At 34.7% G+C, this 271,874-nt stretch overlaps 15 protein-coding genes and 6 long non-coding RNA genes across 26 annotated transcripts; 9 read left to right on the top strand and 12 right to left on the bottom strand.

The window, feature by feature from the left end:
• Positions 1–2,017: 2,017 nt before the first annotated feature.
• LOC144551426 (RING-H2 finger protein ATL8-like) lies at positions 2,018–2,895 on the bottom strand. The gene has a single exon (XM_078299383.1). It carries the CDS (start codon positions 2,809–2,811, stop codon positions 2,230–2,232), a length of 582 nt encoding a protein of 193 aa, XP_078155509.1. The 5' UTR covers positions 2,812–2,895; the 3' UTR covers positions 2,018–2,229.
• An 11,638-nt stretch (positions 2,896–14,533) lies between these two features.
• On the bottom strand, positions 14,534–20,113 carry LOC144551433 (Ribophorin I). The gene is made up of 10 exons (XM_078299387.1): positions 19,771–20,113; positions 19,145–19,189; positions 18,359–18,978; positions 17,670–17,817; positions 17,245–17,424; positions 16,932–17,000; positions 16,767–16,856; positions 16,196–16,354; positions 15,625–15,849; positions 14,534–14,897 (listed from the first exon to the last, which is right to left on the bottom strand). Exons 1-10 carry the CDS (start codon positions 19,867–19,869, stop codon positions 14,706–14,708), a joined length of 1,827 nt encoding a protein of 608 aa, XP_078155513.1. The 5' UTR covers positions 19,870–20,113; the 3' UTR covers positions 14,534–14,705.
• Positions 20,114–22,687: 2,574 nt separating this feature from the next.
• On the top strand, positions 22,688–25,498 carry LOC144551441 (uncharacterized). The gene is made up of 8 exons (XM_078299398.1): positions 22,688–23,013; positions 23,277–23,342; positions 23,464–23,506; positions 23,720–23,774; positions 24,443–24,491; positions 24,691–24,758; positions 24,845–24,953; positions 25,176–25,498. The coding sequence occupies exons 1-8, from the start codon at positions 22,867–22,869 to the stop codon at positions 25,287–25,289; spliced, it is 651 nt and encodes a 216-aa protein (XP_078155524.1). The 5' UTR covers positions 22,688–22,866; the 3' UTR covers positions 25,290–25,498.
• Positions 25,499–26,828: 1,330 nt separating this feature from the next.
• On the bottom strand, positions 26,829–34,037 carry LOC144551436 (MLO-like protein 9). Its single transcript, XM_078299393.1, has 15 exons — positions 33,685–34,037; positions 32,115–32,172; positions 31,304–31,512; positions 30,899–31,015; positions 30,745–30,805; positions 30,252–30,340; positions 29,427–29,501; positions 29,260–29,348; positions 29,122–29,171; positions 28,954–28,994; positions 28,499–28,672; positions 28,357–28,392; positions 28,189–28,256; positions 27,590–27,650; positions 26,829–27,474 (listed from the first exon to the last, which is right to left on the bottom strand). The coding sequence occupies exons 1-15, from the start codon at positions 33,811–33,813 to the stop codon at positions 27,061–27,063; spliced, it is 1,671 nt and encodes a 556-aa protein (XP_078155519.1). The 5' UTR covers positions 33,814–34,037; the 3' UTR covers positions 26,829–27,060.
• A 36,108-nt stretch (positions 34,038–70,145) lies between these two features.
• On the bottom strand, positions 70,146–72,624 carry LOC144551163 (uncharacterized). Its single transcript, XR_013510770.1, has 2 exons — positions 72,528–72,624; positions 70,146–70,395 (listed from the first exon to the last, which is right to left on the bottom strand). It is a non-coding gene; the product is annotated as an uncharacterized LOC144551163 (long non-coding RNA).
• A 1,667-nt stretch (positions 72,625–74,291) lies between these two features.
• On the top strand, positions 74,292–77,534 carry LOC144551442 (uncharacterized). Of its 3 annotated transcripts, none has more exons than XM_078299402.1 (9): positions 74,292–74,468; positions 74,774–75,042; positions 75,306–75,371; positions 75,493–75,535; positions 75,748–75,802; positions 76,480–76,528; positions 76,730–76,797; positions 76,880–76,988; positions 77,211–77,534. In XM_078299402.1, the coding sequence occupies exons 2-9, from the start codon at positions 74,896–74,898 to the stop codon at positions 77,322–77,324; spliced, it is 651 nt and encodes a 216-aa protein (XP_078155528.1). In that variant the 5' UTR covers positions 74,292–74,468; positions 74,774–74,895; the 3' UTR covers positions 77,325–77,534. The 3 variants fall into 3 exon arrangements, with proteins under 3 accessions (XP_078155528.1, XP_078155527.1, XP_078155525.1); XM_078299401.1 differs by having other exon boundaries at positions 74,698–75,042; XM_078299399.1 differs by having other exon boundaries at positions 74,688–75,042.
• Positions 77,535–78,847: 1,313 nt separating this feature from the next.
• On the bottom strand, positions 78,848–86,079 carry LOC144551435 (MLO-like protein 9). 2 transcript variants are annotated; one of them, XM_078299391.1, is made up of 15 exons: positions 85,643–86,079; positions 84,358–84,415; positions 83,292–83,500; positions 82,884–83,000; positions 82,727–82,787; positions 82,244–82,332; positions 81,436–81,510; positions 81,270–81,358; positions 81,131–81,180; positions 80,963–81,003; positions 80,522–80,695; positions 80,380–80,415; positions 80,213–80,280; positions 79,610–79,670; positions 78,848–79,494 (listed from the first exon to the last, which is right to left on the bottom strand). In XM_078299391.1, the coding sequence occupies exons 1-15, from the start codon at positions 85,769–85,771 to the stop codon at positions 79,081–79,083; spliced, it is 1,671 nt and encodes a 556-aa protein (XP_078155517.1). In that variant the 5' UTR covers positions 85,772–86,079; the 3' UTR covers positions 78,848–79,080. The 2 variants fall into 2 exon arrangements, with proteins under 2 accessions (XP_078155517.1, XP_078155518.1); XM_078299392.1 differs by lacking the exon at positions 82,884–83,000 and having other exon boundaries at positions 85,643–86,075.
• On the bottom strand, positions 85,119–85,438 carry LOC144551445 (uncharacterized). Its single transcript, XR_013510825.1, has 2 exons — positions 85,318–85,438; positions 85,119–85,285 (listed from the first exon to the last, which is right to left on the bottom strand). It is a non-coding gene; the product is annotated as an uncharacterized LOC144551445 (long non-coding RNA).
• On the top strand, positions 85,355–86,300 carry LOC144551444 (uncharacterized). The gene is made up of 2 exons (XR_013510824.1): positions 85,355–85,484; positions 85,620–86,300. It is a non-coding gene; the product is annotated as an uncharacterized LOC144551444 (long non-coding RNA).
• A 24,838-nt stretch (positions 86,301–111,138) lies between these two features.
• LOC144552053 (uncharacterized) lies at positions 111,139–112,212 on the bottom strand. The gene is made up of 3 exons (XR_013510942.1): positions 111,875–112,212; positions 111,293–111,350; positions 111,139–111,210 (listed from the first exon to the last, which is right to left on the bottom strand). It is a non-coding gene; the product is annotated as an uncharacterized LOC144552053 (long non-coding RNA).
• Positions 112,213–112,365: 153 nt separating this feature from the next.
• LOC144551852 (uncharacterized) lies at positions 112,366–112,800 on the bottom strand. The gene has a single exon (XM_078299949.1). It carries the CDS (start codon positions 112,798–112,800, stop codon positions 112,366–112,368), a length of 435 nt encoding a protein of 144 aa, XP_078156075.1.
• An 8,682-nt stretch (positions 112,801–121,482) lies between these two features.
• Positions 121,483–123,319, top strand: LOC144551443 (uncharacterized). The gene is made up of 3 exons (XR_013510823.1): positions 121,483–121,560; positions 122,553–122,613; positions 122,721–123,319. It is a non-coding gene; the product is annotated as an uncharacterized LOC144551443 (long non-coding RNA).
• A 1,250-nt stretch (positions 123,320–124,569) lies between these two features.
• On the top strand, positions 124,570–130,865 carry LOC144551851 (protein PIN-LIKES 7-like). Its single transcript, XM_078299948.1, has 9 exons — positions 124,570–124,944; positions 125,556–125,635; positions 125,707–125,831; positions 126,163–126,284; positions 126,535–126,748; positions 127,181–127,337; positions 127,418–127,470; positions 129,017–129,202; positions 130,615–130,865. Exons 1-9 carry the CDS (start codon positions 124,810–124,812, stop codon positions 130,737–130,739), a joined length of 1,197 nt encoding a protein of 398 aa, XP_078156074.1. The 5' UTR covers positions 124,570–124,809; the 3' UTR covers positions 130,740–130,865.
• Positions 130,866–133,518: 2,653 nt separating this feature from the next.
• Positions 133,519–143,555, bottom strand: EMB2763 (ribonuclease II family protein). The gene is made up of 24 exons (XM_078299385.1): positions 143,297–143,555; positions 143,069–143,206; positions 142,607–142,764; positions 142,307–142,362; positions 142,078–142,200; positions 141,858–141,988; positions 141,126–141,366; positions 140,560–140,713; positions 139,916–140,156; positions 139,674–139,833; positions 139,523–139,591; positions 138,869–138,994; positions 137,735–137,787; positions 137,536–137,642; positions 137,272–137,326; positions 137,062–137,161; positions 136,862–136,973; positions 136,486–136,606; positions 136,041–136,100; positions 135,845–135,950; positions 134,914–135,009; positions 134,753–134,834; positions 134,593–134,658; positions 133,519–133,967 (listed from the first exon to the last, which is right to left on the bottom strand). The coding sequence occupies exons 1-24, from the start codon at positions 143,348–143,350 to the stop codon at positions 133,772–133,774; spliced, it is 2,805 nt and encodes a 934-aa protein (XP_078155511.1). The 5' UTR covers positions 143,351–143,555; the 3' UTR covers positions 133,519–133,771.
• A 1,393-nt stretch (positions 143,556–144,948) lies between these two features.
• GAPB (glyceraldehyde-3-phosphate dehydrogenase B subunit) lies at positions 144,949–149,109 on the top strand. Its single transcript, XM_078299395.1, has 9 exons — positions 144,949–145,284; positions 145,379–145,489; positions 146,211–146,372; positions 146,997–147,164; positions 147,246–147,406; positions 147,519–147,580; positions 147,673–147,722; positions 148,133–148,539; positions 148,819–149,109. The coding sequence occupies exons 1-9, from the start codon at positions 145,201–145,203 to the stop codon at positions 148,952–148,954; spliced, it is 1,341 nt and encodes a 446-aa protein (XP_078155521.1). The 5' UTR covers positions 144,949–145,200; the 3' UTR covers positions 148,955–149,109.
• On the bottom strand, positions 148,816–182,979 carry LOC144551434 (Tetratricopeptide repeat (TPR)-like superfamily protein). 2 transcript variants are annotated; one of them, XM_078299390.1, is made up of 9 exons: positions 182,935–182,979; positions 153,438–153,628; positions 152,926–153,158; positions 152,311–152,560; positions 151,863–152,008; positions 151,139–151,344; positions 150,866–150,990; positions 150,039–150,730; positions 148,816–149,549 (listed from the first exon to the last, which is right to left on the bottom strand). In XM_078299390.1, coding segments are annotated over exons 1-8 (1,737 nt in total). In that variant the 5' UTR covers positions 182,937–182,979; the 3' UTR covers positions 148,816–149,549; positions 150,039–150,146. The 2 variants fall into 2 exon arrangements, with proteins under 2 accessions (XP_078155516.1, XP_078155515.1); XM_078299389.1 differs by lacking the exon at positions 182,935–182,979 and adding an exon at positions 154,284–154,567.
• A 37,050-nt stretch (positions 182,980–220,029) lies between these two features.
• On the top strand, positions 220,030–224,043 carry LOC144551424 (Protein phosphatase 2C family protein). 2 transcript variants are annotated; one of them, XR_013510820.1, is made up of 4 exons: positions 220,030–220,477; positions 221,120–221,314; positions 221,462–222,083; positions 222,717–222,842. XR_013510820.1 is itself a non-coding variant. In XM_078299381.1 (4 exons), the coding sequence occupies exons 1-4, from the start codon at positions 220,175–220,177 to the stop codon at positions 223,767–223,769; spliced, it is 1,266 nt and encodes a 421-aa protein (XP_078155507.1). In that variant the 5' UTR covers positions 220,049–220,174; the 3' UTR covers positions 223,770–224,043. The 2 variants fall into 2 exon arrangements, 1 of the variants encoding a protein (XP_078155507.1); XM_078299381.1 differs by lacking the exon at positions 221,462–222,083 and adding an exon at positions 223,208–224,043 and having other exon boundaries at positions 220,049–220,477; positions 222,717–222,922.
• Positions 224,044–227,417: 3,374 nt separating this feature from the next.
• LOC144551423 (uncharacterized) lies at positions 227,418–228,740 on the bottom strand. The gene has a single exon (XM_078299379.1). It carries the CDS (start codon positions 228,679–228,681, stop codon positions 227,566–227,568), a length of 1,116 nt encoding a protein of 371 aa, XP_078155505.1. The 5' UTR covers positions 228,682–228,740; the 3' UTR covers positions 227,418–227,565.
• A 4,439-nt stretch (positions 228,741–233,179) lies between these two features.
• Positions 233,180–234,073, top strand: LOC144551430 (uncharacterized). Its single transcript, XR_013510822.1, has 3 exons — positions 233,180–233,263; positions 233,407–233,491; positions 233,746–234,073. It is a non-coding gene; the product is annotated as an uncharacterized LOC144551430 (long non-coding RNA).
• Positions 234,074–249,939: 15,866 nt separating this feature from the next.
• LOC144551949 (17.9 kDa class I heat shock protein-like) lies at positions 249,940–250,741 on the bottom strand. Its single transcript, XM_078300060.1, has one exon. The coding sequence runs from the start codon at positions 250,629–250,631 to the stop codon at positions 250,182–250,184; it is 450 nt and encodes a 149-aa protein (XP_078156186.1). The 5' UTR covers positions 250,632–250,741; the 3' UTR covers positions 249,940–250,181.
• Positions 250,742–255,195: 4,454 nt separating this feature from the next.
• On the top strand, positions 255,196–256,953 carry LOC144551948 (uncharacterized). The gene is made up of 2 exons (XM_078300058.1): positions 255,196–255,693; positions 256,684–256,953. The coding sequence occupies exons 1-2, from the start codon at positions 255,322–255,324 to the stop codon at positions 256,771–256,773; spliced, it is 462 nt and encodes a 153-aa protein (XP_078156184.1). The 5' UTR covers positions 255,196–255,321; the 3' UTR covers positions 256,774–256,953.
• The last annotated feature ends 14,921 nt before the right edge of the window (positions 256,954–271,874 follow it).

Genomic DNA, 271,874 nt, shown 5'->3' with positions numbered 1-271,874 from the left:
CATTAGTTGGTGGTTTTGAATTTACTTAATTTTTTGTGCATGTCAACAAAGAGTAATGAATTGAAAAATAATTATATAACTTTCATAATCATCGGAGGTGAAAGTCACAAAATTTGCGTTTCAAAATTGTGATTAAATAAAAATAAACAAAGTTAGCTGTTTTGTATGAAATATTAAATATTCCCTTTAAAGTGCATTTCATACATGTTTTAGTTTAAAGTAAAAAATAATATTAAAACAGGACACAACTGGTATAATAAAAAAATATTTCTCACCACTAAATTTTGTAAATTTTGAGCGTTCAAAGTATATAAATTATTTAAACATTTATAGGTACATGAGTAGAGTTAAAATGTGCTAATAAATTTGTTGTTTCAGTTATGCTCTACGTCTTTATTTTTGTTTTCATATTCAGATTCAAAGTTTGAATAATCAATCTAAATTGTTCAACATGATATTCATATTAAAATGTGCTTGGAGACTAAATTTTATATTTTTTGAAATTATTTTTAGATAGGTACAAAATCATTATTTTCATATGATTCTAAACCACAAAATAGTGATTTTGTACCTATCTAAAAAATAATAAAATATTTTTAAAAAAATATAAAATTTGATGTCCAAATACATTTTGGTAGTGTTCGGTAGACCCTTCTTAAGGTTTCTTAGAGCTCCTTAGAATACTAAGGAGTCTTAAGCTTGCCAAATACTTGTTCCTTTGTAAAGCTTAAAATCACTTCCTTAAGCCTTCTTTTGTCTACATCTTGTCCAAAGTTTTAAGGAGTCATTCTATATGGCTTAAGCACTTGAAGCTCCTTAAGAAAGCTAAGCATCCACTTTCTTAACTTTTTGTTGTCAAACACCTTTTCCTTAGCAAAACTTAAAATTTACTCCTACCCAACTTGCCAATTAAGAGTACTGTAGCTTCCAGTGTTTTAAAATGCGATTTTGTTAATGCATGCGGAAGGCCACAGCATACCGCATATGCGACATGCGGCCGTATATGCGGATTTGTATACGGATGTACATATGCGGTTTTATTATGCTTCGTTAAAGAAATATAGATAAAATAAAACTAATTTATATCTACTGACTTATTTAGTCTAGTGGTTTGTACTCCTTACTATGTTATAATGATTATAGATTTTGATTTCTGCAAAATAGTTTTTAGGTTTTTTTAAGTCAGCATGGATCGTATATGTGCCTGTATATTTAAAACCGTATGAACTTGACTGTATGAGATTCTGTATACAAAAGACTACTGAAAAAGCATATACTGTTCATGCGAACGCATTTTAAAACACGGGTAATTTCTGTACTTCATAAGTATACACATCGCTTTCCCTTTTTCAAATGGTCACTATCATAACTCCGCCTTCCCGAAATGTCCAGAATAATTAACATTTTTAGAAATCAAATTAAAAGCAAATTGCTGCCATTTCTTTTCTGAAAAGAGAAGGAAAGACCTTATTCGTCCTGTTAGTCAGAAATGGAGGAAATATAGATAGAATTTGATCAAATTAAAATCTCATTTGGATCATGTGATCTTCGTCCTACTCGTCTCAATGAGCCAAGCCCACACAGGTCTACAGGCTACAACCAACTGCTTCACTCCAAATACAATACTCTTGCCCATAATTTATCCATAAATTACAAATCTGCCATTGTTGCTCTTATCTTAATTGGTCTTTCTCAAATTTTCCCTTCAAAATCCAGCTATTGTATAATCACCCTTCCATAAGGATGCAATAAAATAAAATTGGGCATCTTTCGGCATTTCTCCACTGTACCCCTGAGACTATCCTGCGTGTCCTTGGGAAGCAATAGTATACGGAAAAGCAGGGGCAAACAAGTCATAAAAGTATATATATAGCACGTCTGTTATTTCCGTATACGAGAATGTTATGAAATGGAAGTACATAAAATTGAAGTGACACTAGTCCAGCGGTTGCACAAAAAGTTTTAAGGAAGAAAATCGACAAAAAAAATCAAAGAAAAAGGAATAAATGGGAACCAATTCATAGTAATTTCACCATCACTAAGAAAATTCTTTACTTCTTCACCACCTAACTAGTAATTTTTCGAATATACACAACAAGTTGACAAATCTTAGTTGAACCAAACTATTCTTCAATCTACTTAAAACTTAAAAACTAAAACTGATTCAACAAACAAACAAAAAAAGTTCAAAAAAAAAAAAAAAATGCAAATTTTACCAACTGGGGCTAGCTAGGGAAGATAGCTACTTCCTTGGCCATCTTCCCTCGCCTTCACGGCCATCTCTACGGCTGCTGAGCTGGACCCACCACACATCCTGCACTTTCCAGTTCCCGTCTGTGGGGCCCCCAAAGGGAGCACCAGCACCCTTCTACATGAGGGACATGACGAGTGGGACCCGAGCCAAGTGTCGATGCAGCTGGCATGGAAGCCGTGGCCGCACTGAGGGAGGATGCGCACTTCCTCCCCTTCGACAAACTCTGCCAAACAAATAGCACACTCGGCCAATTTGTCGATTTTCGACGGTTCATACGGGATTTTGGGCAAGGATTCAAGGGCCTTCTTTTTGAGACCCTTATTGGAAGGGGGAGCTGGGTCAGATGACCCGGCACGACGAGTCCATGCACATCGTGCCACAGCAGCCAAACCGACAACACAGATCAGAGCACAGAGTAAGGCGGCAAGGATGACGACTACATCCGAGTCGACGGCGAGGGGTTGCTCAGGTGGGCTGGCGGCAGCAGAGGGAGAAGGAGGTGAGTGATTGGTGGTGTCGGTGTGGTTTGTTTGGAGGATTCTGAAGGCTGGAGGCATGGCGTGGGTGTAAGGACTGGAGAGGAGAGGTTTATTCTAATTGAGAGAGTGTGAACTGTGAAGAGGGAGGGGGGAAGAGATTTGGGGTTCTTTTTGTAGATTTATACACCGTAGGATGGACCGAAGGAGAATATTGGTATTTGGAGGTAAGGTTTTTGTGTCGAATGATTCCAGTCCTTCAGACAAGGCAATCTTTCTTTTTTCTTTTTTTTTTTTGGGAACAACCTCAGATTTTTTTGGAACTGTGTTTCTTTTTCTTGTTACGCTCCTCGGACTTCATTGAGTATTTGAGTTGTACAATGTGGAAAATTTTCTCAATCTTTTCTTTCTGGTATGGAAATTAATCTTAAGAATCTGTTATTCCGATTTCTAACTTTTCAAAAAAAAAAAATTATACGAATTTCAACAAAGAAATTTTGTATGCACGAATCTCAATAAATATTAATAATTGGAATAGAAATAACGGGTTCCTATTGTTCCTTTACAATAACAGCAGATTTATTTCCTTCTGGTGTAAATAACTTCAAGTAATGTTGTTAAATCATATTCGAATCATCACCGTTTAATTTGAATCGAATTGTAAATCGTTTATTCGTTTTATTCGGAGTCGAACTGTAACTGTCAGTTGAATCAAATTATTGATAATCAGATAATGATTTCTAATTCAGTTAGCTAAGATAATGTTTTCTATAGGACAGCATGGAGATACAAATTTGAAATTGATTAGATGATTTCGGGTGGTATTTAAGAACAAAAAGATTAGAGCTATCTTGTTAAATAAAAAAATATTTTAAAATATAAGAACAAATATTTCATTAAAACATTTTACAACTCAATATAATATAATATTATATTTGTGTGGTATATTGTTAGCTATATAAAATATTTAAAACTTACATTACAGACAAAAGCTTACATAAATGATTCAAAAATAATCGCCACATGTTTTTTCTTTCTATCTCACACTTCTTGTTTTGTGATTTTTCCCACCAACGAAACTCGAATGATACGAAGGTGAAAAATAGAGACTTTAAAAGACTATCTAAAACAAGTCTTGTAGTTAACAATTTCTAGCAATTTGAACTTGCTATCCTAAAATGTGAATAGTGAATTAAATTGCTCCTTCAATTGAATAAGTGATTTTTATTACCATAGTACTTTATGTTTATAGTATTCAATTTTGTCATGAAAATTTCCATGTAAGCATAACTTGTTTTCTCAAAAAAAAAAGGGGGGGGGGGGGGGGGGGGGGGGGGGGTCAAACCGTCAGTAGGTATATATTTTATTAAATACATAAGAGTAGTACATTAGAAAAAGTTAATGTGTACAACATGTATTACCAAAGCAGTAAGCTGAGATATAATACGAGACAAGTATTTTTGAAAACATTCAGCTATACACAAACTAAAAACGCACATGGCTTGCTATCCTAAAATGTGAATAGTGAATTCATTTATTCCTTCAATTGAATAACTGATTTATAGTATTCAATTTTATCATGAAAATTTCCATGTAAGCATAACTTGTTTTCTCACAAAAAAAACAAAAAAAAAAAATTGGGTCAAACCGCCAATAGGTATATTATATTTTATTAAATACATAAGAGTAGGACATTAGAAAAAGTTAATGTCTACAACATGTATTACCATAGTAGAGTAGTAAGCTGAGACATAATATGAGATAATAAATATCTTTGAAAACATTCAGTTATACACAAACTAAAAACGCACAGGAAGTATGTGCATCCAGTAGACACAAATATGATTATCCTTGATTGATTGTAATGATAGGAGCTTAGTGATAATTTTCTTTGTGGGCATATTTTGTAATGTTCCTTCTGCCATACTACATCGGTGCAGTAGAGAAGACCCTGAATCAAATTGGATCAGGAATTGAATCAACCTGACTAAGATAGTCAGCACTCAGAAGTCCCAATAAAGGCATTAGATCAAACTGAACCGAGAACTGAAATTGTCACTGCCAAGAGATCCCAATAATGACCCAACAGTGTGGGAGCCAGAAAATGAGTTTGAAAACATGAGATCATAAAAAAAGAGAGGAGAGAACGGAGGAAGAAAGAGAATGACAAAACCAAGTACAACAACAAACAACGCACAAACATAATATATATTATAGAGTACTATATATACAATTCGTTTCACCCACTCTTTTATTGTCAAAAAAGAAAAGAAGAGCTTAGGAGAAAAAAAAAGAAAAGAAAGAATAAATACACCGCTTCTCTTGAAAAATAAAAGTCAGCGTACCATTTGTCTTAGAAAATAAAAATCTCTAAATAAAAAAGTACGAGAGCAGTGACCAGACCCAAAAATAGAAGCACTTGCTCAAAGCAGCAATGAGCTGTAGGATGAGAGTGTCAAAGGCGGAAACGAATTGAAACCGTAGATCGAGGCCAGTGGTGGAGTGAAACAGTGGAGGGGGCATCGCCATAGATCCAGGTGATTTAAAATTGCCTCTAGCAAATTAGTAAGCGGCACAGCCTTAGATGTTAATTTCATATTCTTTTCTGTTACAGCTTGTTTCTTCAAACTTTAGTTTTAAAAATTTTGCATGAAAATCGAAGTCATTGTATATAGATAATGAATAATTTTATATGCAACTAAAATTTTGGTGATTATTTGTAATAGTATGTCGTAGATACTAGATATTTGTTCATATAAGATGCATTTAGTTTGGAGTTAATTGAAAAATAACACTATTTCTTTTTTATCTAACTTACATTTGAATCAAAAGCTACTAATTATTATTTATTTACTTTTTATGAATTAGCTCATTGTTCTACTAATTCAATTAAATATTAAATTAACTTTATTATTAATTTTAAAAATAACTCACTATTCACACTAACCCATCCATACATCCAAATGCACTAATAGAAAAGGTTCATTAGAAAAGTTACATGGAGCATTTATGCTCTTGTTGACAGGGGCGGACCCATATGGAACTAGAGGGGGGCAGGCGCCCCCCCTGGATTTTAAGTTTTAGTGGTGATTTGTCGATTTCAATCGACTCTGTCTCTCTCTGAAATTTTTTTTGTTCCTCTTTGAATGTTTAATTTCTAATTCGGGTTAAATATATGGTTAAAATCAAAATAAATTTCTTGAATTATGATTGGTAATTAAAATTATAAGTTAGAGGATCAAAAATTACAAGTCAGACTATTAGAAAATATAAGCCAAAGTATTATTTTTTATCAAGTACCCAATTAGTTAATGGATTTAAATCTGATTCGATAATTTTTTGCCCCCCTGACGAGAATCCTAAATCTGCCCCTGCTTGTTAAGATTATTTTGGTACTCTCCATATGTACCTATGCGCCATCATAACTTGTACATTTTTATATCCATAGTATTAAGTTGGCGATCATGGTGTTGTTGAAGCCATGAAAACAAATATCTCGCTGTACGTTATAGAAATATGGATACGACTCAAGTAGGGCTGCAAATGAGTTAAACTCAATCAAATTTAGCTAACTTCGAATTCAAGTTCCAACTAATTTTGAATTGATCTGATTTTATTTGAATCAGGGTTTCGAACTGAAAAATAAGAGTTCGATTTTGATTCAGTGTGATTCGAAATTATATATATTAGTACGTTTTTTACAAGCTCTTGATAACAACCAAAATAAAAATAAAATGTAATAATTTTTTACATGTGCATAGATAAAATGATGTAGATCATATCTAACAGTTTTATTTTGACTTTTAAGTTTTAAATTTTGAATTATTAAAATTTTTAAAAATAAAGACACAGTAGAGACTAGAGACACAAAAAATAGAAATATTTAAATCCTCCTCATTAAGTTATTAACTAATATAAATCTTGAACCCATAAAACGGTAACATCTGATATTAGGTGCGAAAATTGGTCGCGGATCAATCACTAGTACAGTCGGTTAAGCGACCATTTCATTTGAAAATAATTTGAATTGACCTTAATCTCAAGCGACACAAGAGGTCCCATCTACTAATTAACCTTTAGTATAATAAGACAAGTCTCTCTTTTTTTAATGTATAATGAAACAAGTTAAAGTCGAGTTGGGACCCGAACTGCCCGAATTGTCAATCATGGTACAAGTGTGGAGGCATTTTGTTAGAATAATCAATTTCTTTTTAATTATCCTCTCGTATGTGTGCTAACTCGGACCTTTGAATCATTTATTTAGCTAGCTTAGAATTTTATTTTTCTCTTTTTTTTTATTAAAGAGTTTCGGTATATTGTAGATTGAAGAAAATTGAGATTGAAAGAATGTTGAAAAATTAAATGTCGTGTAATTTTTTTTTTTTTTTTTTTGTATAAGATGACTCGTGACCAACAGGATTTAATACATATAAAATTTACAAAATTTAAAGGACAATTACGAAATAATGGACTGACGGGGGAGGCTTACCATCCTTTTCTTAACATTATATGCAGTTTCTTAGCAAATTTTAAAAGGAATCAAATTTGATGTGGTTTCTTTTAAAAAAGACATTTTCTTTTCTAAAAATAAAGAAAACGGGCAAAAGGTAGAGGAGGTGCTCCTCTTTGGTGGACAAAACACTATTGTCTTGTAAATTGATTGTGATTATGGCATTATGCTTCCCACATTTTACAGGCGAAGCTTCACTAAAAGAACAGAAAACGGCACTGTCCCGTAATTTGGATTGATTACATCATCGGAGTTGAGAAAAGTTGATCCGGTTCCTGGAGGGAAACATGAGATTTGATTGACGGTAATATCCTTCGAAGAGCAACACTGATGCCCCCCACATGCAGTGGTGCGGAGGGTACTATGGGAATTAAGTGGATAAATGCATGTTCAGTTTTGGGGCGGCAAAAGCACGGTAGTCACTGCGCCAAAGCCGGAGAAAGGGGTAAACGCTCATGACGTGGCACTACCGGTTGTTGATGTGGGTCCCACGTGCTGGAGCTTTCCTCCCCTTATTCCGGCGAGTGAGTATCCCGTAGACCCGTACCAGACCGTGTAGAATACTCAGCTAAAATCAACGACTCAGATCTCATTCTACCCAGTCAGGTATTGCACTAGATCTGAATTGTTTCTGGTTCCTACATTTTTTAAATTGTAACACGTGGCAATCGATGGATACTGAAAGAATGAAAACAATGTGAACAAAGAAGCTTTTCTCAAAAATAAAATAAATAAATAAATATGCTGACCTCCTTTGTCATCTTGGGACTTGCAACGCACTTTTTTGTTTTTCCTCTAACTTTGATTTTTTTTTTTTCTAAAGTGCAAACAATTTTTCTAGGAATATAGCAAGATGTGTTAAATTTTAGTTATATTAATTCACAGGAAATTAAATAGCTAGATTACTGACGTATTAAAAGTATTCATAAATGGACTGTGTCTCATTTCATAATTTCGTTCAATTAAAAAAGAAAAAAAAGAAAGATATATAAAGAACAAAAAACTTTTGATTGTGACTTTATCCAATTAAACTCATATCAATCTTTAAAAAAGTATTTCACTATAGACTCCTTAAAATATTTGAGTAATTTAATAACTTTACTCAAATTTTATTGTTATTTATAAATATATAGCGTATATATTAGCATTTAAAATTTAGCACATAAAGATGTAAATTGGTGGCATAAAATAAACACTCGAGGAGATAATATGATGCTTTGTTATTTATGAAGATAAAAGACAGAGTCAGACTTTTAAACGTATAACGATAAATAATTATATAAAATTATATAAAATTTGCATACTGAGAATAATATCAATTTACAATACCTATTACATTTTACTTAAATTATATATAAAATTATACATAAATAAAATAAAAAATAAAAAGTAAAACCAATTGACTTCATTTAATATGTATATAAGTCCTTTTTAGTAGTTAAGGTGATTGTAAGTAATTTCTCAGCTACATGGATCACTTGATCCGTGTAGCTACAATGTACGATTTTCTTAGTATCAATTTATCTTAGTGGATCATTATCCACTAACCCTCAAAAAAAAAAAATATGTATATAAGTCCGCCGCTGCGCCCCCACAATGAAGATAGTGTCTCTTGCAAGGGTTGAGGAGCTAAGAAAAGCTTTTCCAGTTCCCTTATCTTTTACGCATGTTATCGGTCACAATTTTAAAGGTGCAGGAAGCGGAGAGTCTCAATTATTCCGTGAAACTGGAGGGATCCGGATCAGAGGATTTATGGTTGTGTGTTCTACGGTCAAAGTTTGCGTACCATCTTTCGGTGTTTTTGCAGAAACAGCGAACACTAATCAGCTGTGGCGGAATTCCATTGGCTAGAGGGAAAAATTATACATTTTATAAGTATATATATGAGGAAATATTCTGGGTTTTGGATGATTTCTGACAACCGACAATTAGTGGGGTGAAATTTACGACAATTATTTATTTTAACAATTTGTTCATATAATTTTAAAAAATAGAAATATATAAGTTACATGAATCATAATTTAAAAATAGAAATATATAAGTTACAAGAATCATAGTTTTCAGTCTTTGAAACACAAACCGCAAAAAAAGTTAATAGACAAAATTATAAATATTCAATTTATAACAACAACTTAGTCTCCTTTCATACATCCCTGATTGGATAATCCAATTTTACATGTTTGATTGTGGAGTAAAGTTATTCTGAATTAAATTATTTATTTTAAATTAAGATAGATTGAATTAATCATATTTGATTAGAGATTAGTGAAATAAATTGATGAAGAGAAAGAAAATTATAAGTTGAATATTACTCTACTTGCAGGAATTACAAGTAGAGAGTTTATTTTCATTTTAATCCTTCAAATTTATTTTTATTTGACTTCTTAAAAATAAAGTAAAGAGTTTATTTCACCACTTACGTCAAACATGACTATTATATATCGAGTCTTATATCAAACATGACTATCGTCTTATGTAAATATGAAATATGTACAATTCCTTTGAACTATGTTTTAAAAAAAAAATTAGATAAATATGAAATATGTACAATTCCTTCGAACATATCTCGCACTTACAACTTCCATTTAATAAAGTTCACACGCGTGGTGCCCCCAAAATCATTTCCCTAATACATGAAGTAGAGATTTTTAGCTTTACATCCGCGTGTATCAGTTTTAGTATTAGTGCGCATATTGGAGCATTCTTCTTTTTTTTTTCTGGTCAGATAGACCCATGATGAGGATCGATCAACTGCTTATATATATCTCGAATCATTCTCTCCTAGGTTCACACAACGTGTAATCCTTTTCTATAGCCGCCAGATTAAAACAATAGCACTTTTCTCCGAGGGCCCAAGAATCTTACAAAGAGATAAAAAGGATATATATGGATTATGGATAGGTAAATGCCATATGAATATGATAGAACGGTAAAATGAGAAGTATATTTTTTTTTTCTATAATAGAAATGCAATCTTGATGAAAGCAACTGGTACTGCAGGAATCCTCGTCATGACAAGTCAACTTGTCAACTTACGAGGGAATATATATATATATGCCTCAATTTTGCCGATATATATGTTTCAGTCTCAATCACGATTGAAATGGTATCCACACAAAAACAAGGGAAAAAATAAATGCAGCCTTGTAATTTTTCTGTTCTTCTATTTGTTGGTAAGTCTATGTACAAGTCGACGCTTTATGTGACCGTGCCGACCTTCCGTCTGGTCATTTAATTTTCTGTATTAAATTGCGCGTCGAATTGTAATGGTGGATATATCCCACTTGAATTGAACTAAACAACAATATGTATCTACTGGATCTCTTAAGATGTGTATTTCGTCAAATTTGATCAACTATTTGTGACTAATTTAATAAATATTGAGCTGGTTTGAGTCGGGACAGGTCTTGGTGCGATATATTTTAAATGATCCACACACTAGTATTTTGACTTTGATGTTTGAGCAATAGCCTCCCATGCAAAGCAACATTTAAAAATGTTTTAAAAATCTTTGCTTTACTCTGTTTGCAGGAGAATATGAGAAAGTCTGTTTTGCTTTGACGACTATATATCCATATATATGTTTTTGTTTTTTTTTGCTTCATAATTTAGTTCCTTTGCTGTCATTATTATATATACTAATTTAGTGGTAAGTGTAATAAATTTTCTGCTTTGTTTTAATTTGTCATTCAATGAATCACAATCAACATTAGAGATAATTTTGTTCATGATATTTTATAGAAGAGTTCAGAGAAAAATATCATTTTGGTCGTCTCGTGTGGATCTTTTTGTATTGTAAATCTGCTTTGAACAAATGGTCCCGCGGCAAGTCTATCCAATAAACAAAAATATATTGATCATTCTCAGGTTCATTTTAATATTGCAAGGTAGATGTAGACAGACAAATAATACAGATGACGTGTATGCTATCATATTAAACATCACTACCTACTACATCGCGTATTAATTAAATAAAGACATCTGTATATTATCATAAATTAAATAAAGGCAAATATCGGCATATGTATTATACTATTATCCTAAATTAAAATAAAGGTTACCTTCAAAAAAATTAAATAAAGGCAAATACTGATATCTGTATTATCATAAATATATCCCTTACAAATATATAAATTATCATAAATATCGACATCTGTATTATCTGGCATATGTTAAAATATTATTAACATGAGGAGGGATCCAATTACACCTTTTTTTTATGACACTGAATTATACACTCGATTTTCAAAGTTTTTTAAATTGAAATAGTCGATCCAAACTGTTCAACATAATGGATATATTAAAATGTGCTTGCAGATCAAATTTTATATTTTTTGGATTTTTTTTTACTATTTATTAAGTATTTAACAAAATCGCTATATTCAGACCATTGAATTTTTGTACCCATCTTAATAAATAGTAAAAAAATTCAAAAAAATGTATAATTTTATCTACAAGCACATTTTAACATATCCATCATATTGAACGGTTTGAATTGACTGTTTGGACTTTCAAAATATAGAGTATAATCCGGTGTCAGCAAAAAATAGTGTAATTGAATCGCTCCTCTATTAACATATATCTTACTCTAAATATCTTAATGCAAATTGAAAGAATATTCTGGATTCATTATTGGGAGAATTTGACACTTGTGTATTCTTTATTTTTTTTCTCAATTATATACTATACGGTTCGTTTTTTTTTTTTTGTTAGTAAAAATTGGCATCCTCTGTCATAATTGATTTCTTCATTCACTGAAACGTCTCTGTTACTCTTTTTTTTAGAGCGAAAGCCTATTGGAATATAATCATCCTAAAAAGTGAAAAACATCCATTCTTTCTTAGAATGATTTATTCAATTTCAGGATCATCTATTGAATGCTTTTGCTTTCTTACGAATCGAACTTGATGTGACGCTGGATGTTGTTTTAAGACGTGGTTACTAGGTAGCCTTGCTTTCAAAGTTAGAAATGGTGACACGAACACATGATGACCACAACAAATTCAGACAGAAAACCTTCGCCACCATCACAAAGCTACATTGCGAAAACTCCACAAAAACACCACAAACAAAGGATTTCTATTATTATCAAGTTTTTTCCAAGAATGGCCAACATGGTATTACTGTGTGAACTTGTGCAATGTTTTTCAATTTTTCTTGTCTATATCTATTTTTGACACACTTGATAGAGATAAGAAGAAAAGGATAAGAACAATGGCATCAAATAGACCACGTGTTTCTTAATTCTAAAAGACTTATTTACCACGTTGCAACGGAGGTTAGTGGAATCCGGAGACAGTGGATTTAGAAGTGGTGGGGGCTCAATCAAGTGCTATAATAGAGATTATCAGATTACTCGGTACTTGAGGCGCTGACAAGACCAAGCCATCTCATACTTGACTTGACTGGACTCAACTTAGTAGTACCAGCACCTTTGCTAGGTGGCAACTTGGCATTTTGGCATTTGGCATACAGATCGTATCAACCTTCAAAGAATCTCACCATACGTTCAAGTTAACAGCTTGACTGCTCCTGTCAAATCACAGCCTATGTCAAATCCCAACACATTAAACTTAGAATTGGAGCCATCCATTCAAAGAGAATAAAGACCCAACCTACTCACCCATGTGGAAGTCTATTATTCACTACCAATATTATAGCAACACTCGTCATATTGCATATTCTCTATTCTGGGGGGAGAATCAAATTGGAAGAGCTAGGATATTGTAGTATTACCTATATACCTGGTTTAGATTCTGAGCTTCAACTTTGGACTGACACTTGGGACAATCAGTGCCCTCTAGCAACACAATTCTCTCAATTATTTGAAATTTGTACTACCCCCACTTGTTCTCCTAGCGAAATAATCACTTCCCAAGGACACGATGTCAGATTTAGACGGTCCCTAGATGACATTTTGTTACAAGAATGACACTTTATATTACATAAACTTAGTGGTATCTCGTTTACACATGCTGCAGACAAAATTTCTTGGCGATGAGAAACCTCTGGTGCATTTACTGTTAGGTCCCTCTATAAATTTCTTACTTTTGGAGGGGTGATTAGGAATAAAAGTATGGTACTATGGACTTTACACATGCTGCAGACAAAATTTCTTGGCGATGAGAAACCTCTGGTGCATTTACTGTTAGGTCCCTCTATAAATTTCTTACTTTTGGAGGGGTGATTAGAAATAAAAGTATGGTACTATGGACACTACCCATTCCTTACAAAATAAGGACTTTTATGTGACTTCTTACTCATAATAAACTCTTTACTAAAAAAAATCTGGGAAGACGAGGATTGTCCGGCTATACCAAATGCCACTTCTGTACCCAAGAGGAAACTCATAATCATCTATTTCTGAAATGTAGATTTACTCAGCAGATTTGGTACTGGATGGGTATTAGTCAACAATTTTACCAGAATTGGCATTCCATCAAGGATATTATTGCATTTTCATTTACATTACCAAATGGCCAACAACAATCCTTTCTTATTGTATTCAGTGCTCTATGCTAGACTTTATGGAAAATTAGAAATGAAATCTGTTTTTCACAATTAACACCAAAATCTTTTAAGACTACTATTTTACTCATTATCTCATTGGTTTCTTATTGGCTAGGTAACACTTTGAAGAAGTTCAAATCCTCTACAGGTATATGGTTGCCGGGTGAGTTGGATGAAATTCCCTTACAGGTTCTGGCACCTGAACAGGACACACAACTGGTCATATTCACTAGGCAAGGCTCAGCCGTGGATCCACAGGAAGAAGATGGCTATTAATCCTTGATTTCCCATGAGTTAGCTAGAGATTAAATAAAGTGGTCTTATTAATAGATATACATTTTGGCTCTGTCAGCCTTTTGAGTACCTTTGGACTTTGGTAGCATGTTGCTGTAGATGGTTTTGTTAATTTGATTTTGGAATAATTGTGACTCTTGTTTGTACTTGTTTCATTTTAATGGAACGGGCTTTTAGCCTTTTTTTCAAAAAAAAAAAATGCAGAGTAAATATAGAAGCTCATACAAATGTAACAAATAGGAAATACAGGCTAAATGAGTCCAGTCAAGTCAGGTCCAATATGAGATGGCTTCTGTTGCCTCTCAGATTAGCCCAAGAATAGAAGAACCGGTCCACGCAAGCCCAATACACTTGATGATAAGTCTTGCCTCTCACTTGAGTGATGCAGATTCAACAAAGAGGCCCTTGTGTTGTAATAGTAACAAATAATAGAAGAATCAAGTCTACGTATTATATCAGTCCAGAGGAGGATGACAAAATAAGATTATTGTATAAAGAATCTTAATTAACACAAGTCAAAAACAAAATCGAGCCTCTATAAGTGCGAGGCTTCACTAGTCCTGAATCCAGTAAAAATTAAAATTAAGTAAAAGTCTACCTTCAAAGACCCTACAAAATAGTACCCAAAAATGGCTAAAAGTTCAGAAAATGTGTCTTTTCTTCATATCTCGGCAATGGACTCAAGAAGGGCCTCAACCTCCTGCCTCAGAGAGGCAAGCTTCTGTTGCTGAGAGGCAATTCGACTCTCTATGTCTTTGCCTCCTGATTTCTTCTCAAAGCTTTCAACAACAGTGGTGTGCTTGGCCATCTCCTTCTCTTGCATCTCTCTCTCCTTTGTTACCAGTTCCTCTATCTGCATCGCAGATGTTAAATTTTTACGACGGTAAAAGAAAAAAAAATTTACTACTGATAATAAAATTCTATTCTGGCAAACTTCTTTTCTCTCTTTTTTTATTGTTTTTGGCTGATATTGGTTTTATTTCAGTTTTCTTTCAAGTACCAAAATGCAAAATACTTCCATTTTTCATATTTCTAACTTCAATGCAATTAACCCATTATGCTTCAAGTCAACCCTAACTTGTATCGACTATAGTGTTACTCAAACAAATGAATCATCCCCCATTTTGACCTCAACGTATCTGCAACAGGGCAACTAAATATGTCCAAACTAAATCCGATTAGCAGGTACAAATGTATAACGATTACTGAGTCCTGTAAGTTCAACATGTATACTAGCTAAGAACATCTGGCCAAGAAACTCCGCATATGTAGTTTCTACATAGCCTGTCCTAAGCCAGGAAAAAAGAGGGTCCATGATAGGCTTGGCGAGCCAGTGGTAGAAAAAAAAAAAGCCTCTTTATGGAAATGAAACCCAAACGAATTGGGCAGTACTAGTACTAGGATGGGTGACCTCCAGGAAAGTCCCTGTGTTGCTAATTCCGGTTGGGTTTCATTTCTAGCCTACCCCAACTTGTTTGGGAATAAAGGCTTTGAAGAAGAAGAGATATATACATTACCACATTCGCACTTTGTATGATACCCAAAAACATGAAGAAAAAGAGAAGGTAGCATTAACAAACCTTGGGCAATATTGAGGAAGCCTGAGAGCATGACTGCAAAAATGTCAATAATGGCTTCAACTCCTTTGTCAATTCTTTGAACTGAGCATCAGCTGCCTTACGGACCGCCTTACAAGACTGCACATCTCCATTGCGAGATAACTCACGCAAAGATGACTCAAGCTTATCATGCACAGTCAGATATTGGTCAAATATATTCCTGATACGTAGCACTGTCGCTTGTACCTGTTTCAAAAAAAAAAAAAAATAGTACATTTAAAGTATTACAAAATACCAATGTCAAAACAACATCTTTTTGTAAGCAGTTAGGAGCTTGACCCTATCTTATTTTAAAAAAAATCATCTTTCTTAAACAATATAAAAAAAAAAAAAATTAAACCTTAAGAACATTTGATCAGGCACAATAACTCCATGTAATATTATTTTAAATTTTATTTCTCAAGCATATGAACACTCCAAGCAGATGTAAGATCTAACAAGCAATTGAGATAGTAAAAAAGGATGCTTTCACTACAAAGCAAATACTATATAGTAATAGAGAATAAATACACAATATGGAAAACTAATTAACCTCTTCCCATTGTAGTTTCTCTAGATAAGAAGATGAAGTCTTAGAGATAGCCAGGTCAGTGTGCATATACACAATACATGCAACAAATAGGAGGAAAATACCAACAATTAGCATCATTGGCTCGCTAAGAAGAGAGATGTTATTGAACTTGTAGTACACCTGAAACCAAAGAAAAGAAAAAGAAGTTGAAATCCATGCTTGACTGTTAGGTAATAACATTGCAGTCAGTGGCGGAGCCACATTGAACAACAACGAGGTCAAATGAGCCCACTGATATTTACAAAATTACTTAATAAATTTAATCAATTAGTTATTTTTTCTAATTAATTTCTTTATAATTTATACAATTGACACCAGTTTTTTTATATTAGTTCACAAGGATTGCTTTTGGAAGATATTGAATAAGCCCCGATAAAGACACGCTGAAGAATTTAAATAACAAAAGGCCAACATAAATTCCAAGGTATCAGGCTGATATGGTAAATACCAGTTGGTTTATACCGATATGGAGTTCTTTGGTACTGTTCTATTTGAAAGAGCTATGACATTATATTAACAAAAAAAACAGCACCTGGAAATACAGATTAAGTTCCGGAACAACATTATCCTTCTCCAAAACCACCACAGGCCGACCAACAATGTCAAGATGTGAATATTTTACCTACAAATGCCCAAAAGAGTCAAACAAAGGTAACAACTCAATCAAGTTTCTAAATAGAAGTGCTAATTAACGTACATCTTCAGATTGCTTGGTAGGAAATAGGGTCGCAACTGAGATGTCCTTTGAACCTTCCGGCAACACAACCTGTCAGGAACATACAGCTTTCATATGCAACATTTATATAGTTCTTGTAAAGGAGCTACATTTGTATATTGAACACAGACAAAAGTAACTGCAACTGGTAAAAGAAAAAAACATAAGAGTTGCATGTGCAACATTTAACACAGGGATTTTATTAATTTATTTTTCTCTATTGAGGTCTTGGAGAAACTGTTACAAACATTACAACTAAATTTGCTAAGGATAGATTAAGCTATAATAAACTTGCCTTGACAATGTGTTTTTCTACTAGGATCTCTCCTATGGGGCAGCCAAATGTGATGTTAAGTACTCTTTTGCCACCATCGGCCTCAAAGAGAAAATCCTGGAGTGGCAAATCATAACCCACTGTAAACGTTGTTTTCCAACCACCAAAAATGGGAAATCTTGGCTCGATCTCCAGCTGTGTCTGCATGTAAATGTACATAAAGATATTAATATGCATTAAAGCCTACATCTTCTTTTAACAGAGTATAACATGAGCTCAATTCTAAAGGAATCAATGTGCTCATCATATTAATACACAGCAAATTGTCAACAATGCAGATATATGCCAAAACAATTACAACAGGAAAATAAGAAACAGAAGGATAAATAATACAGTATATCCACTTGCAAAGGAAAACAGCAATATCGTTATGTTGAGTATATTACTCTTTGAGAATCACCCCAAAGGTGTGATGTCGAAATGTTGCCTATTTCATCCCTGTAGTACACTGAATGTGCCCTAGGTGGCAATCTTGCAACTAGAGTCCTAAAGGAAGAGGCACCTCTTGCGTATGGTCTGGCTTGATACTCGATTCTACAAAACATAGTATTGTGAGTTAAAACTTTGATTTAATAGTAGAAACGATAATTTATGTGGTTTCAAATGCAGTACTATGCTTAAAAGAAGACGCAGTTGAGACTTTCAGTAATTGCCATGTTTTGCTTTTTGTTTGATTAGTATTTTGTGGGCTTGCACACTCAGTCAGTAGACATGCATGCTTCCATCAGAAGAATTTGGATTTGTTAGATACCAGCGAAACCATGAAAGCAACATAGCACTTTCTGTCATGTACCCCAAGCTCTATGCTATGCATGTGTGAATAACATCTATAGATTTAGATGCTTTGAGGCTTATAACCTAAGAATCCATTCAAATATTAGACTTCAATTAAACGTAGAACAAGCAAGGCAAACCAAATATGTTCCTACACAACTATTCAACCAGGACAGAACTATTTTGGAACCTATCCTGTATGGTTCACATTTCTATGCACTAGATAGCCTGTAATTTTTACCAGCATGATGATCCAAGATTTTTTTTTTATTAAGCTAAATGAACAATGTCAAAGAAATACCTGGAAAACCCATTTTTCAAACGGGCACCACCATGAGAAAGGGTATATTGCTCAGTGACCCGTACATTTCCCCAATGCGAGATCTCAATCTCCCGAACCAGCTCATTTGCAACAGCAAAGGGGTTGTTGTTTTCAAAATGTACAACAACCGGTGAATAGGAGAATGCAGGCTGCTCCTCAAATGGGCCATATCTCAGTTCTGATTCGACAAGTTTCACTTTGGGATACTTGGTGTAAGACTCAACCCGACCGGGTAGCCTGAACACCAGTGACTGATATTTGATGGGATAAGGTGAGGTGTAGTAGAGGTTATCTGTGTAGACCACAAGCTGCGACTCAGCTTGGGTTATTTCCTCTGGGAAAGGTTTAAGAGTGTGTGTGAAAACAGCGAGCACCTCCAAGCTAACAGTCTTGCCCTTTGCAAGTTTCTTAGGCAAGGCAATTGAATAGAAGGTCACGTCTGACGGCTTTCCTTTTGGTTCGGTTGGTTCTGTTGGTAGTACAAAGCTAGACTTCTTTCCTTCTGTGTAGAATGTCCGTATTGCGGCTAAGTTCTTTGCCTGGGCATCAGGGAACGCCAATAAAACTTCAGAGACATCATCAGGGCCCTCATTTTCAATCTAGAAACCAAGAAAAAAATATTATCAAATAATTATAATGTCCCATAATGTTATCTTCACTGAGATCAACTGTAAAGAATATAAGAGTGAAACTATATTTCATAGTCCCAATGTGTTGAATATAAACATAACAAGCATGAAGAGGACTAGAAGTCTTAAACCATACCTTCAGTAAAGACATCACCCTGACTATGTGTGAAGACAAATCGACCTGGACATAGAAATAGTGTAGAGTCAGAAACTTCTTGATTAGAAGATAACGAAACAGAAAAACAGCACTAAATTAGTTAACGAATTCTGAAATTAGTTATTCTTCTCATTAGACTATATATCAACCAGAGATTTATATAATCACCAAAAACTGTATGTTAACAACATAGGATGCCACACCTCAGCCTGATGCATAAATTTTACAGTGCAAACGGCACATACTAACTACTAAATAAGCATTGAATTAACAACCATACATAGCATATTAAGCATTTTCTTATCAAGTACAACAGAACAGATCAATTCTCTCACATCAAAATTGGTCTCCACTATCTTGCAAAATGCCTATAATTCAAAAGTTTCTGTAATTTTAAAATTGAAATCGGCCACTGTATTGAGCCTTATAAATCTCCAACAATAAACATCACGAGCAAATTATTACTGAGATCTGGAATTTTCAACGACGACATTCACTTTAGATAACAACCATCAGATCGGGAAAACCCGTACAAGCTAAGTCTACTACAAAAGATGAAGAAACAGACAGCGATTAGATATAAAAAAAAATGTGAAGGTACGCACCCATCGTTCAACTTTGGAGATGACGAGATCTGATCGCGCCGTGGACGAGAGAAGCAGGAGAGTGAACAGGAGGAAAGAAAAGCGGAGGCGATGCTCCATTTCGTTAGATCTATGATCGATCGATCGATCGGAGTGTGACTTTTGAGTCAATAGAAGGAGAGACGCACACAAGGCTCTAAAACCCTCTCCTGTTATGAGAAAGAACCAAAGAAGATCGTCAAGGACTGAAGGATAACCCACGCTGAATTCCTAAAGTCGTCTCCAGTATAAATAAACTGGAGATGTCTGTGACTCAAGAGCTCTAGCCTCTACGTGTAGGATCTTTTGGATAAATGGCAGCTTGGCTTTTACTTACACGGACTCTGATCAATATCATCATTTTGAAATCTAAGCAATCGTAATTTTCAATGCTTGAAAATTTTCGTTAAATTAGTATTCTCGCTTTTTTGTGTATTTCTTTTGCTTCTAAAAAAAATTTGTTGCACATTTCAGTGCACGTAGATGAACATGATCCAGGACGAGAATTATTTTCGCCCTTAGTTAAGATTTTCTCCATTTTTTAATATAACGTGGTAATTTCTAATGTAATTTCAAAAATGTGAGCGAATTACTTATTTAGTAATTATTCTAAAAGATTTCTTAATAAGAAATATATTTCTAAAGCCACGGACAAATGAATTGATCTCATTTGCTGTCAGAATTATCCTTTCTCTCTCTTCCTATAGTTTTTTAATTTCTAACGAGTTTTTGGCATGGAGATGCTTTTAATGGGTTAGAAATTAAGAGTATGCATATTTCTAAAATTTTTTTTTTTCATTTCTAATGAGTTTTTGGGATGGAGTTTGAAGTTTGAAGTTATTGAGCTACTTAAATCGAAGTTTGAAGTTTATACGATATGTTTTTGAGACCGTAGCACTGATGTCCTTATGCTATCCATAACACCCAAGCCTTACTCTTAATAAAGAATTACATCGAGTTGTTAAATTGCATCAAAAAGTGATTTATTGGAAGATATGAGTGTTTGACATAACCATAAGTCCATTGAAGCAAAATTATAAAGGAAGTCAAGACGGTATGTCAATATTGTGGAACTTTAGCATGCTCATACTGGAGTAGTGGTGTGGTGTTCTACTTTATTTCTTTCTTTTTTTTTTTAAATAAAGAGAGTTATTCATTCAGTTGGTTTTTATTCAATATTCATTTATTTGTTCAAAAAATCAATATAATTCGTAATATTATTTTATGTTAAAATTGACTACAAGCCTTAAACATAATTCTCAGTTTTCTCCCATCTTGTTTATCATAATTTTTTTTTTATTTAATTCCAATTTCATCTGTGTTGTGCACGATCTCAAATGGGTTACACAATTTTGAGCAATTTTGAGCTAATACCAGGAGTCCGGATCCTATGAAGCGACTCAAATTTTGAGTTTAGATACAGATCTATCTGATATAAATCCAAATCAATTTGTCTTGACATAAAATGCACAATATTCTTTTAGTATCTGTGTCAAAGCATATTGAGCAGTTCGAATCTAAACTCAAAATTTGAGTTAATGTGATATGAATTCGTTCAGTGGACCATTTAACCCGGTTCAACTTCGTCCCTCAAGTTCTCGAATTCATATCACCCAAGGTAACTTGGATGTGCTTTTGAAGAGGGAAGAGAAAGAGCGACTAGATTTGACCGGATTCTGTTTATTTGTCTCATAACATTAATTTTTCAGAAAGGAGAGGAGTGAAGAGAAAGAGAGATTGTGAACTTTATATACAAAATTTTTAAATTTTGTAACTTTCAAATTGAAATGTAGAAGAGGTTAACCGTTTATTCTATTTTCTTTCTTTCCCTCTCTTTCTCTCTTCCTTTGTAGAGCACAACCTTAAATTTTTAATTTAGATAATATTTGATCAGCTTTGAAACGAATATTATAAGTGTCTCGTTCGTGCATTCTACTTTAGACTGAATTGATTTGAATTATGATCAAATGAGTCATATCTAAACTCAAAATTTGAGTAACTCAGAATTAGTATTTTAAATGCAACCACATAGACTGCATATACATATGTAGTATGTTGCCACATTAAAAATGACTATGCGGATTGCATATGCAGTCCATACTGAAAATAGACCCGAAAATATCCAAATCCATTAGCTGAATCTGAATCCATCCAAATAATTTGCCTAGCGTCTTCCAGCTTCTTTTATAGAGTGGAGAGCGCTTTGATTGTTCTCGATAGAAATTGTGGAACCATAGTTCGAAGTAAATTGATTATACTAGTTAGAATTTAAATTGGGTCGGGTAGGCCCATGTGACCAATGACAAATTTGTGACACCAATATGTGCCTCATGCTCTGAAAAAGGGTTGAGAATTAGCTGGCATCCAACAGAATTCGTATTCTCTGAATTAAATCAAATGAAATCTTTTTAGTTAATGAATCACAATTGTTCGATCTATTTTAAGATTCATGTGGACTAGATCTACACTAATATTGAAAAGTCCCTTATGTTATAAGCAAGAACCGAATTAGTTCTGTTTAAAATTAAATGGTTGAAATTCATTGACTCAAAAGATTCTCAATTAATGCAGAGGATACGCATTCCATCCAACATTGAGTGTTTAGAGGTGGTAAAGTGCGTTTTGTGTCATCCATCTCTAAACAACATGTCTGTTGAGTTGAGAATATACTATTTTTTAGTTAAACTATTAAGAATAACCTATTTCGTGGTTGTATTTTGATAGACTTCAGAATCCATCCTCTTACGAACTACTAATTTTCAGTTTATTTAAAACTGGGCCGAATTTATTTTGGACGGCCCGTATCTTCTGAGATATCTTAAAATTTCAGTTTATCTCGGACTAAATTATCAACGCCCGTAGGCTGACTAAATTATTTTCAGTGCAATATAGGGATCAGTATTATTGTGCTTTGAGATCGTGCATAATTGATTTGAACGGTCCGGATTTGAACTGTGCCTATTCAGAGGATGCGAATTTCCGGGCAGCGACTTGATCGTTAGTTCCCCGTAGTCCCGGACTCAAAAGGCCGAAGCTTCTGTTCGGAATAACAACCTTTCTTTGCTCAGATCGGCGCAAATGCGCACGGCTCAGATCGGCGCCACAACGGTGCTGACGTTGCACTCTCTCTGCTCCGCCGGCTTAGTGGCTGGGCATTGGCTCGCTCAGTCCTTCTATTCCTCCAGCCTCATTACTGATCCCACTCGAACCCTACGCGTTCTCACGGTAATAATCTTAACCCATCTCCTCTCCTCTCCTTTCTTTTCATACTGTCAGTTTCCTACTTAAAATAAACCGGTCAGTTGTTATTGTTGGCTTTCTGGTAAATGAACTTCATGGGTTGCAACAGGGTGATGAAAATTAGATGCTTGACATAAAGATAAAAAACTAGTTCAATTATATTAATGTGAAAATCAAGTGAAAGTTTGTGATTCTGTGGAGCATACTAAGTTTTTATTTTGTGTTATTATTGGCATTCTGTGAATCAGGTTTGTGAAGCACCTATTGTAATTGTTCTGTTCAGTTGGCTTCGTCGAGACCACGATCGATGCACGGTAAGGCCTTGTGTGTTTTTATCTTTAGTGCACTAGTTACTGTGTTAAAGTGTGATCTACTAATTATGCATTGTATATTTTTCCTGCAAATGCATTCATACTTTAAGTGATTCTTTGGCAGTTTATCAAGTCGGTCGGTCGCGGTTTAATTGGTCTTCCAATTGGTAAATTGATATTTCTTCCATTTTAAAATTTCATCCTCGAAAGTAATAAATTCATCTTCTTATGAATATTAGTTTTGACTGGTTTGCATTGGTGTGGACTGTGGATGGTATATAACCTTTTTTTCAGTTTGGATGTGAATGCCTTTTGTGGTCTTCATTATCTCTCTTTTGGTTTTTTTATGAGTCGAATATGAATTTTCTTTATTGTTTCAGGTGCTCTCTTTAATGCATTTGGAGCAATAGTTTTGGGTGCACCGGTGGGTCTCAAGTAAGTTATTTTTTTGTTTTTTTAATGAAAAAAGGGCACTTTTAAGACTGATGGTATACGAGTAAGATATGTTTTTAAATTTGTTGCATCCATAAAAATTCCATTGTCATTATGCAAAGACGGCAACCTTGCTCCGCAGTTAATTTTTAATGGCATGTCTCTTTTTGAGGCTTCCAGCCTTCCACCAAAAGTTCATATTGAAGAGATGAATTACTTACAATTTTTGAAAAATAATATCATTGGCAATTACGCTTAGCTATTTTCTCTCACATTTCCGTTGTGATCCTCAAAGTATAATTTAAGAACTTGCATTTTGGTCCTTGGACATTACAGCTTGGTATTATTCTGGCTTTACATGACAGAGCATCTAAAACCTGAGATTAGACTAGTGTCCATAATTTGCATGACTTCCAATTTACACTCCCTTTTCCCACTGTTCTGATGTTTGACTCAGTGCGTGCAATTACACAAGATTTTCATCAGTTTAGGAGTGTAGAATATGAAAGGATGAAATCAGTACAAATCGCCATGTTTACGTGCAAAAAAAGGGAACAATTTTAACTTTAGGACAAAAACAAAAAGAATGCTGTGCTATTTACTCCAACATATATTACTGGTTTCTCTAAGTTGCTGATGTCTCTTTGCTTGCCATCTCTCCTTTGCTGTAGGTACTGGCCAGCAACCATTTATTGGTCAATGCTCATGTCATTGTTCACCGTGAGTAACATTTCAATCTTTTACGTCATTCTTTAAATTCATTCACTTTTTTTTATAATTTGACTTATCTTAACTTAGACTTCTTGAGTGCTTTAAATTATGACTTGGGAGTTTTTTGGGGTTTCTTTTTCTCCAGTAGGCATTTCTAATCTCGATTAACAAAAGAAATATAAGAAATTAAGAACTATTTTTATTGAAGTTTGTGCCAGCAGCTTGTGTTTTTGGTGCATCTAAACTTGATTGGCAGCACATACTATCCTATTCTAAGTTAGTATCCTATATTATGATATTCTCTATCTATCTAGTTGTTGTTATGTAAGCTCATATGATCTAACAATAAGTTCCTTTTATAGACTATCAAATGTAGTTGATTACATGATATCAGTGCCAGCCCATGGAGCAATACTTGGTGCATGGCTTGGTGCATGGCCCATGCCCCTTGACTGGGAAAGACCATGGCAGGTACCAAATATCTATTAACTTTTGCAATTTTTGCTGATATATTTTAAATAGAACTTTAAGTAGTACTGAGCAATTCATTCTTGTGACAATCCCAACCACTCTTTGCCTGGGTGGGCGGCTGCTTTCTCTATTTGCAGATTTATTCAATTTGGATTCTAGGTCTGACGATATCTCATTCATTTATGTCAGCCTATTAAATATTTTTTCGAATCTTTTGTACAGGAATGGCCAATTTGTGTCACTTATGGAGCAATTGCTGGTCACTTGATTGGTATGCTTTTGTCTCTGGTGCTGATCTTCCTTCACCAAAGGCACATCCGTGCCAAAGTTGAGTAATTTTATAGTGAAAGGGTCTCTTCTTTTTTCTAGTTTTTTTTTATCACAGTTACTAGACTTGTGCCATGTTGGAGTGTAAACCGCTATGGGAGAAGGAAGTTAGATTGCTATTCAAATTTGATAACTGAAAATTTTGTATTGGTTTTGCATAATACATATTGCATAGAAAAGGTCGCTCACAATAAAATTCGTCGTAGTAGTTATGTACACGTACATTCTCTTTGTTTATCTTTGGAAAAAAACACAATCAAGCTATTTTGAGAAGCATGATGCATCCTAATGTAAGGAACAAAAAAAAAAAAAAACTGAGCTTATTATAAATGATCTTTTACTGAGGGAGTGTGTGCGACTGGCTAGCAAGTCGCCACTGTCCGTAAGCCAGTAAAAATAAAATAAATAAGGTATATTTTTTTTAACAAAAAATATACTAAACTGAGAATAAGCTTTCTCTTTGGGACTTGTTTGGCAACTGCGTTTCAATCTGGAATAGCCACGGGTACCGTAAAATTAACTCTCTTTTTTCAATTGTACGGTACCTGTATGAATTTACTCGGAATACAATTTTTTATTTATTACACTCGGAATACAATTAACTTAACTTATGGTCCTTTATTACTAAAACTTGAAAAACATGCGTCCAATTCCACCAGCATCTCCCATATTTTAGGTGGCTCGTAATCGGCTCGTTTAGCAACTGAGTGAGCTGCACCGAGATGAGATTAGAGGTTTGAGCTTATATCTCATATCGTAATCTTTATGAGCCAGCTCGTGATTTGGACTAAGCTGACTCACTGGTCTGATTGGACTTTATTGTAAGAAGAAAATAAATTATACAAATTTTTTGAACTTTTGGATTGAGCTTTACCAAGCTAGGTAACATAAAATGTACACAAATTTATACAAATTCACAAATTCAAATCTAGTCGAGCTAGCACGTGAGTTGGCGAGTGAACGAAGTCCCAGATTGAACTCGTTTAATCTAGACCGAGACACTAACGAGCTAGTTCATTAACAGCTAAGCTGGTAATGAGCAAACTGTTAGCAAATAAGTCATATGTGAGTCACGATTGAACCACAAACACAAGCTTTTTTTGCCACCACGACCCATAACCCAAATCCATTGCAGCAGCCATCCATCACCTTTGATCATCAAATTCGGTCCATCAAACTTTAGAAGACCATCAAACTTTACTAAAACCTAGATCTCGTCGTTCATTTCACGTCCATATAAAAAGTTCCCATAAACTCCCACAAAATCACTGTCAAACATCCCAAAAACCATAAGAAGATCGACTGTCTAGGACAGAGCTAGTCTATGTCATAACAAATAACCAAGCAATATAACATAAAATTATCAAATATTGTTCTCGTTGTTATCTTTTAGGAGCAGGAGTCAAGTAGATTAGTGTTACTTGTCCACCAGTTATGTACATCTACCACACTTTCACCAATCAAAACCCTTCAAAACCCCAAAATACCATCAAAAGGTCTCTAGTCTACTTTTCCTCACAAGATCACTTGAGTCATAACAAATTGGTATCAGAGCAAAGTCAGATCACACAATTGATATTATCAAGTAATAGCATGCTATTTAATAACTGTACACTAGCATGCAAAATCACAATATTACATTATACCGACAAAGATAAATCTTGTGAAATTATTTACAATACCTATAATGGGCTACAAAAGCAAAGAATGCCAAAATAAAACTATGGCTAAGTTACACAATTACTATCCACCAAAAATAGCAATCACCATGAAAATCTCTTCATTTACTTAGCCCCCTTCTTGAACCGAGTTTCACAAATGAGAAGTCATCTTCATCTTTTCTATCTCTTCCATCATCTTCATCTCTTATCTCTTCTACATTCAATCGGATTTCCTGCTGTGCATTTTTCCGGTTAAACTCAGATCTTGCTATTGACATCTCAATGTCAACATCTGAGATCTCATTGTCAGAATGTGACCTTCTCATATGCTCACCAGAGTATCCCATTGATCTATACCGGTACAGATGGCGAGCAGGTGATGCCATCGGACTCTGGCCAGGACTTGGACTTGGAGTAACAGATGGTGAATGTGAGCTTCCTTTTTTGTTCCTTTTCCTCGCCTCATCACGCCATTTTTTTAGGGCCTTGGATGTTTGCTCGTCAAAAATAGACATTTTTATGTGTGATCCCATCTGAATAAGAAATATCCATAAATTGTTGGTTTACTTAATTGAGAGAAATATTTTTTTCTGACAAGTAACTGTATGCATATAAGGTCTGGTTCAAGAATCAGCAATTGTTAATTACCTGAGATACAAGAGCATAGAGGGGGAGTGTGATGTAGCTGCAAAGGAGATGGACAGCGATTCTACGATAATAAACAAAAAAAAGAAGAAGCCGCAAACATAAATAATTATATCATTTAACAATCTATTCTATTCTTCACATGTAGATAGGGATTTGTCCATTTAGAAAGGTAGTATATCGTTGTAATTTAATTCTTTTTGTTCTTTATTGTCTGATTTTGTATATTATAATGTGGAATTTATTGTGACCCAACTCTTCAGTGTATCCCTATTGCAGGACAATAGAAGAATCAGATGTTGATCAGTTTGTAATCATAATAAGTTTGGACTAATACCAAATTGAAGATTTATCGAGTCTCAATTGAACAGTTGAAGATTACAAGTGACTTATGAACTCAAGTTATAGCTAATTTAGTGAATAAAATTGCTGATTATGAGATATATAACATTACTATATATATAGTATTGTCACACCAAGGACCATGGCAGCCATTACCGATTTATTAGACGACAGCTTCAATTTTGGAATAGTCTCCGTGATTATATCCATTGAGAAAAGGGAAAAAGTTCTATTTTAGATAATTATACAAGTTGACTTACCCAATACATATTCTTGCAACGACATAGCCAAAGCTTTCATGGAAGCAAGATCTTAATCCAAACAAAAACTGTATCAATATAAAAAGTCAGTGCATATATCCAACAAATTCAAAATGAAAATGGCACAGTAGCCTTTTAGCTCTCTCATACACAAAATGAAGTACTTACCCAAATCCACAGGAAGTTAGCAAGTTGGAAAGCATTCTGCAAGAAAGGAAACAGATCTCATTTGGATTTAACAAAAAAAATGTTTTGTATAATGAGAAGTGATAGTATTATATAACGACATATCTAAAAAATGATTTCATACCACGAATAATGTAAAGTGAATCCAGAACAGAACTAAGCGGGGCCGTCCAAACCAGAAATGGTGGTTACTTAATTTCACAAGCGGCATTCCTTGGATAACTGCATTCCTCTGCTGTATCTCAAGGGCCATTGATGCGATTATCGCTTGCAAATTTGTTCCAACTGCTAAAATCATCTAAAAAGAGAAGCATGAAGTTATGCTTTTAAAACATCGCTATGAGTTGGCACCCAATTTAATTATAACAAAAAAAATCAATACATTGCTTCGAACATTAAGTCCAAGAAAAATAAAACAATTAAACAAGTAATTTGAATGAAAGATGAATTGGATTAGATATCACAATATCTTGGCATGAGGGGTTTAGCGATATACCAGAATACTATTGCAAGATGGTCCATTCATCTTGGCAAAAACTATGATGTAGAAACAAAATTCCTGATACAGTGAGAGCTTACAAATAGTGGCAGTATTGTGACCCAGAATAATTCTTGAAACTCTGAAGAAAATAAAAATAATGTCAAATAAAGAGTTCAAAAATATATTTATGACTACAAATGACCGCAAAAGAATATATCTAAGACTATATATAAATGTTCTCTAAAAAATATAGATGAGATGCTTACCGCGTACATTTAGAAGTAGGATGACAACGGCACATCCCCACAAAATTGGACTATTACACCAAAAATAATGCAATCTTAATATCTATATAAGTTCAGTAAAAAGGGGAAAGTAACAACAATAACTAACAATGTACATACCTTATTCCAACAACCACTTTAAAATCATCCTCTAGTGAACGTTTAATGTACTTCTGGAAATTAAATTTCATTCCAGGATTTAAATGAGCCTGTAAAAAAGTAAATGATTTTAAGAAAAAAGATACATGAATTTATAAAATAAAGATATTGAATTGAAGGAAACTCACATTTATGAAGCCATGGCGCAATGTTAAATAATCAGTCTTTCGAACAGACCTAATAAATTGCCTAAAGAAGCTTACCTATAGAAATAAAGGACAAATAATCATATAAAGCGGATTAATACGAGGTAGGGCCGGGTATACAAAAATATCGACTTAATTTTTATAAGTATAACAAAGAGAATCAAACAGACTAAACAGTCATAACCAGTCTTATTTTTGTAGAACTTCCCAATGTACCAATCTTTGGGTTTATCACATTGGTTTTTTCCCTCATTGTTTGTTACCTATATGAAACAGCTTCTGCCTTTTATGGAATTTGCCATGTGGTGTATGCTAGAACCTTAATGTATGTTTATTGAAAAAAATGAAGAAACAAAGTATAATAAAGCAGAAAATATAAGACATAGGGTAACTCTTATGCATAGTCAAGGCATTATAATTAGTACCAACTACCAAGTACCAACATATCGGTCCTACTACTTCAATTGCACTTATTAACGTTTGAACATAGAATCAGAGCGGTTTGTTGTGACCTAGACACTGAAATTTAGTACAAATTCAAAATTATTTGTAGTCGTTTCCATATGACCATATCTTACAGCATATATGAGACATAGATGGCCTGATAGGCACATGCATGTAACTTGTAATTGATTGTTGCCTGATCAATTTGCAATTAATATAACGCAGCACTGAAATGGACACAAATGAACAATTTGTTTTTGTTTATAACACTAGTGAAAAGCACCCAAAAAATGTTGTTCAAATAAGACCAAACTTGAGTTAATTAAGCACATGAAATAAATTTATACTCAGAATAGTGCTTACAATATAAAGAAGAATGATAAATCTGCTCCAAATGTTTGCATGTTGACGAACAAAGGACGTCTCATGAGTGAATCTGAACCTTGAAGGATCTGAAAGATAAAATATTATAAATATTTATACAATAAAATTCAGCTTTGATTTGTAATTTTTAAGAGTTCGTTTGAAATTGCTGGTCACCAATGTGGTGAAAGTATTTTATTGAATGATAGCGTGTAAAATATTTGGATATCTCAAGTACAAATATTTACCAATATATGAGAATTAATGTTAGAAATAATGCAGACCTGCTAATACAAGTATATTATCTTAATGGGGAGATAATTCCTGGATTGATTTTTTGTGTGTTAATTTTGAGACTAATTTGCTTAATTGGAGGTGATTGTTTGCCTTAGAACAATTAATGAGCAAAACGTTTGGTTTCAAGAAAGTAACTACATTCAAGTCTAGAGCTACAACCTAATCAAATAAAATTCTTATGTTGAAAGAAAGCTACCAGTTGAAAACTCATAACTAAGTGACATAGTCTCCTTTTCCCATTCTTTCCATGATCGTATCTGCATTAAGAATTAGTTTTTAGAAGTCATTATAAATAAACATTCATTATCATTAAAGTTAAACACGATTATATATGGGGCTATTGTACAGACCTTCAATCTTCCGAGAGCCATTACTGAAGCACTATATACAACATGAACAACAGCCAAGAAAAATATGAAAAGGTGCAACTCGTGTAAACTTTTTGTTGACATGAGAGGTACCTTACCCTGTTAATGGCAGCAAACATTCAATTAGAATGAATATTTACAATAAAGAACGACCTTTTTATTTTATAATTGGCATGACATCCATCCGAACTTTTCTAATTTCATAATTGTCCTTTTGAGGGAAAAACAATTGAGACGGTAAACTTGATGTTCTTCTAAACTTTAAAACAGCTAAATGAAATCATACCAGAATAAAAGCAAGAGAAAGGTACTAATAATCTACTTTGTGGTACCATATTAGCACATATTTTGTGATTATATCACAAATGAAATAAATTTCAGACTCACATCAGTGCAATTAAACGGTGTGGCGTTAGCAAGGCTTCTACGATTTGAGCCGAAATCCTTGGTGTCGGCCCACAAAAGCCGTCTATAAACTTCTACTCCGCGACGGCATGGCAACATGGTGTTGCCAACTGATTCTGGGATGCATATTTCAGCAATGTAATTCTGGAAGAAGACGAGGAGCAACGATATGAAGCCAAGAATCATCAATTCTGCAATTGTCATTAATAATCAGGGTACAGTTATGTATATATTTTTTTGCGTAACTAAATGAGCGGCTCACTGACAAGAACGCAACAGATTGAGGAGGATATCAACGGATGCGACATGGGTCGGGTGGAGGCATTTTCATATCCTTACCCGTTAAATTAATAAAAAAATCTTTATTCTTACTCGCATCCAATAAGCTAACAAAAAAAAGACTTACTCGTACCTGTCTTATCGAATACGGTACGAGTCGGGTAAATGGATAAAAAAGTAGCATTGAATAGATATATATGGATTATGAATAGAACTATATTACATCATGCATCATCACCATATATATATATAATAGTCTTTACCTGTACCTTACCGTTATGTTAATGAATTTTTTTTTTTTATCCTTATTCGTACTCGATATGTTAGTGAAAAAATCTTACCCACCATATCCATCATATCGAATACGATACATGTCAGTGAAAGAGTACCATTAACACCCTCAAATTGAGAAAATATTAGTATAAAGATTTCTTTTGTTCTTTTTATTTATTGTAGGCGGGGAGGGGGGTTGAGGTGGCACAGAAAATAGAACAAAAGGTGTTTTGGAGCTTACCATTTTTAACCTTCTCAAGTGCTTCGGCCAGAGCACTCTTGTTCTTCTTGTGGAACCACTGCAAATACAAATCAAGTTTAGATGTAGATAGTAGAGACAATGTTGGGCCCAATCCAATACCCAAAAATTGAACGGTCCCAATCCAATTCAATACACTGTGCAGCTTATAAATCACATGAGCCATTGATTATTGTTGGAAACTTGGAAGCAATGTTTCTTCCAAATTCATTTTTTATATTTTTCGGCTGAATCCGTAGGAAAATACTTTTTTAAGTCTAGTCTTCTCTCCTAAATTTATTTATCTACCATTTGAATGTATTAAAATTTCAAAGTTACTAATGTTTTGGAAAAAAAATCAATGTTAGTGGGAATGCAGATATTGTCCTCACATTTTAGGGACTTCAGATCTAGTGAAGTAACTTAATTTTCAGATTTTAGATTGAGACCGTCCGATTTGAATCCGCGACAATTCATTCCGAAGTAAATCGCACACATCTCGAGCGACGGATTCGAATCCCGAAGCGATTCCAAGCGACAGATTTGAATTGAATGGTCCGATCCAATACCCAAAAATTGATTACTTTAGGAGATCCTGACCTCACTTTAGAGGTAGAGCACAAACAATTGCCAGCACACCCTATAAAGGTAGAATTCGCATCCTCTGAGATATCTCATATTTTGCGTGACTTTTTGGAAAATCTCAACCGTTGCAATACGTTCTGCGCGAATCTCAAAGCTCAAATAATACTGGCCCCCTATGTCACCCCCGGATAGGCACCGGACACGTCGGTCACGCAAAATATGAGATATCTCAGAGGATACGCACTCATAAAGGTACCGGTGCATCCCGTAAAACAAGATGACGCAAAACTCTGAAATGACCCCAGAGTGTGCTGGTATTGTTTGAGTCATCTCCATGGAGTGCGCAAACAATGTTTGCATTCCGGGTAATATTGATTTTTTTTTCAAAAGTGCCGATAACTCTGAAATTTTAATATTTTAAAATGGTAAATAACTCTTTGGGTGAGTGTGAGTCCATCATATCTCTGAGATATTTCAAATTTTCAGTTTATCTAAAACCGATTTAATTTTTCAGAATGCAGGAGGTCAGTATTATCGTGCTTTGAGATTCGTGCAGCAAAATTTGAACGGTCCGGAATTTTGACCGATCCAACCAAAGTTTGAGATCTCTCTAGATGCGAATTCTCTCCTCTGTGCACTCTCATTGGACTTAGAATATCTGCCTAGTGAGTAGTGAACGGAGAGCAAACCAAATTTCACCCACAAGAAAACGGGAATGGAGAAAATAGAAAGGGAAAAGCGTCAATCGACAGAGAAAGGAAACAAGGAAACACTAAAAGGGAACCCTGCTATGTACACAGAGGAGTGTTAGGGAAGAGGTATATATTTCTTTGAAATCTTCTTATTAATTTACAATCTTTTCCATCTTGTTTCCTGAAAAAGAGATTTATATATAGATGGGTTTTGTTGCTCTGTATGTGTGGTGTATGTGTGGAGCATGATGTGATTTGTCATATTCCTTCTAGTTAAATTTGGTAGCAAAACATACCTCGCCAATATGGTGGAGACCTTTCTCTAACAAAAGAGAAACAACAATCATCACAGCACAAACTAGCGCCACAGCCCAAGTCGGCGTTGCGGACAGCTCTCTTGTCTCCCCAATGTTAAGTCCCGCCATGATTCAACTCTATCAAGCTCTCAGCTTTGTATGAACTTGATGCTTTCTTCTTTAGGTAAAGCTGGTTCTTTTGCCTAAGCTTGGGCAACCAAAGTTGGTGGTTTTTCTTCCTTCTTTTTATTTTTTATTTTATTTTTTGTTTGTTTGTTTGTTGAGGAGTCGAGCTCTCTTTCTCTTTCCTCTGTCTCTTATGCTGTAAACCAGGTTACGAGAACTGAGGATACATGTACGATGTACCCCTCAAGTCTCTCTTTTAAATGGATGGGGTTATGGCGAGTGTTATTCTTCTCCGAAAAGAGGGTACTCCGTGTTGGTTTCGTTTTTGTACTTTTACAGTAGAGGTTAATTAAATACTTACTATCAAGGTTTGCTCCTTAATTGGGTTGATTACGATCCGAGGTGGTCATTAGTCCATGTCAATTTTAAATGATGTACCATTTATTTAAAGCAATCCCTATTATTGGGTTCCATCGTCTGTTCATAATCGTCTGAAAGTGACCTCTCTCGAATTAGTTGGCTGAATCTTCTTGAGATAAGATTATTTTCTATATATATATATATATATATATATATATATATATATATTTTAAGTTTGAACCGTTCTACTAAAAGGAGAAAAGCTCCTCTGTAGATTCAAAGTGTAGTCGCTTCTTGTACGTGCATTTTGCATCAGACGGTGTATCATGAGAAGGATATTTTTTTTTAAAAAGTTTCGTACAAACTATGGCGTCCATTTTCGAGAATTTTTTATTTATAGAAAATATCATAAAATAAGAGAGTGAAAGAGAAAGTGTAATTTGATTTTTCGATACATAGAAGGATTAGTGAAATTTTACCGATTCAAACTTTAGACCGGTAAAAATTCTATCGATCTAAATCTCTTTTTCTCCTGACTGTTTCCTTTATGTCTTTCTTTACAATATTTATCCAGCAGTACTTTATTTAGTGATAGTAAGTCACTTTGAGATTAATAATGACTCGTTACACAATAAGTAATGAAAAGATGTTACAAAAAATATTTTTAAACACTTAAGTTCCTTAGAAAATGCAATGTCTTCAGTCTTGTTAAGCAAAAACAATAATTTATTTTTAATCAATAGAATTTTTTACTGATCCTTTTATACATAAAAAAATCAAGATACTCTTTTTCTTTCTCATTTCCTCACTTATTTGATAATTTTTTTCTATAAATAAATAATTATCCCTATTTCAGAAAACAAATTTCTAAAAATTTAAAACGATTGCTGACAGTGACCAATTGGCTCCGTCTGAAATGGGCTTTCCAGATTTTGAGCCATCTTGTTCTGTTATTCTTTCTATTCTTTTGTGAGATGATAAGTATGAACAGATTTAAATGCAAAATTAAAAGAAGATTGATGAGTTTCTGGCTGAGACGAATTTGAAGTATTAACTGAACATTTGTACTTGATTACTCAAACCTTGTCAAAGATGGAATACTGGTTCCATCTTCCAACTTCACGAATCACATCCTCTCCATTATCTGGAAAGAGAATTTTTTACAATTAGTGAATCCAGACCGTTCTTTTTAACTTGTCATGAATCTCAAAGCCCAATAATACTGTCTCCTGCGCTTACCCGAATCCCAAATCTTAAAGTGAGCTGAATCTTCTACGAATCTACGGTACCTGAAAAAAAATTTTACCGAAAAAAACTGGATCACCAACTTTAAGGGTTTAGAATCCATTTCACCATAGCTCAAAAGAAAAATTCATTTCAGAGTCTTTGATTTTCTTTGGCAAGTACACAGTACTATAATTATAATTCTAGCACTGATAACAATTTATTCAAAGTATTAATTTTTTTTTTCATTTTTTCCGATCATTAACTTCTTTTTCTATAATTAAGAAGAACACCATATATACACAAATTAGTTTCCGCGCACTTCACAATAAAAATAAACATTATTAAATTTTGTCTTATATCTTGTGGTTTTCTACAACAAGTAAAATTATTCAACTTTTGAAACAATCAGCAATAGAGAAACACTAAATTTATTTTGCTTCACCTCCTTTTTTTAACAGAAAAAAATAATATTTCAGTCTATGTAATTTCTTTAACACAATAAGATGTTGAAGAATTTTCTTTAATTTGGAAAAATAAACATCGTAAACGAGATTTGATTGGTTTTTCTTTGAAAAATAGCTTCCAGTAAAGACAGACTGATAATTAGAATTAGTTTTCGAACGAATATGCGGTTAGAATGGAGTTTTAAGGTCTAAATAGCAGTAAAACTGAACTATTGATGTAATATAGAAACCTGCATCTTGTGAAACTGTACAATTGTTGCAGTTTCCATCTATCTTTTGAAAAAAAATAATCAATTAGCCTCTTTTTCGAAAATTTGATTTTTCAATTTCTAAATAATAAAAGCGCTGAGCAAGACCAATTTAGTAGCCACCGCGAATTTGAATTTGAATTTGTATAATCTGCATTAACAGTGATAAAAAAAAGTATAATCTGCATTAACTCAAAAAAAAAAATCTTTTGAGTTAATACATCTGGGCCGAATTAACTTCGTTTAATATCATAGGGTCAAGATGTGTTAACTCAAAAATGCTCTTTTGAGTTAATGCAGACTATGCAGACTCGAGGATTGAATCAACTCTAAGAACATTTTTCTCTGTTAAAAAACTAGAGTTTTAAAAATCGGTTCTTATGTGGCATTAGGAAAGCCACCGCATACTGAATATACGGTATGCAGCCGCATATACCGATTTTTATTCGGATTTATATATGCGGATTTTAAAATGAAAATTCATATTAATTTGTATAAAAAGAAAGTATTTATGATTGAATATACATGTTAAACTGGTGATGAAATGTTAAAATATCGATCCTCATCTAAATAATGAAATATTCATATATTGATCTCAATTCGGCCGAATATGTAGTCGAATATGTGACTGAATATTCGAATATGCGGCCGAATATTCAAAACCGTATATTGGACTGAATACTTATTTTCTATTCGGAATCCAACCGAATATGAATATTCGGCCGAATAGACCGACTTTTAAAACACTGGAAAAAACAAAATTGAAACAAAAATAAATGGAAACGTCTAAACATGATTTTTATTATTTTATCCTTTTGAGGTCCGTGATATCTTCTCTCCAATTTCCAACTGTAGCATCCGGATTCCGTTGTTGTTGACTGTTCCCTGGTTTGTACAAGCCTACAAGGGTCGAGTGATGATTACTCTATCTACCTGTCAATCTGTCATGGTTTTAATGTAAATATTTTCTGTGGTCATAATGAGGTTACGAGTTCAACAGGATATTTAATCAATCCAAGTTTAATGGACCGCGTGCATCATCTATGTGTATCATTTTCATCACGATTCTCTATAATTGTCATCCACCGTATACGGAGTCCGCATCTTCGGCATTAATGCACCGTTTGAGTTGAGCTCCAAACTGTCAAATTATAATTTGGATCAATCTGGCTCACACTGAAAATGTACCGAATTGTGTAAAATTTGTGATGCTGGTATGAAATAGACAGAGCGGATCTAAACTCAAGCGGTGCGTTAATGCAGAGGATATAAATTCCCATATATGAGAGTTTGATGAAGCTATTATTTTGTTCAGTTTAAAACAAAGTACTTAATATACAATTGGATAATTCAATAAGGTAACAATCACATGCTATTTATGTTTATGTTTTTGAGTAAATAGACATTGCAACCACCCAATTTATGTTTATGTTTATGTCCTTGAACAAATAGACATTGCAGCCACCCAATTCACATGACTCAAACACTCTCCAACAAATCACCCTAACAAACACACCTGACACAGATGCATTGAAATGGACCACAACAGGAGAATTCACTGTCAAATCCACTTACCAAAGAATTAAAGAAACGCCAACGATTCTGACAAACATACACAGATTATGGAAATTATCATGTCCCCCAAGAATGCTTGTCTTAATTTGGATGGATGATGGTGCAAAACAAACTGCTCACAATTGACAACTTAAACAAGAGAGGCTGGTATCTAACTAACAGATGCATTATGTGTACCAACAAACTAGAAACGGTACAACACTTGTTCAATTCATGCAACACATCAAAACAGACTTACCAGCAGGTGGCAGCAGACCTACATATCAGTGTGCCGCAGGAACTAGTTCAAGCTCTGACAGAAGGAAGAGGCACAAAGAAAGCAAGGTCAATCATGCTCGTAACACAATTCATACTATGGAGAGAACGTTGCAACAGGACATTCAGGGACAGCAACAAAAACGTTCAACAAATCATAGAACAATGGTCCTTCAGCTCAGGATCAAGAGGAACCACCAGAGAAAACATCACAACTTAATAAATTTTAAATACTTCTTTATTATGTATTAGCTATCTTTACTTTACAATTTCCATTTACATTCTCATTTCTATTACTTATGTAAGCTCACATGAGTGAGCTTAAATTGCATTTTGTAAACTCTAGTTGCAACCTTCTGCAACTGTATTAATACAACAAACTGATGCTCAGACATCAGTTTTTCCTCAAAAAAATAGTCCTTACAAATATCACCATATTTATTTATTTATTTTAGTCTTCAAATTTAGGGGAGAAGATACTGTTTGGAATTTCGGCAACATACCAATGACTTTCAAAATTAAACGATTGGAGCAATTTGTTATATTATTCTAACAGTAGTTAAGATCACATATCCAAAACATTTATTTTAAATTTTAAATTTGAATGCACATTATGCAATGGCAAAAAATTTACCTTTCAAAAATTGATGATTTTAGTCATTGTTCTTTTGTGTGAAAAATTCAATGTTAAAATTTCCTTAAAAAAAATCTCGTGTGTATGTGTGTGTGTGTATTTAAAATTAAAAAGTTTAATTTGTATTTTGGTCTTAAAAGACATGAAAAGGTTTAAATGTTAACATTTTATTAAATAGACTCCAACATTAATGTCTATGTCAGTGACATGGCTAATTGATACAAAATAAAAATTTGAAGAACAAATTTTTTTTTATTGGTATAATTTTTAGAGATCGAAGTAACATTTATACTTCTACGAACAATTTATTTATTTATTTTATTGGTATTGCTCCATTTTCTTCCTTTAGTTGGCTTTCTTTTTTGTTTAAATATTTGCGATCTTATCTTTACATGAATTAACTAATCAAGATAGTAAATAATGATACTTGTCTAGGACTACATATGCACATGTATTGTTATCTAGTTAATCGCCAAAAAGTTATGGCACATCTCCATATGCATCCCATAGAGTATTAACAATACCCTTAACGGGTATACCCTACCCTACCCGCCCGTGCCCGAGCCCGGGTATGGATCGGGTACTCGGGTACGCGGGTAAGGGCAAAAACCGGACCGGACCCGGTTTTTTTGATCAATACCCGACCATACCCTACCCAACTATATCCGTACCCGACTAAACCCGTACCCGAGTACCCGTATACCCGACCACTGTTCATGCCATTTCAAAATTCAAAATTTGTATTTTTTCCCCCCAAAAAAATCAGAAAAAAAACAGTAAAAAACCAGAAAAAAACCAACAAAAAAAACAAAAACAAAAAAACCAGAAAAAAAAACAGCAAAAAAAAATAAAAAATAAAAAATACCCGTACCCGCCTACCCGTACCCGTACCCGCCCTACCCGTCAAGGGTACACGGGTACGGGTATAGAACGGGTAGGGTATGGTTTTTCAAAAATATACCCGACCATACCCTTGTACCCGTCCTACCCGTACTCGAGACGTACCCGTACCCGTCCCGAGTATACCCGGGGTACCCGTACCCGCCCGACCATTAATACCCTATGCATCCCACAACTTTGAAAACATCCTTGCTTCATATATGTAGTTGTATTAAGCATGACTGATCAAATAATATTATATTTAGAAATACTATATTTATCTCTTAAACAATCATGGAGTGGAATTCAAATCCCCTCCATTTCTTTTGAGAAAAGAAGAACCCTTTTTATTTTTCTCTCTATCTCTCTCCTTTTAGACGGAAAAAAAAGATAGTATGTTATGTGATTGTGTTTTTTCAAATATTTTATTGCACCTTTCTTACGAGATTGAAAATTGCAAAGGTCTGCAATTATTTGATATCAATTTTAGTATTATTCCTTTTTGTGCGACTATGTGCCAAATTTTTTTTATCTACCACTGCAATAAATCAAAATTAAGTGATAACCACCCAATCAGTTATACTTCTAAATCTACCATATTTGCAAACTCAATCGACGCACTGAGTAGAATCAGTAATCAGTGCGCTAACTGAGTTTGCGCACCATCGGCGCACCGATTCTTTCTTCTTCTTTTTTTGAAACACTAATAGAAGCTATCAGTTTTGAGTACGACGATCATAAAGATTAAAAAAATAAACAAATAAACAACTCTACTAAATACTCCGATTCTTTCTTTTTCTCCTGTTCCTTCAATTCGTCCACTAACCCGCTGACCAAAACAGAAAAAAAAAGTAATTTCTATTGGAAGCAAGGGTGGCCCACTATTATTAATTCGTTGAAGAAATTAAAAAGCAGACACAAAAAAAAGTATCGGTGCGCAGATCCAGTTGACTCACCGATTCCAATCAGTGCGCCGACTGGATTTGCAAACGTGATAGGTTTGAAAATATGACTTATTTGGTGGTAATTATTTAATTTTAATTTATTACGGTGGTAGATAAAAAAAAATTTCGGGATTATGTGATGATCTTCTACTTGCATTATTTTTAGTCATGAGTTATATTCTCAAATTCCCACGATATGCTTTACCTCCAAATTCGTTGTAATATAAGAGCGTGTTCGGATGTGTGGGAACAAATGGGTTTTGAGATAATTCCAACTATAATTCTTACGCCACTTCGGTTGCTCGGTTTTTTCCGTCCATTTCCATTTTTTTTCCCCAGCTTCTTACCCCCACAACATAAATTCGTGAGAAAACTAGAATTCAGTCGGACTGAATTATTTTCTGCCCACATCGTGCGACTTTCAAATTAATGTCAGGAACTTCATCCTAACATATACAATTATTGTTATTTTATGAATTCAGACAGTTGATGCTTGCAATTTAATAATTATTTGGATATAAAATTTGTATTGTTGTAATAGTAATTTAATATTTAATTAGAATATTTTGGTTGTATTATTAGTTTGTAAATTCATAATTTTATCCAGCGTTAAAATTCATCATTTTATTTATACTAATATTCATCACGTTATTGTTCATTATTCAAAATTCAAACATTTTAGAAAGAAAAATAAGATTTTCTACGATTAATCTCATGGTACAACCGAACACTCATTTCAGCACATTCCCATAATAAATCCTATCTGTACCCGTATTTATGGGTTCCTATTTTTTTAAAAGTGGATTCCCATACCCGTCATATCAAAATATTGGTACTTTTATAGAAGGTGTCTTTGAATTGAGAGCAAAGTTAATTAGTAACTACCTCAGCTGTTTATTGTTCAGAACAGTCGCTAACTCTTTTTTTTTTAATTGGAATCCAAATTTCAAATAATACATTCGAGTTATTGATTTAATATATTGTCATAAATAATATTGTATAGTTTCCAAATATAAAATATAAAATTCGTTTCTCCAAAACTTGCAGGTGAAAGCATAACCTTTGAACTACTTGAGAAATGAACCGATCATTTTCTGATCCTGATTTTATTTTTCAAAATAAACTTTCAAATGTATATTTTTCTGAAGATCAGTGGTTTTTAAGTGCCAACTAACAATTTTATTGATAAAAAAACGAACTTACAACGAGTCAAATGACTTTAAACATAAATCCACTCTTTTATTCTCACAAAATTCTCCAAACTATTCTAAATGGTCATGTTTGGTCGTGGACTAAAGTTAATGAGGCCTAACTTGGTTATTCCAATTTAGGCCAATCTAAATTATTCATGTTTGATTGATATCTAAAGTTATACCTTAACTTAAATTATTTTTTGTTTGATAAAAAATTGATGGCTTAAGGCATGATTTGATATTACAAATTATTTTGTCCTACAAAATTTTGTAATAACAATAATAAAACTATTCTTTTTATTTTTTTTCTTTTCATTTTGATTGAAAGAAATTGTACAATAAAACGAATTATGTATAAATTAATTCTATATCTTAGAGAAACACATTGTATTTAATTAATCTTATTTAATTAAAGTTATATGTGTACTAATTTATTTGTCAAAAATGTGTTAGGTTGATGAACAAAAAAATTATTATTTTGTAGTACAATTTAAAAAATATTTTATTTAATTATTTTTTAGATTGCATATTTTGTTGATTTACAAAGTTATGTCATTTAAAAAAAATATTGATTCTATAATTGATAAAGTTATAAGTTTCGTAAACGAAAAAAAAATTGCTTATTTTATATTTCTTAAAAAGTGATTAAAAATAATAAAAATAATGAAAAGTTAGACCTCATACTCAATTAAAATTAAACCACCTAGAGAGGTGGTTTAGTTTAGGCCAATTTAGTTTGACCTAAAGATCAGCTTATTTCATCTTAGTCCGATTCAATTAAACCATGTTTGATAGAATAAGTGAGGCCTAAAGTCCTTATTCCACTGTTTAGTCTACAACCAAGCATGACCAATAACTCTAATCTCACTTATATACACTCATAATTACTCTACTACTTTTCTCTATCGCTCTATACGATCGGATCCGCTTTTTCGACTGTCACCATGCTCCAACGACCAAATCTACTCACTTGCGCTTCAATCGAGATGACATAGAGACTCAATGCTTCGAACTCTAACGATACTGCGCTCTTGATTCCAATTGGCTCTGATTTCTCTTCTCTCTCTCATTCTCCTCTCTTCTCAAGATAGAGGCGAGAGAGAGGAGGTGCTTTGTCGGAACAGAAGTCTAAAAAAAGTGATGGAGAAATAAATTGAAAGTAGAGATGTGGAGAAAAAAAGATGCTTAGGATTTGAATCGCCTGAGAGCTCTTTTTTTCGTCGCTCTTTCTTTTCTAGGGTTGGAGGCGGAACGAATATAAGCATCCAAATGTATAGTTTTCAGTACCAATGTATTTGCTACTTTAAACAATATCAGTATTTGTTCCCAACTTGAACTTTGAATTATTAATGTCACGTATAGATCTACCAATTGGTTCAAAAAGTATCTTCCTGCTACGCTTTTATTCCCTAACAAAAGGAAAAGGTGTGACTCCGTCGGTCAGCCACCAACCTTGCTCCGTGACCTCTTCGATTGTCATTTCTCTCTTCTTTTTCTTCAGTGAGGATCGTCGATTCCGATCTTCTTGCTTTGTTAGTGTCTTCTCCGGCGGTCGCCAGTCTTTCTTCCTTCTTTTCCACCACTAAAGTCTAGATCTCAAAGAGAAAGCGAGGGAGAGGCGTAGCCCCTCCGCTTCCTCCAACCACCACTTTTTTTAACTGTCACCCTAACCTTGTTCTCGATCTCTAAAACCTCTACACCGGAATCCTAGTCAAAGGTGGGAGAGGTCGCAGCTAGTGCCGGCCTCCCCCACCTGCCACCCCTCCCCCCTTTTCCTTTTTTTTTTATAAAAAAAAATTTTAGATGCCTCTATCTTGCTGTTGTTAGTTGGCTGGTGTAGCGGAGAGCAAGAAGCTGAGAGAGGAGATTGACGATCGCTTGAAGTCAATTCGTTAGATGTTATTGTTATGTTGGTAGTGGTTGTGTTGTGTTTTTTAGATGTTGTTGTGTGTTTTATATTTGTTGTATTGTTTGGACAATATTGTTATGATGTTGCGGTGATGGATGTAATTTTACTTTTATTTAATGAAAAATTATACTTGACAGCCACTGCCAAGGTTTTAAAAAAAAATTATTAATGTCATTATTAATGTCACGTTAAATAATAAATACAGTGAGAAAAGAAACTGGATACTTCATCTATCTTCAATTATTAGGTGCAACAATAACAATAATTATCGATGACCAAAAATAGTAAATTTTGATGTATATGGATATGGCTGATGATGTGCAATATGACAAACTTTCATGCCCATGACTGGTTCTAAGAAATTTCCTCTTGGTCTCTTGGAGTTATATTTGTGTCGAGTGTCGACCATGCGTCATTATCTTGACCCAGACCAGTTTAAAGAAGTAAATAGAAGAAAAAGATAAAGCATCCCCCCCCCCCCCCCCAATCCATTCAGCTGATTATTCACTTATTTGTTAATAATAATTATTTATCTGTTTAAAAATACATAATTATCAACAAATAAATGTTTAATTCTTCTACGTATTTATGTAGGCTGTGTAATATTTCTATCGTGTAAAATTATATATATTTATACTTAATAAAATTATTTCTTTATTGTTTATATAAGTAAACGAAAAAGCAAAAGAGACACCTTGCAGCAGATTTTTTTTATTAATAGAAAATAAAATAATAAAATATCGAAAAAGGGTATAGATTTTGGATTTTGTCGAAAAATAAGTAGAACGGGTGTAATAAACCCATCCAGCGGGACGGGTCTAATTATCCCCTCCGGGTCTAAGTATCAATTAATTTAATGACGACGCTAATCAAACTCAGCGGAAAGGAAAAAAAAACAGAAAAATCCGGACGGTACAGGCAGATCTGTCCTGAGTAAAAAAAAAAAAAAAAAAATCCTGAACGGTATAATATAACCCGTCCGACGTTAAAAAATTTATTATATTGTACCGTCCGGGACAAAGAAGACAAGATGAGGAAGATGATGCAATATTGTATAGTAGCACTAGCAGTGGAGAAAGAGACATGAGATGGAGATTCAGAGCAGGTATGGTTTGTGTTATTATCACGTTAATTACAAATTTACAATTAGCATGCCATTTCTATGGTAGTAATTCTGCTGAATTTTTTATTAATAGAAATTAAAAAATAAAATCAGATTAATATTCGAAAATTTCGTATCATAGGAAAGACCCCATAAATCTTAAAATAAAAAAAGTGCCATAGTTTATTAGGTCCCACAAGCAAAGAGAAAAAAAGAGAACTATTGCCGCTAAAAATATCAAATTACATCTATGCCACTGAACCCGTATTTTTCAACAAAATTCATTTGTTACAACATTCAAAATAATTTTTTTAACGCCGGACGGATTATATTATACCGTTCGGGTTTTTCTATTTTTTTTCCCTTTCCACTGAGTTTGATTAGCATCGTTATTAAATTAATTGATACTTAGACCCGGACGGGATAATTAGACCCGTCCCGCTGGACGGGTTTATTAAACCCGTTCTAATTATTTTTCGACAAAACCCCAAAATCTATACCCTTTTTCGATATTTTATTATTTTATTTTCTATTAATAAAAAAATCGGCACCTTGCAGCCCCGAAATAGTTAATTATTGAAATTTCCAAGACGACTAGACGAGTCTCCGAGTGACGACTTAGACTAGATGATTTTGTCCGATTTTTTTTATTCATGGCAAAAACAAAAGAAATTAAATAAAGGGAGAATTTCCGGAGTATCCACGAAAACATTTAATATAGCCAATATCCCATAAAATCACTAAAATATTCAATATACCCATAAAAACTTGATATTAATTATTCTATCTCCTTTTATTTATTTATACTTTTATTTAATTATTTTAAAAATTGAATTGGCCAAAATACCCTTTCCATTATGTCTCTTTATTTCTTCAAATTTTGAACTATTTGAAAAGCTAATTTACATCGGTGTATCACCCTGCCAGTATTTATTTCTTTCTTTCTTTCTCTGTCTGTGCTCTCGATTTTCTGGAAACGGTGTGATACATATCATTTCAAGCTAAAGATGCGCAATACATCATGAACCAATAGAAACCAACAGATCCAGCTTTTGTAATCTATGCATAGCAAATTCAGCTTTGGAAGACTGACAATGTTTTTAATTATTTATTTTCAGATCCGAATACCAATAGAAATCTCATTTGAAAAATACCATTAACCCTTTCTCTGCATCAATATCGGTGAAATTACGAGTAAATTACACGCCACAAACTACTGCAAATTCCCGAAATTCAGTGTATAATGAATCAGCTTCAGTCATTGGTAGCAGATCACAGTCGCACTTAATTACAAGGTCTAGATATCCAACAGCATCGATCATTTGAAAATTTCGTCGAACGCTTGATGTGCATTAAAAGTTGTTTACCTTACCAGTAAAAGCACACCAAAACTTGTGTAAATTTCATCAATTCATAGAGACACTAAACCAACCGACCACTAGTGAAAAATATGGAATAAGTATCGGTTATATACGCATATCAGTATCGGAATACAACCGATCCTGATGAAGGCGATACTGATACTATCAGGATCGGTTTTTTATTTTTTAAAGAACCGATCCAAATAGTAACTATTAGGATCAGTTGTTTATTATAACCGATCTTAATAGCAGTTATCTGGATCGGTTTTTCTTAACGAACCGATCCTAATAGTTATATTCTGGATCGGTTTTTCTCATATCCTCATTCTTTAAAAAAAAAAAAAAAACTTTTAGGTTCGGTTATTATTTAATAACCGATCCTAAATTTTTTTTTTTTTTTTTGGAATTATAATCTGAAAAAAAAAAAAAAATTAGGATCGGTTATTAAATAGTAACCGATCCTAAAATTTTTTTTTTTTTTTTTGGAATTATGATCTGAAAAAAAAAAACTTTTAGGATCGGTTATTTTTTAATAACCGATCCTAAAAGTGTTTTTTTTTTTTTTTACAATTAGGATCGGTTATTTTAAACAACCGATACTAATAGTGGTAATCTGGATCGGTTGTTTAAAATAACCGATCCTGATGTTTTATTGAAGCTAAAAAAAAATATTTTTATTTATTTGACCAGCTTCCATATATATTTTGCTGGCCAGCATCCTAGATTTTTTATTTTGCACAGTAAGAAGCAATAATCAAATATCATATACACATCCTAAATTAAATATCATACACATCTTAAATTATTACAAAAAATTCATGTTCATACAAAGTTTTGTGAAGCATTACATATTATAACAAGAAATTTAAATCCAAAAAAATTTAATTAACAAACATACAAGTGACTAATTGAGTTATTTCTTCAATTAACACACATTTATGCAATTAATGTAAAGCACAACAATAAAAAAAAACAATAATTACCTCTTTTGCAATCACATCACTTGAGATTAGAAAAGACCCGACAAACAAAAACAAAGGTAACAATTAGATGGAAAAATATTTTACAATAAAAAATACAAAAAAAATGTGTTTTTAAAAGTATAATAATGAGAAAATTAGATAAAGCTAATACCATGATAGTTGATCGGCCGGATGATTAAGTAACTTGAGCGAGATGTCCTCAAAACTGTAAAATAATATACAAACACCATTAATTAATTTTTGAAACAATAAAAAAAATTAAAAACTGAGAGGGAGAGAAAGAGAGAGAGATGAAAATGAGGAAGAGACGGAGAGAAAGAGAGAGAGAGACACGGAGGAGAGGGAGAGACGGAGACACAGAGAGAGAGACAAAGAGTACTGAGGATTTGAGAGGGAGATACAGAGACAGAGAGAGAGATGCTAAGTTGAAAATGAGAGGCGCGAAATGAAAATAAGAAGAACCCTAAGCAGGTTATATAGGGAGTAAATAGTATTAGGATCGATTGTTTATAAAAAACCGATCCTAATAGTATCAGGATCGGTTTTTTATAAAAAACCGAACCTGCTACTAATTTTTTTGGCAGAACCAACTTTGAAAAAAATAGTATCAGGATCGGTTTTATTGCTAAAAACCGATCCTGATATTATTTTTTTTTTTTTTTTGCAGAACCAACTTTGAAAAAAAAAATAGTATCACGATCAGTTTTTTATAAAAAACCGATCCTGATACTATATATAAGAAAGATCACTGAGGTAAACCCCACTCATATTGATGGTCTATCAACCATCAAACGGCTACCATTTATTTTCTTTTTTGTTTGGTAATGCATGTACACAGATAAATATTAAGAAAAATGTGAAAAATATAAAAATTATTTATTTGTGTTTGTATGGCCAAATCAACTCTACTATGATCAATTTTGTACAATTTTATTATTATCAATGGCATCAAATTGTTAAATAGAATGCAGACCGTTCATTTCTGCATGATCATCCAAGGGTGGGTCTGTAATTAAATGACATGTAATAATTTTTAAAATGATCAAGATATAACATGGAACATTGATGTGAATTATTACAATACAAGTAATAAATCCTAATTTACCCTCAATTCGGTTGCAAGTGTACAACCTTGTCAAGTAGTATTTAGGGATCGTCTCCACAGGGACAATTCGGAATATTAAACCTAACCTAACTAATTTAATTTAGTAAAAGGAAATAAAGGAATTTGTTTGTTTTCTATGATGGTTTGGTTTGTTGCTGATCAAATTGAATTAACTAAATTCTAGGTCTAAATGTGGTTTTAAACAAGAATGAGAAATTAGGGTCTCTTAGGGTTCCTATCCACTAATGTCACGATTAATTGATTTATTAAGGTTGTTCTTATAAATATGAAGGCACAGTCTAATGTTATCGGTATAAAGTGATATTTCTATGTTAATACCGTCTTTAAATTAGTATAAATGTCACCTCTCGGTACTTGGTTACACTAACCCAAAGTTATTAAGTCTTTAACTGTCCCAATTGGTATAGAAAGTTATTCGTCACCTCTCGGTACTTGGTACAATTTTCTAACCTATCGGGTTAAGCCCGTATAAGATGAGCGTCTCCTCTCGGTACTTAGCCTATCAAATACTCTTTTCTTTATGGTCAGGACTAAATATTCAATTTCTCAATTGTAAATACCGAATCCTAGGGTTTCATGCAATTTCGCTTAAGTCATCACAAACAAGTAATATAAAGAAAAGATCATACCAAGGAACAAGTAAATATAATATAAAATCAACTAATCCATGACATAAGTTTCAAGTTCTAACCCTAATCAACCCTAGAAATAACCTTAGCCAATCATGGCTGCAGCACACAAGAGAAATAACAAGTAAAAGAGTTCTAAGAGAAAGAAATCAATGTAACCGCTCGAAGAATTCGCTATCTTCTTCTCCCTTCTTTTGTCTCTCCTTTTTCTCCTTATTCTCCTGTGCTTTTCTCTCTTTCTAATGTCTAAAATTCGTCCCTCAAACAGTTATCCCCTTCCAGAATTAAAAACAACTAATTATAGCAAAAATCGCTTCTGGAACTGTTTATTGCGGGCCGCAATAACTTCCATTGCGGGCCGCAATAACTTCCATTGCGGGCCGCAATAATAATACAAATTTTTCTGTTCTGCAAATCGGCTCTGACTAGTTGGTTGCGGCCCGCAATAAAATAATTGCGGCCCGCAATAAAAGTGAAAATTCGCCAGATTTGTGCTTTCTTGCTCCAGATAGCTCGTCTTCCTTCGTTAAGCTCCAAGCACTTGATTGCCTACAAAATAAACACAACTAGGGCAGTAACTTGAACTTTTAAACATTTATAACCTAATTAAATTCTAATTTCAACAAAACTCGGTTTAATTTACACAACAAACCCTATGTTTCAACATATATCATTGTGGCTTATCAAATTCCCCCAAGCCTAGTCTTTGCTTGTCCCAAGCAAGTCTAAACCCTCACAGGGATTCCCGGGTTTTGTTTATGTATTTCAAACCAAGTTATCTAAACTATCCTAAAGACTTAAAAAATAAAATTGGTCAGTCAAAGCAATTTAGGGTTCAAACAATTCAATTCAAAGCATGAGTATGTCAAACAATTATGCGGGTTTCTTTCAATGATCTTCTTCACCTCACAAACGCACGTTTTGATTTTAATTAAGCAAGTTTATATCTATATGACACTTCAGAATTAGTTAATCCTAAATTTTTCTCCCCCCGTTCTACAAGTGACAACCAATTCCAGAAAATCCTTTTAAAAATTTAATTTTTGTTAGGGGTGTAGACTGTGCCTGATGCTTTGACTTTTTTTTTTTACTTGTGCATCCGTCTGTTTTTGGCTCACTCATTTTTCCACTCATTTTTATTTTATTATTATATATATATTTTTTCATATTTTTTTGTTTTATTTTTTTTTATTTATTTTTTTTTTTTTATATTTTTTTATATTTTTAATATGCGGATGTATCTGTCCTAAGGACTTCAATCCAACATAGCTCACTTTTTTCAGCCTACACCTTTGTTCAATTAAGTCCAATTAGAAAAGAATTTCTGAATCTCGCGCAAAGTTTCCTACGGGCACCAAGCCTTTCGGTAACTCTTGGCATTGCGCGTCTGAGACTTGATTTTCAACATGTAGAGAGGTTCTAATTTAAGATCACAGGTACTAAAGTGTCATAAAACATAAATTCACTAATTATTATGTCAACTTGCGCCATGTGGTTATACCATTGAAATCCCCACTTAGATTGTGACATTTTCTCAAAACATTCAAATTTAATTAAGTCCTAAACCCCTAAATAGCACAGAACCTACCATTAACTTAAACCTAAGGTAAACCTAAGATACAATTCCTACAATTTTACCCCCCCAAGCCTAAACATTGGCACCGACCCGGTGCAATTAAAAAAAAAAAACTAATGAAAGGTAAAAAGAGGAGATAAAGAAACTCACAATGAAATCAGGCTGGTGGAGGTGGTGGAGGTGGCTGCGCAGTCCCCTGAGAAGAAGATGTACCAGTCGCTGATGGTGCTGGACGTGTAGGTCTGCGGCGCCGCGGTATCGGATCAGCAGAAACAAAGCCAGAGTCAGACATATGCCCATAGATGCGGTCCGTCCTATAGTAGGTGGCATGCTGCTGCTCAGCTATCTCATCCACCGTCCCTGCAAGGTCCGTGTACTGGACATGCATGCGCCCCATCTGATCGGTGAGCCGAGTCATGTCAGAGTGAGAAGTGCTGAACTGACCCGTCATGTAGGTCTGATGCTCAGTAAACTGCCCTCCTATGTGAGTACGGAGATCGGCAATCTGTCGATCGACAGAGTTGAACCGCTCATCCACATAGTCACGCAGCTTTGTGATGTTGGTGTTCATGGTCTGCATCAACTCGTACATTTGCTGCGGGGTCACTTGGTCAGCACCGGGAGCCCAAAATGGAGGAGGCTGAGGCTGCTCAGGTCCAGGGATCCCAAATGGATCAACAGCGGCTTGTGCGGCAGGTGGTCGAGCCATATCGAGGGGCAGAATCCAAGTGGAGGGATCTGTCCTATCAACCGGTATCCGGAGAGGCATGGGAATCTGCCGACCGCTAGAGAGGAAGAAGAAAGAGTTGCCGACGCGAGTGAAGATGCCAGCCGTCTGAAGATATGCCATATCTATGAACTCGGTCTGCTTTTGGAGTTGATGGGCAAGGACTTTGAAAACTGGCCCTTCTGCAGGAATGACCCCATGGTAGATGGCAAGACGGGTCACAAAGCCCCCGCAGGAGATCATACCGCCCGGAGTGGCATTTGTCCTCACGTTCAGGAGATTGTCGATGAAGAAGCTGCCAACGTGGGGTAATTTCTCGGGATTGGTTAGGGCATGGATCATGGCATAGATGAAATACGACTCGCACTCGCCCAAGGTGCCCACTGTCTCTCCGCGTGCAAAGATGGTGAAGGAGAGAGCACGCTGGATGTAGCGAAACACCGGGTGGCTGATCTGACTCGCCTTGTATGTCCGCCTCGGACCACCAATCAGCTGGCAGGAGAATTCGTAGAAGCTGGAGTCCGGCTCCCAATCTGGCACCGTCACGGCATCAGCCCGGAGAGGAAACCCCAGGAGGTTGCTGAGTTCCTCAATCGTAATCTGGTACTCTGCACCATCCAAATAATACTGCAATAGAGTGTCATTTTCCATGTGCAGAGTAGACAGGAATTCATAGGTCAGGGTGCGGTACGCAGGAAATGGTTTGGTACAGTAGTCCCAGATACCAAGGGAAGACATGAGGAGATGAACCTCATCTAGAATGCCCAACTGCTGAAGGGTAAGTATGTGGACATACTTGGGCTGGACAACTTTTTTGGTCTTAAGAATTTGAAAGTTTTCTCGTGCTTTTGGATGCACAAATCTAAGACCATAATCAGTGTCTTTGTTTTCAGGCCACTGATCTTGAGGTAGAGTGGTCCAGTCAGGTTGGTCAGACATTTCAATATCATTAGACCCACTATTGGTACCGTCCCCTCTTCGATATTGTTTGGATCGTTTCGAGGGGATGAACTCATCCTCTGCTATTGCCTTACCCTTGCCCCTTGGTTTTGGTGGCATGATTGGTGTTCAATTGGTTCAATTCAATTACAATTCACAATCAATTCAATTACCAATTTGGTTCAATTCAATTACAATTCACAATCAATTCAATTACCAATTTGGTTCAATTCAAGCAATTGGAATTAAATAGAGTTAGAGATACAACCAAATGTGTGTAATCAAACCAATGTGAAGTGTAGATGCAACCGAGAAATCCAAACGCCGAGTCGACCTGCCAAATTCCGGAAAAATCAGCCTTGTAATGCCTTCTGTGAGCTTTATTGCGGGCCGCAATAAGTCTCTTTGCGGGCCGCAATAAGGTATGTTGAATGCTGGAGGCCTCTGTCTTTTTCGTTGCGGGCCGCAATAAACGGAATTGCGGGCCGCAATGGGTGTGCGTGAAACGGCGTTTTGCTGGCTGCTGTCTTGCGGGCCGCAATGAGTTGGTGTTGCGGGCCGCAATACTCGCGGTGGAGAGGCGGAAAGAAGTGGCGGCTGTTGATCGGTGGCGGCGGGTTGGATTTTGTAGTGAGAGAGAGATAGGGTTGGAGAGAGAGAGAGAAAAAGAGAGATGTAGAGATGAGATGGAAAGAGATGGAGAGGGAGAGAGATCGGGAGAGAGAAAGAGATTGAGAGAGAGAGTAGAGATGGGAAGAGATGGAGAGGGAGAGAGATCGGGAGAGAGAAAGAGATTGAGAGAGAGAGTAGAGATGGGGAGGTGTAGAGAGATAAAGGTAGAGAGAGAGAGTAAAGATGGGGAGGTGTAGAGAGAGAGAAAAAGAGAAGAGAATGGGAGATCGGGAGAGAGAAAGAAGTGGGGGAAGGGGTCAGAGAGAGAGAGAGATTTGCGGAAAGGCCCCCCTTTTATCACAAATTCGCGTCTGTTCGGCCTCCATTGCGGGCCGCAATAACTGTCATTGCGGGCCGCAATGGACTCTCTCTTTTTTTTTTTTTTTTTTTTTTTTTTTTTTTTTTTTTTTTGACTCTCTGACTGCTTGATTGCGGCCCGCAATAACTGGAATTGCGGACCGCAATTAACTCAAAATTAAGACTTGACCTTCGGAAGTCTCTGACTGCTTGGTTGCGGCCCGCAATAAAATTATTGCGGCCCGCAAAGGAGCCTGAAATCTTCTGAAAAACCTAAATTAACCTATCTAAATGCAAATAAAATTTAAAAATACGAAATTTAAAATTGCAAAAAGGTAAAGTGCTTGGGTTGCCTCCCAAGAAGCGCTCTTTTAGGGTCTCGAGCTCGACCATTCTCCTCTTTTAGTTCATTTGTGCATCGGTAAGGGAGATCTTAATCTTCCCTTCAACCGGTTCTCCATGATTGTACACCTTGAGCCGCTGGCCATTTACTTTAAATGCGCCAGTTCGTTCGCTCCAGATTTCTACCGCCCCATGTTCAAACACGCGTTTCACCTGAAATGGGCCACTCCATTTGGACTTGAGTTTGCCTGCAAAGAGTTTAAAACGTGAATTGAACAATAAAACATAATCACCGATTTTAAACTCCCTTCGTATGATGTGCTTGTCATGCCATTGTTTTGTCTTCTCCTTGTAGATTTTGGCATTCTCATACGCGTTGAGACGGATCTCCTCAAGTTCATGCAAGTCGAGGATGCGTTTTTGACCGGCTTGGTGCATGTCGAAATTGAGGGACTTGATAGCCCAGAATGCCCTATGCTCCAATTCGACTGGCAAATGGCATGGCTTACCATAGACAAGCTTAAAAGGGGTCATGCCAATTGGTGTCTTGTAGGCCGTGCGGTATGCCCAAAGTGCATCATCTAACCTCAGACTCCAGTCTTTTCGGGACAATCCTACAGCAGTTTGTAGGATGTGCTTTATCTCTCGGTTTGACACTTCAACTTGGCCACTTATTTGCGGGTGGTACGGAGTTGCCACCTTGTGTTTAACTCCATACTTTTCCATTAAACTTTCAAAGGAGCGATTTATGAAGTGTGAGCCTCCATCACTAATCACCACCCGTGGAACACCAAATCTTGGGAAGATTATCTTTTGGAAGAGGCGTTTGACGGTCTTTGAATCGGCCCCTGGGCTTGGTATTGCTTCTACCCATTTGGAGACATAATCCACTGCTACAAGGATGTATTTGTTGTTGCATGAACTCGGAAATGGCCCCATGAAATCAATCCCCCACACATCGAACAATTCGACCTCGAGGATGCTTTGTTGAGGCATCTCATGTCGCTTGGTGATGCCTCCCAACCTTTGGCATTTGTCACAAGAGACAACAAATTGCCTTGTATCCTTAAAAAGAGTTGGCCAAAAGAAACCTGCTTGCAGGACCTTGGCGGCGGTCTTATTGGTTGAGGCATGTCCTCCATATGGTGATGAATGACAGTGGTGAAGAATTGATTGAACCTCATCCTGCGGAATGCAACGCCTATGAATCCCATCAACACCAAGCTTGAAGAGATATGGGTCATCCCAAAAGTAGTGCTTGGTATCCGCAAAATTTTTTTTTCCGTTGTTGGTAGGTGAGATAGGGTGGTAGAACTCCGCATGCAAGATAATTTGCAATATCCGCGAACCATGGGTATTCGATTTTACCCACTTGGTAGAGCTGCTCATCGGCAAAAGAGTCATCAATGGGTAAGTCTTCATTTGGTTCAGGTTTGATGCGCGAAAGGTGGTCAGCTACAAGGTTCTCGGTACCCTTCTTGTCTCTAATCTCCAGGTCGAACTCTTGGAGTAAGAGAATCCAACGAATGAGACGAGGTTTGGCATCCTTTTTCGTGAGGAGATAGCGAACCGCGGCATGATCCGTGTAGACTATCACCTTGGAACCAACTAGGTAAGGTCTAAACTTGTTGATGGCGAAGACCACCGCGAGTAGCTCCTTTTCGGTAGTGGTGTAGTTGACTTGAGCCTCATCTAGAACTTTGCTTGCATAGTAGATGGCGCACGGCTTTTTGTCAATTCGTTGCCCTAACACTGCTCCAATGGCGTAATCGCTCGCATCACACATAATCTCGAAAGATTCGTTCCAATTTGGTGGTTGCAGGATGGGAGCGGAGATCAATGCTTCCTTTAACTTATTAAAAGCATCTAGACACTCTTGGGTAAAATCAAATGGAGCATCTTTTAACAAAAGATTGGTCAAGGGCTTGGCAATTTTAGAAAAGTCCTTGATGAACCTTCTATAAAACCCAGCGTGTCCTAAAATACTTCTAACCCCTTTAACATTTGTTGGTGGAGGTAATTTTTCAATTACCTCAATCTTTGCACGGTCAACCTCTAAACCCTTAGCAGAAATCACATGACCTAAAACAACACCCTCTTGTACCATAAAATGACATTTCTCCCAATTCAAAACAAGGTTTACCTCTTCACATCTTTATAGGACTTTAGATAGGTTTAACAAACATTTATCAAAAGTGGTACCATAAACCGAGAAGTCATCCATGAAAACTTCCATAGACTTCTCAATTAGGTCAGAAAATATACCCATCATAGCCCTTTGAAATGTTGCAGGTGCATTGCACAAACCAAAGGGCATCCTACGGTATGCAAAGGTACCGTATGGACAAGTGAAAGTGGTCTTTTCTTGGTCATCAGGGTGAATTGGTATTTGAAAGAATCCACTATAACCATCAAGATAACAAAAGAAAGAGTGCTTAGCTAACCGTTCAAGCAATTGATCAATGAAAGGAAGAGGGAAATGATCCTTGCGCGTGCCGGTGTTGAGCTTTCGATAATCGATGCACATGCGCCATCCCATCACGAGTCGTGTTGCAATCGGTTCGCCATTCTCCCCTTCTATCACGGTTGTCCCTCCCTTCTTTGGCACCACATGAATTGGGCTCACCCATTTGCTGTCGGAAATTGAATAGATGATGCCAGCATCAAGAAGTTTCTGAATCTCCTTTCGCACCACCTCGCTAAGGTTCGGGTTCAATCTCCGCTGCCCTTCAATGGTCGGCTTGTGTCCTTCCTCCATGAGAATGCGGTGCATGCAGATGGAAGGGTTGATTCCTTTGAGGTCATCAATGGTGTATCCAATGGCCTTTCGGTGCATCCTCAAGATTTGTAGAAGTTGTGAGGTTTGGTCTTGGTTTAGGGATGCGTTGACAATAACGGGATAGGTTTGGTTTGGACCGAGGTATTCGTATCGAAGGGTTGAAGGTAATGGCTTAAGTTCAACCTTGGGTGCGTCCTTCGAGGGTTCGGCAAAGTTGGGGAGAGTTTCGGTAGTTGAAACCTGAAGAATTGGGCTCAGAATAGGCTTTTTGTCAATCTGGGAAGGGTTATTGCGGGCCGCAATAAGGTTATTGCGGGCCGCAATAACTTCTGGAATTTGCAAAGTCTCTGTCTGGATTGGTTGCGGGCCGCAATAAATTTTATTGCGGGCCGCAATAAGGTCCACAGCATTCGTTTGGTCAGATTTTTCGCACTCCTGATCCATCCAACATTCAAAGGAACCCTTCTCCAAGCTGTTTATGAGTTCCTCATCTATCAACCTGTCAAGAATCTCAACACTACAAACACTTTGATCATTAGATGGATATTTCATTGATCGTTTGATGTCAAATGTTAATTTTTCTTCACCAATGTTCATTGTAATAATTCCATCATGAACATAAATCACAGCTTTTGCCGTATTGAGAAATGGTCTACCCAACAAAAGTGGCGTATGGATATCCTCATCCATGTCTACCACAACAAAGTCGATTGGTACAAAGAATTTACCAATTTGAATTGGCAAGTCCTCTACCACCCCTAGGGGTAACTTGACCGATTGGTCGGCCAATTGGAGAGAAATTTTAGTTGGCTTAAGTTCCCCTACACCCAACCTATCATAAACCGACTTTGGCATAAGACTTACACTAGCCCCTAGATCACATAGTGCTCGTTTGAATTGGACATTTCCTATCGAACATGGTATGGAAAATTTACCCGGATCATCCAACTTTTTGGGCAATTCATTCATTACCATGGCACTACCATTTGAATCTAGGGACACCATTTGGACTTCTTCAAGTTTACGCCTATTTGAAAGGATATCCTTGAAAAATTTGGTGTAAACCGGCATTTGGGTCATTACCTCAGTCAATGGTAGGTTTACATGCAATTGTTTCAACAATTCAAGGAATTTAGCAAACTGCCTATCAGTTCTCTCATTCTTAAGCCTACCAGGAAAAGGTGCAAATTTATGAGGGGGTATGTAGAGAGGTACCTGTGCACTTACCTTTGGTGGCTCATCTTGAGATGGATTCGCTTGAATAGCAGGGTCGCTTGGTGCAATTGGTGTAACTTCCTTTGAGGCGGAGTCCTCGTGTGTGGAGATGTGCTCATCATTGGTTCTTGTCTCTTCACTTTGCGGCTGCTCATAGGCATGCTTTGGCATGGGTGGATCCTCATATTGCGCACCGCTGCGAAGCATGTGTCTAACCGCCTTGACATCCCTGGGATTGTTCTCAGGTTTTGGTGGAAGGGAACCCGGTTGGCGGGAAGATTGTGTAGCTTGTTGTGCAACTTGGTTTTCAAGCATTTTGTTTTGGGTTGCCAACATGTCTACCTTTTTGGTCAATTCATCGAATTTTTGATTTTGACTTGCCATGAAAGTCTCCATCATTAATTCGAGATTGGACTTTGGTGGTGCATTAGAACCATACCCTTGGTTACCATAACCTTGATTTGGTCTATTAAAGTTTGAGTTACCTTGGGTATTTTGGTCATTTTGTCTCCACGAAAAGTTTGGGTGATTCCTCCAACCGGGGTTGTAAGTATTGGAGTAGGGATTGTTATTTGGTTTGAAATTGCCTTGGTTTATGGCATTCACTTCCTCATGACTAACCTCATTACCTATACCACAATTTAGTGCTAAATGATCGGTCCCACCACAAATTGAACAAGGAAGAGAAGAAGGATAATTTACCGATTTTACGCTCATTTGATCAATCTTGCGATTTAAAGCGGCAATTTCTGCGGCCATGCTTGAATTCGAGTTCACCTCCTTCATTCCCCGTTGCAGGATGACCGGGGTCTCCCTAGGGTTGTGCCATTGGCTTTGGTTGAGAGCCATGTCATCAACCAACTTGTATCCGTCAACAGCCCCTTTGTTCATGAGACTACCTCCAGCGGCTGCGTCTAGCATACCCTTGTCTTGTGGCAGAAGACTGTTGTAGAAGATTTGCAACAGGTTCCATCCTTCAATTCCATGGTGAGGGCAGCACCTCTGCAGCTCTTGGAACCTCTCCCATGCTTCGCTCATGGTTTCATCCCCTCTTTGTCGGAAATTGTGGATTTGATGGCGCAAGGAGTTAGTTTTGGATGGTGGAAAGAACTTGTTGAGGAAAGCATTCGCCACCTTAGGCCAAGTGTTCATGTTCTCGGGCCGTTGTCCCCTTATCCACCCCTTAGCCTTATCTGCAAGAGAAAAAGTGAAAGCCATCACTTTAAGGTCATCAGGAGAAACAGTTTGTACCTTGATTGTACTGCAGATTTCTTCAAAGTTGGCTAAGTGTTGCGTGGCATCTTCATGAGGCAGACCATGGAAAAGATTTCGCTGCACCATGCTAACCCATGCAGGAGGAATTTGGTATTCCTCAGCATTGATAGTAGGTGCAGTGTACCCCAGGTGGATTTCCTCAGCCCTAGGCGCAGTAAAGTCCCTCAATGGGCGGTTGGCATCGGCTGCTTCAAGATTTTCTCTCTCTTGGTTAGCTGCCCTCAACCGTTGGAGTTCATTTGCCATCCGATCCCTTTCTCTTTGGAGGTTTTGAAACCTAGCATCATCATTGCCGGACGACATGTCTAACCGGCGTGGATTCAAGGGAAAGAAAGGTCCCCTTGTCGGGTGCTTGTTTCTTCTCTGGTAAAAAAGATGAGTTGATCCTCTCCTCGAAAACCACTCTACCAAATCTGTGGCGTCCGGAGTAGGAGGTTCCTCTGCCAGATTTCAACCTAAATCAAAAGAGAAAGGAAATAAAAGAAAATTAAAAACAATTACTAACTAAATTACTTAGGTCCGAAATAATATTCACCGTTGTCCCCGGCAACGGCGCCAAAAACTTGATGTGAATTATTACAATACAAGTAATAAATCCTAATTTACCCTCAATTCGGTTGCAAGTGTACAACCTTGTCAAGTAGTATTTAGGGATCGTCTCCACAGGGACAATTCGGAATATTAAACCTAACCTAACTAATTTAATTTAGTAAAAGGAAATAAAGGAATTTGTTTGTTTTCTATGATGGTTTGGTTTGTTGCTGATCAAATTGAATTAACTAAATTCTAGGTCTAAATGTGGTTTTAAACAAGAATGAGAAATTAGGGTCTCTTAGGGTTCCTATCCACTAATGTCACGATTAATTGATTTATTAAGGTTGTTCTTATAAATATGAAGGCACAGTCTAATGTTATCGGTATAAAGTGATATTTCTATGTTAATACCGTCTTTAAATTAGTATAAATGTCACCTCTCGGTACTTGGTTACACTAACCCAAAGTTATTAAGTCTTTAACTGTCCCAATTGGTATAGAAAGTTATTCGTCACCTCTCGGTACTTGGTACAATTTTCTAACCTATCGGGTTAAGCCCGTATAAGATGAGCGTCTCCTCTCGGTACTTAGCCTATCAAATACTCTTTTCTTTATGGTCAGGACTAAATATTCAATTTCTCAATTGTAAATACCGAATCCTAGGGTTTCATGCAATTTCGCTTAAGTCATCACAAACAAGTAATATAAAGAAAAGATCATACTAAGGAACAAGTAAATATAATATAAAATCAACTAATCCATGACATAAGTTTCAAGTTCTAACCCTAATCAACCCTAGAAATTACCTTAGCCAATCATGGCTGCAGCACACAAGAGAAATAACAAGTAAAAGAGTTCTAAGAGAAAGAAATCAATGTAACCGCTCGAAGAATTCGCTATCTTCTTCTCCCTTCTTTTGTCTCTCCTTTTTCTCCTTATTCTCCTGTGCTTTTCTCTCTTTCTAATGTCTAAAATTCGTCCCTCAAACAGTTATCCCCTTTCAGAATTAAAAACAACTAATTATAGCAAAAATCGCTTCTGGAACTGTTTATTGCGGGCCGCAATAACTTCCATTGCGGGCCGCAATAATAATACAAATTTTTCTGTTCTGCAAATCGGCTCTGACTAGTTGGTTGCGGCCCGCAATAAAATAATTGCGGCCCGCAATAAAAGTGAAAATTCGCCAGATTTGTGCTTTCTTGCTCCAGATAGCTCGTCTTCCTTCGTTAAGCTCCAAGCACTTGATTGCCTACAAAATAAACACAACTAGGGCAGTAACTTGAACTTTTAAACATTTATAACCTAATTAAATTCTAATTTCAACAAAACTCGGTTTAATTTACACAACAAACCCTATGTTTCAACATATATCATTGTGGCTTATCAAACATTAATAACAGTTCCGATCGACCAAATGCTAATATTCGTATTCGTTCCTTCACAACCCCACACAACAAGGGTTCAAGTCCTATGTATATTATTATATGGCACAAGTCATTCATGCATCATGCATGATTGTATAAAAAAAATTCAATAGTCAAAATGACTTCAAAATGAAATATCAATGTCAAATAATTAATTATTTATCACATAAATTTTAATAATATAAATTACATTAATTTTCATCAAAAAAATTTTATAATTGAACCATATGCCATATACAACAGCCATGTATATATTCTATTAATCACCACACTAATTACATATAACACAAATGCCTAATTACATATACTTCTCAATATTAAAATTACAAACATAAATATTTTAAAATATTGAAAAAAAACTAATTATAAAATAAAATTTGCTATCTCAATTTTGAAGCTGTCACTGTGGCAATTTGCTTTCAATCCGAACAGAGCATTTTAGACTACATACAGCGCACCACACAAAGTTGGTTCTGCAAAAAAAAAAAAAAAAAAAAGTATCAGGATCGGTTTTTAGCAATAAAACCGATCCAAATGCTATTTTCTGATATATTTTAATTTGTTAGATGTATTTAAGTTATCTGGATCGGTTATTATGTATAGACCCGATCCAGATGCTATTTTCTGATATATTTCAATTAATAAGATTTATTTGAGATATTTCAATTATCAGGATCGGGTTTTATAAACAACCGACCCTGATAGTTGAATTATTAAGATCGGTTATTTAGAATAACTGATCTTGATAGTATCAGGATCAGTTCTAACAAAAAACCGATCTTGATAGTTCATAAATCAGGATCGGTTGACAATAAAACCCGATCTGAATAGTTTTTAAGATCGGTTTTTTTAAGAAAACCGATTCAAATACCTTTTAGGATCGGTTGGCTCATATAACCGATCCAAATAAGCCGATCTTGATTCCAGTTTTTACACTAGTGGACACAACATCAATCCCAGGCCGCTATCTTTCTACCAGATTGTATGCCCTACCGCCAACTTAGGAGGAAATGGCCAACATTAAATTGCCAAATATATGATATGTTTGGTGGATTTGTATTGTTTGCGCTCTTAATATTTCCAACTGTTTTTAGTTATCATGTCCTTTTATATTTCATAGAGAGAGTATATCCTATATATATCTCTATCTTCTTCATTGCTTTTTGGTTTTGGTGATGTGTGCTTGTTCTCACCAACTGATCATGCTTTTAGTTGCTTGTTATTAGCTGTTGCTAGTTATTGTAAGGTTTGTCTTTTTTAAGCACTTTAAGTATTGTTGCTTATTCCAGAAAATGGATAGATAGAGAAAGAAAGAAAGAAACACAGGGAGGGTAATATACCAACGTAAATTAGCTTTGCAAATAGTTTAAAGTTTGAAGACGAACTGGAAATAAATGACAGAATGGAAAGGGTATTTTGGCCAATTCAATTTTTAAAATAATTAAATAGAAGTCTAATTAAATAAAAGAGAATAGAAGAAATAATATCAAGTTATTATGGATATCATGGATATTATGATAATTTTATGGGGATATTGGCTATTTTAAAAGTTTCCATGGGTACACTGGAAATTCTCACTTAAAAATCAAACCATATTTTTATCCGTTATACAGATAGTCATATACATATAGTTAAAAATCAAATCATATTTTTATCTGTTATAATTTTTCCAATATGGATACACATACGAATAGTTTAGATAAAGATATAGATCAGATAATTTAATTAAGTAATTTTTCGAATTCAGATCCGAACAAAATCGGATAATATCCAATCCGTTTACATCCCCATTAACAATCCTATTGATTCACCATGGCCTTTACGCTCAGACAGTGCATTGTTGCTATTTTTTCTCATTTTATTTTTCTAAATTTGATAGTTCAAATGGATCATTTAATAACTGATCTCCTGCAGAACATGTTGACCCGCTGAATTATTTAGTGAGTATCGGCTAGTCTTTGCTCGTTAAATTATTTCGCGGGTGTTGTCATGGTCTCATGGAGACCGCCAAATAATTTTGCAATTGTTGTATTTTTTTTTTTTTTTTAAATCTATTTGAAACGGGTAGTATTTGTTTATTTAGTTTTTGCAATGAATAAAAAATCAGTAATTTTGTACCGTTGTTACACTTGATGACTTGAATACAATTTTCTCTTTTTCCTCTTTCTGTAAAAAAGATTTTCTGAAATCAATACTACGTTTTCGAGACGTCTATGCTTGAAAATTTATGATGCTACTTTTCAAATTTACTTTTTAAAATGATGCTGATAAGAAAATCGGAAAGATTAATCGGTCTAATCTCCAAAATCTAAAAAAAAAAGGAGTTAGGGGGGTTTGGGTATTGAAAACCACGTTTAATGGCGATGAATACGAAAAAAAATATTAAAATTAAAAAACTTATACTGTGATGTAGTTCAATTGTCAACAAAATGAAGTTATACTAAATTTCATATGCAACATCTCTAAATTAAAACATATTCGACAATTATTTTTGAGCGAGTCTATGGTACTATGCATATTACGATTTGGCACCGTGCTACGGCTCTATATTTGAGTTTTCAAATCCTAACGGTCGATCCGAACCGTTCATCTTGTTCTCCATATTAATATGTGTTTGGAGACCAAATTTTACATTTTTTGAAATTTTTTTACTATTTTTTTAGATTTATTGAAAATCACTGTTTTTGGATGGTCCAGAATTTTCAGATCAAGTGATTTTCTAAATATCTAAAAAAATAGTAAAAAAAATTCAAAAAATGTAAAATTTGGTCTCCAAACACATATTAATATGGAGAACAAGATGAACGGTTCGGATCGACCGTTAGGATTTGAAAACTCAAATATAGAGCCGTAGCACGGTGCCAACCCGTGATATGCATAGTACCATAGACTCACTCATTATTTTTTTCAATTGTGTTCGAAAATAAGTTTGATGGCTATATATCACATTTTATTTTTTTACAAGATCCAGGACCTCGTCAATTATACAGAATTCATTGAATCGTCTTCGACAAGTAACATCATGTGGTTGTGATTTAGACCTGATGTAGTTATCTAATAATTATTTAAGTTATTTGAGGTTTTCTAGTAGTTGAGAGTTTAAGATGTAATTTTCTCACATCCATTTTTGAAAGTTGATAATGTGAATCACATCATCAAGTCATAAATATTTTCCTATTCATTAAAGAGAAAGATCACTTGTCAATTAGGACACAAAATGAATAATATGTATAGATCCAAACTAGACAGTAAATTTTGATTACCATGAATATTTTTACAATTTAAATAGAGGTAAATAAATAAAGTAAAAAATGTATTCTTCTATAAATAAAATAACTGTTTTTTATTTAAAAAATAACGAATTTAACTCGCTCCTCTCTTTTTTACGCTTCTATGAATATATGACAGTTCCAACTGGTACTGTACTAAAGATGGAAGCAAGTGAAGGTTTGATATATAAATTTTTTTGAGAGAAAAATAGAAGTCTAGTTCTCAAGTTTCATTTGACAGATACAGATATCATAAATGTCAGAGTTTTTTGATATATTCACCTATTGGCAATGGAAAGTAAATTAAATTAAGTTGAGCCGGCTCGCGAATCAATGAGTTAAATGGCTCAATATTTCATAACGAATCGGGCTCGAAACTGAAAAAAGCTCGAAGTCGACTCGGCTCGATTTTGAAAGAGAAAGATTGACTCATGTAAACACTTGGCTTGACTCGATTTCACTCGCGAACTCGTGAGACGGCTCACTAATCGGCTCATATTATTGAACAATAAATAAAACAAGCATTACTCATAATGCATTTACTTAAGAGAAGGCAAAAATGATACATATAGCAAAAAAAACCACATAACAGTTTTTTTTCAAATTTTAATTTTTTTTTAATTTCAAATTTTTTTCCAATGTCAAATTTTTTTCCAATTTCAATTTTTTTTCAAATTTCAATTTTTTTTTCAAATTTTATGTGTTAGTAGGATCGGTTGCGGGTCATCGTTCAATTTCTCAATGTAATCCTAATGAGGTTGCAGTGGCCTTGCAGATATTCGGCCTAGGAAGAGGTAGGAGCTGTTGGCTTTTGGAGCCCTCGACTTACTCATTTGATTGGATTTGCAAAACATACATAATTGCATTTTTACAGTTTTCCTCTTGAGACATGTGCAGGTTCATGGCAACTGGAGATACAATAAATGCACATCGAGGATGAATTGATGAACTGCAATATAACATCAAGGATGTGGTCATGAAGCACAAGAGTATGGATGGCAAAAGTATAACTCAAGATTAAGGACAATTAATTTGTAAAATTAGTAAAATAAGCTTGAGACTGAACAAAGTAAGGCATACCGTTGTAACGAAATAAATCAAGTCGCAGAAATGACTGCACTGCATTAAATCAATTCACGCGGTCCCAATTAGAAAACAAGTCAAAGAATTTCCGTTGTGGGGACCATTGCAACGATTCTCTACCGTTGCATAGCCAAACCTGTTCGAACTACCCTACCGTTGTAACGATCCATGAACCGTTGCAACGGTCAGGATCACTTACTTCCTTTTTGACAGCTCTCTATAAATAGATATTCCAAGGTTTGGTTTGACACTCTAGCCGCCCCCAACTTCAATATTTCGTATTTTCATATCTAGAGAAAGTCATTGTTGCTTGTGTACTTAAACTTCAATACTCACAATCAATCTCAAACTTATTCAATCAATTACACAACTCCTAGAGTGATCCTGCGTGATCAACCCATTTACTACTTTGAGCTGTAGTGCTCACCCCGGCAATCCTTGAGTCCTCGTGAATCAGATTGACCAACCTGAGCCTTTAATGCTCCTTGTTCGGGCCGTGTGACTTCCCAGAAGATTGTAAGGGCTCATCGGTTCCACTTTATAATCATTTCTCATTGGGTAAAGAAAGGCGCACCATCTCGAAGGTCGCGGGCCCCGGAGACATAGGCGTTAGTGCTGAACTCTAAACTCTACTCTTTACTTTACTTATTTTATACTTTAGTTTAGGATAAAGTTATTCTAAGTTTCTGTCAATAATAACTTTAGGACACCCTCGAACTTTATAACTTAGATTAAAATTTAAAAATGATCTACTTACTCCCCTCTAGGTGCCTTTGGGACCAACAAGAGCTACAATTATGCACATTGTGTGAATTTCAAATTTAATTTGTTAGTATCTGATGAATTGTATATTGTACATAAATTAGATTGTTCCTAAAGCTCATACTGCCATATATGGCCATATAAAGATGATTTCGATATACCTGTTGTTCATCAAACCAAAATTGGCACTTCCACTAACACATGAAATTTGAAAAAAATTTAGAAAAACTTTGAAATTTAGAAAAACTTTGAAATTTGTAAAAACTTTGAAATTTGTAAAAACTTTGAAATTTGGGAAAATTTTGAAATTTGAAAAAAAATTGAAATTTGGGAAAAAATTGAATTTAAAAAAACTTTGAAATTTGAAAAAACTTTGAAATTTGGGAAAAAATTGAAATTTGAAATTTGAAAAAAAAAAACTGTTACGTGGTTTTTTTTGCTATCAGTATCCTTTTTGCCTTCTCTTAGTGAATGCATTATAAGTAATGCTTGTTTTATTTGTTGTTCAATAATATGAATCGGCTCGTGAGCCGTCTCAGGAGCTCGCGAGCCAAGCCGAGTCGAGCCAAGTGTTTACATGAGCCGAGCTTTTTCTTTCAAAAGCGAGCTGAGTTAGAGCTGAATCATTTTGTTTCTCTCATTGAGCCGAGCTGAGTTTGAGCCGAACCTTAATCATTAACAGCCCTAGTTGAGAGCTTAAGATGTAATTTTCTCGCACTTTCAATGTTGATAATGTGAATCACATCATCAAGTCATAAATATTCTCCTATTCATTAAATAGAAAGTTCACTTGTCAATTAGGACAGAATAGGAATAATATGTATAGATCACAAACTAGGCAAGTAAATTTTGATTACTATGAATATTTTTACAATTTAAATAGAGGTAAGTAAATAAAGTAAAAAATATATTCTTCTACAAATTAAATAAATATTTTTTTATTTGAAAAATAACGAATTTAACTCGCTTCTCTCTTTTTTCCGTTTCTATGAATATATGGCAGTTTCAACTGGTACTGTACATAAAATATATTCTTCTACAAATTAAATAAATATATTCTATGAATATAATTTTCTCTCTTTTTTCCGTTTCCATTATAAAATATATTCTTCTACAAATTAAATAAATATATGAAACAAGTGAAGGTTTGACATAATTTTTTTGAGAGAAAAATAGAAGTCTAGTCTTCAAGTTTCATTTAACGGATACAGATATCAGAAGTGTCAAAGTTTTTTCATATATTCACCTATTGACAATGGAAAGTAAATTAAATTAAATATAAATTACTATAGATAGAGATAGTAAATAGTTAATTAAACTTTGCCGATACCTTGGCAGGTATTGTCATGGATTCAGTAATGAAATCGGTGAAAATATCTACTTTTCTTCCCAATTTTTTTTTTTTTATTTCGCCGATCTAAACGAGACCATATAATTATGTTCTCATCTGATCTAAACGAGACCATATTTTTTAATAGCAAGTTGCTGAGGTACTTCTGAGTTGTGACTCTTGAAGGGTTACTGACGTGATCAAATCCTAGGAATCATAAATGCATATTTTTTTTTTAGAGTAGAACTAGGGTGTTCTTAAACTCACCAAAAGTATTTGATGAACTTAACTCTGAAACACATCAAATTGATTTTTAAACGACGAATTCGAACTGTTGGAACCCGCCTACGTTACGAGTGATCTACATGTGAAAATTTTAAACATTCGAATTAATTTAGTATAAAGTCAATCGGTCAAAATTAGAAGGTTAATAAATTAATTTTAGTGCATTCATTTTTTTAACGTTTTTTGACCGCTTGACTTTATACTAAATTAATTTGAATGTTTCAAATTTTCACATGTAGACGCATCACTCGTAAGGTAGGCGAATTTCAACGGTTCGGATTTGTCATTTGAAACCTATTTAAGTGGTTTTGGAGTTAAGCTTACCAAGCACTTTGGTGAGCTTAAGAACACCCTAGTTCTACTTTTTTTTTTTTATTATTATTTATTTTGGTTAGGTGAGGCACTTTCTAATATTTACTGATATTTTTTTGAAGATGAGAGTGGAAGAGTGAAAATTGACAGTTGATTAAAGTGGTGTGAAATCATGAAGTTTGTAAAGTTTTTATTTTTAAAAAGATAAGGGTCTATTCGGATGCTTTTAATTTGGTGGGAATTGATAAGTTTTGGGGAAGAATCCATCTATTTATTCCGAGACCCGTTCGGCATACTTTTTTCTCCGATTTTTTTATTTATATCTAAAAAAATAATTAAAGTTAGCGGGATTTCGAAATCTACCTAAATCGGAAAAAAAAATTTCGGTTTTAGAATTTCAAAACCAGCCCCTAAAATAAAAAAAAACCTTAAATTTGTTTTCCGGTTTCAATTTTTTTCTTTTTTCTGAATTTTTTTATTTAAATAGAAATATTTATAATTTATTTTTTTGTATTGAAATATTATAAATATTTAATATATTTCTTTAAAAATAGATGAAATACTATATAATTTGATTTATTAGAAATACTACTACAAATAACCCAGATCAACATTTTCATGCCGAATTTTTTGTGGCTGTAAGAAAAATTAATATTTTTATTTATGTGTTATTGGAAAAAAAAATGATTGAATTCTTAGTTATTGATCCCGGTTCAAAAGTCACTTCTAAGTAAATACAAATCTGTTTTTGAGTACTTATATGAATATCATTTCACTAAAACCACATATTTGTTATACAATCTGTTTTTGACTTAAATGTTGTGCAATAGCAACTTATTATGAAATTAAGTCAATGTTGCTCTCAAATAAACTTGTATGATAGAATGAGGCCAACAATATATAGGTAAAACTTTATGTAATTTTCACTTAACTATTGTATGATTGAGCTTTGATAATTAAGAAAAAATTTGGTATGTACCAGTTCGTACCGGTATGCAAATATATGGTGATGGTTGTTGTTTTAAACTCTAGAAATTTAATGTTGCATTTGTATGATTGTTCTTATGTAATTTTTAAATTTTGGAATGAATTGATGCAACTACATACTCTTGACACAAGGTCTGTACCAGTTCATACCTGTACTAGTGAAGTACTGTCATTTGCATTAAATATTATAAATAATACAGTTCGAGCTACTGGTACTTATGAAAAAAAAATGCTATTTGCATTGAACATTATAAATAATATGAAAATACGTTACAAAAGTACATTAAATTATAATATGCTAAATTTAATGCCCTGCAATTTCTTCTCTTATTTAATGTAGCATTAAATATGCTGTTATTTTTATTGTTAATTAGAATTGCTCCTTAAAATGTTAACAAGACAAAAAGTTAAAGAATTAATTGATTGAGAAATGCACAAACACTATTATCGCACAATATTATTTAATCATTTGTTACTAATTAAAAAATAAAGTTACCTACATATTGTTTCAATTAGAACAAAATAAACAGAAAAGTCACCAATTTTTTTTTTTCTCAATAGATAAGAAATTGAAATAGATACATGTATTTTAATAACAAATCAAGATTTTTCACAATTAATCCGGTACAACCGAACACTAATTTTAAAACATTTCCATAATCAATCTTATGCGTACCCGTGCCTGTGGGTTCCTACTTTTTCAAAAGTGAGTTCCCATCTCGTCAAATCTCATCTGGTGTAATTCTGTGACAAATGAACACACTCTTAAAAGAGAAATTATCTAAAAAGGAATGGATTATTTTTTTTTATATATAGAAGATAACGAACCAATAAGGACTATGATTTGGTCCATTTCCACAGATATATGCTACGAGTCTCCAGATTTATCCACAGAAATATTAAAAACATATTCAATATCAAATATTTAAATAAATTAAAGATGTCATATTTAATATTTAACAAAAAATATTTATATACAAGTTCACATTAATATATATATACTGTATATGCGGTATACAAAAAAACTTTCGCATGCAACAACAAAATTACATTTAAAAACATTTGCTCAGAATCTATCCTCTTCCGAACAACTAATTTTCAGTTTATTTAAAATTGGACCAAATTTATATTGGATGGCCCGTATCTTCTGAGATATCTTAAATTTTTGGGTTAATTTTCTATTTACTCTCAAAAACTTCTTTGGTTTTCAATGTACCCCTACACTCTTTATTATATCTATTATACTCCTTAACCCTATTTATAATTTTTTATTTAGTCATACAGTTAATTATTTATAATTTAATTATATTAGAATTTGTGTTTTCAATTATACCTTTTTTTAATTCTTACTTTTTTTTCCTTTCTCCACATCATCATCTTCTCTCTGCACAACAATAATTGCTCCTAGCTTCCTCTTTTATGGTGGCAACCTTCACCTACATTTTCTATAATATTTTGTCAGAAAGGAGAAACAATAAAGAATCCTCTCCTCATAGAAGGCTAAAACGCATATTGTTACACCCCAAACTAGGAATCCTAGATTAGAGTATGATCAACCTCGCCTCGTGCTTAATTACTTATTAAGCACGCAAGGCTAAAATAAATAAAATAATAAATCGAACAACAACGGAAGCATAATAATATAAAGTATCAAGTATCAATCACATAGCAAACAAATAAACATACATATCATACAATATGATCCGTCTCGGATCCAAAATAACATCATCTAATGAAAGGAGATAGATGATCTATCGAGCTTGTATATATAATACAAGAAATACGGGACTCGTAAACCTAATCAAAGCCTAACCCTAGCTAAGTCAAGCGGCGTGGCTATCGGGGACAGCTCCTGACAACTCATGCTGCGGATTGCCAGATGCTGTACCTAAAACCTACGAAACAACTTGTGGGTGAGCGACTAATCACCCAATATGTGACCTAGAATTATCCCCTCAGAGATCCTCTACGGTCAAAGCACTTTTATTTATAAATCGCTTTCAGTTATGAATATAATTTAAAATATGCACAAGTGTAAACCCATATCAATATCTAATAGAATTTACAATACTTTTAATTTATGCCATGATGCAGTCTATTATGCCAGCATGCAAAAATAAACCCAAAGTCAAAATACAATATTGGATAGAAATCAAGTCGGAATCCAGTTTTCTTAGCACTGTGTTCCCCAAATATAATAACAATAATAATAACACGGATTAAGTAAATCACCTCGTGTCGTGCCAATAGGATCAAAAGATCCAATAAATATAATCCAAGGACTGTGATCAGTGGCACAATGATACATGTTGCCTAAGTGACATCGAGCATTGCCCACAAGATAATAGCACACTAGCCTATGGTTATATCTAATTCGGTGTGTCATCTCGCCTAACGATTCATCACCCAAACATATAAAATGGGAGAAATCATACCATGCAAGTCGTAAAATAGTTAATATCTTCCCTCATGAGCAGGAGAGAACTCTACCGTCCGACCAGACCAATAGAATCACACACATGGATTCTACTCAAGACTGGTCTTGGAACCCCGTACAAGAATCTACCCAAGACTCGCTGGTCTTGGAATCCTGCACAAGATTCTACCCAAGACCTGTCGGCCTTGGAATCCCATTCTAGGCAAAGTAGCTCCTAATGTAGGGAAGGAATAAATCCCGAATCGTTCATGCCTCAGGGCTCGAGTCCAGCCCGCACGTAATGGTAAAATGAATAAAAAAATATATAATCAAAGTTTATACATATAATATGACCCTAAGACCATCCGAGAATCAAGTGATGCTCGGCTCAGTGGTTGTCGGGCCGTCCCATGCCAAGTGACACCAAGACGGAACAAAGTCACTCGGCCCTACTCAACTCTCACCAATGCATGCGTATGCACGTAATATAATAATATATTGTCTTCCACGAGAAGGAGACAAGCTAATAACCTAATATTCTAATAATATATATATATATAGAATGGCTAAGCTCAAATCGTTTGTTCCTGGGCTCAGGAACAAACGACTGGGTTCTCCAATTTTCGAAGTTCAAACGGCCGATCCAAACCGTTAGATGTTTAATCTATATTAAAATGTGCTTGGAGACAAAATTTCATATTTTTTGGAATTTTTTTACTATTTATTAAGAGGGTTTGAAAGTTGCTGTTTTTATTAAAATTCTGCACCATAAAAAAACAGCGACTTTCAAACCCTCTTAATAAATAGTAAAAAAATTCCAAAAAATATGAAATTTTGTCTCCAAGCACATTTTAATATAGATTAAACATCTAACGGTTTGGATTGGCCGTTTGAACTTCGAAAATAAGAGAACTGAATCGTTTGTTCCTGAGCCCAGGAACAAACGATTTGAGCTTAGCCACTCTATATATATATATATATAGATGGGCTATGGTGAGTTGCGAAGTAAAGCGACTATTTTACTTTACGCTCATATTTTACGATTTTTAAGTTCAAAACGTCGATCCGAACCGTTCATCTTGTTCTTCATATTGAAATGTGCTTGGAGACCAAATTTTACATTTTTTGGAATTTTTTTACTATTTATTAAGCAATTTTGAAAGTCGCTGATCTGATGGTCCAGAAAATTTTACTGTTTTTTACTGTTCACAGCAAAACAGCAATTTTCAAAAATGCTTAATAAATAGTAAACAAATTCCAAAAAATGTAAAATTTGGTCTCCAAGCACATTTCAATATGGATTAAACATCTAACGGTTCGGATCGGTCGTTTGGACTTTCAAAATAAAAATACAGCGTGAAGTAGAAACGCGTTTTACTTCGCAACTCACCGTAGCCCACCTCTCTCTCTCTCTCTCTCTATATATATATAATACCATAAATTCAAATTTTTCAGGGGTTATGCAATTCTACCTACAGTGCAGAAAGGATAAACATGCTCTACAGTTTTAATGCATCTACTTAAAAATAAAGTGCGGATGTCAGGTTAGATGAATCGACTGGTAAGAGTATGCTCACAAAAAGAATAATTCAGATATCCCACACCTGTAGGGCTAGAGTCTCTGTGGCTAACCCTCAGCAAAATCAGCGGGTTCTGTGTATGCTCCGAACTGTGGGTCAGTCGGATCAGTCCAATGATCGACTAGTACAGAATCTGCTGATCTGAAATTACGTAATTTGAACTAATTAAAATGTGCGCTAAATTATTCTAATCCTCACCCCAGTTAATGCGTAAGTTAAGTTCTCGATTATTTCGGGTTTATAAAGATTACCTATTCAGTCAGTCTCACTGAATCGGTTAGTCAGATATTAATTATTTACTTTCATGACATCGAGCTTAGCATTAATCTTAATTTATAAGTTCGTCAGATATTGATCATTCACTTTGATTTCAATTATACTAATTTTAATTCTAAAATAATTTATATTTTTAATAATTTAATCTGAAGATATATTGCTTGTAAAAATTCTAATATCGAAATATTCACAAAAATAATTATTTGTTAGTTACGGTAATTTTAAACGTATTTTACCTATTAATATATCATAGTTACTTAGCTATTTGATTTATTCCAACTTAACTATAATTATTCTAACTGATCGAATTGCAGTTTTGAAAGTGAATTTATTATTAAAATTTTCTAATATTATTATTCTTATAAAAATGCATAAATTATGTAATTATTACTAAACTAATAAGTATTATAATATGCTTTTAGTTATATGAGGAGGGTTCAAATGCACCCAAATTTTTGTGCACCCAAATGCACCCTATTTTTCAAATCATTTTTCTCCCTTTTGAAAGTCCAAATAGTCAATCCGAACCGTTAGATGCGATCTATATATTAAGATGTGCTTGGAGACCAAATTTTACATTTTTTGGAATTTTTTTACTATTTATTAAGCCACTTTGAAAATAGCTGATTTTACATTTTCTGGAATATTGGATCAGCGATTTTTCAAAGTGGCTTAATAAATAGTAAAAGAAATTCCAAAAAAGATAAAATTTGGTCTCCAAGCACATCTTAATATATAGATCGCATCTAATGGTTTGGATTGACTATTAGGACTTTCAAAAAGAACAAAAATGATAGGGTGTATTTGGGTGCACAAAACTTTGGGTGCATTTGAACCCTCTAGTTATATTATAATTTAGATACCTAAATTGATTTAACAAAATTTTAGAAAATAAATGTCTACCTATTTTACGTGTTTTTTTATAATTAGTTCTAAGTCGGCCAGTTCGTTATTTTATAACTAGTCTAATTCTACATTTAATTAGTCATTTCGAATCTAAGTCAAAAATAAATATTTTTCGTTGCTAATTAATTGTCCTTTATTAATTATCAACGAATTTTTGTGCAAGTTCGAAAATGTTTAGAAAAAATGTTTTAAATTTAGAAACTCATTATGAAACTGTTATTTTATTTTAAATGTATTGGGATGTTTTAGTTATGGTTTTATTAAAACCTAAATTTATAAAGCCGGGTTTTATCCGACAATTACGCCTTTTGGAAAGTTCAAATACCATAATTTTATTCCTTTTTATTTTCAATCTGGCAAGCCCAATACTAAAGGCCCAAGCCTTTTCTGAATTTATTAATAAATTCAATTTAAGCCTATCAGAAATAAAAGCCCAAAACTTTATTTACTTTTATTTTTATACAAGGGCCTAAGCCCAACTTAATTTTCAGCCGAACCCAACAAGGAATAAACATTTTGGCTCGTAGGGATTGCAGGATTTTTGGATCGCAGCAGATTTATTTTCTTCGGTGACACCGGCTTGTCTAAAAAATTGAAGCACGACATCAGATTTTTCTGAGACTTGAGGTGAGACGAGTATCTAGGTGGTAGGGTTGCTGATTGGTGGAGAGGTGCATGATTGGATGAGGTAATTCACTACAAATTAAAAACTGGATGTGGAGGTAGAGGTAGCTGATGGAGCGATGTAAAAAAGAAAGAGTTTCTACTTTTTAATAAGAACAGGTATTTTTGTCTTTTAATATTTTAGTTAATGATTTAATTATATATAACTTCAAAATTATTGTATAATGGCTAAAATGGAAAGAGTTTCAAGAGTTAAAAAGCAAATAAGATATATTCAAGTGTTTAGGAGTAAATAAGAAATTAGAGAAGTCTAAAAGGATATATGAAAAATTTACCCTAAATTTTCAGTTTATCTAAGTCGGACTAAATTATTTTCAGTGCAATACAGGGATCAGTATTATTGTGCTTTGAGATCGTGCATAATTGATTTGAACGGTCCGGGTTTGAACTGTGCCTAATCACAGGATGCGAATTTCCGGGCAGCGACTTGATCGTTAGTTCCCCGGAGTCCCGGACTCAAAGGCCGAAGCTTTCTTTCGGAATAACCTAACCTTTCTTTGCTCAAATCGGCTTTTCGCTGGGGCAAATGCGCCCGGCTCAGATCGGCGCCTCGACGGCGCTGACGTTACACTCTCTCTGCGCCGCCGGCTTAGTGGCTGGGCATTGGCTCGCTCAGTCCTTCTATTCCTCCAGCCTCATTACTGATCCCACTCGAACCCTACGCGTTCTCACGGTAATAATCTTAACCCATCTCCTCTCCTCTCCTTTCTTTTCATACTGTCAGTTTCCTACTTAAAATAAACCGGTCAGTTGTTATTGTTGGCTTTCTGGTAAATGAACTTCATGGGTTGCAACAGGGTGATGAAAATTAGATGCTTGACCTAAAGATAAAAAGCTAGTTCAATTACATTAATGTGAAAATCAAGTGAAAGTTTGTGATTCTGTGGAGCATACTAAATTTTTATTTTGTGTTATTATTGGCATTCTGTGAATCAGGTTTGTGAAGCACCTATTGTAATTGTTCTGTTCAGTTGGCTTCGTCGAGACCATGATCGATGCACGGTAAGGCCTTGTGTGTTTTTATCTTTAGTGCACTAGTTACTGTGTTAAAGTGTGGTCTACTAATTATGCATTGTATATTTTTCCTGCAAATGCATTCATACTTTAACTGATTCTTTGGCAGTTTATCAAGTCGGTCAGTCGCGGTTTAATAGGTCTTCCAATTGGTAAATTGATATTTCTTCCATTTTAAAATTTCATCCTCGTAAATAATAAATTCATCTTCTTATGAATATTAATTTTGACTGGTTTGCATTGGTGTGGACTGTGGATGGTATATAACCTTTTTTCAGTTTGGATGTGAATGCCTTTTGTGGTCTTCATTATCTTTCTTTTGGTTTTTTTATGAGTCGAATATGAATTTTCTTTATTGTTTCAGGTGCTCTCTTTAATGCATTTGGAGCAATAGTTTTGGGTGCACCTGTGGGTCTCAAGTAAGTTAATTTTTTTTTTTTAAATGAAAAAAGGGCACTTTTAAGACTGATGGTATGTGAGGTAGATATGTTTTTAAATTTGTAGCATCCATAAAAATTCCATTGTCGTTATGCAAAGATAGCAACCTTGCTCCGCAGTTAATTTTTACTGGCATGTCTCTCTTTTAGGCTTCCAACCTTCCACCAAAAGCTCTTATTGAAGAGATGAATTACTTACAATTTTTGAAAAATAATATCATTGGCAATTACGCTTAGCTATTTTCTCTCACATTTCCATTGTGATCCTCAAAGTATAATTTAAGAACTTTCATTTTGGTCCTTGGACATTAGAGCTTGGTATTATTCTGGCTTTACATGACAGAGCATCTAAAACCTGAGATTAGACTAGTGTCCATAATTTGCACAACTTTCAATTTACACTCCCTTTTCCCACTGTTCTGATGTTTGACTCAGTGCGTGCAATTACATAAGATTTTCATCAGATTATTGGAGTGTAGAATATGAAAGGATGAAATCAGTACAAATCGCCATGTTTACGTGCAAAAAAAGGGAACAATTTTAATTTTAGGACAAAAACAAAAAGAATGCTGTGCTATTTACTCCAACATATATTACTGGTTTGATGGTTTCTCTAAGTTGCTGATGTCTCTTTGCTTGCCATCTCTCCTTTGCTGTAGGTACTGGCCGGCAACCATTTATTGGTCAATGCTCATGTCATTGTTCACCGTGAGTAACATTTCAATCTTTTATGTCATTCTTTAAATTCCTTCACTTTTTTTTCTAATCTTGACTTAACTTAACTATTGACTTCTTGAGTGCTTTAAATTATGACTCGGGAGTTTTTTGGGGTTTCTTTTTCTCCAGTAGGCATTTCTAATTTCGATTAACAAAAGAAATATAAGAAATTAAGAACTATTTTTGTTGAAGTTTGTGCCAGCAGCTTGTGTTTTTGGTTCATCTAAACTTGATTGGCAGCACATACTATCCTATTCTAAGTAAGTTTCCTATATTATGATATTCTCTATCTAGTTGTTGTCATGTAAGCTCATATGATCTAACAATAAGTTCCTTTTATAGACTATCAAATGTAGTTGATTACATGATATCAGTGCCAGCCCATGGAGCAATACTTGGTGCATGGCTTGGTGCATGGCCCATGCCCCTTGACTGGGAAAGACCATGGCAGGTACCAAATATCTATGAACTTTTGCAATTTTTGCTGATATATTTTAAATAGAACTTTAAGTAGTACTGAGCAATTCATTCTTGTGACAATCCCAACCACTCTTTGCCTGGGTGGGCAGCTGCTTTCTCTATTTGCAAATTTATTCAATTTGGATTCTAGGTCTGATGAGATCTCATTCATTTATGTCAGCCTATTAAATATTTTTTCGAATCTTATGTACAGGAATGGCCAATTGGTGTCACTTATGGAGCAATTGTTGGTCACTTGATTGGTATGCTTTTGTCTCCGGTGCTGATCTTCCTTCACCAAAGGCACATCCGTGCCAAAGCTGAGTAATTTTATAGTGGAAGAGTCTTCTTTTTTCTAGATTTTATTTTTATTTTTTATCAGAGTTAATAGAGTGCCATGTAGGAGTGTAAACCGCTATGGGACCAGGAAGTTGGATTGTTATTCAAGTTTTATAACTGAAAATTTTGTATTGGTTTTGCATAATACATATTGCATAGAAAAGGTTGCTCACAATAAAATTCGGCGTAGTTGCGTACACATACATTCTCTTTGTTTATCTTTGGAAAAAAAATACTCAATCAAGCTATTTTGAGATGCATGATGCATCCTAATGTAAGGAAAAAAAAACTGAGGTTAGTATAAATGATCTTTTACTGAGAAAGTGTCTGCTACTGGCTAGCAAGTCGCCACTGTCCATAAGCCAGTAAAAATAAAATAAATAAGGTATATTTTTTTAAACAAAAAAATATACTAAACTGAGAACAAGCTTTCTCTTTGGACCGGTTTGGCAACTGCGTTTCAATCTAGAATAGCAGTAAATGCCACGGGTACCGTAAAATTTACTTTCAATTGTACAGTAACTGTATCATTACTGGGAATACAAAATTTTATTTATTACACTCGGAATTCAATTGAGTTAACTTATGGTCCGTTTATTACTAAAACTTATTACCAAAAATATGTGTCCAATTCCACCATCATCTCCCATATTTTAGGTGGCAACGAGCTGGCTTTTTACGAGATGGACTTAGCTTGAAATCAGCTCATTTAACAACTGAGTGAGCTGGACCGAGATGAGATTAGAGGTCCAAGCTGACATCTCAGATCATAATCGTTATGAGCCAGCTTGTGATTTGGACCGAGCTGGTTCATTAGATTTGGCTGGACCTTATTTTAAGAATAAAATAAATTTTATTAAACTTTTTGGACTTTTAAACTGAGCTGTACCAAGCTAGATAACATAAAATGCACACAAATTCAAACCTAGCTGAGCTAGCTCGCGAGTTGGCGAACGAGCAAGGCCACATATTGAACTCGTTTAATCTAGACCGAGTCACTAACGAGCTGACTCGTTAACAACTGATCTGATAATGAACGAGTTGTTAGCAAACAAGTCAAATGCGAGTCACGATCGAATCACAAGCACGAGCTTTTTCTGCCACCTCGACCCATAACCCAAATCCATTGTAGCACACATTCATCACCTTTCATCATCAAATTCGGTCCATCAAACTTCACCAAAACCTAGATCTCGTCGTCCATACAAAAAGTTCCCATAAACTCCCACAAAACAAACATCCCAAAAACCATAAGAAGGTCGCCTGTCTAGGACAGAGCTAGTCTATGTCATAACAAATAACCAATCAATATAACAGAAAATTATCAAATATTGTTCTCGTTGTTATCTTTTAGGAGTAGGAGTCAAGTAGATCAGTGTTACTTGTTCACCAGCCATGTACATCTTCTACCACACTTTCACCAATCAAAACCCTTCAAAACTCCAAAATACCATCAAAAGGTCTACAGTGTACTTTTCCTCACAAGACCACTCGAGTCGTAACAAATTGTTATCAGAGCAAAGTCAGATCATACAATAGATATTATCAAGTAATAACATGTTATTTAATAACTGTACACTGGCATGAAAAATCACAATATTACATTATACTGACAAAGATAAATCTTGTGAAATTATTTACAATACCTAATAACGGGCTACAAAAGCAAAGAATGACAAAATAAAACTATGACTAAGTTACACAATTACTATCCACCAAAAATAGTAATCACCATGAAAATCTCTTCATTTACTTAGCCCCCTTCTTGAACCGAGTTTCACAAATGAGAAGTCATCTTCATCTCTTCTACCTCTTCCATCATCTTCATCTCTTCTCTCTTCTACATTCAATTGCATTTCCTGCCGTGAATTTTTCCGGTTCAACTCAGATCTTGTTACTGACATCTCAATGTCAACATCTGAGATTTCATTGTCAGAATGTGACCTTCTCATACCCTCACCAGCGTATCCCATTGTTTTATACCGGTACAGGTGGCGAGCAGGTGATGCCATCGGACTCTGGCCAGGACTTGGACTCGGAGTAACAGATGGTGAATGTGAGCTTCCTTTTTTGTTCCTTTTCCTTGCTGCATCACGCCATTTTTTTAGGGCCTTGGATGTTTGCTCGTCAAAAATAGACATTTTTATGTGTGATCCCATCTGAATAAGAGATATCCATAAATTGTTGGTTTACTTAATTAAGAAAAATAGTTTTTTCTGAAAAGTAACTGTATACATATAAGGTCTGGTTCAAGAATCAGGACTTGTTAATTACCTGAGATACAAGAGCATAGAGGGGTAGTGTGATGTAGCTGCAAAGGAGATGGACAGCGACTCTAGAAAAGTAAAAAATAAAACAAAAAATAAGAAGCCGCAAACATAAATAATTATATCCTATAACAATATATTCTATTCTCACATGTAGATAGGGATTGGTCCATTTAGAAAGGCAGTTGTCGTTGTAATTCAACTCTTTTTGTTCTTTATTGTCTGATTTTGTATATTATAATGTGGAATTTATTGTAACCCGACTCTTCACTGTATCCCTATTGCAGGACAATAGAAGAATTAGCTGTTGATCAGTTTGTAACCGTAATAAATTTGGACTAATACCAAATTGAAGATTTATCGAGTCTCAATTGAACAATTGAAGATTACAAGTGACTTATGAACTCAATTTATAGCTAATTTAGTGAATAAAATTGCTGATTATGATATATATAACATTACTATATACATAGTATTGTCACACCAAGGACCATGGCAGCCATTACCGATTTATTAGACAACTACAATTTTGAAATAGTCTCCGTGATTATATCCATTGAGAAAAGGGAAAAAGTTCTATTTTAGATTATTATACAAGTAGTGGACTTACCCAATACATATTCTTGCAACGACATAAGCAAAGTTTTCATGGAAGCAAGATCTTAATCCAAACAAAAACTGTATCAATATAAAAAGTCAGTGCATATATCCAACAAATTCAGAATGAAAATGGCAGAGTAGCCTTTTAGCTCTCTCATCACAAAATGAAGTACTTACCCAAATCCACAAGAAGTTAGCAAGTTGGAAAGCATTCTGCAAGAAAAGAAAAAGATCTCATTTGGATTTAACAAAAAAAATGTTTTGTATAATGAGAAGTGATAGTATTATATAACGATATATCTAAAAAATGATTTCATACCACAAATAATGTAAAGTGAATCAAGAACAGAACTAAGTGGGGCCGTCCAAACCAGAAATGGTGGTTACTTAATTTCACAAGCGGCATTCCTTGGATAACTGCATTCCTCTGCTGTATCTCAAGGGCCATTGATGCGATTATCGCTTGCAACTTTGTTCCAACTGCTAAAATCATCTAAAATGAGAAGCATGAAGTTATGCTTTTAACACATCGCTCTGAATTGGCACACAATTTAATTATAAAAAAAATACACTGGTTCGAACATTAAGTCCAAGAAAAAAAAAGACAAGTAATTTGAATGAAAGATGAATTGGATTCGATATCACAATATCTTGGCATGAGGGGTTTAGCGATATACCAGAATACTATTGCAAGATGGTCCATTCATCTTGGCAAAAACTATGATGTAGAAACAAAATTCCTAATACAGTGAGAGCTTACAAATAGTGGCAGTATTGTGACCCAGAATAGTTCTTGAAACTCTGAAGAAAATAAAAATAATGTCAAATAAAGAGTTCAAAAATATATTTATGACTACAAATGACCGCAAAAGAATATATCTAAGACTATATATAAATGTTCTCTAAAAAATATAGATGAGATGCTTACCGCGTACATTTAGAAGTAGGATGACAACGGCACATCCCCACAAAATTGGACTATTACACCAAAAATAATGCAATCTTAATATCTATATAAGTTCAGTAAAAAGAGGAAAGTAACAACAATAACTAACAATATCACATACCTTATTCCAACAACCACTTTAAAATCATCCTCTAGTGAACGTTTAATGTACTTCTGAAAATTAAATTTCATTCCAGGATTTAAATGAGCCTGTAAGAAAGTAAATGATGTTAATAAAAAGATACATGAATTTATAAAATAAAGATACTGAATTGAAGGAAACTCACATTTATGAAGCCATGGCGCAATGTTAAATAATCAGTCTGTCGAACAGACCTAATAAATTGCCTAAAGAAGCTTACCTATAGAAATAAAGGACAAATAATCAGATAAAGCGGATTAATATGAGGTAGGGTATACAAAAATATCGACTTAATTTTTTATAAGTATAACAAAAGAGAAGCAAACTGACTAAACAGGCATATATAACCAGTCTTATTTTTGTAGAACTTCCCAATGTACCAATCTTTGGGTTTAATATCACATTGGTTTTTTCCATCTTTGTTTGTTACCTATATGAAACATCTTCTTCCTTTTATGGATTTTGCCATGTGGTGTATGCTAGAACCTTAATGTATGTTTATTGAAAAAAATGAAGAAACAAAGTATAATAAAGCAGAAAATATAAGACATAGGGTAACTCTTATGCATAGTCGAGGCATTATGATTAGTACCAACATATCAGTCCTACTGCTTCAATTGCACTTATTAATGTTTGAACATAGAATCAGAGCCGTTTGTTGTGATCTAGACAGTGAAATTTAGTACAATTTCAAAATTATTTGTAGCCGTTTCCAGATCTTACAGCATATCTGAGACATAGATGGCCTGATAGGCACATGCATGTAACTTGTAATTGGTGGTTGCCCGATCAATTTGCAATTAATATAACGCAGCACTGAAATGGACATAAATGAACAATTTTTGTTTTGTTTATAACACTAGTGAAAAGCACCCAAAAAATGTTGCTCAAATAAGACCAAACTGGAGTTAATTAAGCACGTGAAATAAATTTATACTCAGAATAGTGCTTACAATATAAAGAAGAATGATTGATTTGCTCCAAATGTTTGCATGTTGACGAACAAAGGAATGATCATTAGTGAACCTGAACCTTGAAGGATCTGAAAGATAAAATATTGTAAATATTTATACAATAAAATTCAGCTTTGATTTGTAATTTTTAAGAGTTCGTTTGAAATTGCTGGTCACCAATGTGGTGAAAGTATTTTATTGGATGATAGCGTATAAGATATTTGGATTTCTCAAGTACAAATATTTACCAATATATGATAATATTAGAAATAATGCAGACCTGCTAATACAATTATATTATCTTAATGGAGAGATAATTCCTGGATTGATTTTTTTGTGTATTAAACTAATTTGCTTAATTGGGGGTGATTGTTTGCCTTAGAACAATTAATGAGCAAAACGTTTGGTTTCAAGAAAGCAACTACATTCAAGTCTAGAGCTACAACCTAATCACTTAAAATTCTTATGTTGAAAGTAAGCTACCAGTTGAAAACTCATAATTAAGTGACAGAGTCTCCTTTTCCCATTCTTTCCATGATCTTATCTGCATTAAGAATTAGTTTTTAGAAGTCAAAATTATAAATAAATGTTCATTTTCATAAAAGTTAAACATGATTATATATGGGGCTATTGTACAAACCTTTAATCTTCCGAGAGCCATTACTGAAGCACTATATACAACATGAACAACAGCCAAGAAAAATATGAAAAGGTGCAACTCGTGTAAACTTTTTGTTGACATAAGAGGTACCTTTCCCTGTTGATGGCAGCAAACATTCAATTAGAATGAATATTTACAATAAAGAATGAACCTTTTTTATTTTATAATTGGAAATGAAATCCATCCAAACTTTTCTAATTTCATAATTGTCCTTTTGAGGGAAAAACAATTGAGATGGTAAACTTGAAGTTCTTCTAAACTTTAAAACAGCTAAATGAAATCATACCAGAATAAAAGCAAGAGAAAGGTACTAATAATCTACTTTGTGGTACCATATTAGCACATATTTTGTGATTATATCATAAATGCAATAAATTTCAGACTCACATTAGTGCAATTAAACGGTGTGTCATTAGCAAGGCTTCTACGATTTGAGCCGAAATCCTTGGTGTCGGCCCACAATAGCCGTCTACTAACTTTTGCCCCGCGACGGCATGGCAACATGGTGTTGCCAACTGATTCTGGAATGCATATTTCAGCAATGTAATTCTGGAAGAAGACGAGGAGCAATGATATGAAGCCAAGAATCATCAACTCTGCAATTGTCATTAATAATCAGGGTACAGTAGCTAGTGGTTTATCATAGCCCTCTGGAGGAAGAAGCTGACTCTCCGGAGTCAGTAGGCTAAAATTCTTAGTTTCTTTTTGTTTGCATGTGCTTGTAATATATTATTAGCAGTTATATTAGAACTGTCTTTTATTTTCTGCACTAGTAGTTTGACCTTATCATGGATCATATTTTGAACTTATGTTTTGTATCCAGTTTGAAGTTTCTTTAATGAAACAGGCTTTACACAGCCTTTTATCAAAAAAAAAAAAAAATCAGGGTACAGTTATGGATATAATTTTTTGCGTAACTAAGTGAGCAGCTCACTGACAAGGACGCAACAGATTGAGGAGGGGTGTCAATGGATGCGACATGAGTCGGGTGGAAACATTTTTATACCCTTACCCGTTAAATTAAAAAAAAAAATTATTCTTACTCGCATCCAAAAAAAAAAATCCTTACTCCTACCCGTATTATCGAATATAGTACAGGTCGGGTAAATGGATAAAAAAATAGCATTGAATAGAAATACATGGATTATGAATAGAACTATATATATAATTTTATTTTTAATAATGACCATTAAGGGTAACGGGTTCCAAATATTTACTGTTATTTTAATAAAAAAAACTTTATCCTTATCCATACTCGATAAGCTAACAAAAAAAATCTTACCCATACCCATCATATCGAATACGATACATGTCAGTAAGAGAGTACCATTAACACCCCTCAAATTGAGGAAATATTAGTAGAGAGATTTCTTTTGTTCTTTTTATTTATTGTAGGCGGGGAGGGGGGTTGAGGTGGCACAGAAAATAGAACAAAAGGTGTTTTGGAGCTTACCATTTTTAACCTTCTCAAGTGCTTCGACCAGAGCATTCTTGTTCTTCTTGTGGAACCACTGCAAATTAATATAAATCAAGTTTAGATGTAGATAGTAGAGAGTGACAATGTTGGACCCAATAGGCACAATACACTGTGCAGCTTATAAATCACACGAGCCATTGATTATTGTTGGAAACTTGGAAGCAATGTTTCTTCCAAATTCATTTTTTTATATTTTTCGGCTGAAATCAGTAGGAAAACACTTTTGTAAGCTGCATTTGAATGTATTAAAATTTCAAAGTTACTAATGTTTTGGAAAAAAAAATCAATGTTAGTGGGAATGCAGATATTGTCCCCACATTTTAGGGAATTCAGATCTAGTGAAGTAACTTAATTTTTGAATTTTAGATTGAGACCGTCTGATTTGAATCCACAACAATTCATTCCGAAGTAAAGCGCATACATCTTGAGCGACGGATTTGAATTGAGCAGTTCCAATCCAATACCTAAAAATTGGTTACTTTAGGGGATCCGGACCCCATTTTAGGGATAGCACACAAACAATTGCCAGCACACCTTATAAAGCTACCGGTGCATCCCGTAAAACAAGACGCAAAACTCTGAAATGACCCAGAGTATGCTGGTATTGTTTGTGTGTCAACTCCATGGAGTGCGCAAACAATGTTTGCATTCCGGGTAATATTGATTTTTTTTTTTTTTCAGAAGTGCCGATAACTCTGAAATTTTAATATTTTAAAATGGTAAATAACTCTTTGGTGAGTCCATATCTCAGAGATATTTCAAATTTTCAGTTTATCTAAAACCGATTTAATTTTCTTTTTGTGCCTATTCAGAATGCAGGAGATCAGTATTATTGTGCTTTGAGATTCGTGCAGAAAAATTTGAACGGTCCGGATTTTTGACCGATCCAATTAAAGTTCGAGATCTCTCTAGATGCGAATTCTCTCCTCTGTGCACCTCTCATTGGACTTGGAATATCTGCCTAGTGAGTAGTGAACGGACAGGAAACCAAATTTCACCCAAAAGAAAACGGGAATGGAGAAAATAGAAAAGGAAAAGCCACAATAGACAGAGAAAAGAAACAAAGAAACACTAAAAGGAACCAGAGGAGAGTTAGGGAAGAGGTATATATTTTTTTGAAATTTTCTTATTAATTTACAATCTTCTCCATCTTGTTTTCTGAAAAGGAGATTTATATATAGATGGTTTTATTGCTCTGTATGTGTGGAGAATGATGTGATTTGTCATTTTCCTTCTAGTTAAATTTGGTAGCAAAACATACCTCGCCAATATGGTGGAGACCTTTCTCCAACAAAAGAGAAATAACAATCATCACAGCACAAATTAACGCCACAGCCCAAGTCGGCGTCGCGGACAGCTCTCTTGTCTCCCCACCGTCACTCCCCGCCATGATTCAACTCTATCAAGCTCTCAGCTTTGTATGAACTCGATGCTTTCTTCTTTAGGTAAAGCTGGTTCTTTTGCCTATGGGCAACCAAAGTTGGTGGTTTTTCTTCCTTCTTTTCTTTCTTTCTTTTTTATCTACTTGTGTATTTTTTTTATTTTTTTTGTTACGGAGTCGAGCTCTCTTTCTCTTTCCTCTGCTTCTTCTGTTCTAAACCAGGTAATGAGAACTGAGGATACATGTACCCCTCAAGTCTCTCTTTTAATAGGTGCCACAGAGCAGGAGCAGAGCATGGGTTCACCATTCCTCGTGTACAATAAATAAATGGGGTTATGGCGAGTGTTATTCTTCTCCGAGGTCAAAGAGGGTACTCCGTGTTGGTTTCGTTTTTGTACTTTTACAGTAGAGGTTAATTAAATACTTACTATCAAGGTTTGCTCCTTAATTCGGTTGATTACGATTTGAGGTGTTCATTAGTCCATGTCAATTTTATATGATGTACGATTTATTTAAATCAATCCTTATTATTGGGTTCCATCGTCTGTTCGTAATTGTCTGAAAGTGACCTCTCTGGCTCTCTCGAATTACTTGGCTGAATCTTCTTCTGATAAGATTATTTTATATATGTATATATTTTAAGTTTGAACCGTTCCACTAAAAGGAGAAAAGCTCCTCTGTAGATTCAAAGTGTAGTCGTTTCTTGTACAGTTGTACGTGATCAGACGGTGTATCATGAGAAGGATATTTTTTTTAAGTTTCGACCAAACTATGGCGTCCATTTTCGAGAATTTTTTATTTATAGAAAATATCATAAAATAAGAGAGTGTAATTTAATTTTTTTGATACATAAAAGGATCGGTGAAATTTTAGCGATTCAAACTTTGAACCGGTAAAAGTTCCATCGATCTAAATTTCTTTTTCTCCTGACTGATTTATGTATTTCTTTACAATATTTACCCAGCAGTACTTTATTTAGTAATAGTAAGTCGCTTTGAGATTAATAATGACTCGTTACATAATAAGTAATGAAAATATGTTACAAAAAGATATTTTTAAACACTTAAGTACCTTAGAATATGCAATGTCTTCAGTTTTTTAAGCAAAAAAATAATTTTCTTTTTAATCAGTAGAATTTTTTACCGATCCTTTTATACATAAAAAAATCAAGATACTCTTTTTCTTTCTCTTTCCCTCACTTATTTGATAATATTTTCTATAAATAAATAATTATCCCTATTTTCTGAAACAAATTTCTAAATTGATTAAAGCCCTTAGGCACTCACACCAATTGGCGACAGTGACCAATTGGCTGTGTCTTGACTTGTAAGAATGGGTAAATTGGAAATGGGCTTTTCAGATGTTGAACCATCTTGTTCATTCTTTTTGTTCTTTTGTGAGATGATAAGTTTGAACGGATTCAAATGCAAAATTAAAAGAAGTTCGGTGAGTTTGACGAATTTGTCGTAATAACTGTACATTTGTACATGATTGCTCAAACCTTGACAAAGATGGAATACTTGTTCCTTGTTCCAACTTCACGAATCACATCCTCTCCATTACCTGAAAAGAGAATATTTTACAATTAGTGGATCTGAACCGTTCTTTTTAACTTGTTACGAATCTCAAAGCTCAATAATAATGTCTCCTGCGCTAGCCCGAATTCCAAATCGTAAAGTAAGCTGAATCTTCTACGGTACCTGAAAAAAGCTGGATCGTCAGCTTTAAGGGTTTAAAATCCATTTCACCATAGCTCAAATGAAAAATCAATTTAGGGTCTTTGATTTTCTTTGGCAAGTACACAGTACTATAATTATAGCTCTAGCACTGATAACAGTTTATTCAAAGTATTGAATTTTTTTTTTCATTTTTTTTTTCCGATCATTAACTTCTTTTTCTATAATTAAGAAGAACACCATATATACACAAGTTAGTTTCTACACCAAGTCAAATTATATCTTGTGGTTTTCTACACCATGTCAAATTATTCAACTTTTGAAACAATCAGCAATAGAGAAAATTTATTTTGCTTCACCTCCTTTTTTAACTGAAAAATAAGAATCTTTCAATCTATGAAATTTTTTAAACACAATAAGATGTTGACAGGTACTCAGAGCAAGAATTTTCTTTAATTTGAAAAAATAAACATCGAAACGAGATTTGATTGGTTTTTTTTTTTAAAATAGCTTCCATAAAGGACCGATTAATGATTAGAATTAGTCTTCGAACAAATATGTAGTTGCAATGGAGTTTAAGATCTAAATAGCACTAAAAACTGCACTATTGATGTAATATCAGAAACCTGCATCTTGTGAAACTGTACAATTAGTGCAGTTTTCATCTATCCTTTGAAAAAAAAAATCAATTAACCTCTTTTTTCGAAAATTTGATTTTTCAATTTCTAAATAATAAAAGCGCTAAGCAAGACCAATTTAGGAGCCACTGCGAATCCGAATTCATTTCCTCTGCATTAACTCAAAAAAGAATCTTTTGAGTTAATGCATCTGAACCATCTAACTCGTTTTAAGATCCGTGCAGACTAGATTTATATTAATATTAAAGGGCCCATAAATTATAAGTTGTTGCCGGATTGGCTCTATTTAATATCAGACGGTCAAATTATGTTAACTCAAAATATGCTCTTTTGAGTTAATGCAGACGATGCAGACTCGAGAATTGAGTCAACTCTATGAACATTATTCTCCGTTGAAAAAAGAAAATTGAAAAAAATATAAATGGAAACTTCTAAACATGATTTTTATTATTTTTTTATCCTTTTGAGGTCGGTGATATCTTCTCTAATTTCCAACTGTAGCACTCAGATTTCATTGTTGTTGACTGTTCCATGTTTTGTACAAGGGTCGAGTGGTGATTACTCTTATCTACCTGTCATGGTTTTAATGTAAATATTTTCTCTGGTCATAATGAGGTTACTAGTTCAACAGGATATTTAATCAATCCAAGTTTAATGTACCGCGTGCATATCTCTGTGTATCATTTTCATCACGATTCTCTATATTGTCATCCACCATACACGGAGTCCGCGTCGTTTTGAGTTGAGCTCCAAACTGTCAAAATATAATTTGGATCAATCTGCAAAACGAATCCCCTAAAGTAACCCAATCTTTGGGTTTTGAATCGAAACTGTCCGATTCGAATCTGTCGCTCGAATCTGTGTGTGTATTTAAAACTAAGAAGTTTAATTCGTATTTTGATCTTAAAAGATCGATATTAAAAAGTTTAAATGTTAACATTTTATTAAATAGACTCCAACATTAATGTATAAAAATTTGAAGAACAACATTTTATTTTATTGGTATAATTTATAGAGATCGAAGTAAAATTATACTTTTAAGAACAATTTATATAATTTATTTATTGGTATTGCTCCAATTTCTTCCTTTAGTTGTCTTTCTTTTTGGTTTAAATATTTGTGATCTTATCTTTACATGAATTAACTAATCAAGATAGTAAATAATGATACTTGTCTAGGACTACAGTAAAATGATATGTATTGTTATCTAGTTAATCGCCAAAAAGTTGTGGCACATCTCCAGATGCATCCCACAACTTTGAAAACATCCTTGTTTCATATATGCAGTTGTATTAAGCATGATTGATCAAATAATATTATATTTATCTCTTAAACTATTATAAATGGAATTCAAAATCTGCTCATTTTTTAAGGAAAGAAGAATTCTTATCTCTCTCCTTTTAGACAGAGAAAGAAAAGATAGTACGTTATGTGATTGTGTTTTTTCAAATATTTTATTACACCTTTCTTTAGAGATTGAAAATTATAAAGGTCTGCAATTATCTGATTTCAATTTTATTACTAATCCTTTTTGTGCGATTATGTGATGATCTTCTGCTTGCATTATTTTTCGTCATGAGTTATACTCTCGAATTCCCACAATATGCTTTACCTGCAAATTCACTGTAATATAGAAGTGCAATTATTGAAAGAAAATTGTAGTATTATAGTGTATATATGATTCAACAAAGCAAATTGCTTCGATATGTTGTATATTATTGGGATTCTGGCAATAAATTATTTTCATCCTCCCTTTCATTAGACATAATGAATTTGTAATTTGAAAATAGTTCGATAGATTTTAAATTTAAGAGTAAAATATAATACAAATATAATTTGTAAAGAGTTCTCTATTTTAAATGAAAAAAAAAAAATCAAAATATTGGTACTTTTATAAAAGGTGTCTTTGAACTGAGAGCAAAGTTAAGAGTAAGGTTTGGGTGCTATGGATAGCATATAAGGTCATCCGTGCTACGGCCTCAAAAACTTATCGTATAAACTTGTAGAATACTAATTTTTGAAAATTTTTTGCTATTTTTTATGATTTATGAAAGATGGTAAAAAAATAGTCTAAAATATTGACAATTTTCTTTTATTTTTAGGCCATCTTTTATAAATCATCAAAAATAGTAACAAAATTTCAAAAATTGTAAAAATTAGTAACTTACAAGCTTATTATATAACCAATTTATTGAACTACTTAAATTGAAATTTGAAATTTATACGATAGATTTTTAAGACTGTAGTACGGAAGTCCTTATGCTATCCATAGCACCCAAGCCTTACTCTAAAGTTAATTAGTATCTACCTCAACTGTTTATTGTTTATAACAGTCGCTAACTCATTTTTTTATTGGAATCCAAATTTCAAATAATACATTCGAGTTATTGGTTTAATATAATGTCATAAATAATATTGTCTAGTTGCCAAATATAAAACATAAAATTCGTTTCTCCATAACTTGAAAGTGAAATCATAACCTTTGAACTACTTAAGGAACCGATCATTTTCTGATCCTGATTTTATTTTTCAAAATAAACTTTCAAAATGTCTATTTTTCAGTACCAATGCATTTGCTACTTAAAACAATATCAGAATCTATCTTCAATTATTAGCTGTTGAAATTAATTTATTTTCTATAAATAAAAATAATAGCAACAACAATAACAATAACTATCGATGACAAAAAATAGTAGATGTATATGGCTGATGATGTGCAATATGACAAGCTTTCATGCCCATGACTGGTTCTAAGAAATTTCGTCTTGGAGTTATATTTGTGTCGACCATGCGTCATTATCTTTGACCCAGACCAGTTTAAAGAAGTAAATAGAAGAAAAAAGATAAAGCATCCAGTACCCGCTACAATCCATTCAGCTGATTATTCACTTATTTGTTAATAATAATTATTTATCTGTTTAAAAATACATAATTATTAACAATAAATATTTAATTCTTGTACGTATTTATGTAGGTTGTGTAATATTTCTATCGTGTAAACTTATATATATTTATACTTGAGTGAGTCTATGGTACTATGCATATTACGATTTGTTACCGTGCTACGGCTTTATATTCGAGTTTTCAAATCCTAACGGTCGATCTGAACCGTTCATCTTGTTCTCCATATTAATATGTGTTTGGAGACCAAATTTTACATTTTTTGAAATTTTTTTACTATTTTTTTAGATTTATTGAAAATCACTGTTTTTGGATGGTCCAGAATTTTCAGATCAAGTGATTTTCTAAATATCTAAAAAAATAGTAAATTTTTTTTTAAAAAAAATGTAAAATTTGGTCTCCAAACACATATTAATATGGAGAACAAGATGAACAGTTCGGATCGACCGTTAGCAAAGTAACAATCAGTGATATGCATAATATCATAGACTCACTCTTTATACTTAATAAAAGTATTTCTTTATTGCTCATATAAGTAAACGAAAAAGCAAAAGAGACACCTTGCAATGCCGCCCCATAATAGTCTCCGAGTCTTGACTCTTTGACTTGGACTAGATGATCTTGTCCGATTTTTTTATTCATTGCAAAACCAAAAGAAATTAAATAAATGAAAAATTATATTCATCCTCACACTCCTATCTCCACAGCTACAATTTAGAAAGGTTATATTATGGTCTCCACTAAATATTTAAATATTTTTAAAATTAGAGGGTCCATGTTAAATAAGGACTGTGATAATTATTTAAAGATTGTACTATGATCCCTAATAATTATTTAAACACTTCTAAAATTAGAATATTCACTTCTAAAACTAGAAGTTATACTATGATCTCTACTAATTATTTATCTATACAAAAAAAATATTTATCACGATAAACATATACGAGGTGATTATTCAATTAATTTTTTACATATGTATAAATACTCTAGTGTATAGGTATAAATACTTATAATTCTTGATATTAATAATTTTATATGTCAATCAGTGTCATACATAAAAAATACTTTTAAATATATGTATAAATACTTGCACGACGAGGTATAAATACTTGTGTGACAACGAGCCCGAAAGTATGTCATTATTGATCTCATTTGAAAGAGAAAATTACGTAGAAGGCGTTTGTAGTTTTAGATTTATAAAATTTCTCATAGATCGTCAGAAATGTGGACAAAATTGAATGAAGAAAAAAACTCACTTCTAAAAATGTGTATTCCCTCCATTTAATTTGAGATTTTGTTGGAGAGTCAATTATTTATGTAAAAATTATTCACCTTATAAGTATAAATATTTCCGTTCTTAGATATAAATACTTATGTGCATGGAGATTATTACTTTGGAAAAAAAAAATCAGTGCTGAACTTTTGTGGTTTCCAAAACAGTTATAAAAGTTAAGTACAAGAATAAATAGAGGGATAGGCGCATAAACAATGATCATGATCCTAAATAAATACCATTGTTTTAAATGGATTGCGAAAAATGCTATGCACGCTGAATTTTTCAGCAGTCTACACAGTTGCACTCGAAATGCCCATCATTGTACTACCAATTCTCCCGAGGAATAAAAGAGGTGTTTGTTAGCGGGGAAATAAATCTTCTACAATCCTGAGGTTATAGAGTCCTGTTATTCTAAATCCAATTTTTCATTTGTTTTGAGATTCGTGCATAAAAAAATTATAGAGATTCGTATAACTCAAAAAAATAAAATGTTGAATTTAGAATAACATAACTCTACAATCTCCTTAGGATCGTAGCAGATTCATTTTCTGTTAGTGGTGATTGCATTTGACTTTTTTTTTGCTGAAACACCAGCCTCTGATTAACAATTAGGTGTGTGAATGGTCGGATACAGATCGGATAGTGATCAAATCGTATTCTTATTTGTTATAATTTTTCTAATATGGATACAAATATGGATATTCTTAGTTTCTTGGATACGGATATGAATCGGATATTAAATGAATACGAATACAAATCGAATATCGGACGGATACGAATATGGATATGAGTATAATTCAGATAATTAAAAATAAATTAGTAATATATATTCTAGTAAAGAATAAGTGTAACATCTAAATATATATTTTTTTCATTCATAAATTAGATCTAATATTTTTTTATAAAAAGTTTATTGGTAACACAACATATATCATAGAGTGAGTCTATGGTACTATGCATATCACAGGTTGTTACCGTGCTACGACTCTATATTCGAGTTTTCAAATCCTAACGGTCGATCCGAACCGTTCATCTTGTTCTCCATATTAATATGTGTTTGGAGACCAAATTTTACATTTTTTGAATTTCTTTTACTATTTTTTTAGATATTTAGAAAATCACTTGATCTAAAAATTCTGGACCATCCAAAAACATTGATTTTCAATAAATCTAAAAAAATAGTAAAATTTTTTTAAAAAATGTAAAATTTGGTCTCCAAACACATATTAATATGGAGAACAAGATGAATGGTTCGGATCGACCGTTAGGATTTGAAAACTCGAATATAGAGCCGTAGCACGGTAATAAATCGTAATATGCATAGTACCATAGACTCACTCTATATCATATTATCAAAATAATAGTTACTAATCATGTCATAGTGTTATATTGTTCATCAGAATATATATGTATATGTATATGTAATTTAATAAATTATTAGTATGCATATGCAGGTTAATAAATTAATTTAAGATAAGAGAATATCTTTGTTGTGGTTTAGAGATGTAAACAGTCATATATAAATAGTTAAAAATCAAATCATATTTTTATCCGTTGTAATTTTTCGGATATGAATACAAATACAAATAGTTTCGGATATTAAGTAATTTTTCGAATTCATATCCGATCCGTTTACACCCCTAACAATCCTATTGATTCACCACGGCCTTTACGCTCAGACAGTGTACTATTGCTATTTCTTTTCATCTATTTTAAAAAAAAAAAAATGATAATTGAAATGGATCATTTTATAACTGATCTCCTGCTGAACATGTTGACCCGCTAAATTATTTAGTGAGTGGTTACGTCTTTGCTTGTTAAATTATTTAGCGGGTGTTGTCATGAAGACCGCCAAATAATTTTGCAATTGTTGTATTTTTTGAAAAAAAAAAAAATCTGATAATTGTACCTCAAATAAAATTTTTGTTCATATCCCTCAAGTAACTTAACAAAAAAAATTTCAATATTGTCTAACTTTCATTTCCAGCGCTAATATTCAAATATTTAAAGCCTTATTTATAACATTTTAAAATGTTACCCGCAAGCATTTAAACTTATTTCTGAAATTATTAAAATTCTAAATTTAGATAGTTTTAACTCTTAACTACTTTTGTTTTTAAGTCAAAAGAGAAAAAAATATTTTTCCTATGATCATTCTCGTCTATTTTTCCGACGACCCGTGATGAATTTTGCAAATCTAAAAAATATGAATGTTTTTTACTCAATTTTTTTCTTTCAAATGAAATCCACGAAGAATAACTTTCGAGTTATATTTGTGTCATCTTTTTTTTACCACTTTAAATATCTGTGACTTTCATTTTGTTTTTTTTTTTTTTTTGCTTCAAAACAATTTAAGCCTCTATTTACAAGCCTTCAAATCTTTCGTATAAACCTCAACAATAACACTGCATGTACAAAGTTCATGTACAAATCATATAAACCTCATGTACAAAGCCTTGAAAATTGAAAATTTTAATGGTTGTGGACTGAGATTTAAAAACATAAAAATTTAAAGTGCTCATGAGTTTTACTTTTTTTTTTAAAAAAAAGCAAATGACTTCAAAATTACTCAAAATTATTTCTTCATGAATCTTATTTGAAAGATAAAATCGAATAAAAAATTTACGTATTTTTTTATTCATAAAATTAATCACTGATCATCAGAAAAATAAATTACAATGATAAAATAAAAAATAAAAAAAGAGTGGATGAAAAAAAATATTTTTTTGACTTAAAAACAAAAATAGTTAAGAGTTAAAACTATCTACAAATGTTTTTCAGATAAATATATAAATGTTTGCGAGTAACATTTTAAAAGGTTACAAACATAACTTTAAATATTTGAATATTACCACTGGAAATGAAAGTTAGACAATATTGAAATGTTTTTTCAGTTAAACTACTTGGGGGATGCGCTCGGAAGACCAGAACATATCTTTTTTTTAAATCCATTTGAAACGGGCAGTATTTGTTTATTTATTTTTTGCTATGAATAAAAAATCAGTAATTTTGTATCGCTCTTACATTTGAATACAATTTTCTCTTTTTCCTCTTCTTCGTGTTTTCCTTTTTTTGTGTTATAAAAAAGATTTTTTGAAATCAATAGTACGTTTTCAGGGACGTCTATGCTCGGAAATTTGTGATGCTACTTTTAATATTTGATTATTAGCGCTGAAAATAAAAGTTAGGCAATATTGAAAGTTTTTTTTTTCTGTTAAACTACTTGGGGAACACGTTCGAATATGATAGCTCGGGGAACCAGAACATATCTCTTTTTGAAATCCATTTGAAACGGGTAGTATTTGTTTATTTATTTTTTGTTATGAATAAAAATCAGTAATATTGAACCGCTCTTACACTTGAATACAATTTTGTCTTTTTCCTCTTCTTTGTGTTTTTCTCTTTCATTATAAAAAAAGAATAATTATATTGATCCCCTCACCCCTGTCCCCCCATTTAACCTCGCACTCTCTCTCTCCAAATTAACTCCCTTAATTGTCTTTTATCCCCGCATTAATTCATCTAAGAATTTCTATTTATCCCCGCATTAATTAACAATCCCCGCATTAATTAACAATCCCCACATTAATTATACTGTCATCTAATAACAATCCCCGCATTAATTATACTATCCTCTAATAACAATTCCTGCTAATAAATATTTGTTCTGACAAGTATTTATCCTTATGTCCGAGAAGTATTTATCATTGTCCCTGACATGATAATACTTTGATTTGATTAAACATTACTTATTGACAAGTTCAAGAACAAAGTTCAAGAAAGTATTTATCGTTGTTCTGACAAGTATTTACGATTATATATGGGAAGTATTTATCATTGTCACAGATGTTTTACTGTAAGTTGCAATTATGTCTGAGAAGTATTTATCCATGTAACATAAAGTATTTATTCATGTAACATAAAGTATTTATCATTATCTCTGAGAAATATTTATAATTGATATTTTATCGAAAGTTGCAATTATGTCTGATAAGTATTTATCCATGTAACACAGTATTTATCAATGTATCATAAAGTATTTATCCTTAAGTCTGAGGAGTATTTATCATTGAAATTGTACTGAAAGTTGCAATTATGTCTGATAAGTTTTTATCCATGTAACATAAAGTATTTATCAATGTATCATAAAGTATTTAGCCTTATGTCTGAGAAGTATTTATCATTGGGTGAGGGGATAGTTTATTTAATGGTCCCCAGTTGTGCGGGGACAATCTAGAAAAAAAAAAAATTTGTGCGGGGATAAATGGCAAGTATTTATGAGGGGATTGTTTATTTAATGGTCACCATGAGAATGGTCACATTGAAAACCATGTTTACCGAAGTTTATTAATGACGATGAATACGAAAAAAAATATTAAAATTAAAAAACTTATACTGTGGATATAGCTCAATTGTCAGCTAAATGAAGTTATACTAAATTTCATATGCAACATCTCTAAATTAAAAACATATTCGCCAATTATTTTTTTCAATTGTGTTCGAAAATAAGTTTGCTGGCTATATAACACATTTTTTTTTTTTTTTATAAGATTCAGGACCTCGTCAATTATACAGAATTGATTGAATCGTCTTCGACAAATAGCATCATGTGGTTGTGATTTAGACCTGACGTAGTTATCTAATAATTATTTAAGTATTTGAGGTTAGAAGTTGAAAGCTTAAGATGTAATTTTCTCGTACCCGTTTTTGAATGTTGATAATGTGAATCACATCATTAAGTCATAATATTCTTATATTCATTAAAGAGAAAGATCACCTGTCAATTACGACAGAAAAGGCATAATATGTATTGATCACAAACTAGACAGAAAATTTTGATTACCATGAATATTTTTATAATGTAAATAGAGGTAAATAAATAAAGTAAAAAAATATTTTTCTATAAAAAATTTGAAAATAATATCTCTTTTATATTTGAAAAATAACGTATTTAACTCGCTCCTATCTTTTTTCCGTTTATATAATCTTTTTTTGAGAGAAAAATAGAAATCTAGTCTTCAAATTTCATTTGACATATACAGATATCAGAAGTGTCAGAGTTTTTTCATATATTCACTTATTGGCAATGAAAATTAAATTAAATTAAGTATAAATTACAGATAGTAAATAGTTAATTAATCTTGGCCGATCTAAATGAGACCATATAATTATGTTCCCATCTAATATAAACGAGACCATATTTTTTAATAGCAAGTTGCTGAGGTACCTGTACCTCTTGAAGGGTCCCTGACGTGATCAAATCCCAGGAATCATGAATGCTTAATTTTTTATTAATATTATTATTCCTTTTGGTTTGGTGAAGCACTTTTTAATGAGTTTGGCTAGTATGAAATTGATATTATATTACACTAACTTTAAAATTGATTGAATAGATTTTAAACAATTAATTCAAACTGTTCAAACTGATTTACTTTATGAGTGATGCGTTTACCTGCAAAGTTTTTTATATTTTCGAGTTATTTTAATATCAAATCAAACGGTAAAAATGTTGAAAAATGAATATATTAAAATTAACTTAAAAACTCATTCATTTGATCGCTTGACTTGATACTAAATAAATTCAAAAAATTATAAATTTGCTTGTAAACACACAACTAATGAAGTAAATCGGTTTGAACGGTTTGGATTTACTGTTTGAAGTCGATTCAATAAATTTTGAAGTTGATGTTATATAGACTTAAATGACACTGATGTTTAGCTGGACTCTTTTTTAATATTTACTGATATTTTTTTGAAGATGAGAGTGAAAGAGTGAACATAATGCACAGTTGATTAAAGTAGTGTGAAACCATCAAGTTTGTAAAAGTTTTTATTTTAAAAAGATAAAAGATAAATTATCAGAAAAGGAATGGGTTTTTTTTTTATACATTGAAGATAACGAACCAACAGAGACTATGATTTGGTCCATTTCTCCTTTGTTATTGGTTTGATTCTTTTAATTTATGAGAATTTAGGGGATCTAATTTTGACAGCCTATAAAGGATCAAATCAATTTGCAAAAAAGGAGTATGGGTAGAAAATTCCAGATTACATAAATTGGCGACTAAATTGATGGTGACCCTGGCCTTGAGCAATGCCACCTACAGGCTACAAATTTGCTACATTGTATTTGCATGCCAATTAATTAAGATGTTTGAAAATAATCTCTCATGCTTACTTTTCAACAATTTAATGCTATTGATATTTTGATAAAGACTGAAATTTAATGTCCTATATTTGCTGTTAGCTGTCAAGGTTACATTAGATCAAAGCAACAATTAATGTCATATATATGTCTGTTGTTAACTTGGTTATGTTCTTTAGTCACGAGATTCGTGAATTAAATCCGAATTAAGTCCGAATAATTTGTTTTTTTTTTGTGATGCTGAACCAAACGTCGAATTATTCGGTTGATCGAACTTTGACCCAATTAAACCCGAATAATTCACGAATTTAAAAATAAAATTCCGAATTTTTCCCAGGACTTTTTTTTTTTGCTCTTTATTTTTTTTTCTCTCTTAAATGACTGAGATCTCTGATCCGAATAATTCTAAATTATTTCCGAATTATATCCGAATTATTCCCGAATCACGAATTTTTGTCCTCGCCGATCTGAACCTGAATAATTCATTTGTCACTATGCCCCCATGTTATCTTATTTTGTACTTTGTACTTTGTAGTATTGTATTGAGGTGTCCTCTTAACCCGCTTCAGAGGTTTCAGGTTTATAATATGCCACAGGAAAGTTTGTGGTGAAATCAGATTAGTAAAACTTGAACATTTTCGTTAAAGAACGACTTAATTGCTTGCTTTAATAACCGCTACATGTCAACATCAATATGCCACATTTTTCATCTAACGCTCTACCACAAGTAGGATAACTTTCGAGAACACAGATTTTCAAATCAAATAAAACAAGGGAACTCGAGTAACTGAGTAACATATCGTAACATGCGATTCACCACATTTTTTTTTTTAAATGAGAAAGGGTCTGAGTCGTCAAATTTTTCTTAATGTAAAATCAAACCCTTACATATATTAGGAGTTACATTAAAGAAAAGAAATATAGAAAGGAAGAAAAGTTAAAAATTTAGAGAGAAAAATGATGGGCATCCATTACAAGAACATAATATCAGTACAATTTATATTTAGAATATATTGTAATACATTGTAAGAAATTTAACGAAACAAAACTGCACAATGAGAAAAATAAATAATCAAAAGTTGTTCTTAACACATGGCAAAAAAAATATATTTAGAGTATATTTAGAATGATTTTTTCTCATAATATACTCTAAATATATTATTCCGCTCAAAAGTTATTTAATGAGAAAAAATATATTATTCCGCTCATAATTTTCATTTATCCCCGCATTAAATTATACTGTTATTTAATAACAATCCCCGCATTAATTATACTGTCCTAAAATAACAATCTCTGCATTAATTATACTTTCATTTAATAACAATCCTCACTAATAAATGTTTATTTGTTTATTGATGTTCAAAAAAATATTTATCATAATGTCTAAGAAGTATTTATCATTGTCTCTAACATGATGATACTTTGATTTGATTAAATATTACTTATTAACAAGTTCAAGAACAAAGTTTAAGAAAATATTTATCATTGTTTCTGACAAATATTTATTATTGATTCTGAGAAGTATTTATAATTGTCTTTGATGTACATATGTTTTACTGAAAATTACAATTATGTCTGAGAAATATTTATCCATATAACATAAAATATTTATCAATGTAACATAAAATATTTATCATTATGCTTGAGAAATATTTATCATTGATGTTTTACTAAAAGTTGCAGTTATGTCTGAGAAGTATTTATCCATGTAACATAAAATATTTATTATTATGTCGAAAAAGTATTTATTATTGATGTTTTACTGAAAAGTTGCAATTATGTTTGAGAAATATTTTTATCAATGTAATATAAAGTATTTATCATATAACATAAAATATTTATTATTATGTCTGAGAAGTATTTATCATTGGGTGAAGGGATTGTTTATTTAATGGTCCCCAGTTGTGCAGGGACAATTAAAAAAAAAAAGAGAAAATTTTGTACAGGGATAACTGACAAGTATTTATGAGATGATTGTTTATTTAATGGTCCCCAATTATGCGGGGACGATTCAAAAAAAAAAAAAATTGTGCGGGAACAATTGATGGATTGATTTATTCTTTCATAAATAGAGATCATTGCATAAGGATTAATATTTGCAAATTCAAGATAAATACTTTGTTGCTTCAAGTTAAATACTAACAATTTACTAAACGTTTATTAATGACTGAGCGGTCCCCTCATGATTTTTTTGACAGTTTGTGCGGATTTTTTTGCAGGAATAAAGCTGCATGGATTATTATCAGGATCCAAAAAGAAAAAAAATCAACTAAGGGGAAAAAATGAAAGGAGAGAAAAAAACAGCTTGTTAGATTTTTTTTTTTTTTTTTTTTTTGTTTTGCTTAATTCATGCCCGTAGGCTACAGATACAAGTCTCAGAAAAAAGTCAAAAACTGATCTCTCCCTAATCCATCTATTACAATTAATGCACTAGACCTCCAACAAGGGAACAATTGGGTAGGTAAACCCAGTGTATGATTCACCCGTTAGTGTCTATCTCTTTGCCAGATCATCCGCCACCTCGCTGTGGCTTGTTAGATTTTTTTTTTTTTTTTGGTTTCTGACAAGACCCGTAGGTCTCTTGTTAGATATCACAAACAAAGAAAATGCATATTAATAAGAAAGAAAGACACAAAGGAAAAGGTCAGAAAGCTAGTAGCTAGGTAATATTAGATGTAATTAATTAAGATTTTTCTTAGGCTTGAGCTCTTTAAAGAGAACCAAAGACTAGACAAAATTGTTTTATTTCTTTTCTAAATCATCAATTTTCTGATGGGCACAGGGCACTCATGAGTCATGAGTGAAACGCATACCTAATCTGTATTTATGCTAAAATACAAGATTTTTCCATTTGTGTGCTTACTTTTGAATATTTTTTTTATGCTACAAATAAAAAAAATTCAATTAATAATTGATTGTGCAAACTTTGAGATAATTTTAGTTTAATTATGTCCGAGCCAATCGTTTACATAAGATGGTTAGATGAATTTCTTTTAGGAACAATTTGGAAAATCCAACTCATATAAGAGACTGCATATGTGCCAAGACTCTCCAAAAGTGTGTACAATGGGGATGAGAAAAACTTGTTGTTCACTCTCCAAAAGTGTGTACAATTTTTTTTTTAATTTTTTTTTAAAATAGAACAAATTTTAATTATTTTAATGAAATAAGTATCATTAATTTGATTTTTATAAAAGCAGCTCGAGATCGGTGGAGGAAAAATTTTAATTTAGTTTTAAAAAATTTGCGATTGGTTATTTTTAGTTATTTCCTCCACTGATCAAACTATCAATTTAAACCCAAAAATAAAATATTGTCAGTTTGAATTGAGATGCCAAATTATTGGGCCTATGCCCAATGTATAAAGAAATGGGTTTTGAAATTGTTAAAATTATAAGCACTAACAAATATGTAAACTTGGCCCTTTCGCAAAACACCTTAAATAAAAGGCATGGCTAATTTCAAGCAAGCAATTATGCTTGATATGACTAGTTTCAAGGAAGTATATATGTTCCATCGGATCCATCTGGCAGTGGGGCTGAAAATTAAATCAACTGTATTAATTTGGTCTATGCATAACTTAAACGACTAGCTAGGGCCTGCTTGATTGCCAAAGGTTTCCTTGGAGAGAGAAAAAGAGGAAATAAAAAAAAAGTTGTTAAAAAAATAACAGAAGGTTAAAAAAAAAAAAATAGAGATAAGGAACTCCATGGAGGGTAATTGCCGCTTTAAAATGGGAAAAAGTGAGAAGTACACTAAGATAGAAACCGTAGTTCTTCTCTTTATTATGACGATTTGTATGTTGTTGCATGTTAGTGTCTCCATTTGTATGGTATTTATTAGTTTGTTTGTGCGTGTCAAAGAGAGACCGATCGATCGAGCAGTTATTTCTTCATCCCGTCCATCGGATGGATCCCGTAATCCGATGGAACATTGCATATACATCTTCATAGGCATAATTAGAAAATTTAGATAAAAGAGGATAAAATTTAAATTTTTTGTGAAAATCTGATAGGAGCTATCAGATTACAACATAACTGGATCAAAATCATAGTATAAAATTTAATATTTATTGTGAATAGACCTTCTTAATTGTGCATAGTCTATAAAAAAAATTTAATATTTATTGTGGCCCGATGTTACCTTCTTAATTTAATTTAAACAATTTTTTTTAATAAATAGATTTAATTTTAGAATGATGTAGTATAAAATACATGTTTGTTTGCCTCAGAAAAAATGTCTGCAATGTGAAACTTTGTGATTCTATTTTATCGTTATTGTTCGAGGAAGCCATAGATGCTAACGCTCGATATATATTATTACATTTGATTCCATGACGAACAAGAACGGTAATTATACGATTTTAAATTTTGAAATAGGGAAAAGAAGAGTTCCGGATGCTAACACTTGGAAACAGCATTTATTCAAAAAAGAAAGAAGTTCGGACTATTATATTATTAAACAAGAAAAAAAAAGTCTAATTATTTAGATTGGTTCAGAATTTGAAAATTTGAAAGGTCCAGCTCAAAAAACAAGTAAGGACATAACATCTGAAATCAGGATCATCCATCTTGATTTTAGCCATTATAAATTAATAGAATTTGGCATAGATAATTTATAATAATTTCACGTTCACTCAAATCACTCGTTGTGTGGGAAGTTTGCAACATAACTTCTCACGGTGTCAATTATTTTTATACTGCTTGCGGAAATTAGAACCAAAAGAATTAAATTATCAACTTGTTAATTTATCTTAACAATTAACTTATCTTTCGTAATTTTAAGTTCTTATTTATTTACTTGTCGTTGAATAGCTTAAGCATAAAATAAATCTTTACTGTGGATCTTGCTCGATATCCAAACGGAGGAAATAAATCTGCTGTTATTCTGATCCAAACCGTTAAATTTGTTCCATGCGCGATCTCAATAATAAAGTTTTCCATGCACGACTCTCAATGAATCTTCAACGGTTGGGGATCGAAATAACAGGTTATAAGTTATAACAGCAGATTTATTTCCCCAAACATAACCTAATAATGCAGTAAGTACAAAGACGTACCCGAGAAGACTCACAGACTCCAACACGGAGTCCCTCGTTGACTAGAGAGTTGAGAAGACTAACACTTAGCCAATAGGCAATAGTAGTGTTTGGTAAACGGGCCGGGCCGGGCGGTCCGGGCAAAACCCGGGCACGGGCACGGGTAGCCACGGTCACGGGCGTCACGGGCACACGGGCACAACGGGCCGGGCATCACGGGTTTTTTTTTCAAAAATCCTGCCCTGCCCGTTTAATACCCGTGCCCGTCACGGGTTCGGGGGCAGGACGGTCCGGGTACGGGGGGCCGGGCGGTCCGGTCCGGTCCGGGTCCGGACCGTTTTTTTTTTTTTTTTTTTTTCTGTTTTTCTGTTTCTGTTTTTTTTCGCTGTTTTTTTCTGTTCTGTTTTTTTTTCTGTTTCTGTTCAGTTTTTTTGTTCTTTTTTTTGTTTTTTGTTCTGTTTTTTTTTTCTGTTTTTTTCTGTTTTTTTTTCTTTGAAAATCAATCAATTATAAATCCAAATTCATACCTATTAAAATTCATTTGACATAGTAATTATATTTGATAAAGATAGGTTATAATCTATTTTTATAACCTATAAAAATTCTGATTTATTTGTTCACTCTCCATTTGAAATATAAGTAATTATATTTGTTTTTGAACTCAATAATTTTTGTTATAATTTACACATTTTAATTGCTTATGTAATTATATCTTTCCTATAAAAATAAATAATACATATATACAAGACAAAATAAGAAAATCAAAAGATAAAAATTTCATTTGTTGTGAATTAAAGTCATAAATACTCAATTTTGAAAGTAAAAAATTAATTGAGATAAATGAAGGAAAAATAACATTGAAATAAAGGAAATTACAACTAGCAACTGATAGCTCGCGTTTGAAAATAAAAATAATACAATGTTGAGATAATCCTAATCGGAATCAGAGTTCCACTGCTTCTTTCGTTTTCTCTTTTGCCTGCTTCGCTTAGACTTGTCTAAGGCGCATGGTGGGCATATAAAATGCTTGAACCTTATATCCTCCCTTGTGCGTGTCGGGTAGGCGCTAATGCAGGAAGGGTGGAAACCTTGCAAACATTCCGCGCAACAGAACATCTCGCTCCTCTTCCCATATTGGTGACAGGGATTGCAAAAATCCACCGGTTCTTTGTTTGTACGTTGTTGGGACTTTTCATGAAGGTTCTCGGGATTTTCTTCTTTCATAAGTTCCTCGAGATCTCTTGAGCGGAAGTAGGGGAGGGCTCGTGTACGAGATTCCGCTGAGGGCTCTGCAATCGGGCTGAGAGCTCGCGTATGAGATTCCGCTGTGTTGGCACTCATTCTTAATAGAATAAATCTAACCTATTTAAAACAAATCAAATTACTTCACATATTCAAAAAAATAAATCTAACATCTTTTATTAACCTGTTAAAAATAAATCCGAATTTCAAAAATAAAATCTAACCTATTCAAAACAAGTCTAATTACTTCACATATTCAACAAAATAAATCTAACATCTTTTATTAATCTATTAAAAATAAATCCGAATTTCAAAAATAAAATCTAACCTATTCAAAACAAGTCTAATTACTTCACATATTCAACAAAATAAATCTAACATCTTTTATTAACCTATTAAAAATAAATCCGAATTTCAAAAATAAAATCTAACCTATTCAAAACAAGTCTAATTACTTCACATATTCAACAAAATAAATCTAACATCTTTTATTAACCTATTAAAAATAAATCCGAATTTCAAAAATAAAATCTAACCTATTCAAAACAAATCAAATTACTTCACATATTCAAAAAAATAAATCTAACATCTTTTATTAACCTATTAAAAATAAATCCGAATTTCAAAAATAAAATCTAACATATTCAAAACAAATCTAATTACTTCACATATTCAACAAAATAAATCTAACATCTTTTATTAACCTATTAAAAATAAATCCGAATTTCAAAAATAAAATATAACATCACATATTCAAAACAAATATAATTACTACACATCTAACAAATCTAATATAAACTAAATAAATCTAACAAATCTAACATAAAATAAATCTTATAAATCTAATTACTTAAGAAATTTAATAAATCTAACATTCAATAAATATAACAAATCTAATTACTTAACATTCAATAAATCTAACATAAACTAAATCTAACATTCAATTTAAATTCCTTTGTAAATACTCTTTTTATTATCAAGGAATTGACAGTCTCGAGCTGTCCTTCAAAAAAAAAAACATTCAATTTAAATTCTAAATTTTTTCTACAAAAATAAATCTAACATTCAATATTTCAATCTAACAAAATTTAATCTAGCAAAATTTAATCTAACAAAATGTAATCTAACAAAAATTAATGTTGCCTTTTTAATTTCGTGGGAAAATCTTCGAGAATACCTTCGTAATTCCCTTTCCGTTTGCGTGTTTGTGTTTGCGTATTTGTTAAATTAACAACTATTTTTTTTTTAACAATAAAATTAAAATTGGAGAATAATTAGATTGAGAGAATGAGAGATGAAAATATTGAGAGAGATGTGAAAATTTGTAAGGAATGGATGTATATTTATAGAATTTTGTTTGGAGGGATTAAAATTTGAATTTAAAAAAAAAAAAAAAAAAAACTGAAAAAAAAAATGGGTAGGGGTCCGGGTAGAAAGTGGGGATGTGGGGCATGGGGGGAATGGGGGGGGGGGAGAATTTGATTTCAAATTTCGAATTTTAGACCCAAAAAAAAAAAAAAAAAAAAAAAAAAATTCTGCCACGGGCTCACGGGCACGGGCGCACGGTCTCACGGGCACGGGCATCACGGGTACGGGTTACGGGTACGGGGGTCCGGGTTCTCACGGGCATTTTTCCAAAAAACCGGGTCCGGCCCGTTTAATACCCGTGCCCGTGTGCCCGTGTACCCGTGCATACCCGTGGCACGGGCACGGTCCGGTCCGGGCACGGGCACGGGCGGACCGGTCCGGGTTGGGTCCCCGGAGGCATTTACCAAACACTAGGCAATAGCCATAACTCCGTAGGAATTCACATCCCCTCAGCCCTCAGGTTACCTGACTGAGGACAATTGAAACGGACGGTTCATAATCGTTCTTGGCACGACTCTCAAAGCACAAATAATCGCTATACCAAACAGACACCGTGTGCTATACTGCTATACCAATAGACACCGTGTGATGCCTAAGGGCTTCCAATCAAAAAAAAAAAAAAAATAGACACCGTGTGAGAGTAAATCTGGGCTGTCCGTTTAAATTTGCTTGAGTCAGATACCTCATACCTGGGAGGTTACGGATCCGCTCTGTGAGAGAAAAAAATATCTCATATTTTGCGTGACTTTTTGGAGAAGCTCAACCGTTCAAATACATTCTACACGAATCTCAAAGCTCAATTAATATGGCCCCCTGCGCTATCCCCGAATAGGCACCGGACACGTCGGTCACGCAACATATGAGATATCTCAGAGGATACGCACTCCTCCCCAGGCAGCAAAAGAAAAAAAAATACACAAATACATAATAAAAAGGGTCAAAGAAGCACCAACTTTGGAAGGTCAAGCTTAGTTAAAGTAACCAGCTGGCTCTACCTAAAGAAGAAACCATTTAGTTTTTTTTTTTTTTTTTTTTTTTTTATGAACACCCGTAGGTATATTTATTGAATTGAAAAAAACTGAAACATATTACATGTCCTTAGATAAAATAAAAGGCCTACTTAGCATTTTTTAATTTAAAACAGGAAATATAAACCCTAATTAAAATAAACTTAAAACAAGATCCTAATGCCTAAGTCCTGTCGTGCTGAGAGTAAAGAAGGTAAGACATTCTCTATGCCCAGCTGGCTGCATATTTCCAAACCCATTCTCCCTGCAATGCTTCCTCTTCTTGCGTAGTTAGCTAGTCTGTGTGGTTGGGTCATCATTTCTCTTCATGCATGAGACATACTTGCTCTACCGTGCAGAGCCTTCCAAGTATCAATGCACTGTTCCACCTCAATTCCCGCACGCCATGATGGCATATAGTCCAAGTTTGCCTTGTTGACTGTTTCCACTAGTGTTTTGCAGTCTGTGAATACTATATACTGGCCTGGTTCTGTTTCAATTAATTTCAGTGCCAGTAAAAGTGCTAGCGCCTCTGCCTGGAAAGGATCATGTGTTATTGTGGTAGTGCAGGTAGCATTTTTTAGCGTACCGGTTTCATCAAACACCAATAGCCCTGTACCAGTCTTTTTTGAGGCCTCCCAAGAAGCATCAACAAAAACTGTTTTTGTGTGTGGAGGTATTAGAAACGGTACTGGCACCTCCACATATGCTGGTACTTGGTTGGGTTTGGTTGCAGGAACCGCTGTCGCTACAAATTTGACCACACCATGTGGGGAGATCTTCTTTCCTGTGAACATCTCACTATTCCTTGCCTTCCAAAGTTCCCAAAGTAAGTTACAGAAATCCATGATTTGTTCAGGGTCCAGTGCACCAGTGATCATGAGCAGGGTTCTAGTAAAGTTCAGTGGTAGGTTTTGGACTTCCAGAGGAAAAGATGATGCATGCCATGTAGCGCGCGCCATTGGACAAGAGAAGAACATGTACATAAGGAATTCATTTTCAATGTGACATCGCGAGCAAATAGGGTCTAGCCTTCGTATACTTGTGTGCAGCATTGATGTTGTCGGTAATCCACCATGTATAGCGTGCCAAAGAAAAATCCTGACCCGTGGTATAATGCCTTCCCATTCCCAGATTTTAGTCAGTGCTTCCTTCATCGGTTCTGCATAAATTGGTGGTGTTCTGTGTAGCCTTCTCAACATCTCATACCCCTGTTTGGCCGTGTATGTACCCGTCTTGCTGGGCAGCCAGATTAGCCTGTCAGAGAGCATGGAGTGGTTAGCTGGCTTCCTTGTTACTTGTAATATGCCCTGCAGTGCATCACTTCCCATAACCTCTGTTATCTGTTGTGCATCCCACTAATCCGAATTTTTGTCAAACAGCTCTATCACCGTAATATCCCTTTGTTTGTTTGTCAGACCCCATCCAGGGTACCATGGTTGGTTGAGAGCCAAGATCCTAGTTCCATCGGCAATATCTCAAGATATTTAATCTTTGAAATGGTGCTTTAAATTCTGCACTGTTCTCCATAGCTTACTACCCCCTGTTGTGCCACTGACATTCCAAAACCCTCCCTTTGGATAGTACTTCGCATTCATTACCTTGACCCATATTCTATCTTGGTTCTCCGCCATTTGCCATGCCATTTGCCATCTTCGATAGTGCAGCATATCTTATGCCACGCTATTGGTACCAAGTACCGCTACCCCCCAGACTTACCCCATAAAAAGTCCATCATTAGATCATTGATTGCCTTGATGGTTACTGTTGGTAATTGCGCTATAGACATGAAATAGACTGGTAAGGATATGAGGACCGATTTTATAAGGGCCAACCTGCCTGCATAAGACAGCATGTGCATCTTCCAACCTGCCATTCTACTGTGGAATCTGTTCACTAATACCTCATGTGTCAGATCCTGTTGCGATGCAGACTTTGAGATGTATACCCCCAAGTACTTCTCATTGTCCCCAGCCTGCCTAGCTTGAAACGATGCAATTATCTCTTGTCTGCATTCTTCTTGACAACTTTGACTAAACCATAAGGTTGATTTATCCGGGTTTATAGAGAGACCCTTGTGATCAGCAAATTCCTCTAGCACTGCTTTCATCGCATTGACTTCATTGGTGTCAGCCTGTCCCATAAGGACCAAGTCATCTGCGTACATCAAATGGGTGATCACGGGTGCTGATCTGGCCAACTTGATGCCCCTTATTGAACCTCGCAGTTGCTCCAATTTGAGGCTCTTTGTGAGAAATTCCGTAACTAGGATGAACAAATAAGGTGATAATGGACAACCCTGCCTTAAGCCTCTGTTTGGTTTCAGAAATCCGTCACCTTGACCATTCACCCTTATGGTTACCCTCCCTGCCTCCAAGCAATTTTTTTACCAACTTGACCAAATTATTGGGACAATTTACCGCATGCATGCCTGCATAGATGAAGTGCCATTGCACGGTATCAAAAGCTTTATTGACATCGGCTTTTAACATGAAGGATTCTTCGTTGTAGCCTCTTGAATTAAACGAGTGGATAATCTCCCTAGCCAAAATTGTATTGTCAGTAATATTGCGTCCCTTAAGGAAGGCCGTCTGTTCTGTCGAGATCAATTTTCTCAGGTACGGTTGCAATCTTTGGGTCACTATTTTCATGAGTAACCTATAGGTTATATTCCCAATAGTAATGGGTCTATAATCCTTAGGTTTTTCTGCTTCCTCTATTTTTGGTATCAACGCAATATAGCAAGGTAGCCACTCATTAGGAACTTGGCTTGTTAGAAAAATGCGGCCCATGATCGCTGTCAGATCCCTTCTAAAAATGTGCCACTGGTCCTGTAGCAAATGAGCACTAACACCATCTGGCCCAGGCGATTTGTCTGGGCCCATAGTGTCTAGTACAACCTTTATTTCCGTTTCTGTTAGGGTTGATATGAGAGCCTAATGGGCCGAATCAGGGATTTTATCAAAGCCTAGGGGATCAAGCTTCTCAAAAAAAGGTCGGTGGTCAAGGTTTTGGGCCTGTTGTTGCGGGCAATAGATACTTCTAAAATAGGCAACGAAGGCATGTCTGATCTTAGCCTGTCCTGTTACAATTGTTCCGTCATCCATTCGGATGTGATTTATTGTGTTGATTCGCCACCTGTGAGTCACCGCTGCTTGGAAGAAGGCAGTATTCTTGTCCCCCTTAGAGTGCCATAGAAAGCTCGATAGAGTTTCCCATAGAGTTGTCCGAGACAGCTCTCTCGTGCTCTGACCACTGTCCCCCGCCATGATTCAACTCTATCGAGCTCTCAGCTTTGTATTAACTAAATGTCTTTCATGCTTCAATCGTGTCTCACATCCTTATTTCCAAACAGTCGATCCGAACCGCTTAACATGATATCCATATTAAAATGTATTTGGTGACCAAATTTTATATTTTTTTGTACTATTTTTTGATAGGAAAAAATCACTGTTTTTGGATGGTCCAGAATCATCTGAAATACAGTGATTTTGTACTTATCTACAAAAATATTAAAAAAATACAAAAAAATACAAATTTGGTCTCCAAGCACTTTATAATATGGAGATCATGTTGAATTGTTCGGATCGACGGTTTAGACTTTGAAAACGAAGAAGATGAGGATGTGAGGCACGGTTGAGGTATAAAAAACACGAGGCATTGAATCCTGCTCCTTGTAAAATTTAGGTAAGCAAAAGATTAGAAGTCAAGGGTTTCAAAAATATTTCTCACATATTGGAGGGTAGAGAGCAAGGTATGTAGATTGCCTTCTTTGCCTGAAGACCATCTCTTGACCTCTGCATCAAGGTGTTCAGCAATTCTCTGTACACCCACAATAGCAAGAAAATCAGTTGCATGTCAAAAACTCACCCTTTCAAGTTCTATCAAAAGCAAATTATATTAGAGGGAGAGAGGAGTATACATCTCTTTCCGATGCTCTCTCTGAGCCATAATGTCACGCCGGTTCTTCTCAGCAAGTGCTTTCGTTTGAATTAAATAAATAATTAAAAATTAGAATGTGTAGGAAAATATATATATATAAATTGGACAAGGGAGAAGTAGGGAACAATAAAACACAGATCTTACAGCACGCTCAGCAATTCTTTGTTGCCTCTCCATTATTCTATCTTTATGTCCTAAGACTGATTCACCATGTCCTACATTTTATTATTGTTATTATTATAAGATTAGAACACAAAAAAGAAGCAAAACTGAAGCTAAATGTTAAAAGCAATCTACCTTGACTGAGAGCACTATCTGACTGGGTCCTCTTAAAATGGGCCTCTTGTGCATGATCCTACATTGTAAAAGCATATAAAAAATATTTTTACTAACACCAAATAGTACATTAAAAAAATAAACAAACTGTGCAGGGATTACTAAGGTTTCACTGAACTTAAATCAAAATTCAAAACACCATAATCTCTGACAGGGACTTAGCCAAAAAAATTTCAAATGAGGGTCAGGTACCATACCCAATGTTTTGTTCCATACAATAATCACATCAAAGGTATGAAGTGTAATTAGGGGGTCAACAATAGAACAATCCTCGTAATTTAATTGATGTCAAACATGAACTTCCTTAAGAAATAAGCTATATAACATCAAAAATAACGCATAAATGTATATAATATAGAAAAAAAATAGGAATACTGAACCCCATTAAGTACACCTGGATCTGCCTATGATTAAGATAATCAAACAATAACCAACCAAACAAGTCAGTGCTTTCTCTTTACTCTAATTAGTCTTTCACATCTTTACCAGCCAAGTATAATATCAGAATATGAGCATTCAAGCAGTACTAGTACTGCACAATACCTGAGATGAGACCGCGTTGAAGGGCTTGTAGCGCTCGAGGCGGTCCCGCTCTTTCTCAGCATCAGCCTTGGCTTTCTTGATGCCTCTCTCTGGCCTCTGTAATGGCCTTCAACGCAGCCACCCTCTCAGCCCTCAGACGTGCTTCCCCGACATTCCACTCCAGTACCTCTCTCTCCTTCTTCTCCTCCTCCCCCTTCGACCTCGGCTTCTCAAATCCCTCTCCACCGCCACCTCTGCTGTTCATCTCTTCTTTTTCTCTGTTTTCCACTGCCCTCTGTCTGGCATAAGTGATGCGCTCTAATGCAATGCGCTCAGCCTTCTCTTGTGTGGCCCGCTCCATCGCCAGTCTGTCCTTCTCTCTCTCCCGCTTTCTCTCCTCCTCCTCCTCCCTCTCTCTTTCTCTGTCCTCAATTTCCCTCCCCTTCCTAGCCCTCATTTCCCTCTCCTTTTCTCTCTCCCCATCAGATTTCCTCTGGTCCTCGTCAGACTTTCTACCTTCTGTTTTTCATTCTCTTTCCTTCACACGTCTTTCCTTCAATCTTATCAATGAGCGGTATATACAAGTCACGCCGCGGCCGTTTGATGGTGAGCGGCATTCTCAGATAAGTGATGGGTAAGTGTTTTTTGGGGCATCCCAACAATGCTTCTATCTTCAGTGATTGCTCTTCTATTACGTTGAATTGTACAAAACAACTCTTTTCATAATTGATACTCAATCCTGATATTCTTGTGAAGATTCTGAGAATGATCTTCAAAACTATAATTGCTTGCAGATCCTCCTCCACCTTTGCAATGAGTGCCGTGTCATCGGCATATTGCAAAGCTAACACCGATTCGTGAATTCTTGCCGAGATAGAGTAAGGGAGTCTTGTGTTGACTGCTTGCACCATTCTTTGGAGCACATCCGTTGCTATGATAAATAGCATTGGTGAAAGGGGGTCCCCTTGATGTAACCCCCTTTTGTGCAGAAAAAATTCAGATAATTCGCCATTTACCACTACTCTTGAGGCCGAGGTGTAGAGAATAGCATAAATCCAGTTTATCCATCTCTAGGGGATCTTCTCCTTCTCCCTCTCTTCTTCAGGTTTTCTAACTCATTCTCTTTCTTCCTCTCTCTCTTCTTCCAGCTTTCTAACTTTTTCCTCTCTAGCTCTATCTCCTCTTCAAGTTTTCTAACTCTTTCTCTCTTCCGTTCTCTCTCTTCTTCAAGCTTTCTTATCCTTTGTCCAAATTTTTCTATTTCCTATTTTCTCTTCCTTTCCTTTTCGTTCTCCAACTTGTGTGCCATCTCTCTCTACCTTTGCTTCTCTTCTTCTAGACTGCTCCACAACTTATATTAGAGGGGAAGGGGACGGGAGGGAAGGGGTAAGAAGAGAAGGGGACGGGAGGGAAAAATTTTAATTCATTTACTTGCTCCAGTAGTTCATAGAAAGAAAGAAGAGAAGGGGACGGGCAACGAAGAACGCACATAAAATTGGCAGATCCGCTGGTGGGCCCATTTTTCCTTCGTCTACACCCCGATTTGGGAGTAACCATTTTCAATCGCGTAGGGTTAACCGCTCACTCTCTAACCATTTCCCTTCCTTCCGTATTTACATTGTAGAGCAGGTGAAACTCAAAAATTCCCGTCCCCTCCGTTCCCCCCTTCTGGAGCGCACTCTAGTTTCCTCGTCAAATAGACCTCTTTATCAAGCCCTAAACGGTGGTCTTTCGAGAATGTCTTCTCTCCCTACCTCCGACGAAAAGACATGACCACCACCTACCTCCACCCATCACATCTTCCATAAAATACCGCTTAGACTCCCTCATTTATTGCTCTAGAACCCACTACGGAGTAATAATTGGTGAAGTAAAGACCCCTTTCTACAGCCACTCACTCATAACATAAGCTACAATATTGGTTCTCTTACTTACCCACTGTTTTATCCTATTACTCTATATACTTGAACTCTGATTTTCCATATACTCGAACTTTTACGTATCCTTTACTTCTGAACTCTCACTTACTGTCTGAACACCATAACTTACATTATCATACTAATCCGAAATGGAGCGAAACTTTCCGATGGTCTCAAGACAAGTCAACCGGGGTTGTGTCTACCTACATACTAATGGGCTGCATGACTTTCTAGTTGAGGGGCTGAAGAAATCTCTCTTCATTAGGGCAGCTGACTGGAACTGCAACGGTCAAGGTTGCATTAGGGAGGTCCAAAACTACCTCGCACAAACACATGGTGGTCCGCCGGAATCGTACCAGTCTTACCAGCTCTCAACGGACACTCACCGTATCCAACTACCTCCAGGTCTACAAAGGGATTATGTAAGTTATGAAGGAAGGATTTGGGGCATCAATTCAGGATGGGCAATTCTCACATAGCACACACTGCATGGTACAATACACACCGCGATGTTGCATATTATCATGCGTCAGGAGCCTATTTTTTAACATTAGAAACCCAAAAATCTTGACAGTAGGCGGCACTCTGGCTTTCCATACTTGTGCATACATGTCCCGGATCTTGCCACCCCCCATAATGGTAGCATAAACCGACTTTGCTGAGTACAGTGCGGTTGTTTCCCATTTCCATTTAATAGCATCTCTTGCATGTGAGAAGACCACTCCCACAACATCATCTACATAGTCCGGAGCAACCATTTTCATTACCGGCACCGCATCTCTCAGAGAGATATAGGGGCTAGACGGCCTTGCTGCTAAACCATTGCTGATGGCGATGCCACCCCATGAATCTTGCCAAAAGGAGATTCCCTCACCACTTCCAACATTCCAAATTGTAGACCAGTTGAATAATGGTCTCAATTTTTGTAACTGACTCCAGAAAAAAGACCCCCTTGCAATCCAGTAACATGGACCATTTACGTAGGTCCCATAGCCTTTGAGCTTCTTAATTGTAACCGACCAGAGGGCTGTCGTGTCATCGTACAAACGCCACCACCAACGTAATAATAATGAGATATTTTGAGTACAAAGGTTAATTATTCCCATACCACCCCATTTTGTTGGAGTGCATACCTCAGTCCAGTTAAGCAAAGACACCCCTGCTTTTTCCACCTCATTTTTATCCCAAAGAAAGGTACTCCTTATTCGATCAATCCTCTCAATCACCCACACCGGGAGCAGGAAACAACACATGTAATATACCGGTATAGAAGACAGTACCGATTTTACTAGCTGTAGACGCCCTCCGCGAGAGATTAGTTTGCGCTTCCATCCTTGAAACCGTTGTTCAATCTTATCAATGAGCGGTATATACAAGTCACGCTGCGGCCGTTTGATGGTGAGCGGCATTCCCAGATAAGTGATGGGTAAGTGTTTTTTGGGGCATCCCAACACTGCTCCTATCTTCAGTGATTGCTCTTCTATTACGTTGAATTGTATAAAACAACTCTTCTCATAATTGATACTCAATCCAGATATTCTTGTGAAGATTCTGAGAATGATCTTCAAAACTATAACTTCTTGCAGATTCTCCTCCACCTTTGCAATGAGTGCCGTGTCATCGGCATATTGCAAAGCTAACACCAATTCGTGAATTCTTGCTGAGATAGAGTAAGAGAGCCTTGTGTTGACTGCTTGCACCATTCTTTGGAGCACATCCGTTGCTATGATAAATAGCATTGGTGAAAGGGGGTCCCCTTGACGTAACTCCTTTTGTGCAGAAAAAATTTAGATAATTCGCCATTTACCACTACTCTTGAGGCCGAGGTGTAGATAATAGCATAAATCCAGTTTATCCATCTCTCGGGAATCTTCTCCTTCTCCCTCTCTTCTTCAGGTTTTCTAACTCGTTCTCTTTCTTCCTCTCTCTCTTCTTCCAGCTTTCTAACTTTTTTCCTCTCTAGCTCTATCTCCTCTTCAAGTTTTCTAACTCTTTCTCTCTCCCATTCTCTCTCTTCTTCAAGCTTTCTTATCCTTTGTCCAAAATTTTCTATTTCCTCTTCTAATTTTCTCTTCCTTTCCTTTTCGTTCTCCAACTTGTGTGCCATCTCTCTCTCCCTTTGCTTCTCTTCTTCTAGACTGCTCCACAACTTATATTAGAGTGGAAGGGGAGGGGAGGGAAGGGGTAAGAAGAGAAGGGGACGGGAGGGAAGAATTTTAATTCATTTACTTGCTCCAGTAGTTCATAGAAAGAAAGAAGAGAAGGGGACGGGCAACGAAGAACGCACGTAAAATTGGCAGATTCGCTGGTGGGCCCATTTTCCCTTCGTCTACACCCCGATTTGGGAGTAACCATTTTCAATCGCGTAGGGTTAACCGCTCACTCTCTAACCATTTTCCTTCCTTCCGTATTTACATTGTAGAGCAGGTGAAACTCAAAAATACCCGTCCCCTCCGTTCTCCCCTTCTGGAGCGCACTCTAGTTTTCTCGTCAAATAGACCTCTTTAACAATCCCTAAACGGTGGTCTTTCGAGAATGTCTTCTCTCCCTACCTCCGAGGAAAAGACATGACCACCACCTACCTCCACCCATCACATCAGCCATAAATACTGCTTAGACTCCCTCATTTATTGCTCTAGAACCCACTACGGAGTAATAATTGGTGAAGTAAAGACCATTTTCTACAGCCACTCACTCATAACATAAGCTACAATATTGGTTCTCTTACTCACCCACTGTTTTATCCTACTACTCTATATACTTGAACTCTGATTTTCCATATACTTGAACTTTTACGTATCCTTTACTTCTGAACTCTCACTTACTGTCTGAACACCATAACTTACATTCTCATACTAATCTGAAATGGAACGAAACTTTCTGATGGTCTCAAGACAAGTCAACCGGGGTTGTGTCTACCTACATACTAATGGGCTGCATGACTTTCTAGTTGAGGGGCTGAAGAAATCTCTCTTCATTAGGGCAGCTGACTGGAACTACAACGGTCAAGATTGCATTAGGGAGTTCCAAAACTACCTGGCACAAACACATGGTGGTTCACCGAAATCGTACCTGTCTTACCAGCTCTCAGCGGACACTCACCGTATCCAACTACCTCCAGGTCTACAGAGGGATTATGTAAGTTCTGAAGGAAGGCTATGGGGCATCAATTCAGGATGGATAATCGAGCCTTGGGATATAGCCAGAAACGCCTTATCTCAACCTAAGTTGTTTAAGGTACTCATTAAAATCACTCAATTCCCACCCGAGTTTTGGCACCACTTCTTTATTGAAATGGTGGTGGCAGAGTTTGGCTTGGCAGTACACATTGTCGAAGAAAATCTGTGGGGAGAAGATCGCAGAGAACTCAAGGTGCAACTAACATGCATAGATCCAAGGAGGATCCCCTTATCATCCGTTCTCCCCTTTGCTTCTTGCTGGAAAGAATGCTACATAGAAGTGAACGAATGGGAATATCTTGACAGTCGTCCCCCCAAAGCTAGGTATGAACCAGGGCAGTTTGAAGATGGCCGAACCTCATTAGTGGCAGCACATGACAAGCTACTGCTATACATGGCCCCCGTCCTCCTCCTCCTCCGCAGGCTCGGCTGCACCTGATCAGGTCCATGATGGACCAGATATGAGGTTACCCTATACCTCTACGGTGCATGCACCGACCTCAGGAGATATGGCACAACAAACAAAAGAGACTCTCCTAAACATTGGCGCTCAACAGAGAAAGTACAACGGTCAACAAGCCCTTAACCTCTGTCCTGACATATTAAATGAAAAAAGCCAAAATGGGGGCATGTAGGTAATTGTCACCCATTCTAATACGAGAAAGACCTGGGATATACTTTCTGACTCACAGGGCTGTCCATATATTACTATCGGTGAAATACCGGTCACATGTAAAGAGCTATGCATCATAACTCTCTTTGTAGGGTCACATGCCATTCGAAGCTACATCCAAACATATCATTATGCAATGCAAAAGAACTGGGACCACACCATTCTGCAACAAAGAGCCGTTCTTATAATTAAAACCCCCTAGCAAAGCACCTAACTGCAGTATGCCCAGAAAAGTCCAACCCAGAAGGCCCTCACAACATTTATGATAAGCCTTTAAAGCCCAACCAACTCCACATACCTGCTCCAGACCCAACACATACATATTTCCCCAGCCTCATACATCAACCCAAACCATTACCTCCACGAGAGCACCAAATAACACAGAAGCACCAGAAAACACCCCATTCATCCATGAATCCGTCTGGTGAGGAATTCATTATGCAGTTTGCAGCCCTTAGTTCTAACTCAGCAGAGAGACCCCAAGTCCAACTGCCTCATAATACCTCCTCTCATGCAAACCTCCAACACGCAACTCTAGCATGTGTCATCACCCACCGGCCAGTCATAGCAGACCAGTTTGCCTCAACCATGAAGAAAGTTTGGGCTGTCCAGGAGCAGGCCACTTTCTCACTGCTTGAAAACAACACCTTTTTGATCCAGTTTGCACAAGAACCAGATCTCTTACGTGTTCTGCATAAAGGAGTATGGAACTATTGGGGGGAGGTAGTTACCGTACAAAGAATCAGAGAGAAAGTGGAACTTCTCAACCCCAAAGTCACGTACGTTGACTTTTGGACCCAGATGCATAGGATACCCCATCACATTATCACAAATGAGGGTGTTCAAATCATAGCACAATCAGTCGCCCCTCCGTTATGTTAGGTCAGTGAAGCTTTTGTTAGTGGTACTAAACATTATAAGGTCAAGTTGCGTTTACCTATAGACCAGCCACTGCCTGACAAAACTGTTGCAACACACCTGACAATTGGCTCTTTCCCCGTTTACTTGGTCTATGAGAGACTATCTAAACTATGTTTCTTTTGCTCCAAACTGGGCCACGAACACATGGACTGCTCAGATAAAATCAGAATGCAGATCCTGGCTCTAGACCCCCGTTACAGTGATAAAATAAACAAGCAGGACCTCACCAAACCACGTGTAGGAAAATGGATAAATGACTCATCTTGTGTCCCTACACTCAGTGAAAACCAACCAACACCAACTCAACCTCAAACCAGGGGCTCAAATAGAGTGCCCAATCAAGGCCCTCATCCAACCAACATCCCACCAGCAAATACACACCATTTCACACCCAATCTGAACCGTTCCTAAGCGGTAACAGACCCCAATCCACAACAGTTCGTGGCCCAACCAAATCCGACCCAAACTACGGTCCAATTTGGAATCCACCTTTTAGGGCCAGAACATGATCCATTCCTAAACCAACCATCAACAGAGCCCCATACTCCTTTCTCTACACCGCAAAACAGCACCTTGACTGACCTCAACCCAATCCACCATACACATGCATCCTGGGCAGTAACTCAACATGAAACAACCCTTCATCAACATCCCTCATTCACTGCACAGGCACCATCAACATCGACCAAACCAAAATCCAGACAATTATTAAATCCAGTGGAGACATGAGAAACTTCTCACATAAAGAAGAAGCGTGTTATGGAGGTGACCCATGAGCTGCCTCCGGATCAAATATGAACCTTATTTGTTGGAATTGCCAGGGTGCGGGAGGGCCCCGGAAGAAAGAATTCCTAAATAGTCTCCTCCAATCCACGAGGGAACAAATTGCCTTCATCATTGAAACCAAAAGCTCAACAAAAATCTCTTCTCTACTCTCAAAATCTCTTCCTACCTAATCTCTCATGTGTGCCATCTCAAGAGCGCTCAGGAGGCCTTTGGCTTCTATGGGTCGACAATGTTAACCTCCAAATAATCCAAAAGACACGCTTCTTCATCCATGCTAGAATCACAAAACCTCACAAACCACCATGGACCTTGATAGGGGTCTATGGAGACCTACACCACACACTCAGCCATTCCATTTAGCAAGAAATAAAAAAGATTGTAGAAACAGAGAGCAGATGTTGTCTGCTAGGAGATTTCAACTCGGTACTTAACGAACAGGAGAAATATGGCGGCAATGCACGACTGAATAACAGTTCTACCATCTTTTGAAATTTCCTCTTTGATACAGGGCTAGTTGATCTAGGGTTTAGAGGTCCTGCATACACTTGGACCAACTGCCAACACACATTTGCCGCTATCTTTCAGAGGCTCAATAGAATTCTAGTCTCACCATCATGGTCCTAAACCTTCCCACATGCCTACGTTAACCACCTACCCCGTATCCATTCCGACCATGCCCCACTACTCCTCTACACACAACACAAAGCATCAGCAAAACCGAAATTCAAAATGGAAAGATGGTGGTTTGAATCTGAGGGATTTAGGGATACGTGTCAGAATAGCTGGCCGCAAGATGAATCGCTCTCCTAGAATGATAAGTTGACGGGTATGAAGTAAGAAATCAAAAAATGGGCATCTTCCATCTCAACTCCACAAAATAGAATGATAGCCCTACAACAGTCCATCCTGGCGCACCAGTCCTTACACCCATCCTTGCAGAACTCGGCTTATGAGGAGAATCTCCTGCGCCAATATTACCAAGCAGAGGAGGAGCTCTCACTGTACTGGCGGCAAAGAACAAAAATTCTATGGCACTCTGAGGGGGCGAATCAACACAATAAATCACATCCGAATGGATGATGGAACAATTGTAATAGGACAGGCTAAGATCAAACAGGCCTTCGTTGCCTATTTTAGAAGTATCTATTGCCCGCAACAGCAAGCCCAAAACCTTGACCACCGATCTTTTTCTGAGAAGCTTGATCCCTTGGGCTTTGATAAAATCCTTGATTCGGCCCATCAGGCTCTCATATCGGCCCCAGACAAATCGCAAACAAAGGCTATACTAGACACTGTGGGCCCAGACAAATCGCCTGGGCCGGATGGTGTTAGTGCTCGTTTGCTACAGGACCAGTGCCACATTTTTAGAAGGGATCTAACAGCGATCATGGGCCGCATTTTTCTAACAAGCCAAGTTCCTCATGAGTAGCTGCTACCTAGCTATATTGTGTTGATACCAAAAATAGAGGAAGCAGAAAAACCTAAGGATTATAGACCCATTACTGTTGGGAATATAACATATAGGTTACTCATGAAAATAGTGACCCAAAGATTGCAACCGTACTTGAGAAAATTGATCTCGACAGAACAAACAGCCTTCCTTAAGGGACGCAATATTTTACTGACAATACGCAATATTTTAGTAGATCTAAACTACTATTTTAGTACCATAAATAAAGAGAAGAAGATCAACAAGCTGTCAGAGCTTGGAAATTTTTGAATAAAGGTCAAGTCCTTAATTAGTGTTATATTTAGACTTGTGATATCCAATTGACAAATAAAATCAAAGTTCACCAAAAAAAAAAAAAAAAAAATAAAAGTTATAAAGAGTTACGACATCACTTCATAAATATATCAAATGTCTTATTTTTTGGCATACATTCTAAACAAGAAAATTTTTTCTTCACAAAATTATTTAAATCAAAATACTAAGATCTCTAAAAAATAAAAAATAAAAAAAGAGGACTGTCCGTCCCACGGGCGGTCCGCTAGTGCTGTGACTTGCCCTTGGGTCAGACAGTCCGCTTGTGTTTTGGGCCGCCCGTGGACCAGGCAGTCGAAGCATTTATAAAAAAAAAATTAAATCGGAGAGCATTTTTAAAATTTTCTTTTTTTTAAGGGTATTAAAAAAAATGGCCGTGACTTTTATATATTGATGTAGCCTTTGTTTGGTCTAAAATCTTGCTTCCATGAAGACTTTCGCTACGTCGTTGCAAGAATATGTATTGGGTAAGTCCTTGCTAGGGGTGTCAATGGGTACGATACGGGTAGGGTGGAACCATTTTCACACCCATATCCACTAAGAATTGACCTTACCCATATACCCATACCCGTTAAGATTAGCGGGTAACGAAACGGTAGTGAGCGAATAACGAATAATATAAATATAATAATTTTATTAATTTTTTAAATAAACTATCAAAATTTATCATGTTATATATATGCAATGACAATTACTGATATAAAATTAAAATATAAATATGCAATTGATTCTAAGTAATAGTTTTTTTATTAAGCAAAAAAAATCAAAATCACAAATATCTCTTCTAACAAATTCAATTCCTTAACTAAATAATAAAACATTCAAATAAAAAAGTAAAATATTTAGCATAATATTCTTCGTATGATATAATTTATTTTATATAATTACTCATTACCCAATGGGTACAAAATAACATTTACCTGTTCCCATATCCGTTTATCTAATGAAATAAAATCCTTACCCATACTCATACCCATTTATCTAACGAAAAAAAAAAATCTTACCCATACCTGTCTTATCGAATACGATACGGATAGGGTAAACGGGTGTCATTGACACCCCTAATAGTAAAAATCTTACTCCACGCCAATCATCTAAAATTGAACTTTTTCCTTCTTCAATGGATATAATTACGGGGACTATTTCAAAATTGAAGCGGTCGTCTAAAAAATCAGGAATGATTGCCATGGTCTTTAGTGTGACAATACTATATATAGTAATGTTGTATATCTCATAATCAGCAATTTTATTTACTAAATTAGCTATAAATTGGGTTCATGAATAACTTGTAATCTTCAATTGTCCAATTGAAACTAAAAAACAAAAAGAATTGAAATTACAATGAGATGCTGTCTTTCTAAATGGACCAATCCCTTATATCTCATGTGGTGTGGAGAATATGATAGATTGTTATATCATATAATTTTTTATGTTTACGGGCTTTTTTTAACCTTTGTAGAGCCGCTGTCCATCTCCTTTGCAGCTATATCACACTCCCTCTCTATGCTCTTGTATCTCAGGTAATTAACACATGCTGATTTCTGAGACAGAGCATGCATATAAGTACTTGTCAGAAAATTATTCTTCTCAACTAGTTACAAACAGTTTATGGATGCTTCTTATTCAGATGGGATCACACATAAAAATGTCTATTTTTGACGAGCAAACATCCAAGGCCCTCAAAAAATGGTGTGATGCGGCCAGGAGAAGGAACAAAAAAGGAAGCTCGCGTTCATCATCTGTTACTCCGAGTCCAAGCCCTGGCCAAAGTCTGATGGCATCACCTGCATCTCGCCATCTGTACCAGTAAAGAACAATGGGATGCACTGGTGAGGATATTAGAAGGTCACATTGTAACAAAGAGAACTCAGATGTTGAGATTGAGATGCCAATAGCAAGAGATCTGAGTTAAGTGGGCAAAATGCACCACAGGAAATGTGATTGAATATAGAAGAGATAAGAGATAAAGATGAGGGACGAGATAGAAGAGATGAAGATGACTTATCTTTTGTGAAACTTGGTTCAAGAAAGGGACAACGCAAATGAAGAGATTTTCATGGTTATTGTTATCTTTTGGTGGAATGTAATTGTGTAACTTGCTCATACCTTTATTTGAACATTCTTTGCTTTTGTAGCACATTATTAGGTATTGTAAATAATTTCACAAGATTTATTTTGTCTGTGTAATGTAATATTTTGATTTCGCATGCTAATGTACAATTAATTAAATAACACATCATTACTTGATAATATCAATAGAATGAACCAAATTTATCTCCTTATATCATTCATATCACCACTTCTCTCTCTGTGTTTTTCTTTAGTATGTAGATCTCATATGTGCAACCTCTAATTTCGTGTAGTCGTTCTTTTTACACTATCTCGAAGAATATACAGAAAAATGGTCCCTAACCTAGTTCTAATTTTGGCCAGTATTAGTTCGTAAGTGGGACCACACAAATTCGATTAAGAAGTTCCAAGGACTTGAATAGAAAAATTTAAAACTCCAGCTACAAAACTAAATAAATCATGAGGAGGGTTCAAATGCCTCCATTTTTTGTGCCTCCACCATGCCTCCATTTTTTAAAACTTTAATAATTCAAAATTTAAAACTTAAAAATCAAAATAAAACCGTTGGATATGATCTACATCATTTTATCTATGCACATGTAAAAAAATTATGACATTTCAATTTTATTTTGATTGTCATCAAGAGCTTGTAAAAAATGGACTAATTTGGATGATTTCTAGACGTTGATTTTTGAACTTATTGATTCACATAAAAACAAAATTAAAATGTGATAAATTTTTATGAGCACATAGAGAAAATAACATAGATCACATCTAATGGTTTTATTTTGACTTTTAAGTTTTAAATCTTGAGTTATTAAAGTTTTAAAAAATGGAGGTATAATGGAGGCACAAAAAATGGAGGCATTTGAACCCTCCTCATAAATCATAGCATATACCAATAAGGAAGTATATGCAATGTTCCATCAGATCCATCAGGTGGAAATATATAACTGCTCGATGTGATCGGCCTCTCTTTGACACACACACAAGCACGCTAACAAGTACCACACATAAGGAGACATAATAGAAGGAAGAATGACAATTTCTATCCTAGTGCACTTTTGGCTTTTCCCATTTTAAAGCGGCAATTACCCTCCATGAGTTCCTCCCTTATCTATACATTTTTTTATTTACCTTTTTATTTTCTTTTCTTTGAACAATATATATATTGTACTCTCTCCTTCTCTCAGGGAAACCTTAGGCAATCAAACAGGCCATAGTCGTTTAAGGTACGCATGGATACCCAATTAATATAATTGATTGCACGTGTATTATAACAATTTTGTTATTTTATATGAACTACTTAATAGTTTTCCTGACATAACTAATATTTTGTGCAGAACGGACATGTAGATTGTCTTAATATAACCTTTTGAAAAAAAATAAAGGAGAGAATATAAGTCCAACCAAAATCACAAGCTTAAAAGGAATTTTGACATCTTGCTTCACAGTTATTAAAATAAAGACATCTTACTTCACATGTAAAATTAAGCTTCAACAAAGAAGGGGAAACTAAACTTTTGTTCTATTCCTTTTATTTTGTCTTTATGATTACGTTCCATATATACTTCATTTGATTGAGCGCAAATAAGATTGCCGGAAATTTACTTGTCTGCTAAAATTGTATATAGAGAGACAAGAGGATGAAGTTCTGGTCGCTTCTCATTGTGGCATGGATGCCAATACTTGAAGTACTTCTCATTGGATTAGTTGCTGCTCTTCTTGCCACTAGCTACATCAACATCTTACCACCTGAGTCCCGCAAACACATCAATAAGGTTAGTAGTGTACTCTTCTTTTGTTATTTTGAAAATATAATGATAGTCCTCCAATCATCAGATATGTTTTCTCAATGACTATGTCACAACTTTTCAGTTAAGGTAATTACTTTTTTGTGGGAACAATTTCGGACTAGCACACCAAAGAAATAGCACCACATCAAAAAAAAAAATTGTAGAGAGTCAAATTATCTATCCAAATGACACACACAACTGGTAAATCAGGGATGAAATTACCTCAAGCGACAATTAGAAGGCCCTTTAAGTTAATACACATACTGCCCGATAGCTCAAGTATACTCGTGCTTATTTTTCTTGTGTTAGTATATTTAGTTTATCTCAGTTAGATAGACAAATTGCTTTCATCAGAACAATAATGAGGGAGGTTAGAAGTTTAGATTTTTTTTCTTTTCTTGAAATGAAAGGTGGAGGTCGAGCCTACCAGCTTCCTTTAAATCTCTATTAATATTATAAAAGATTTTTCCACTTTGTAGGTTTACTTTTTACATGGAAGCCATGTGTCTTTGTCGTTAGATCAAAAGCTGGTTCTCAAAGTTTAGATTTATTAAAACATTTCTTACTAAATAAGCTGTAAAATTTATTATATGCAGATCGTGTTTGTCTTGTTTGTGCCAGATATATCATTCACTTGCCTTGCAGAGTCGGTTACTCTGAAGGATTTAATTTCTTGGTAAGTACTTTCTTTTGCGTAATTAATTCATTGATCCGGTATTTGGTCTTGATCGATTATCGTAATTTAAGGTGGTTTATGCCTGTGAACCTCACAATCACGTTCTTTTTCGGAGCGGCTTTAGGATGGATTGCAGCGATGATTTTAAAACCTGGAAGCCACCTTCATGGCCTAGTTATTGCTTGCTGTTCAGGAGGTAACTAAGTTTCCTTATCAAAGGAAAATTTATTATATATGAGATCAAGACTACGTGCTATGCATTGATGCTAACAGTTTCTTTAAACCTCAAAATGAATTGTGTTCTCTTAATTTAGCATAATTTGAATCCTTCAGTATTATTTATTCTTCGATTTTTAATTTGCATAAATTAAAAAAAGCATGAAAACTTGCATGGTTCTTTGAAGAAGAGATAGACTGCTGGTTTAAGTAATTTTTCTTGTGAACTGCCCAATCCATAATGTAGATAATTGGTATTTTATTTTTTAGATAGAGATAATTGACAATTTAAAGTGTAACATTCTATTCAGGCAACTGGGGCACTCTGCCTTTGATAATTGTCCCGGCCTTGTGCAATGAACCACAAAGTCCATTCCAGAAATCTAGTGATTGCGATTCTAAAGGGCTTTCTTACGTTTCATTGTCCATGGCGGTAACAACTCTTCTATATATGTTGATTAAACATGAGTAGTTATATATTTATCTAAAGGTAAAGAAATAAAAATTATAAAAGATTGAAGCAAGAAAATGTTTATCTTTGGGGCACTGTGTCTCCTTTTATCTGGTTGTAACATAGTAACTCATTTGAATTTTCATTGATAAACCATTGAAAGAGTAACAGTGTCTTGCTTATGAAGAAGTAATCTATAAGAGGAATTAATGAATCGATAATGTTGTTGCAGCTTGGGAACATCTTGATATGGACACACTGCTATTATGTGATGAAAAGATCAGCAAAGATCCATAAGAGACTATGTAGAGAGAACAGCGGTTCGTCAAAGACGAGCGAGGTCTCACACCATAGCTATGTAAGAGAAGAAGACAAGGAAGATTATGAGACTCTACTCCCACCATCAACTAAAGTAGATTTTGATGAATGGAATTGTAAAAATGTAAGTAAAATACTCTATGACAACTGATTATTATTTTTATTTTCTTTGTAATCTAAAATTATTTTGAATTTTTCATTGATATTTGAGAAAAATGATTATATAGGCTACCAAATCTTGTCAAGCGGATCAAATAGATAAAGAGTCATATAGAAAACTAGCTTTTGGTCTAGTGTTTAATTAAGACAATTCTTTCCGTGTAAGGGTTGAACCTGGAATACTTTTTTATCTGAAAAAAAAAGTCATGCATGTGGGACGGAATTATTACCTTTTATTTTTTATCCTAAAACAGGATACTTGTGTTGAAACTGAAACAAATTCCAGTAGGAGATTGGAGAAATTTTGGAACAATTTCAATAAAATGCTAAAAATGTAATGGGAATTCTGTTCTCACCGCCAACTATTGCCGGGGTACCTCTTTTTCTTCCTTTTTTGTGAGATAATTTTTTGCAATTCAACTTTAATATAGGTAAATTTAGTTTTACTATATCCGCAGTTCATAGGACTCTTTGTCGGTGCCTACCTACATTAAAATCACTTATAGCAGGCGAGAATGCTCCCCTTCATGTCATCCAAGACTCCTTAAAGCTTCTGGGGTAAGTACTTTTTCTCATTGTACCAGTTCCATAATTTTACTAAATTTTCACTTTTTGACATTATTTTACTGTTAAATCAGAGATGCAGCAATCCCGTGTACCATTCTTATACTCGGCGGAAACCTATCAAAAGATCTATCTATCTCTGTTTTGTTTCTTTAATGTTAGAATGTGGATCTCCATCCATCACCTGCGAATGACATGGCACTGTGTGACACCATTCTTTTTTTTCTCTTGCAATGAGTTAATTAGAACATACCTCATTTACCATGAAAATAGAGGACTTATCAAGCTTGGCCATGGTGAATGTATCATAGTAGGCGATACTGCAATGAAAATTGTTTCATTTTTTCTTTCAAAAAGAAATAGACTGAGACTGACACACACATTTTATGAATACACAAAATAATGAATACGCATGGTCTCTCAGGAAATCAAAGGAAAATACATTTGGTAAACTGGAGCCTTGTTTGTACTCCAAAAAAGCTGGGCGGCCTCGGAGTGTTAGATCTTAAAGATTTTAATCAAGCGATGTTAGCCAAATGGATTTGGCAATGGGTTAAAAAGGAAGATAAGCTCTGGAAATCCATGATCAAAGTGCTTTATATGCCACAAAATAATGGGTTGTGTGAGTCATATTTTTTCAAAAACCATTTGAAGAGTGTACTACAATTTTGTCAATGTTTTATGATCCGAAAAATGGGAGATGGCAGCACAATCAGTTTATGGGATGAAGATTGGGGAGAAGGGATCCTTAAATTGCGGTTCAAAGCTTTATATACATTTTCATGGAGCAAGGAAGTGTCTCTCAATAAGGTGCTCCAGACTGCAAACACAAGCAACCTGTTCAGACCGATCACCACTCAAAGGGCTCATTCTGAGTTTGAAGCATTTCATCAGATAATAGACCAGTCAAGGTTAATGATGTCACAAGAAAATATAGACGATGCAATGTGGAAGGGTCACTCAACCGGTTTGTTCACTGTCAAATCTGCTTATTATGTGCTAAAGAATGGACCAAGAATCAAAAGCAAATTGCACCGCCTTTGGAAGTTACCAGCACCACCACGGTTCAGAATTTTTGGATGGTTATTATTGTTGAATAGAATCTTGACTACAGAAAATTTAAATAAAAGGGGATTCAATATGGTCAGCATTTGCTACTTGTGTCGAGGGTCACAAGAAACTTCTATGCATCTATTTAGAGAATGTGTGTTCTCGAAGCTACTATACACTCGGATTTTCAACCTACTGTTTCCTCAACATAGTGCACAATTCACTGGAGATATAGACTATGAAGTAACATTGTTTGATAACAAGAAGCCTAAGGAATTCAGGGGATTATTACTAATTGCAATATTTATAATATGGCAAGAGCACTGTGCAAGACTGTTCCAAGAACAGTTTCAAACGATTGAAGATCTAGCAGAAGAAGTGATGATTCAGTGGAAATTCTCAAATCCAGAAGTTACGTGAAACTTGTTTTGATTTTGATTTTGATTTTTTTACAGAAAATTAATCTTTTCTTTCTTTTCTTTTTTCATTTCCTTAACCATTTGTAAATCCATCAAAGGGCTATTTCTCAAAGCTCTTGAAACCATGTAACCAATTGCGGTTAATAAAATAGGAGCATGACTCCTATTCTTACTCAAAAAAACATTTTATGAATACACAAGCAGGAATCCGAAAATCTGCTATGAAGCCGTTACTGGTGGTAGCAATTACTGCTATACGTTATGTAATTCTTCCTATTTGTGGAATTGGGGTTGTTGCGGGAGCTGATAAGCTAGGATTTTTGCCAGAATCTCCACTATTCAAGTATGTGCTGCTGATACAATTCACTGTACCACCCGCCATGAGCCTTGGTAAGGAATTTACACCCTTTTATTTTATGACTTCTAACATATTCGCAAATGGGGTATTCACTTGGCTTGGTTTGGTTAGTTTGGATTTAACTTTTACCAACTTGAACGAATTCTAATAATTTAAACAGGTTAATTGGTGAGGTTTGAAAGGTATGGCATCTTCTTAATTTATTCTCGTTCTGGTTTATCAGTTAAAAGTTAAAACCAAATAAACTGAAATAATGATAAACAATATGCAAAATTTTGAAAATAATAATAATAAACATACAAGTTAAAATATGTGTTGTATAAATTGAATTGTCAACAAGGTATTTCAACTCAGTTTATTGGTTTTGCTTCCAGTTCGGTTTATATTTTGACTTGGTTATATTCATTTCAGTTCTGCAGTTGTCAGATTGAGGTTGTGCTAATTTGGGTTCAATTCCAACCAAACTGACCAAATGTACACTACTGTTAATTTGAAGGAAAATAACATGTCATATTTTGAAAGAGAGAAAAAAACAACTCGTCTTATATTGCAAGACAGAACAGTTATGCGTCATACATCTAACAATCAAATGAAAGTTTCTACGGAAACCACCCAAAATGCCACCGATTTTTTTTTATTAATAGGAAATAAAAAAAAATCAATAATGGGGTACATTTTTGTGAAATTTTGGAAAATAAGTAGAACGTTATGGCTTATAACGTCCAAACGCCGTAGCTGGACGTTATAAACCATAACGTCAAGTTACAGTGTGTGTTTTTTTTCATGATCATTAGTGATTAGATTAACTGAACGTTATAATTTATAACTTTCAACTACAGTACCCTAAACAGTATAAACCATAACGTTCTTTCTATATTTCAAAATTTCATGAAATCTTACCCCATTATCAATATTTTTTTTTTCGTATTAATAAAAAAATCGGCAAAATGCCATGTTATCTTTCGTCCTTTTTTTTTTCGTACACCTAATTGGTTTCATCCCATTCACCTATGGTTGACTCACTCTTATAAGCCCACTTAATAGCAAACTTACTCAAATTTCTTACTCTTACACACGATTCTATTGCGAAATTATGGGGGCGTAAGCGAACCAAAGGAGTTTGGAATAAAATCCACTGCTATTCTCTTTCTGTCAAAAAGTAACCCTGCTATTTCTACTTTTTTGAATCCAACCATTCAATTTTTTGGAAACGAATCTCAAAGCAACTTTTTTTCAAAACTTTTATGTGCACACATCTCGAAACAATTTAATGACTGAATTCGAAAAAACAAGAATAGCATGAACACTGTTCATGTACGAGAATAACAGCAGATTTTGATCCAAGGAATTTACCTACTATATTTTGTTACCAAAAAAAAATGTCTACATTGAATTTTCATATGAGAATGCAATTGAGCTGTTTTATGAAAATGCAGGCACAATTGCACAATTGCACAATTGTTTGAAGTCGGTGAAGAAGAGTGCTCGGTTATCTTTTTCTGGACGTACTTGATTGCTGCAATTGCACTTACAGTTTGGTCTATGGTATTTATGTCAATATTGTTCTAAGTTTGCACACCCCAGCTAGCAATTGGTAATGCGTCCTTGTTTTTCCTTTTTCCGTCCAAGTGAGGCAGGTTGCTTTCAGTTTGTCACACGGTGTTTCAGATGATAAAGTCATAATTAGTCAATGTAGTATAGAATTGAGACTGATTTTTACCATACATCATATTATGTTTTTTTATCAGTTTCTGTTTGCATCCCCGATCAAACTGGTAGAGAAAAGGACATTCTTACCATGTACATGAAATAAACCTGGTAATTGGTACTAGGGGTGTTCATTGGGTCCGGTTTATTTGGTTTTTAACCGAACCGAAAAACTTTGGACTAATTGGTTCGGTTTTTCGGTTTAAATGGACCGGTTCGGTTCAATTTTTGATATAGTTCGGGTTTCTTTAATTGGTTCGGTTTATAACTTTTCAAAACCAACTGAACCGAACCGACCGAACTACTTAGTTTCTTCAATTGGTTTGGTTTTCTTTAATTGGTCCGGTTTATTTTCCTCTTAGATCTGTATTGATCTCTCTCGATCTGCGTGCGCACTTTTCTGTTTTTTGAAAAATCGATTTGCGTGCTTCTCTTAATCTCCCCCCTTTCTTTTTTTTTTTTTTGAAAAACTTGACAGCGACTGTCAAGTGTTTGTATTTATCCATGGAATAGAGTCTGTTACATCAATTACAACATTCTCCTAGGGCAGCCTGCCACACATACGCTATCATCTATTACATCAAATAATTATTCATCATGCTGCACTAGTTGAAAATAAAACTTGAAATAAATCTATAGTACCACATCACAAACCATACAGCCATCACATCCCTTCGATTAGAGCCATCAGCAATGCTTTACCCATAGCTGGCACTCTTGCCAAATCTGATCCGATAGCACCTTCGGTGGCACCCTTTCATCAGAAAAAATTCTTGCGTTCCTAGTTTTCCAAATCATCCAGAGTGTACAGAGTAGTAATGGAGCTCCCTTTTCCTTCCAGATTCCCCCCTGACGCCTGAGTGAGCTCAGTGTCTGGATCCACGTAGTTTCCAAGTCCAGCCCCAGAATTCTGATGCTGAAGCCTATCCTTTCACTCAGAAGGAACCATACATGGACTGCAAATGGGCATAAGTAGAAAATGTGCATAGCTGACTCAACCGGACAGTTGCCACAAAGAACACAAGGCAGGGAGCAAGTCATATTCCTTCTCAACATGACCTCATGCGTGAGAATGCGATTTTTAAGCATTAAAAATGCAAAAATCTTCACCGTTGGTGGAACTTTAGCTTTCCATAATCCCGCATGTTCATCCCTTGTCAAACCCCCTGCTATCATGACTTTGTATATTGAACTAGCTGTGTACACTCCCCCTGGTTCCCATTTCCAACCTACTCGGTCACTTTCATCAGTGAGACATAGATTCCTTACCGTTTCCCTTAGATCTGGGGCCAATGATTCAATTAACGGTATAGCGTCCCTTAAAGACAGGTACGGTTGTGGCGGTCTGCTAGCAAGTTGTAATTGTAATGGTCTGCCATTCCATGCATCTTGCCAGAATGATATCCGAGCCCCTGAGCCAATTGTCCATTCGGTGGACCAGTGAAATAAATATTTCAGTTTATTCAGCTGGTTCCAGAAAAACGAGCCCTGCACTGCCCAAAACCTTGGCCCATTTATGTAGTGTCCTGTCCTTCTCAACTTCATTACCGTAGTAGACCACAGTGCATCAGGGGCCGCATATGGGCGCCACCACCATCTCAACAGTAACGAAATGTTTTGGATGTTAAGGTCCGTTACACCCATACCTCCATTTTCCTTTGGCGAGCACACCACTGTCCAATTAATCAGTGAGATGCCCACTTTTTGTTCATCATTTTTTCCCCACAAGAAGTGTCTACGGATCTGATCCATTCTTGCCACAACCCATTTTGGCAATAGGAAGCAACACATGAAATATATTGGGATAGCCGATAACACCGATTTCACTAGTTGTAGCCTGCCCCCTCTAGAGACAAATTTCCTCTTCCAACTCTGCAGCCTCCCCTCCAACTTGTCAATTAGAGGTAAAAACGACTCTCTGGTGGGCCTCTTGATGGTAAGAGGCATTAATCTCCCCCCTTTCTCTCTCTCTTTCCCTGTCTCTCTCTCTCTCTCTTCGCTCCCTCTCTCACTTTCTGTCCATCTCTTTTATTTTTTTTCTCTCAATCTCGATCTGTTCTTTTTTTTTTTTTTCTGTTTTCTCAAATTCTCCCATACTTGAGTGTATTTTATTAAAATAAATTTCAAAGTCCAACTAGATCTCATGAATCTCAGGCTTTGATTGATTAATTTTGTATTTGGTTAATCTATTGTAACTCTAGTGGTGATCTATTGTAAAGCTTTAGATGGTGATCTTGTAAAATTGATTCGGGAGCTCTTTACTGATTTTAGAATTTTTGGTTATTTCGGTTTAACCGAATAAACCGAAAATTATTCCGGTTCGGTTTTTTTCGGTTTATTAATTTAATTCGGTTGGTTCGGTTATGTTTTTGAAAACCGAACAAAACTTTGGTTGGACTATTTTTGTTCGGTTTTAACCGAACCGAACCGATGAACACCCCTAATTGGTACTGCTGATAGTAGACGACTCCACACAGTAGACATCTGACCATATCATGCAGTTCATGTCTTCAAATCAAAGCTTCCATGAAAAGGAAGAAAAGTTCAAAGCCATTCTGTACAAGTTTACACCTTTACAACACGCATGAAGTATATATAAAAAAATGTTCAAGCCAATATCATACAGTTCACACCTCCACAATTTGCATGGAAAAATAGAAGTTAATAAAAGATAAACTATGTTACAGTAAATATAATTTCTTATAACACAATTACATGCTGATTAAAATTATTAATATAATTGATACATCTTCCTAATGAAACTGCTAGTTTCTATTCTACTTAAAAAAATCATGCAACTAAGGATCAAGAAAAAAAAATGATCATAAAATTAAGCAAACATAAAAACGAAAATAAAGAGAACAGAGGGGATAACAGTACAGATATTCCTTCCATCAAATAAGAGTCAGCTCAAGCTTGGGACGGTTGGGCTGGGGTTCAACCACCTCCATGTGGATCCGTACTGTCTGCAAAACCCGGTAACTTATATTTGTGCCTGGCTTGGTTACCTTCTGGTGTGCCTCATCTACCACCCAATCGTTTCCTTTATCTCCTTTCGGGATTAAGTAGACTGGCCCCTCGATTCCAAATCTGGAAAAAAAAACAAAGGAAACACCAAAACCATGACAACAAGATTCAGCTGCTAATATGGCCACTGATGGTTACAAGATCTAGATGAGGTTGTCTTCTACCTGGTCTTTCAAAGCTGCGAATAATCAGTCTATCTTACACCAAATTCAGTTTCTTATATTTTCTTTCTCCTTACTCTTTTAGTTTTGAGTGTAAAATATTGACTACATTGAAAGTATAAATAGATATTTTACAAAAATAACAAAAAGTAAATTATATTTGATGCACGATGAGCAACTACTGGTATAAAAATTGACCAAAATTGATTTTGTTACTAATAGCTCATTAGACATTTTCTTCAAAGAAAGTAACCCAAATTCCAAATCATCCACCCTTTCACTACATCTCTCAACTGATCAAGGAAAAAGGAGGGAAGGTTGGGGAATTTATTGTCAAAAATTAGAAGAGCAGAATAGAGTGTCATTCCCTTGTACCCAAGGGGATTTAAGATATTTTCTGGTTTACCAAGGCCATGCAGGTACAGTATATTTTCCCCAAAAAAATTATGATGGTTCAAAGCATAACAAATAATAGTTTCGATACGCAAGCAAAAATCATAACCAAGCTAAGAAGAAGGACAATTTACTTGGGAACAAAGACGATAAAGCCATTTGCTTTGATCTTCACTATTTTAGCTTCTGCATCAGTGGGCCTAATTGGAAAGAAAAAAAAAAAACAATTAGCATGACCTTTTGTGCAGCCAAATATAAAAGTAAACAAGGTATTTTGGAAATAATCTGAATTACCGTTTTCTGAAATAAATAAGAGTGTGCAGCTCAACCGATGCTCGGCTTGCCATTTGTGCATTTCGGTGCCGGTAGTTCAAATCTGAAAAGAATCCAAGTATTAGAACTTATAGAGTTATCAAAGTCTAGTTTCATTAAGAAATCCAAATAAAAGGCCTTACTGTCAGCAATGCTTGTAAGTTGTGGCCCATCATGGAAAACTGGCGGAAGCTTTGCTATTTCAAGTGCTGCAGCAAGCAATCTATGCACAATAACATCTGCAAGGAATTGTTTTGATTAGAGTATGTTACTTTAACAAGGGCACATGATCAAAAATTAAAATGTCTACTATAACTCTATTAAGAGATATTCAAGAAAAGTCCATCCAAATTTCATTTGAATTCCCAAAAATTGTATAGTACTATGCAGCAACAAACCTAAAAAGTGAATTATGCTGATAACCTTGCAAAATAAGATTAAGCCCTGTAAACCATTCTTAGAATAACTAAAAGTTACAAACCCACAACATGTACATAAAGACCAAGCTGACACTAGATGGCATCAAGCTTAACCTTGATTTCACCTCGAACCCCAAACCTAAGCTGGCCTGTAAGCAACCATGCCAATCAAACCTCACTAAGAAAATCTGACCCCAGATATTACATATGATCAACCGGACTAATTCGAAACCTAATCTCACATCAAACTGACCCAAAATCAAACAAAACAGGAAAAAAAAAGCCAATCCAAAGCAATCAAAAGCTGAACCATCCAACTGCCCTTAATCCAAAACAAACCCACAAATCAGACCAGATCCAACAGGTCTCGACCTGATTCACCACACCCCTCCCTCTCAACTTCTGCCCCCTCAAACTTTTGCATTAGATAAAGTGCAAGGGTGGTTTGACTATTTCAGATAAAAAAATATAAAAGAAATAAAATCTGATCAGATCCACCCTTCATCGACCCCTACCCCCTCAAAGTGGAGGGGCAGTTTGGCACTTCCAAAGAAAACGGAGAAGATACTTGTATGGGTAATTTCTCACTTTTTGCAAGGGTAAAATATTAGTAATGCTGCAAGGTTAAACAAAAAAAAACATAAAGGGGTCTGACCAGCATATCGACGAATAGGAGAGGTAAAATGTGTGTAGAGAGGTGCTGCAAGCCCATAATGGTGATACTCTGATGAATTCAAATCTCCACTGCAGAAGTAGACCGCCTAATTATCCAGTTCAAAGATAAGGTCCTGTCATGTGGATCATCTTACAGAAATAATCTTGCAACAAGTCAATTAACCAAATCAGCTTACCTGAGTCATGCATCTAGTTGCCAGAATCCTGATTAGCTTGTTGAAATATGGATCATCACCCTGTATATAATGCATAAGAGGAAAATTTACTTTGTTGCAACAAATAAACAAAGAGAGCAACTTCTACATTCATCAATGACCATAACAGTGTGGTAGACTTGATTCTTCAGATAGCCAAAACTCAAAGTCACTCAAGTCGTATATCAGAGCGTACAGTTATTGCACCAAATTAGGCAACAAAAACATACATAAAAGATCTCAAAAAGGTTGGTTAAAATTGGTCAAACCATACCAGTAACCAGTGGTACAAAGTACCAAATTAGAGTGGAACGCCACTAAAAGTTACTAGGATCATTCTTGGAACTAATATATGTTTTGCCGTATTTCATCTTTCTGCATTTTGTATGACTAATGAATAAAGACAAGACTGAAATTCAACTCGTACCACTGCACGATCAAGAGATTCAGCTAATGCTTTGGAAGACGATGCATCCAAATCTAGGCCAACAGCAGCAGCTGTACGTAGTAAAGGTTCAAGCATTTCCTTCGTTGGGGAAGGATGTCGTCTATTATATATCAAAATTGAAAAGAAGAGAGTCGAGAATTAAACCAATTGTTAGATTTATCAATACAAATTAAATATCATATACCTATGTTACTCATTTCAAGAGCTAGAGTTATAAAAGTAATAATAATGGGAAATCTTAGTATAATATAGGCATCATTAATATTTAACATTTAACCATAGAATTATAGATGGACTAAGATGATGATAAAATAGATGACAAAAGGATAAACTCCTCGATCTTTTCAACAAGTACCTTAGCAATGAGCAAAGCGGAAAATGCTTCAAGATCTTTTCAGCAACAGAAATGTTGGCAGCAAGCATAAACTCCTCAATCATCTGATTTGCCTCCCGAATTTGATACATTCCTTGAAAAAATACCAATTTAATTGTATTCTTACTCCAAGAAAATCATTGGATAAGAAGTAATATAGTTAATAATACAAAAGCAAATACCTATGTCAAGAGGATCATGAGTCTCTGTGTCAATTTGAAATTTGACTTCAGCTGAAGCAAGAGTCAGTGCACCCCTATCAGAACGCCGGTTTCGCATTATCTACCAGAATAATACCCCAAAAAGGCAAAATTAATAAGTATTATTTGCTGAAAAATAAAAAGCAAGCTTTCAAAAGATAAAATAATAATAAAATAATCAGTAGAAGAAACCTTTGCAAGAGCATTCAAATTCCGAAGGTCAACAGTCAAAGGATCCATCAACCGGCTACATGAGATAAACATTAATGACGGAAATGACTGGAACTATAGGCACAATATAATTAGTTAAAAAAACAGATATTCTCCAATGAAGAATCCATGATAAAAGTGAACAACCAATAAAAGAAGATGTAAGAATATATACATGTCCCACCTCCCACAACACCAAATTCCAAATATCAACACCTAGAAAACAAAAAAGTCACAGTGAGGAACCTGTCATCCATCCTTGCTTGAGCTTCAACATATGAAAGAGCAGCAGATGACTTGATAACACTCTTTGTGAACCTTGTGGATACAATTTCTGCCTCCCTTGTCATTTCCTGCCATTTTTAATAACATGGGATTAGCAAACATGGAACTTAGCACACAAAAGAAACCCTAAATCATTGGTTAGTAGAAATGAGGTGATTACCCAGATGACGGAGAAAGCAAACCTCTCGACATCAGCACGAAGAGAACAAATATCTACAGCAAAAAATATTGTTAAAACACCGTCCATTTTTCGTAGAAAATCATGCTTTTCATTTCAAAACACAGATTTTCAGACTCACTATTTCGTGAAAAAAGAGTCCGATATCAATGTAAAACAAATGAATCTAAAAGATTATCATACTATTTGTTAATTTGGACAAACTTGGTAGAATTTCTGTCCAATTTCACTACATATGAGAATCTCAAGTTGTAAGTCAAGGGATTTGGCAACTATCAGATATAGTGAATCAGTGTTGAGAAATATCTGCATTCCATGATGTCGACACATCCAAAATATTGGCATAAGTGGTCACTCTTGGTTCAGTGGTTGTGTGACACAAATTTCCACATGTCACTCCACCCTTTGAAGCTGGAACTTCCCCACTTTCAAAAACTTCATTCTAATGCCAAAGGAAGCAGGGATCATAGCCCCTTCTATTTGTCTGGTTCTTACAAAGCACGACCAATTAATAAAATAGTGATCAACTAATAGGATAAATCCTTACAAAATTTAAAATTAATTACAAAAGAACTATGTATAAAAATAAATAATTGTATTGAATGCCAATTTAAGACAGGTTTCTAAAGGCAAATCCATAAGCCATCCCAGAATGACAGGTTAGAGCATCTACAGTGTTAAATAAAAAAAGAAATTAATCACAGCTGTATGTAATTAAAAGAAATTAATTTGATACATAATTTCGGACATTATATCCCCGCAATTAGATTGATTCTTTTTCCATTCACATCAGCAGCGAATAAGAGAACGAAATGAATATGAGAGCGAATGAAAACAAAACATTTTGCCAGCTATTCAAATGAAAGCGTTTGCTTATTAAGAAAATTTGCTAAATAAGAAATCGCTGCGCATTCCTAAAATTAAAATAGCAATTGCCATGTAGGATTAGAAATTAGAAAGCAATCACCGTTGGAGATGCTCTTAGTCAAATTCTGCACACATATCCAACACATCATAACCCATAAGATGCAGGTTGGATTGGACAGGTCAAGTGGGTCAGATGCTTTCAGAGTTTATTTGTACACACTTAATTATAAAACTTCTATTAGTATGTACCTTCTGTCAAAGGTTTTGGAAGCATGTCAATCCTTCGCTCAACAAGGTAAACAGATGTGCCTCTCTGCGAAGCCTCCTCGTCAAGTGGTGTGCCAGGATGGACAAAATTCGTGACATCAGCAATGTCTGGTTAAATTTATTAAGCCAACTAGCAAGATGTGCTGTAAAATTCACCCAAAGAATAAAATAATAAAAGCATTTGCACACATTTACTACATAGAAACAAGTTTTGGGCAGTCGCATTAAAATCCTACAGTTTGGTTCCCATTTAGCCCAGATTACCCCCCCCCCCCCCCCCCCCCACCACCACCACACACACACAAGGATCAGTGCATGGATCTGTTCCATCCATTTTAGATCAGATAAAACAGATTTGGATAGAAGACCTGCTTCCAGGTCATAAATAGAAGCAGAAAAGGACCCTCAGTATGTCATACAATTCTATCAGATGTGGCAATATCTAATGGACAACATGAATATGGAGATAAGTGCAAGCTAACTGAAAATAAACTTGCAAATGCACAGCACTTAATGGAGGTCTCTGATTAATTCCTTCTTAATGAAGGATGTCACGAGCCTTGAATTAACTACAGAATCTGTCAACTAAAATAGTATGCTTGTACGTTCACCTAAAGTGCTATAAAATAAGGATACGGACTCCAACTTCAAAATTTCCATTTGGAAGTGGTGTGCAATGCAATGCATCATCAATATCTCTGCAACCTTAATGACAGAAGCAAAATTAGGCTATACTAAAATAATTCACAAAATATAGAAGTAAAAAAAAATAATTCGTTTTATGTACCAGGAGGGTCCACACTGAAAACTCTTAGCTGCCTCAAGTCCTGTCTGTTAGGGTTATTAGTCAAATCTTCAGATGAAAAGGACCAAGGCAAAGGTGGCAAGCAAGCAAGGACTTGTGTGGAAAAGGGCCTTGAGTTTATGTCATTCTCTATTAAAACCACCTGTTTCATGCAAGATTATTTAATCAGGTCATATGTTGAGACAGAAAATATAGCCGCTAAAACCCAAATATAAAACACTGACCTCAGTTTCAGTATCTCTATCACCAATCTCTCCAATAGTCCTCACATAGTGACCTGACGGGAATCGAGATAGACGATCCCAAGAATCAACTGCAACTATGATCCTTTTGTCCAGAAGATTGCTGAGCTGCCTCGTCTGAATCCTTATCTTAGGAAAGCGGCGATCTTTGGATACAAATAATGCATGTGCAATTCCACCTGTACCAGCCGGCATAGGCATTGGCTCCAATGACCCGCAATAACTGTCAGTGTTTCATTAATTAACTCAATTCACAAAAGGTTGACAATGAGTTTCTTCGAGCACACAGCTCCCAAATTTTTGCTAGTGGTGGAGGAAAATAAAAGTACAAAGCACTTCAAAGACAACTTTTTATTCGTCCTCTCATTATGAAACAGTGAAAATATAGTAAACTTTCCATGAAATATCTAATTTTTTTTTTAGTTTATCTTCCATTTTATTTGATACTGGATTAATTTAAAAATAAAACATAAAATATATCATATATGTTTAGGGATTCAACAAGCGGCAAACTTTTAAAAGCCTTGTGTGTTATTATTAACATTAGAGGTTCCAATATAATACTAGATAGATATAATAATAATATAAAACAATAAAAATAAAAAGACATGTCTCATTTGACTTACGAATTCCAGTTGCGCTTGATTATACCAATGACACAACCAGTTGGTCGATTTGGACCAGGAGCAGCAGATGTAGTAGGCTGCGTTGATTTTGTGTCCCGAGGAGCATCATCCGCACTGTTGGGGGCTAAATGGACATCATCATCCTCTTCATCCTCTAAAACAAGTAAAATAGTGTGTCAAGTCAGAGAGTGTTTCTCAAGTGGTAATCCATTTGTAATTTTGTATGGGATGGAGATACTCTGCATCAAATTTTCTTTATTTGTGCTTTATTAGCAGAAAAGGAGTTTAAAGGACTCTTATATCAGAGGCTTAATCAGACCAGATGATAAAGAACCTTGAAATTGGTATCATATCATGCAGGTTTGCTCAACTGACTTATTCTCAGTTTTATATATCATTTTTCTTTAACCTGTTTTATATTTCCTTGTATTCAAGTAGATTTCCAAATCCCTGTGCCCTGAGACAAATTTCCAGCCAAAATTTCAGACTAACAATGTACTAAAGACCTACTGGTATACCAAGCTTGTTCAAATGCCACATTCAAAGAAAGAAAGACAGAACAGTACCATCATCTGCCACAATCAATGACTTCACTGTGTTCCATTGATCTTGAGGCAAGAGCTCAACAGCAACTATATCACCATCGAAAGCTCTATTCATGTTTGTGCGGCCACGAATAACTATTTCATCACCTATACTCTCACTCCCAACATATGCCTCAAATGGGTTGTAGCGGTTCACCCGGAGCTTCCCTTGATGGTAAATCCCACGAAGGAGACCTGATGTGATCTCTGACATTGGCTTGTGCTGCAGATACAGAAAAAGGTAGGCATTCATTTTTATTAAGGATTATCTCATTATGCCATAAGAAGACTACCAAAGCATCACACAAATCCCTCATAAAACATCAGAATATTGCATAACTAGTACAAAACAAGAAACACACTGTTTGGCCCTCTTAAAACTTAAAAAAGCATGCATAGCCCTCCTTTAACTCCTCTAAAATATTAAATCACCCCCATTATGTACTCTCAATTGCAAAGGGATGAACAGTAAGGAGGGAGGGTTTGCACTATCAAAAGGATAATTGTCAAGTTTATGTTCTAGAGTTATTTACAAAAAAATGTAATTGCAAGGATATGCAGCATAGTTAATGTACAGCAAGAATATACAGAAAACTGCCCCTAATATAGACACACACAAAGAACAGTGACTGTACTTTGCTTCCTTTCATTTTATTCGAGTTTATAATTATGATTAACTAATTTCCAAAAGGTAGCCACTGCCAGATAACAGACCTCGCTATATATCGTTTTCCGTTTGGTTGGCCTGAGATCCTCAACATCTTCCATAGTGACATCTTCCGAGGTTGGAACAACCACCAAGTCTAATAGACCAGGTTGCTCCAGTGATTTCACGTAAGACTCAACTGGTAGATAAAAAGATATTAAATAGGTAACCTTAAGCATGTAAAGCCACAAAAAAACATAGATTCACACAAATGGGTTAACAAAATACCCGTCTCTGCAGAAAGACCCTCATCAGTTGCCTTCCTTTTGTTATCTTTGTCATTTGTAATAAGCATGACTTTGGTGTTTCTACCCAAGTGTCTTTGATACCATTGAGTAGCCACTCGAATGGCTTCAAAAAAAAAAAAGCAAATATCCAAGTCAGCAAAAATATTAACACAGCATATAAAGCTAATTTGACCAATAAGATACTAATAATTAAAACAACTGACTCAGACCTCTGTCATTCCGATCATTTGGGCTTTCACCAACCATCTGCTTGACATGAGTTTCCCTTTTCACACAAGCAAAAAAAAAGTCAATGCAAACAAAATTAAGAAATTATATCCAGTGGCAATGCATTTAAGTACCATCTGATATGAACATGATGATACTAAATTATTATGAATGAAACTAAATGTCTTCAGCTAGGTTAAGCCTCAAAAGAACCTAATTTCACAGTAAAACACAAAACAGCAAAGAAAAAGAGTACTAAATTAGTATGAATGCTACCATATAACATTGTAAAACGAGCTTACTTGTGATACTCGTTTGAGAAAACAAAATAACTTCGGGCAGTATTTGAGCAGAGAGTCTTAAGACGGTTGTAGACAGACAAGTTTTTGTTCTTCACCTCTTCCAAGACAATCAAAAGCACCACAACATTGTCTATTGCTGGATTCTCCAACAAATCAATCTGCAAAAAGCATTAAAGTATTACTTGTATATAACAATATGCCTTTGCACGTTGCTGGTTCAAAATCCGGGTGGAGGAATCCCTTGTGGATATTAAATTGTTGGGTGGCTTAACCTCCAACCTTTACTCACAACAAAAAAAGGGTGCTTTTGCATCTAATAAAGTAAATGAACCTTGAATAATTCACAAAGTGTTATGTTCTTTCAGCCAATAACTTTTCAGTGTCGAGACAAACTGGAACTAAACTCTGTAATTCCCAAAAAAGTACAGAGAAATTCCACCCAATCATGACAAAATTACATACCTGATTGAGAACAACGTTTGTGTCGACAATAAGAACAGTAGAAGCATCAGCACTGAGGCGTGCAGAAGAGGTATCGCAAACTGCGCAGGAGAGGGACCCACAATATATATCATCCCTCAAGTAGTGCTCTCTCACCACCTGAGTGAAAAAGGCAGAAAAATTATCCAAATCAAGCTTCGAACCTGTGCTTAGATTTTCCGGTGGTGAGAAGAGAAAACAGAGACAAACCTTGGTAACTCGACCTTGCTTTGTTTTCTTCACGAAGGATTTGCTCTGAAGCATCTTTGCGCGCCTTCTCTGTAAGGATTTTAGCTTCCTATAATTAGCCAACTGGAGTTAGGGTTTAGGGTTTACGAGAGAAGAGAAGGGACGAAGAAGTACGCTTTATTATTTTCTCCGTTTCCTAAACAAGAGCTGCTGGAAGGGGAGGAGTCTTGTCTTGTGGCGGCAACGGTACGCCCTGCGGCAGCAACCGAGAGAGGAGATTGTTTCGCTTTCTCACCTTGACTGGGCCAAATTGAAAGGACTGTTGGGCCTCTAGCTTCGTTGGGCCCAGGTAAAATCAAGTAGAAATTGGGCCTAGTTTGAACATATTATGAAACGAGGGAGGAAGGACGAAACGCAAGATCTTGGAGACTTGGAGTAGAGAGGAGAGATAGAGAGAACGGGGCATCTCTAATTAGGGTTTCGCAAATTGGGGAACTCGAGCGGGTGAGATAACCTGGGATGAGGGAGAGATTTGCAAATAAATGAGGATGGTTTTGATTTCAGATTCGTGCTTTTCATCAACTTATGTCTTTAAATGGCCTTTTAAAAACTTCAAAAGGCCCAACACAATGCTGGTCCCCACCTAAGAAGTTGCCACACACATTTTTACTCAATCCGTTATTACAGCATTTCATTTATCCAATTTTAATCACTAACCTTAATTAATCCAAATTAAATTATTATTTTCATTGTAAACTAAGATGACCCATAAATAGGGGTGAAAACGATCCGATATTATCCATCTGAATGCTGATGTATACAAATTTGTGCAGATAGAGATACGGTTTTAGTTTTAAATTTTAATTATCTATATTGAATAGTAGATATAGATCATATATAGTTTGATATATATTATAAAAAAAATTATATTTAGATAAATACTATGAACTTTGGTATTTTTAATAATAATTATATTTTTTTTAATAAATAATTGTATTGAGAAACGGATATCTGATCTGTATCTGTCTAATATTCGATCCAAATCTAAATCCCAAAGAAAACATGTACCAATATAATTTTACCACTATTCAGTATGTATATGATCTGTTCGCACTCCTACGGCCATAAATTTAGTACTAGTATCGTGTCCATGAGTTACAATGAAAACATGTTATAAAAGAAAAAGAAAAATCATACAAAATGACATTTTTTTTTTTTTAAAAGTAGACTAATCAAATAACAAATAATATTCCATAAATGACATATTAAGTGATATCCATATGTAAATCATTTTCTTTAAATGACATATATATTTTATTTTTGATATTTTTAACACATTTTCATATGATATTTTATTTATGTCGTCAAGTTGTTGATATTTTACTAATTTATTTACAAAAAATCTGTTTATTGATTCTCAAATTTCCCCAGCTTCTTTTTTACTAACAAAGGCAAAGGAAAGCAGTACAGGCTGATTTGTCTTAATTTGACGGATTGCATTTGACATTACGAAATCAAATGCTTTGGGTCCCGGTTGCAGTGACAGCAAGAATCAAACCAGAATATTTTTTTCTCGGGCAGCCCCACAGTTGCCACACACGGATAGAGCCTCTTAAACGAATGGTCCAAATCCACACTATCTCCTTATCTTAATTAGTTATCTCTACATGTTATTTTCATTTTTTTTTTCCTTGTGTGAGATATTCACATATATGCGATCAGCTGCTCTGGCCACACATCTTATACAATTTCTCGTGCACATTGCAACTGTCATGAAGTACTGAAATCTTAGACCATAGAACAAACGTGTGATTCCAATTTCCACTGGCATATTAGCCTTCAAAGATCAGTGGAGATAAAAGTATATATCTAGGAAGGTGTTTTCTCTTGCGAGGGTAGCTGCTGTAATTAATAGAGCTTAAGCCATGGCTTGCCACGCAGCTCTTGCCTCTTCTCGGATTCATTCGAGCACCAAACTCCACAAAAGAACCACGCCCACCATCTCTAAGGTTTATATATGTTCTTCCTTCCTCCATTTTGACAACAAGCAGTAATTACTTTTGGTTTTAATAAAGTTAATTAAACTCTCTCTATCTCAAGCAGAGGTTTGAGTTTGTGGAGTGCACTGGGCTCAGATCGAGTTTTAACGGGACGACATTGACAACAAGTGGAAAGGATCTTTCTGATGCTCTTGATGCACCATTTACCTGCCGGGTTAGTGACTTGGTTCATGAAATGAAAAGAAATGTAGCTTTGAGAATGTTTTAGTTTTCAATTGCATTTCGAATTGTGTTATGGCACATTATTATGGTCACATCTAAACCTCCACTCCATTTCTTATAATTAATTTTGATGACAATTCACCAAATATATGCAACACATGATCAGTGCTAATTGACGGGCATCGGACAGAACAAATCCTCAATAATATTATAGCACTTGTTTGTCGATGTTCAATGTTCTATTTATACAAGAACCGGATACCATTAATAATTAATATATTAACTTGATGTATTTTTAAATTGACCCAAAGCAAGTTTTAAAAATGACAAAAAAATGTTGACATGTATTAGACTAATAAATTAGTTGTACATTAAATTTAAGCAGTAAAAGTTAATTGCATCAAATTCTATTATCATATATGCATAGTATAATATACAATAAATAAATAACATTTCAAATTTTTGTGCTCGAATTAGGAGTGATTTTACACACACAAAAAATATATATATTTGAAATCATAGGTGGTCAAGCCATCCAACATACTTTTAATATTAGAGTTCATTTTGTGAATTTTGAACTCATAACCTCTCTTATAAAAACCATGTATCTTTGTCAACAGATTCTTGAATTTTTACAATTATTGTCATTTAATTTATCAACAGTGGATCCTAACCCATGGTATTAAGTTTTGTTTTAAAATTTTTGTCAACAGGCAACTAGATCAGGCAGAGTTAGCCTGAAAACTGAAGCAAAGCTTAAGGTGGCCATTAATGGATTTGGAAGAATCGGAAGGAATTTCCTGCGCTGCTGGCACGGCCGCAAAGACTCCCCCCTCGAAGTTGTCGTTGTAAACGACAGCGGCGGTGTCAAGAATGTAAGACCGCACTTTCCCACCCCCAACCCCTTCCAAAAAGAAAGGAATACAGATCCTCTAATTTTGATCATGATATTAATAAATTTAACTCAGCAGATTAAAAATGTTAGCTGGCGTCTATTTATTTCATCTACCAAATCCTGGACATTCTAAAACATTAGTCATTTAGTTTAAAGAAACACCTAGTAAGATAATAAAAAAAATAAAGAGAGAGAGAGAGAGAGAGAGAACCCAAGTTTACAATGACTAAACAGTTAAAGTCTCCATAATTATTATTATTCTTCTACGAGGAACAGTGAAGAATGCAGGAAGTTTTACTGCATTGTTTAATACGCATGTATTAAATGAAAATGTCTAAAAATATACATGCAACCGAGAGATTTTTGTAGTCAGTCATGCAGTAATTATAATTATTTGGCAAACAGGATTTATTTGAAAAATCTAGAGCGCAGATAAGCATAGGAAAGCAAAATTTGACCACCGATGAACTGTTAATATGAATTGACTTCAATTAAGAATATCTTTGCTTACAATGGATACAAAATGTAATGTACTGTTGCCTTCAATATTCCATTAAGAAATCCGACATTTTCACAGAACCTTAATGTGTGTATGTAATTGCAGGCTTCTCACCTTCTAAAATACGACTCCATGCTCGGCACCTTCAAAGCTGATGTAAAGATTGTGGACAATACCACCATCAGTGTAGATGGCAAGCCAATCACTGTTGTCGCAAACAGGGACCCACTTAAGCTCCCATGGGCTGACATGGGGATCGACATCGTCATTGAGGTGCTCAATAAAAGTGCATCCATTAAAGTAGTCAACTTTTTAGTGAGAAAAAAGTTTAATCAATAAAAAAGCTGCATGCAGGGAACTGGAGTTTTCGTGGATGGACCTGGTGCAGGAAAACACATTCAAGCTGGTGCTAAGAAGGTCATAATCACAGCACCGGCCAAGGGAGCTGATATCCCTACCTATGTTGTTGGAGTGAATGAAGGTGATTACTCACATGAAGTGGCAAACATAATCAGGCATGTACTTCCATTTATTTATTTATTTTAGTACATTTTTTGGTTAATACTATTTCTACTTTTCTAGTGTGTTCTCATACCAATCCATATAAATTGTTGTTGACTGTTGCAGCAATGCGTCATGCACAACCAACTGCCTGGCTCCTTTTGTTAAAGTCCTGGATGAAGAGTTCGGTAAGAGATGCTACCAAAGTGTCATAACTTGATATTAATAGCTCCAACAATGCTTGCAGTAAAAGGCTGAAGTTCTTCATTTCTTTTTGTAGGCATTGTCAAGGGAACAATGACCACAACTCACTCTTACACAGGAGATCAGGTTCTTTTCTTCTTGCACTGCAGCATTTGCTTTCATAAAGAATATTAGGGGCAATTTAGTCCTTACGTAATATATCATAACTCTTACGCTTTTTTTTAGCAGGTAGGTGTCATTTCTAATGAATCAAAAAATTTGGGTGTTACTAAGAAAAAATAAGATACCCTTTTTATCAATTTTATAAATTCTACTGCCCTTGCACAAATCTGACCCATGCAAGCTGCAGCCACTATTATCACTAAGGTTCCATGATCAGGTGTTATTTAGCAAATGTACAAACATATAGGTCTTAACTTATTTCCCAAAAAAAAATAAAGAGAGAAAAATTAGTTGCTTGTGCAAGTCACCTTCGCATTATGAAAGAAGAATTGATTTTCTTCCACTTACACAAAATGCTTGACATGAAACCGCAGAGGTTGCTCGATGCATCTCACCGTGACCTCAGGCGTGCTCGTGCTGCTGCACTGAACATTGTCCCAACAAGCACTGGCGCAGCAAAGGCAGTATCCCTCGTCCTCCCACAATTGAAAGGAAAACTCAATGGTATCGCCCTCCGGGTCCCAACTCCAAATGTCTCAGTCGTCGATCTTGTCATAAACGTTGCAAAGAAGGGCCTTACAGCTGAGGATGTCAATGCAGCCTTCCGGAAGGCTGCCGATGGCCCACTTAAGGGCATTCTAGCAGTTTGTGATGTGCCACTCGTGTCAGTGGATTTCAGGTGCAGCGATGTCTCATCTACCATTGATTCGTCCCTCACAATGGTAATGGGAGATGATATGGTCAAGGTGGTCGCCTGGTATGACAATGAGTGGGGATACAGGTTAGATGTTTGTTTCTTTTGTTTTTTGTTTTTTGTTTTTTTTTGCCTTTCTTTTAAGATAACCACCCTTACATCTTTGAGAAACCTTGTTTGATGGTTAAGAACCTCACAAGACAGAGACATGGATCCAGTGACAACCAACTAAATTAAGGTTCAAGAATAATATGACATGGCCAAGGAAATGATATATGAATTTACGACTAACACAAGTTCTAATGAATTGTATGCCTTAAAAAGAACGACCTCAGTTAAACATAACTGCACACTTCTTATGTGCAGCCAACGTGTGGTTGATTTGGCCCATTTAGTAGCTGCCAAGTGGCCAGGTGCATCCACTACAGGAAGTGGCGATCCTCTGGAAGATTACTGCCAGACAAACCCAGCTACCGATGAGTGCAAAGTTTATGAAGCCTGAGTTTCTTTTTATGTATTGAGAATGTTTTATTTCTGAAAATAAATTATTTGTTTGTCAAAAAAAGGCCCATTTCTAACGGACAGAAAGATAAAACTTTTCTATAAGTTTGTTAATGGCGTTCTTAAGAACAGGTAGTTTACATTCAACTTCACTTGCTTGAACTTTTTGAATCAGACAAGTTTCCAGTCTTGTACAAGATTATATGTAATACCAACAAATGTATACCAACTGTTTTGTAAGACAAAAATGCAATCTGACAAATCTCGCTACCAATGGCCTACATCTTCAACTGTGATTTCTGGCCAGGTCATGACAGGTGTTAACATATTAAAAGAATTCCGCCATATCAAAAGATCACCACAGCCTCCTAACTCAAGTATCAAACTCACTGAAGTGTGAAAGTTTAGTGTAAATACCAACATACAGAAACTTTTCTGCTCCATTCAACCTTTTAACACCATCCAAGGAAAAAATCACGAAACTAAAATTATGATATACACTTGTGCAAGTTGACAAAACCTTCACAAGCTGAGCACGGTTTGTGCTGCCTTGTGCCTCCAACTTAAAATAATATTTACACTAAACCCTTCACAAGCTGAACACTTATGCATAGGGGTGTTCAAATGGTTCGGTTTATTTGGTTTTGAACCGAACCGGTAAGATTCGGTTTAAATGGTTCGGTTGTTCGGTTGAATTGGTTCGGTTCGGTTGATTTTGTGACTTAGTTCGGTTTAAATGGTTCGGTTCGGTTTTGATTTCTCAAAACCGATTAAACCGAACCGACCGATTTTTTTGATAGGGTCAAGACTTCTAGTATTATTTTGGTTCATTAATCAAAACCGAAGTTTAAATTGGTTCATTAATCAAAACCAAAGTTTAAATTGAGTATTATAGATGTATTGAGTTTTGATTTTTGAGAAAGTTCGGTTCAACCGAACAAACCGAAGTTTAAATCGGTTTAAATGGTTCGGTTTTAATTCGGTTTGCTATTTTAGTTCGGTCGGTTCGGTTGGATTTTCAAACTTCGGTTTTAAGTTCGGTTTGATTATTTTAGTTCGGTTTAAACCGAACCGACCGTTTGAACACCCCTACTTATGCACTATTCACCCTTTAGCACCATTATCCAAGGAAACAATTATGTAACTGAATTTTTGGTGTACACTTGTGAAAGTTCAAAAGATAGACAAAACCTTCACAATCTGAGCATAGTTTGTGCCTCTTTGTGCATCGACCTTACGATTGTCGTCACCTGTGTGACCTGCTCATCACTTGAACATGCTGCAAGAAGCACTTTGGCAGTACTTCCATCCGGGTAGCAACCCGCATCCACCATCTCCTCAAAAATATCCAAACACCTCTCATACAGCTTCTTCCTTGAATAAGCACTTATCCTAGAAGTCCACGTCACCACATCAGCCTTTAATCCCCTTTTACCAACTGATTCAAACAACTCTTCCATCTTATCAAAGAACCCAGCCCGGCCATACATGTTAATGAGTATGTTATAGGTGCTTATATCAGGCCGGTGCGGACCCTTTTCCATTAGGGTTAGCACTTCCTCCATCTTGTCAAACCGACCAGCTCTGCCATAGGCATTGAGCATGGAGTTTAGTGCAAAAGTGTCTGGTTTTAGGCCTGCCTTGTGCATCTGGTTCATGATCGATTCACACTTTGGAATATTTCCTGACTTGGCATAGGCTGATAAAAGAAGCATGTGGGATTTCATGGTGGGCTCCATTCCCCGCTGTTTCAATTCTTCAAATGTAGCCTCAGCTTCTATTGGAAGAATACTTGAGATGAGATTGAAGTGTTCAAAGCTTAAATAAATTCTAGTCGGAGTTCTATTGAGGGGGTTTGGGAAGCAAAGATCACATAAAAACTCAAAATAATCTTAAGAGATTTTAAGTTTACCTGCATAAAGACCGGCTCTGCCAAATGCATCAACCAAGATATTGTACGAAGCTCTGTCTGGTTCACATCCCATGTGTTGCATCAGAGAGAATATTTCAGTGGCCCCATATGGAAAACCTGCACGACTGGAACACATATCGTTCTTTGTAATAAAAGAAATTAGGATATCATTTCATAGGCACCAAAATGAGTTTCAGTACTAAATGGTGTTATTTTAAAAAGGATAACACCATATAATGCTAGTTGATCACCAGAATTTGATCAATATTTTACCTATAAGCCTCCATGACGGCATTATACACATAGACATCGGGTTCAATCCCAGATTCTTGCAACTCTTCAAACGCTTGCTCAGCCTTGTGGCAGAGGCCCGCCCGTGCAAAGGCATTGATTAATGCAGTGTAAGTGCAGATATTTGGTTTACTCTCCTCTGACTTCATCTCGTCGAAGATCCTTTGGGCCATCTGTGGCTGGCTTGCCTGAGACAAGGACAAATAAAAAATAAATAAATAAGCTGCAACAAAAGGAGAGGATTATTAACAATGGATTAATTGACAACATTTTTCAATTTAAACCAAGAAAAGTATAAAAAAAAAACTACAGACATTTTGCTAGCCTCATGTATTGGTTGTATATCAACTTTCATGCAACTTTATTGTCATTTGGTATTCCCTCAAAACCTTTATATCAAACTACAGACTATTGCAAATTTCATGTTGTTTGATGATCGTCAAAACTTGCATCAATTTTCATCATTTTCCATATGTACGATATACATTAGCAAATGTTGGATTCCATAATTAGCAGTTTCTGAGGATTGTCAAAATTCTCAAGTTAGTTCATTGTCGCAGGATCCCAACCCATGAAATAAAATGAACAAAAAGCTGCATTAAATTATCAAATTCAGTATCTAATGCTAGTTAACTTTGTTAACAATGAAAAGACATAGCATTCTTTTGGATATCATAAAAAACCTTATAAACACATATTAACAAACCTTCCCATAAAGATTAATCATTAAGGTATATGTCTCTGCTGAAGGCTTGCACCGATCTTTTTTCATTCTGTGAAAAATCTCCACTGCCTTGTGGGTTTGCCTCCCTTTCAATAGCCCATTAATGTATGCATTATACACAACCACACCTAACCAAATGAGATGCTTCTTAGTAATAAGGCCATAAGAATTGTATGTCGAAAATGAAAACCTGGCTCAAGAATAAGCTTTACCAAGTATCAACTACCATAATAATATTACAGATACTTCTAATTTTAGTTATACAACACCATTTCCAGAAATAAATGGTTGCATTTGGAAGAACGATAATTATAATTGGTTTTGTTGGCTTAGGGTTTATGTTTTACCATATATATTACAATGATAAGCAAAGATACATATTATTTCCACAATTATCAGGATTCAATTATGGAGAGAGAGAAGTATTTACTTGGAGAGATCCCATTTTGGCACATCTCAGATAAAACAGCCGCAGCCTTGTGTATCAGCCCAGATGCACAATAAGCTTTTATAAGAAGAGCATAGGTATCTTCAGTTGGCACACAGCGTGCCTCTAGGAGATGTGAATAGATCAATTCTGCCTTTTTTAATTGTGATTTCTGGCCGTAGGCATCTATAAGCAAGTTATAGCATATGACATCAGCCTTGTAGGAACTCTTATAAATAATCCACTCACACACCTAAGAACAAAAAACATTTAAATTAATTTATGAACTTATGGAGTACTTTAGAAACTACAAGTAAATGACAAAGCATATGGAATAATTGGTTGGTTATAAGTGTCTACTATGGTCCTATAACCAACCAACAGAACATTTTTTACACCTCTGACGCTTATTACCTTTATAAATTTTTCTTTGCTTTGCCTTAAGTTCGCTTCTGTTTAAATGCGGCAAATGTGTTTAACTCCAGACACAATTTCAAAAACAAAACTGTTTTTTGAGGTGAAGTTCTACAATCCATGGTCAATTGAGACTAATTGAACTACATGGACTCAATTAAAGAGTAACGCTCAGCAAAAATGGAACACTACAACAAAGCTTACTGATATAACAGGACCCCATTGCTTGTTAATTCGAAGCTGAACTGCTACATTTATGAGGTCATCCCACAAACCATGTGTCGGGGGCAGATTGTCAAAGCATTTACAAATTTTAGCACTGTCTGATTCAAATTGAACAAGTTCAAGAATGTTCTGTGCAATAGGGCTCAGAACTGGAAAGATCCCATCCACAAACCCGGATCCGTATTTCCATCCACGCCCCCTTAATGAGCCACCTGTGCAAAGAGATTGCCAAACAGATAAGAGATTAACGAATTATGCTGAAAAGCACCCGAACTAGAATGTGCTCATTTTCTTCAGATTGATTTCCTTCATATATCTGTACACTGTGTGGGACAGGCTTGGTACATTGCCGGGACAGGCTTGGTACATTGCCATGTTGATACCAGTCATGGCTAGCACGCTATTTGTATCATTTACGAACAATATTAGGGTCTTACCAAACAAACTTCTGATAGAATGAGCAATTAGAAGAAGTGAATTAGTATCTTTACCCTTTTTCCTGGACAGTTTTTTACGGTCATAGGCTCTCCATTTCCCTCTTTTGTCAAAATAAACTCCATCCTGATGCCTTCTCTCAATCTGCACACTTGAATTCTTACTGCCCTCCTTTATAGAAGCTTTAATAACAAATCTGTTCCTTGATTTTGCAACAGGAGCACACAGGGATGCCTCAATCCTTAACCTGTAAATTAGACCATTAAAAATTATCTAAAAAGATAAGTCATGTAAGAATTGTATGGAGAACTGCTTTGGAATTTGTTGAGAATAATTGAAAGTAGAAGGGTAGAAATGTAAAATAAGAAAAAAGGGCTAAAGTGTAATTAGGAGATTAAATGAATGTACCGTTAGGTACCATCTCTGGGTATCAACGGTAACTTAGAAATAGGCATGTATAAAAGAATAAAAACCCTCTCTCTTGTAATATGTAGCAACAAAAAAACAGAAAAGTTTTTGTCTTCTCAAATTCGCATCTCTTTACAAAAAACAACATGTATCAGAGCGGGATATCTAATTCTGTCTCAATTCCGCAAATAACAAACTACAAGACTGCAGCTAACGAAGAACTGCAGCACCATTAAGGCTCAAAACACTGAGTCAGATCATACCAGAAAAAAATCAGAAAATCTGATCACATACCAGAAACCCTCAAGCATATCTGTTCTTATCAAAGTTCAGAAAAATCGCAACCAATACCAGAAAAATTCAATCCTTAAACCAGTAACCAGCAAAACTGGTACAGAAACACAAAAAATCAACAACCTGGTACACAACACAAAAAAACAGTGATCGAAAAATTATCAGAAACCCTCTTTCCTTCCATGGAAACTTTGAGTTACCTCCATGAAATACTCGGGAAATATTTGTCCTCCACAGCCGAGCCTTCTGATAGAACCGATGCCAAAATCATTGCAAAACCGAGCTCTAACCCTAAGGTCGAGGTGCGGGGAGACCAAACAACTAGATGCGAAAATTGTAAGAAAGAAGGGCACAAGAAAGACGAGTGCTGGTTCCTCCAACCACACCTCCGACCAAAGAGGAAGAAATGGGGCGGTGGAAGTGGTTTGAACAGAGGGGGAGGCGAGTGGAAAAAACAGAAAGATGAAAAAATGGAGACAGAAAAAGATGGGAAAGGGCTGTGTGTGAGCTCCTCTCCATTCATATAAAACTGGAGGGATCCAGTGACTGCGCAAGCGGGTCAAACGGGTCTGGTGATCAAATACAATATCTTTTCCTGCAACTATCTGTGATGCTTGCTGACCAAAAACAAATTCCTAGTTCATGTGGTATTGTATCTCTCTCAAAATTTTAATTTTTTTGACCAAATAATTATTGACAGTGGTGCTACCGATCACATGTTTGGAAATTAAAAATTTCTTACCAATTTGAAATTGCCCGAACATAACCAATATGTGTTAGTAGCAAATGGTATGAAAGAAAAAATTAATTGTGTCGGTGAAATGAATCTTTTCAATAAAAAAATTAATAAAGTTTTATTTTTAAAAAACTTTCCTATAAATTTACTTTCCGTAAAACAATTAACACAAGATTTTAATTGTAATGTAATATTTTCTTGTAAAAATGTTATATTTCAAGACCGGAAAACCGGGGAGAAAATTTGTGAAGGTTTTCTTGAAAATGGACACTATATTTTGGATTTACAAAAAATAAATCTTTGTGCTTCCGCTAAATCTATTAATATTGATCTTTGGCATAGAAGATTTGGGCATCCCTCCGACAAGGTTTTAAACTATATTTTGGATTGTAAAAATTTAATTTGTACTAATTGTGAGGTTTGCAAGTTAGCAAAACAAACAAAACTTCCTTTTTCTAGTTTTATTAGCAAAAGTAAAGCTATGTTTGATTTGATTCATTCGGATGTATGGGAACCAGCCCCAATTGAATCGTATAACGGATTTAAATATTTTGTTACCTTTATCGACGATTTTTCAAGAACCACTTGGTTATATTTACTCAAATCAAAAGATGAAGTTTTTAACAACTTTAAGGAATTTTTTTATTTCATAGAAAATCAATTTAATGCCAAACTAAAAATATTTAGATCGGATAATGGGACGGAATATATAAACAAAAATTTTGCAAACTTTTTTTAAAGAAAAATGAATTATACATCAAACAACTTGCATTAATACACCCGAGCAAAACAGAGTGTCAGAAAGAAAAAATAGGCACTTATTAGAGATGACACGAACATTAATGTTTCAAAGTAATGTCCCTAAACTATATTGGTCCGATGCCATACTTTGTGCTACATATTTGATTAATAGATTACCAAGTTCAAAGCTAGAAAATAAAATCCCACTAGAAATTCTCTGCCAACAAAAAATCACTTTTGATCACTTAAAAATATTTGGATGTACAAGTTTTGTACATATTAAAAGAAAAGATAAATTAGATTATGTATCAACAAAAACTATTTTCTTAGGATATTCACCCTTTAAAAAAGGGTACAATGATATGACCCTATTAATAAAAAAATATTTATTTCTAGAAATGTTGTATTCTTTGAAAATGAGCCATATTTCAAGAAAGGGGGAGAAATTCAAGTGTCTTGTCAAAATGAAAAAATTAACTCCATAATTCCCTACTTTGAAAACCAAGACTTTGTTCAAAATGAAAATGATACAAGTGATCATGAAGAAGAAATAGATGAAAATAGTGATAACATAAATGAAACCGAAGTAGAAAATAATTCGGGACCTAGACGAACAACTAGAATATCACAACCGTCTACTAGACTTAGAGATTATGTGACCTATACCGTTCAATATCCTATACAAAATTTTGTTTCATACAATAAAATTTCACCTTCATACCAAGCATTTCTCACAACCATAGAAAGGGAAATAGAACCAAAAAATTATCAAGAGGCCATTCAAAATCCAACTTGGGATAAAGCCATGAAAGAAGAGCTAAAAGCTCTAGAAAAAAATGAAACATAGGTAATTGTTCCATTACCAAAAAATAAAAAACCCGTAGGTTGCAAATGGGTTTACAAAACCAAATATAATTGTGATGGTACAATAGAATGGTACAAAGCAAGATTAGTGGCCAAAGGATTTACACAAATATATGGCATAGATTATAATGAAACATTTGCACCGGTTGCAAAAATGAATACCGTTAGAGTTTTATTTTCTATTGCCGTAAATAATGGTTGGAACCTATACCAAATGGACGTTAAAAATGTCTTCCTTCAAGGAACACTTGAAGAGGAAGTGTACATGACACTACCACCGGGCCATAAAATGGAAAATACCTCTAACATTGTTTGTAGATTAAACAAATCAATCTATGGATTAAAGCAATCTCCACGAGCATGGTATGGCAAACTTAGCTCTTATTTAATTTCTTGCAATTTTAAGATTAGCAATGCCGACCATTCATTGTTTACAAAAAATGAAGAAAATAATACAACTCTTGTGCTAGTATACGTAGATGATCTAATAATTATCGGGAACGATTTAGAAGAAATTAGAAAAATCAAATCCCAATTAAAAGAAAATTTTGACATTAAAGATTTAGGATATTTAAAATATTTTTTAGGAATAGAAGTAGTTTTTTCAAACAAAGGCCTATTAATTTCACAAAGAAAATATACCTTGGATTTGTTAAAAGAAACCGGTAAATTAGATTGTAAACCGGCTTCTACACTAATAGATAATAAGTATAAATTAAATACCGAGGATGGTGAACCCTTAGAAAATATAAACCAATTTCAAAGACTTGTAGGAAAGTTAATTTACCTCACGGTAACACGTCTGGATATTTCTTTTTCCGTAAGCCAAATTAGTAAATTTATGCATTCACCAAGAACACCACATTTAGATGCCATAAATAGAGTTCTAAGATATTTAAAAGGAAATCCCGGAAAGGGCATATGGATGAAGAATAATAATTCTAATGCAATATGTGGCTATTCCGATGCAGATTGGGCCGGTAGCTTTGATAGAAAATCCACCACCAGTTTTTGCACATTTGTAGGCGAAAATTTAGTCACATGAAAAAGCAAGAAGCAAAATGCTGTGACACGATCAAGCGCGGAAGCGGAGTATCGAGCCATGGCATCAACCGCGAGTGAATTGATATGGCTCAAGCAATTGCTCAAAGACATGAGAATCAATGTTGATCAACCCATGAAAATGTATTGTGACAACAACTCCGCACGTCACATTGCTCAAAATCCTGTATTTCACAAACAGACCAAACATATAGAAGTTGATTGTCACTTTATTAGAGAGAAGGTCCAAGCCAAGGAAATAGAAACACCGTTTGTTCAAAGTGAGAATCAACTAGCGGATGTTTTCACTAAAGGGTTGGATCCAAAACCGTTTGAAGAAATTACAAGCAAGCTAGGATTACTCGACATCTATAATCCTAGCTTGAGGGGGAGTGTTGAGAATAATTGAAAGTAGAAGGGTAGAAATGTAAAATAAGAAAAAAGGGCTAAAGTGTAATTAGGAGATTAAATGAATGTACCGTTAGGTACCATCTCTGGGTATCAACGGTAACTTAGAAATGAGGAGGGTTCAAATGCACCCAAATTTTTGTGCACTCAAATGCACCCTATCCTTTTTCTTTATTTTCAAAGTCCGAATAGTCAATCCGAACCGTTAGATGCGATCTATATATTAAGATGTGCTTGGAGACCAAATTTTACATTTTTTGAATTTTTTTTACTATTTATTAAGCCACTTTGAAAATCGCTGATCTAATGGTCCAGAAAATGTAAAATTAGCGATTTTCAAAGTGGCTTAATAAATAGTAAAAAAAATTCAAAAAATGTGAAATTTGGTCTCTAAGCACATCTTAATATATAGATCGCATCTAACGGTTCGGATTGACTATTCAGACTTTGAAAACGGAGAAAAAGGATTTGAAAGATAGGGTGCATTTGGGTGCACAAAAATTTGGATGCATTTGAACCCTCCTCAGAAATAAGCATGTATAAAAGAATAAAAACCCTCTCTCTTGTAATATGTAGCAACAAAAAAACAGAAAAGTTTGTCTTCTCAAATTCGCATCTCTTTACAAAAAAAACAACATAATTATTAAGAGAAATGCTCTGAACCATTATTTTGGGATACTGCTAATAAATGCAATATATTGCTTGAGATAATATTTGAACCTTAATTTTGGTAAAATACACTTTCTTTTGTGAGGCTTTCCAACAAACACCTGCTGTATCTATGTAAGAGAAAGCCAAGATACTGCAATATTCTTCTTTTCTCTTTCTAATTTGTGATTTACAAGAAGATATGCTATATTGCTTTAGCAGGACTACCATAACAGGAGCTGATTCCTATTAAAGCTAAAAATCTCCAAATTAAGAATAGTTTGTGTTCGCTTACAAAAGTATGCTACAAAGTTTCAGGTACAGCTAGCTGTACCAGTTTAAACCTTGAATCTACTCTCGTCTAAGACTGCAAGTGCACAGTCCTATCCGTATAGTATAATAAGGTATCGATCCTCAGGGACGGTATAATTCGAGTTCTAAATTCTTACTAATCCGAGTTAGGTACTAGAAGTGTGAAAAGTTGGGTTTGGTTTGTTTATATTTCCTAATTTCGAGTGTCAATTCTATTAACAGTAAATGAAAGCAATTAAAGGTTTTGGTTTTGAACAATGATAAAAGACGTTCCCAGGGTCTCAGGTTTCATCCCAAACTTTGCCTTCTCTGGTCCTATCATGCGACTCGCATCATCTCTGATGCGGGTCGCATGGCCCTCGAGCAGAGCTGACATGTGTTCCTATCTAAGTTGATTTCTTGTGCGAGGCTTCAACCTGTAGCTCTCACCTACTGGTTGTTAGTTTGTAATAATCTAGAAGTCAATAATACGATAAATTAATCATAAAGCTTTGTTCATGAATTGAATGTTTATTTATATATCATTTTGTTGCCTTGAGTATTATTGCATTTGTGGATCATTTCGAGTTCATGACTGAAATTGTGAAACTCCATAATATAGATAATATATACTCTTAAAAGGTCACTGACCAAGGTAATTAGCAGGAACACTAATTACCGCTATAAGGTTAGTATGTGGATTAAAAGATGGTTAAGTTTTACAAACCACCTGACACGAGATGTCATTTTAATCACATAGATACATGTTCTAGGAACATGGTATTTGACAGACCCCGAATGAAACATTAAATAGAATTGTGTTTGTGTCATTTATGTTTTCATTCAGTGTCAAAGTTCTACAGTATGAGGTATTTATCGTTCCCACTAAGAAATATATATGAGTGAGTGTTATCTAACGCTGTCCGTAAAAAGCAGCCATAACGATAGCATTCCCATATGTATAACTTAGCTGAGGAAGTGATAGTCTACCAAGAATACTACTTGTCCCTCGTATCTCTATACGAGCTATAGCATCACTGGGCCCCTTGATAGAGTTAGATTATCTGCATGCTGTATAATTACAAGAGTAATTATATTTGATAATCTACTCAAGATCAAGAAAAGATACAGTTACCAAGGATGACACACAGCTACCTTGAAACTGATCTGATAGCTATGAGGCAGAAGAACTGACACAAGTAAATTGTTTACTGGATCGTGATATTGTACAGTACAGCATCATCTGTGTAATTGGATGGTCATGATGTGTTGCCAGATGCCACCCATGACTAACAGAAGTTAAAACAGTTTTAACTCTGTTTACCAACATAACACAGATCCTATTGGGTCACACCATATAGGAGCTACTCGGAGAATCTTACTGATTAATTATAAATTGATTATAATTAATATTAAGATGGTTATAATTAATTATACGTGATATAATTAAATTATAAATGTCATTTAGAATGACAAGCAGAAACAACGGTTAATTTATAAACGTACACGTTACGTTGTATAAAAGTTACCGAACAATAACCGAAAAGAAATATAATTGTACATGACAATTATATATATATGATTTGGAATTTTAATTGTTAATTATGGATTTGAATTATGGGTTTAAAAGCCCAAAATAATCAAAGCCTTAATTAAAATTAAAGGCCCAAAGTCAAAGCCCAAAATCAAAGCCTTTTACTATTCATGCCTTAATGGGCCAAGGGCAAAATGGTCATTTCACACCTATGCCACCTTGCATGACACCTTAGGGGTGTAGAAACATGGAGAAGAGTGTGGAAGGGTGTGGAAGGGGTATTTTGGTCTTTTCACATATTAAAGGATGAGGTGTCAAGGGCTTTTGGTAAATAGATTTGTTTTGAGGGGTATTTTGGTCTTTTGCGAACCTCCTCAAAACACTATAAATAGAGGGGTGAGGGTAGAGAGAAAATTTGCTAATTCACATATTAATCTGATTACTTTGTTAATCGGTTTTTCTCTCTTCCCTGATTTCGGTTATTACGAGATTCGGAAAAATATATTTTTGCAAACTCTGCGGTATTTCGTGTTTTGCTTTTTAAGTGAAACTGAATAACTTGGAGTCTTAAATATATTTAATCTGTCCCTATTTCGGTGAATAGTGTTTCTGCAGAATTCCGCGGTTTATGGTATTTCTGGCAGAAGAAGTAAATCGCTCTCCGGTTAGTCCTGGTGGATAACCAATAGAGGTATCACACGTGTGATACTGCGAGTCGATTCCATCCCTGGTGAGGCTCTACTCGCTCGGTCTGCATTCCAACTAAGATTTGGAATCAAGGTATAAATTGTTATATTAATCTATTTAATTTGTAAATAGATTTAATGCTTTAGGAAATCAATTATGGAGTAGATCTGTAAATAGGATTAAACGAATCTTCTTGATTCATTTAATCCGTAGCTTAAGTTAGATGTAAAAATTTTTGTTTTACTCTTTCCGCAGCTTAAGCTAATTAAATGGGTTTGAACCGTTCCTCGAAACCCAACAGTGGTATCAGAGCTCAAGGCTCTCCTGCTGATTGATTTTCTAAAGTTATAACTTATGCAAATAAGATGCATGTACCGCGTATCGGTTTAAATTCTTACATTTGCAGCACAAGTCCAAAACCGATTAGAAATGAGATTTTCTTGGTTCGATTTTTCCGACTAAGAAAGTTAAATTAGATTTACGCTTTCTTTATGCTTTCTTTATATTTTCGTTTTCAAAAACTTTTGATCGCGTTAAAGTTCATCGAAGAATGTGATGAAGCAATAAAGTACCTTAGTAAGAGCTGTCATTTCCACACCGTAAAAGAGATGGTTCTGTCTAGGAAAGATTGAGTCTAAGCGGTCCTTGTGACCCCGATCTTTCCTGGGAGCCCCTTTTACACGTCCTAATGGCTGGCCGAAAAGGAACTTTGTCATGTTACCAAATTGCTTTAACGCTTTTGAAATGGCAAAATTTAGTGTAAATCTTTCGCCTTTTCGAAAACCTTCGGAAAATAAAGTTCATCGAAGAATGTGATGAAGCAATAAAGTACCTTAGTAAGAACTGTCATTTCCACACCGTAAAAGAGATGGTTCTGTCTAGGAAAGATTGAGTCTAAGCGGTCCTCGTGACCCCAATCTTTCCTGGGAGCCCCTTTTACATGTCCTAATGGCTGGCCGAAAAGGAACTTTGTCACGTTACCAAATTGCTTTATGGAACGAAAAGAATATCTGTTTTAAAAACATGTAAACTGTTTATATGCTTTAAACGGTATAGAATAAAGAACTGAGCATAGCTGCAAAATAAAGAATTAGGAACTGATAAATAAATATACCTGACCTGGTCCCGTATATAAGTAAATTAGATTTACTGCTTTGATATGAATTGAATAAATTAGATTTATCTCTTTCATGGAACCGTGAAAGAACATGATGTCAAAGAAAGATTTGTGAAGGAACTCACCGTTGTCTTTCCGGCAGACGACTTTCACGTGTCCGCTAGAATGTCTAAAGTCAGTTGCAAGAACTGACTTCTTAACAAAAGCTAAGTATATGAAAGAGATACTGCTAAAAGAAAAGAAAGTAATGAGGATCATATTCGGTATCCTTTCTAGACTTCCTTTCGACGACTGCTTAATGAAGCATATGAAAGAGGTCTCTTTAAATACGAATAAAATCACATTAGTCGTTCTTTCTGGCACGCTAAGAATAGAAAGTAATGGGGATCATATTCGGTATCCTTTCTAGACTTCCTTTCCACGACTGCTTAATGAAGCATATGAAAGAGGTCTCTTTAGATACGAATAAAATCACATTAGTCGTTCTTTCTGGCACGTTAAGGATAGAAAATAATGCGATCACATTTCGTACTCTAGACTTCCTTTCCACGACTGCTTAATGAAGCATATGAAAGAGGTCGCTTAAAGATACGAATAGAATCACATTAATCATTCTTCCTGACATATCTCTTTTAGAGATTGCTGGCACTGTTAAGCATAAACACCAACCCATTAAATACTAAGTAGTATGCCCTTCCCACTCTATCCTCCTCAAACCATTGTTCATTGGTTGATGATTAAACTACTCAGTAGACATCGCCTTTTACCTTTGGTGGTCGAGGGTTATGTCCGACATATCAAACCAAATAGAGTGAGGTTACTTACCAATGATTTCCAAAACAGTTTTGGGCTTGGGGCAAAGTCTTCGTTAAATACACGTGATGTTTTAACGAAACCAAGAATCGCAAAGAGATGTGATTAGCAAGTTTGCTTACCTAAGATAACTGATAGCCAAGATATGCATACACTGCCTTGGTTGTTAGTGAAAATAGGGATCTTGGTCCTACTGCAAAACGGGAATAGAACAAATTTGCAGTGGGAGTTTTATTATTAGAATAAAACATTACATGAACAAAGCTAAAATCTTTACATTTAAACATTGTAGTAATATGGCTAAAGAAACGTCTTTCTCTCTACGCTCCTTGCTCGAAAAACAAACACGTGAGAAAAGGGAATATATCCGAAATACACCGGTCCCTGCTGAAATAGTAGAGAGCAGCTCTGTCAGTACTCACACGCTTCGTATGACAAGCGATGATGAGAAACTGGAGAAGCTTAACTGTCCGTGGAGCCACGAGTTGGCCACGGAAGTTATCCTGAACTCATTTCCTCCTAGCTATTCGGAGTTCATTGTGAACTCCCATAAGCAAGAGTTGGATAAAAGCTTGCAGGAGCCCCAAGGGATGCTGAGGATCACTGATAAAGACATTGAGAATAGCTCTCATGTCCTCATGATCCAAGAAGGTGGGAGGAAAATAGAGAAAGCCCCAAAGAAGGTGGCTCCGAAGTACAAAGGCAAAAGGAAGTTGGTTCTAGGAACGAACTCTCCCAAGATAAAAGTTTCTGCTAACTTTGACTGTTATTTCAGCAATAGCAAAGGTCACTGGAAGAGAAACTGCCCGAAGTATCTTGAAGATATGAAATTTGAGAATGTCTCAAAAGTCTCAGTCTCAAGTATCAATGTTATTGAAGTTAACGTTACAACCTCTATTAATGATTGGGTACTGGATACCGGATCATGTGCTCATATTTGTTCAAATATGCAAGCACTGAAAAATAGGAGGAAGCTACATAACAAGGAGATACAACTCCAAGTTGGAAACGGAGCACGAGTTGCAGCCGTAACAGCTGGTAATATAGAGTTGTGTCTACCCAGCGGGCTTGTAATGGAACTAGAAAATGTATATTTTGTTCCTAGCATTTCTAGAAACATCATTTCAATCTCATGTTTAGAGATGAATGGTTTCTCTTTTGTAATAAAGGACAATAGATGTTCTATATACAAAGATGAATTATATTATGGATCTTCATATATGATGAATGGTCTTTATATACTGGAAATGGACAAACCCGTGTTTAACATCAATAACAAACGACTCAAAGCATCACATGAAAGCACGACTTACATGTGGCATTGTCGCCTTGGTCATATAAATGAGAAACGCATCAAGAAGTTACATAAAAATAGACTTCTTGGTAAATTTGATCTGGAATCAATTGACACATGCGAATCTTGTATACGAGGTAAAATGACCAAAGCGCCTTTCTCCAAAAAGGGCGAAAGGGCAAGTGACTTGTTAAGTCTTATACACACGGATGTATGTGGACCTATGAGTACTTGCACAAGAAATGGTTTTTCTTACTTTATCACGTTTACTGATGATTACAGTAGATACGGTTATGTCTACTTGATGAGACATAAGTCTGAATCCTTTGACAAGTTCAAAGAATTCAAGACTGAAGTAGAAAATCAATTGAACAAAAGTATTAAGGCTCTACGTTCTGACCGTGGAGGCGAATACTTGAGTTTTGAGTTTAAAGAATACTTAAAGGAATGTGGGATAGTCTCACAGCTCACACCTCCAGGGACACCACAATGGAACGGTGTTTCTGAGAGACGGAATCGAACTCTGTTAGACATGGTTCGTTCCATGATGAGTGAAGCCACCCTTCCGAAATCGTTCTGGGGGCACGCACTAGAAACTGTTGCACGAACAATAAATATGGTTCCATCCAAGTCAGTAGAAAAGACTCCATACGAGTTATGGTTTGGGAAACTCCCAAATATGTCTTATCTTAAAATATGGGGTTGCGAAGTATTTGTCAAACGTCCGACGTCTGGCAAACTTGATCCCAAAGCTAACAAATGTTTTTTCGTAGGGTATCCTAAGGAAACGAAAGGATATTACTTCTATTACCAATCCGAGAACAAAATAGTTGTTGCTCGTCATGGTATATTTTTGGAGAACGAGTTTCTCGCAAAAGGAAGTAGTGGGAGTAATGTAATACTTGAAGAAATTCAAGATACATCACATAATACAATATCTGAACCAGATCAGATTAACCCACCTCTTGATACTTCGGCTGATGAGCATCTGGAAGTTCCAAATCCACAAGTAGCTGTGGATGAGGTTCTAGTCCCGAGCTCAAGTACTTCAACGCAAGTTGAAGTAGAACTGGATCCGCAGACAGTTGTGGATCAAGTTCAACAGCCCGAAGAACGAGTACTACGTAGGTCAACAAGAGTAGTCCATGCACCTGAAAGGTACTTGGGACTGCACGAGATCTCAGCCTATGACGCTGAAGATCCTTTGACCTATGCGGAAGCAATGGATAGGCCCGACTCTGATAAATGGCTGGAGGCCATGAGATCCGAAATACAGTCCATGTATGACAACACGGTCTGGAACCTAGTTGTACCACCTGATGGGATAAAACCCATAGCTAACAAGTGGGTTTTCAAAATGAAAACAGACATGGATGGTAAGATGACTGTATACAAAGCACGGCTAGTAGCGAAAGGTTTCAAACAGATTCTCGGTGTAGATTATGATGAAACTTTTTCGCCCGTGGCTATGTTTAAGTCAATTCGGATACTCCTAGCAATTGCCGCATTTCATGATTATGAAATATGGCAAATGGATGTCAAAACCGCCTTCTTAAATGGAAATTTAAGAAGAGGATGTGTACATGACACAGCCTACGGGATTTGAAGATCCAGAGAATGCTGGGATGGTATGCAAGCTTCTTGAATCCATTTATGGATTGAAGCATGCATCACGGAGTTGGAATCTTCGATTTGGCGAAGAAGTCAAAAGCTTGACTTCATCAGATGCGAAGAAGAATCTTATGTGTACAGAAAAACTAGTGGGAGTGCCATCGCCTTTCTTAATCTTATATGTAGATGACATACTCTTAATAGGAAATGATATTCCTCTATTGCAATTAGCCAAGTCTTCATTAAAGAAAAGTTTTCTCAATGAAGGACTTGGGCGAGGCTGTCTATATATTAGGCATAAAGATCTACCGAGATAGATCAAATAGACTTATAGGTTTAAGTCAAAGCACGTACATTGACAAAGTGCTGAATCGGTTCAGCATGCAGGATTCTAAGAGAGGATTCCTGCCAATGTCTCATGGTGTTCAGCTAAGCAAGACTCAGTGTCCTTCGACTACTGATGAGCGAAGCAATATGAGTAGAGTACCATACGCTTCGGCTATTGGCTCTATCATGTACGCCATGTTGTGCACTCGCCCTGATGTCTCGTACGCTTTGAGTGTGACGAGTAGATATCAGGCTAATCTAGGCAAAGAGCACTGGATTGCTGCAAAGAATATCCTTAAGTACTTAAGAAGAACTAAGGATATGTTTCTCGTCTATGGTGGTGATTCCGAGCTTGTGATTAGTGGTTACACTGACAAAGTGCTGAATCAGTTCAGCATATAGGATTCTAAGAGAGAATTCCTGCCAGTGGATCATGGTACACAGCTTAGCAAGACTCAGTGTCTTTCGACAACTGATGAGCAAAGCACTATGAGTAGAGTACCATACGCTTCGGCTATTGGCTCTATCATAAACACCATGTTGTGCACTCGCCCTGATGTCTCGTACGCTTTGAGTGTGACGAGTAGATATCAGGCTAATCCAGGCATAAAACACTGGAATGCTGTAAAGAATATCCTTAAGTTCTTGAGGAGAACTAAGGATATGTTTCTTGTTTACGACGTTATCGCCTAAGATTGTAAACATAATAAGATGTTTATAATTAATTATAAAAGATATAATTAATATAAAGGTGATGTAAAGATATGCAAAAATTGACACAATCAGCAACACAGCTGATCCACTCACAAAACCTCTTCCCAAGCCAAGCACGAGATGCTTAATGCTTCTATAAGTCTGGAACACATAGAAGATTGGTTGTGAGATTTTCTCATGATCTACGAGATCTTAGAGAATATAGAGTTTTGTATATAAGTAGGGCCTACGATGATTGGCTCCTAGCTTAAGTGGGAGATTGTTAGTTTGTAATAATCTAGAAGTCAATAATACGATAAATTAATCATAAAGCTTTGTTCATGAATTGAATGTTTATTTATATATCATTTTGTTGCCTTGAGTATTATTGCATTTGTGGATCATTTCGAGTTCATGACTGAAATTGTGAAACTCCGTAATATAGATAATATATACTCTTAAAAGGTCACTGACCAAGGTAATTAGCAGGAACACTAATTACCGCTATAAGGTTAGTATGTGGATTAAAAGATGGTTAAGTTTTACAAACCACCTGACACGAGATGTCATTTTAATCACATAGATACATGTTCTAGGTGTTGGGTTTCACGCGGTGCTAACCGGAAACCGCTTTTAGGCTTAAGTTGCGGAATGACCGTAAAACAAAAATTTCTACGGCCAACTTAAGCTCAGGATTAAACGGGGTATGTCAGGAAACTTTCCAAGGCGGTCCACCTTCAGTATTCCTTTGGCATCAAAACCCAATTTAATCCTTTTACAGATCTACTCCATGATTGATTTCTAAAACTTTAATCTACTTACAAATTAAATAGATTAATATAACATATTTATACCTTGTTTCCAAATCACAGTTGGAATGCAGACCGAGCGAGTAGAGCCTCACCAGGGAAGGAATCGACTCGGAGTATCACACGTGTGATACCTCTATCGGTTATCCACCAGGACTAACCGGAGAGCGGTTTATTTCTTCTGCCAGAAATACCGTAAACCGCGGAATTCTGCAAAAACACTATTCACGGGGAAAAGACGAAAACCCATAAACACGAATTTTCGATTGCTCAGTTTCATCAATATGCAAAACTGACATACCGCTAAATTCGGTAAAACACTATTCATCGATCCCGTAAATATTCTCCACAACAACCCGCAAGATTATACGTCAACTACGTATAACTTTCTTTTCTCAACCGAAACACTATTTGGGAGAGAAACCGAGAAAGAGAGAAAATACCGATTCGTTTCTGCACGAAAAGATACATGTGAATGTGCATATGTATATATGTGAATATATCTTTCTCTCTCTACCCCTCCACCCCTATTTATAGTGTTTAGATTCGGTTGCAAAAGACCAAAATGCCCTCCAAGTTCGGCCTATTTACAAGATATGCCATTGACACCTCATCCTTTTATATGTGAAATGACCAAAATACCCCTTCCACACCCTTCCATATTCTTCTCCATGCTTCTACACATGCAAGGTGGCATAGGTGTGAAATGACCATTTTGCCCTTGTGGATAGGATTGATGACATGTCATCTGGATAGGATCAATGACGTGTCATGCGGATAAGCACGAATCTGAAAAGACCCGAATGCCCTCGGCCCGAACACAAATAATATTCGTATAATTATTCTGAACAATTATATATATATATTTCTTTCGGTTATTTGTTTCGGTATCGATGACGTGTCATCTGGATAGGATCGATGACGTGTCATGCGGATAAGGACGAATCTGAAAAGACTCGAATGCCCTCGGCCCGAACACAAATAATATTCGTATAATTATTCTGAATAATTATATATATTTTTCTTGCGGTTATTTGTTGTTTCGATAATTTATACAATGTGTCCTGCACATTTATAAATTAACCGGTTAACTTTTATACAACGTGTCATACACGTTTATAAATTAACCAATGTTTTTGCTTGTTATTTTTACATAACATTTATAATTTAATTATAACACGTATAATTAATTATAACCATCTTAATATTAATTATAATCAATTTATAATTAATCAGTAAGATTCTCCGAGTAGCTCCTATATGGTGTGACCCAATAGGATCTGTGTTATGTTGGTAAACAGAGTTAAAACTGTTTTAACTTCTGTTAGTCATGGGTGGCATCTGGCAACACATCATGACCATCCAATTACACAGATGATGCTGTACTGTACAATATCACGATCCAGTAAACAATTTACTTGTGCCTGTTCTTCTGTCTCATAGCTATCAGATTAGTTTCAAGGTAGATGTGTGTCATCCTTGCTAACTTAATCTTTTCTTGATCTTGAGCAGATTATCAAATATAATTACTCTTGTAATTATACCGCTAGCAGATAATCTTACTCTATCAAGGGGCCCAGTGATGCTATAGCTCATATAGAGATACGAGGGACAAATAGTATTCTTGGTAAACTATCACTTCCTCAGCTAAGCTATACATATGGAAAAGCTACCGTTATGACTGCTTTTTACGGACAGCGGTGGATAACAATCACACATACATATTTCTCAGTGGGAACGATAAATACCTCATACTGTAGAACGTGACACTGAATGAAAACATAAATGACACGAACACAATTCTATTTAATGTTTCATTCGGGGTCTGTCAAATACCATGTTTCTAAAACATGTATCTATGTGATTAAAATGACATCTCGTGTCAGGTGGTTTGTAAAACTTAACCATCTTTTAATCCACATACTAACCTTATAGCGGTAATTAGTGTTCCTGCTAATTACCTTGGTCAGTGACCTTTTAAGAGTATATATCATCTATATTATGGAGTTTCACAATTTCAGTCATGAACTCGAAATGATCCATAAATTCAATAATACTCAAGGCAACAAAATGCTATATAAATAAACATTCAATTCATGAACAAAACTTTATGATAAACTATCGTATTATTGACTTCTAGATTATTACAAACTAACAATCTCCCACTTAAGCTAGGAGTCAATCATCGTAGACCCTACTTATATACAAAACTCTTTATTCTCTAAGATCTCGTAGATCCTGAGAAAATCACACAGCCAATCTTCTATGTGTTCCAGACCCATAGAAGCATTAAGCATCTCGTGCTTGGCTTGAGGAAGAGATTTTGTGAGTGGATCAGCTGTGTTGCTGACTGTGTCAACTCTACTTATCTTTACATCACCTTTATATTAATTATATCTTTTATAATTAATTATAAGCAGATCTTATGATGTTTACGATCTCTCGTATTAGGTGATAACGTTGTAGACGAGAAACATATCCTTAGTTCTCCTCAAGAACTTAAGGATATTCTTTACAGCATTCCAGTGCTTTATGCCTGGATTAGCCTGATATCTACTCGTCACACTCAAAGCATACGAGACATCTGGGCGAGTGCACAACATGGCGCATATGATAGAGCCAATAGCCGAAGCGTATGGTACTCTACTCATAGTGCTTTGCTCATCAGTTGTCGAAGGACACTGAGTCTTGCTAAGCAGTGCACCATGATTCATTGGCAGGAATCCTCTCTTAGAATCCTGCATGCTGAACCGATTCAGCACTTTGTCAATGTACGTGCTTTGACTTAATCCTATAAGTCTCTTTGATCTACCTCAGTAGATCTTTATGCCTAGTATATAGACATCCTCGCCCAAGTCCTTCATCGAGAAAACTTTTCTTTAATGAAGACTTGGCTAATTGCAAATAGAGGAATATCGTTTCCTATTAAGAGTATGTTATCTACATATAAGATTTAAGAAAGGCGATGACACTCCCACTAGTTTTTCTGTACACATAAGATTCTTCTTCGCATCTGACGAAGTCAAGCTTTTGACTTCTTCGCCAAATCGAAGATTCCAACTCCGTGATGCATGCTTCAACCCATAAATGGATTCAAGAAGCTTGCATACATTCCCAGCATTCTCTGGATCTTCAAAACCCGTAGGCTGTGTCATGTACACATCCTCTTCTTAAATTTTCATTTAAGAAGGCGGTTTTGACATCCATTTGCCATATTTCATCATCATGAAATGCGGCAATTGCTAGGAGTATCCGAATTGACTTAAACATAGCCACGGGTGAAAAAGTTTCATCAATTCCCAGAATTTGTTTGAAACCTTTTCGCTACTAGCCGTGCTTTGTAAATAGTCATATTGTCATCCATGTCTGTTTTCCTTTGAAAACCCACTTGTTAGCTATGGGCTTCACCCCATCAAGTGGTACAACTAGGTTCCAAACCGTGTTGTCATACATGGACTGTATTTCGGATCTTATGGCCTCCAGCCATTTATCAGAGTTAGGCCTATCCATTGCTTCCGCATAGGTCAGAGGATCTTCAGTGTCAAAACTGAGACCTCGTGCAGTCCCAAGTACCTCTCGGGTGCATGGACTGTTCTCATTGACCTACGTAGCACTTGTTCTTCAGGCTGTCGAACTTGATCCACAACTGTCTGCGGATCCAGTTCTACTTCAACTTGCGTTGAAGCACTTGAGCTCGAGACTAGAACCTCATCCACAACTATTTGTGGACTTGGTACTTCCAGATGCTCATCAGCCAAAAAATCAAGAGGTGGGTTAATCTGATCTAGTTCAGATATTGTATTGTGTGATGTATCTTGAATTTCTTCAAGTATTACATTACTCCCACTACTTCCTTTTGCAAGAAACTCGTTCTCCAAAAGTATACCATGACGAGCAACAACTAATTTGTTCTCGGACTGGTAATAGAAGTAATATCCTTTCATTTCCTTAGGATACCCTACGAAAAAGCATTTGTCAGATTTGGGACCAAGTTTGTCAGACGTCAGGCGTTTGACAAATACTTCGCAACTCCATTTTTAAGATAAGACATATTTGGGATTTCCCAAACCATAACTCGTATGGAGTCTTTTCAACTGACTTGGATGGAACCATATTTATCGTTAGTGCGGCAGTATCTAGTGCGTGTCCCCAAAATGATTTTGGAAGGGTGGCGTCACTCATCATGGAACGAATTATGTCCAGCATAGTTTGTTTCATTTTCTTGGCAACACCGTAATCATTGCGGTGTCCCTAGAGGTGTGAGTTGTGAGACTATCTCACATTCCTTTAAGTACGTTTTGAAAACCATAACTCAAATATTCGCCTCCACGGTCCTACCGTAATGCCTTAATACTTTTGTTCAGTTGATTTTCTACTTTAGTCTTAAATTCCTTGAACTCGTCAAAGGATTCAGACTTATGTCTCATGTAAGTTAATACTTTCATGAAACGTTTTGAGTCTTTTGTTATTGATGTTAAACACGTGGTTTTCTATTTCTAGCATATAAAGATCATTTAACAAGTAAGATGATCCATAATATGTCTCATTTTTATAAATAGAACATCTATTGTCCTTTATAACAAACGAGAAACCATTCATCTCTAAACATGAGATTGATATGATATTTCTAGAAATGGTAGGAACAAAATAAACATTTTCTAGTTCCAGAATAAACCCGCTAGGCAAGTACAATTCTATCCTACCGACTGTAACGGCTGCAACTTGTGCTCCGTTTCCAACTCGGAGTTGTACTTCCTTATTGCGTAACTTCCTCTTAGTGAGTGCATATTCGTGCAAATATGAGCACATGATTCGGTATCCAGTACCCAATCATTAAGAGAGTTCGCAACATTAATTTCAATAACATAAATACTTGAGACTGAGACTTTTGAGACATTCTCAAACTTCATATCTCCAAGATACTCCGGGCAGTTTCTCTTCCAGTGACCTTTGCTATTGCTAAAATAGCAGTCAGAGTTAGCAGAAACATTTATCTTGGGAGAGTTCGTTCCTGGAACCAACTTCCCTTTGCCTTTGTACTTAATCGCCGTTTTTCCCTTTTGCTTTCTTGATCTTCCTCCCACCTTCTTGGATCATGAGGACATGAGAGCTATTCTCGATGTCTTTATCAGTGATCCTCAGCATCCCTTGGGGCTCCTGCAAGCTCTTATCCAACTCTTGCTTATGGGAGTTCACAATGAACTCCGAATAGCTGAGAGGAAATGAGTTCAGGATAACTTCCGTGGCCAACTCGTGGCTCAATGGACAATTAAGCTTCTCCAGTTTCTCATCATCACTTGTCATACGAAGCGTGTGAGTACTGACAGAGCTGCTCTGTACTATTTAAGCAGGGACCGGTGTATTTAGGATATATTCCTTTTTCTCACGTATGTCTACCTTTTCGAGTAGGTAGCGTAAAGAGAAAGACGTTTCTTTAGCCATATTTCTACAACGTTTAAAGTAAAGATTTTTAGCTTTGTTCATGTAATGTTTTATTCAATAATAAAACTCCCACTGCAAATTTGTTCTATTCCCGTTTGCAGTAGGACCAAGATCCATATTTTCACCAATAACCAAGGCAGTGTATGCATATCATGGCTGTTAGTTATCTTAGGTAAGCAAACTTACTAATCACATCTCTTTGTGATTCTTGGTTTCGTTAAAACATCACGTGTATTTAACGAAGACTTTGCCCCGAGCCCAAAACTGTTTTGGAAATCATCGGTAAGTAACCTCACTCTATTTGGTTTGATATGTCGGACATAACCCTCGACCACCAAAGGTAAAAGGCGATGTCTACTGAGTAGTTTACCCATCAACCAATGAACAGTGGTTTGAGGAGGATAGAGTGGGAAGGGCATACTACTTAATATTTAATGGGTTGGTGTTTATGCTTAACAGTGCCAGCAATCTCCAAAGGGGAATGTGAGAAAGAACGACTAATGTGATTCTATTCGTATCTTTATAGCGACTTCTTTCATATGCTTCATTAAGCAATTATGGAAATGAAGTCTTGAATACTGAATGTGATCTCCATTTCTTTTCTTATCTTATGTCAGAAAGAACGATTAATGTGATTCTATTCGTATCTTTATAGCGACCTCTTTCATATGCTTCATTAAGCAGTCGTGGAAAGGAAGTCTAAAATATCGAATGTGATCCCCATTACTTTCTTTTCTCAGCATATGTAAGAATGACTAAATGTGATTCTATTCGTATCTTTATAACGACCTCTTTCATATGCTTCATTAAGCAGTCGTGGAAAGGAAGTCTTGAATACGAAATGTGATCTCCATTAGTTTATGTTCTTATCAGTACCTCTTTGATACGCTTAGCTTTGTTAAGCAGTCAGTTCTTGTAACTGACTTTAGCTACCGTCTATCTTGTAGAGGTAGTTTATATGGTTTCTTATAAAAACGGTAAATCTAATCTATACGTTTTTATATGATAGCAGTAAATCTGATTTACCTATATATGTGACCGAGTCACGTATATTTCTTTCAGTTCGTAATGTTGACCTTGGTCAGCGTTACGGACACGTGAAAGTTGCTTGTCAGAAAAATATCGATTGTGATCCAATTCCTATCTTCCTCAAAGACCTCTTTCATATGCTTCACTAAGCAGTCGTGGAAAGGAAGTCAGACAGAAAGAATAGTGAATATGATCTCATTTACATTTTCCTAAAAGACCTCTTTCATATGCTTCAGCAAGCAGTCGTGGAAAGGAAGTCAGAAAGAAACAATGTCAAATGTGATCTCACATTCATATTTTTCTTCAAAGAAAGTTTTCTTTCACGGTTCCTTAGAAAGACGGTAAATCTAATTTTACTCATTTTTCATTTTAAAGCAGTAAATCTAATTTACTATAAGCTGTAAATCTAATTTACTTATATACAGGACCAAGTCGGGTATATAATCTATCAGTTACCAATTCTTTATTTTGCAGCTATGCTCAGTTCTTATTTATACCATTTAAAGCACATAAACAATTTATATGTTTTAAAATCAGATATTCTTTTCGGTCCATAAAGCAATTTGGTAACGTGACAAAGTTCCTTTTGGGCCAGTCATTAGGACACGTGAAAGGGGCTCCCAGGAAAGATTGGGGTCACGAGGACCGCTTAGACTCAATCTTTCCTAGACAGAACCATCTCTTTCTTGTGTGGAAATGACAGCTCTTACTCAGGTACTTTATTGCTTCATCACATTCTTCGATTAACTTTACTTATCCGAAGGTTTTCGAAAAGGCGAAAAACTTACACTAAATTTTGCCATTTCAAAAGCATAGAGTAATTTGGTAACGTGACAAAGTCCCCTTTGGGCCAGCTATCAGGACACGTAAACGAGGGTTAGACGAAATGCCGAGACTTTTCTTGTCATTAACCTTGTCGTTTACGGGTGGAGATTAGCAGTTCTTACTTGGGTACTTTATTGCTTCATCACATTCTTAGATATACTCAAATGCAGTTGAAAGTTTTGAAAACGAAAACATAAAGAAAGCATAAAATCCTATTTTATCTTTCTCGGTCGGAAAACCGATCCAAGAAATGTAAAAGTTTACATTTCATAAGAAAGCATAAAGAAAGCTTAAATCTAATTTAACTTTCTTAGTCGGTAGAACCAATCCAAGAAAATCTCATTTCTAATCGGTTTTGGACTTAAACTGCAAATGTAAGAATTAAACTGATATGCGGTATATGCACCTAATTTGCATAAGTTATAACTTTTAGAAAATCAATCAGCGGGAGAGCCTTGTGCTCTGATACCACTGTTGGGTTTTGCGCGGTGCTAACCGGAAACCGCTTTTAGGCTTAAGTTGCGGAATGACCGTAGAACAAAAATTTCTACGGCCAACTTAAGCTCAGGATTAAACGGGGTATGTCAGGAAACTTTCCAAGGCGGTCCACCTTCAGTATTCCTTTGGCATCAAAACCCAATTTAATCCTTTTACAGATCTACTCCATGATTGATTTCTAAAACTTTAATCTACTTACAAATTAAATAGATTAATATAACATATTTATACCTTGTTTCCAAATCACAGTTGGAATGCAGACCGAGCGAGTAGAGCCTCACCAGGGAAGGAATCGACTCGGAGTATCACACGTGTGATACCTCTATCGGTTATCCACCAGGACTAACCGGAGAGCGGTTTATTTCTTCTGCCAGAAATACCGTAAACCGCGGAATTCTGCAAAAACACTATTCACGGGGAAAAGACGAAAACCCATAAACACGAATTTTCGATTGCTCAGTTTCATCAATATGCAAAACTGACATACCGCTAAATTCGGTAAAACACTATTCATCGATCCCGTAAATATTCTCCACAACAACCCGCAAGATTATACGTCAACTACGTATAACTTTTTTTTCTCAACCGAAACACTATTTGGGAGAGAAACCGAGAAAGAGAGAAAATACCGATTCGTTTCTGCACGAAAAGATACATGTGAATGTGCATATGTATATATGTGAATATATCTTTCTCTCTCTACCCCTCCACCCCTATTTATAGTGTTTAGATTCGGTTCCAAAAGACCAAAATGCCCTCCAAGTTCGGCCTATTTACAAGATATGCCATTGACACCTCATCCTTTTATATGTGAAATGACCAAAATACCCCTTCCACACCCTTCCACATTCTTCTCCATGCTTCTACACATGCAAGGTGGCATAGGTGTGAAATGACCATTTTGCCCTTGTGGATAGGATTGATGACATGTCATCTGGATAGGATCAATGACGTGTCATGCGGATAAGCACGAATCTGAAAAGACCCGAATGCCCTCGGCCCGAACACAAATAATATTCGTATAATTATTCTGAACAATTATATATATATATTTCTTTCGGTTATTTGTTTCGGTATCGATGACGTGTCATCTGGATAGGATCGATGACGTGTCATGCGGATAAGGACGAATCTGAAAAGACTCGAATGCCCTCGGCCCGAACACAAATAATATTCGTATAATTATTCTGAATAATTATATATATTTTTCTTGCGGTTATTTGTTGTTTCGATAATTTATACAATGTGTCCTGCACATTTATAAATTAACCGGTTAACTTTTATACAACGTGTCATACACGTTTATAAATTAACCAATGTTTTTGCTTGTTATTTTTACATAACATTTATAATTTAATTATAACACGTATAATTAATTATAACCATCTTAATATTAATTATAATCAATTTATAATTAATCAGTAAGATTCTCCGAGTAGCTCCTATATGGTGTGACCCAATAGGATCTGTGTTATGTTGGTAAACAGAGTTAAAACTGTTTTAACTTCTGTTAGTCATGGGTGGCATCTGGCAACACATCATGACCATCCAATTACACAGATGATGCTGTACTGTACAATATCACGATCCAGTAAACAATTTACTTGTGTCTGTTCTTCTGTCTCATAGCTATCAGATTAGTTTCAAGGTAGATGTGTGTCATCCTTGCTAACTTAATCTTTTCTTGATCTTGAGCAGATTATCAAATATAATTACTCTTGTAATTATACCGCTAGCAGATAATCTTACTCTATCAAGGGGCCCAGTGATGCTATAGCTCGTATAGAGATACGAGGGACAAATAGTATTCTTGGTAAACTATCACTTCCTCAGCTAAGCTATACATATGGAAAAGCTACCGTTATGACTGCTTTTTACGGACAGCGGTGGATAACAATCACACATACATATTTCTCAGTGGGAACGATAAATACCTCATACTGTAGAACGTGACACTGAATGAAAACATAAATGACACGAACACAATTCTATTTAATGTTTCATTCGGGGTCTGTCAAATACCATGTTTCTAAAACATGTATCTATGTGATTAAAATGACATCTCGTGTCAGGTGGTTTGTAAAACTTAACCATCTTTTAATCCACATACTAACCTTATAGCGGTAATTAGTGTTCCTGCTAATTACCTTGGTCAGTGACCTTTTAAGAGTATATATCATCTATATTATGGAGTTTCACAATTTCAGTCATGAACTCGAAATGATCCATAAATTCAATAATACTCAAGGCAACAAAATGCTATATAAATAAACATTCAATTCATGAACAAAACTTTATGATAAACTATCGTATTATTGACTTCTAGATTATTACAAACTAACACTAGGAACATGGTATTTGACAGACCCCGAATGAAACATTAAATAGAATTGTGTTCGTGTCATTTATGTTTTCATTCAGTGTCAAAGTTCTACAGTATGAGGTATTTATCGTTCCCACTAAGAAATATATATGAGTGAGTGTTATCTAACGCTGTCCGTAAAAAGCAGCCATAACGATAGCATTCCCATATGTATAACTTAGCTGAGGAAGTGATAGTCTACCAAGAATACTACTTGTCCCTCGTATCTCTATACGAGCTATAGCATCACTGGGCCCCTTGATAGAGTTAGATTATCTGCATGCGGTATAATTACAAGAGTAATTATATTTGATAATCTACTCAAGATCAAGAAAAGATACAGTTACCAAGGATGACACACAGCTACCTTGAAACTGATCTGATAGCTATGAGGCAGAAGAACTGACACAAGTAAATTGTTTACTGGATCGTGATATTGTACAGTACAGCATCATCTGTGTAATTGGATGGTCATGATGTGTTGCCAGATGCCACCCATGACTAACAGAAGTTAAAACAGTTTTAACTCTGTTTACCAACATAACACAGATCCTATTGGGTCACACCATATAGGAGCTACTCGGAGAATCTTACTGATTAATTATAAATTGATTATAATTAATATTAAGATGGTTATAATTAATTATACGTGATATAATTAAATTATAAATGTCATTTAGAATGACAAGCAGAAACAACGGTTAATTTATAAACGTACACGTTACGTTGTATAAAAGTTACCGAACAATAACCGAAAAGAAATATAATTGTACATGACAATTATATATATATGATTTGGAATTTTAATTGTTAATTATGGATTTGAATTATGGGTTTAAAAGCCCAAAATAATCAAAGCCTTAATTAAAATTAAAGGCCCAAAGTCAAAGCCCAAAATCAAAGCCTTTTACTATTCATGCCTTAATGGGCCAAGGGCAAAATGGTCATTTCACACCTATGCCACCTTGCATGACACCTTAGGGGTGTAGAAACATGGAGAAGAGTGTGGAAGGGTGTGGAAGGGGTATTTTGGTCTTTTCACATATTAAAGGATGAGGTGTCAAGGGCTTTTGGTAAATAGATTTGTTTTGAGGGGTATTTTGGTCTTTTGCGAACCTCCTCAAAACACTATAAATAGAGGGGTGAGGGTAGAGAGAAAATTTGCTAATTCACATGTTAATCTGATTACTTTGTTAATCGGTTTTTCTCTCTTCCCTGATTTCGGTTATTACGAGATTCGGAAAAATATATTTTTGCAAACTCTGCGGTATTTCGTGTTTTGCTTTTTAAGTGAAACTGAATAACTTGGAGTCTTAAATATATTTAATCTGTCCCTATTTCGGTGAATAGTGTTTCTGCAGAATTCCGCGGTTTACGGTATTTCTGGCAGAAGAAGTAAATCGCTCTCCGGTTAGTCCTGGTGGATAACCAATAGAGGTATCACACGTGTGATACTGCGAGTCGATTCCATCCCTAGTGAGGCTCTACTCGCTCGGTCTGCATTCCAACTAAGATTTGGAATCAAGGTATAAATTGTTATATTAATCTATTTAATTTGTAAATAGATTTAATGCTTTAGGAAATCAATTATGGAGTAGATCTGTAAATAGGATTAAACGAATCTTCTTGATTCATTTAATCCGTAGCTTAAGTTAGATGTAAAAATTTTTGTTTTACTCTTTCCGCAGCTTAAGCTAATTAAATGGGTTTGAACCGTTCCTCGAAACCCAACACTGGTATCTAACCTAAATTGATTGTCTGGTTTGCTAGAAGTATCCACAACCTTTCGATAATGGAAAATTCACCTCTCGGCTACTATTGATCATAAATCTACTTCAAATACTAAATCTCAATTGCAAGAAACATCAAGGCCAAATTACTAGAAGAGATGCTATAGACATCTAACAGTAGACAATCAAGAATCAATCAAGCAATCAAAATCAAGCAATCAATGAATACTCAAACAAAGAATCACACAAGTTCAAACTTAGATCAAAACAACATGCAACTCAAAGACAAAGTTTAGAGACTACATCCTAACCCTAGGAACTAAAGATCTGTTGGGTTTCGCGCGGTGCTAACCAAAACCCCTTTTAGGCTTAAGGTGCGGAATGACCGTAGAACAAAAATTTCTACAGCCAACTTAAGCTCAGGATTAAACGGGGTATGTCAGGAAACTTTCCAATGCGGTCCACCTTCAGTATTCCTTTGGCATCAAAACCCAATTTAATCCTTTTACAGATCTACTCCATGATTGATTTCTAAAACTTTAATCTACTTACAAATTAAATAGATTAATATAACATATTTATACCTTGTTTCCAAATCACAGTTGGAATGCAGACCGAGCGAGTAGAGCCTCACCATGGAAGGAATCGACTCGGAACGGAGCATCAGACGTCTGATGCCTCTATCGGTTATCCACCAGGACTAACCGGAGAGCGGTTTATTTCTTCTGCCAGAAATACCGTAAACCGCGGAATTCTGCAAAAACACTATTCACGGGGAAAAGACGAAAACCCGTAAACACGAATTTTCGGTTGCTCAGTTTCATCAATATGCAAAACTGACATACCGCTAAATTCGGTAAAACACTATTCATCGATCCCGTAAATATACTCCACAACAACCCGCAAGATTATACGTCAACTACGTATAACTTTCTTTTCTCAACCGAAACACTATTTGGGAGAGAAACCGAGAAAGAGAGAAAATACAGATTCGATTCTGCACGAAACGATACAAGTGAATTAGTTAATCTCTCTCTACATGCACCCCTCTATTTATAGGCTTTTGAGGAGGTTCGCAAAAGACCGAAATACCCCTCAACTTATGCCTATTTACAAGATATGTCATAGAATGGATAAGGATGACATGTCATGTGGATAAGATCGATGACGTGTCATCTGGATAGGATCGATGACATGTCATGCGGATAAGCACGAATCTGAAAAGACCCGAATGCCCTCGGCCCGAACACAAATAATGTTTGTATAATTATTCTGAACAATTATATATATTTTTCTGCGGTTGTTTGTTTCGGTATCGATGACGTGTCATCTGGATAGGATCGATGACATGTCATGCGGATAAGACGAATCTGAAAAGACCCGAATGCCCTCGGCCCGAACACAAATAATATTCGTATAATTATTCTGAACAATTATATATATATTTTTCTTGCGGTTTGTTATTTCGGTAATTTATACAATGTGTCCTGCACATTTATAAATTAACCGATTAACTTTTATACAACGTGTCACACACGTTTATAAATTAACCAATGTTTTTGCTTGTTATTTTTACATAACATTTATAATTTAATTATAACACGTATAATTAATTATAACCATCTTACTATTGATCATAACCAATTTATAATCAATCACAATAAGATTCTCCGATTAACTCTTATATGGTGTGACCCAATAGGATCTGTGTTATGTTGGTAAATAGAGTTAAAACTGTTTTAACTTCTATAATCACGGGTGGCATCTGGCAACACATCATGACCATCCAATTACACAGATGATGCTGTACTGTACAATATCACGATCCAGTAAACAATTTACTTGTGTCTGTTCTTCTGTCTCATAGCTATCAGATCAGTTTCAAGGTAGATGTGTGTCATCCTTGCTAACTGAATCTTTTCTTGATCTTGAGCAGATTATCAAATATAATTACTCTTGTAATTATACCGCTAGCAGATAATCTAACTCTACCAAGAGGCCCAGTGATGCTATAGCTCGTATAGAGATACGAGGGACAAATAGTATTCTTGGTAAACTATCACTTCCTCAGCTAAGCTATACATATGGAAAAGCTACCGTTATGACTGCTTTTTACGGACAGTGTTAGATAACAATCACACATACATATTTCTCAGTGGGAACGATAAATACCTCATACTGTAGAACGTGACACTGAATGAAAACATAAATGACACGAACACAATTCTATTTAATGTTTCATTCGGGGTCTGTCAAATACCATGTTTCTAGAACATGTATCTATGTGATTAAAATGACATCTCGTGTCAGGTGGTTTGTAAAACTTAACCATCTTTTAATCCACATACTAACCTTATCGCGGTAATTAGTGTTCCTGCTAATTACCTTGGTCAGTGACTTTTTAAGAGTATATATCATCTATATTATGGAGTTTCACAATTTCAGTCATGAACTCGAAATGATCCATAAATTCAATAATACTCAAGGCAACAAAATGATATTAATCATCCAATTCATGAACAAAGCTTTATGATAAATTATCGTATTATTGACTTCTAGATTATTACAAACTAACAAGATCTACTCAAGCATGGTGAAAGAAAGCATAAAAGAGGGGAGAAGAGAAGAGATCATGATGAAGCTCGAAGATCCAAGGTGGATTGGAGAGGATCTTGCAATCTTCTCTTCTTCTCCAAGCGATCTCCAATCTCTCTCTTCCTTCTTGATCAACACTCCAATTCTTGAGGTTTTGAATCTTCAAATTCGGAACTCTCTCTCTGGTGACAGAGGTGGTCTATTTATAGACATTTCAAAACGAGTGCTTCAATTCTGGGCCTTAATTGGGCCTTTGTTGTCTGCTCTGGAAGCTCGCGATGCGACCTGCATCAGGTCTGATGAGGGTCGCATCGGCTCTGATGAGGGTCGCGTCAGATGTGATGAGGGTCGCGTCAGATGTGATGAGGGTCGCATCAGATGTCTCAGAATTCAGTAACTTCCCTGATTTTGCCCGTTTTCGCCTGATTCCTGCAAAGTAAGAACCAAAACATAGCAGTACCACATTCTATGGATATTCAATGTAAAAGGCACCATTTGTTGGTTCAAAACATAGATTTTTGTATGGAAACAAGTCGAAATAATAGGTCTAATAAAGTGATATCAGTTTGAAAACCTGGTAAAAAAAATTAGGACAGAAACAAACCATGAGCATTACAGAAAAAAAATAAAAAATCATGTAAAGAGCTGAAATGCCCGTTGCGCTGGAGGAAAATAACGAATTGGACTAGGAAAAGTGATTCAATAAATGCAATCTAAATTCAGAAAGAAAAAGACAAAGGAATTGGGAAGCTTTACATCAGTAACAAGAACTGCTGTTTACCACAATGTTCTTTAGGGGGGATAAAGTCGTAGCCCGTAGACAAGAGCGAGACACAAACCAATCTCTCAGTCTCAGGTGGAGTTGAAATATCTTCTCGCTCGAATATCTAGTAGCACATCGCGCTCAAACCCCCGAACGAACCCGATCCGATAAACCTGCAACCATATGGGAAAATCGGGTCCAGATCTACATGTGACGCCGAATGGTTATGTTAGGATTCACATCCTCATAGTCGTAGAGGATTACTCTCACTTTACTGTTTGAGATTAGATCTCATCCGGTTTGGGATTTGGATTACCAAAGGGGACATCATTATTGCGCTTTGAGATTTATGTCAAATTAAAAAGAACGGTACAAATCTACAAATTGTGAAAGATTTCCTCATCAGGTATTGGAGAGGATGTGAATTTGTCATGTTACCGGTTTGACCCGATTGAGCTTGGAATCCACATCTCGACCGTCTGATCAAAATCCAGATCAATCTGGCTTGAGGTAAAACGTACTGGACTCCTTTAATATTTGTGCCAATGTAAATTTTATGGTTCAGATTCATTTCGAATTAACTCAGATTTTCAGTTAATGCATCTTGATCATCTGATCAACATTATGTTTTGGAGACCAAACTTTACATTCAAAATAATTTAAACAATTGGTCTAAATCATTCAGAATTATTTGCATATAAAAAAAAAGAATTTCATATATACCACTCAAAAACTGTAAAATTACATGTTTTCCATCCAAATTTCTATAATTACATATTTACCATCTAAAAATCTAACAACTCACATATTTACCCAATATAACCTTAGTATTGTAGAGAACAAAATATTTGTTGCTCGAAATGGTGTCTTTTTGGAGAAAGAATTTCTTTCCAAAGGAGTAAATGGGAGTAATGTGCATCTCGAAGATAATCCTACTACTCATCAGGAATCACAAGATATTGTGGAACCTATACAAGAGACATTAGCATTACGAAGGTCGGATAGGGAATGTCACATACCTCAGAGGTATTTGTTGCTCATATCAGAACAACGCGACATATTGTTGTTGGACAACGATGAGCCTATGACGTTTCGTGAAGCAATGGTAAGCCAGGAATCTGATAAATGGCTTGAGGCTATGAAATCTGAAATGCAATCCATAGAAGATAATCAAGTTTGGAACTTAGTAGATTTACCTAATAGCGTAAGACCCATTGAGTGTAAATGGATTTTTAAGAAGAAAATTGACATGAATGGGAATGTTCAAATTCACAAAGCATGTTTGGTAGCAAAAGGTTTCAAGCAAATTTATGGGATAGACTATGATGAAACTTTTTCACCAGTTGCAATGCTTAAGTCAATTAGGATACTTTTAGCAATTGTCACATATTTTTATTATGAGATATGACAAATGGATGTCAAAACCGCTTTTCTTAATGGAAACTTGAACGAGGATATGTACATGACACAACCCGAAGGTTTTGCCGATCCAAATAATGCTAAGAAAGTATGCAAACTTCAAAAATCTATTTATGGATTGAAACAAGCATCTCGAAGTTGGAATATTCGTTTTGATGAAGTAGTCAAGGAATTTGGATTCATCAAGAACGAAGAAGAACCTTGTGTTTATAAAAGGACTAGTGGAAGAGCACTTGTTTTTCTTGTCTTGTATGTGGATGACATTCTGTTGATTGGAAATGATATTCCATTGCTTCAATCAGTAAAGTCTTCATTGAAAATTAGTTTTTCAATGAAAGATTTAGGTGAAACAAATTACATATTGGGAATAAGGATCTATAGGAATAGATCAAAAAGGCTAATTGGATGGAGCCAAAGTACATACATTGACAAGGTGTTGAAAAGATTCAACATGCAAGATTCAAAGAGAGGATCTTTACCTATGTCGAGTGGTATAAGTCTCTGCAAGAATTAGTGTCATTCGACACAAGATGAGCGAGACCGCATGAGTAAGATTCTATACGCTTCGGCAATTGGATCTATCATGTATGCTATGCTTTGTACACGTCCCGATGTTTCATATGCTTTGAGTGTCACAAGTAGATACCAGTCAGATCCAGGTGAGGGTCATTGGATAGCAATGAAGAATATCCTTAAGTACTTGAGAAAGACTAAGATACATTTCTTGTTTATGGAGGTGAGGAAGAGCTTGTTGTATCTAGTTATACAGATGCAAGCTTCCAAACCGACAAAGATGATTTTAAATCGCAATCTGAATTTGTATTTTGTCTCAATGGAGGAGCTGTAAGTTGGAAGAGTTCCAAGCAGGAGACAGTAGCTGATTCTACAACAGAAGCGGAATATATTGCTGCTTCAGAAGCAGCAAAAGAGGCTGTTTGGATAAGGAAGTTCATTGTTGAACTTGGTGTGATTAAAAGTATTGAAAATCCAATGGATCTCTATTGTAATAATGGAGCAATCGTACAGGCTAAAGAGCCAAGATCACACCAAAAGTCCAAACACATTCTTCGACGTTTTCACCTTATTCGAGAGATTGTGAATATTGGTGATGTTAAAATATGCAAAATAGCAACGGATGCAAATGCGACAGATCCTTTGACTAAACCTCTCTCACAAGTTAAGCATGATATGCATACTAGAGCTATAAGTATTAGATACATGAGTGACTGGCTCTAGTAATTATGCTATAGAAGTTGATAATTTAGATGTTTGTTTGTATGTTTATGTTTTATGAATGAAACAATGTAATGTTCCTTGAATAATTTATTGCTTATTATTTATCATCAATTCGATGAATTGGATCGTAAAACTTTATAATGGAATGCAATATTATTCTAAATAGTCCATAGTCTTTATTATTAGTCGGAACAATAATAATTTAATAGACTAGTATGTAGATTGATTGTGGATGATCAGGTTTTACGGATCATTGATATGGGATATCCAATGCAATCACATGGATACATGTTTAATAAACATGATATTGGACAGACCCGTTATAAAATACTGTATGAATTATTATGTGTCATCAGTTTATTTTATACAATATTTTGTTGAATCCTTTGACTTAAGATCATCATTGGTTTTTAAATGATGATTATATGCTTTAATGCTATCAAACGTTAGCCCTAACTAGGTAACTATAAAGGTAGTAATTGGGTGTATTATGGAGGGATGGCAATGGGCCGAGCCCACGGGTATTTTGTCAAGCCCAAGCCTGGCCTGCCCATAAAAAATTAATGGCCCGCCTGCCTGGCCCAATCTGACGGGCTTGAAAATTTAGGCCCAGCCTGTCCATGGGCTTTTCCTCCAGGCCCAGGCCTGCCTGTGCCTGCCTGCCTGTGCCCATGGGCTGCCTTACCCGGCCCGGCCTGTCCCAACCCTTTAACATATTTTCATGCATTGTTTAATCCCAGCCATGCAACATATTCCCACTAATTGTTTAATTTCCACTACAATAGCAAGCTAAAGACAAATAAAAATCACATAAAAAATCAATTTTCAACAAGCTTAAATGATCAAGTAGCAAATAGAAATAGAAATCACCTAATACAACAGCAACCTAATACACAAGCTTAAATGATCAAGTGACATAAAAATTCAATCAACAACAAGCTAAAGATAAATAGAAATAACAAAGCAACAAGAATTCTCAACAGCAAGCTTAAATGATCAAGCCTAAATCACCTAATACTTCTCTTGCTCCAAGCCATGCAATAGATTCCCACTACTCTTCCTCTTCTTCTATTGCTCTCATCTGCAATAATTAATAAAAAAACAGCACCAAAATAAGTTTATTTATACTAAACAGCACAAAAAAACAGCACATTTACATCTCCATCAGCACCAAAAAACAACACATTTATACTAAATAGCACCAAAAAACAGCACCAATATATATATATATAGGATTTGGCTAATATGCTATGGGTAGCTAAGAGGCCTCCCGTGCTACGGCTCAATATTCGACTTTTCAAAATCCTAACGGTCGATCCGAACCGTTCATCTTATTCTCCATATTAATATGTGTTTGGAGACCAAATTTTATATTTTTTGAAAATTTTTACTATTTTTTTAGATTTATTGAATATCGCTGTTTTTTATGGTCCAGATTTTTCTGAAAAACAGCGATTTTCAATTAATTGGATGTCATTGAAAAATTGGGTAAGTATAGATATATAACTATATATATATATATATATATAGAGTTAGGCTGGGGTGCTATGGATAGCATAGTGACCTCTATGCTACGGCTCAATATTCGAGTTTTCAAAATCCAAACGGTCGATCCGAACCGTTCATCTTATTCTCCATATTAATATCTGCTTGGAGACCAAATTTTACATTTTTCTGAATTTTTTTACTATTTATTAAGTATTTTACAAAATTGTTCATCCAACGGTGGCTGCACAAAACAGTAAAACCGTTGGATTAGCGATTTTCAAAGTGGCTTAATAAATAGTAAAAAAATTCAGAAAATTATAAAATTTGGTCTCCAAGCAGATATTAATATGGAGAATAAGATGAACGGTTCGGATCGACCGTTTGGATTTTGAAAACTCGAATATTGAGCCGTAGCATAGAGGCCATTATGCTATCCATAGCACCCCAGCCTAACTCTATATATATATATATATATATATATATATATATATATATATATATATATATATATATGAGGAGGGTTCAAATGCCTCCATGTTTTTGTGCCTCCATCATGCCTCCATCTCTTTCCATCATTTTCAAAGTTCAAACAGTCGATCCAAACCGCTCAACCTAACATCCATACTAAAATATGTTTGGAGACCAAATTTTATATTTTTAGGAATTTTATTACTATTTTTTTAGATAGGTACAAAATCAGTAAATCTGAACCATCTAAAAACAGTATTTTTGTACCTATCTAAAAAAATAGTAAAAAAATTTCCAAAAATATAAAATTTGGTCTCCAAACATATTTTAGTATGGAGGTTAGGTTGAGTAGTTCGGATCGACTATTTGAACTTTGAAAATGATGGAAAGAGATGGAGGCATGATGGAGGCACAAAAACATGGAGGCATTTGAACCCTCCTCATATATATATATATATATATATATATATATATATAGTTATATATCTATACTTACCCAATTTTTCAATGACATCCAATTAATAAAAAATAAGAAGAAGAGTTACCTTAGCATCTACATCTCCATCTCCATCTAAATCATCATAATATGTCTTAAATGGATTACACTGTCCCAAATCTGAAAAAAAAGACAACTCATAGTTAAATGAAAATATGAGCATATTTAATTAAAATACTACAAAAATGAGACTATACAATATTATACATTCGAAATCAGCCCTTAACCAATTTTGTGCGCATGTTAGAGCTTCAACAAGTTGAGGATGAAGTCAATTTCTTTATGGACTAATTATTTGCCCGCCCATACTAAAAGCTGATTCGGATGCAACTGTTAAAACAGGTATTGTATATATGTCTCGAGCAATGTTTCGCAAAGTTCGAAATTTGGATCCATTAGACGACTTCCACCATTCGAGCACTTCAAAGTTGTCGTCGTCAGTTGGAACCAAGCCTTCTTCTAAGTAAAGTTCCAACTCCGTAGTCATGTTGTAATCCTTCTTCATAGTTTTGGCAAACATGTTGTAATCCTTTGGAAAACCAAGTTTTGGTCTCTTTGCCCTTACGATTGTTGGTTCCTCAACTGGTTGATTCGAATCTCTTCTCTGGTACTCCCGAAACAATCGATGGCACGAATAAAGAACTTTTTCAACTTCGCTCGCATAATTATTACCATAAATCTTCTTATAGTAATAAGTTATGAGAACTGTCTCAGACCTTGGATCGAAAAGAGTGGCAACCCCCATGATACTATGTATGTTACCCCAATATTTCTCATATTTTTCATTCATTCTTGATGCCATAATCGCAATGGTTAGGTTAGAATCTAACATCCAATTTCGCAAAGCCAATCTTATTTCACAAATGTTTGAAAAATAAAGGTTGGCTGTTGTGTATTTTCTCCCGGAAAACAATTCTGTTATAGTGTAAAAAATCTTTAATTTTGCACTTATAATCCTAGCATTCTCCCAATTTTCGTCTGACGGCACGGTTTTGTATTGCTTATCACGTATTTTCAAACGATGGAAAACATCCTTATATGTTAGGGCTGTTTCTAACATATTATAGGTTGAATTCCATCGTGTTTTTGTTGGGTTTTGACTGTTCAAACCCATTGATTAATTATGTTGGGGTTTTGACTGTTCAAACCCATTGATTAATCATGTTGGGGTTTTGACTGTTCAAACCCATTTGTATGCTTAAGGTGCAGAAAGAGTAAAACAAAACTTTTACATCTACCTTAAGCTAAGGATTAAATGAATCAAGAAGATTCGTTTAATCCTATTTACAGATCTACTCCATAATTGATTTTCTAAAACATTAAATCTATTTATCAATTAAATAGATTAATATAACATGTTTATACCTTGTTTCCAAATCACAGTTGGAATGCAGACCGAGCGAGTAGAGCCTCACCAGGGAAGGAATCGACTCGGAGTATCACACGTGTGAAACCTCTATTAGTTATCCACCAGGACTAACCAGAGAGCGGTATATTTCTTTTGCCAGAAATACTATAAACCGCGGTATTATGCAAAAACACTATTCACCAAAAAATTCGTTTCAATCAGATTTGCTAATTAAACCAAATCTGAAATACCGCGAAAATTCGGTAAAACACTATTCACCAATCGAAAAACCGTAAATAGAGAAAGAGAGAAATCCAATTAACGAAGTAATCAGATTAACACGTGAATTAGTGGTTTTTCTCTTTCACCTATGCCCATCTATTTATAGGCAAATGAGGAGGTTCGCCAAAAGACCGAAATACCCCCGTACTTGACAAAATTACATTTTTGCCATTTTGGATGTGGCATTCAAATTTGATTTTGCAACTTCATATTGGTTAGATTAGTTTAATGGATTCTAAACCCATTAACCCAAAGGAATAGTAAATAGTAACTATCCAATATCAAATATGTATAATTGTCATGTACAATTATATTCGTTTACGGTTTTCATTTGGTAATTTTTATACAACATGTCAAACACATTTATAAACAAACCTGTGTTTCTGTTTGTCATTCTAAATGACGTACAATTAATTATAATTAATTATACCAAGTATAACTAATTATAACCATTAGTTTTTGCTTTGTCATTTTTAACATGATAAATATAATTTAATTATAACATGTATAATTAATTATAACCATCTTAATATTGATCATAACCAATTTATAATCAATCACAATAAGATTCTCCGATTAACTCCTATATGGTGTGACCCAATAGGATCTGTGTTATGTTGGTAAATAGAATTAAAACTGTTTTAACTTCTATAATCATAGGAGGCATCTGGCAGTATACACTATGACCATCCAATTACACAGATGATGATGTACTGTACAATATCACGATCCAGTAAATAATTTACTTGTGTCTGTTCTTCTGTCTCATAGCTATCAGATCAGTTTCAAGGTAGATGTGTGTCATCCTTGCTAACTGTATCTTTTCTTGATCTTGAGTAGATTATCAAATATAATTACTCTTGTAATTATACCGCATGCAGATAATCTAACTCTACCAAGGGGCCCAGTGATGCTATAGCTCGTATAGAGATACGAGGGACAAATAGTATTCTTGGCAGACTATCACTTCCTCAGCTAAGCTATACGTATGGAAATGCTACCGTTATGACTGTTTTTTACGGACAGCGTTAGATAACACTCACACATACATATTTCTTAGTGGGAACGATAAATACCTCATACTGTAGAACTTGACACTGAATGAAAACATAAATGACACGAACACAATTCTATTTAATGTTTCATTCGGGGTCTGTCAAATACCATGTTCCTAGAACATGTATCCATGTGATTAAAATGACATCTCGTGTCAGGTGGTTTGTAAAACTTAACCATCTTTCAATCCACATGCTAACCTTATCGCAGTAATTAGTGTTCCTGCTAATTACCTTGGTCAGTGACTTTTAAGAGTATATATTATCTATATTATGGAGTTTCACAATTTCAGTCATGAACTCGAAATGATCCATAATTTCAATAATACTCAAGGCAACAAAATGATATATAAATAAACATTCAATTCATGAACAAAGCTTTGTGATAATTTATCGTATTATTGACTTCTAGATTATTACAGATTAACAGTTTTAACATCATAGCATAACTTTTTGGTACAACTGATTTTACATTGCCGTGCCGTCTCTTCAAATTTTTCTATTTTTTTAAGAGTAGAGGACCAATATACACAACTAGCATGAATTTTTTCTAAACTTGGACCAATTACATCTAACCCATCCTTTATGATTAGGTTCAAAATATGTGCGCAACAACGCATGTGCAAAAAAGACCCACCTAGTAAGAGTTGTTTACTTTCTAATTTATTAACCAAAGCCTCAACTACTCCATCATTAGTACTACAATTGTCAACCGTTATAGTTGACAACCTACTATCTAAATTCCAATCTAAAAGAACATTCATTAAGTGCTCCACGAGTACATCTATAGTGTGAGGAGAAGGTACGTATTGGAACCTACAATTAATACTTAATTTCAGCACAATTAACACTTAATTTCAGCACATAAGTAAATAACAAGTTTCAATACCTTAATAGTCGCTGCTGTAGATGCCATGAATCATCCACAAAATATGCAGTAACCACCATATAGGACTTCTTTTGGTTGTCTGATGTCCACATGTCGGTTGTAATTGCCACCCTCCCTTCATTGTTCTCTAATTGCTACATGACTCTTTTCGTTCGATCCTTATAAAGTTTAAGAACATCACTTCTCACCGTGTTACGAGTTGGGATTTTGAACAATGGTTGCATGCTATTGCAAAAAATCTTGATTCCCATTTGGTCAACAAGCGAGAGAGGATGCTCGTGCAACACTACCATCTGCACAAGATCTTTTCTACAAACCCCTTGATCAAATTCATAATTTGATAATGTAGTTTTCCCTTCTGATTTTTTAGTGACCAACAATTTTTGGAAGGCTTGAGGGAATTTTTGTTGTTTTTTCCTTAAACAAGACTCTATATGGGATCTAAGATGTCGTGTACCACTGCTGGCGCTTGCTGCATAATTGTTCTTACAGTACTTGCATTCTGCCCTCATCTTGCCACCAATCATCTTCTTTGTCATATGCTCCCACACTTCAGATTTCAGTTTGGATGTATCAATAACATCCGGCTGATTAGGGGTACTTGATGACGGTGTTGCGGTTGCAGCAGCACCTGATGCCGCTGCCTTACTTGTTGCCGGAGTTGCATTTGCAACATCACTTGCTGGTGGTGTTGGAGCAGAGCCCTCTCCAGGAGTAGAGGTTGCTTCTTCTTGATTAGTCGGTTCTTGCGGGGTTGCCATGATAATATCTATAGGGGTTGCCATTTTGCCTACAATAAGAAGAGTATAGTATTAGAAACATTGTAATCAGTTTCAGATAAACCTCTCAGAAAATCAGAAAATTAAATGACAAAATCAGAAAATTATGCTTAGATATACTTTAAAAAAACTGCATGATTTCATGCATGCAAGATTCTTATTCCTTTCTTTGCTTATATATAGCTTGATGCATATATAACTTGATGCATATATAGTCGTAATGCACTTGCAACATATAATGATTGAAATCACTATATACTTCCTTCTAATTAAGATTTACTATTAACAATGTTGGTGTTATTATATTTGTTTAATTTTCGCAAAGTATTCCATATGATCATCTCCCTAAATTAAAAAAAAAAAAACAAATCTGTTTATATGCCATATTTTTGAACCAGTACCTCCACTTTTTTACAAAAATCAGAAAATCAGAAAATTAAATGACAAAATCAGAAAACCATAAATTAAAAGCACATTCACAGTTGATAAAAGATTCACAGTTGCTGGGTTACTCTAAAATCATCAAAAATAAATTTATTTACCTTGATTCACTTTCTTTTATAGCTTGCAAGATTAAATAAAATCACAGCCACCTATATCATCTTTCCTTCTGCTGCAAATAAAAACATAATAATAGTTTTTAGAAAAGAATAAATGAACCGAAAATGGTACTAAGGGTAATGTACTAAGGGAATGTACTAGGGAGACCATAACATTGACTTTAAGTCATTTGCTCCTTTACTTTAAAAGCATTTTTTTATGTTCTCTATTTTTCATATGGGAATGTACTAAGGGTAAAAGTAAGGCCAAGAACTCCTATATCTATTTCTCTATTAAAGCAAGACAAAAGCTACCTGTCCCGGAACCAAGCTCTATAGCTGTAACACCATCAAATTCTGATGAGGTCAAACACTTATGCAATACAAACTCGGCTAAAACCAATGAAGCTCTCCAAACCTGTTATTTTGAAATTGATTTATAATATAAATTCATAATCTCATCTTTGCTCAGTCAAATATTGAAACCTATACATCTTTTAAAATTTAGTAAAATGATAATTGGTGGACTGTAGATCTTTTCATATGCCATGTAGATGTACTAAAAGAAATGAAAAAAAAATTAGGTAAACTGATAATTATAGACAGATTTTCTCTATTTTACAATATTTGGAAGACGAGAAATGAAATGAGATTAGCAAAAACGTAAAGTACAAAGAGTTATGCAAAAGAAGGCACTGGAGATAGAAATTTAATAACCTGAAGCCCCGTATATCTTATTGATGAAGTGATGTTGTGCTGAATAACAAACTCATAATCAACACACCTCTCTCTACAGGATAAAAGTCACATTAAGCAGGTAAGCAATTAGCCTTTTTGTAATACTTAATTTGGTTTGAAAGGATTTTATTACAAAAAATATACTGTCAGAATTCCTAAAATATAATAATTGGGTAATGACCAGACCCTATTTTTACACAACATTTCCTGATTGGTATTGCTATAAGCCTATAAGAACCGACTACCAAAGTGGAAGAGAGAGCAAACTAACCGTATTTGTGACTGGAGAAGTAGTGGTGGCGGTGCTGGCAGAGGAGTAGTGGTGGCGGTGCTGGCGGAGCAGTGAAAGACACGGAGAGAGATGGAGTGGTGGCAGAGAGAGATGGAGTGAAGGAGAGAGCGGAGGTGGCGATCTGGCGGCGGAGGCGGCAACTGGTGGCGGGCTGTCTACGATCTAGTTGACAGAGAGAGGAGCCGTCAAGTCCAAAGAGACAGAGAGAGAGGAGCGCCTCATGTGGGAGATAGAGAGGAGAGGATAAGGACAAAGAGCGGGAGAAGAGAGTTGTAACAGCGGAAACCCTAAATCCAATTTCATTGTATTAAAATATAAGCCCAATGGGCTGCCCGTGGGCTTAGAGTTAAGCCCAGACCTGGCCTGGCCCGTCTTTAGGCCCGGACTTACCTGGCCCATCACAGCGCCGGGCCAACTAGGTAAAGGGCGGACCGGGCGGATATTAACGGGCCTCCGGGCCAATTAGGCTTTTTTGTCATCCCTAGTATTATGAATCATGTGAAGAAATGTGAGTGATCAAGATGGAATTTATCCCTCTCATGTATTGAGAGTATGATATCTCTAGGCCCCTCTAGAAAGATAGATTGAAAAATGCATGGCCGTGCTATATGGTTCATAGTCAATCATATGAAAGTCAATCTAACTTCGGTATGAGAAATCAAAGATTGTACTATTCAAAGTTGACACATATCCTGATTTGAGTACAATCAAGATATCAAGTGATAAAGGGATTAACATAAATAATTGTGAGGTACTTGTCGGATATTGACATTCATATAATTTGGGTAGTCATAATGTCCTGCTAGGGACCGCTTATGATTTGTGTGCTGAAAATAATTTTTAGCTCATTGCCAACATTATATGAACCTATTGGGTCACACACATGAACAAGGTTGAAATCAAATTTAATACATATTAATTTTAGACAAATGTATTAGATACATTAATATTTGGATTTAGAACAAGTGGGAGACTGTAAGAAATGTTCTACAGGCCAAATAAAATGGGCTGAAATAATATATTAAGTCTTATTGGGTTAAGGCCCGAATTCTTGATCTCATCTGATCAGATCAGATAACGTTTTCTGAAGAGATGCAACCAGATGGTGCAACTGAATGGATGCATAAGTATTATAAATATACATGTAGCAGTTCGGTTTTTGGTTGGTTCCAGAAATTCTGTTCCACAGATATCAGAAAACAGAAGAGAGAAAGAAAGAGAAAAAGACAGGACTTTCAGATCGATACTGCATACCGACTGATTGTTGATTTTCAATCTGTCCGTGTGGATACTGATAGAGGCGTGACTGCTGGGCTGTTACGTGAATCTGACACGGAAGGAAAGGAGAAGAAGGCTACCGCTAGACTAGACCTGAAGTTTCCGCTGCGCGTCTAGTGGTAAACTCTGTTTTAATCCTGGAATTAGTTTTATACTTGGATTCTGGTTTTCGGGTAGTGAGCAAATCTTGAACTGAATCGAATTGTTGCAATATAACCTACCCAAAAACTCTACAAAATTTTCTTGTGAAGTAAACAATAACCGAATTATACATATATATATATTCAATGCAATTTTAATGCAGCTCCGCCACTGCAAACTGTTAACTACAACCAGTGTGACTGTGACATGTCATCTCGACCCAGTGAAAATGGAGCCACTAGATCATATGTGCAGCTCTTCGCCTAACTTCTACATTAAAGTTCTTAGATAGGGACGTATTTGTTCGCCAGATAGTTCGGGATTGAAGAAAGAAATAGGCTACACCTCCGAGGCTCCGACATGCGAATTCGCATCATCTGAGATATCTCATATTTTGCGTAACTTTTTGAAATATCTAAACTATTCAAATACATTCTGCATGAATCTCAAAGCTCAAATAATACTGGCCCCGCACAATACCCGAATAGACACCGGACACGTTGATCATGCAAAATAGGCTATGTTTGAATGACACAAGAATAGAGACTATTCTAAAATAATAGCTGTTCGGAATAATAATTTGTATCCAAACAACATTTTTGCTATTCGGAATATTTAAAAAAGTTGTTATTCTTTATTCATTGTAAAGGCTGGAATAACTACTATTCAAAAGTGTGAAGAGAGAGAAAAAAATACTTTCCTTTCGGATTTCCGCCAACATAGTTCCGAAATGACAAATTTGACACCACTTTCGTTATCTCTACGTCATAACAATTCGTTTTAGATCCCATTTGTCTATCTTTCCTCTTAATTATCACATTGTTAACACTATTCTTTATTAATTACAGTTGTTCACTATTCAATATGTACAATTCAAATAACATTTTTACTAATCCGAATAGCACCATTTTCACACTAATATGAAAATTACTCTTTTTTCTCTATTCTCATTTACTATTTTAAATTTTACTATTCTAGTAACCTAGTTATTCTAGCTGAGTAGCTCCTATCCAAACATACTCAATAAGAAATATCTCAGAGGATACGCACCTCCGAGTCTCCGACACGCTTAGTGGACACGCTTTGATCGTCTAGATCATGACAGAATTTGAACCGTGGATATCAAGCTTAGATGAACAATTTTAGCACCTGTGATTTTTTACACTAACTCACTAAGCATGCGGGGCGCTGTACCTGGTCGCTCTAAGTGTTACTTAAAATTCAAAAAATTGCACATGAGCCCCTATATTTCTTTTTGCTTATTATAAATATTGCAGGGCTGAAATTTGATTAGATTTTTAAAATGTATATTTGTGCTATTGCAAATTTCAAAACATATCACTCTCTTTCTAATATATTTTGCTCATTTTTGCAAATAAAATAAGTGCAATATTAAGTGTGTGTGTGTGTGTGTTTGTGTATATATAGAGATGATAAAAAATTCAAAAAAAAGATTTTTTTTTTCCTAAAATTATAAAATTTGGCCACCAAATATAATTTAATATGGAAATTACGTTGCATAGTTTGGATCGACTTTTTGTCTTCAGAATTGAAGATATGGACGTGAAATAAAATATACCCTTTATTTCATGAAGTACAATAGCCCAACTATATATATATATATAGAGAGAGAGAGTTAGGCTGGGGTGTTATGGATAGCATAGTGGCCTCTATGCTACGGCTCAATATTCGAGTTTTCAAAATCCAAACGGTCGATCCGAACCGTTCATCTTATTCTCCATATTAATATCTGCTCGGAGACCAAATTTTATAAATTTCTGAATTTTTTTACTATTTATTAAGCCACTTTGAAAATCGCTAATCCAACGGTTTTACTGTTTTGTGCAGCTACCGTTGGATCAACAATTTTGTAAAATACTTAATAAATAGTAAAAAAATTCAGAAAAATGTAAAATTTGGTCTCCAAGCAGATATTAATATGGAGAATAAGATGAACGGTTCGGATCGACCGTTTGGATTTTGAAAACTCGAATATTGAGCCGTAGCATAGAGGCCACTATGCTATCCATAGCACCCCAGCCTAACTCTATATATATATATGGCCACTATGCTATCCATAGCACCCCAGCCTAACTCTATATATATATATATAGAGAGAGAGAGTTAGGCTGGGGTGCTATGGATAGCATAGTGGCCTCTATGCTACGGCTCAATATTCGAGTTTTCAAAATCCAAACGGTCGATCCGAACCGTTCATCTTATTCTCCATATTAATATCTGCTTGGAGACCAAATTTTATAATTTTCTGAATTTTTTTACTATTTATTAAGCCACTTTGAAAATCGCTAATCCAACGGTTTTACTGTTTTGTGCAGCCACCGTTGGATGAACAATTTTGTAAAATACTTAATAAATAGTAAAAAAATTCATAAAAATGTAAAATTTGGTCTCCAAGCAGATATTAATATGGAGAATAAGATGAACGGTTCGGATCGACCGTTTGGATTTTGAAAACTCGAATATTGAGCCGTAGCATAGAGGCCACTATGCTATCCATAGCACCCCAGCCTAACTCTATGTATATATATATATATATATATATATATATATATAGAGTACGGCTAACGCGCTTCCTCTAGCATATGGGCCGAAATGCTTCCGGTGGAAATTTGAAATTTCAAAATCCAAAAAGTCGATCTGAACCGTTCATCTTCTTCTCCATATTAATATCTGCTTAGAGACCAAATTTTACATTTTTCTGAAATTTGTTACTATTTATTAAGCCACTTTGAAAATCGCTGATCCAATGGTTTTACTGTTTTGTTAAGCCACCGTTGGATCAGCGATTTTCAAAGTGGCTTAATAAATAATAAAAAATTTCAGAAAAATGTAAAATTTGGTCTCCAAGCAGATATTAATATGGAGAAGGAGATGAACGGTTCAGATCGACTTTTTGGATTTTGAAATTTCAAATTTCCACCGGAAGCATTTCGGCTCATATGCTAGAGGAAGCGCGTTAGCCGTACTCTATATATATATATATATATATATATATATATAGGAGGAAGCTAATTACAAGGCACATCTTAACACCTTATTTTTATAAGTCATTTTAGCAACTCCAAACAGTCGGTTCAAATCGTTCAATATGATTTTCATATTCAAATGTGATTGGAGACCAAATTTTACATTTTTTGAAAGTTTTTTAGTATTTATTTAGAATTTATGAAAATCGTTGTTTTTCAATGGTCTGGAATTGTCTGAAAACAACAATTTTGTATACATCTTAATAGATTCTAAAAAAGTTCCAAAAAAAATGTAAAATTTGGTCTCCGAGCACCTTTTAGTATAGAGATCATGTTAAATGGTTCGAATCGATTGTTTGGACTTTGAAGCTGCTAAAATAACATATAAACATATTTGTGTTAAGATGTGTCTTGTAATTAGATCGCTCCTCTAATAAATATATATAGTGTCAAGATGTGACTTATCAATATATAGAGTTTTGATATGATTTTGAAATCGCTAAAATGAGATTCAGTAGTTTTGATTGCACAATCTAGTTGCTCGTGGTTCCTCAAGCCACCAACTGAAGCCTTTTTATATTAATCTGGTAAAAATAAAAAATACTTTGATTTGTATTAGGGTCGTGAATGCATTATATTCTTGACATATAGAGACACAATTAGAGTGCTCCAAACATCTTCAATTGGAGTGTTGTATAAGTTTTGTAAATGTCCTATTATCTTGCCATCCGTAGACACTACTCGAGTGCTCCTAACACCTTCAATTGGAGTGTTGTATTGGGGTTGTAAATACCCTTTTATCTTGCCATATAGAGACACTATTAGAGTTCTCTAAACACCTTTAATTGAAGTGTTGTATTAGGGTTGTAAATGCCCTATTAACTTGCCATTGGGAGACACTACTAGAGTGCTCCAAACACCTTCAATTGGAGTGTTGTATTAAGGTAGTAAATGCCCCCATTATCTTGCCATATAGAGACAGTTCTAGAGTTCTCTAAACACCTTCAATTGGAGTGCTATATTAGGATTGTGAATGCCTTATATTCTTGCCATATAGAGACACTATTAGAGTGCTCCAAAGATCTTCAATTGGAGTGTTGTATAAGGGTTGTAAATGCCCTATTATCTTGCCATCCGTAGATACTACTGGAGTGCTCCTAACACCTTCAATTGAAATGTTGTATTGGGGTTGTAAATACCCTTTTATCTTGCCATATAGATACACTATTAGAGTTCTCTAAACACCTTCAATTGAAGTATTGTATTAGGGTTGTAAATGCCCTATTATCTTGCCAATTGGAGAAACTACTAGTGTGCTCCAAACACGTTCAGTTGGAGTGTTGTATTATGGTTGTAAATGCCCTATTATCTTGCCATATAGAGACACTAGTAGAGTGCTCAAGGCACCATCAATTGGAGTGTTGTATTAGGGTTGTAAATGTCTCATTATCTTGCAATCTAGAGACACTCCAAGAGTTCTCCAAACACCTTTAATAGGAGTGATGTATTAGGGTAGTAAATGCTCTTTTATGTTGCCATATAGAGACACTATTAGAGTGCTCCAAACACCTTCAAATGGAGTGTTGTATTAGGGTTGCAAATGTCCTATAATCTTGCCGTAAAAAGACACTAGTAGAGTGCTCAAGGCACCATCAATTGGAGTGTTGTATTAGGGTCGTAAATGCCCCATTATCTTGCAATCTAGTGACACTCCAAGAGTTCTCGAAACATCTTTAATAGGAGTGTTGTATTAGGGTAGTAAATGTTCTTTTATTTTGCCATATACAGACACTATTAGAGTGCTCCAAACACCTTCAATTGGACTGTTGTATTAGGGTTGTACATGCCCTATTATCTTGCCATATAGAGACACTATTAGAGTTCTCCAAACACCTTCAAATGGAGTACTGTATTTCGGTTGTGCATGCCTTATATTTTTGCCATATAGAGACACTATTAGAGTGCTCTAAACATCTTTAATGGGAGTGTTGTATAAGGGTTGTAAATGCCCTATTATCGTGCCATATCGAGACACTATTAGAGTCCTCCATACCCTTTCAGTTGGAGTGTTGTATTAGGGTTTTAAATGCCCTGTTATCTTGCCATATGGAGAACGCCTTCAATTCAAGTGTTGTATTTGGGTTGTAAATACCCTGTTATCTTGCCATATAGAGACACTATTAGAGTTCTCTGAACTCCTTCAATTGGAGTGTTGTATTAGAGTTGTAAATGCCCTATTATCTTGCCATATAGAGACACTAGTAGAGTGCTTCAAGCACCTTCAATTGGAGTGTTGTATTGAGGCTGTAAATGCCCCCATTATCTTGCCATCTAGAGACACTTCTAGAGTTCTCTAAATACCTTCAATTGGAGTGTTGTATTTGGGTTGTGAATGCCTTATATTCTTGCCATATAGAGACACTATTAGAGTGCTCCAAACATATTCCATTGGAGTGTTGTATAAGGGTTGTAAATGCCCTACTATGTTGCCATCCGTAGACACTACTGGAGTGCTCCTAACACCTTCAATTGGAGTGTTGTATTGGGGTTGTAAATACCCTTTTATCTTGCCACATAGAGACACTAATAGAGTTCTCTAAACACCTTCAATTGAAGTGTTGTATTAGGGTTGTAAATGCCCTATTATCTTGCCATTTGGAGAAACTACTAGAGTGCTCCAAACACCTTCAATTGGAGTGTTGTATTACGGTTGTAAATGTCCTATTATCTTGCCATATAGAGACACTAGTAGAGTGCTCAAGGCACCATCAATTGGAGTGTTGTATTAGGGTTGTAAATGCCCCATTATCTTGCAATCTAGAGACACTCCAAAAGTTCTACAAACACCTTTAATTGGAGTGTTGTATTATTAGGGTAGTAAATGCTCTTTTATGTTGCCATATAGAGACACTATTAGAGTGCAAAAAACACCTTCAATTGGAGTGTTGTTTTAGGGTTGTAAATGCCCTATTATCTTGCCATATAGAGTCACTGTTAGAGTTCTCCGAACACTTTCAATTGGAGTGTTGTATTAGGGTTGCGAATGCCTTATATTCTTGCCATATAGAGACACTATTAGAGTGCTCCAAACATCTTCAATTGGAGTGTTGTATAAGGGTTGTACGTGCCCTATTATCGTGCCATATCGAGACACTATTAGAGTCCTCCATACTCATTCAGTTGGAGTGTTGTATTAGGGTTGTAAATGCCCTGTTATCTTGCCATATGGAGACATTATTAGAGTTCTCTAAACACTTTCAATTGAAGTGTTGTATTAGGGTTGTAAATGCCCTATTATCGTGTCAAATCGAGATACTATTAGAGTCCTCCATACCCCTTCATTTGGAGTGTTGTATTTGCGTGGTAAATGCCCTGTTATATGTCTATATAGAGACATTATTAGAGTTCTCCAAACACCTTCAATTCAAGTGTTGTATTAGGGTTGTAAATATCCTGTTATCTTGCCATATAGAGACACTAGTAGAGTTCTCTAAACTCCTTCAATTGGAGTGTTGTATTAGAGTTGTAAATGCTCTATTATCTTGCCATATAGAGACAATAGTAGAGTGCTCAAGGCATCATCAATTCGAATGTTGTATTAGGGTTGTAAACGCCCCATTATCTTGCAATCTAGAGACACTTCAAGAGTTCTCCAAACAACTTTAATTGGAGTGTTGTAGGTAGTAAATGCTCATTTATGTTGCCATATAGAGACACTATTAGAGTGCTCCAAACACTTTCGATTGGAGTGTTTATTAGGGTTGTAAATACACTGTTATCTTGCCATATAGACACACCATTTGAGTTCTCCAAACACCTTCAATTGAAATGTTGTATTAGGGTTGTAAATGCCCTATTATCTTGCTATGTGGAGAAACTACTAGAATGCTCCAAACACCTTCAATTGGAGTGTTGTATTACGGTTGTAAATGTTCTATTATCTTGCCATATAGAGATACTAGTAGAGTGCTCAAGGCACCATTAATTGGAGTGTTGTATTAGAGTTGTAAATGCCCCATTATCTTGCAATCTAGGGACACTCCAAGAGTTCTCCAAACACCTTTAATAGGAGTGTTGTATTAGGGTAGTAAATGCTCTTTTATGTTGCCATATAGAGATAGTAGTAGAGTGCTCGAAGCACCTTCAATTGGAGTGTTGTATTAAGGTTGTAAATGCCCCTATTATCTTGCCATCTAGAGACACTTCTAGAGTTCTCTAAAGACCTTCAATTGGAGTGTTGTATTAGGGTTGCGAATGCCTTATATTCTTACCAAATAGAGACACTATTAGAGTGCTCGAAACATCTTCAATTGGAGTGTTGTATAAGGGTTGTAAATGTCCTATTATCTTGCCATCCGTAGACACTACTGGAGTGCTCCTAACACCTTCAATTGGAGTGTTGTATTGGGGTTGTAAATAACCTTTTATCTTGCCATATAGATACACTATTAGAGTTCTCTAAACACCTTCAATTGAAGTGTTGTATTAGGGTTGCAAATGCCCTTATCTTGCCATTTGGAGAAACTACTAGTGTGCTCCAAACACGTTGAATTGGAGTGTTGTATTATGGTTGTAAATGCCCTATTATCTTGCCATATAGAGACACTAGTAGAGTGCTCAAGGCACCATCCATTGGAGTGTTGTATTAGGGTAGTAAATTCCCCATTATCTTGCAATCTAGAGACACTCCAAGAGTTCCCTAAACTCCTTCAACCGGAGTGTTGTATTAGAGGTGTAAATGCCCTATTATCTTGACATATAGAGACACTAGTAGAGTGCTCCAAGCACCTTCAATTGGAGTGTTGTATTAAGGTTGTAAATGCCCCCATTATCTTGCCATCAAGAGTAACTTCTAGAGTTCTCTAAATACCTTCAATTGGAGTGTTGTATTTGGGTTGTGAATGCCCTATATTCTTACTATATAGAGACACTATTAGAGTGCTCCAAACAACTTCAATTGGAGTGTTGTATAAGGGTTGTAAATGTCCTATTATCTTCCCATCCGTAGACACTACTGGAGTGCTCCTAACACCTTCAATTGGAGTTTGTATTATGGATGTAAATGCCCTATTATCTTGCCATATATAGACACTAGTAGAGTGCTCAAGGCACCATCAATTGGAGTGTTGTATTAGGGTTGTAAATGCCCCCATTATCTTGCAATCTAGAGACTATCCAAGAGTTCTCGAAAAACCTTTAATAGGAGTGTTGTATTAGGGTAGTAAATGCTCTTTTTTGTTGCCATATAGAGACACTATTAGAGTGCTCCAAACACCTTCAATTGGAGTGTTGTATTAGGGTTGGAAATGCCCTACTATCGTGCCATTTGGAGAAACTACTAGTGTGCTCCAAACACCTTCAATTGGAGTGTTGTATTATGGTTGTAAATGCCCTATTATCTTGCCATATATAGACAATAGTAGAGTGCTCAAGGCACCATCAATTGGAGTGTTGTATTAGGGTTGTATATGCCCCCATTATCTTGCAATCTAGAGACTCTCCAAGAGTTCTCGAAACACCTTTAATAGGAGTGTTGTATTAGGGTAGTAAATGCTTTTTTTTGTTGCCACATAGAGACACTATTACAATGCTCCAAACACCTTCAATTGGAGTGTTGTATTAGGGTTGGAAATGCCCTATTATCGTGCTATTTGGAGAAACTACTAGTGTGCTCCAAAAACCTTCAATTGGAGTGTTGTATTATGGTTGTAAATGCCCTATTATCTTGCCATATATAGACACTAGTAGAGTGCTCAAGGCACCATCAATTGGAGTGTTTATAAATGCCCCATTATCTTGCAATCTAGAGATTCACCAAGAGTTCTCAAAACACCTTTAATAGGAATGTTGTATTAGGGTCGTAAATACTTTTTTATTTTGTGATATAGAGACACTATTGGAGTGCCACAAACACCTTCAATTGGAGTGTTGTATTAGGGTTGTAAATGCCCTAATATCTTGCCATATAGAGACACTAGTAGAGTGCTCCAAAAACATTCAATTGGAGTTTTCTATTCGGGTTGTAAATGCCCTATTATCTTGTCATATAAACACACTAGTTGAGCGCTCCAAGTTCCTTCAATTGGAGTGTTGTATTAAGGTTGTAAATGCCCCTATTATCTTGCCATCTAGAGACACTTCTAGAGTTCTCCAAACACCTTCAATTGGAGTGTTGTATTTGGGTTGTGAATGCCTTATATTCTTGCTATATAGAGACACTATTAGAGTGCTCCAAACTACTTCAATTGGAGTGTTGTATAAGGGTTGTAAATGTCCTATTATCTTGCGATCCGTAGACACTACTGGAGTGCTCCTAACACCTTCAATTGAAGTGTTGTATTATGAATGTAAATGCCCTATTATCTTGCCATATATAGACACTAGTAGAGTGCTCAAGGCACCATCAATTGGAGTGTTGTATTAGGGTTGTAAATGTCCCATTATCTTGCAATCGAGAGACTCTCCAAGAGTTCTCGAAACACCTTTAATAGGAGTGTTGTATTAGGGTAGTAAAGGCTTTTTTTTGTTGCCATATAGAGACACTATTAGAGTGCTCAAAACACCTTCAATTGGAGTGTTGTATTACGGTTGGAAATGCCCTATTATCGTGCCATTTGGAGAAACTACTAGTGTGCTCCAAACACCTTCAATTGGAGTGTTGTATTATGGTTGTAAATGCCCTATTATCTTGCCATATATAGATACTAGTAGAGTGCTCAAGGCACCATCAATTGGAGTGTTGTATTAGGGTTGTAAATGCCCCATTATCTTGCAATCTAAAGACTCTCCAAGAGTTCTCGAAACACCTTTAAAAGGAGTGTTGTATTAGGGTCGTAAATGCTCTTTTATTTTGCCAAATAGAGACACTATTGGAGTGCTCCAAACACCTTCAATTGGAGTGTTGTATTGGGGTTGTAAATGCCTTATTATCTTGCCAAATAGAGACACTATTGGAGTGCTCCAAACACCTTCAATTGAAGTGTTGTATTAGGGTTGTAAATGCCCTATTATCTTGCCATATAGAGACACTATAAGAGTTCTCCAAATACCTTCAATTGGAGTGTTGTATTTGGGTTGTCAATGCCTTATATTCTTGCCATATAGAGACACTATTAGAGTGCTCCAAACATATTCCATTGGAGTGTTGTATAAGGGTTGTAAATGCCCTACTATGTTGCCATCCGTAGACACTACTGGAGTGCTCCTAACACCTTCAATTGGAGTGTTGTATTGGGGTTGTAAATACCCTTTTATCTTGCCACATAGAGACACTAATAGAGTTCTCTAAACACCTTCAATTGAAGTGTTGTATTAGGGTTGTAAATGCCCTATTATCTTTCCATTTGGAGAAACTACTAGAGTTCTCCAAACACCTTCAATTGGAGTGTTGTATTACGGTTGTAAATGTCCTATTATCTTGCCATATAGAGACACTAGTAGAGTTCTCTAAACTCCTTCAATCGGACTGTTGTATTAGAGGTGTAAATGTCCTATTATCTTGCCATATAGAGACACTAGTAGAGTGCTCCAAGCACCTTCAATTGGAGTGTTGTATTAAGGTTGTAAATGCCTCAATTATCTTGCCACCTAGATACACTTCTAGAGTTTTCTAAATACCTTCAATTGGAGTGTTGTATTTGGGTTGGGAATGCCTTATATTCTTGCCATACAGAGACAATATTAGTGTGCTCCAAACATCTTCAATTGGAGTGTTGTATAAGGGTTGTAAATGTCCTATTATCTTGCCATCTGTAGACACTACTGGAGTGCTCCTAACACCTTCAATTGGAGTGTTGTATTGGGGTTGTAAATCCCCTTTTATCGTGCCATATAGAGACACTATTAGAGTCTTTAAACACCTTCAATTGAAGTGTTGCATTAGGGATGTAAATGCTCTATTATCTTGCCATTTGGAGAAACTATAAGAGTGCTCCAAACACCTTCAATTGGAGTGTTGTATTATGGTTGTAAATGCTCGATTATCTTGCCATCAAAAGACACTAGTAGAGTCCTCAAGACACCATCAATTGGTGTGTTGTATTAGGGTTGTAAATGCTCCATTATCTTGCAATCTAGAGACACTCCAAGAGTTCTCCAAACACCTTTAATAGGAGTGTTGTATTAGGGTAGTAAATGCTCTTTTATTTTGCCATATAGAGACACTATTAGAGTGCTACAAACACCTTCAATTGGAGTGTTGTATTAGGGTTGTAAATGCTCTATTATCTTGCCATATAGAGACACTATTAGAGTTCTCCAAACACCTTCAATTGGAGTGTTGTATTTGGGTTGTGAATGCCTTATATTCTTACCATATAGAGACACTATTAGATTGCTCCAAACATCTTCAATTGGAGTGTTGTATAAGGGTTTTAAATGCCCCCATTATCTTGCCATATAGAGACACTAGTACAGTGCTGCAAGCACCTTCAATTGGAGTGTTGTATTAAGGTTGTAAATGCCCCAATTATCTTGCCATCTAGAGACATTTCTAGAGTTCTCTAAATACCTTCAATTGGAGTGTTGTATTAGGGTTGTGAATGCCTTATATTCTTGCAGACACTATTATAGTGCTCCAAACATCTTCAATTGGAGTGTTGTATAAGGGTTGTAAATGTCCTATTATCTTGCCATCCGTAGACACTACTGGAGTGGTCCTAACACCTTCAATTGGAGTGTTGTATTGGGGTTGTAAATGCCCTTTTATCTTGCCATATCGATACACTATTAGAGTTCTCTAAACACCTTCAATTGAAGTGTTGTATTAGGGTTGTTAATGCCCTATTATCTTGCCATTTGGAGAAACTACTAGTGTGCTCCAAACACCTTCAATTGCAGTGTTGTATTATGGTTGTAAATGCCCTATTATCTTTCCATATAGAGACACTAGTAGAGTGCTCCAAAAACATTCAATTGGAGTTTTTTATTAGGGTTGTAAATGCCCTATTATCTTGTCATATAAACACACTAGTTGAGCGCTCCAAGTTCCTTCAATTGGAGTTTTGTATTAGGGTTCTAAATGCCCTCTTAACCTGCCCTCTTAACATGCCATATAAAGATAATAGAGCATTTACAACCCTAATACAACACTTCAATTGAAGGTGTTTAGAGAACTCTAATAGTGTCTCTATATGGCAAGATAAAAGGGTATTGACAACCCCAATACAACACTCCAATTGAAGGTGTTAAGAGCACTCCAGTAGTGTCTACGGATGGAAAGATAATAGAGCATTTACAACCCTTATACAACACTCCAATTGAAAATGTTTTGAGCACTCTAATAGTGTCTCTATATGGCAAGAATATAAGGCATTCACAACCCAAATACAACACTCCAATTGAAGGTGTTTGGAGAACGCTAATAGTGTCTCTATATGGCAAGATAGTAGGATATTTACAACCCTAATACAACACTCTTATTGAAGGTGTTTGGAGCACTCTAATAGTGTCTCTATATGGCAACATAAAAGAGAATTTACTACCCTAATACAACACTCCTATTAAAGGTGTTTGGAGAACTCTTGGAGTGTCTCTAGATTGCACGATAATGGGGCATTTACAACCCTAATACAACACTCCAATTGATGGTGCATTGAGCACTCTACTAGTGTCTATATATGGCATGATAATATGACATTTACAACCATAATACAACATTCAATTGAAGGTGTTTGGAGCACTCTAGTAGTTTCTCCAAATGGCAAGATAATATGGCATTTACAACCCCAATACAACACTCCAATTGAAGGTGTTAGGAGCACTCAAGTAGTGTCTTTGGATGGCAAGATTATAGGGCATTTACAACCCTAGTACCAGACCCCAACTGAAGGAATTTGGAGAACTCTCATAGTGTCTCTATATGGCATGATAAAATATAATTTACAACCTTTGTATAACACTCCAGTTGAAGATGTATGGACCTGTCACACCCCAGATTTTTACCATCCGGAGCGTGATTATATAAGCATCTTCACATCTTTCCTTGGCCCGTCAACCTACGTCGCCAACAGAAATGAAAACAAAATAACAAAACGGAGTCAGCTACAAAGCTCAGTAACCGGTTATTTAACGACGCGCTTCTCTATAATTGGCTTAATTTAACAATCAATCAAATAGGCTGGATTAATCCACACAAATACACATCAAATTATGCACGCATATTTAACCAGTAATAGCACGTCGGTCTAGGTTATCCATAAAATCAGTCACATCATATTCACACATGTGTAATCCCTGTCACAGGCGATTCCCACATTCTCATAACACAATTCCTTAAAACTGCCAACCCACTGGGAAATCCATCCAACAGTGAGAGACCAAATTCCAACCTCAGACCCGCTATCCCGTTAAATATACCATCATAATTCAATATGCAACATATACCAATATTCAAATCAACCATACAAAACGAAAACACATTTATAGAGAAGTCCGGTTACCTGATAGCGAGATATTTAGAATTTCAAATTGGCTTGCAATGAAATCAGAATCACTGTGACGTAGGCGGAATTTGAATCGGAGATTGATGTCTAATAGCAAAATAATTGTCACGAAAAGCTTTCTTTATTTCTTTCTCTTTGCCATATCTTTTTCTCTCTTTAATAATTTTAAGATTTTGGAATGTAGGCTGATATCTTAATAAATGGAGATGAGTAGTCATATGAATGGAGATCAGTAAATTACTACTCATTCCATTTTACAGCGGGCGTGGAAGTGTGAGAGACAAGAATTAATTTGATACCATGAACTACAAGTATTTATAAGTAAATAATTAACGGAAATAGATAGAGATAAATCGGAGAGATGCTAACCTATTTACAGCTTGCATATGAAGGGGTGCAATATATATTAAAATAACGGATAAAATTTTAATGAAACGGTGCTACTCAAAAGGTTCGGTTATAAATTTGATAACAGAAAAAAAATCAGAAACAAAAGTATATAAAAGTATATATATGATTTGTAATAATTATAAAACTAATGTTCCTTGATAAATGGTTTCTCAACATAAATAATCACAATTATTATGAATATATTCAAGATAATTTTTTTAAATAAAATATTAAATTTTTCGGAATGTTACAGGACCACTCTAATAGGTCTACGGATGGCAAGGTAATAGGGTATTTACAACCCCAATTCAACACTCCAACTGAAGGAGTTTAGAGAACTCTAATAGTGTCTTTATATGGCATGTTAAGAGGGCATTTAGAACCCTAATACAAAACTCCAATTGAAGGTGGTTGGAGCACTCAACTAGTGTCTTTATATGACAAGATAATAGGGCATTTACAACCATAATAAAATGCTCCAATTGAATGTGTTTGGAGCAGTCTAGTAGTGTCTCTATATGGCAAGATAATAGGGCATTTACAACTCTAATACAACACTCCAATTGAAGGAGTTTAGATAACTCTAATAGTGTCTCTATATGGCAAGATAATAGGGTATTTGCAACCCTAATACAACACTAGAATTGAAGGTGTTTGGAGAACTCTAATAATGTCTCCATATGGCAAGATAACAAGGTTTTTTCAACCCTAATACAACACTCCAACTGAAGCGGTATGGAGGACTCTAATAGTGTCTCGATATGGCACGATAATAGGGCATTTACAACCCTTATAGAACACTCCAATTGAAGATGTTTGGAGCACTCTAATAGTGTCTCTATATGGCAAGAATACAAGGCATTCACAACCCAAATACAACACTCCAATTGAAGGTGTTTGGAGAACTCTATTAGTGTCTCTATATGGCAACAAAGAGCATTTACTACCTTAAATACAACACTCCAATTAAAGGTGTTTGGAGAACTCTTGGAGTGTCTCTAGATTGCAAGATAATGGGGGCATTTACAACCCTAATACAACACTCCAATTGATGGTGCCTTGAGCACTCTACTAGTGTCTCTATATGGCAAGATAATAGGGAATTTACAATCATAATACAACACTCCAATTGAAGGTGTTTGGAGCACTCTAGTAGTTTCTCCAAATGGCAAGATAATAGGGCATTTACAACCCTAATACAACACTTCAATTGAAGGTGTTTAGAGAACTATAATAGTGTCTCTATATGGAAAGATAAAAGGGTATTTACAACCCCAATACAGGATTTTAATTGAAGGTGTTAGGAGCACTCCAGTAGTGTCTACGGATGGCAAGATAATAGGGCATTTACAACCCTTATACAACACTCCAATTGAAGATGTTTGGAGCACTCTAATAGTGTCTCTATATGGCAAGAATATAAGGCATTCACAACCCAAATACAACACTCCAATTGAAGGTGTTTGGATAACTCTAATAGTGTTTCTATATTGCAAGATAATGGGGGCATTTACAACCTTAACACAACACTCCAATTGAAGGTGTTTGGAGCACTCTAGTAGTTTCTCAAAATGGAAAGATAATAAGGCATTTACAACCCTAATACAACACTTCAATTAAAGGTGTTTAGAGAACTCTAATAGTGTCTCTATATGGCAAGATAAAAGGGTATTTACAACCCCAATACAATACTCCAATTGAAGGGGTTAGGAGCACTCTAGTAGTGTCTACGAATAGCAAGATAATAGGACATTTACAACCCTTATACAACACTCCAATTGAAGGTGTTTGTAGCACTCTAATAGTGTCTCTATATGGCAAGAATATAAGACATTCACAACCCTAATACAACACTCCAATTGAAGGTGTTTTGAGAACTCTAGAAGTGTCTCTAGATGGCAAGATAATGGGGGCATTTACAACCTTAATACAACACTCCAATTGAAGGTGCTTGGAGCACTCTACTAGTGTCTCTATATGGCAAGATAATAGGGCATTTACAACCATAATACAACACTCCAATTGATGATGTTTGGAGCACTCTAGTAGTTTCTTCACATAGCAAGATAATAGGGCATTTACAACCCTAATACAACACTTCAATTGAAGGTGTTTGGAGAACTCTAATGGTGTCTCTATATGGCAAGATAACATGGTATTTACAACCCTAATACAACACTCCAATTGAAAGTGTTTGGAGCACTCTAATAGTGTCTCTATATGGCAACATGAAAGAGCATTTACTACCCTGAAATTTCTCTTCATATTCATGAAATAATCAGATATCAGAATCAGTCTAACTGATTCGGTTTCCATAAAACAAAACTTTCAGATTAATTTTAATTAACCTAAAATTCGAATCAATCCAACTGATTCAATTCTGTCAGAACAATATAATTGATATGATTATTTAATTATTCCTTAACCCACACATAAATAGCCAAATTAATTCGTATAATTTTAATAAATCCAATCGATTAAATTGATACGTTAATCTAATTAACAATCAGAAATCCAGAATTAATTCTACATAACCTGGCTCTGATACCACTGTAGAGTTTTCGGGTAGGTTATAGTGCAACAATTCGATTCAGTTCAAGATTTGTTCACTACCCGAAAACCAGAATCCAAGTATAAAACTAATTCCAGGATTTAAACAGAGTTTACCACTAGACGCGCAGCGGAAACTTCAAGTCTAGTCTAGCAGTAGCCTTCTTCTCCTTTCCTTCCGTGTCAGATTCACGTAACAGCCCTGCAGTCACGCCTCTATCAGTATCCACACGAATAGATCAAAAATCAACAATCAGTCAGTATACTAGTATCGATCTGAAAGCCCCATCTTTTTCTCTTTCTTTCTCTCTTCCGTTTTCTGATATCTGTGGAACAGAATTTCTGGAACCAACCAAAAACCGAACTGCTGCATGTATATTTATAATACTTATTCATCCATTCAGTCGCACCATCTGGTTGCATCTCTTCAGAAAACGTTATCTCATATCATATCATATGAGATCAAGAATTCGGGCCTTAACCCAATAAGACTTAATATATTATTTCAGCCCATTTTATTTGGCCTGTAGAACATTTCTTACAAATTTTACTTACACCTGAATTAGAGATCTAAAAGAGTCACAGCATGACTAAATACGTCATGACACGTGTACCAATCATGTGATGTGATTTGCGTGTTCTGTGTCGTGATCATTCATGTGACGTGATTATATTTTAAAAATTTGACACGGCACGTGGTCACACACGTGTAATTAGAACTATTAGATTTTGATTGAATAGTGAATATTGAACAAACTAACTTAGATTATGAAAAAAATAGTTAAACGTGGTCACACACGTGTAATCAGAACTGTTAGATTTTGATTGAATAGTGAATATTAAACAAACTAACTTAGATTATGAAAAAAATAGTTAAACGTGACTAGTCACGTCAGGACACGTCACATGTAATCACGACGTGACCATTTATGTGTCGTGACTATCATTTCTAATTTAGTCACGGCATCGTACATATAAATTTAACTTGATGTATTGTACGTATTGAGAATCCTGATAAAAAAAATTGGCTACATCCCTGAATCCTGACGGTTTGGGCTCCACACACATGTTGCCACATGTCCAGGATTATTTATCCTACTCTAAATTTTAAAATATTTTTCTTAAGTCTATATGTAATTAAAATGTTGCTCTACTCTAGAATTAAATTCTGCCCTACTATGTGAGAGTCCGTATCTCCCCAGATACCTGAGGTGTAATTAATAAAAATGGACAGCCCATATTAACTCCATTCAGACTAAACTCAATTCAGCAAGTGTTGAGGCTATAGGAGGCTGCTTTGAGATTTGTGTCAAGTGAAATGAATGGTTCAGATTCACCACTTGCACCTCAGGTACCTGGGGTGATGCAAATTCACTATATGAGGTATGAATTCCCAACTATAATCTAATTTCATTTTTTTTTTGCAGCCCAAGCCTATAATCACAGATTTTTTTTTCTTTCTAAATCCCAATATATATTCCTACTCGTTTACTCTCTAACTATAACTGTGATCGTCCGCTACAGCGAACCTGAATGTGTAAAAAATAAAAAACAAAAATCAAAACAACAAGAAGTAAAAAAAGGCCGACTGCCGACTGCCAACTGGACGATTGGAGAAGCGATTCAACCGAAAGAGGAAATAATTCTGCTTCGATTATCAAAAGAATCACAGGGCCCTACTTTTCCAAATCTACTCTATTTTTTTAATGCACAAATCTCAAAATTTGTTGTTTTATATACACAAATCTCAAAACAAACGAATGGGTACGTTTGAAAAAGCAGGGTCATGTGATTCTCAAAAATCACAGCAGATTTGTTTCCACCGAAAGAGGATGATTGACGAAGGAAGAGCGATCAATAACACATGAACTCAACGGCATAAGCAAGACGATTGACGAAATCAGAGTTAAGTGGTGACGCTAATATTGTGTCCAAGGCACAGCTCCAAGACGATTGACGAAATCACGTTATTATTATTATTATTTTTTTTTAAAACATTATCAAATCTTTCACAAAACCAACATGATTAAATTTTTTTTATAAAAATCATCTCCACCGAATACCATACTCGGTATGAAAATTTATAAAAACTAGATACTATTCTCGGTATTGAATGCTACACAATGTTACACACAATACAACCCGTTTTAATTTAAAAGTCATATCGAAATTGGGGACCGGTTTTTCAATTTGTCATACCGAATACCATACCATACTCGGTTTTTCTTTATTTTATTATTTTCATTTTGCTTTTTTGTCAAGCCGAACATGATGAATGGTTTTTTAAATTTTTTTTGTTGCTTTTTTTTTTCTGGCCTTTTCCAATTTGTCAAATGAGAGAAGGCCCGTTTCTTACTTTTGTTTGGTTTTTTTTATTTAATATTCAATTCAATTAATAATTTATGAATCTAGAGTTTTAAATTTCACAAACCAATCACTAAATCTGGTTTTTTATTTATTGAATTTTCTGTGACATAATAAGAGAAAAGTAGATTCAACTGAGTTTAAATTTAATACCGAATATAGTATTCATTTTTAAAAAATTTATACCGAATATATTCAGTGGAGATGATTTTTACACAAAGAGCTGTAATTATATTGATCTCGTAACCTTTTAGAATCCGATGATGATTTTAAAAAAAAAATCCTTAAAGTGCCCCCACGCATTATCCATTTTCTTTTATGCCGTCGTCTGATGCGTTTATTGTAAAGCATATTTGGTTAGCCCGTAGTCCGTAGACAAACTATTTGGGATCCGCATATGGTCAACACTAATGATAGCGACGAACAAAATCATGGCAAAACAAAGAAAAAAGAAAACGCGCGAACATAAAATTGGAGGAAAATTAAAATAATGACAAAAGGTCGAGACACGAAGATATATATTCAGGAATAAAACAAATATTCTTGAATAAAGAGCTATGTTAGATTATGATATGGTCGTTGATACGTTCCTTTTAAGAATAACTCGTAATTAAGGCTGACGAGTCTTAAGCAGGAGTGCTTGGTCCTTGCTTGTTAGATGGGCAGTTATTATGTGTCTGGTTTGGGATGAGTTCGAATTCTGTGGGTATATTTATTCTATTCTTTTCGTACGGGTCTATTCTGAGTTTTCGGTCTCAATTTTCAGATAACCTTGGAGCATTTATAGGGCATTATGTCGGTTTGGGTTTTAAGGCGGTTCTTCGGGCCAAGCCTTTTTATGAGTTTGACTAGAAGGCCGGATTATAAGTTCTGTTGAGACCGAATGTGTTGCTTCCAGGTTTATTAGAGTTATTCGGGCTTTGCCATGTGGGCTTGTACAAAAAAACCTTTATGAGGCTTTTTATGCATGGCCCTATCAAGCATCGTCTTGTAAGAAGTTCGTCTGTGTCATAAATAATACTTGCTATGTTTATCACTGTGCACATGATAGTTTTTTTAAATTAATGTAACATGGTATTTTTTTTACCATCTTGCGTATAAATTATAAATTATTTTACATAAACGGGTTATTTTGAGTGTAATATCCCAAGGATATGAAGTTGTCCAAAACTGAATCATTCGAAGAATTCATATCTAACCGAAATTAATTACGAGACATCTTAACAACAAGGAGTGAGTAGTTTAAAATCCATGCTAATTTGTAACGAACGATTTTGATTTAACCTTTTTGAAAAGTAGTGGATATCCACTGATTTCATATTGAAACAAAAAATACTTCTATTATGGTACTCAAAATGAATACTAAAATCAGAAGCATAGAATTCATACAATTGTCCAGTGTATATTTAACAAACAAAAGTATCATAACAAAACATACAAAACATAAAACCTGCATCTAAGCCAACTTAAAATAAAACACAGTTTAAAACCCTAACCTAAGGCTTCCCAATTCACACTATCATCTTCACTCAGTTCTGCGCCAGACATTAGACTTTGGTGGCTGCCATTTCCATTACCCTGAAGTAAATCTGAGAGTTTTTTAACATCAGATGATAACATTAAACTTAATTTGAGTAAAGAGTTTTTAGATATAGAAGTACACCATAGATGAGCTAAGGAAATAATCTTAACACCAATTAATTTAATAGAAAAAGGGGTAAAATTATTAAAGCAAACTCTGTTTCTTTCTAACCATATTGTCCGAAGGACAAATGCTTGCAAGAGGACTACAGTATTTCTATTTTTCATAGGTATACTAGCATCAATCAGTCATAGATCATCTAAGCTAACACCATCAAAAGTAAAATTGTTATAAGATGCAGTCTAGTTTTAATTAGAATTAACATAAAAACAGCCAACAAATAGATAGTATGCACTCTCAGGTGCAGAACAAAATTCATAAGTTCCTCAGACTATCTTTTTTTCCCTCAAATTGGTTTTGATAGAAAGTTTGTCCTTTTTTAACGGTCATAAAAAGACCTTTATTTTCAAGGGTATATGGGCGATTCGGATTTAACCTTAGAGGTTGAAGTACATGTGATGATCCGAACTCATAACATGCCTACCTGGCTACCTTCCTGTATTATTTTTATTTATTTATTAAAGTTTTCTTTCCGGTTGGGCAGCTTTCATCATCAATCACCATTATTATTGATTCGAATCAGTTCATGATTAATTATTTAAATCAATTAAATCCTTAAATTATTTAACTAACTCATAATTTCGTCAAACAGACTAGCATTTATTAGAAACTCGTGATAAAAACAGCTGTTTTTTTTTCCTACCACCCTCAAAAATCAGAATTAAATGAATACCATCTGAAAAATCAGAATTCAGATTCCGCCACGTTCGCATCATGGATCTGCGAACGGGTCGGTGTGCAGATCCACAGTGCGAACGGGTCACTCGAGCGGGTCATGACACGAGCGGGTCAAAGCAAGCGTGTTAGTGCACAGATCCACGGGTCGGTGCGCAGATCCACGGTGCGAACGGGTTACGCGAGCGGGTCAGTCCGCAGATTCATTTCGCGAACGGGTTGGCGATCCGTTCGCAGATTCACGGTGCGAACGTGGCAGAATATGAAATCTGATTATTCGGGTGGTATTCATTTAATTCTGATTCTGATTTTTGAGGGCGGTAGAAAAAAAAAACGGTAAAAACAGACGAGCATTTATAACCGATGATCAAGCATTTAATAAGACATCTGAAAATAAAGCGGTGGCAGTTTCGATGACCAATTGTTACCGTACCCGCGCGACATCTGGCAATTAAAAATAATGTTGATAAAAAAGTTCAATTTGTCAATATTGCATGGGTCAACTACTCAACTTATTTATTCATTCACTTTCTCGAAATTTTGAAATTGCTATGTATAGCGAGTCTCGTTGCTTTTAACAACTAACATACACGATAACAATAATATTCGGATTTCGGAATAAATGAGCGAGCATGAGCGAGTTAGGGTATGCTCATGCTCGCTCATTAAGTAAATGAGCGAGTTGTTAATGAGCGAGTTTAAATGAGCGGATAAATGAGCGAGTTGTAAATGAGCGAGCTTTTAACGAGCGAGTTACGAGCGGCTCACGAGTTATGACTTATGACTCATAACAAAATTATATAGTGTGTCCACGCATAACAAAATTTGTTAAAAGTCATCGTAATAAAATCCAACAAATTGTTATAATTCATTTAAATGAGTGAATTGTTATGACTATTACTTGTTTTGGGTTTTTGGCGGAGGTTTTGGTTCTGCCGATTTACAAAAAAAATGAATATGAAATTATGAATATTAGTATATTACACAAGATTAAATGTTACATTGTACTCATTATATTACACATAATTAAATATGAAACTATGCTCACTATCTATCAATTTTAATGAGGCAGGGTTGATGTTATACAGAATTACATATAATTAAATGTGGCAGGGATTAAGTGTGCCAAATTCTTAATGAGCGAGTTATGAGCGAGTTGGATCATGCTCATGCTCGCTCATTAAATAAATGAGCGAGTTGTTAATGAGCGAGTTTAAATGAGCGGATAAATGAGCGAGTTTAGATGAGCTTTTAATGAACGAGTTATGAGCGGCTCACGAGTTATGAGCGATTTACTCACCCCTAATCCTATCACCATATAAGCCATCTCAAAACGACAAAAAATAACACCACATAAGCGAGCGTAGTGGACCCCACTTTCCACGGACTGTCTTCCCCCTTCTCTAATACGACGGTGTATTTACATTAAGATTCGTGCTATTTTCCACAAAAAAAATTTCTCCCTCTAAATCGGTGTGCTTTCCGAAAAGGTTCTTGTCCACTAGCATTTGTCCACCATTTGTCCACAGCTCCCTTATCCAACTTCCGTTTTAACTGTCGGTCTCCACCTTCCGACTTCGTCTTGCTATTTAAACAGATCGACCTTCCGTAACCTTCGTTTTTTGAATTTCATTTCCTAAATTTCGAAATCCGATCAGATTTGCTCCGACTAGTGCCTCTGCTTATTCGATCTGCCTCTTCTTATTTCATTGTCACCGACTAGTGCCTTTGCCGTGACTTGGATTGTAAGTTTCTCGTCTTCTCCTGCGCGCCCCTAGTCTCGCCATCTCCTCGTCAATACCTCTCGTGCGCTCTGAATCGGCACGCACCTCAGACAAGAACTCTGAAGGTAAGATTCTGTCGTGACTTGGATTGTAAGATTCTGTCGGCATGGATCTCATGCCTTGAATAAGGGCACGAAGGCGGCAGAGGCCCAGTAAAATTACGAGGATCCCTTTTTATAATTTTATGGATCTGACGTGATATAATTTTCTACTCTAATTTTCTCCATATCGCTTGAGTCAGATTTTATGGATTTGACTTCATTTCTCTGATTGAGTCAGATTTTATGGATCTGACTTCATTTCTCTGATTTCATTTCACGTCTGATCAGTACGAATTGGGCCAGCAATGACGATTTTCTTTTTTAGAATATTGTTTCGATCTCGTTTTTTATACATGATCGCAATAAAACCTTCAATCGTGGAGCGCGATCGAATATAAGTTTTTGTTGAAGAGCACGGCAAAATTCAAATCTAGAAAGTTATTTCTGTTGAATTTGTTGTTTTCGTTGTATGCAATAACAGATCTAGCATTTCAAATGAAATCTGGAGGAAAGAGATGATAGAGAGGCGATATGGAGTATTGATCTGTTAATTTTACTATATTGCCCCGTTAATTTTACAGTATTCATCTTGTGGAAATCTGGAGGAAAGAGATAATAGAGAGGCGATATGGAGTATTGATCTATTAATTTTACAGTATTGCCCCGTTAATTTTACAGTATTCATCTTGTAATTTTACAGTATTCATCTTATGAAAATCTAGAAGAAAGAGACGATAGAGACGCGATATGGAGTATTGATCTGTTAATTTTATAGTATTGCCCCGTTAATTTGACAGTATTCATCTTGTCATTTTACAGTATTCATCTTGTGGAAATCTAGAGGAAAGAGATGATAGAGATGCGATATGGAGTATTGATCTGTTAATTTTATAATATTGCCCCGTTAATTTTACAGTATTCATCTTGTCATTTTATAGTATTCATCTTGTAGAAATCTGGAGAAAAGAGATGATAGAAATGCGATTTGGAGTATTGATTTGTTAATTTTACAGTATTTATCTTGTAATTTTACAGTATTCATATTGTAATTTTACAGTATTCATCTTGTGAAAATCTGAAAGAAAAAAATGATAGAAAGGCTTCTTACTCATCCGAACAATATTCAATTGAAAATTCTACTGTATACAAGATTCAATTTTACAGTTCTGTTGATTCAATTTTACAGTATACAAGATTGAATTGTAAATTTTACTGTGTAGAAGATTCAATTTTACAGTATACAAGATTCAATTGAAAATTTTACAGTATACAAGATTCAATTGAAAATTTTACAGTATACAATATTCAATTTTACATATACAATATTCAACCCAGTGCTAATAACCGCTAATAACTAACTCTAACTGCCAATAACTTCCTATAACTGTATTTTTCGAAAGTACAGTCTGAAAGTACAACCTTTTTGTCCTGTTGTGCAAGTTGCAATCTTTTTTTAACTATTTTGGAACCACTTCAAATAGTTGCTAGATGTTATATGATTAACTGATATATTTTATGTGATATGTTGTATAATTGTATAGCATGTAGAAGTAATTTTACAGTATTCGGACAAGTCAAAGTTGTGGACAAATGGTGGACAAAAGGCTGTGGACAATTAGACGCTTCCTTCCGAATAATCAATCATTAACTAACACAAAACCATCTTTATTTAGGCTGTGTGTCTAACAAAACAAAACGAATTAATCAATCCTCCTCTATAATTAACTCCCCTTCTTTAACCGACTAAAAAGTTTTGTACAGTGGGATAAAAAAATTAGAAAGCGAAAGGGTAGGAGGAAAAAGGAGAGAAAAGGAAACTGTTTTCGATCTTCCCATAATAACTTTTTCCAATGGAAATGGGCACCAAGCCTCCAACCGCAAAAGAGATCGCATCGTCTCCCCCTTCAATTTTCACAATCGGCCCTCCCGTCGTATCCGGAGGCGTATGCATCCCTCGAATTCCAAGTTTCGTTCAGCAATGCAGAAAAAGGGAAGGTGGTGATGGCGACAATGCTGGGAACTCTTGCCACGTCACCACCGGCGTAGATAGCGGGAACCCACCAGCAGACAAGGCAAGGGTGCTCGCCAAGCCGCCACGTCTCCCGTCCATCCCTAGCCACGCCGATATCCGATTCGCCTCATCGACTGATCTTGTAAGTGTGCCTTTTTCAAGTGAATGATTGATATAATAAAGCTAATCTCGAATATGGCATGGAATATGTGAATTGGATTAGACTCCTGGTAATAGGTTGCAATTCCAACCCTAAAATTGTTAAGTTCAATTTTCCATGATTGTTTCCTTTCTGATTAGTAATAATAAAATCTGTGCGAATTGGTGTAACTATTTCTTTTCAAATCAGAACAGTTATTCTTATTTAGCAGACAGACAAACATGTAATGTACAAAAGTGGCCTTTGCAGCAATAACTATTGGAAAGGGAATTTTGTTCTCTTAGCCATATATAGGCCACATCAAAGAACTATTATGCTAAATCTAATGACCAAAAAGTTCTGTCTTTTTTAGTTCAAATTTCTATCAGTGCATCAAAAATGAATGAACGAATAAAACCATAACAATTGCAATATATGTGTGTATATAGAACCGGAAATAATGTTGACTTAAATGCATTCACTTTAAATTCTGGAGTTACTGTTATAATTACTAATGAAAGATGTTCAGGTAAAAAAAAAAAAAAACTTTCTCGTAATTTTAGAGTAAAAGATATATCCCGAAAATAAAAAACTTTCTCGTAATTACAATTTTTATTTTAATTTATGATTTTGCTTAATTTGCAGGATTTAGATTTTGGAAAGATGGGTTTAATGTCTCCAACTGAACCCCAGGTTGGGTACATGCCAGTTTTTCGATCGGGCAGCTGGTCTGAGAAGGGCACAAAATCATACATGGAAGATGAACATGTATGCATTGATAATCTAGTTGAGCACCTCAGTGCGCCACCTAGCTTCCCTGCACCTGGTGCCTTTTATGGGGTGAGTCCTTGCAATGTTTTTGCATAACCTGTCATTTATAGGCTGAAATTTTTCAATGCTAAAATAAACAAATATGGCTGAAACAAACTGCATATGAATTATATTTGTTAGTTTATTATATATATATTTTAATGGTAACTGTGTTAGTTATTGAGGTGCGAGTCCAGTGGTGCCAGGTCAGAGGATAGAGACATCACTTTGGTCAAACAAGTAGTGTCCAGGAAGGACACCTTTCGATATTTGGGATTGATGCTACAGGGTGATGGCGAGATTGATGTAGATGTTAGTCATAGGATACGAGCAGGGTGGGTGAAATGGCAACAAGCATCTAGCATCCTATGTGATAGAGAAGTCCCACAAAAGCTCAAAGAAAAATTCTATAGGACGGCGGTCAGGCATGCGATATTGAATGGTGTAGAATGTTGGGCTACTAAAAGACAACACGTCCAGGAGATAAGTGTAGCGGAGATGCGTATGTTGCAGTGGATTTGTGGTTGTACAAGACGCGATCGAATCAGAAACGATGATATTCGTGACAGGCTTGAAGTAGCACCGATTGAAGAAAAACCCGTCCAACACTGCTTGAGATGGTTTGGTCATCTCCAATGGAGACCTCCCAAGGCATCGGTGCGTAATGGAATTATAAGCCGTATTGAAAGCACAAGGAGGGGCAGAGGTCAGCCAAATTGACATGGGAGAAACCAGTAAAAAGTGATTTGAAAGAATGAAATGTACTTGAAAAGTTGGCTTTGGATAGAAGCGCTTGGAGGTTAGCGATCTACGTACAAGAATCATGACCTAGGAAATATTGTTTAGGGGTAGGTTTATAGGTTTTAAGTCATAGGGCTGGTGATTTGGGGTCAAGGACGCATGGGTTAAGACTTCGGCCCCTATGATTCTATAGTGTGGGCATAATATATTTAGTATTATTATTAGTATTATTACTATTATTATTGGTACCATTATTACTATTAGTATTACTACTATTGCCATTATTATTTTTATTATTATTTTATTACTATCTTGACTTTGTGACTCTGGTTGAGTTTCATTTGTAGTCTACTCTAACTTGTTTGGGACTAAAGGCTTGATTGTTGTTGTTGTTAACTATGCTAGTTATTGGTACATTATTAAAACTAGTTATTGCAACCCGGGCAAATGGGGAACTCTATATAACAGTAATCAAGTGGGAAAAGGGTAGAGTTATGTTGTATATTTCTTTCACTTAAATGGGACAGCAAATTACTTTACTGGATAGCAATACAGCCACACAAACAATTTTGTCTTTATTTGACTCCAAGCTTACTCTACTTTTACATATTGAACCTGTACATAAAATTACTGATGAAGCATGGCTACTTTCCTTGCCTTTCTTCCCATTGACTAATGTGGTGTCTTACAGGTGTTTGATGGCCACTGTGGCAATGATGCTGCCCATTTTGTGAAGAGCAATCTACTCAAATTTATCATAGAAGATAATCATTTCCCAAATAGCATGCACAAAGCGATGAGAAGTGCATTTATGAAGGCTGATCATGCACTTGCTGATTCCAGATCTCTTGACCGCAACTCAGGGACCACTGTCCTGACAGCACTGATTTTTGAAAAGTTAGCTTCTACCCATTGCTTGAGCACTTTACAACTTTATATTGTCCGGCAATTTTAACATAAAATGTTCTATTTTTATCCAAGTAACAATGTGAAATCCAACTAGGGAGCCTTAAATATAAATTTAAAAATTAAGTAGGCAAAATAATGGCTGAACCTGTTTGCTTCTGTCTAGTGGAATCATAAATTTTACATAAAAAGTAATATATGCCAAAGAGCCAATAGCTAACTTGATACTAGGTATGACAAAACATCACATTTGCACTAATTCTTTCATAAAATCAGAACTCTACTACTTGCCAACTTGGGCGATTGTCGAGCTGTGCTGAGTAAACGGGGCAAGGCGGTTGATATGACAAAGGACCACAAACCCACTTGCAAGTTTGAAAAGGTTAGAATAGAGAAGCTTGGCGGTACTGTATTTGATGGGTACCTCAATGGACAGCTGTCAGTCTCCAGAGCACTTGGAGACTGGCACATGAAGGGTGCCAAGGGCTCAGTCTGCCCCCTCAGCGGTGAACCTGAGTTGCATGAATCTTCACTTACACAGGAAGACGAGTTCCTGGTAATGGCTTGTGATGGGTTGTGGGATGTGATGAGTAGCCAGTGTGCAATTACTATGGTGAGAAAGTCACTGTTGTTACATAATGATCCTGAGTTGTGCTCGAGGGAACTGGTTAAGGAGGCTCTCGAGAGGAATAGCTGTGATAATTTAACAGTTTTGGTTATTTGCTTCTCACTGGACCCACCTCCTCGGATTGAGGTGCCTAGGTGGAAAGTGAGAAAATGTATTTCGATGGAGGGGGTGAGTACTGTCCAAGGAGCTCTGGATGCTGATCGACGATAGAGGTCATGATAATTCTTTTTCTCTCTTTTGTTATTTACATTTTTTTTGTCGCAGGAAATAACTGCACAGTTTTTATCTGAGGTTTTGTTGTGTTCTAGGCATTTTTTCGGCTGAAATTGTAGGCGGCTATGTCCAATTTTGATGTGTTTGAATGTTTAATCGATTATGTATAGATTAAGAGGTCTAGGATCTACTGATTAGTTTTTTTTTTGTTTTTGTTTACTAATGACATGATATTGGCAAACTGCCTAATTTTCATGCTGTTATTTTCTTTCCTATCTCATTGAACCATAGTTCACGAGTAATTTATGAATTTTGCATCTCCGAATATAATGTTACTAATTGAAGGATTAAAATGTCTTTACTTTTCATACCTTAACAAAATCATACAATTTAAATAAAACATAAAACTGACGGATTTGATATATATTACTTCTACAGGTATATATGAAATTACAACATTTTCGATTTATTTTAATAGGAATCAACGTTCAAGAATTGTCCACATTTTTGTTATGAGTTTTTTATGCTAATTAAAACAAAATTAAGTGTTATATTTTTTATATATGCACAGAAAACATAATATAGTATCAATTTCATAATTTTGTTTTGATATTTCAATTTAAAATGTAGTTTTAAAAGATGGGCAATAAAAATGGAGGAATTTGACCTTCACCAAACAAAGATTATTGTTTTTAATGGAATATTTAAATTTGTTGCTCCATATGTTTATTTCTCGTGATCAATCTATTTTTTTAATTTTTATATGTTAAGTGCATCAAGTTCAAACCTCAAGTAGCTGTAGTACAGGTACAAGTATGTATACATCAGTTGACAAGTAGATGGACCAACTAACTCAAAGCTGTACTCTTCGAGGTACGTTTGCATTGTCAATAATTGTCCTATTTCTAAAATAAAATAACTATTTTATTTCACTTATAATTCAAACGCTTAATTAAAAATTAAAAATAGTAATGAATTAGCGGAATGGATCGTCAAGAATAATTATAATCCCGAAATAGCATGACTGTTTATTTCATTAACTATCTAAATGCTCAATTAGAAGTTGAGAATAATACTAGATAAATTATTGCCATTCCGCTAATTCAATTTTTTGCTAAAATTGTGAACTGCACGATTCAAATATCTTCATTTTTTTTTTGCCTCCAATCTCCATCATATTTTGATTATTTTTTATTTTCTAATAACAATACTTATAAATTTTATATGTAAAAATAAAACCGTCTGGTATAATCTAAGTTATTTTCTAAATACACTTAAAAAATTATCACTTTTCAATTTTATTTTTATATTAATCACAAAGTTCAAAAATTGACATCTTGGTTTTATTCACATTAGTGTATTTTTGCTCAATAATTATCAAAATAAAGTTAAAATGTCATGATTTTTTTACATGTGTATAGATAAAATAATGTAGATCATATCTAACACTTTTAGTTTAATATTTAAGGTTTAAATTTTTTATTAAAATTTTATAAATAAAAAAAATTAAACTCTCCTCCTCCATTTCTTAAATTCACATATATACACATTAATTTAGATAACATTATCTTTTTTTAAAGTATCGAAAAACATATCATAACTGCTGATGCATCTCCAATGCGAGTTTACCTCATGGTCCTCTGTGTATATTTTCCCAAAAGTAAATTTCAAACTAGAACACCTTAAAAAATAAATAAGAAAATTGAAGAGATGATAAATACTAGAACACCAATGGTTCGCTTCCATGAGTTGCTAAAACTCTGCAAGGATCGTTCGCCTTTGTTTAGAATAAACCCCATATGATTTGGCTATTAATTATTCGGTTTATTTGATTTAGCTTGGTTTAAAAATTATGTTTGTTTGATTTTGATTTATGATTTTGTTTTGCAACCAAAAATTGTATAAACCAAAACACATATCAATCTAATAGTATTAAAGGTACTAATACATAAATTAGTAAATTAATAGTTATTTAAGGTTATAAACATTGGAGACTCAGCTTTAACAGGAATTAGCTTCTGTTGGAAGTAGTCCCGGTAAAACGATGTAGCATATCTTATTGTAGCAACTAGAAAGAGAGAAGCAAGTTAATCAGTAGCACCTTTTTTCTAAAATTTGACAGTTTAATTTATCATAAATTTTGAATTGAACAAAATATTCTTGTTAACCCTCTCACGGCCTCAACTCATCCACAAAATATATGAAAGGACAAAATTCCATATATTCAAGACAAAATTCCATATATTTCTTCTTTTTAGTTTAAAACCAACAAAATTCACAAATATTAGAAAACACAAATGAAAATAACTTGCTGTCTAAAATATAGCTCTTGATTTATCAATATGTAACTGCACCAAATTGTTCTCAGTGTAACTTCCTGACATCCGTTTTTATTACCAATAATCCTCAATCGAACCAACTGCTGATCTCTTACTCTATTTCCCTTAGCAGTAGCTGCACCTATTTTTGTTGATCTGTAAATATGCATCGATACCGTTCTCTCCAAACAACAAAGCAGACTGTCATCTAAATCTGTCTGACACTTTTCTGGTTTGATGATAAACATTAACAGACACACACTCTACATATTGTAAATGCTATTTAGAAGAATTTATGTGTAATATTTGATCTTTGTACTTGATTTTCGTAAATAAATTTAGATCTTAATTAGAGGACTAATGTTTAAGGTTATCCATTAGTTTCAAGGTATAATGTAATGCCCAATGATGTTGAACAAGGTAATTCTTACCACACCATTTTTTTTTTGCTGGTACATGTTGCTATCAGTTCAAACTGCTACATTTGCACATAACAGTTGGGGCTAGTATCGACTTTCATCAAGATTTGTGCCAATCGATTTATACCAACTGCTGTTTTAGTCTAGACCTGTATACTATACTCTGGTCCATGGAGATGGGTATCAAATTAATGCTGACATTTTTCATGTGCTGTAATATGTTGCACTTTTCACGTCAGTACCAAACAATGGTACCAGTACCTAACCAGTCCAACATTAGTACCACTACCAGAGAATAGGACAAGTAACACTAGTACCACTACCAGAGAATGGGACAAGTAACACTAGTATCAGTACCTAACCGGTTCAACATTAGTACCACTACCAGAGAATGGTACCAGTACACTGTTTTAGCGGAATAGAGATGTTCCTGAGAATAGCTCTATTCTGCCTCCATCCAAACGCTTCCTTAAAGAAGAAACAACAAGAACAAGAGTATAACTTGCGAGTTCCTCCATTCTCTTGACATTTGTACCCTTAAATGACCATTAGGATCGGTACCGAAATATATTACCTTTTTAACCTTCCGACAAAAAATTGAAGTGAAAATATCTGATGGTAAAAAATGTAATGTGAACCGTTCAATAAAAAAGAAATGAACAGTCCTTACTAAAATTTTGTCCATAGAAGCATTTGCCCTAGAAACAATTATAGTTCTCTTGAATGAAACATTGCGCAAGTCAGAATCTATTTACTCCACTCAATAGTAATGCAAAAACTGCAACTTTTACTTAGTTTCAAAACACATGTTCAAAACATTTTTGCATCTATAGAATAAAATGTTTTATGTGCAAACACTCCAAACAACTCCAATATTGCCCAAATGCGTCCAAAGAACAACCAAAAAGTTCAGCATTTAAATACTAAATTTCTTAAATTACAACTACACTGTAAAATTTTGCAATATTACTAGCTTACTACAGCTAATGGGATTGGCCTAATCATATTTTTAACTCTAAACAAGAAAAGCTTACCGTTAAACCCGACGTAAACCCGTCAAGGCCAAATAATGGGGCTAACCCAAACTGGCTCCTCATGGATTGGATACTGCACAGAGACTGGTACCTCTCTCACTGCCCTATAGTCCATTGACAACCTATTCTCCATTGAATAAACTATCGGTACGCCATAGGTGCCCCTAAAATTAAAATTCCTCCTAGTCATATTGCTGGTACAATAAATTGTGTTCTCTCTCAAACCCGAGTCAAGAAACTGATTGACTGGAACCGACTCAGATTGAATTTTCCCGAGAAACAGAGCCTGATTCTTGATTCGCTCCATCTGCTCCCAAGTAAAGTCCTGCTGGACCAGCTTAAACACCTTGAACTTGCGAGCATCTACTAGGACTGCCAACAGGTCACCACCCGTCGACTCAACCAGAAAAGCATCAACAGTACAGCTATACAGCCTGGGAAACCGCACAGTTAATATACTGGTCTCGCCAGATTCCATGTCAAAGTTACAAATCAGAACCGCATGACGGTTTACAATCCCGCATAGCTGGTTCTGCCAAAAAATGATATCTGCAACTATTATAGGCTGCCCCTGCCCGAGATCAAGCACCTGCCATCTCTTCCCTGCTGGTTTGCACACCGCAATATAACCCGACCATCCCATCACTGCCACTGCCACAATACAATTGGGGAATCCTGGTGCGGGTGCGGCCAACAAAATTGCCTTTCGAATGCGTGAGTTGAGGTCAGGTAGAGGGATCTCAGTGAGCAGTACTGGATTAAAAAGGCATGCACGGTATGGATTTTGACCTGAGACCAAGAAGAACCAGCCGGCGAGGTGGCCGAAGCAATGGGCCTTGTTATGGGGAGGAGGGATAGAGCAGTAGAGGGATTTGCAATTGAAGATGTCGAAGAAGGAGAAACCGTTGTCTAGTTTTCTATGGAGGAGGCGAGGAGGCTCGAATACAAGAGGGAAAGGAGGGATGGATTGCCTCGCGACACCGCGCCAGGCTGAGCAGATCTGGCGAAAACGTTGGCGATCGGAGGGGGAGAGGAGCGCATAGATTTGGTCCAGGAGTTCAGGCGGGAGGTGGAACCAGCACCAGCTGGACAGGTCGGAGCCGGTGGAGGAGAGCGAGGCCTTGTGTTTCTTCTCCATGGATGTTGGATTGGAATCTTAATTCAATTCGAGGGAGATTCTTTTTTTTATTTTTTGGAGGCAATGCCGTGGATTATTTCATTAACAACACTAAAAGCGTTTTATATCGCAGCAGATTTATTTCGCTAAAGCGATCTATATGTGGGTATTTACATGCTATTAATATATTTTTTTCTTTTCAGATTACTAACTAATTGTAAATTGTTTGATCTAAAAAATTGCCTCCTTTAAACTGTATTGCATTTAAGAGTAAATTTTTTTTAAAAAAAAGTATTTAATAAGAATAAAATCGGTAATAAAGAAAGATGTGGTGAGTATTACAAATTAGATGCTCAAAATAGGATCATCTTTTATAAAATTAAAGATCATGTTATTTATATGTAGCCCGCCAAATGGATTTCCGAGCGCATTTCTCAAGTATTTAATGTCTTCTATTTTATTAAGATTATACTCGGTTTTAGCATAATTTAGTTATCAAGCTGAATCCTCTAAAAGATCTATATCTACTCAAAAGAAGGAAATAAAAAATTTAAGGATATTAATCATATCTAGTGAAATAGACAATAGATAATATTTGATTATTTGTCATTAATTCTAAGGATTTGTTTCCATATTTAGCATGATATATAAAATATTTCTGAATTGATAAATAGACATGTAAGAGCCGTGTAATTTATACAAGATAGAAAAAGAAATAAAAAATCTGAGAGGGAAGGGAGATTCATGAGAGTCTTGCGTTCTTGAGTTGTTCTATTAATTTTGACACATTTTCAGCCTTCATATTCGATCTTGTAAAGTTTTGTTTCTAACATTTTAAAATGTTACTCACAAGCATTTAAACATCTATTTGCAAGCAACTAAATTATAAATCTGTGTAGTTTTAACTTCTAATTACTTTTGTACTACTTTTGTATTCCAGCCAAAAAAGAAAATATTTATTTCACCCACTATTTTCTTTTAGGAAAAATTGTGAAAATGCCACTCTAAAACTTTCAAATTGTGAAAATGTCATCCCGAACTTTGAAATTGGAAAAATACCACTCCAAACTTCATGAATTCATAAATTTGTTATTCTTATACAATTTTTATACAATTTTTATTAAAAATAATCTGAAAAATTATGTTTTAGAATACGTATTTCTGTATTTCTGATTATACCCTTTAAGTAAAATTAAGAATAAGAAATGGCCTCTATCCCTCTCTGCCTCCCTCTCTCGCCGATCCCTTACGATTCCTTACGATCGCCTGAAAATTCCTCCCTCTCGCCGATCCCTCTTTGCCTCCTCTTACAATCGCCTCCTCCTATCTATCAATCGCCATCAGATCCATCCTTTTGCCGATCCCTCTCGCCATCAGATCCATCAAAGAAGAAAATACCATTGCAATGTTAATTCAGCAGGGAAACTGAGTTTGGGCATTCTCAAAGAATGATGGAGTGTCACACCCCAAATCCCGGGTCTGACAGCCTGCCGCGTATATTTATTAAGTGTCACATATACACGCAAGGCAGTGGATCTTTTTATATGCATTACCAATATCATCATCTGCTGTATCCGTGTAATAAACCTGAAAATAACCCAAAGGGTGGGGGTGAGAATAAATTCTCAGTGCGAAATTTTCCACAGTTTAGATTATTGGACTTGCAATCAAACTCCATATTCAAAAATGAAACCATACAACAACAGCAATTCAAATCAATTCATATTCATAATAAAAAGGAATGCATATGCTCGACAACAATTAATCAGATGAATCACAGTTAACGGAATTTCCAAGATGAATTTCAAACACAACAGATATTTTGGCTTAACTCAATTTATTAGGGCTTGTAGCAATTACAGATGTTCTTTCGAGCTAGACCCTTTATCAAACCCACATCTGTAGGGTTACTGACACCTACAGATGGCCAACCGAGCTGGACCCTTTATCTGACACCCATCTGCAATTGCTTGGCTTAACAGTTTATTAAGGTCTGGTTCAAATCATATAAAGAAAATCCTCTTTGGAATCATTTCAATGTTCGTAATAGTCAATTGACCGTCCAAATGCATTAACACGTAGGAAAATGCCACCGAGCCACAGACGTTACACACTAGTCACCCACGATTCCAAATCACACATCATAACATAATCACCCTCCCTCGTCCCAACCGGTACTGGGAATATCGAGGGCCGTTCACGTAAGGCCATTTAGAATCCTGGGAATCAAAGCCAGCATACTTCCCGACTTTGCAAATTCATTGAATCCAAGTGCTTAACTTCGTAAATCCATTCACATATATATCAAATCAAATCGTGGTGACTTTCAATCAAATCAGATCATAATATATCGACACAACCTACAACCATACCAGCATGCAAATCACTCAAGTCACGTCAATTCGAGTTTAATTTGATTGGGCTATGCAAATGCTATACACAATTCAATGATGCAATTAATGATATTCAACATGACAAACGAAAACACAGTTTAATTCCTGAAAATAAAGTATCAAACAAGTCCAAGAATCCCGCACCTGGTTATGACGAGCATACCGCTTAGTTACGGATCAGACGTCTCGAAGTGTCCCGCAAGGTCTTGTTCGACCGAGTCTACGCCTATATTACATGTATACTTAATTTAAATCATTGTTCGACGATTTATCTGCTTACTTGAGTGATATTATTTTCTTTATACTTTCCTCAACGAAATTCATATATTTTTGGTGTCAATCCTTTTTATTCCTCTTTATTACTTAATATTTATACAATCTCACATAAATTCATACATATGGTCATAACAAGTTATTTCAAAGTCTATCTACCAACATTTCAATTTAAGACCTCTTTACAATTATTTCAATTCACATATGGCCGACCATGTATATAAATTTCACCAATTTACACTTTGTCCCATTTGACGTATCAATTATTTTATTCCAATTCAATTTAATTAAAGGCCCATAATTTAGTAAAGGTTTAAGCCTCTAGTTAACAATTCACAATTTACTCCAAGTCCATTTATAACATTTCTAATGCATAGGCCGGCCATTAATTCAAAACCTCACATTTTCACATCTAGGCTCTTAATTTATACTACTCTACATAAGGCCTTATATTTTACAATTCAGACCCCTAAATATAATTAATTTGCAATATGGTCCCTGCCAGTTCAAAGACTGATATACACACAAAAATTCAGCACAATACCAGTGGTATCACTGGGCCAGTACCGACTGGTACCAGCAGCACATACACAACAACAAGCATCACAAGTACCACATTCTCAACACAAACCAGCAAAACAGAAACAAGCCACAGGTCAGATCAGAATAGGCACACCAGAAATCAACAACACGGCTCAAACCTCAAGTCAGCACCAATTGCCGGGAAAATCAACAACCCGAGCAAAAAGGTGTAATTAACTACAATTCCCTCAACAAAATACAATCAATTTAAACAAGAGGCTCGATAATTTATCCGATTAGAGCTAGCCTGGTATGGAGATAGCAAAGGGGAAAAGGGGAATCGACACCGGAGCAACAACAACCAGCAATTAGCACGGCTCAGCACCAACCAAGCATCAGAACAGCACCAATCAAGCACCGAGGCAGCACCCCTCAACCCTAATTCCTAGGGTTTCATGAGAGGGGAGGGGAGGCGGGAAAAGAGAAAGAGGGGGCGGGTGATGGGGGTTTCCTGAACCGAGAAGGAGAGAGAGGAGAGGGTGGGGTGGCCGTTGCAACGACGGAAGGGGTGAGGGGCGGAGCCCCTGTTTTTGGCGTGGAAGAGAGGAGAGGGAGCGGGGGCTGGGGCTCTCACGGACAGAGAGGAAGAGAGGAGAGAAAGGGGGCGGGTTTGGTGGGTTCACCGGCGACGGGAGAGGGGAGGGGCGGAGCCCCCCTGGTTTTGGCGTAGAAGAGAGGAGGGGACGGGGCTGGGGGGGGGGGTTCTGTCACGGGTAGAGGGAGAGGAGGGAATGAGAGAAGGGAGAGGGGTTTGTTAAAGGGCTGCTTCAAGATTCGTGCTAGATTAGATCGGACGACCAAGATAATTGCAGAGTATATTGAATCAATTGATTTACAAGGGAGGCTTTAAATTTATTCAATCCAATGAATGGTATTATATCAGGATTTGTGTTGGTCAAGATCAAGGGTTCTAAAATTCTGATTTTTAATATATGGTCTCAATCGGTTATTTTAAGACGTTCTATGTTACAAAAATTAGAATCAAGTCTCGTAAAATTTATCATATATTCGTTATAATATTTCAGGTGTTAAATTCTAAATTTCAGATTCGAATAATCGATCTCCTTTTATATAATTATATATATTCAATTAGTTCTCTAAAAATTCTAAATGAACGAGTTTTATAATTTACATAATTTCATACGTTATTTATATTTCAAAATTTTAGTTTCGTTTTAGTCAGTCAGAAAATTTCTGAACGATCGTTAATTTAATTAAACTTTTTATTTAAGCCAAATGATCGATTTAGAAATTTAATCATGTTTTAAAATTTCGGAATGTAACATGGAGCCCCGCAACAACAATCTCTAAGCTCCTTCTCGCCATCAGATCCATCATGATCAATCCCGATCCATGTAAAAAATTTGTTCCCTTTTCTTATTACCCCGTCCCCATGTACATACACTTGTTTCTTTTATCTTCACTTCAGTCATCACTCATCAGCCATCACTAATAATAAATTAATCATCTTTGATTTTCTTTTTGGTTGCTATTGCAGTCAATCCCCTCATGCCAAGCATTGCTCGGTTATACTTGACAGATAAGGCTAAACATGATGAAATTGCTGTCGAGTGGACTATGAGGTTTGCCAGATAATCGTTTATATTATTTCAAAGTTTTTGGTTTACCTGATATTGCTATCCTTGGTTAATTCAGTACCAAATATAAGTATTTCTCGTCAGCTAATTTTATAATTTAAGGTTACCCTGTGATTTCTTATTGTTATCTTTTGTTATACAAGTTGCACCTAACCAAGGATATTATAGAAATTGGAGTGAGATAGAATGTTCAAACCACATTATTCTGATTTTAATTTGTTTTTCTGCATATATTCTAGGATGTCGACGATAAAGAGAAATAATCATTTACTATTCTCAAATCCAAGTTACTGGTTTTATAGTCTTATTTAAATTTTCTGGTAAACAAAGCCTCAGGTTTGATCAATTTTTATGGTATTTGAGGCTGCTTTGATTAGTTTTTTGGTGAAGGAACTGATCTGAAATTTTTGTGAGTAGGTGCTTTGAGTATGTATTTGGGTTTTTTTGTTTCTGATAACATATTTGAGTAGGTGCTTGGGATTTTTGTGGCTTAGGGTAGAGACCACGTAGCCTTAAAATATGTGTATGTAACTCTATTTCAATCAATGAAAGATGCTGACTTAAAAGAATACTTATTGTGCTCTTTGATCATTGTGTTATTTTTTTTATTTTTACATTGACCTTTGGCATTGTTTAATCTGTTTTATTTTTGTTTTTGTTATGTTGTTATTAATCTGTTTTTGTAAGTGAAGAACAGTGCTTGAGCTCAAGCATATATATATATATATATATATATAGGATTTGGCTAATATGCTATGGGTAGCTAAGAGGCCTCCCGTGCTACGGCTCAATATTAGACTTTTCAAAATCCTAACGGTCGATCTGAACCGTTCATATTGTTCTCCATATTAATATGTGTTTGGAGACCAAATTTTACATTTTTTGGAAATTTTTTACTATTTTTTTAGATTTATTGAATATCGCTGTTTTTTATGGTCCAGATTTGTCTGAAAAACAGCAATTTTCAATAAATCTAAAAAAATAGTAAAAAATTTCCAAAAAATGTAAAATTTGGTCTCCAAGCACATATTAATATGGAGAATAAGATGAACGGTTCGGATTGACCGTTAGGATTTTGAAAAGTCGAATATTGAGCCGTAGCACGGGAGGCCTCTTAACTACCCATAACACCGTAGCCAAGTCCTATATATATATATATATATATATATATAGTAATGCTACCATGTTTTGCAAATTAAAGTGAGTGTTTTAATTTGCGCTCATATCTCTAGTTTCGAAGTCCAAATAGCCGATCCAAACATTAGATGTTTAATCTATATTAAAATGTGCCTGGAAACCAAATTTTACATTTTTTGGATTTTTTTTACTATTTATTAAGATGATTTGAAAATCGCTGTTTTTATTAAAATTATGCATCATTAAAAAACATTGATTTTCAAACCATCTTAATAGATAGTAAAAAAATTCTAAAAAATGTAAAATTTGGTCTCCAAACTTTTTTTTTTACTTAATTTTTTCTTTCAAATGAGATTCATGAAGAAATATTTTTGAATTTTTTTTCAAGTCGTTTTTTTTTTTTTTGTAAAGTAAAACCCATGAGCACTATTTAAATGTTTAACACAACTACTTTTAACGATTGTATACAAAGGTTTAAATGTGTGGTCGATATCAAAGGTTTAAACGCTTTAACATAGTACTTTAAATGATGACATCAGAGGTTTAAATGGTTGTAGGGAAGAGATGACAGCATTTGAAAGAGAAAAATGAGAAGCATTAAAAAGAGTGGATAAATGGAGCAAAACTAGGGTGTGATGTGCTCGACAAGAGAGGTTGGTGAGCCCACCTCCGAAAGGCTATCGGATTGACCTCGAACTACGAATCCAAACCGTTGAAATCCAAGTACTTTGTGAGTGATGCATGTACATACACAATTTTTAAAGTTTCGAATTCATTTAGTAAATGATCAAGTGGTCAAAAAAAATAATGAAAAATGAATACATAAAACAATTTAAAAAATAACTTAGAAAATGTTCATTGTTTTGACCGCTTGACCATGAGCTAAATAAATTCGAAATTTTAAAATTTTTGCATGTACGTGCATCACTAACGAAGTACATGGATTTCAACGGTTTGGATTCATAGTTCGAAGTCAATTCGATAGCATTTTGGAGGTGTGCTCACCAACTCCTCTTGGTGAGCACATCACACCCTAGTTTTACTCAGGTAAATGAGAAGCATTTGAAAGAAAAAATGAAAAAAAAAATATAGCAATTTCAAAATAACTCAAAAATATTTATTCATGGGTCTCATTTGAAAGAGAAAATCGAGTAAAAAACACTCTTATTTTTAGATTTGTAAAGTTCATCACGGATCATTAGAAAAATGTACGAGAATGATCAGAGAAAAATAAAAATAAAAAATATTAAAAAAATATTTTTTTTTTGATTTAAAGACAAAAGTAGTTAAGAGTTAAAACTGTACAGATTTAGAATTTAATTGCTTGCAAATAAAGGTTTAAATACAATTGATCTAGCACACTGCTTGCTTGGTGATGCATATTTCTTGCAAGTAGATCGATAACTAAATACAATAGGAGCGTCATACCAGTCACAACAATGACAAGACAAACTACAAAAGCAATGCTTCCCCCATCGTACCATCCCACAAAAAACTCTTTGTACACATTGCATGTGTAAGTAAACTTTATTAAAAAAAATAAAAAAGAAACTCCCTCCCTCTTTCTCTCTTTTGAAAGCGTCGGGCTGCCCAAATTTTTTTTTTTCCTCAATACTAAATAGCTTTTTTGTAATTTCTGTTAGAAATATACTAACATGGTACAATATTTGGACCATAATTAATAGTTGATTAAAAAATATAGTATGAATTAATTCTTATTAGATTACATTAAGAAGAGTGGTAAAAGGATCTTCTTCAAACAGATGCCAACATTGATGTTTTAATTTTTAATCTGTAGTGACAATTAAATTATATACTTATAAATTTGCAATGACAGTTAATTTTATTTTTATATTGTTCCAATTTTTATTTATGACATTTATTATTAGTGGTTCAATCTTCAATCTGTAGTCTTAATTCCCATTTAACTTAAAACTACTATCATCCGGTTTTTTTATTAATAGAAATAAAATAAAAAAATATTTAAAAACAACATAACTTTTGAGTTTTTACGAAAACTAAGTAGATCGGGTTCTGTAAACCCGTCCCACCGGACGGGTCCAATTGACCCGTCCCGGTTCCCTCCTTAATCACTCAGCTTAATCAAATTCATTCGCGCAAAACAAGAAAAAAAAAAATTGTCGGACGGATTAAGCAAGCCCGTCCGCCGTCCAGAATCAAAAAAAAAAAAAAAAAAAAGAGAAAATCCGGACGGGTTAAGTAAACCCGTCCAGAATTTCAAAGATTTTTATATTATATTATTATATTATATTATATTATATTATTATATTATATTATATTATATTATATTATATTATTATATTATATTATATTATTATATTATATTATATTATATTATATTATATTATTATATTATATTATGATTTTATATATATTATATTATTATATTAATATACTTATATATATATATATTATATTATGAATAGAACTAGTTTAGTTGTGTTTAAGTTCACCAAAGTGTTTGGTGAGCTCAACTCCAAAACTTATTAAATCGGTTTCAAATGACGAATCCAAACCGTTAGAACTTGCCTATCTTGCGAGTGATGCATCTACATGTGAAAATTTTAAACGTTCGAATTAATTTAGTATAAAGTCAAGCGGTAAAAAAACGTTCAAAAAATAAATGCACTAAAGGTAAAGATTAATTTTAGTGCATTTATTTTTTGAACGTTTTTTTACCGCTTGACTTTATACTAAATTAATTCGAACGTTTAAAATTTTCACATGTAGATGCATCACTCGCAAGATAGGCAAGTTCTAACGGTTTGGATTCGTCATTTGAAACCGATTTAATAAGTTTTGGAGTTGAGCTCACCAAACACTTTGGTGAACTTAAACACAACTAAACTAGTTCTATTCATAATATAATATATATATATATATAAGTATATTAATATAATAATATAATATATATAAAATCATAATATAATATAATAATATAATATAATATAATATAATATAATATAATAATATAATATAATATAATAATATAATAATATAATATAATATAATATAATATAATAATATAATATAATAATATAATAATATAATATAATATAATATAATAATATAATATAAAAATCTTTGAAATTCTGGACGGGATTACTTAACTCGTCCAGATTTTCTTTCTTTCTTTTTTTTTTTTTTTTTTTTTTTTTGATCCGGGACGGGTTGTGTAGTACCGTCCGGGTTTTTTTTTTTTTTCTTTTTTTGCACGAATGAATTTGATTAAGCTAAGTGATTAAGAGGGAACCGGGACGGGTCAATTGGACCCGTCCGGTGGGACGGGTTTACAGAACCCGATCTACTTAGTTTTCGCAAAAACTCAAAAGTTATGTTGTTTTTAAATTTTTTTTTTATTTCTATTAATAAAAAATTCGGCTACTATCATATTCAAATACTCAAACAATTAACATATAGAACTTCCCATGATATATTAAAACAATTAAAATATCTAAAAAAAATAATTCCACGGAAAAAAAAATACAAATCCACTAAATTATCTAGCGGAAAGGTGTTTTTCAAATCCACTGGATTATCCAACGGATTGGTTATTTTTGGAATTTTGTTGAAAACTGGAGTGATTTTTAAAATTTGGTTATTTTTTGTATGTTAATAAAATTTTCGGCAATTTTAATGTTACTAATCAATTAAATGTAAGAAAACATCATTATTAATTAGAGAAAAAAATGAAATATGCAAATAGGCCCTTAACAGTATTATATTTGATATAGATCTAAATGATGAAAACTGACAACAATAAGTAAAATTTACGAATGAACCCCTTATATTTTTACTATTATCAAATCTTATTAAATAATGGATATAATCTACACAAGTGAAACTAGAACCGAATTTTTTATTAATAGAAAATAAATTATTAAAATATCGAGATTCAATACCGTTTGCATTTTTTTTTTAAAACTAAGAAGAACGGGGTAATACAACCCGTCCCTGCGGACGGACCAACTGAACCCGTCCGGTTAACAAACAATTAACCAAACTAACCAACTAAACTAAAACCAAACTAACCGAAAAAAAAAAGCTTGGACGGGGAAGTCCAACCCGTCCCACATAATTCAATAATGACAAAAACGCACCGCGCGAAAAAAGAAAAAAAAAAAAAAAAAAAACTGGACGGGTTTGTCAAGCCCGTCCGAGAAATCGCAAAAAAAAAAAAAAAAAAAAATCGGGACGGGGTTGTCAAGCCCGTCCGAGAAAATTCTGCAAAGTTACATTATATTATTACATTATATTATATTATATTATATTATATTATATTATATTATATTATATTATTATATTATATTATATTATTATATTATATTATATTATATTATATTATTATATTATATTATATTATATTATATTATGATTTTATATATATTATATTATTATATTAATATACTTATATATATATATTATATTATGAATAGAACTAGTTTAGTTGTGTTTAAGTTCACCAAAGTGTTTGGTGAGCTTAACTCCAAAACTTATTAAATCGGTTTCAAATTACGAATCCAAACCGTTAGAACCTGCCTATCTTGCGAGTGATGCATCTACATGTGAAAATTTTAAACGTTCGAATTAATTTAGTATAAAGTCAAGCGGTAAAAAAACGTTCAAAAAATAAATGCACTAAAATTAATCTTTACCGTTAGTGCATTTATTTTTTGAACGTTTTTTTACCGCTTGACTTTATACTAAATTAATTCGAACGTTTAAAATTTTCACATGTAGATGCATCACTCGCAAGATAGGCAGGTTCTAACGGTTTGGATTCGTAATTTGAAACCGATTTAATAAGTTTTGGAGTTAAGCTCACCAAACACTTTGGTGAACTTAAACACAACTAAACTAGTTCTATTCATAATATAATATATATATATAAGTATATTAATATAATAATATAATATATATAAAATCATAATATAATATAATATAATATAATATAATATAATATAATATAATATAATAATATAATATAATATAATATAATAATATAATATAATATAATAATATAATATAATATAATATAATATAATATAATATAATATAATAATATAATATAATATAATATAATATAATATAATATAATATAATATAATATAATATAATAATATAATATAACGTAACTTTGCAGAATTTTCTCGGACGGGCTTGACAACCCCGTCCCGATTTTTTTTTTTTTTTTTTTTTTTGCGATTTCTCGGACGGGCTTGACAAACCCGTCCAGGTTCTTTTCTTCTTTTTTTTTTCTTTTTTCGCGCGGTGCGTTTTTGTCGTTATTGAATTATGTGGGATGGGTTGGACTTCCCCGTCCAGGTTTTTTTTTTTTTTCGGTTAGTTTGGTTTTAGTTTAGTTGGTTAGGTTGGTTAATTGTTTGTTAACCGGACGGGTTCAGTTGGTCCGTCCGCAGGGACGAGTTGTATTACCCCGTTCTTCTTAGTTTTAAAAAAAAAATGCAAACGGTATTGAATCTCGATATTTTAATAATTTATTTTCTATTAATAAAAAATTCGGGAAACTAGAAACATCAAGCATAGTATTAAAGTATAATGGACCTGGACTTCAGCTCCCTTTATTATCTTTATCCGACCTGAACATAAAAATGAGAGATAAAGAAAAAAGGGAAAATTGGTTATTTGCCACTTGAAAATCTTAAAATTTGAAAAATATTGTTCCAAAATTAGAAATCATCCTAATGCCACTTTAAATTTAGTTAATTTTTAGTTTTACCACAAATAATAATTAATGACTAAAATAACCTCCCATCACAATGACTATGTTCCTTTTATATTTTAAAATAGAGAAATTTGGATATATACCCATCACAACTTCACTAATTAGATATTTACCCATCTAAAATTGAAAATTAGATATTTTCCCATCTAAACATGACTTATTTATTAATGTACCTATTTCAACTTTTTTCACTAAAAAATATAAATCAATATTAATAAAATATTTAAAAGGCTATTTTGCCCTTCAAAAAATTTCTTAGAGATCAAACCGTTCTTTGATTGAATGATTAGGATTTAACCTCCAATGCTCACCTGCCTCTCAGGATATCAAATGATCCAAGCGCTCCCAATCCCTCCACGCTTGTCCGTTGTCTTCTCTCTCTCCACTACCTACCAGTATCTTTCACCGCTCTCTCCTGTATATCATACATATACAGTCAAGCAAGTTCATTGAAGACCGGTACCGGTCTTGATACCAGTTTTGGCTTGTTTGGATTTGATTCATTCAGGAGTGGACTGTGGACTTATGCTCTACGACTTCTTCTTCTTTGTTTTTCCTGTTGAAGCTCTAACCAAAATTGATATGGTTTAATACTTTAACATTGTTAACCAAAATTGATATGGTTTAATACTTTAACATTGTTATTTGTTAGTGTGTCTCTAGGATATAATAATTATTTGTTTAGATCGGTTTGGTCAAATACTGAAGTATGGTATTTATGCTTTCTCATTCAAAGCAAAGTGTCAATATATTTTTCATGAAAAAGAGACTAGACCTAGCATGTGGAGGGATGTCTTTTTACTTAAGAGTGCTATTTTTCTTTTGCTTTCTTTTTTTTATTGATTAATATTTAGTGTTAGATGAAGGAGCTTCTTCGGAATGTACAGCTGCCAGAATAACTTCATGAGGTGATCAGCTCGGCCTTACCAACTTCTTCTCAAAAAAGCCTTTTCTATTAGCTTTCCTAGTCAGTAACAACCGTAAGATAGATGCGGACGATAATTAAGGATGGGTTCCATAAGACCTTTCACCGCTTGACTTTATACTAAATTAATTCAAATGTTTAAAAATTTCACATGTAGATGCATCACACGTAAGGTAGGTGGGTTTCAACGGTTCGGATTCATCATTTGAAATCGATTTGATAAGTTTTAGAGTTAAGCTCACCAAAACTTTGGTAAACTTAAGAGCACCCTAGTTCTACTCCATTGTTGATGCATATAAAATGAACATAGTCATAAGGTCAGTTCATTGTTGATGGGAGGGTATTTTAGTCATTAATTATTATTTGTGGTAAAATTAAAAATTAACTAAGTTTAGAGTGGCATTATGATGATTTCTAATTTTGGGGTGGTATTTTTCAAATTTTAAGGTTTTGGAATGGCAAATAACCAATTTTCCCAAGAAAAAAAAGGTATCAGCTTTACTGCACGAGTTGGCAAATCATCATAATTCTGAATTATCACGCTGTTGGACAAGATCCCTGAACAAAACCAAACAGTTCAATTTGTGCTCAAAAGGAAAAAAGAAAACACAGTAATGAGGTAATTCGATTAATTACACATGTTGAATCTATTTTTTCTCTTTATAGTGCAAAGAAATTCAAATATTCAAGTAAGGTTACATTACACAAGTTTACATTTTTCATAGTAATTGAAATGTGTTATCCTAATACCATTTTTCTAAACCTAATTTACCAGTAACCGGTTATATAAGATTGAATAAAGGAAACGTGCTACCCTAATACATCATATTACTAACCCTGCCCAAATTGGCTAGTTTGTGAGCAAAATCCTTATGCTCCCTACCTATGTGAGTACATCCGAAACTTCCATGTCTTCCTATGATATCCCAAACTTGCATAACCGCACCACATGCCCTCCAGTCAACACTTAACTATGTTAGCATACAGTGCTTCAATCTCAAATTTGACTCCCTTGTGCAACATCACCTCCAACTCTCCATTTTAAATCAAAATGTGGAACTTACATTAAAGCTAAAAATGCTCAATTGTGTTTTCATCTATGATGCTCAATTGGAAGTTCATTCTGAACCCACGCAGAATATCCACCTGCCAAATCCAATACAGCTCTAAACCCCTGAAAAATTCAAAGAAATTCCAAAAATATAAACAACCTTAAAATATGTAGCGAATACACATACAGAAAACATTGGAACAATTGAAGTCCCAGTATAATTACCTGAACCAACATTAAACATGTATGGAATATAGTGGTTTGCTAATACCCCGGGGGACGAACCCGGTCCGGTCCGGTCCGCCCATGCTCATTACTCGATCGGACCGTGCCCGTGCCCCGGGTATGCACGGGTACACGGGTACGGGTATGAGAAGGGCCGGACCCGGTTTTTTTCCATTGAACCCGTGATAACCCGGACCGAACTACACCCGTGCCCGTGACACCTTTTTTTATTTTTATTTTAAATTCAAATTTTAAACATTTCCCCCCACCCGAACCCCTACTCGGAACCGGACCCCTACCCGGCCCCATATCCGATTTGACCCTTTTTTTATTCAGTTTTTTTTTTAAATTCAAATTTCAAATTTTCAATCCCTCCAAATAAAACTCTATAAATAAACTCCCATCTATCACAAATTTTCACATCTCTATTTCAATATTTTCATCCCTCATTCTTTCAATCTCAATATCAATATTTTCATTATTGTCCAATTTTAATTTTCTTGTTAAAGAAAAATATAGTTGTTAATTTAATTCATTTTACAAATAGGCAAACGCAAACGGAAATACGAAGGTATTCTCGAAGATTTTCCTGTGAGATTAAAGGTTACATTTATTTCATGTTACATTAAATTTTGTTAGATTAAATTTTGCTAGATTAAATTTTGTTAGATTAAATTTTGCTAGATTAAATTTTGCTAGATTAAATTTTGTTAGATTGAAATATTGAATGTTAGATTTATTTTTGTAGAGTAATTTAAAATTTAAATTTAATGTTAGATTTATTTTTGTAGAGAAATTTATAATTTAAATTGAATGTTAGATTTAGTTTATGCTATGTTTATTGAATGTGAAGTAATTAGATTTGTTAGATTTATTTTATGTTAGATTTGTTAAGTAATTAGATTTGTTAGATTTATTTTTATGTTAGATTTGTTAGATTTATTGAATATGTTAGATTTATGAGTGAGTCTATGGTACTATGCATATCACGGGTTGTTACCGTGCTACGGCTCTATATTCGAGTTTTCAAATCCTAACAGTCGGTCCGAACTGTTCATCTTGTTCTCCATATTAATATGTGTTTGGAGACCAAATTTTACATTTTTTGAAAAAAAATTACTATTTTTTTAGATATTTAGAAAATCACTTGATCTAAAAATTTTGGACCATCCAAAAACAGTGATTTTCAATAAATCTAAAAAAATAGTAAAAAAATTTCAAAAAATGTAAAATTTGGTCTTCAAACACATATTAATATGGAGAACAAGATGAACGGTTCGGATCGACCGTTAGGATTTGAAAACTCGAATATAGAGCCGTAGCAAGGTAACAAATCGTAATATGCATAGTACCATAGACTCACTCTAGATTTATTTAGTTTATGTTAGATTTGTTAGATGTGAAATAATTTGATTTGTTTTGAATATGTTAGATTTTATTTTTGAAATTCTGATTTATTTTTAATAGGTTAAAAAAATATGTTAGATTTATTTTTTTGAATATGTGAAGTAATTAGATTTATTTTGAATATGTTAGATTTTATTTTTGAAATTCGGATTTATTTTTAATAGGTTAAAAAAATAGGTTAGATTCATTTTTGTGAATATGTGAAGTAATTTGATTTGTTTTGAATAGGTTAGATTTTATTTTTCAAATTCGGATTTATTTTTAATAGGTTAAAAGGTTGGGTTAGATTCATTTTTTTGGAATATGTGAAGTAATTAGATTTGTTTTGAATAGGTTAGATTTTATTTTTTAAATTCGAATTTATTTTTAATAAGTTAAAAAGTTGGGTTAGATTTATTTTTGAAAAAGTCGGATTTATTTTTCAAATTCGGATTTATGTTTTAATGCAGAAATCATGTTTTGGGACTAATTTACATCATATAGAGCAAGAATCTGGTCGATCATAAAAGTGCAGCATTGGTTCTAGGGTTCTGTTACGGACCGTATCAATTGATACGGGGGTGATGCTCATTATGGACCAGGAGATAGCCAAATCCAGCAATGCACTATATGGTTACAGACCCTACCACCTCATACGGTCCGTAACAGTAGGCGCCCTTTGGAGAATAACTGCTCCAAATGTATCTAGATCAAATCCATTGGACTCCAACTCATCTCCAGACGCCACCTCACTCCTATATATACCATCTAGACTGAAGAGAAGAACATCTTAGATCTACTTTGTATTCTTCTTGTGTAGTTTAGTTGTGAGAAGTGTAGACATGCCGTTCCGCGGCTAAACATACTTTCTTAGGGATAAGCTATAAACATTGTTACTCATGATGCTTTGATATATATTTTGTGTTTGATCATTGTTTAGTCTTTTATCGTTTGATATCTTTTGCGCTTTATGTTCAATTTCTCTCGATTTTGATTGTTATTCTAGACTACCACTGTGATGGCTACACATGAAAGTTAGTCATATTAGATTAATCGAATCGAGAAAGGGGGAATAAAAATACTAGACTATTGAGGGAGATCTTAACATGAATGGTTGCATATTATTTCTCAAATTAGTCAAGCATGGAAGCATTCATTGTGGTTGTATGGCACATCGGCCCAAATTTACCCAACGGCCCAATTTATTCAAATTCCTACCGGTCAATGCATAGTTCGGAGCTTGTAGAATCTTGGTCCCACAATTCCAACAGATCACACTCAAAACAGCTCTCCAGTTACCGAACAAGTCCGAACTCAACTATTGGGTTTGGACTCAGTGTGGGTTTGAATTTAAATTTGCTTGGATCTGAATCAAAATATTTTTGTTAATAAAAAGAATGTTTCAAGTGGGTTCTACGGTTTTAGTTAATTCTAAAATCGGATTCGCATATTAAATCCGCATAGTTGGATTTTATGCGGTCGAGTACCGTAAATGCATATACGGCTACATATACATTGCATAGAACTGCATTTTATTACACTGGACTGACACCATAATCATAAAAGATGATTGCCTTGTCAATTTTAAAATTCCTACAAAATCTATCACATTTTTTTTCTTATCAATATTTTTTTTTTGACAATTCTAGCGTTCCTCATATTCTCATAACATTGGAACGGTTCAGATTCTTCTTGGATATCACTAAAATTCTGCGGTTTATATTTTTTCCGATTTTTCACAGTTCGCATTCCGACAAATCAATTGTTACAGGTTTCCAGCTTAGAATATCGGACAGTACTCACCAGCTCCCATGGCCACTACCTTGTCTTCCGTTACCATGGTCGCCGCCGGCGCTTTAGGGTTCCGACGGAATGCTCCCCGACTTTCTCCAGCGGTCAAAGCGCTCTCCCCTCTCTCCGCTCGCTCACACTTTGGATCTGGTTTCAGGTACTTCTCGCTTCTCACCTCGCACTTGTCAAGTTTACCCTTTCTTACATTTGTTAGCTAACTAAAGAAAATAAAATGAAAATACTTTTGACTACCTTTGGTATAGGCTATATAGTGGCTCATATCTTAGCTCTATAGTGATTTTGTTTTCTTCCTTTCTTTTTGTTATTTATGGAATTTCCTGTTGGCTCCATATTAATATTTTCGACAGCATGAAACCTCCAGAAGAAATCTTGACGGTACTACCACAAATTTTATTCAGATTAATCTTAATATTTGGTAAAGGGATTATTAATTACTACGGAAAAGAAAGAGGAAAAACAATGCTGAAAATCATGAACTAATGACTTAATTTCAAAAATTTACCAACATTTTTGTGCTAACCTGCTCTTTCTTTTTCACACAATTATTTGAGCAATTGCTATGCACGATGCAACAAACTAGATAGCATGGGCTTTTGCAATGTCATGTATGTTTTATTACTTGCTAAGCACACTTCAAGGAGATTAATTTTTTCAGATTTGGGAATGCATTGAAGTTGCACAAAAACCGCATAAGTCAAGGTTTTGCTTCAGAGACAAATCCAAACATAGAGCCTCCAAAAGCAAGCAAATCGAACTCAAGTGGTTCCAATAACCCCCCGCTCGCAACAATATTGGCCGGCATTGTAGTGTTTCTTCTCTTCCTCTGGCTTGTTGGGTCCATTGCTCTCTGGATTGTTGGTTTGATTGTAAATGTACCCAAGTCTTAGACTGTTATAGCAGAATTTGTGTAACCAGTAAAGTTATTTGCGTCTTAACCATCGTTGCCATCGTAATTGAACCAGTAAGTTCTTTATCTTTGCATTATTGGAGGTGTTCAATTATGCAGCGGATAAATAGATTAAAATTCACCCAATAGATTAAAATTCACTCATATCTTAGCTATATTATAGTATTAGATTCAGATATGATACAAAGCAGGCATAAAAATATTAATCAATAACTATATTCATAATTTAATCATGCCCACTTTTAAAATCATGTCATACTTATTTATGTGGGGCCCGAGATTCGGATTCAGAAGAGAAGAACCTGTATCCCCTCAGATACTGGTATAATTGAGAAAGAACGGTCTGGATTTAATCCTAGTTGGGTCAAAAGAATTCGGTGCCTATTTAAATAATTAAATGTAAGGAGTCCACTTTATGATTTGTGCCAGAGCTAAAAAAAGAGGTCTGGATTCAATAATTCTATCCTCAGTAAGACAGTAACCGAGGGGATACAGATTCAGAAGAGAACTGGGTAAACACTGTATGCATCACGTTGTCAAGTGAGATTTATACGTTTATTACTCTACATATAAATTTGTTGGACATCTTTTCAAATATAATTTTAGAGAGAACAAAGGCAAGGTTGTCGCTGTGGGCCCTAACGAACCTGGCATTATTAAAAATGTTGTGCGACAAGCCCTGCTTTTGTTGAAGAAGAAAAACAGATCAATTGATCATGGCTATTGTTGATGAAATCAGACAAGCACAGCATGCTCAGGGCTGAGCCGCCATACTAGCAGTTGGTAAAGTCACCCCGGTGGCCTGGCTGACCCAATCAACTGCGTATACTGGTATATCGACTTGACTACTCTGGTTACTACTTCCATATACACAACAAGCGAGCATATGATTGAGCTCAAAGGAAAGTTCAAGCGCATGTGCAAGTGTACCTTAATTATCTAATAAAAGTGAACTTCTTGTTAGAAAAATAGAATTGAGTTTTGTTTCGGTCGTCATTAATTTTAACAAACTTATTCTTATCTAATTATATTATTTCAGACGATACATTAATGATTAATTAAGAAAAGTTGCATTCACTTAACCCGAATATTTGTGCTCACAATTACATAGTTGTCGCCGAGGTTCCAAAGCTCAACGAGGAGGGTGCAGTAAAAGCTATCAAGGAGAGGGGCAACCCAAGTACAATCCAATATCACCAATTAAAAAGTTTGGTCCGGGCTTTCACTCCAATTCTTTTGAAATTATTTTATATATATATCTAATACTTGCCATTTTAACAATAAAAATTTTGAGTGAATACCCAAAAATGTAGAAAAGCCATCAGGTGAGGAAGGCAAAAGTGCAAAACTATTTCCGGAGGGCTCCACCGGGGAGCCACTGTTCAGACCAGTGGTATTGCACAGTATCCAAATCCCATTTCTCGATAGAGACTTACAGTCTGATCGGAAGAAAAATTAATGAGAATAGACTTCATTTCAATAGAAAAGAAATGATTGGAATAGATTTGAAATTGAATTTTGTTGATCGGAAGGTTTAAACTGCAAAAAGAAGTTCAATATTTGGCTGTCTAAAATAAGTCTAAAAGTTCACTTAATTTACAAAATATGTCATCAAGTAAAAGCCTCTTCTTCTCCCCATAACCATAACCAAAACCAAAGAATCTTAAGCAAAATCCAGACTCATCACGATCCTTCGAACAGGAGGAAGAAACAACAAAAACCTAAATTTTAAGCGAAAGCCAAGGTGTGAAACCCACAGTTCCACCACGACTCGGCCAGCTCTGCACTTCAACTCTCCCTCCTCTACTTATACCTCTTCAACCATGTCTTTTTTAGCAAATCTGAAACTCACAGTGACATGGCAGATGAGGGCATAGGTGTAATTTCACCTCAACGAAATCGTTTCTCATCAAATACCTTCAACTTTGCCGTGATTTTGTTAGAGGAATTTTCCCCTCTCAAATCCCGCCAAATCGTGTCATCTCCCTTCGATACTTTTGTTCCGATCAAGCGACGAGGAAGAATTCCATTTCTATTTCTCGTTTTAGCGTAAAACTTCTCATTCCGATCAGAGTGTTAATTTGGTCTAATAAGTTGCGCCCATGATAAAAGGGTTCTCTTAATTTATTTTGTGTGTAGCAGTGACAAGCACCAGAATGTCAACTATTCATTTTTTTTCGTAGGGATCTTTTTGTTTTTTTGTTTTATCCTCAAACAAATAATAATAAAGCAAGCAGTGCGCAGTATACAAGTATTATTATTCACTGCACCGTAGGTTTTTTTGTGGAAATTATAATGATAATTACCAACATACCTGTGTACAACCAAAAACTCACTGTCAGCACATTTTTGGTACTGAGACGGCCAGACCACACAATTCCTTCAGTACCAATGTACTGTGTACCACCAAGGCAAATGATGGACATGAAGTAAAGCTATTTATAAACAAGGAAAATTCTGCAATCTACAGTAAATTCAATATTTTATCTGAGAAATTTTGTCGACTTTCTTTTTCAGCAATCTCGAAACAAAATAAACTGCATTTTATGATTATTGAGGATCCATTATATGATTACAAGGTGCTGTATACAGGGCAATGAGTATATATGTAGGACTAGTATGCCTCATCTTTAAGAAGATATCAATATATCATATAAATCATTTTCAGCATAGGATGCTAAATTGCTAATGTATTATTTTTTTTCTTTTTTTTTAAAGAGGCGTGATATGCCCATTTGCATTAGCAAAAGGAGAGTTTATAATTACACATCATCAGCATCAAAAGATTAGCCAAACTACCATTCTACCAAGGTGAAAGACCTCAGCATAATATTGGAAAATTTCCCACTTTATCTAATGTATTCTATTTCAGCAGCTGTCTTCGCTGTGACTCCAATTTTGAAAATTTTTCTCACTTTAACACATTAGAAAATACAAATACAATAATCGGGTTATATAAGCTGCCCGTTTATTACTTTTTTGGAATCTTTCTATTTTTAATTCCTGCCATATCTCAATACATCAGCTTGCCAATACAAACTTTTTCCTGTTCTAATCTCATTGTGACAAATGAAATTCATAACTCACAATGCATTATAATTTCTTCATAAGTCGCAATGCTTTCAGTTACTTGTTAGATCGGATTTTGGGAAGGAACATAGTACTTTCCTTCTATTTATTTAGTAGCTTGACCATGCAATTGTAATTGTGTACTAAATTGGAATAAGATACAATTCAAGCTTTCAAAAAGTTTATCAAAACAGAGATTTCTTTTTTACAATACTGTCTCAAAGGAATTTGTACATCAAACCAGTACAGACGCTCTGAGCTCCAAACACATCAGCAGAACCTAGAGCTTGAAACACACCAAAAAATGAACATACAATACAAAAGGAACACAGATCACAAGTCATATTACTAACTTCTACAAGATCACAGCAAGTCAGCAATATAAGGCGAAAATTTCTAATCGGAGATGTCAATAGATTTGATCGCAGGCTTCTTGACCTCCTTAGGCACAGTGACAGTGAGCACACCGTTCTCCATGGCCGCCTTGATCTGATCCATCTTCGCATTCTCTGGCAGCCTGAACCTCCTCAGGAACTTGCCACTGCTTCGCTCGACACGGTGCCACGTGTCAGTCTTCTCCTCATTTTCCCTATTACGGTGGCCAGTGATCTGGAGAATGTTGCCCTCTTCAACCTCGACCTCGACCTCCTCCTTCTTTATCCCGGGCAGATCAGCCTTGAATACGTGTGCCTCAGGGGTTTCTTTCCAGTCTATCTTAGCTGCAGCGAAGGCTGAGGTGTCACCTGAGAAGGAGAGTGGGCCCCAACCGAAGGGGAAGTCGTCCAATGGGTCGCAGTGGCCGAGGGAGAAGGGGTCGAAGATGTTGCTCCTCCTGGCGATCGACATTTTTGACGGATAATGGTTTGATTTGAGATCGGATGAAGATCAAGCGAGAAAATTAGCTTCAGTGAGGTCCAATCGAAGGCTGTTTTGTCTTTTGTGGAAATGAAAAGGGGTTTCGCGGAGAATTCGTATCCTATGAGATATCTCAAACTTTGCGCGTGACTTTACGGAAAATCTCAACCGTTTAAATACGCTATGCAAGAATCTCAAAGCACACATAATACTGACCCCTACATCACCCTGAATAGGCACCGGATACGTCGGTCACGCAAAAGTTAGAGATATCTCAGAGGATACGCACTCATTTGGCGGATCCGTATGAATTCGTATCCTCTGAGATATCTCAAACTTTGCGTGACTTTATGGAAAATCCCAACCGTTTAAATACGTTCTGCACGAATTGCAAAGCACACATAATACTGACCCCTACATCACCCTCGAATAGGCACCGGACACGTCGGTCACGCAAAAGTTGAGATATCTTAGAGGATACGCACTCGATCCGTATCCTCCCAGCGGAAATAAATCTACTGTGATTCTAAAGGGATCGCAGGACCCTATTATTCCATATCCATCCATTTATCTGTCTAGAGATTTGTGAAAAAAAAATATTATTGAGATTTGTGCATTTTAAAAAGTTAAATGTTAGATTTAGAATCGCAGGGTACTGCGATTTCTTTAAAATCACAGCAGATTTATTTCCCCTCCCAATTACTGACTCAACACAATTGAAAAGAATGGTCCAGATTTAATTTCATCCGGTTCTTGTTCGGATGACTGATGAGGGGCAGTATTATTTGTGCTTTGAAATTCGTGTCAAGCTAAAAAGAAAAATTTTGGATCATCTGATTCAATTGTACTCAGTTTGGTAACCTGAGAGAATGTGAATTCTTGATGTTTGACGGGTCATTATAATTTATGAAAATAAATTTGCTTTGATTCTAAAGAACCGCAGGCTCCTTGCAATTTCAGATCTCATCATTCATTTTTTGAAATGTATGAATCTCAAAAACAGTTACTTTCTATACACGAATCTCAAAGCAAATGAAAGGATGGATGTAGAATCGCAGCCTCTGTGATTCTTTAGAATCGCAGCAGATTTGGTTTCATAATTTATAAGGATATGGATGGAGCTATGGAAGAGAAAAATAATTGTGGGGTCTGGTTATTTCGAGTCCGTGTCTCTCCATGTATTTGAGGTGCGATTAAAAAAAATGAACGGTCCAGATTAATTTTATTCAGGTCAAACTCAATTCGATAGCTATTGACGCTCTGGGAATTTGCTTTGAGCTTCGTGCCAAGTAAAATTAATGGTCCAAATTCACCGCTTGCACCTCAGGTACTTGAGGTGATACGGATTCGATTATTTCTTGGGTGTTCGAATAGTTCGGGTTTATTCGTGAAGCAATCGTTTACTCTGAAGTTTGGACTCTTACGGCCTGATCCAAGAACTGACTACACGCAGCTGAGGGCTTTCACCTCAAAAAAAAAAAAACCTACACGCGGCTATATTAAATTTATCGAAAAACAACGGAGGATGCCAAATTACAGCAGAGATGGACCTACGCTCCGAAGCTACAACTACAACTTAATCCGTCACTAATTCTTTCTCCGGGGTAAACCGAAAATTATACGACAAAGGGTCATTACACTTTGTTCGTAGTCATGAATTTGTCATTCAATTTTTATTTGTTTCTAAAAAACTATTTATTTTTTTATTTGTTCCGATCAAATTACTCCATTACTTTTTCTATTCAAAATACTAACAAAATATCATGTAGAAGTCCAACTCATCATGTTTTGAAAATTATTCGATTTGAAGACACCTATTTTCATATTTCTCTATTCCTTTTTCATTGAAAATTATTATTTTTGTGATGGTGTCCTCGAATCGTCCCAATAATATAATTATTTTCAAAAAATGATGAGTTGGATCTCCACATAATGTTCCATTAGTATTTTGCATGAAAAAAAATAATAGAGTGAATTGATCGACACAAATAAAAAATTTAGTGACTCCTAAAAAATAAATTAAATTTGAGTGATAAGTTCGTAACAAAGAGTAAAGTTGAGTGATCTCCAACAAAATTTAACCTAAGATAAACCAAAGTTTACATATGAGGGGATTACTAACAATATTTTATTTAAACAACTTTTAAAAATTTACCCAAAGAAAACTTAACTAAAATTCAACATTATAGACATTATTTATGTTATTCATGTATCATGTTTATCAAAACTAATGGATCACTCGAGGAAAATTCATTGGTGCTAATATCAACTAAAAGTTACCAAACTTAATTACTCTTCGAATATTATAAAAAATAGGAGGGCTCAAATGCCCTATTGTTTTACACTCCAATTGTACTCTAACATCTTTATCTTTGATTTTAAAGTTCAAACAAAAGATCTGAACCGTTCAACATGATATCCATTTTAAAATGTGCTTAGAGATCAAATTTTATAGTTTTTGGAATTCTTTTACTATATTTTAAGATAGATACAAAACCACTATTTTTCAGGAAATTGTGAACCGTCTAAAAACAATGATTTTGTACTTATCTTAATAAAGATTAAAAAAAATTTCAAAAAAATATAAAATTTGATCTCTAAGAAATCGATGATATCTCATGTTGAGCAGTTCATTTTTTTTGTTTGGACTTTAAAATCGAAGATAAAGATGTCGGGGTACGATTAAGACATGAAGCAATGGGGGTATTTGAGCTCTATACAAAATTATATTTATATTTGCTAATTGTAGATGATATAGTAATTTTTTTTTTTTTTGAGGAAAAGCCCTTAGGCATATGATACAGTAATTTTTGTATGAACAAACATTGGTGAAAATACATTTACAACATGTTGCGCACATCTGTTGAAGATTTTAATTATTTGGGATCACACTTACAAACATAAAATTAAAAAAAAAATTAATGATTATTATTCAAATATTGTCAAAAAATTGCCCATAATTTGTAAGCTATTTTCCTATGATAATTTTATTTTTCAACCTCTACTGAAAGTCTGAAATGCATTTATAGCGCGTTGTGAACGTTTATTGATATTATTATTACGTTAATGTCTCTTTCAAGTTATAAAATCACCAAGACTAAATGGCCAGTATTTAAAATATTTTCAGGCAATTGTACAAATAGTTTGTTATTACTCGTAAATAATATATCTTTTGTGTGTAAATTTATGTTGAAATGCATTTACGCTACCTTTTTTGATGAAAACCTTTGAGCATGGCCACGGGCCACCTCACCAAATACCGTTATTTTGTCTTTGCTGGAGCTCTTACAAAATTGATGAATTCAATGAAGATTCCCTTCGCTGAAGCTTTGCCATTTGTCCTTAGTCCTCAGTCCTTCGCAAACCGATTATAGTAAGTAGAATGAATCCAATATAACGACGGACAGACGACCAGTCCTACGGCAGATTTTCAATAAAACAATTAATTACAGAAAGGAGACAGGAAAGATGACAGCATTTACTGCGCCTCTCGTGCCCCTCGTGAATTGCCATTGAATGTCACCACTACGGTCAAACTGGAGACGTCCATTTTCTCCGAGATCTTTTATAATGAAGTTCGCGGCCAATCATACAGGAATTTTTTAGAAACCATAAAAAAAAAAATATCAAACTTGATTGCTTTGATTTTTACAAAAATTATAAGAATCGAAATGTCATTTTGGTCAGAAATATTTTTTATCAAATATCGCCTTTAATAAAAAAAAAAAAAACAGAAAAGAAAAAGCAATTGGTTACAAACTTATACAATGATAGAACAACATTTATTCAATTTTCATGATCTTATTCAATAAATAGAAAAATCGCTTAGAAAAAGAATATACTTAATAATTTAATAAAAAAATCCAAATTAATTTAAACTAGATTGTTTACTAAAAAAAATTAAACAGGATTGAAAATAAAAGGAAAATTTCTTTATATGTTATTAGACATACAAATAAAAATTTCATATGAATGTTATTTGATTATGCATCAAGTATCAATAATTTAACATCACTAAAATTTAAATTACTTAGCTTAAATAAAATATAAATTAAATCTTATCGTGTTGCATATACATTATATATGCTTGATATAAATCATTTCCATATTAATGAATTCAAATTTCAACCGTATATTTATGAAATTGTAGAAATTATCAAAATATTTTTTTAAGAAGCGATCATCTTAACAAGTACGTAAAACATGCCTCGAGTGTGTACGTGGTTTGTTATATAATGATTTCTAATTGCAGTGCGCTGCAGCTTAATTTCATCCATAATCCTCGGTTTCCGTGCTCCAGGCGCAGGTAAACATTACTTGTGGACCACGTGGATTCCCACCACCGTCCTTCTGTTCAGCCGCGCCATCTCCCTCATAAGCAAAGTATTCCATAGACAAAGTCCTTTTCAACTGGTATACACACTAGTCACAGAACAGTGGTCCCATGCATTACAAAGCTTCTTTCCGCCTTGCACAAAAGTGAGATGGCTCACCTATTAAATTCTGCCAGATCCATTTTTCCTATAACGGCTATATTCGCTGATCCCAGATTCCTCTTGCTTTAAATTGCCCCACACGGATCCCCTCGAACGGTTCACTCAAATTCTTGATCGCAAGTTCTCAACACACTCCCTCGCTACTCAGATCCTAGTGCATCCCTTATCTTTACTATCTCTCTCTAATGGAAACCACTAACACACCTGCGCCAGCTTGCACCGTTCAACATGTGGCAAAGGCGTCATCTGATGAGCTCCTACGCAAGTTCGCTGATCCTGACTCCCCGTCGCCTCGCCGCAATCTCCATCTTGCATTGAGGCAAAAGAAGTCATCGAAGCGGGTCGCTTCGGGTCTCTCTGCGAGGGAACTGACAGGTGGGTCTGATGTGCCCCGAGTGGTGAGGAGACGAAGGAGTGGCGGCTCAGTTGACTGGAAGGCGGGGTTGCTGCTGCCGACTACGGTTAGGAAATCAAACGGGAGTTTGATCCGACGGATGGGGATTGGACGGATCGATGACGCAGTTGGGATTGGGCTTATCTTGGCTGCCTTGGAAAGGGTAAGTGTTTTAATTAACTTGTTGGCCTTCTTCGTATGTTTGTTGACCTTGCTAATTCATAATAGCAAAATATATATTTTACTATTTCATGGTATCGGAAAAGTAAAAATTATGTAGCTAGCGTTGCATCATATCATACCGACTTTACCTTATACCGGATGGGGCCTAGGGGTGTCTCCTTGTAGAAGATTGACTGGTTTGTTGCTTTGAACTTGTAATTTTGTTATAAAACTTATAATCATTGAGGAGGGTTTAAGTATCTTAATTTTTTATTTTTTAATAACTTAAATTTAAACATTCAAATGTCAAAATAAAGCTGCAGGAATGATTAATATTATATTATTATTTATTCTATGCAATTAATATTGAAGATTAAAAAAAATTAACTCATTGGTTCAATTAAAAAAAACTCTAAGGATAACATTCTACGTGAATATAATAAATAATATAGATCGCATCTAACAGTTTTATTTTGAAATTTAAGTTTGAATGTTAAAAAACTTTAAAAATAAAGGTACGAAGGAACAATGAGTGAAAGTACTTGGAAACCATCCTCATTATTAAATTTAATCTACAATAAAAAAAACGTTATATATATATTGTTGTTGTTCTAAAACTACAACAGCACTATTCTTTAACAAATTTAGAGAGAGAATTTATTTTCATCCAAAGAAGCAACTGATTAAACAAGCAACAACCATTTTTTTTTTCATGTCGCCAAAAATGTCAACTGATGAGCACTCCAAGGTATGTGTACTAATTTGAGTGCCAGGAATGTATAAGAAAATGATATGATTCTTGATACATTTATTAAAGTTTTGAAGGACACTACAATTATTAGTTCTAAACTTGTAGCCACTGGCCTTTCCAGTTTTCACCTATTTCGTGAATTCTTTAACTTTTTAAATTGACATAAACCCTATATGCTAATTATTGTGAATAATATCTCTCCTCTAACATATCTTAATTTTTACTTTTCTTTGCTCTTAGACATGGCAAAAGACCGTCGCGAATGCATCAAAGGTGTTTGTGGAAAAGCATCGTACAAACCATGTGCGCCTGATCAGCGATATGGTGTGATATTTCTAAGTATTTAAGATAATAAAATTGCCAACGGCAAATTTTTTTAACAAGTTTTAGGAAATATATGGTATGTTTTGATGACCTCTCAGTCGACACAGACAGAAGGTATTCTCGGGAAGAATATCTTCAACATCATCTCTTTTTCTTTTTTTTTTTGAAGTGGTTTGCTTCAAATTATATGAAGGCTTAAATTGTTTAAACTCAATTCGTTTTATGCTTGTTTATTAGAATTCAGTTCCTAATTTTAGTTTGTTTCTAGCCTTTAGTTTGTTCCTAATTTTAGTTTGTTTAAACTCAATTCGTTTTATGCTTGAAACGAGGAGAAATCGCTAGTCCAAAAAGGAAGAAGAAAAAAAAAACATACTTTTGAGTTGCATATGCCTGGTCTATTGGACTTTATTGTTTGGGCTTAATGTATGCATATTACTATGTTTTGAGGCCTGTACAGTTCTTCTTTTGATGATATATTTGTCGAGACATTTTCACTCCAAACTTTGCTTATCAAGGAAAGCGTGTCATAATATTATGTAAAATTCTCATAAATGTCAAGCAGATATAAATTTCTATTTGTGTATGGAAGTACTTCTATAAAATGTTCGTATAGAGTTAAATCTTATTTAATACAAATTATGTACAAATTGAACATACGTAAAAGAATGGAACAACAAAAGGTTTAAATGCCCTCAGCAGCTCAGCGTGTCAAAGCAATTAATCTTCTCCTTTTTTTAAAAGGCTTTTTACATTGTTAAATGAAAATTCTTAGAAAAATGAAGGAACAAAAGTTTTATTTTTTTGTTCTTTGTGGCATTTAAATAAGAGTGAGTCTATGGTACTATGCATATTACGATTTGTTACCGTGCTACGGATATATTTGAGTTTTCAAATCCTAACAGTTGATCCGAACCATTCATCTTGTTCTCCATATTAATGTGTTTGGAGACCAAATTTTACATTTTTTGAAATTTGTTTACTATTTGTTTAGATTTATTGAAAATCACTGTTTTTGGATGGTCCAGAATTTTCAGATCAAGTGATTTTCTAAATATCTAAAAAAAATAGTGAAAATTTGGTCTCCAAATACATATTAATATGGATAACAAGATGAACGGTTCGGATCGACCGTTAGGATTTGAAAACTCAAATATAGAGCCATAGCACAGTAACAACCCGTGATATGCATAGTACCATAGACTCACTCTTTAAATAAACTAAAAGAAAATTCTTAACAATCTTAATCGCTTATTTAGAACGTACAGTCGAGAAAAGAAAAGACACAGTTGCCATAACATTTTGAATTTTTTTACTTTTACCAGCTATGCAGACGTAGCTATTATATGCGCAACCAAAAGATATTAAGATATTAATTGCATGTACTAATGAGTACATCAATGTCATTTAAGTGTCATTTAAGTCTTTATAACTCCAATTCCAAATTCTATCGAATAAACTTCAAACGTCGAATCAAAACTGTTCAAACCGATCTATTTCATTAGTTGTGCGTTTAAATGCAAATTTATAAATTTTCGAACTTATTTAGTATCGAGTCAAGCGGTCAAATGAGTGAGTTTTTAAGTTAATTTTAATACATTCATTTTCAATATTTTTACCGCTTGATTTGATACAAAAATAACTCAAATATAAAAAATTTGCATGTAAACGCATCACTCATAAAGTAAATCGGTTTGAACGGTTTGGATTAATTGTTTGAAGTCTATTCAATCAATTTTGAAGTTAGTATCATATGACACCAATGTCATACTAACCAGACTCTATATTAATTACAAACTAAATGGTTGAGCAAATAATAGTTGCGAACCACCCCTTGAGTCAATGGCAATTTTTTATCCTTAGAAATTATTAAATTCAAACATACATAAATATAAAGAATATCTCATTTCTAATAAATATAGAAAGATCTGATTCATTGAGTCCGATCCAAAATGTGTGGATTGGACTCAATGGTTCAGTTCCCATCAGCACCTAACTTTAAAAAAAAAAAAATACCAATAAATATGGATCATTGAGTCAAATCTATATATTTGGATCTGATTCAATGAGTCAGATCTTTCTACATTTGTTAGAAACAAGTCACTATTTCTATTTTTGTACGTCTTGATTTAATAACATCTGTAGATAAAAAATTACCCCCGCCCCCCTCCTCCCCTTGAGGGTGCGCAAATGATAGCTGTGCAACTGGTAAAAATGAAAAATTTCAGAATGTTATAGCAATTCTTTTTGTTGAAACGACAACTAAAAAGAATTCGGGACAAGTACTTGTAGTTGATTTACTTCATTATTAATACATTGATTTTTGGTGGTAAGTGAAGTAAATATTACTATAAAAAAACTAAATTATTTTCAAAATATGTGAAGTTTTTAGTTTCGGAAAAAAATAAAGTCAATTTTTGGAAGCAAAGTTAATGCCCTCTTAAGGTGAACTAAATTTGCACTCATTTAGAAGACACAAATAAACTTAACCGTTTATTGACATTCTCATGTTAAAATCCTCTAAACACTTATTCCGTTAAATGATGTTTTAAAAACTTTTGAACTATTAAATAACACTTTGCCGTTAAATACCATTAAACTTTTTTTTTTAAAAACTTAAAATTTGGTGAAGTAAAATGAGACTTTTTTTTTTCCCCTCCAGTTGACAAAACTGTTAATATTAGAGCCTGTTCTGCCCACTCAATTCCCATAAATTTTCATGGATAAAGTTGGTTCATGGGTATTTTCCTCTTAGGGCCTATTTATTTGTTACGGAATTATGTGGAGTGAGATTTGATGGATTCAGGAATTTATTTTTTTATTTGTGAGAATTCATACTGATAAATATGCATGGGAATAATTATGAAAATGTATGAGTGTTTAGTTGTATCGTGAGAATATTTGTGAGAAATTCTATTTTATTTCTAAAACACTTGATATCAATAAAATAATTATTAATTAAATTAAATCAATTACATAAAAATAACAATATTTATCAATTATTATTTTATAACGAGTTTTTTGCCAGTAAGTTTGTTATCCAACCACCGAAATTGTTTAAAATTAAAGTAACAAATTGATCACTTGGTGATTATTAAAAGAGTTTCATTTTGCTTGATTTTTTAAAATTATAATAATACAATTAAATAAAATAGATTACATAATAATATTAAATAGATGAAACAATTCTAATATAATAATTATTAAAATGGATACAAATAAAATAAGAAAATATTTGTAAATAAATAAAAAAAATTAAGAAAAAAAAATTGTATACAAAATAATTAGACTAATATGCTGGAAAATAATTTGTAAAAAAAAAGTTTGATGTGACATGTTGAATATGTTGTAAAAAGAAAAGGCCAATAACCTGATATGACCTGTTGAATTGCTTAGGAGTTAAGTATATTTGATATTTTCTATTTCTCCCTTTTATTTAACTACGTGGCATCTTGCTCTTTTCTATTTCTCTTTTTTATTTAACTACGTGGCATCTTGCCCGAGGGTGAATCCAGAAATTTTATTTGAATTCCTGTCCGAATTCACACTCGTGCATTGTCACAGAATTGATACTAGAAAAATTTTCAGTGAAACCATTCAAACTTTTAAAATAGTCAATTTTCTCATCAAAATATTAAATTTTTTATTTTCTCATTCTAAATTGAAATGTTTTCTAATATCCCCATGTGTTTGATTAAAGCTGAAAGTTTAAGATAAATTTATAATTTAATTATATTTTCAAGTTTAAATACCTATTTTGTCCCTCTTCTAATTCTAGAGATCTCCTTTCTTCTTCTCCGACTCTATTTTGCTCCTTTGCTACCATTAGCATGGAAATGATAAGATGTCAAACTAAAGGCAATACTGCAGCTAAAACTGCACGATAGGCCCATGGAGAAGCGGAGGAAGAACCTCCTAGTACTGTTTTTAATAAGATAATTAAAAATAGATTTTTTTTCTTGAAAACTATAGGAATTGGACCACCTCCTAATTTTTCCTGAAAATTGTAAAAGTCGCATAACTTCCAATAGACTAATCCAAGTTTTGAATGGGTACACTAGATATTTTTCCTATTTATTAAATGGGAACTTTCTAGACAAATATCTTTGTTTGTTGACCAGAGAAGACTAAGCATGGCACTATTCTCGTGTCCCACAATTCCCTAACTTGAAGATTGGACTCAAAAGTCATTCAACCGTACCTTCCCTTTCGTTGCAGTATTGCCATTAGCAATGGAGTGGGAAAGAAGAAAGAAAATCTCAGTTTTAAAAAGGGCAAAATAGACATTTAAACTTGAAAACATGATTAAACTATAAATTTATCTTAAATTTTCAGCTTTAATCAACACATGGGAATATTAGAAAAGATTTCAATTTAGAATGGGGAAATATGAAATTTCAATGTTTTGATGGAAAAATTGACTATTTTGAAAGTTTGAATGGGTAGACTAAAAATTTTCTCTAAAATAAAAGATATCTCTTTATATTGAGTAGAACTAGGGTGTTCTTAAGCTCACCAAAGTGTTTGGTGAGCTTGACTCCAAAATCCGTCAAATCGGTTTCAAATGAAGAATCCGAACCGTTGGAACCCGTCTATTTTATGTGTGATGCGTCTACATGTGAAATTTTTAAACTTTCAAATTAGTTTAGTATAAAGTCAAGCAGTCAAAACATGTTCAAAAAATGAATGCACTAAAATTAATTTATTAACCTTCTAATTTTGACCAATTGACTTTATACTAAACTAATTCGAAAGTTAAAAAATTTCACATGTAGACGCATCACACGTAAAATAGACGAGTTCCAACGGTTCGGATTCGTCATTTGAAACCGATTTGACGGATTTTGGAATCAAGCTCACCAAACACTTTGGTGAGCTTAAGAACACCCTAGTTCTACTCCTTTATATTTATATAATACAAAATGGGATGAGAGATAATGGAGATAATGAATAAAAGGGAGTGGTTGAAATTCAGACTCTTTTAAGTGACATAAATTGGAGAGAGAGAATACAGGAAGAAAAAAAAATGCTCTTTGAGACCGGATTTTTGAGCCCCAAAATTGCACTAAAATTAGATCCGTTGGAAACCGAAATTTGGGAAAAATAATTTGGGAAAACAAAAGTTTACCGAAAAGGCCCTTTTCTAAAAAATAATTTGGGAAAACAAAAGTTTACCGAAAAGGGCCTTATAGGTGTTCCGCAACAAGTTTAAAATTCCAATTTCCAATACCAAAAGATATCCTTTCTGCCTTCTTGACCCATTTCTTACGGAGAAAAAACAATTTAACAAACTTCCGTTTTCTTCACAACTTTTGAGCATGCATAAAAACTGAAAATGTTATTAAGCATTATGGCTATTGGTTAATCAAACCCTCGTTCATACATAATGCAGTTGTTTCAGATATATTAATTAAGTAAAGAAAAAAAAACCCTAACCGTCTCTGTCATCTCTTTCCTTCCATCTCGCGTTGCAAGCCTCCTCAGCCCAAGGCCGGTCCTAAAGATTTTGGGGCCCAGGGCGGAAGAAAATTTAGGACCCTTTATATATACAAAATTTTTATGAGACCGGCCAATACATTTCGATAAGTACTTCAACACTATATGCTTTAAGTCATTTTTGTATTTTTAAAATTCAAATAGTCGATCCGAACCGTTCAATATGATATCCATATTAAAACGTGCTTGGAGACCAAATTTTATATTTTTTTTGGATCTTTTTTACTTTTTTTAAGGTAGGTAGAAAATCCATTAATTTAGAAGATTCTGAACCATAAAAAAAATTCTACTTACCTTAAAAAATAATAAAAAATTAAAAAAAAATGTAAAATTAGGTCTCCAAGCACGTTTTAATATGGATATTAGGTTGAATGGTTTGGATCGACTATTTGAACTTTTAAAACACAAAAACTACTTATAAACATATGGTGTTGAAGTACTTATGGAAGCAATTAGGGGTGTTCATCGGTTCGGTTCGGTTTCAATTGAACCAAACTAGGCAAACCAAAGTTATAATTTGGTTTTAAAAATAGAACCGAACTGAACCGAACTAAAGTTTTATTTCGGTTTCTTCAGTTTCTTCGGTTCAAATCGAAAGATATTAATTTTTTTATTTAAAGCAATTGATTTATAATAAACCGAAGTATATTAAGAAATAAACTGGGGGTAGTCCGGACCAAATTCATAATATATAAAAATTCGACCGGTTCGGTTTTTTCGATTTTGAAAATTTCTAAACCAAACCGAACCGAAGTTATAATTCGATTTTAAAAAGCAAACTGAACCAAACCATTAAACCGAATAAATCAAACTGTTTAGTCCAAACTAATTTGATTTGGTTCAAAACCGACTAAATCGGACCCAATAAACACCCCTAGAAGCAATTAGCCGATCAGATTTTTTATTGATATGCCAATAAATCATATTTATTTATAGAAAAATTTGAACCATTTATATATACAAAATTTGAGCTCTAATAGTTTATTTATTTTTAATATATACAATTTTTTTTATATATATACAAACTAATTTTTCTTTTTTGAGGCCCCTAGAATTTTGGGGCCAGGGCGGTCGCCCTGGCTGCACAGCCCCAGGGCCGGGCCTGCCTCAGCCCCGTCCATCTCCTTTCTCTCATCTCTCCGCTAGCAAGCCTTCTCAGCTCCGTCCTCGCCTCCCGCTAGCAAGCCTTCCGCACCGACGACCCTCTCCTCTTCCTCCTCTTCTTCTCTACCTTCTCCATTCCCTCCTCTGCCCTCCTCCAGTCTCATCCACCCCACTTTCTCTTCAAAAAATCCTAACCGCCAGCAAGCGCTACTCGTTCCTGCCCCCTACCGCAGCACCTATCCGTCGAGAGAAGAGAAAGTTGACGATAATAACTCTAGTCGTCACCTCTCTTGTCTTTCGTCACCTTCTCTTCCTTCACCATTGTTGGAAGAACTAAGGTCAGTTGACGGCAATAGCCCTAGTCATCGGTTTTTCCTCTCTCTTTGCACTCCTACCACCGCAGCACTCTGCCTTCTCCGCCCACAACCCAAATAGAAAAAGAAAAAAATAAAAATAGAAAAGAGAGATGTCTCTTTTCCTTTGGTCGCTAGCCAGCCAATACTGAAAATTATCGGTGTCTACCACTAAAGGATATGATTTATTTCTTTTGTTGTTTTAGTTGTTTGTTTTGTTTGATGTTGATGTTTAGATGTGAATATTTTTTAGATATTGATGTAGTTTGGATGATATTTTGGATGTAAAACGATGAATGTATTTTACATTTTAATTAATAAAAATTATATTTGACAACTACTGTCAATAATTAAAAAAAAAGAGATGACATATTAATTAAGCAATATGGAGCAGATGACAAAAATTAATTAAACAAAACTTAATTGAGTAGTACAAGAATTTTTAATTATATTTATTTTTCAAATGTTTTCAAGGTTTGACACCGAAGAACAATATATTAAAATATATAAGTTAATTTCTAAGTTTAGTTCCTTTTCTGGTGTTTAACCACGTAAACAAGCACAATTAAACAAACACAATTTAATAATATAATAAAACTCATACAATTTAAACAAGCGCAAAGAAAAAAAATAATTAAACAAACACAACATAACAATAATTTAATTAGTATCAATACACTTAATATAGTTTAGTTTTAGTATTACATCTTCTATAAAAAGATAAAAGAAACCAACATCCAAACAAATTTATCATACGTTTGCTTAACACATATATTCTAAAAAAATTCATAAATTAAATAACTTTGATTTCGAAAAATTAAAATTTCTATTTTCATATTAAAATTCTCATTCCTATAAATTTTTTTTTACCGAACATGCCCTGAAGTGTTTAATTAAATGAAGGAACCAGGGGATCAATCGGTTACATACATTTCTTCATGTAAAATGAACGGCTTGATCCGATTGTCAAGTTTTTGCGCATGATAATCCCATTTAGCCCTCTCACTGATATAATTAATTGTTTGTGTGTGGCTACCACTTTTTTTAATTAAGTTAATCCCCGTCATGATCAATCACATCAAGAGCATACTGGGGGCTACTGTGACAGAAAATGAATTATGTCTTGGTTGGTGACATTATTAAATTAAAATAGGGGGCTACTAAGATGGGAAATGAATGATCGCACTTTTGGTTTGATGAAATTAATTAAAGTATCCTCTCAACTTTTTTTAAACAAAGACCTCCTTAAATTTTTTTATTTTATTTTTCCAATAGTATTATTTTTCACTTCAACGTAAAAAGAGAAAGCTAGCTACGATGTAGAATTAGCAAATCAATTCTAAGTTGTCGCTCCTCTTAATTCATTTTTTTTTAGAACGGATCGATCTTTAATCTAGTGATAAATTCAGATGTAAGAAGTCTTTAAATTCAGATCTATTTTGAATATTAAATAATTGAATGACTTGAACTTCAATCTTTACTCAAAAAAAATATGCTTTTAGTGAGACTATGGTACTATGCATAGTGCATATTGATCTGTATGATGGATCAATATCTTCATTTTCAAAATTTAAATAATTCATCTGAACCATTCGATATGATCTCCATACAAAAATGTACTTGTAGAACAAATTTTATATTTTTTTTATAATCTGTTTACTATTTTTTTTAATAAGATGTTTACTAGTTTTTTGGATAAGTCGAAAGTCACTTGATCTAAAGATCAGAATGGAGTCCGATTTTCAAGCAATGGGGTAAAATGTGAATAAGGATCAGTCATATAAAATTTTAATAGTAGAAATAGAATCAATTTTACAATATCCATAATATTTTACTCTAAACTATATAAAAAATTGTGTACAAACACAATTTTTTTGAATGTAACTCTGCATGTGCTGAAAATTGTAGACTATTCAAACGTATAGTAATTTTCTATCTAAAAAATAGTAAAAACATTCTATAATATGTAAAATTTAATTTTCAAGCATATTTGAACCGCTCAGATCAACTATTGAAACTTATAAAACTTAATCCGTAGTACCGATCAATATGTACTGTGCATATTACTATAGCCCCACACAATATTTTTTTTGTAATATAGGTGAAACTAAAAAGTGGGACATGCTGCTACAAGAAGTAAAATTCTAGGATCCCTCAAACTTTGAGTCCGCGCCTAATCAGAATCATAATAATGCAATGCAAATCACAAGTGTCGCTCTCACTTTATATGGCGGACAAAGACGATACAATTAAGGAAGACTGTTGAGCTTGGGGCCTTTGCTTCTGTCCTTTTTTTTCCTTTTAGGCATTTTTTTTTTCATTTTCAATTTCTTTTTTGGATATCATTAAATTCCACCGTGTTAGCCTGTTAGGTCAAAAATTTATCATCACTCCTACCTGATGAGCTAAACAAAAAATTCTTATTTGTACATGTCTTATTAAATACAGTATGGATCGGATAAACGAATAAAATATATATCACTGAATAGATATATATGAGCTATGAATAAAATTTTATCATATTATTTATCATCTACATATAAATATATATCTATATATACACACAATTTTATAATTTTTAATTTTTAATGTATAAAATAACGTGTAAGGAATAGTTTTTATATATCCTTATCTATTATGTTAACGAAAAAAAATTATCTTTATTCGTATTTGATAAATTAAATAGAAGAAATCTTATCCATAATCATCTTAAAATAATGATATAACTCTAGCCGGGTTGCATGTGTACAAGCGGTCACGCTTTCCCTAGTCTTTCATTCATATTTGAAAGTTGAAACCATGCATTCATACTTGTTTATCCTCTATTTATGCATGTTTACAGTAATTATTAAAGGATGCATAAATATTTATCCTACTGTAACAAATATTTATGAAACATGTTTTTCTTTTGCGTAAAAATTTATGTACCCTTTCAAGTTCACCCCAATAAATATTAATAGAGGTATTAGATAACATTTAAAGAATGACGTTAATTTTGATGATTTAAAAAATATTTGTGCAAGACAAATTTTTATATAAAAATTCTGGACCGTCCATAAAAAGTAATAAAAAAATATTACTTGAATTTTAATAAAATATTATTATGTAGAATAAATTAAGTAGCTCAAATCGGTCGTTTAGATTTTAGCACAAAACATCGAGTAGAACTAGAGTGTTCTTAAGCTCACCAAGGTGTTTATTAAAACCGATTTACTTCACAAGTGATGAATTTACATGTAAAGTTTTTAAAATTTCGAATTAATTTTATATAAAGTCAAGTGGTCAAAAGGTGTTAAAAATATGAATATATGCATTAAAATTAATTTATAAACTTTTTAATTTTGACCACTTTACTTTATACTAAAATAATTCGAAAACTTAAAATATTTGCATGTAAATTCATCACTTGTGAAGTAGATGAATTTCAACAGCTTAAATTTGTCATTTGAAACCGATATAATATATTTTTGAGCTTAAGAACACTCTAGTTTTACTCCAAAACATCTACGTACACCTGTTTCACTTTGCTAGCTCCATAATTCGACTCCTAAACTATAAAAATAATATAATTTTGAATGGATATGCTGGTATATCAATATGTCATCTGTTCGTGCGTGTTTGTAACCCAAGCGGCTCCTAAAATAAGACGACTTAATTACTTAATTAGGTCTACGTAAATTACATATATAACTTTAGCATGCTAGTATGCTGCTACCATATAGAATCACATTATTTTCCATTTAATTACCTTTAGGCGTGGGGGGCACGGACCTACCCCGCTAAGCCGGAGTGATTCATAAATAATACAAAATTCAAGTTTATCTTTCAACCATTAATTTTATTCTGTACAATGTAAATGAATTCACTTCAATAGCTGTCAATAATAAGTTCGACCGTACAAGAGGAAAAAACTATAGTGCCAGTGAAATCACAATAAACTGTTGATTTTTTTTTTTTTTTACTTCTTGTTCTTGTACAAAATAAGCTCAATATTTTTTAATTTTTTTTTTTTGTTTCAACTGTCTTGGATCTTCAGTACTTAGAAAGGTAAACAGTTAGATTTAGTCCAAAAAAAAATTCAGAAAAAAAAAAACTTTAGATCACTAAAAAAAAAATTTGGCCTAAACTTTGAACCGGAAAAATTCCTCCGATCTTTCTACAAATAGGAATCTATAACAGTATTCTTTTTCTGTCCCTCTTTGGCGCACCGATGGGAATGGGTGTGGGCATAAGAAAAGTGAAAATTTGAATTGCTTTTTACTGTTCCCGTGGGAAGAAAAAAATTCAGTTGACAGAACAGTAATGTGGCTGAACAGAACCTTATTTTATAATAATTTGATGAATAAAAAACTCTCGGTATTGCTCAAACAAGACCCAAGAGATTTACCAAAACTTCAAAATATTGGAATTGGAACACCGAAAAACGGAGGGTTTCTACAGCAGCACCATTATAATCTAAATTTTTTTTTTAACAACATGAAATTTAATTTGGTCGTCCTTTTGAAAAAATAATCTTGTATCAATATTTATTTTTGTCATTTTTTCGGAAATACGGTTTGTTTTTATTTATTTTTACTTATTTTATATTATTTAAAAAATGTTATTTATTATTTATTGATTTTATTTAAGTAAACATAATTTTGTTCTCTATCTTGGATACACAACTATATATAAATCCTAAAAAGAGACGACCAAAAAAAAGGTATGTACAACTTATTTTGATGAACTTTTTTCCCTTGTTTCTCCGTTAAGCAACGTTACAAAAAAAAGGTATGTACAGTAAAAGAAAATTTTCAATGTACCCATATAAACTTTCAAAATAGCCAATTTCTCATAAAAACACCATAATATCCAATATTCCAATAAAAACTTATAATTCTTTCTTCTATCTTCTTTTATTTTTTCAATCTAATATTTAGATATTAAATTTCTTTTTTTACAAACTGATATTTTAAAATTGAAATTGACAATTAGACACTCCTCTTTTATGCCATCTGCATCCTGTGTCTATATATGGACTATGGATAATATTTTCACTCTTTGAAAAAAATGCTGTTATATTTATCGTTATTCTTTTAATATCATTCACTTTTTAGTTAGATAGATTTCTGGTAAACATCAGTCATGAATTCATGCCTTGAAGCTTACATCGGAGTATTCATGCATATTTGAATTGTCAAAGGTAATGTCACTGGAGATTGTTAAGCTCAAACCCAAGTTCTAATTTGGCGCCTCGACTTTGGTTTTTTCACTTTACAGAAATCAATTTTCATTTGGCTCGTATTAGACCCCTGTAAATTTTCGTTAAAACCATCCATTAAATTTCCGTATAATTAGATTAAGAAATGTGTAATGCTTTATTTTATTTTAATTTTAATGTGTAATGCTTTAAATTGGTCTTTGTGACTTAATATTATCTATAGTCACCTCATTGAATTGCTCTACTATTATACGGTACGTGAGGTGGCTGGTACAGTGAAGAATGAAGGAGAAATAGAAGAAAAGAGGAGAAAGAAAGGTATAATTATCAAGAGAAGGGATCAAGTTACAACAATTTTTGAGTTACAACAACCATTTTTTACATTTTCAAAGTCCAAATCGTCAATCCAAACCGTTAGATGTGATCTCCACAATAAAATGTGCTTTCAAATCAAATTTTACATTTTTTAAATTTTTTTTACTATTTATTAAGATGGGTACAAAATTCAATGGTCTGAATTTGACTAATTTTTGTACCGATCTTAATAAATAGTAAAAAATTTCAAAAAATGTAAAATTTGGTCTCTAAACATATTTTATTGTAGAGATCACATCTAACGGTTTGGATCGACGATTTGGACTTTGAAAATGTAAAAAATAGTTGTTGTAACTTGTTGTAACTTGATCCCTCCTCAATTATCAATTTTTGTTTTAAAATAGCTAAATAATATATTTGAATAAATAAAAAATAAAAGAGAATAGAATAAAGGCCGATTTTTTTATTTATATCCAAAAATTAAATCAAATTACAAAAAATAACCAAAAAACCATTGAATTTCGAAAACTACCCAATCCGGTTATCCAATAACCGGATTTGGGATAAATGTTCGGTTACCCACTCCCCGGACTCAAAATGCACAAATCCGGTTAATGGTTAACCGGATTTGTGCATTTTGCTTTTTTTTTTTTTTTTTTTTTTAAAAAAAAACCGGTTATCCACAAACCGGAAAGTTTTTTTTTTTTTTTTTATAAACAGAAATTCCGAATTTTTTTTATTTTTTGTATTAAAATATTAGAAATGTTGAATATACTTCTTTGAAAATAGATGAAATATAATATAATTTGATTTATTAGAAAGACTGCAACAAATAACCCGGATCAATATTTTTCAGGCCGGATTTTTCGCGGCCGTAAGAAAAATTAATATATTTCTTTATGTATTATTGGAAAAAAATAAAAATGCTCAGATTCCGAGTTATTGATCCCGGTTCAAAAGTCACTTCTAAGTAATCTAGAAAATATTATGATCTTTCTAATAAATTTAATTTATTAAAAGTTGTATCTATTTTTGAAAAAATATAAAAACTTTAATTTATTTAATAATTGTTTTTCAAAAAGAATTCTCAAAATAGAAATAACTTTTTATTAATTAAATTTACTAGATGGATCACAATATTTTCTAGATTACCTAGAAGTGACTTTTGAACCGGGATCAATAACTCGGAATCTGAGCATTTTTATTTTTTTCCAATAGCACATAAAGAAATATATTAATTTTTCTTACAGCCGCGAAAAATCCGGCCTGAAAAATATTAATCCGGGTTATTTGTTGCAGTCTTTCTAATAAATCAAATTATATTGTATTTCATCTATTTTTAAAGAAATATAATCAACATTTCTAATATTTTAAAATAAAAAATAAAAAAAATTCGAAATTTCTGGTTTTAAAAAAAAAAAAACTTACTTTCCGGTTAGTGATTAACCGGGTTTTCTTAAAAAAACATAACTTTCCGGTTATCCAATAACCGGTTATATTTCTTGAGTTCGGTTGTTGGATAACCGGACATTTATCCCAAATCCGGTTATTGGATAACCGGATTGGGTAGAAATCGAAATTCAACGATACTTCGGTTATTTTTTGTAATTTGATTTAATTTTTGGATAGAAATAAAAAAATCGGGAATAAAGGACTAAAAGTTTTTATGGGGATATTGAGCATTGTGGTATTTTTATGAAAAAATTGGCTATTTTCAAAGTTTATATGAGTACAATATAAATTTTTCTCTAAAATGAAATCTCATTGGTATGTTATTAAAAAAATGAGATTTACATTCGTATAATAATATTTTAGTCTATTTTTATTGGTTTATTTTTTATAAAAATATATTATTTTGTACTAGAATTATTTTTATCTTATAATATATTTTCGTTGCAATCCACACTAGAATTATTGCCGTTGACCCAAGAAATAAAATCGCGTTTACTCACTGGTTAAATGCCTTCTTAAATTACCGTAAATACTCAATCAAGTCTCATCCGATATTTTTCCTTTCAAATTAAGTAATCACTAATCAGTAATCACTATCCCCTTGATCTAACTTATAGACTTTCACTCAAAGTCTCAAACCAAAACAAAATTTGCGTCTAGGAAACTGGTCCCACTTAACAAAAGTTCGCCTATATTTAAACTTCTCCAAAATGTACCATAGGCTGGGCTGTACATGTACTCACAAGAAAATAATTTTCACTACGGGCTTTTCGTAAATAATAAAAAAAAAAAAATTCAGTTTTCAGCAAAATTACCAAACATCATCAACATGCAAAACGATCTAAGGAAAGATTAAAGCCTATCATCAATAGTATCTCTAGTGGCTTATTTATAAATTAAAGATTAGAATACATATGGGATGGTAAATTTAAATTGAGCAGCTTTGTGAATTATGAAATTTCTGACATTTTATATTTCTATATAATATTGTAATGTATTTAGTATATTAAATAGTATAGTTAAATTTTTAGTGCTCTTTATGTTGTCTTTACTAAAAACATAATTCTCAATTTTTGGATGGAATTATAAAACATTGTCCACATACAAAATCAGTCATTAGAAATATTGAAGCCTCTCTAAAATATATAATAATTTATTTTAAAAATAAAAATTAATACACATGGAATGCT

This window comes from Carex rostrata, chromosome 3 (assembly GCF_964058835.1).
Source record: "Carex rostrata chromosome 3, lpCarRost1.2, whole genome shotgun sequence".
NCBI lineage: Eukaryota > Viridiplantae > Streptophyta > Magnoliopsida > Poales > Cyperaceae > Carex > Carex rostrata.
The sequence above is the reverse complement of the archived record's forward strand: the minus strand, read 5'-3'. Positions and strand labels throughout refer to the sequence as shown.

Coding starts and splice junctions, on each gene's coding strand:
- LOC144551426 (XM_078299383.1), bottom strand. CDS start 2,811: ATGCCTCCAGCCTTCAGAATCCTCCAAACAAACCACACCGACACCACC.
- LOC144551433 (XM_078299387.1), bottom strand. CDS start 19,869: ATGGAGCATCGCCTCCGCTTTTCTTTCCTCCTGTTCACTCTCCTGCTT. Junction 19,190..19,770: donor TCTCCAAAGTTGAACGATGG/GTGCGTACCTTC, acceptor TTCTATGTCCAG/GTCGATTTGTCTTCACACAT. Junction 15,850..16,195: donor AGAAACTACAATGGGAAGAG/GTTAATTAGTTT, acceptor TTTTTGAAACAG/GTACAAGCGACAGTGCTACG.
- LOC144551441 (XM_078299398.1), top strand. CDS start 22,867: ATGCGCACGGCTCAGATCGGCGCCACAACGGTGCTGACGTTGCACTCT. Junction 24,492..24,690: donor TGCTCATGTCATTGTTCACC/GTGAGTAACATT, acceptor TTTTTATTGAAG/TTTGTGCCAGCAGCTTGTGT. Junction 24,954..25,175: donor ACTGGGAAAGACCATGGCAG/GTACCAAATATC, acceptor TCTTTTGTACAG/GAATGGCCAATTTGTGTCAC.
- LOC144551436 (XM_078299393.1), bottom strand. CDS start 33,813: ATGGCGGGACTTAACATTGGGGAGACAAGAGAGCTGTCCGCAACGCCG. Junction 29,349..29,426: donor TGCGCCATGGCTTCATAAAT/GTGAGTTTCCTT, acceptor ACTTTTTTACAG/GCTCATTTAAATCCTGGAAT. Junction 29,172..29,259: donor AAAGTGGTTGTTGGAATAAG/GTATGTACATTG, acceptor TTGGTGTAATAG/TCCAATTTTGTGGGGATGTG.
- LOC144551442 (XM_078299402.1), top strand. CDS start 74,896: ATGCGCCCGGCTCAGATCGGCGCCTCGACGGCGCTGACGTTACACTCT. Junction 75,372..75,492: donor GAGACCATGATCGATGCACG/GTAAGGCCTTGT, acceptor ATTCTTTGGCAG/TTTATCAAGTCGGTCAGTCG. Junction 76,798..76,879: donor CACATACTATCCTATTCTAA/GTAAGTTTCCTA, acceptor TTCCTTTTATAG/ACTATCAAATGTAGTTGATT.
- LOC144551435 (XM_078299391.1), bottom strand. CDS start 85,771: ATGGCGGGGAGTGACGGTGGGGAGACAAGAGAGCTGTCCGCGACGCCG. Junction 81,511..82,243: donor CAATCATTCTTCTTTATATT/GTAAGCACTATT, acceptor TTATTTCTATAG/GTAAGCTTCTTTAGGCAATT. Junction 81,359..81,435: donor TGCGCCATGGCTTCATAAAT/GTGAGTTTCCTT, acceptor ACTTTCTTACAG/GCTCATTTAAATCCTGGAAT.
- LOC144551852 (XM_078299949.1), bottom strand. CDS start 112,800: ATGCTATTTATCATAGCAACGGATGTGCTCCAAAGAATGGTGCAAGCA.
- LOC144551851 (XM_078299948.1), top strand. CDS start 124,810: ATGAAGTTCTGGTCGCTTCTCATTGTGGCATGGATGCCAATACTTGAA. Junction 124,945..125,555: donor CCCGCAAACACATCAATAAG/GTTAGTAGTGTA, acceptor TATTATATGCAG/ATCGTGTTTGTCTTGTTTGT. Junction 125,636..125,706: donor CTGAAGGATTTAATTTCTTG/GTAAGTACTTTC, acceptor TCGTAATTTAAG/GTGGTTTATGCCTGTGAACC.
- EMB2763 (XM_078299385.1), bottom strand. CDS start 143,350: ATGCTTCAGAGCAAATCCTTCGTGAAGAAAACAAAGCAAGGTCGAGTT. Junction 137,643..137,734: donor TTGCTTTCTCCGTCATCTGG/GTAATCACCTCA, acceptor TAAAAATGGCAG/GAAATGACAAGGGAGGCAGA. Junction 136,974..137,061: donor TCATGATCCTCTTGACATAG/GTATTTGCTTTT, acceptor TATTTTTTCAAG/GAATGTATCAAATTCGGGAG.
- GAPB (XM_078299395.1), top strand. CDS start 145,201: ATGGCTTGCCACGCAGCTCTTGCCTCTTCTCGGATTCATTCGAGCACC. Junction 146,373..146,996: donor ACAGCGGCGGTGTCAAGAAT/GTAAGACCGCAC, acceptor ATGTAATTGCAG/GCTTCTCACCTTCTAAAATA. Junction 147,165..147,245: donor GGATCGACATCGTCATTGAG/GTGCTCAATAAA, acceptor AGCTGCATGCAG/GGAACTGGAGTTTTCGTGGA.
- LOC144551434 (XM_078299389.1), bottom strand. CDS start 154,354: ATGATTTTGGCATCGGTTCTATCAGAAGGCTCGGCTGTGGAGGACAAA. Junction 153,629..154,283: donor TTCCCGAGTATTTCATGGAG/GTAACTCAAAGT, acceptor TCTAATTTACAG/GTTAAGGATTGAGGCATCCC. Junction 152,009..152,310: donor CCAAAATGGGATCTCTCCAA/GTAAATACTTCT, acceptor TCATTTGGTTAG/GTGTGGTTGTGTATAATGCA.
- LOC144551424 (XM_078299381.1), top strand. CDS start 220,175: ATGGAAATGGGCACCAAGCCTCCAACCGCAAAAGAGATCGCATCGTCT. Junction 220,478..221,119: donor TCGCCTCATCGACTGATCTT/GTAAGTGTGCCT, acceptor CTTAATTTGCAG/GATTTAGATTTTGGAAAGAT. Junction 222,923..223,207: donor ACAGCACTGATTTTTGAAAA/GTTAGCTTCTAC, acceptor TCATAAAATCAG/AACTCTACTACTTGCCAACT.
- LOC144551423 (XM_078299379.1), bottom strand. CDS start 228,681: ATGGAGAAGAAACACAAGGCCTCGCTCTCCTCCACCGGCTCCGACCTG.
- LOC144551949 (XM_078300060.1), bottom strand. CDS start 250,631: ATGTCGATCGCCAGGAGGAGCAACATCTTCGACCCCTTCTCCCTCGGC.
- LOC144551948 (XM_078300058.1), top strand. CDS start 255,322: ATGGAAACCACTAACACACCTGCGCCAGCTTGCACCGTTCAACATGTG. Junction 255,694..256,683: donor TCTTGGCTGCCTTGGAAAGG/GTAAGTGTTTTA, acceptor CTTTGCTCTTAG/ACATGGCAAAAGACCGTCGC.